The sequence below is a fragment of the Pleurodeles waltl genome, chromosome 1_2 (genome assembly GCF_031143425.1).
Source record: "Pleurodeles waltl isolate 20211129_DDA chromosome 1_2, aPleWal1.hap1.20221129, whole genome shotgun sequence".
NCBI classification, from domain to species: Eukaryota; Metazoa; Chordata; class Amphibia; order Caudata; family Salamandridae; genus Pleurodeles; species Pleurodeles waltl.
The window spans coordinates 352,144,547-352,432,904 of record NC_090437.1 but is presented as its reverse complement, the minus strand read 5'-3'; positions in this window follow the sequence as shown (position 1 = coordinate 352,432,904).

Sequence of the window (288,358 nt, the reverse complement as noted above, 5' to 3'; positions counted from 1 at the left end):
AAGATCGACTGCACTGTAGTTCAGATTACATTGCTCCAGAGGAAATGGAAGCAAAATGCACTGCTTGTGCTTTCTCCTTTAAAAGATAGTGATGTTTTAGGGAGTGTATAGCAGACTCAAGTAAGTGCTGCAATACCTGCTGCACGCCTACTTCCAGCGCTCCTGGACTGGATAATTGCTATATTGAGGGTGTCAAGAAATACAGCTCTACTTTTTTACCTTTCACTTGCAAACAAGACAATATTGCCCTCCTTCATCTCTTTAATTTCTTATTATTCTCAAACTTTTTAGGGTCCAGCGCACAAGCACTCTGGCCCCTGTAGCAATGTGTTTATGCTGCACATTTCTGAATAAATACTTACATGGTAGATCAGTGGATTAATGCACTGATCGGTGTATATTATTGGTAAATCACAAACTGAATAAGTTATTTTTAGGAGAAATAACAAGCGAGTGGTAGTATTTTCACATCCCCGGCTGAAGACTGAGCATGCGTTTAATAGGGAGAAGGTGGGGCAGCGCAAGGCCCGTACGGCGATTAAATGGGAGCCTATTACAGAAAAGAAGAAGGCTGCGACTGTGCCATGTTCAAGGGGCTGAGAGAGCACTGCAGAGCCAGCACTAACACAAATGTGGCATTAAGGGGAGGTGGGAGGAGGGTATGCTACATTAAGGTGTCAGCAGCTATGCCTCAAAGCTGAACACATGCAAACAGTAATATGAGTAGGAACCAAAGAAATAAATAGTCTCTCAAAGTGTAATGATACGGTACTTGGTCCCTGCTTCTAAAGAGAAAAAAGGAGGAACAAAGTGGCAGGCCTGACCAATAGCAAGCAAGGATGTTTAAAGAACACTGACACAAACAAATTAAATGGCTTTAAGTTCACAAGAGAAGTATATACTACAGCATATACAAGAGGTCTCGAATGCTCAACCTAAAAGAGCATTACAACCACCCCGACTTTTATCACCCAAGGAAACTAAAAGAGGGCTATGCTCCTTCCACAGCCTGGAGTTCCATCTAGTGGCCGAAGTATGAATGATGATCTGCATTATTAACCTTCATGTTCAACAAATTTACAAACTTACGAACTGTCCTCAGCTTGACGCCGGGAAATCTCCTAGTCACAAATCCTACCATTTTTACAATCAAGCAAAATAAAGAGGAATCTGAACCCGTCTCACAAAGATTAATTGATGCTTATATTTTGTAGGTGCTGGATTCTCTCTTGCTTCGTCTCTCTTTAAAACCCCTAAATATTGCCATCTTAATCTATGCCCCTATACAACTACATTCTGCCTATCTTAAATCTACCTCCCTCACACCCAACTATGATCTCACACATTACCATCTTGGAAAGATACAAACCAAATTCCTTCTGCATAAAACTTCTGCAAAATCTGCCTGAACATGCCGCAAAATATTGCAAACACAAACTCCTCAAAGAACACCTAAAACTGACATTTACTACAGTTCAACACAAAGAGGCCTTATACAGGACATCATCTTCTACACCAAGAAACCCGCCAAATGGAGAGAAGACTTACTACAGCACCTGCATGTGACAAACTCAATTTGATTGAGACTTATAGCTGCAGATTCCTTACCTTTGATTTTCCTAGGATTCAGATTGGATTCGGAAACTTTTAATCAAGCAATCCCTCTATTCCCTCCGTTGGCGTTGTTGGCGCAGGAAGTGACATTGTGGTCTTCTATAAAGGCACCACCGAGGCGTGCAGGCATCAGTTCTTTTCTTTTCACACCAGTTAAACCGATCCAGAGAGAGCTACCCCATGTCACTTTTTGACATGCCTTTTTGTGATTTTTTGTCAAGTTTTCCTTCAAGAGTGTTGAGGATGTCATTGAGGAAGGCTGGGTTCAAACCTTGAGGCGCCTGCCACTTGGCCATGTCTGTTATGGACCCCCATCTTGTTTCTCTCTGGTGTTTCAAGCACGACCACGACTCCAAGTCCTGCTTGGACTGCCGGGTCATGGCACTGAAGACTTTGGGGGAGCGGTTCCTAAAGCTGCTTGCGGCCGGGCAGTCGGTGACACTGGCACACATGACTCTTTCCTGGTCAAGAGAAGGTTGAGGGACCATTCCAGGAGCTGCAAGTCCTCTTTGTCTCTTTAGAGGTCCTCGGGACACTTAGGGAAGAGGCACAAAAAGAAGAAGTCCAAGAGGACTTCTACTTCACCTCGCCCATCGGCCAACAAACCGAGCATGGAACATCGGCGTTCCTGGCATGGTTTTGCAGAGCCAGGTGGACACCCATTCAGATTAAGAAATTTTACAAGGCCTCTACCATGTATTCAAGCGGTCCGAACCCTCTGGCACATCTTTAAGCTCCTCAGGTTGGAGGAGGCCCCATCAGGTTCCATGCCAGCGGCAGCAGCCTCGGCTCTGATGGGGTCTAATGGGTCTGATTCTGCATCTGGACAGGCGCTGGTCGTACCCAGGCGTCCTTCTCTGGCGCCAGTTCCAATTCTGATGCTCCCGGCGCTGCTGGCATCCACCTCAGTCACCAGCCTCAATCTGATTCCTAACTATCTAGAGCCGGTATAGCATCGCACAATGCCAATTGTTACCTGAGCCTTATTTCATACAACCAGGCATGGGAGTAGATTGGGCGTGGTCACTCGACCTTTTAGAACACCAGTTGGAGAGTAGTTTGAACTGGTATGAGGAGTTAAGAGAGGCCACTATCAGGAGAGGTCTGGACACCATTCCAGATACTGGCTTGCTGTCTCCCCCCACTGTGGCTACGGAGTAGGGAGTTTCCTATGCCATGTGGTACGCAGGGCAGCGGAGGTCCTCAACCTCAAACTGCCCTCAGTGGCTGTCAGGGCAAACATCTAATCAGATGTGCTTCAGCCTGGGGCTTCTACATCCGAACCCCATCTGCCCTTTAAGAAGAACTTACAGACTTTCTGTTGGGAACTTGGGCCAAGCCCAGCAAGGGGGCTCCTGTAAATAGGACAGTCTCCCACCTCTATTGCTCTGCACTGGGCAACCCTAAGTTTCTCAACGAACACCCCACCCCTGAGAGCAGCTCCCCCTGGCAGGAAATCCAGGAGGCTAGACTATCTTGGGAAGAAGGTATTTTCTTCCATGAATCTCGCACTGAGGTCGGTGAAAACATTGTGCTTATTGGGCTGTTTCTCGCACACCAATTGGGATACGATTGCTCAAGTGTTGCCTATTGTCCCGGAGGAGGCCCGGGCCATACTCTCCCAAGCAGTAAAAGACCAGAGGGACGCAGCAAAGCTTGCCATTCATTGTGGCTTGGATATAACTGGCTCACTAGGCAGAGCAGTTGCGTCAACAGTGGTCTTAAGGCACCATGCCTGGCTAAGAACATCTGTTTTTTCAGAGGATGTACAAACAAACCTGATGGACACGCCCTCAATGGCTCTCGCTTGTTTGGTGACAAGGTAGACTCTGCACTGGATCACTTTAAGAAATCCCAGGTTACGGCCAAGTCCTTGGGCCTCTCTGCAACCCACTCATCCACCGTCTGCCTTTCACTCCTTTTGTGGTGACGGAAGAGGCGAGGTACCGCATGAGCCCCATGCCAGCCACCATCTTACACAACCACCCGTAGGCTATGTGAGGACCTGGGATTGGTGCCTTCAGACCTAGGGGGTCTGCAGGCCAGAGGTCATCTGCCACCCGTCACCCGGCACCTGCAGGCTCAAAGCCCTCCTAGTTTGGTTCTGCAGGCCCATGATGGCCCAATTGAAGGGAGAATACACCATCATCTCATCCACTGGCAGTCCATAACATCAGAAGCATGGGTACTGCAGATCACCAGGAAGGGTTATACCCTGCCTTTCCAATCATTTCCTCCCCGAATACCGCCAACATTCGAACAGCTGGCAGAGGATCATTTGTCTCTACTCTGAAAGGAAGTTACGGCTGTCTTGGCCAAGAGAGCCGTAGAAAGGGTCCTGATATCAGAACTAGGCAGTGATTGTTGTTCCAGCTACTTTCTGATACCCAAAAAGAACAAGGGTCTTTGCCCTATTCTAGATGTGCAGATTGTAAATCTCTTTCTCAAGAAGGGGTATTTCAGGGTGCTCACATAGGTTCAAGTCTTGTCTGCCGTAGACCTAGAAAACTGTTTGGTAGTGCTGGACATTCATGATGCATATTTTCATATTCTCATCCTGCCAGCTCACAGGTGTTACTTGCGGTTCAAGGTAGGCCGTAAACACTTTCAGTTCACCATGCTGCTATTTGACATTATCAGTTCCCCTCAGGTGTTCACTAAGATGATGGCGGTAGTCACAGCTTATCTGCACAGGTCAGGGATTTTAGTCTTTCCCTACCTCAACGGCTAGCTGTGGAAAGCAAGCTTGCCCCAGGCTCCCACCTTCAGACTATGGTGAACCTTCTGCATTCACTGGGCTTAACTATAAACATGCCAAAGTCACACCTGACTCCTTCTCAGATGCTCTCTTTCACAGGAGCTGTTCTGGGCACTGTGCAATTTCAGGCTTGTCCTCCTGAGCAGTGAGTCTAGGATATTCAGGCTATGATACTGATATTTTGGCTTCAATCCAGGGTTTCTGTGAGACTGACTCTGAGGCTGCTGGGCCTCATGGCCTCCTGCATTCTGCTGGTGAATCATACCAGATGGCACATGCGGGCTCTGCAATCCGACCTAAAGTTCCAGTGGGCGCAGCATCATGGAAATCTCTACGACATGGTCCAGATCTCGGAGGGAACTGTGAAAGACCTACAGTGGTGGATTGTGAACTGCCGTTGGGTCAGAGGCTGACTCCTTTTCCCTCCCAACCAGACCTTACAAAAGTGACAGATGTGTCACTTCTGGGACGAAGCGGCCATCTGGGAGAAGTGGAGATCAGAGGACTCTGATCACTGGCGGAATCCAGACTCCACATCAACATGTGGGAGCTCCAGGCGATCCAGCTCGAATTGAAGACATTTCTTCCCTCCATCAAGGGGAAGTTGGTGCAGGTGTTCACGGACAACTCCACTACCATGTGGTACTGCAACAAGCAGGGCTGGGTGGGGTTGTGGACCCTTTGTCAAGAGGCCCTCCATCTCTGGACATGACTGGAAGAGCATTGCATAACCCTGGTGGTTCAACACCTGGCAGGTTTTCTGAATGCCAGGGCAGATGAACTCTGCTGTCAATGCCTAGTGGATCACCAGTGACGTCTCCATTCAGAGGTGGTGCAAGGTCTCTTTCAGCAGTGGGGAGAGCTTTGGTTTGATCTATTTGCCTCAGAAGAGAATGTGCAATGTCAGCAGAATTGCATGTTGAAGTTTCCAAGGCAGAAATCAATCTGCAACGCTTTTCATCACGAGCAGAGTTCAGGCCTCCTCTGCACCTTTTCCTATACAAAAATGGTACATGCCTGCCATTGTTAAAGATTTGTAAAATATGGTACAGAGAAGTCTGTAGAACCTCTTTCTACTTCTCTCTTTGATATTCCTCCTTTCATTCTTTCTCTTGCCCAGCAGGTCTCTGCTCTGGGCTATCTGTCTGCTCTATATATGTTCTGCGGCTGCCTGAACAACCCTCTGTATTTAAGTGCCATATTGTAAATAGGTTTCTGAAGGGGATTGTACATATGTTTGCCCCTATGCCGTTTAATAAGCATCAAGGGGATGTTAACCTAGTTCTCACTTACCTCATGTGTGCTCCTTTCAAGCTACTGCACAATTGTCCCCTCAGGCTGCTCACAATCAAAATAGCCTTTCTTGTGGCCATAACATATGCCTAGAGGGTGAGTGAGATACAGGCCTTGTCATCCAGGCTTCCATATCTCATGATATTTCCAGACAAGTTAGTGCTTCGCACCCGTACCTCTTCCCTTCCGAAGGTGGTGTTCCCTTTTCATTTGGGACAAAATGTTAGCCTGTCCACCTTCTTTGCTACCCCACATCCCTCTAAGAAAGAGGAATGACTCAGACTAGACACAAGAAGAGCATTGCCATTCTACCTTGACTACACAAAAGACTGACTACACAAAAGACTTCCAGGTGGAATACCAACTCTTTGTGGAGTATGTGGGAGCAAAGAAGGGTCGGGCAGTACAGAAATGAACTATTGTGTGATATGTCATTTTCTGTATTCAAACCTGCTATGCCCTTGCTAAGAAGCAGCCTCCTGAGGGCTTACAAACCCATACTGCCAGGGGGAAAGCTGTAACCATGGCGTTAGTATGTGGAGTCACAGTCCTGGTCATCTGTCAGGCAGCAACGTGGGCACCCGTGCACACGTTTGCCAAGTACTACTGCCTGGACAGTCAGGTCCACAGGGACGGGAATTTTGCCTGTTCGGTCCTGCAGGACTTTCTAGTCTGAAAACAGTTATCTTCAGTCCACCACCAGGAGGATATGGCTTGGGTATCTAATCAAAAGTAGGAAATCTGCAGCTAGAAGTCTCTATTAGATGACCAAGTTACTTACCTTCGGTAATGCATAATCTTGTAGAGACTCTATCTAGCTGTAAATTCCTTACACCGACCCATGACTTCCCACTCTGCAGACTTGTTTGCTAGGGTTAAGTTGATTTATTTTCTGGGCCCTAGTTTGTACACAAATGAGCACCAATTCTTGTCATGGCTCTGTGCTTCTGCCGTGGAAAGTTGTGATTAAAGTAACCGACACCCGCGCGTGCCTTGGTAGGTGACTGCAATGTCATTTCCGGCGCCAACTACGCCAATGATGCCGCACATAGCTCAGTGGAGCCACCCGACAGAGCGCGCAGGGGTATTGCTCCAGTAAAAGTTCCCAGATCCAGTCTGACGCCTGTGAAAATCAAAGGTAGGAAATCTACAGCTTGATAGAGTCTCTACTAGATAATGCTTTACCGAAGGTAAGTAACTTGTTCATTAATGTCCCTTATGGATCCAAACCTACTATATCTCCCTCCCATACATTTGACAGAGAACTGTCCATTTCATATACCGAAATGGGAACATTTTAATCTAAGACTCGAAACAGAACCTCTCCCTTTTTGACCCCCATTTCCCTGAAATGGTCATCTGCTCTCAACACCACTCGGCTACCTGTGCCTATTGAACATACTCCCACTCTCTCTCCTCCTTCAATTTATCCACCCACTCCCCGGACCCCTTGACCAAGACCACCTACATCTCACTGCACCCTCTCTTTTCACTAATCCCCTTGATACCTTGTCCTTACCCTGATGAACTATCTCCTCCCCCTTCAATGCCCACTTCCCTCAACCATTTAGACCAAAGTGCGACACCTCATTCTTCACAGTCCTCGAACTCCATTTAGCTAGATCCAACCATAGACCCCACCTTACCTTACAATAACCACCAGTCCACCCACCTCTCAACTGATCTCCATAATCACCCATCTTGAACTCAAAATCAACATGTTACTAAATGAAATCACCTCATTATGACAGGACATAAAGATCTGCATTAATTTGTCTCTCAGTCATACAATTTTGACGAACATTGCCCATGCGATGAACAAGCACTTCAACTCCCCGCGCTCATCTCCCTGGTCAACTATCCCATATAACCACCACCACCTTAAACCTAGATGCACCAATACCAAAATGTCACAGGAGGAAGCAGAAATGCTAGCAAAACATGCAACAATACTCTCACCCAGCCCTGTTACAAAAATACTCTGCTCATCCTTGGCACTAGGAGGATTCCCACCTACTAATCGCCCTCCGAGGCCGCCTGCCCCATTAACTACCATCCATCCAACCCAATATCAATTGAAAAACCTCCTCCATGAAACTGCTTGCAGTTAAACTGTTGGTCAGCAGTTAAACATGCTACCGAAATAGCGGAATCTGTCCTACATAAAATTTACATTTGTTTTCTCACCAAAACCTGGCTAACTGACCAAGCAGCTTACATTATCGACAACCGTAAGGATCTTATCCGCGGTGAACTAGTTATCATACATAAAAATGACCTATATTCCTGACAGCCAAATACTCCTCTTATGAATATCTAGGAATTGATCTCTCTTCCAAAGGCTCCAAACCTAACAATTACCACGTCATCTAGCACCAACCAGGTGAAAATACTCAATTCTTTGAGGCCTTAACTGACCTAATAACACAAAACTCCCCGAAGGACTCCACAAACATTATAATAGGAGACCTAAACCTCTACATGAACAATTCCCAAGATACAACTGTTCAAGCCTTAGTCTCCCTACTTGAAACAAAAGACCTCACCGAACACTGCAAATGGCAAACTCACGACAAAGGCTCTAACCTTGATGCACCATCTCTAACCCCAATACCCTATCCCTCCATTTCATTCTACCCACTGATTGGACCTCCCATCACTTAATTCTATTCAATCTGACTATCAACCAACCTAAGCTCCACACCCAAACTAATCACCAGGAACACTGTACCAAATCTCCCACTTTGAGCTAGAATCCTTAATCAGCTTTCCAATTCTACCTCCGCGCAACCTCACTTCCGCCGACAACCTCGCCTCCCACTACAACACAAGAATGATAGAACTTTTTGACACTGTCGCCGCTCTAAAACTCAAGAATCAAGAACTATTCTTTCTAGATCCTGGTTCAATAAAGACCTTAGTAAAAAAAAAAACGTAGGCTTCCTGAAAGAACCTGGAGACAACAACCCATCTTTCTCTACTCCGAGCTGAACATCTTAAGTACAAAAAATATACCTGCCGAGAAACATCAGCTTTCTTCCGAGCCCAACTTAACCACTCCAAAAACAGACCTAACGACGTTTTCAACATTATCCAGCAGCAAGCCTCCTCTTTCCCGAAACATCCAACTACTGACTCAATTCAGCACTGTGAACAGTTCACCAAATTATTTTCTGAAAAAAATAAAAATAAACATTGAACTCTCATTAGACCTTGCCACCTCTTCTCCCTTCACCAAGAATGCCCCTCCTCCCAAAAATAGTTCCCCTCATCCACCACACCTCCAACCGTTGGGGGTTCCGCAAACCCACCACCTCATTGAGCCTGTTCATCAAACACAACCACATAACAACTGAAAAACAATGCAAGCTGGACCAAATTTGAAAATATCTCTGAAGAAGATGTCATCAAATATACTTTCAAGCATGAAGCCAACATCGCACCTCTCTGACCCTCTTCCATCCCCAAAAAGGTTAAAATTCTCAGACACATAGTTGCCCCAATTTGGACCAAAATCATTAACTCTCCCTAATCCAGTTACTTCATTCCGGCCTCCCTCAAACTCAGCCACGTCACCCCCTCATCAAAAAGCCACACACCGACCCAAATTAAGTCAATAATTACAGACCTATTACTAACCTTCAGCTCCTTGCCAAAATTATTGAAAAATTTGACCTCTGACAACTTAAAAAATAAATCGAAATAGTCAACCTACATGCCTTCCAGTCTGGGTTCAAGAAAGACTCCAGTGTGGAGACTGCAATCCTGAACATCCTGGATGACCTACATAAATCACTAGACGATGTTCAGGACTGCCTCCTAATCATCCTGGACCTCAAAGCTGCCTTTGTTGCAGTCAGTCACAAAATGCTCCTAAACACTCTCCCACAACATGCAGGAATCAATGGTGCTGTCCTTCAGTGGTTTGTCTCATACCTGAACCAAGGTTCTCTCCTAATCAAACTAAACAGTTCACCTCACCTGAAACATCAGTCCCACAAGGAGTTCCCCAAAGATCGATCCTGTCCTTTGCCTTGTTCAACCTATTGTAACAACCTCTTGTAACAATCCTGAAACAAGCCAAAACTGCCTACCATCTCCATGCTGATGACACCCAACTCTACATTCAAATCTCTTCATCTAAAGACATCCAGCACCTAAACACTCTCTCCATAGTACAATCATGGTTGTCCAACAACCACCTAAAGCTTAACCCCAGCAAAACGGAACTCCTCATCGAACCAAAAAGAAAATCCTATCCTGCCCATACCTGACTAGTCAACCTAACTGCATTAAACTGTAAACTAGCTATCTCCAACTCTGTTAATTCACTAGGGGTTACACTGGACAAAAACCTGAACATGAAAGACCATATCCATGCATCTTCAAAAAGTGCCTTCTACACGGTGAAACACTAAAGAAAATCAAGCCTTCATTCCCTCTGAAGGCCTAAATACTGTAGTGCAATCCCTTAGTCCTTTCCAAGCTGGACTACGATAAATCAATGATAACAGGTACCCATAAAAGCCACATTATCCAGATGAAATCCTCACTCAAAGCAGCAGCTAGATTCCTCTCTGTGGAGAGCTGATATGATAGCATCACTCCCACACTCAAGAAAGTAAACTAGCCACCAAAAGAAGAAAGAAGTATATTCAAAATGGCCTGCATTACCCACAAAACTCTCTACACTGAAAAACCTACCTACCTCGCAAACAAGTTATCAAAATCTGGTCAAAAAAGGTCTGTGTGAAGCTCAAACACTTTACTTCTGATTCCACCCAAATTTGAGAAAGAAAAATCACTCACCTGCTTATTCTCTGGGAATGCACCTAGAATTTGGAGTGCTCTTTCATAGGATCTATGTGACAATCAATCATTTTTACACTTCAGAAAACAAATTAAATTACTTCTTCTCAGCAAATACCTGAACCCTCCCTCTTAAAATTTTTTACTTCCTATGATACACTTCTCCCTTACACCATCCTAAAGCTGGAGCTCTACTACCTCTGAAAATAAATGTACTGACTCCTACTACCTCTGAAATAACCTACCACCGCTACCTCTGAACATTTTCGTCTATCCACAACATTATCTGTAGTAAATTTCCATGGGGATATTTTTAACCTGTATGTCTTTTATAGATTGCAGATTTTTACGCTGTATGCCTAGTATTTTTCTCCCCTTATGTATTTCTTGGAAATATTCTGTGCAAACCGAGTATACTTTTTACGGTACATTTCTGTTGCCTCCTATGTCAACTATCTATTGTAGGTCTTTACCTTGTATATCCACTACTTTTCCCCTCATTTGGACTCCTTGTACATTTCTGTACAAACTCTGCAAAGTGCTCTGATACCTTTGGGACACGTTTGTACTGTACAAAACTCAAAAAACAAATAAATAAATGTCCTTCCAGTTTAACCCATAGGGTGCCTGGTACGAGCTGGTCTCACACTTGCACACAGTTCCTGTGTGCCGGGGACGAAACCAGCTCGTCCTGCACCTGGCCCACGGGCCTCCCTCCCACACACCCCAATCAGGGATGGAAAGGGAATTGCTTCCCCTTCCACTCCCTACCCCCCAGAGCCTCCCCAGTGACGTCTGATGACGTCAGCGCGCCATCGCGGACTGAACTCATCAGAGGTCACCTCCCATCAAGCTGGAAGCATGCTTCCAGCGCGATGCAGAAGAAAATGCTCAGCATTGGATGTTTTTATGTATGGGGAACGATCCCTTAATCAAGGGCTGCTCCCCTGGGGGGTAAATTGTATTTAGGCCATTTCTGCCCCCCATGGGGGCAGATTGGCCTATTTTTATTAGGCCAATTTACCCCCAAGGGGGGGCAGAAACCACTAGACACGAGGGATATTTTTTTGTTTACTTTATGTTTTTATGTATGGGAGCAACCCCTTAGGCAAGGGTCATTCCCCTGGGGGGCAAATTGTACTTAGACCATCTCTGCCCCCCTTGGGGGCAGATCAGCCTAGCCTATATTTATTAGGCCAATCTGCCCCTTCACAGGGCAGAAACCACTAGACACCAGGGATTTTTATTTTTTTGCGTCAATTTCACAGAAGGGGAGCGACCCCTAAGGCAAGGGTCGTGCCCCTGGGGGGGGGGGGGGGGTGATTCATTGTAGGTCATTTCTGCTCCCCTTGGGGGCAGATCGGTACATTTCTATTAGGCTGATCTGCCCCCGGCGGGAGAGGGTAGAAACCGTTTAGGCACCAGGGATTTTTGTGTGTGTATGTGTGTGTTTTGTTTGGGGGGCAGCCCCGTGGGCAAGGGTCGCTCCCCATTGGGGCACATTACTGTTGAACATATCTGCCCCCCTTAGGGGCAGCTTGGCCTATTTTTGGAAGGACGTCTGCCCCCAAGGGGGGCAGAAAGCCCACCAGAGACCAGGGAAGATTTTTTTTCAAAATAAGAGGGTGGGGGTATGGCTATAGCTCCACCCCAAATAAATGGGGCCAAACTTGTTCTGCCCAAAAGTGGGTAGATGGGCTAATCACCCCCGATTCACACCCCAGGGTGGCAGAAAGTCTACTAGATGCCAAGGAATAAAAAATATATATATATATTGTGTTGGTGGCTACCAACCAGTGTGGGCATGATTATGCCCCCACTCCAAGTGAAGAGGGTAACAGTCTTTCAGCTCTCCCCCCGCACACTAAAACATCTTATCCCACGGCAAGCAAGAGGACATTTGATTATTTTGGGTTTTGGTTTTACATTTGGGCCATGAGAGCTTGGCTAACTTTCAAAATGGTCCCAATTGGAATGGTGAGGGCTGCACTTTTTGGATTTTGGGACGCTGCCATGAAGACAAATCCACAAGACCTAGACACATCTGAAAACTAAACATCTGGGTGAGTCCATGGTGGTGTGCTTCACATGCACCCTGCACCATTTTCTTACCCACAATGCCCTGCAAACCTCCAACTTTGCTGGAAATCACACATTTTTTCCACATTTTTGTGATGGAACCTTCCGGAATCTGCAGGAATCCACAAAATTCCTACCACCCAGCATTGTCTGATCTATACCAATAAAAATTTTGCCCCACTTGTCAGCCTAATTTTTTTTTTTCAAACTGCTCTTTTGGACCCACTTTGTTTCTCCCTCAATTTCAACATGTCTTTGGCTCTTCCCTGTCACAGGCACTTGGCCCACCTCCACAAGTGAGGTATCATTTTTACCAGGAGACTGAGGGGAACGTTGGGTGGTAGGAAATTTGCCCCTTTGTGGTGATCCCACACAGAAATGTGGGAAAATTTGATTTTGTAGCTAAATATGAGGTTTGCTGAGGAGTCTGGCTAAGAAAACATTGGGAGATCCACGCAAGTCACACCTCTATGGATTGCCCCGGGTGTCTAGTTTTCAGAAATGGTTGGGTTAGGTAGGTTTCCCTATATGGCTGCTGATACCAGGACCAAAAACGCAGGTCCTCTCGCAAAACCAGGTAGTTTAGTTTTTGATCATTTTGATGTGTCCATAAAGTGTTTTGGGGCATTTCCTTTCTCGGGCACTAGGCCTACCAACACAAGTGAGGTACCATTTTTATCGTGAGACTTGGGGGAACGCTGGGTGGAAGGAAATTTGTGGCTTCTCTCAGATTCCATAACTTTCTGTAACCGAAATGTGAGGAAAAGGTGTTTTTTTTAGCCACTTTTTGGAGTTTGCAAAGGATTCTGGGTAACAGAACCTACTCAGATCCCCACAAGTCACCCCATTTTGAATTCCCCTAGGTGTCTAGTTTTAAAAATTGCACGGGTTTCCCTAGGTGCCGACTGAGCTAGAGGCCAAAATCTACAGCTAGGCACTTTGCAAAAAATACATCAGATTTCAATGTAAAAATGTGATGTGTCCATGTTGCGTTTCCTGTCACAAGCATTATGCCTACCCATGCAAGTGAGGTACCATTTTTATCAAGGGACTTGGAGGAATACAGGATAGCAAAACAAGTGTTATTGCCCCTTATCTTTCTCTACCTTTTGTCCTTCCAAATGTAAGACATTGTGTAAAAAAGAAGTCTAGTTCAGAAATGCCCTGTAATTCACATGCTAGTATTGGCACCCTAGAATTCGGAAATGTGCAAATAACCACTGCTTCTCAACACCTTATCTTGTGCCCATTTGGGAAATACAAAGGTTTTCTTGATACCTATTTTTCACTCTTTATATTCCAACAAATGAATTACTGTATACCCGGTATGGAATGAAAACCCATTGCAAGGTGCAGCTCATTTATTGGCTCTGGGTACCTAGGGTTCTTGATGAACCTACAAGCACTATATATCCCTGGAACCCGAAGAGTCAGACATAGCAGACATAATGGTATATTGCTTTAAAAAACCTGACATTACAGGAAAAAGTTACAAAGTAAAACGTGGAAAAAAATGGTTGTTTTTTTCACCTCAATTTCAATATTTTTTATTTCAGCTGTTATTTTCTGCAGGAAAACCTTGTAGGATCTACACAAATGAACCCTTGCAGATATGTTTAGCTTTCCGGGATTCAGCATTGATTTCACACTCATTTCTGTCACTAACTGAAAGGAGGCTAAAAGCACAAAAAATAGTAAAAAATGGGGTATGTCCCAGTAAAATGCCAAAATTGTGTTGTAAAATGTGGTTCTCTGATTTTCTGAGTCTGCCTGTTCCTGAAAGCTGGGAAGCTGGTGATAGTAGCACCGCAAACCCTTTGTTGAGGCCATTTTCAGGGGAAAAACCACAAGGCTTCTTCTGCAGCCCTTTTTTCAAATTTTTAAAAGAAAAACTAAATTTTTTGCTGTATTTTGGCTAATTACTAGGCCTCCTTCAGAGGAACACACAAACTCTGGGTCCTTCTAGAATACATAGGATGTTTGAAAAATAGGACGCAAATGTGGTATGGGTAGCTTATGTGGACAAAAAGTTATGAGGGCCTAAGTGCGAACTGCCCCAAATAGCCAAAAAACAGGCCTGGCGCCTGAGGGGGAAAAGGCTGGCAGCAAAGGGGTTAAGGGGTCTACAAATGGCACCTGTTTCCATTGCTTCCTCTGGCCGATATGAAAGAAGTGGATTCAGAATGATTAGTGTGTCAATAAAAGAACGGCCTGAGTCTATATGGGCTAATTATTACCATTGAAATCAAGTCCTTTCTATTCATTCCGTAATCTGTGGTGAAAAGCAGCTTCCCAAGAAATGTCTCTATTCTTTACCTTCATTTTTAGATGGTTGAAATAGCTCTCATATTTCTCTAAGCCCCTGGAATCTTGCCATAGATTAAGACGCCCTGAGTGAGTGGGTATTAGTGTCTGTTGCATATCAAATACTGCTTAACATTTGTCTGAGAAAGGTATTTTTACCAGGTAACTAAGGACTCCGGTTTATTTTAAAGGGTACCGTCCAAACATCTTTCACTAAATAGGAACACACAATTGCCACCTTTGTGATATCATTAGGAAATTGAGTGGGTATGTTATAAAATGCAAGGTGCATTGAACAAGAAATGTCTGAAAGTTGGGATGATCACTTGAAAACTTGTCAGGTGATGCCAGTGGGGAATACCCAGAATATCCCTCTGTAGAGTATCACCTAACACAGGCAGCACCAATCGCTGTGAGGAGACGCTGGACTTGCACAGCTACCACGACTTACCTCTGCCCCTGTGAGAATTGGAGAGAAGGTAGTCAACGCAACAATTTTTTCTGCACCCCACTCTGTTCTTATTGTTTAATGCCAGACTCTTGCTGTGGTCTGACCATACCTGAGCTGCCTACACAGTATACTGGTGCCAAGGGCCTTCAGAGTGTGGAAAGATGTGGTGGTGTGCGGTGCATGAACGTAGCTCACCACGTGGATGAGTGAGGCTGGGAAGCAATTGAAGAAGAGACCTTTGAAACACATGCCCCCTGCTGATTGCTGCTGTTGCTTCTTGCTACCATTACCCTCACAAAAAAGAAGGAGGGTGACTTGTCTATTCTATGCTGATTTGTACCATTGCACGTCTACCTGTCTGGGGTGTGATTATGTCCCCCAGACTGCTTGGCACAAGGCAGGCCCAAGTGGAATAGTGCTAAAAGAGCTTTGGCAGTCCCACAGCATGGGATACACACGGGATGTGCCCAATCTTTGCCCGTCATTGCCTAGAAGGGGCTGGGCTGGGCCATCTCTTTTGGCTGCACCTCCTATTGAAGATGCTGGTGAGTCACATTGTCACTGTTCTCTATCAATGGCAGTTCTTGGGTTGTGTCAGTATGAGTAGGAACCCTGGGCAAGAGGAAATTGACAGGAGATAAAGGAAATTGTACTGCCAAGTCTCAATCAGAGACTATGCTTGACTTCTTTGTTGCCCATGCGGTGTGCATGACTGCAAAGGAGATAGACTTAGCTGAAAAACGTTTGCCCCTTAATTTGGGTGAAGGGTCATGCGCTTTCCTGTCCTGTCCTACGTTACCTTCTCCAGATATTTCAAGTGCTGTCTCTCCAAGCCCTATGAGCCCATCCATTGTTGTTGACCCTGGCTTATCTCACTTGCCAGCTTACAGGAAGGTGCTCAGATCTGCGTCCACGCGAGCACCAGCACAAGCCTTTACAATCCTGTTGCTTGGACGAGAAGAAGAATCAAGCAAGGGCCAGTTCCTGGACTGACCAAAAAGCAAGGTACAGCCTAACACATCATCATCAGGTGTTGCTAATAAGGAGTTGGACAAGGCCATAGCAGTGACCATGGATGCTTTGGCCAAGGTCAAATCCATGGTGGCTTTTCTAATCACTCCACTGGTAATCAGGATTAATGCCCTAGAGCATGTGGTAACAGTTCTATCTTTCAAGCTTAACTCCCTACTTACATCCTCAGCTACGCTCCAACCACCTGCCCATGTATCAGCAAATGCCCATGTTGTTCCTAACGAGCCATTCCCCTCCTTTGTCCTAGAAGGTTGTATCTCCTGCTGGCGCTCTCACTGCCTCCCTGAGCTCGGTGCAACTCGTGGGGGGTGGTTTGTGAGCGCAATAATCGCTACCATGGACACAGTGGGCACAGCTGGCGAGGGCAAGAGAGATGTGAAGGAGGTTCCTCTCTCTAGTGTCCTTCGGCGGTCAACTTGGACTTACCCCTTGCTTGCTGGCCATATGTGGTGGTTCTGGCCAGTGTATCATCTCTCCCAAAAAGCAAAGAGGAGTCTTATTTGGATTTGAAAAATAAAGTGTGCCATTGGTTAGCTCAGAACGCTGACTTCCCCACCTCTGAATATAATGACATTGTTCTAGTCAGGAGAGTGAGGTGGATTGGCTGCTCGGTAAAGTCAATTGAAGGGGATTGTGTGATGACCAACTGCAGATATCCAGCAATGGCCTTCAACATGATTACCTCTGGCAGCAAGGTGGATAGATGGTGTCAGGCGTTGGTATTACCACTCTTCCTCTATGCTTCTTCTGTAAACCGGATCCATTGTGTTTGCAGGTTGGTCACTAGCATTGGACATCAAGGCAAAATGGTGTGGGTTCCTATGCTATCCATACAATAACAGATCTTCTGTGCTTAGTGACTTGGATGGAAATGATTGACAGTCAATGCCCATGGGTGAGGGCAAGGTCCTTGGCATCTGTGAAACAAAGCCAAGGGGCCCTGGTCCCCTTAATCCTAGCGAGTCAATAGTTGATGCACGCTGCTTGCCATTTATCTCCTCTCTAACCAACTCAGTTGACTCCTCGTTTACAGGAAATATTTATACCAAAATTATTTTTTGGAACCTTGCTGAGTTAAAGAATAAGCTTGCATACCTGGAGTGGGATACCTTTGTAGATTGCTTTGATATTTATTTACTCCAGGAGACCTGGGCACTTAATCCCAGTTCCACTCTTGATTTCTAGTTGTGATTGACCTGCTCACTCATCAGGGAAGGGTCGGAGCAATGCTCGGCCAAAGTAATCGACCTTCCCTCCCCAATGTTTTGTTTGTTGTTCTCCAGTTTCTTTCTGGTGATTGTTTTAGTATTTATAATGTTATTATAGAAATTTTGGGCACACAGGCTAGCCTTCCTGTCATCAAGTTGTTAAAAGCCTATTTGCTGGCTCTCCCGGCTGGCCATTTAGAATCATAGCGGGTGACTATAATTGTAACTTCGAACCCTTAGACCTTAGTGCAGGAACTTTGGGTGGCACTCTGGATGGTGGGGGGATAATGATAAATATGGAGTCTGGGCCATACCTGCACTCACTCTTTCCTCCATTTAGAAATGGTCTTTTGCTGCAGTATAGCTGAATGCTTTCTCACTGAATAATGAACTGAGTTCCTGTAATGTAAGGACTCAATCTGAAGAGGAGGGAAAACACACCTTTTATCGTCTAGGCAGCTCGAGCCTGAAGATTACATATTACTAAATGTCAGATTGTGGCCACAATTAATTGATATGGAAGTGGTATCCTGCGAGGATAGTGACCACAACCCTGGATCTTACCTTAAGATCACTGTGTCCTAGTCTATGTAGTGATAATAATCATCCGTTTGATTGGAGGTTAGTACCTGCCAATAATAGTCGTCGGCTAAAATGGAACAAGGTGGCTGACAGCCCAGGCATTTGGGTACAAATCTACATGGTTTTTACTTCTGCTTTGGCACCAGTGGTAGAAGCTGGAGTCAGTCCTTATGACTCTCCTTCCTGTGCAGACCTCTCTGCCATCCACAATACCATGAATTCCACTCTAAAACAACTGTTCCAAGTTGGGTTTAAGGCACTGCCAAGGAAACCAAGGGTAGTGACCCGGTTTACCAAAACGTGAAGAGTTGCTAATCGGACACTTACTGATGCCATAAAGAGGGGGTGCAGGTCCAAAATCCAAGGAGCTAGGCATGCCTATAAAATAGTTATATTTAGGGCTAAGAGAGATGGTGAATTAGCCAAATGGGAATCCATGTTGACTGCTGCTAGAAACAAGGATCATCACTTATTTTGGCAAATCCTGGCTGGTAGAGGTGGGAAAACAGCCACTGAGATCACTTGTAACGGTACTGCTGCTGCCTCAGTTAGCCATTTCTTACAGTTATACTCAGGGTCACTAGCTGAGGACTGTGCTAAACATCATGTCATGGGGTCCCATGTCCTCAGAGAAGGGGTTAATCTGCTTAAGGATAGCCTTAAAAGCATGGATAAAACTTGCAGAATTTTGTGCCCTGTGGAGATTGTTGGTCCTGGGTGGGGGGGGTTACGTTGTGGGGTAGCCAGTGCTGGTACTTCACGGGAAGAGAACAGAGACTTAATGCCAATTCTGGCTAGTGAATTCTCTGAAGTGATTGAGTGGGTTACTCCTGACAAAGCACCTGGGTTAGATAAGGTGCAGGGGACTTATTTAAGGCTGACAAAGACATTTGGAGTATTTTTTTTGCCTTGATTTTTAATGCCATATTGGGTGGGTCATCTATGCCCCCTACGTGGGCAGGGGCAGTGATTATCCCTATCTACAAGATGGGCCTTAGATCGTTACCCTCTAATTAACAGCCAATTAGCCTGGTTGATTTCTCCCAGAAGCTCTTCAGTAGAATTCTGTTAGGATGATTGTGGTCTTGGAGGGAAGATGTGGGGATGTTGACACCCTTGCAGGCTGGGTTTAGAGCTGGGATTGGCACCATTGATTAGGTATTTCGTTTGCAACTTATCTATTGGAAATACGTTACCTTGGAGGTGGGCCGTCTTTACGTGGTTTTTGTGGACCTCTGATATGCCTGTGATCTGGTGCCAAGGGAGGCCTTGTGGAGGGTTATGGCTGATCTGAGGGCCACCAGGTACCTTATAGATGTTATTAATAGGCTCCATTTCAATAACTATGTGCAGGTTAGATGTGGCTCTTTGGGGAAATTGACCCCTCTCATTCTGGTTACACAGGGTGTTAGACAAGGGTGTGCCCTTGCCCCGACCCTGTTCTTACTATACATTAATGATTTGGTGGCCCAGCTAGAGCTTTGGAATCATCACACCCGAGCCTCACCAATAGAAAGGTTCCTGTGCTCTTGTTTGCTGATGGCACCCTGCTGGTTTCTAAATCCCCTATCGGTATCCAGAACCTTTTAAACCAGTTTGAGGTCTTTTGCAAACAGAGAGGTTTGGGAATAAACCTTGTAAAAACCAAGAAGAGGAATTAGTGCAGCGGTCAGAGTGGCTGCCTCAGAGCTGGAGATCCGGGTTTGACTCTTGGCAATGGCACAACGTCCTGTGATTCTGGGCAAATCACTTAATCACCTCGTGCCCATGGACAGCACCTTGAGACCCTCACAGGAGATAACCTGTGCTATATAAATCTACATTTGATTTCAAGTATATGCTTTTTAATCCTTGTCCTTTGTCTTGTTCCTAGCCTGTGCTAGATGGTGCCTCCCTGGAGAGAGTCCACACTTTCCAATATCTGGGGTTTATGCTTACAGAACAATTTGGCTGGTTGCCACTAATCCAAAAGAATAGATTAAAACTGAAGCAATACACATGGGGCCTAGTGAGGGCTCTACGAGGCTCAAAACTCCACCCTAGCTCTCCAGCTTCACTAATTTATAACACGCAAACGCCCTTGGAGTATCACTATATTGGGGGAACTCTGGGGTCATGTAAATGTTGGTGTCCTGCAAGTAGTAGAGAACAGCTTCCTTCTCTCATTAATTAATCTCTTAGTTAGAACCTCGCTTGTTCCATTGAGGCTTGAGGTAGGGCACAGATCCCTGGTACACCAAAGTTGGTGTTAGACCCCTGATATACTGGAGGCAGATTTGGGCAATCCTGGAACTGCTGTCATATCGGCTTGGTTTGCAGGAAATTCTGAAATTACCAATTGCTTCTATGCTACCCTGGTTTCAGTTCATCAGACTTTGATTCACTGAAATCAGTTACGAGGATTTATGGTTCTTCCGCCCGACACCCCCTCCCACTCCTCCCAGAATGCCTGTGCTCTTTCAAAATCTACATTTAAGGGGTCTTACTGGCGGTACATGGATGAAGGGATTTGTAGACATGGGGGGGGGCTCTCTCACCACTGTTTTTCTGGAGTTTAAAGATGTCTTCACATTTGAAGGCTATGAGGATGAGATGGAGCCACTGTTGGTTAAGACAATATGTCCCCCATTACAACCCTGGCAGTCAGTGATAAAGCTGCGGGAATACCTCCAACAGGCCGGCGGTAAAAAAAATGGAATCATGACCATGGCGGAAACCACCAACACAGACAGCCACTTCAGCACACCGACTGCCACGGCGGTAGCAACAAGCACCGCAGCGGTAACCGCCAACAGACAGGCGGAAGACAAGGTTCCGCCCACTGTATTACGAGACACCAATCTGCCAGTTTTTCCAGGGCGGTACCAACGCCATCAAAAGCATGGCAGAAACGGTACACAGAAGGGAAACAACTCACCTCTGGACACTCAAGAAAGAACCACAACACCATGGACCCCGAACTACAAGTGTTACCCATGCTGGTTTATCGCCTCCTATACCAGGAATGCCAACAGTGGCGAAGACGACCACGGTGAGTACCGCCCCTAGCACACAAGGGAGGAGGGGAGAAAATAGAGGGTGACACACACACGCAAAACCCCCACCCCAACAACATACACACAAACAGATGCAAAAACATTACATATCCACCCCGTACCCCTCAGGAATAACGCAAGGACAAAAGGAAGTGAGTAAAGTCAGTGTAATAATATAAAGTTCTAGAAATACATCCTCAAAGCACAAAACAGTATCTACAATATATACAAATGGAGGGACACTGCCCAGTCCATAATGTCTGTGGGCCACAGGGCCATATCACATAGGCCAAGGCCACACTTGACTCTGCCTCAATACAGAGAGAACACTGCTGGGGCATCAGGTCGAAAATACACAGGCATCTCAGGGGGGAGGGGAAGGAGGGGCACCTCAGCTGGAAGATGGTACAACGCCACTGCTCCTGGAGGGGGCCACATGTCCATCACTCTGTCCTGGGGAGTGAAAAGCCACAGTATCTCAAGTGGGTGGTTTGCCCACTGCTTGGTCCTAGGGAGTGCAAAGCTACAGTCTCTCTAGTTGGGTGTTTGCCCACTGCTTGTTCCTGGGGAGTGCAAAGCCACAGTCTCACAAGTGGATGGTCTGCCCACTGCTTGTTTCTGGGGAGAGTACGGCTACAATCTCTCAAGTGGATGGCTTCTCCACAGGTTCTGGAGGGGGCTTTGTGCCCAGGGTGCTTCATCCTGGCAAGGATGAGGTGAGTGGATGCCTTTTTCCACTGGTTCTGGAGGGGTCTTTGTGCCCAGTGTGCTTCATACTGGCAAGGATGGGGTGAGTGGATTCCTTCTTCCACTGGTTCTGGAGGGAGCTTTGTGCCCAGTGTTCTTCATCCTGGCAAGGAGGGGGTGAGTGGATGCCTTCTTCCACTGGTTCTGAAGGGGACTTTGTGCCCTGTGATGGAGATCTTGGGGAGTGCAAGGTCACAGTCTCTCACCTGAGTGTCACACCTAGAGGATTTGCAAGGGCCAGGACGCACTACAGCACATGGAGGTATGACTACACACTGCCTGCCGCTGGTGACGGCTGCTCAGTGGTGGCAGTGGGGGTGCTGTCGGTGGTGCTGACAGTGGTGGTGAGAGGCTCCAGCCCTTCTCCTGCAGCCTCGAACGGCTGCCCACTGGGGCTGCTGCTGCTGGCAGTGGTGCTGGTGGTGGTGCAGGTGGCAGTTCTGGCAACGGTGCAGGTGGCGGTGCTGGCGGCGGTGCTGCCAGTGGTGAGGGGGCTCTAGCCCTTCCCCAACATCCTCGGACGGCTGCCCACTGGGGCTGCTGCTGCTGGCAGTGGTGCTGGTGGCGGTGCATGTGGCAGTGCTGGCAGCGGTGCAGGTGGCGGGGCTGGCGGCGGTGCTGCCAGTGGTGGGGGGAGGCTCCAGCCCATCCCCTGCAGCCTCGGACAGCTGATGTGCCCTGGCTGGTGTTTGCTCAGATGCGGCTCCAGCACCAAGCTCCATATCCATCCTGCCTGTGGTGTCTGTGCCTTTGTCATTGTCCTTGGCAGCTGGTGGTCCCTTCTTGCCTTTGCCAACTGGTGCTCCCATTTTGGCTTTGCCAGCTGGTGGTGCCTTTTTGCCCTTGGCAGCTGGTGCAGGCACACTGGCTGTGTGGACGGGTGTCTCCTCAGAGCCTCTCACAACTGCAGTGGCTGCAGAAACGACAGTGACCGTGGACTGGGTGGCTGACGTGCTAGCCAGGGTCCTGACCAACCTGGCCTGAAGTGAAGGACGGGGCTGGAGGGGCAGGGAATAGGACAAGGGTGGAGAGGAAAAGCTTTTTAGAGACACTGGGGCTGGAAGAGGGTGAAGGTTTGGGAATGGAGGAAGAGAGAGTGGTAGTAGGAGGTGTCTGTCTGCTGTGTTTGGGTGCAGGTGCATGGGCTAGATGCTGTTGTGAGGTGGATGGCTGCTGGGTGTCTGAGTGCTGACATTTGTGTACTTTGGGAGGAGGGGCACAGACACAATGGGAGTGGACACAGGGGACGTGTGTATGGATGTGGGGATGGTGACTGCTAGTGAGGGGCGTGTAGTGATAGAAGTGATGGTGATGGTGGTAGTGGATGAGGATGTGGTGCATGCAAGTGTGAGTGGAGACTCTACTGGGAGGGAGGTGGATGACGACGAGGAGGGGGACACAGTGGAGGCAGTGGGTGTTAGTGTGTCTTCATCTGGATGGTGCTTGTGTGAATGCCTGTGGGATGAAGTGTGGTGCTTGTGTTTGCCTGAGCTACTTCTTTGTGTTGATTTGGGTGCATGCTGATCTGATGGTGTGCTAGGGATAGGCTGGGTTTGAGGGGAATGGGACTGGGTAGAGGAAGTAGGAGGGGGAGGCTAGAGACAAGAAGAATGGCTGATATCAGGGAGGAGGCCAGAGCCTGGAATGATCTATGTTGGGCTGCCATGCCACAGCGAATGCCCTCCAGGAATGCATTTGTTTGATGGAAAAGCCCTGCCAGACCCTGGATGGCATTCACTATGGTTGACTGCCCAATGGAGATGGATCGCAGGAGGTCAATAGACTCTCACTGAGGGCAGCAGGGCTAACTCGGGCAGGACCTGAGGTGCCTAGGGCGAAGGAGATGCCTACACTCCTGGGTGAGCGGGCACGGGAAACATGCTGAGGGGCTGCTGGGAGGGCAGTGCTGGTACGGGGGTGGCGGTTGTGCCTGTAGTTAGGGTGGCCACAGAGCTGTCCGCCACCACCTGGGAGCTTCCATCGGAGGAGGTGTCCCTGTCCAAACTGTTCCCTCCAGTCTCCGCCCTGGTGCTCCCCTCACCCTCCGTTTCACTGGTGCCCTCACTGGTGTTGGATTCGGCCTCATGGGCCATGTGGGATGCAGCTCCCGCCATCGCTGGTGCCTTTGCTCCTCTGCCAGATGATGCTAATGCACACAAGGACAGGGTGACAATACAAAAAGGGGGGGGAAGAGACAGAGGATACACTTGGTCAATGCCAGCAACAACACCACAGTTGGCGTACACAACACACAGGGAACAGCCCTATGCACTAGGCCATGCACTACCTGTTACAATGCTAATCTCCAGGCCATGGAGTACAGTGCCTAACGCCAATAGCAGCACACCTGAAACCCACAGGACCCTGCCCAATAGTAGATGCCCACTAGCATATTTGGGGCTGGAGTGCATCAGAGCCTGCCCAACATGGAACCTACCCTGCCATGTTCGTCCTGGCCTAGGGGCACACACAGGCCCACATCCCCCACCCAGATAACACCCCACCACATGCAATTTTCTGATTTTGAAACTGTACTCACCCCCTTTTGGCTGCTGTGATGCCTTCAAGCGGCCATCCAACTCCGGATAGGCCACTGCCAGTATGTGGAACATCAGTGGGGTCAGGGTTCGACATGCACCCCTTCCGCGTTGGGAGACCATCCCCAGCTGGGTCTCTGCCGTCTTCCTTGCCCAGTGGCGCAGGCCCTCCCACCGTTTGCGACAGTGGGTGCTCCGCCTGTCAAAGACCTCCAGGGTCTGCACGTCCTTGGCGATGGCACGCAAAATACCCTTTTTCTGATGGGTGCTGACCTGCAGAGAAAGATACATAGAAAAAGGTATCAGCCATACTCTCCGGCCCGTTACACTCATTGCCCACCATATCCCTCACATCTCCTTATGCACAGACATTGATCACCATACATGCAGCACTCTGCCCAAGACCCCTCAGACACCCCCCTTACACGAGGCTTACACATACAGCATTCCATGCATTCATGCCCCATGCATCGCGCTCACAGTGTACTCACCTGTTGGTCTGGAAGACCATAAAGTAAATGGTACTGGGATAGGACCCCATCCACTAGTCTCTCCAACTCCTCCGAAGTGAAGACTGGAGCCCTTTCCCCAGACACTCGAGCCATGGTCGCTTCCAGACACAAGTCACAGCAGCACTTGCAGTGTAGGTCCTCTCCTGTTGAAGGTCGGGTAGCAAGTGAGTGAACAGATAGAAAATAGCAGTAACATCCGTGGCGGAGCATACTGTTACCACTGGCGTACTTCACCATTGGCTACTGGAACCCATAGGGCACAATGATAACCAATGAGGAGTTGCACGGTGGCCCTCGACCCCCTCCCGCAACGGCGCACAATGTCAGCGGAATTACCTAATTTCCACTAGTCCCTCCACACAGGTCAGGCGCCCGCCATTTCAGGGTGGAGCAGGCCATGGCACCTAACTGCGTCACGGCAGACAAAGGCACATTTACGGGACTACACGTTAACATACTGTTTCTGTCACAACATGCAAGGCATTTTACTCTGAGGATATGTTTGAATATGACCAACTGCTCACCGTTTTTCATCCTACAGTTCAACTGCTGCAGATGAATAGGAGACATGCCCCCGTCTACAGACCTCTGGTGGACCTGGCAACAATGGAGGACAGGCACATTATCCTCACCTACAGACATAATAGGACCACAATCCAAGAGCTGTGTGCCCAATTGAAGCCAGACTTGATCTCAGCTATCTGTCACCCCACTGGGATCCCCCCTCTTTTGCAAGTCGTATTAGTGCTCCATTTCCTGGCAAGTGGCTGCTTCCAGGTGACAGTGGCCATGGGAGCAGGGTTGTCACAGCCTTTGTTCTCCAACGTGCTGACTAGAGTGTTGTCTGTCCTGATGAAACATATGCGCAGCTACATCGTTTTCTCCCAGGTGGAAGATTTGGCCACAGTGAAGGCTGACTTATGTGCAATGGGACATATCCCCAAAATCATTGGTGCTATTGATGGTACACATATTGCCTTTGTCCCCCCACGGGAAAAATGAACAGGTGTACAGAAATCGAAAGAGCTTTCACTCTATGAATGTGCAGATAGTGTACCTGGCGGACCAGTACACCTCCCATGTGAATGCAAAGTATCCTGGGTCTGTGCATAATACCTATATCCTGAGGAATAGGAACATACCATATGTGATGGCTCAACTCCAGTGTCAGCGGGTGTGGCTAATAGGTGAGCCCATGGTCCCCACCCAGTGTATGTTGGTATATGGGTGTGGGGTTGGCCCTAAGGGTGAGTGTCTGGCTAACAGGTATCCCTCGATATTTGCAGGTGACTCTGGTTACCCCAACCTCTAATGGCTACTGACCCCAGTGAGGAATGCCAGGACAAGGGCAGAGTAACGTTACAATGAGGCACATGGGCGAACAAGGAGGATCATTGAGCGTACCTTTGGCCTGCTGAAGGCCTGGTTCAGGTGCCTCCATCTGACAGGTGGATCCCTGTGCTACTCACCCAACAAGGTCTGCCAGATCATCGTTGCATTTTGCATGTTGCACAACCTAGCCTTGAGACGCCAGGTGCCTTTTCTGCAGGAGGATGAGGCTGGAGATGCTCATGTGGCAGCGGTGGAGCCTGTGGACAGTGACAAAGTGGAGGCAGAGGAAGAGGATGTGAACAACATAACAACTATCATACAACAGTCTTTCCAGTGACACACAGGTAAGACACTGTAACCTCACCTTACATTGCTGTTTTGTGAGGTGAATTTCCTCTGGCTGGCTGCTGTTCTCACTACAGTGGCCACTTATTGTACCCTTTAACATGTCTATTTGCAGATATTTGTGCCCTCCTGTGGCTCCTGGGGTATTAACTGCAGCACATTACAGGTCATATCTATGTATACATAACTGTACAGTCTATTTGCAATGTCTACAGATTGTTAAACAACTACACCCCTAAATCATTTGACATAATCCATACTTGTTTTTTCCAAGGGTGTTTATTTCAGTGCTGAGAAGTAAATGGGGATGTGTAATGGGCTTGGGTCATGGTAGAGGAAAGTCCAGGATAGAGTCCAGTTTATTGGTATCACAGGTGCATTGTCCAATGGGGCATAGGAAGTGGAGCAATGGCAGCTCAAGGTGGACAGGGTGACAGAGTGGGACACAAGGGTGAAAATCAGGAGAGTCTTCTTTCCTGGCGGGGGTCTTGGCACTGTTCTCTGGCTTCTGCCTGGATCGCAGGGACCGTTTATGGGGTGGTTGTCCTTCTGCAGGGGGTGGGGATGTAAATGCAGTGTTATTGTTTCTGCATGTGACATCTTGTGCATGGGTGTGTTTCCCTTTATGGTTGTTATTACCATGGCAGCTTTGCCTTGTGTGAGCTGTTATTTGGCTGGCTACGTGATTGTCTCTAGTGTGCATGCAGTGGTGATGGTTGTCCATGCAGGCCTGTAATGGATGTCCATGCATTGGTGTTGCATGCAGGACTTGGTATTGGGATGAGTGGGTTGGGATGGTGGGGTATGTGGGAGGTGGTGGAGTGATGGGAGTGAGGGTGAGGGTGGGGGTATGTGATGGCATGCAGGTAGGGGGGTGAAAGAAGAAAAGATTTTACTTACCAGAATCCAGTCCTCTTGCTACTCCTGCCAGGCCCTCAGGATGCATGATTGCCAAGACTTACTCCTCCCATGTTGTTAGTTGTGGGGGAGAAGGTGGGGGTCCACTTCCAGTCCTCTGTACAGCTATCTGGTGTCTTGCAACCACGGAACACACCTTCCCCTGTAGGTCATTCCACCTCTTCCTGATGTCATCCCTTGTTCTGGGGTGCTGTCTCATGGCGTTGACCCTGTCCACGATTCTCCGCCATAACTCCATCTTCCTTGCAATGGATGTCTGCTGCACCTGTGATCCGAATAGCTGTGGCTCTACTCGTATAATTTCCTCCACCATGACCCTTAGCTCCTCCTCTGAGAACCTGGGGTGTCTTTGTGGTGCCATGCGTGTAGTGTGTGTGGTGTGTGTGAGTGTGTGTGGGGTGATGTGTTGGGGTGTGTGCTGTGAGGTGCGTGGATGGTGTATGAGTGATGGTGTTCTGTGTCTCTGGTTTTGTGGGTGCTCCTGGTGTCTCTCTCTCTCTCTTTTGTAAATTGTTTGTAGTGGTAAAGGGTTGTGGGTAATGTATATCTGTGTTTTATAGTGGGGTTTGGGTGTGGTGTGTGTATGTGTGTCAGGTGTGTGTTATTTAAATTGGCCAATGTGGTGTTGCTTTGTTAGTGTGTGTGTATTTTGAGCGCAGCAGTATGTACCGCCAATGGTTTACCAAGGTTGAATGTCCGCCGGGGTGATTCGTGGGTCATAATGCTTTGGGCGTATTTCTGTTGGCGTAACGGTGTGGGTTTTGCTTCCGTCAGTTTATCACTGACCTTTGGGCTGGCGGACCTGTGTGTGTGTCTGAATAGTGGCTGATTTCTATGTGTGGGTCATAATACAGGTCGCGGTATACTGCCGCAGTCACGATATGTTGGTGGCTTTCAGCATGGCGGTAGGCGGCACTTGCCGCCAATGTCATAATGAGGGCTTGTATGTGAAATTCTGTTTCGGGACCTTGCTGTTATGCACAATAAGAGCAAAATGGCAACAAACTGCCACAGTTCCAGACTTGCTCTGCCCTTTTTGTCCAGAGGCTCCAGAATTCACTGAGGCATGTCCTTATTTTCTGCCCTACGTATCATGCATCCAGGAGGAAGTGGCTTTTGCCTCTATGTCGCAACTTAGGGATCAGGGACTATAAAACTGCATTCAGGATGCTAAGTATTTATACATCTCAACCTATTGCTGTCTCCCGCTTTCTATTAAATATGTGACGAATCCGGCAAAACAATTTACCTCCCTGGATGGAGTTCTGGTCGTCGTGTCCCTTCAGTTTTGAATGAAGCCATGACAAATTATGTTTTCTCACTGGAACATATGCAACAGGGTTTTTAATATTGTCATTGATTATAAATGCACTCTATGGCCCATATTTATACTTTTTGACGCTAAACTGCGCTAACGCAGTTTAGCGTCAAAAAGTTTTGCGCCGTCTAACGCCATTCTGAAGCGCCATGCGGGCGCCGTATTTATGGAATGGCGATAGACGGCGCAAGCAGACCGGCGCTGCCTGGTTTGCGTGGGAAAAAACCACGTAGACCAGACAGCGCCGGCGTAGGGGGAAAATGGCGTATGGGCGTCTTAAAATGGGGCAAGTCAGGTTACGTCGAAAAAATCGTCTTAACCCGACTTGCGCCATTTTTTAACAACGCCCATCCCCCATCAACATGACTCCTATCATTGTAAAGATAGGAGTCATGCCCCCTTGCCCAATGGCCATGCCCAGGGGACTTCTGTCCCCTGGGCATGGTCATTGGGCATAGTGGCATGTAGGGGGGCACAAATCAGGCCCCCCTATGCCAAAAAAAATTATTAAAATAAAAAAAAAAAATACTTACCTGAACTTACCTGAATGTCCCTGGGGTGGGTCCCTCCAGCCTTGGGTGTCCTCCTGGGGTGGGCAAGGGTGGCAGGGGGGGTCCCTGGGGGCAGGGGAGGGCACTGTGGGCTCATTTTGAGCCCACTTGTCCCTTAACGCCATGCCTGACCCAGGCGTTAAAAAGCGGCGCAAATGCGCCGTTTTTAGCCACGCCCACTCCCGGGCGTCTCTTTTGCCCGGGAGTATAAATACCACGTAAAGGCCTGGGAGTCATTTTTTAGACGGGAACGCCTCCCTTGCATATCATTAACGCAAGGAAGGGGTTCACGCTAAAAAATGACGCACATTCCGGGAACTTTGGCGCTATTCGCCTCTAACGCCATAGTATAAATATGGCGTTAGTTTGCGTTAGTTTAGCGTCGAATTTGCGTCGAAAAAAACGACGCAAATTCGGCGCAAACGGAGTATAAATACGGCCCTATGTATTTTGCTGCTAGTGGAGTGATCACTTCCTTTTAATATATGATCTTAATTGATTCGATGATTTTAAACTATTTTATTGTATCTGTTTCTATTTATTTTCTATGCTTTTGTGGCAAGTTGCGAAATAAAGACTATGATGCTGAAAAGTCTTCGTAGCCCTATTAGCGCTTAATGGTGGATTATAGACAGAGTGCCCAAGACTTGAAGTGGAAGTGCTGGAGGGCCCAGACTGACTCAGTGGATGAAAGCGATCCAATAAATAGATCACTTATTATGGGCCATTAGTATATCTGTATTTCCGTTCTGACATGCACCATGGTCTCTAAAGGATTAGGGTCAGAACTCATACTGAAAGATTGCAACCTCGCATCTTGCTCACTTCTCATTGAAGACATTCCGCATGCGTGAGGTCAGCCCTTGAGGGAAAAGGGGCTTTGGAATGAGAGAGAATTCCTAGTCTTGGTATGGATGGACAACAGCCTTGTCATATTTCTCTGTGAAGCCACAGAGGCACCCCGTAGCACAAAAGGCGACATGTGAGAGTAAGCAACCCCCAGACCCTAAGATGTCAGCGGCTATTCTGGACATACAAACACATTGTAATGAGCCCTTACTGGCATTAGGTAAACATCGCTGTGAACCTGGTGAGATGGCTGGTATGGAAGAGTCGTACGGATGCTAGAGAAACAAGCGATGAAGTGAGTAAGCAGGGCGAAGAAAGTAGTTAGACAGTACCTGGGGGAAACGATTTAAAAAATGCAAGAGTGGGTTAAGTGGGAGCTGGTGAGCAAACTAGTCCGATGGATCCAAATGTTGTGCAACAATTAGGTGTGGGAGTATGAAAATGGTAATTAAAAACTGACATTGAAAATTATTTTTATGTATTTCTAATGTTATTTTTATTTCCTTTTGTACTTTCTCTTTTCTGTTCTCCCTTAAAGATGTTGAACTCTGATTTAGTTGTCATAGGATGCTTTAAAATCTGAAAAATAAAACTAACATAAAACTTCCCACTAGCGCATCTTAGAATATGTTTAAATGTCACTTTGTCCTGTCTGTAAGACTACTGAACTATTCTGGGTCACGCACTTTAGCAATGACTGTGTCTAGTGAAACTGCCTCATCACGTAAACACTGCTGTTACCCTCTTCACAGCCTTAGGGGCATATTTACAAGCCCCTAGCGCCTTCCTGCATCACATTAGCATAATTTTTTACGCTAATGTGGTGTTGAGAAGGCTTTTTTGCCTTGCCATAGATACAAAGTGACCCAATTCTCCCATTGCGTCACTTTGCACCCCCTTTCACCACATTATGCCTGCTCCAGTCATGATGCATGTAAGAGGGGCGTTCTGGTGCTAGGAGGCCTGCAAAAATGGCGCAGTGAACTCTACAGGTTTTCACTGTGCCATTTTTGGCGTCACGCACAAATAGAAACCTATGGGCCTCCTTTCACTTTGCAATTCAACTCAAACAACTGGATCACCATTGAGACCATCTCCACCCCAGTCTGGACTGACAACCACTACATACATTTCACAATCACCACACACAGCAGCCTCACCCCCAGGACCACCCACAGGAAATGGAACGAAATCACCAAGGAGCATCTCACCGCAACCCTTGCCAAGTCCCTCCCTCCGATGACGCCAACACAGCAGCACGCAATCTCAATGCATGGATCACCGAATGCGCCGACACTCTAGCCCCCCTCCGGCTGACATCGACCAAATGCATACCCAAGTAGGCCAGCTGGTTCACCACCGAACTCCAAGAATCAAAGCACACCTGCAGACGCTTAGAGTAACAGCCAAACCAGCGAAGACCTTGTCTACTGATAGAGCGATCCGTATAGATATTTTTTTTTTTGTATCTTGGACGCTCTTTAGGCCGATGAATCTTTTGGCTAAGTGGGACTCTCTTCACTCGAGACCAATCAGCTTAATGTACTCGATAATCAATAACGAACATAAGCAATACCTTGATCAACATAACACTTAATAATTAATCCAGAATACATTTCGTTGAACCCTGACCTTTCAGTCAGGAATAACCACACCAATTTATTCAAAGTTAGTGAATTTATTTCCCTATATTAACAAAGCTAGCACAATATAGATGTGTCTCAACACCAAATGATAAACATAAATGAACATTAATAGCTGTCCATAGCGGCGAAACAGGTGCAATCTATGCAGCATTTGAATAACAAGGCATTCGATAATAGCAATGCAAATCACTAATACGATAATCTGTAATGAACTAATTGCATACATTTAGTCAGCATAACAAGGTCTCAAATTGCATCGTGCAACAAAAAGAATCCTCATCTAACCTCATCTAACCTCAAATTAGCATCGGCATGTGGGACTTCATGCAAAAAACAATTTAGCAACATTAATTTGGAAAAACTCCTAACTAGGGATCTTATCAAAATCAGCAGTTGGTTACCTAAAAGAAACACAATGCAATTTTACAATTTTCTTTCATATTTACCAATTACGATCAGCATACAAGGAAGTCTTCGTCTCACAGGTACCGTTTCTCGATCAGCATGGGACGGGGCAAAGGGGCAAGGTGTACGGGGCAATTGGCTCACGGCGGCAAGATAAAACTACTACTTCATGCAAGGGATCAAAGTTAAAGTCTCTAGGGCAAGAATCATTTAAAGTCTCTTTCTCTCGATTAGAGAAAGCATCAAAGTCTCTTTCAAAATGGCGTCGCAGCAAGGTGGGCCATAATAGCTACGGAATGGCGCAATGTCGGGCAATAGCTGGTAATGGCTACTTTCTTCTCGTGCACCTGGGTTTTATAGACAACAGTTCAAATCCAGTAGGGTCTTCCATTGGAGGGTTCATAGGTTAGCTTCAAATTGTCCAATCAAAAACAACAGTTCTCAAGCTTTTACTTAAGCATACATTATCCTTGGAGACGGGTACGCAAGTTGCAACATTTTATACCAATTAACTCACTTTCAGAGCTTCCATTGTCCGCACCTGCAGATCGACCTTGGAGCAAAGAGAAAAATGCCAGGCTGGCACGAAACCTTAAGATAAGCATGTGAACGATCTCAGTGGAAAAGTACAGCTTCAAGCAAAAATACACGTTTATTAGCACATTGGAAAATACGAGCATCTAAACCGTGAGACCAGGCAACTAGGCCGAAGCCTCCGCTAAAGTTATGCTAAGTTAAAACATTTCAAACAAGCAAATCGTAGCACACATTTATGATTATGTCGGATTAGTGCAATTCTAATACACCACGTTATATAAAGCACGCTTATAAATGTTGGCAAACTACTCTGAGGACACATTTTGTCCCCGTAAAATCTTTATTAGTTCGGTTAAAGTCACACATGATTATTGCAGCACTACGTTTAAGCGTCAATAAATGTAAAACCTTCATTTTCTGCGTCATCAATCCCTCCTCTGATGACTACTTGTCATCACACAAACTATTCCCACAAATTTTATTCCATTAAAATTCTGTCAGTTCTCTTTTCCTTTTAATTCCCCTAGTTTTTGCTTTGTATTCTTCTGCCATTCTTTTCATCATTTTCTCTTCCTTCCTTCTCTTAATTCTTTCCATTATCATTATTATTCCTCTTTTTATTCCCCAAATTCCAAATATGCAAATCAGAACTATTACAATTCCCTGTATTATTTTTAGCAATATTCCATTCCAAATGCCCCCAATCCAATTTCCCACTGAAGCAAGTCCTTTTCCAACCTTCTCCCACACTCCCGGTTCTTTCAATTCCTTCAAGTCCGCACTCTCTTTTGTTAGATTAGCAAGCATAGTTTTAATTTTCACACTGTTGTCGGGAATATACGTGCAACAGTGGCGCGCACCAAGCATTTTGCAAACGCCGCCATCCTTTGCTAAAAGAATGTCTAAGGCAAGCCTGTTTTGAAGAGTCATAGCTCTTTCCGCTGCAAGTTCAGCATCTATCAGGATTATAGCACCTGAAAACTTTGTCAACATGTTATCCACTATAGTAGACAACTTTCGTATTTTGATGGAATTCAACACAACTCCCAATGAAGGAATCATGGCTCCAAATATATCTCCTACCACAGCAGCTGCGGTCTCCCTTTTCTGGATACGATGGGATCCAGATGTCTTTTGAATCATCGATAGGTCATCCAGTTGCTAAACTTTTGGGAACACTATACCCAAATAACATCTCCCCCACCATCCCTTTGGAAGACGATAATAGGCATTATACCCACAAATGTAATATACACCTGGTATGACAGGGTCAAGTCCGTTCATCATGAATGTCCATTTGGCCTTAAAGATAAACGTATGTTTACACTCACTCGCTCCTACAAAAATGTTGTCATAATAAGATTCACCTCGATATATACAAAATTTCCCTACATGCCAAGCATCTAAAGCTATTCTCCCTTGTGTTTTTATTGCAGCAAAATCATAATTGTCTACTGAAGTCCTCTTATGTAGCTCTTTTTTTAATTTCGCCTTCATTTGTGCCCTTCTATCATCTGTGCGATCTAAAAAGCTTATTTCTACTGCAGAGAGCGAGCAGGTAAGGTTTTCCCTATGAGCGTGAGCCGTTTCAAAAGGTTGCATTGGCTCGAAAAATTCCCTCATTATTTTAGCATCCCAATCTTTAGCAATCTGGCTTAGCTGCGCTATTATAGGAACATATGCAAAGGTAACATCATCATTTGAGTAAAAATACTGTATGTTAGTTTGACCATAAAATCTAGACATTACTATACTACATGTAATCCCGTATGTAAGAGGCATGTGGTGATAAGTCACCCCTTCCTTTACTGATGTCGGTATCTGTGTACACACATAACAATCTTTCGCATCCATAGTCTCAACATATTCTGTTAATAAGCGATAGAAAACATTATACGAAAGCTCTTTCTTATCATGCAAGTGTCTCTCATCTAATTCTAGTCTTTTCAGTGCAGTTAGTTCAGTGACAGTAACAGGAGCAAAAGTAGAAGCATCAATTCTCTCATTCTCACCCTTTCCATGCATTGTAAGCACTATTGCCATTATTATTAGTACACATGCAATTATCAAGCCTATACACGCATATTTACAATATTTCTTTCTACTGTTTTGCGTCATGATCTGTATAGAATCAGAGAGCTAGAAGCACCTATAAAAGAAACTATTTGGCAATTCAGTTACGAAGCTGAACGAGCGCAATGTTCACACCGTCTTCTTCAGGAGGCCAGTCACTTATCGGTTAGCAGCATGTGTCTCAATTCGGCAATAACTCAGTCTTTTATCAGTTCAGCAAAAGTCTCATCCGGTTTAGCAATATCTCAGCTGGTTGTTTGTATCATGTTGGATTGTAGCAAGCAATATCATTTATTACCCTTTCAATCGACAGAGTCCATAAAACTTTTCTTTTCTATTGGTATCTCTTCTTCTTCGTTCTCGAGGCTAAGAGATACAAACTCGTCAGTCCAATCGTCATGAACTACATATGCCCATTCAGGACCGGAATATCTTCTGTTCGGTATCCTTTTCCTTTTCAATTTTGCTTCTCTTTTCGATTCTGCTTCGCTGGTACTTTCCACTTTTGTCAAGTCTTTTTCTTCACTCGGGGATGGTACCACGACAGTTACTTCTTTTCTTTTCTCTTTCACTTTTGGCCTTTCTCCGTCGTTCAAACTTTCTTCAGTCCTTTGTTTTATTGGTGATATACTTAGTCTCCTCTTTGCACCATGTCCATTTGATGGACCTGCGATCTTTTCTGTGGAAGCTTGAACCTTTTCGTTCTGTTCTGCCTTGTCCCCTCCTTCTGGGGATCAATCACGTTCTCTTTTTCTTTTTCTGTATCGTCTGCTTCTGGGAAAGCCCTCCTCTGATCAGGCTCTCCTGCTTTTTCACCTTTTTCGAGCCCTTCGTCACCGTTACTTTCTTCAGGCTCTTTATCACTTTCAGCTGCTTCAGCTTCTTTGTCACCTTCAGCTGCTTCAGGCTCTTTGCTACCCTCAGCTGCTTCAGGTTCTTTGTCACCTTCAGCTGCTTCGTCGCTGTCTGAACTTTCTCCTTGGTCTTCCCCAAGTGAGTTGGTCTCTTCGTCCTCAGAGAATATCTCTCTCTCTTCCGTTCCTGCCTGTTCACTTTCAGTTCGGTTTTGCTCTGTCTCAGCACTCAGCACTGTTTTATCAGGCACTGGCAGTTTTAGCGCTTCAACTTTCTCATCTGTGGGACACAACACTTTCTTTGTGTGACTGGCGTGAATCCAGTTGGGAACTCCTGCACACTTCACAGCGGTAGTTGTTGTTAGGATCACTTGGAAAGGGCCTTTCCAACGGGGTTCCAGACACGACTTCCTCACGTGCTTCTTTACCACGACCCAGTCACCTGCTTTCAGTGCGTGTCCTGGACCTTGGATCGGTGGTAAGGTGGTTGCTTCCACCTGGTGAGAGAAAGAGCGAACCACGTCAGCCAGACCCTTGCAGTAGTCTAACACCATATCATCTGTAATATTCAAAAGAGCGTTTGCGGGAACTGCAGGAAGTCTCATAGCCCTGCCCATGAGAATTTCGTGCGGAGACAATCCAGTCTTTCTATCAGGGGTGTTTCTCATTGACATTAGCACCAAGGGCAATGCGTCAGGCCATTTCAAATTTGTCGATGCACATATTTTCGCCATTCTTGATTTCAGTGTACCATTCATCTGCTCCACCAGTCCTGATGCTTCAGGGCGATAGCTACAATGCAGTTTTTGCTCAATGTTCAGCGCTTCGCAAAGTAACTTTATCACCTCGTTATTGAAGTGGCTTCCCCTATCTGATTCTAAAGAGATCGGGAATCCGAAACGTGGTATCAACTCTCTCAACAATAGCTTTGCAACTGTAAGGCTGTCATTTCTACGTGTGGGGTATGCCTCAATCCAGTGACTAAAAATGCACACAATCACCAACACATACTTCAGACCTCCATGCACAGGCATCTCAATGAAGTCCATCTGCATTCGACTAAACGGGCCACTGGCCCTGCCAATGTGGCTCGCGTTCACTACTGTTCCCTTTCCTGGGTTCATCTGCTGGCAAGTGACACATCGATGGCAAACTGCTTCTGCAGCTTGACGAAATCTGGGGTTAAACCAATCAGTTTTGAACAATCTTATCATGGCATCTCTCCCTAGGTGAGCTTGCCCATGATAGAACCGCGCAAGCTGTGATAAGAGACTATTTGGCAAAACAAATTTTCCCTCATTTGAAACCCATAACTCGTCTGGTCTCTTTATACATTGTGATTTAATCCAGGAGTCTCTTCCATCCTCCCTGACGTTATTCTGTAATGCTTTTAATTCATCTATTGTATCTACGACCTTCAAGGCAAATGCTTCAGCTGGTTCGAGTTCTGGTTCACTTATCGAATTCCATTCATCTCTGAGTAATATACAGTTCAAGGCACAAAATCTTGCGACTTGATCCGCATATGCATTTCCCAGAGAAACATAGTCCTGTCCTTTCGTATGAGCACTACACTTTACCACTGCAACTTCGGCTGGCATTTGAATGGCGTGTAACAATTCCCTTATTCTTTCCCCATTTTTCACTGGGGATCCTGAAGAAGTCAGGAAACCTCTCTGTGACCATAGTTGTCCAAAGTCGTGCACAATCCCAAACCCGTACTGACTATCAGTGTAAATGGTGACTTTCATCAATGCAGACAGTTGACATGCTCTTGTAAGGGCTACAAGTTCTGCTACTTGTGCAGAATAGACTCCTTGAAGCCAGCCCGCTTCCAAGACCCCTGTTACAGTACATACAGCATATCCTGCTTTCAAAATTCCCATCCCATCTCTTAGACATGAACCATCAACGAAAACAATTTGGTCATTTTCATCAAGCTTAGTATCCTTAATGTCAGGTCGAGGTTTTGTGCAAAATTCAGTCACCTGAAGGCAGTCATGCTCGACGTCTTCGGCGTTCTCAATTTCAGCATTTTCTCCAGGAGGCAAGGTTGCTGGATTCAACGTAGTGCACCTTTTCAGCTGCACATTCGGTGAGCCCAGAATTATCGTTTCATACCTTGTGAGTCTTGCTCCAGTCATGTGTTGCGTTCGGGAGCGGGTCAAAAGTATCTCAACTGAGTGAGGGACCATGACTGTTACTGGATGTCCCATCACTATTCCTTCACTCTGAGTGAGGCTGATACCAACTGCTGCTACGGCGCGCAAACACCCTGGAAGTGCTGCTGCGACCGGATCCAAAGTAGCTGAAAAATACGCTACTGGTCTGTTTATGCCACCATGGGCTTGAGTCAAGACAGACAAAGAACATGCATCCCGTTCATGACAAAACAATGTGAAAGGCTTTGTGTAATCAGGCATACCTAAAGCTGGAGCCCTGCACATGCATTCTTTCAATTCAATAAAAGCATCCATCTCATCTCCTTTCAGCTCAATTTGATCCAATGCATCCTTCTGGGTCAATTTCAGTAAAGGCTTTGCTAGAGTCGAGAAGTTGGGAATCCACTGGCGACAATAGCCCACCATTCCCAAAAACTTCCTCACCTCCCTCCTTGTCTTTGGTGGACTCATTTGAAGTACACTTGTTATTCTTTCCTTCATTATTCTCCGTGACCCTTTTTCTATCTGGTGACCCAAGTATTTCACTTTCTTCTGACAGAACTGCAATTTGGAAGGAGACACCTTGTGTCCATTCCTTCCCAAATGGTTCAACAGAGCAATGGTATCGGCTGTGCAGCCACTTTCTGTCTTTGATGCAATCAGTAAGTCATCAATGTACTGTACTAGGGTTGATTCAAATGGCAATTCTAATGCTTCCAAATCTTTCTTTAGAATCTGATTGAAGATTGACGGTGACTCAGAAAACCCTTGAGGAATTCGACACCAACTGTACACTCTGTCTAAGAATTTGAAACAAAAGAGGAATTGGCTGTCCTCATGAAGAGGCACCGAAAAGAATGCTTGTGACAAGTCGATGACTGAGAACCACTCGGCATCGCAAGGGACTTGAAACATTATCACAGCTGGATTTGGTACGACAGGGCAACACTTTATTATGATGTCATTTATTTTCCTCAAGTCCTGCACAATTCGGACCTTTCCACTTGGCTTTATTAATCCCATGATTGGTGAATTACATGGACTGCTTAACACTTCTTTCAGTACTCCCTGCTTTACGAATTCGTCAATAAGTTGGGCAACTTTCATGAGGGTGTCTTGTGCCATGTGGTATTGTGGGGTCTGGGGAAAGGTTGCATTGGGCTTTATAGTCACTTTCACTGGTTCCACTCCCTTCATCAATCCCACCTCTTTCCCTGTCATATCCCACACTTCCTTTCCGACTGTTTCCCGTAATTCGGCTGGAATATCTTCTTAAGTTATCATTGGGAAAAGGCAAATCAGAGGATACTCTTCATCGACAGTTTCCATCTCATCCCCCTCTACACTGTCCTCTTCTTCCCCATCACTGCTCGTCTGAATTTTAATTCCCTTGTTCGAACACATAATCGAACAACCCAATTTGCACAATAAGTCTCTCCCTAACAGTGCTATCGGGCTTGAGTCACATACCACAAACTGATGTAACCCTTGATAGTTACCGATGCTGACTGGTACCGGATCTGTTATTGGGTTCGTCAGGTGCCTGTTTGCTACTCCCACCACTTGAACTGTTCTCCCTGAGAGTGGCAAATTTGGTACTTCAATGCTCTTAACAGTTGAACGTGTTGCTCCTGTGTCAACCAGGAATGAGACACGATGACCCATTACTCTTCCCTCCACGTACGGACCCTTTTGATCAACTTCCAAGGATGCTGCAAGCACACAATCTCCTTCCTCTCCTGAACTTTCACTCTCTCACACATTGTTTATTCCACTCTCACTGTGTAGTGGGAACTGTTGTACGGTGCCATTTGTACTCATTACCTGACCCGAGACCTGTGGAGGAACCATCACTTGCTGCTGACTCATTGGTGCCAAAGGTATTTGCATTTGCTGATTAGGTACCATGGGAAACTGCTGTTGCATTGGCTGCATTTGCGTCACCTGCATACGAGGCATCTGCATCTGCTGCGGCTGCATAGGTTGTAATCCCTGCAACTGATTTACGGTCTGAAAATTTGGGTTTGGACCTCTCATTTTCGGTCCCCTCATTGTCTGAAATGCATTGACATCATTGTTTTGCTGACCAACACCTGCACCTTCCTGCACCACCATCGGGCACTCGCGTTTCCAATGACCGACAATTCCGCACACGTGACATGGCATCACCTTTTTCAATGCCTGCACACCATTCGGAGTCACAACAGTGTTCAAATCCGGACCATTATTCCCAAAACCTCCTCTGCCTCTGCCTCTCGCCTGTGGCTGAAACATCATATTTCCCTGCATCTGCTGCTGCGGTTGCGGTACCTGCTGTTGGAACCCTTGCAACCCTTGCAAACCTTGTAGACCTGTCTGAGCTGCTTTAAGTTGCATCATCATCACTTTCTCCTTCAACCTTTTCTGTTTCACTTAAATTTCGTCACTACAGTATTTCGCATAATTCAACACTTCATCAATAGGTTTCGATTGCCAACAAATCAAATGCGACTTTATCATCTGACTTATCTCTGGTCTCAGCCCTTCCACAAATCTGAACACAAAATGAAGCATGTCCTTCGCCTCTATTGTTTCCGTGCCGCTGTAGTTCTTGAACGCCTTCAACAACCTCTCATAGTAACTATGAATCGACTCTTTAGCCTCTTGGGCAGTTCGATCGATCTTCTGCCAATCCACATTTTTCGCGGCCACCTTCGTCTTCAAATGCTCAATCACCTTATAGTACAGGCTCATCACCATAGGTGATGGTGCACCCGTATCCCTGTCTCTCTCTGGTTCACTTGTCGGCCAACCTACAGCTCTTTTGCAATCCTCCCACAAATCTGCCGGAACCACAATCTCAAAGAGGGTGTTCAGGTCTTCCCAGAGACATTTTGCAAGCTTCACAAACCTGTCAGTCTGTTGATACCATTCAATCGGTTTCTCTCTCAGTTTGGGAAAATCATCCGTAAAAGACTGAATGTCGCTTCTGTGCCATGGTACATGTATTAATTTTCCCCCTGCTGTCTCCCTCATTGGTAACATGGTTACTGCATCACTACTCTGCGGTCTTTTCTCGTTGAGCTCTGAGACACTGTCTTTCCTCTTTTCCTTTCTCTTTACCCATCTGCTTTCCCATTTGTCTAAGCACCTCCACACTTGTGCACTCTGCAACAATTCTCTAAGGTGGGCCTTCATGCCTGCTGACCTCATGTGTTCAAAATCTGTGGTCCCAAAATCCAATCTGTAGCTCCTGCTCAAGTGTTTTGTCTTGTCTATATCCACCCCGTTTTTGTCAGCTATTTCCTGCAAGCTTTTATGTACCTTATTCACTTCTTTCGTAATCCTGGGACATAGATACCTCAGCTCTTCTTCCGAGTAGGACTCTAACCTATTCACACCCATAGTCCCTTCCACCAATTCTTGTGCTTCCATGTTCAACCTGACCCTATTCAGATAGTCTTCTCCCTTCCCACTGGCTGAGCTTTGTGTGGAATTCAGACTGTTGAACCACTGTGTCAGCTGTTGCGCATTCAACCCCATAAGTGTAGCATTCACATCGACTGCCATTGATGGTTGCAGCAACTTTTCAGTATTCGATGACAGCGGTATCACCAGTGGGGGACTTGACCTCACCAGTGTTGACTGAGCACATATGGGACTAAACTCCATCAAGGACCCAGATCCATTTGGCTGAGCCGCTATAGGGGTTATCCCTGGAGTGTTTTCTATGCACCTCCTTTCGGTCCCATTCTGCAGCATTGATCCCTGACCGCTCATACCTAAGTTAGGCTGACTGTACAGAGGTACCGGTGGACCTACAGTAATGGGTAGCGATATCGCATCTGGGTTTTGTCCATTTCCCATGTTCTGAGACATGTTCATTCCCACACTATGGGTCGTCATTGCCGGCATGCCCATCTGACTCCCCGTCATCTGAGCATGTGCTGTCCCCCCCTGCATCTGCTTTTGAGGCATCAAAAACTGGGTTGATTCGGCTTGTGCCAATGTCGGGTTGTGACCATTCTGTACTCCCCTTACGGTTGGATCTAGAATCATTCATGCACTGTTGTCACTGCTGTAGTACCCTGGCATCTGCGGCTGATAATTTTCTGCTGGTTTCAACATGGGCACATCTGGATATATTCTCCTAACCTGCGGTATCTGCGGGGTGAACAGTAAACTCGGGCCCTTAGACCCCGATGATGCTCCTGAACTCTGAGTTTCACTGTTCTGTACCGGTGCCGGAGGGGCAGAACTGGTACTTGGACCTTGTCCACTCTCCGCATAAGGTGGTGGACGGTCGTTCAGCAATTGCATTATTAACTCCTCATCCTCTAACTCCTCTTCTCTTCTCAACTTTTCCTCGTCCTCTCTATCCTTGGAACACCTCCTGTTTGTCTTACAGGTAGCTTTCTTACCTGTCTCCTCTTCTTCCTTAGTAATTGCGGGAAACAATTTGATCCCCTGCAATACATCTGACCTCCACACCTTCTGTGCATTATCCCACCTAGCGTCCGCTAGTGTATTTTCTACCTTCCTTATCCTGGTCTCGAACTTATTTTGCTGCTGCTGTCTAGCCATTAGTTCCCAAATTGCTAGAGCCTCAAACTGGGCTGGCCTTGGAGGCACCTTCATGTCGTACATCGCGAATCTCAAATTCTCTAGAATCCTTATATTGAATGTCCCATGGATCGGGAATGCTACGCTCCCATGTTTCTCTGTCAACTTGTGCCATTGCTTTAGCCAAAGGCACGGAGCTACCCCCTTTTCCTCCATTACAATGTAAGCTGGTGGGCCTTCGGGCGGCGTCTCCTCTCCTACGCTCGCTTTAATGTAAGACTCCCCCTTCATCGCACTCTTGAATGCTTTAAAAAAAATCATTTTCTCGTCTTTTATTTTACAAAATTTGTAATCAATAGGTGACTTTAATTCCCGGAATACTCTTCGCTTGCCTTTCCCCTTCCAATCGAGCCCCACGGACTGCGTCCAATCGGTGCGCGACCCTTCTCTGCAACCAACCTATCCCAGCGCGGCTCCTAGTGACGTCACACTCACACACACTGCGGCTGACAAAGCCTCGCGGCTAGTCCTCCTTCACTCAGCTCTTCTCGTAACAACTTCTTGCATGTATCGCGAGCTACCAAAAATATAAAACAGATCTGTCGGTTTACTACAGGAAGGGTAACACAACCGCTTCAGGACCTTAGGGATTTTTCACTAGCCTCGGCAGTTATTCCATCTTTCTCGGTCCCCACTTTCGCAAGCAAATCTGACCCGCAGACCTACTCTCAACTTGTCAATGATCTATTCTAGTGCACTTAGAATTTTGTCAAAGCCCGAAGTCGAAGTTTCTTTCACTCCCTTAACACACGTACCGACTCGTTGACCACGCCCGATCAACCTACTAAACCGCCCAGACCACAACATAAAACAACATACTCCGGAGTCTCTTGACCTCGCAGGGCCCGTCTCAACAACAACAACCACGTGGACCTTTTTCTGCACAAAGCGCCACATGCACATGAAGTTCGACGACTTCCCTACTCTTACACTCGGAGTCGCACCTCCGCTATTTTCTATGAAGTTCGACGACTTCCCTACTTCTACACTCGGAGTCTCACCTCCGCTATTCTCTAAAATCCTCGCAACCTTTTCACACAATCTGCGGCAATAAGCTGTGCAAGCGCAAAATCCTAACTTCACTCATACCATCACTAGTACCACCAACGCTGATCTCACACCTCCATTCTCTTCATTCGCAAGCTCCAAGATCCCGGGAAAGTCACGGTGGACCTAGCCCATCATCATTCTGTCAATCTATTTTACCCAAGAAAAATCTAATGCAACTTCTCGAATGGGGTCTCAAAGGGCGTAACCGTTAATTCAGCACCATGTACTTTAACGGTACGGAGTCCCAAAAGGCGTAACCGTCCTCTGCTACCATCTACTGATAGAGCGATCTGTATAGATAATTTTTTTTTTTTGTATCTTGGACGCTCTTTAGGCCGATGAATCTTTTGGCTAAGTGGGACTCTCTTCACTCGAGACCAACCAGCTTAATGTACTCGATAATCAATAACGAACATAAGCAATACCTTGATCAACATAACAGTTAATAATTAATCCAGAATACATTTCGGCGAACCCTGACCTTTCAGTCAGGAATAACCACACCAATTTATTCAAAGTTAGTGAATTTATTTCCCTATATTAACAAAGCTAGCACAATATAGATGTGTCTCAACACCAAATGATAAACATAAATGAACATTAATAGCTGTCCATAGCGGCGAAACAGGTGCAATCTATGCAGCATTTGAATAACAAGGCATTCGATAATAGCAATGCAAATCACTAATACGATAATCTGTAATGAACTAATTGCATACATTTAGTCAGCATAACAAGGTCTCAAATTGCATTGTGCAACAAAAAGAATCCTCATCTAACCTCAAATTAGCATTGGCATGTGGGACTTCATGCAAAAAACAATTTAGCAACATTAATTTGGAAAAACTCCTAACTAGGGATCTTATCAAAATCAGCAGTTGGTTACCTAAAAGAAACACAATGCAATTTTACAATTTTCTTTCATATTTACCAATTACGATCAGCATACAAGGAAGTCTTCGTCTCACAGGTACCGTTTCTCGATCAGCATGGGACGGGGCAAAGGGGCAAGGTGGACGGGGCAATTGCCTCACGGCGGCAAGATAAAACTACTACTTCATGCAAGGGATCAAAGTTAAAGTCTCTAGGGCAAGAATCATTTAAAGTCTCTTTCTCTCGATTAGAGAAAGCATCAAAGTCTCTTTCAAAATGGCGTCGCAGCAAGGTGGGCCATAATAGCTACGGAATGGCGCAATGTCGGGCAATAGCTGGTAATGGCTACTTTCTTCTCGTGCACCTGGGTTTTATAGACAACAGTTCAAATCCAGTAGGGTCTTCCATTGGAGGGTTCATAGGTTAGCTTCAAATTGTCCAATCAAAAACAACAGTTCTCAAGCTTTTACTTAAGCATACATTATCCTTGGAGACGGGTACGCAAGTTGCAACATTTTATACCAATTAACTCACTTTCAGAGCTTCCATTGTCCGCACCTGCAGATCGACCTTGGAGCAAAGAGAAAAATGCCAGGCTGGCACGAAACCTTAAGATAAGCATGTGAACGATCTCAGTGGAAAAGTACAGCTTCAAGCAAAAATACACGTTTATTAGCACATTGGAAAATACGAGCATCTAAACCGTGAGACCAGGCAACTAGGCCGAAGCCTCCGCTAAAGTTATGCTAAGTTAAAACATTTCAAACAAGCAAATCGTAGCACACGTTTATGATTATGTCGGATTAGTGCAATTCTAATACACCACGTTATATAAAGCACGCTTATAAATGTTGGCAAACTACTCTGAGAACACATTTTGTCCCCGTACAATCTTTATTAGTTCGGTTAAAGTCACACATGATTATTGCAGCACTACGTTTAAGCGTCAATAAATGTAAAACCTTCATTTTCTGCGTCATCACCTCCTTCATAGCTGCAACTGCCTCCCACCGCGTAACATCAAGAATGCTAGAAAGGGCGCATTCTGGGATCACATCAACTCATCCACACACAAAACTAAGGAACTCTTCATAGTCATCAAGTTCACAAATCCCCCCTCCAAAGCCACCAGCATCACCCTGTCACAGGACCTCAACGACAAACTTGCCACCTTTTTCCACCGCAAGATCCAGGACTTCTACAACAGCTTCCTTCTGGAAAAACCTGGCACCGGAACCTGCAACTGACCCACCCAGACCATCCACAGCTGGTCCACGCTCACCACAGAGGAAACAGTAAACATCATGAACAGCACCCACTCTGGAACCCCCACTGACCCCTGCCCGCACCACATTTACATCAGAGCCAGCACATCTATTTCCCCCGAGCTCCGAAACACGATGAACTGCTTCATCATCAACAGCACCTTCCCAGAGAACCGGAAACACGCCGAAACACGCCCTCCCCTGAAGAAACCCTTGGCCTACCCATCAGCACTAAAGAATTTCCGGCCCATCTCGCTGTTACCCTACCCCACCAAAGGTACTGGAGAAAGCTGATTCATAAGTTGATTGCTCTCGTCAGGTGGGAAATGAGAGTAGCCCTAAGGCATACACTGATGTTTGTCAAAGAATCAGTGATAGAGACATTTTTTGGATCACCATACAGTAAATCCTAAGGACCAAAACTGATACATAATTGAGAATCGCTAAAGTTGAGTCAGTCACTGGCATCTTAGACTGCAGAATGCTTTTCAGGATGCAGTTTAATTCTATCTCAACCCTGAGATATGAATGGCAGTAGATGAGATACGAATTTGAAATTGCTCCATTTTCAGTCTCAAAGCTGAAAAACAAGATGCTCCACATCCATTTTCCATACGATGGACAAAAGCTTTTTGGTTTCCTTATAGCGTCCTTCTTTATTATGAGGTAACTTAAGAACTTTTGAAATTGAGAAAGGAGGTGAAACTGAATTACACTCACAAAAATGGTGACGCTCGGGCATATTTAGAGACTACATCGCAACCATGCCAGGACACATGAAAGTGCCAGAAGTTACTTCACCAATAGGATGTGCAAATAAAAAAAATAACTTTTTTTTTTTTTTTTTACAAAGGATCAATCTCTTTAGGAAGGGAAACCTTTTCTTAAATGCACCTTAGAAAAGCCTGTTAACGCTTGAAAGTCTTTCATCAATGAAATTGTTATTTTTTCCTCTATAGGACTGTGTCCTCTTCTTTGAGTGCACTTAAGCCAGTTTTAGAAGACCTCATCAGTTATCACTGTTTTGCTTCAGTTGTTTAATCAAGAAGAGATGGCATACTTTTCCATAACAATATCTATGTTAGTCATGCCTTACTCACCTCTTCTATGTATTATTTAGTGCTTTTACTGCAAGTCTTTGAAAACTGTGGCCAAGTACTTATATTTTCCCTACTGGTTACAGTGAACAATGCCAGGTGGAATTGAATTGTTTTTCTCTTTCACCTTTTAAAGTAGCCAATGCAATACCTCGCACATGCATGCAGTGTTTTAGGCAAAACTTTAAGTTATTAAAAATTCATAAAAGGAGATGCTACTGAATACTTGCCGCTGAGAGTATGTTTTGTGTGCTTGTGTGTCCCCCCCAGTGCTCTACAAAACCCCCCTGGTCTGCTTCTCGAGGACGCAGGAACTTACCTGCTAGCAGACCGGAACCGGAGCACCCCTGTTCTCCATTGACACCTATGTGTTTTGGGCCCTCCTTTGACCTCTGCACCTGTCCGTTCCTGTGTTGCTGGTGCGGTGGCTTTGGGGTTGCCTGGAACCCCCATTGATGTGCTGCCTATGCCCAGGAGACTGACTGTGTAAGTGCTCTACTTACCTGAGAAACTAACCAATACTTACCTCCCCCAGGAACTGTTTATTTTTGCAGTGTCCACTCTGAAAATAGATATTTGTCATTTTAACCAAATCTTGTGTGTACTACTGTTTTAAATCAAAGTTCTATACTTACCTGTGTTAAGTGCCTTGGATTTTATGTACTTACCTCAAATTTGAATCTTGTGGTTCTAAAAATAAATTAAGAAAATATATTTTTCTATATAAACACCTATTGGCCTGGAGTTAAGTCTTTGAGTGTGTATTCCTCATTTATTGCCTGCGTGTGTACAACAAATGCTTAACACTACCCTCTGATAAGCCTACTGCTCGACCACACTACCACAAAATAGAGCATTAGTATTATCTAATGTTGCCACTATCAACCTCTAAGGGGAACCATTTGCCTCTGTGCACACTATCTCTCACTTTAGATAGTATATACAGAGCCAACTTCCTACAGCAAGCAGAAATAGATGGCATGTGCAACAATCAAGCTCCAGACAGACAGTTCTTCATTGACTTCTTGGTGTGTGGAATAGTGTTAGTCTTTGTTTAAGATGAGAGAAAGTACAGTTCACTGAGTGCCCATTATGCAAGGCTCTCTGTCATGGGCCCTTCACTGAATTCAGTAGAGATATACTCAATGTGAAATAAACATTGACCTAGCAAGTCACCAAATTGAAAAGCCCTTTATGAATCCTCTCTTAAGAAAGGGAATAACAAAACATGACAAGTGCAGAATGGCATGCATCAGTGGCATCGCTCAGTCGGAAATTTAACACTGCCACTTTAAGAAAGCAATCCGTTCCTATAATTCAATACTGTGTCAGTTAGTGTAGCTATGTTTTCCTATGTATCGAACAAGATACCAGTATGGCTTGATTTTAGTTTAAATAAGCATATTCTGGTTAACATGATATTGTTGGATGTCATTTGTGACATGACTGTGCACAGGTGATTCTGATTGTGCGTCTTGACCCAGATGCTGTGTTTTGTGGCAGCGCTCTGCCTCTCTGTGTGCGTTCCTCTTCCAATCAGGGACAAATTCTCATAGTGGGGTAAGGGGTTCTCCATCTGAATCTCCAGAGCCTCCACCTTCGTTCTTGGACATTGAACAGGCACATTGGAGAGCCTCTGACATGGCCTTTGAGGTTGTGGACGTAATCTGATGTTTTATGATTTACCCCTTTTAGGCTCAGTAAGATTTTGGTCTGGGAACTGTTACAGGTTATCTTTGTTGGTTTGCTTTTCTTTGTTTACTAGATCAGCTTTCTTTGTTCTTCATCATTTTCTAGGGGGACCTTACCTTCATTCTTACTTTTTTATGGAGTCTTCAAGGTTTCTAATGCTGAAGATGGTCTTTGTTTTTTCTGTCACCGTTGTTCATCAAGCTTGTGAACTGCAGACCCTTTCTCTTAATTTTTCTTGATCTTCCTGGCCAAGCTGGTGTTTCAAATATGGGCCTTATTTCTCCTGAAGGTGATCTCTCTATTTCATATTCACCACTTCATTACTTTCCCTTTTTATCCACCTTTCAAATCTACCAAGAAGGAGAGACTGCATCTCTTAGACCATTTCTGGGCACTACGCTTCTTCATTGTCAGGACATTAGACCATTCTGTTGATGATCAGTTTTTTCTTAGCTTTGAGGGTATTAAGAAGAGGAAGACAGTCCAGAAGAGGTCGGTTTTCCTCTCAGTTGCCTTCTGCATTAATTCATGCTTTGCTCGTGCTGGATAAGAGCGACCCCCAAACATTAGGATGCATTCAATAAATGTTGTCCTAAGGTATTCTCATTCTGGACACCTTCCAGGATGTGACGTGGCCTGTGGTACACACCTTCATCAGACACAACTTCCTTGACTCTGAAGTCTGCATTATGGCTCATTTTGGCAGGTTTGTACTGCAAAGCTTTTTTATATGACAAAAAGAAAAAAGGGAGCACACTGCCTCACACTCAAGCAAAAGGTTAGCCCCAATGCATCATGGTAAATGCAGTCACTTCGTTTTGTGCTGAAAAAGTAATCAAAAGTATTTCACCTAAGTAGGTGCAGCAAGTGCTGTGTATCTCTGGACACGTGTTTCTAGGTTTAGCCCGTCATCAGCAGAGAGCAGCCAAGTCTGTGGGGTTGCTTGAAATGCCGCCAAATGTCTTCTCGGGTTTATGTACCACTCACTGGCGCACAGGTGCCTCTCCAGAGCTCGTCAGCTCGTTAGCTCAAGGGAGCAGTCATTGGACAAAAAGAAAAAAGGGAGCACACTGCCTCACACTCAAGCAAAAGGTTAGCCCCAATACATCATGGTAAATGCAGTCACTTCGTTTTGTGCTGAAAAAGTAATCAAAAGTATTTCACCTAAGTAGGTGCAGCAAGTGCTGTGTATCTCTGGACACGTGTTTCTAGGTTTAGCCCGTCATCAGCAGAGAGCAGCCAAGTCTGTGGGGTTGCTTGAAATGCCGCCAAAAGTCTTCTCGGGTTTATGTACCACTCACTGGCGCACAGGTGCCTCTCCAGAGCTCGTCAGCTCGTTAGCTCAAGGGAGCAGTCATTGGACAAAAAGAAAAAAGGGAGCACACTGCCTCACACTCAAGCAAAAGGTTAGCCCCAATGCATCATGGTAAATGCAGTCACTTCGTTTTGTGCTGAAAAAGTAATCAAAAGTATTTCACCTAAGTAGGTGCAGCAAGTGCTGTGTATCTCTGGACACGTGTTTCTAGGTTTAGCCCGTCATCAGCAGAGAGCAGCCAAGTCTGTGGGGTTGCTTGAAATGCCGCCAAAAGTCTTCTCGGGTTTATGTACCACTCACTGGCGCACAGGTGCCTCTCCAGAGCTCGTCAGCTCGTTAGCTCAAGGGCGCAGTCATTGGACAAAAAGAAAAAAGGGAGCACACTGCCTCACACTCAAGCAAAAGGTTAGCCCCAATGCATCATGGTAAATGCAGTCACTTCGTTTTGTGCTGAAAAAGTAATCAAAAGTATTTCACCTAAGTAGGTGCAGCAAGTGCTGTGTATCTCTGGACACGTGTTTCTAGGTTTAGCCCGTCATCAGCAGAGAGCAGCCAAGTCTGTGGGGTTGCTTGAAATGCCGCCAAAAGTCTTCTCGGGTTTATGTACCACTCACTGGCGCACAGGTGCCTCTCCAGAGCTCGTCAGCTCGTTAGCTCAAGGGAGCAGTCATTGGACAAAAAGAAAAAAGGGAGCACACTGCCTCACACTCAAGCAAAAGGTTAGCCCCAATGCATCATGGTAAATGCAGTCACTTCGTTTTGTGCTGAAAAAGTAATCAAAAGTATTTCACCTAAGTAGGTGCAGCAAGTGCTGTGTATCTCTGGACACGTGTTTCTAGGTTTAGCCCGTCATCAGCAGAGAGCAGCCAAGTCTGTGGGGTTGCTTGAAATGCCGCCAAAAGTCTTCTCGGGTTTATGTACCACTCACTGGCGCACAGGTGCCTCTCCAGAGCTCGTCAGCTCGTTAGCTCAAGGGAGCAGTCATTGGACAAAAAGAAAAAAGGGAGCACACTGCCTCACACTCAAGCAAAAGGTTAGCCCCAATGCATCATGGTAAATGCAGTCACTTCGTTTTGTGCTGAAAAAGTAATCAAAAGTATTTCACCTAAGTAGGTGCAGCAAGTGCTGTGTATCTCTGGACACGTGTTTCTAGGTTTAGCCCGTCATCAGCAGAGAGCAGCCAAGTCTGTGGGGTTGCTTGAAATGCCGCCAAAAGTCTTCTCGGGTTTATGTACCACTCACTGGCGCACAGGTGCCTCTCCAGAGCTCGTCAGCTCGTTAGCTCAAGGGAGCAGTCATTGGACAAAAAGAAAAAAGGGAGCACACTGCCTCACACTCAAGCAAAAGGTTAGCCCCAATGCATCATGGTAAATGCAGTCACTTCGTTTTGTGCTGAAAAAGTAATCAAAAGTATTTCACCTAAGTAGGTGCAGCAAGTGCTGTGTATCTCTGGACACGTGTTTCTAGGTTTAGCCCGTCATCAGCAGAGAGCAGCCAAGTCTGTGGGGTTGCTTGAAATGCCGCCAAAAGTCTTCTCGGGTTTATGTACCACTCACTGGCGCACAGGTGCCTCTCCAGAGCTCGTCAGCTCGTTAGCTCAAGGGAGCAGTCATTGGACAAAAAGAAAAAAGGGAGCACACTGCCTCACACTCAAGCAAAAGGTTAGCCCCAATGCATCATGGTAAATGCAGTCACTTCGTTTTGTGCTGAAAAAGTAATCAAAAGTATTTCACCTAAGTAGGTGCAGCAAGTGCTGTGTATCTCTGGACACGTGTTTCTAGGTTTAGCCCGTCATCAGCAGAGAGCAGCCAAGTCTGTGGGGTTGCTTGAAATGCCGCCAAAAGTCTTCTCGGGTTTATGTACCACTCACTGGCGCACAGGTGCCTCTCCAGAGCTCGTCAGCTCGTTAGCTCAAGGGAGCAGTCATTGGACAAAAAGAAAAAAGGGAGCACACTGCCTCACACTCAAGCAAAAGGTTAGCCCCAATGCATCATGGTAAATGCAGTCACTTCGTTTTGTGCTGAAAAAGTAATCAAAAGTATTTCACCTAAGTAGGTGCAGCAAGTGCTGTGTATCTCTGGACACGTGTTTCTAGGTTTAGCCCGTCATCAGCAGAGAGCAGCCAAGTCTGTGGGGTTGCTTGAAATGCCGCCAAAAGTCTTCTCGGGTTTATGTACCACTCACTGGCGCACAGGTGCCTCTCCAGAGCTCGTCAGCTCGTTAGCTCAAGGGAGCAGTCATTGGACAAAAAGAAAAAAGGGAGCACACTGCCTCACACTCAAGCAAAAGGTTAGCCCCAATGCATCATGGTAAATGCAGTCACTTTGTTTTGTGCTGAAAAAGTAATCAAAAGTATTTCACCTAAGTAGGTGCAGCAAGTGCTGTGTATCTCTGGACACGTGTTTCTAGGTTTAGCCCGTCATCAGCAGAGAGCAGCCAAGTCTGTGGGGTTGCTTGAAATGCCGCCAAAAGTCTTCTCGGGTTTATGTACCACTCACTGGCGCACAGGTGCCTCTCCAGAGCTCGTCAGCTCGTTAGCTCAAGGGAGCAGTCATTGGACAAAAAGAAAAAAGGGAGCACACTGCCTCACACTCAAGCAAAAGGTTAGCCCCAATGCATCATGGTAAATGCAGTCACTTAGTTTTGTGCTGAAAAAGTAATCAAAAGTATTTCACCTAAGTAGGTGCAGCAAGTGCTGTGTATCTCTGGACACGTGTTTCTAGGTTTAGCCCGTCATCAGCAGAGAGCAGCCAAGTCTGTGGGGTTGCTTGAAATGCCGCCAAAAGTCTTCTCGGGTTTATGTACCACTCACTGGCGCACAGGTGCCTCTCCAGAGCTCGTCAGCTCGTTAGCTCAAGGGAGCAGTCATTGGACAAAAAGAAAAAAGGGAGCACACTGACTCACACTCAAGCAAAAGGTTAGCCCCAATGCATCATGGTAAATGCAGTCACTTCGTTTTGTGCTGAAAAAGTAATCAAAAGTATTTCACCTAAGTAGGTGCAGCAAGTGCTGTGTATCTCTGGACACGTGTTTCTAGGTTTAGCCCGTCATCAGCAGAGAGCAGCCAAGTCTGTGGGGTTGCTTGAAATGCCGCCAAAAGTCTTCTCGGGTTTATGTACCACTCACTGGCGCACAGGTGCCTCTCCAGAGCTCGTCAGCTCGTTAGCTCAAGGGAGCAGTCATTGGACAAAAAGAAAAAAGGGAGCACACTGCCTCACACTCAAGCAAAAGGTTAGCCCCAATGCATCATGGTAAATGCAGTCACTTCGTTTTGTGCTGAAAAAGTAATCAAAAGTATTTCACCTAAGTAGGTGCAGCAAGTGCTGTGTATCTCTGGACACGTGTTTCTAGGTTTAGCCCGTCATCAGCAGAGAGCAGCCAAGTCTGTGGGGTTGCTTGAAATGCCGCCAAAAGTCTTCTCGGGTTTATGTACCACTCACTGGCGCACAGGTGCCTCTCCAGAGCTCGTCAGCTCGTTAGCTCAAGGGAGCAGTCATTGGACAAAAAGAAAAAAGGGAGCACACTGCCTCACACTCAAGCAAAAGGTTAGCCCCAATGCATCATGGTAAATGCAGTCACTTCGTTTTGTGCTGAAAAAGTAATCAAAAGTATTTCACCTAAGTAGGTGCAGCAAGTGCTGTGTATCTCTGGACACGTGTTTCTAGGTTTAGCCCGTCATCAGCAGAGAGCAGCCAAGTCTGTGGGGTTGCTTGAAATGCCGCCAAAAGTCTTCTCGGGTTTATGTACCACTCACTGGCGCACAGGTGCCTCTCCAGAGCTCGTCAGCTCGTTAGCTCAAGGGAGCAGTCATTGGACAAAAAGAAAAAAGGGAGCACACTGCCTCACACTCAAGCAAAAGGTTAGCCCCAATGCATCATGGTAAATGCAGTCACTTCGTTTTGTGCTGAAAAAGTAATCAAAAGTATTTCACCTAAGTAGGTGCAGCAAGTGCTGTGTATCTCTGGACACGTGTTTCTAGGTTTAGCCCGTCATCAGCAGAGAGCAGCCAAGTCTGTGGGGTTGCTTGAAATGCCGCCAAAAGTCTTCTCGGGTTTATGTACCACTCACTGGCGCACAGGTGCCTCTCCAGAGCTCGTCAGCTCGTTAGCTCAAGGGAGCAGTCATTGGACAAAAAGAAAAAAGGGAGCACACTGCCTCACACTCAAGCAAAAGGTTAGCCCCAATGCATCATGGTAAATGCAGTCACTTCGTTTTGTGCTGAAAAAGTAATCAAAAGTATTTCACCTAAGTAGGTGCAGCAAGTGCTGTGTATCTCTGGACACGTGTTTCTAGGTTTAGCCCGTCATCAGCAGAGAGCAGCCAAGTCTGTGGGGTTGCTTGAAATGCCGCCAAAAGTCTTCTCGGGTTTATGTACCACTCACTGGCGCACAGGTGCCTCTCCAGAGCTCGTCAGCTCGTTAGCTCAAGGGAGCAGTCATTGGACAAAAAGAAAAAAGGGAGCACACTGCCTCACACTCAAGCAAAAGGTTAGCCCCAATGCATCATGGTAAATGCAGTCACTTCGTTTTGTGCTGAAAAAGTAATCAAAAGTATTTCACCTAAGTAGGTGCAGCAAGTGCTGTGTATCTCTGGACACGTGTTTCTAGGTTTAGCCCGTCATCAGCAGAGAGCAGCCAAGTCTGTGGGGTTGCTTGAAATGCCGCCAAAAGTCTTCTCGGGTTTATGTACCACTCACTGGCGCACAGGTGCCTCTCCAGAGCTCGTCAGCTCGTTAGCTCAAGGGAGCAGTCATTGGACAAAAAGAAAAAAGGGAGCACACTGCCTCACACTCAAGCAAAAGGTTAGCCCCAATGCATCATGGTAAATGCAGTCACTTCGTTTTGTGCTGAAAAAGTAATCAAAAGTATTTCACCTAAGTAGGTGCAGCAAGTGCTGTGTATCTCTGGACACGTGTTTCTAGGTTTAGCCCGTCATCAGCAGAGAGCAGCCAAGTCTGTGGGGTTGCTTGAAATGCCGCCAAAAGTCTTCTCGGGTTTATGTACCACTCACTGGCGCACAGGTGCCTCTCCAGAGCTCGTCAGCTCGTTAGCTCAAGGGAGCAGTCATTGGACAAAAAGAAAAAAGGGAGCACACTGCCTCACACTCAAGCAAAAGGTTAGCCCCAATGCATCATGGTAAATGCAGTCACTTCGTTTTGTGCTGAAAAAGTAATCAAAAGTATTTCACCTAAGTAGGTGCAGCAAGTGCTGTGTATCTCTGGACACGTGTTTCTAGGTTTAGCCCGTCATCAGCAGAGAGCAGCCAAGTCTGTGGGGTTGCTTGAAATGCCGCCAAAAGTCTTCTCGGGTTTATGTACCACTCACTGGCGCACAGGTGCCTCTCCAGAGCTCGTCAGCTCGTTAGCTCAAGGGAGCAGTCATTGGACAAAAAGAAAAAAGGGAGCACACTGCCTCACACTCAAGCAAAAGGTTAGCCCCAATGCATCATGGTAAATGCAGTCACTTCGTTTTGTGCTGAAAAAGTAATCAAAAGTATTTCACCTTTTTTTGTGAAGCTTTTTTATATAACCACCTCCTCAGACCCACCCCCCTGGAGGTACTGGTTTTGTACTGATTCATAGGGTGGTGATTCACACGGTGAGAAACCTACAGATATACATATCCATAAGAAGAAACGGCTCCTTACTTTTGGTAGTGATCTTTGGTAGTGGTACTCTTCCAGCCTGCTGATTGTTCACTGACCTGCCTGCCTCGCTATTCTGAGTTGTCTTATTTATTTTCATGATGTTAATTATATTCTGTACATTACCATTATTCTGTCAACCCTCTCAATCTCGTCTCTACTCCTGATGGCATGGAACAAAGGACAAAACTGATTTCAGTGTTTAGAGAGGTTTCATCTGGAGGAGAGCTCTGAGCTATGGCAGAACTATATTCTGCCACCTTTCTGTGCCAATAAGCTGTTGCTAGTTTTTCCCAATCCATTATGGCACCAGGAGGGTTTCACAAGGTGAGGAATCTGCAGTTACCCACCCTGAAGATCATACCAAAGGTAAGTTAGCATTTTCATCAGAAAACCACTGTAAAGATTGTTTATGACCCATCACTCCCTTCATATGGCATACTTTTCTACAGTGTTCATAATTTAGGGTCAAGGTGAGCTGTCCGATCCAAATTTCTTTAGCCAGCGAACCCTGAGAAGAGCTTCATATCAAGAGGCATCAGTGAACTCAAGGTTCATCTGTTCTTTGGGGTTTCCCTTGATAGTTATGAGATGTTGTGTATCCCTAGACGTTATAGAACATTATTTAAATTCCTTTCTGCCAGTGGGCCTGTTGGGTTCTGGGTTTTTTTCTATCAGTAATTTTAGAGCTTGAGAATATGTCATGTATATACTGTTATTGGTAGCCCATGAAGTTGTTAACAGCTTTATATTTTCGTTAGTACTAGTTTCACTTCACTGGTATCTGGAGATGCCTGTCCAATATCTTTCCAATGTTGGCTAAATCTTAGAAGACCAATGCCTGGTCTTCATTCAACAGTGCAGTCCCTCTTAGTGCCCAGCTGTCTTTTTACCTGGGATGCCATATGTTATCTCCATCTTGAAATAGGCCTTAGGTTTAGTGGGGGATTGCTATGGGAAATGATCTTCCTTGCTACAATACAAAAATAGGTTCTGCATTCACCTCTTTTCAGCCTTTAAAATAAAATGAATTAATCATGTCAGGGCCTTTAAGGTTTTCAAGTTGCCTGTCTTGGACTACAGTAACTTCATTTGAGACATTCTCCCTTTTGCTGAGGGAGGCAATGGTTTAACTTAAGAGAAAAAATTATCAACTCAAGAAAAAAGAGAAAAGGCTATTTTCAGTCAGCCACAAGCAGATAAACTTGTTCCCCCAAAGGGAAGGACCGGGAAGCTGCACTGCTCCCTAAATAGGCAAAGCAAAGGTTACTATTGACAGTTCATCCAAGGAGAAACACAAAAGAATGATAGACAGGGTGTTGAAACTTTTCAAACACTCAGCCCCAGGCATAGATCTAGGTTTAATCCATCGTTCTTTTGCTCACCATGCCACCCCAGTTTGGACCTAATGCCATACGCAAATCAGTCTTGACACCGTTCCCCATGGGAACATTCCAGCCCGAACTGCCAAGTAAGGTCCTCCCTTGACCAGAAACAAGCATCCTGGGACCGATTTCAGGGTATCACTGTCATCAGCCAGGTTACCTTGAGTCCAATGGCACAGTGAACACGGGACCAACGTCCCGTGCTTGTTTCCAGTCTAGAGAGGACAAGGCATGTCAGTTCGGGCTGGACTGCTCCCATGGGAAACAGGGTCAAGACTGATTTGCATATGGCTGGGTCCAAAACGGGATGGCATGAAGAGCAAAGAACGATGGATTAAATTATGGTAAACTTAGGTTTTTATGCCAACATTCCTCTCTGCACGAACCATCTATATGTAGCATTTGTAGATCTAAAATCGGCCTTTGATCTAGTACCCCGCCACAAACTGTGGGAAGTTCTGTCTAAAATAGGAGTCCCGTGTTCTATTTTAAATATTATCAGGGATCTTTACACTGGCAACTATGGCAGAATTAGATGGGGCCCACAAGGTGAATTAACAGAAAAATTCCTTACTGCCCGAGGTGTAAGACAAGGTTGTGTTCTTGCCCCTACCTTATTCCTTCTCTTCATAAACGCATGCATCCCTTATCTTATGGAGTGCTCTAACGACTCGCCTAAAATAGGAGGGCAGAAGATCCCCTGCCTTCTTTTTGCCGATGACACCCTGCTGGTTTCTCAAACAGCCACAGGCCTATCAACCCTGCTTTCAAGATTCATTGACTATTGCAATGATTATGGGCTCGAAATCAACCGATTAAAAACCAAGTGCATGGTGTTTGGCGATAGGAAAGGCAGAATGAGACGACCTATCTATTTAGAGGGTGCCGCGCTGGAAAGAGTCAGCGATTTTGATTATTTAGGCCTGAAACTAGAAGACTCGCACAAGTGGCAGCGCCACATCCAGAAGGCAACTTTACGATTGCAACAGCGAGCGAGTGGCATTGCAAGATTTGCAGCTAGATCTCCTAGCTTTGCCATGACGCCCGCAGTAGAAATTTACAAACTACAAGCAAGAGGGGGAGCAATCTATGGAGCTGAACTGTGGGCCCACTGTTGCCTGGATGATTTGATAAAAGTGGAGAACTCTTTCTTAAGGTCATTGCTAAGAGTTCCTTCCAGTACCCCAATGCTCCCAATACGCATGGACCTAAATCTCCCTTCTATCAGCCAGATTGTTGCACTCAAGCCCCTGTTGTACTGGATTCGCCTATGGTCATCAGATTCTCTTGTCCATTATAGATGTGCGCTAGCTAACTTGATGGCCAACAACACTAGCTCCAAAATCAAGTGGTGTGCATATGTAGAAAGGACCCTCTCGCTTCTTGGTTTGGGGTCCTATTGGAAGGAACCATTATCTATTCCTAAGAATGCAACCCAGACTCTAAAGGATGCTTTCTGGCTCCATGTTCAACTTTCCCAACTGTCCGCTGTCTCGTCATCATCCATGACGGGAAACTTTTTATATTTTAAATGTCATTATGAATTTGCACAATATATGGATATAGTATCTTCCCCGTTTGCTCGTTCATTATACATTAGATTCAGGGTGGGCTCTCTTCCTTTGCGTTCCCTCACTTATAAATGGCCTAATTTTAGTTGTTCTTCTAAGATGTGTCCGATGGGCTGTGCTAGAGAAGAATCAGTAACTCATATTCTCTTCCAATGCCCCGCATACTCCAAACAAAGAGCCCGTTGGATCATTCCTCTGTGCAGAAGTAAGGGTTTTAAAAACTGCTTGCTAGCTTTGAGAATTTTTAAATCTGATTCATCGGTTTTAGTGGTTTGTTGTTTGTCAAAATATTTAGACTCAATCTGGCGTATCAGATTGAACACGCTTAAAAAAGCAGAGGGAAATTTAACAATGAATGTGGTAAACAACAATTGATGGATTTATCATTGCATGCACATATCACTTTTATTGCTTCAGATGCATCCCCTACCTGCTGTTTTTATCTTTCTTAGATATTTTTTAAATCGAAATGTCCTTTTTATCTGATATGGTTTGCCACGCTTGTATTTTATTCTTTTACCTATAATGCGTTTTTACATAACTATAAGGTGCGATTTTCCATGAGGGAACTGCTTATGTGTAAATATTTCTCTTTTCTTTTTTTTCTCCTTTTCAATCTTTTATGACTTAAATTGTTTATTATGTAGCTTGCCGTTTCTTTTTTGTGTGATGCGCTTTTATGGTATTTATATTTACCGAAATAAAGCTAATGAATGAACCCATTATTATCATTAAATCTGAGAGTACTTTCACTTTTTCAGTTCTTGACTCTGTTCTTTGCTAAGATGTTTTAAGTGCACTTCAAACCCTTTCTGTATTTACTGTCATTCTCCCAGAATCTTGATTCTCACAAATCTCTTTTTTGATGCCAGTCTTGTGTATATCCATCGAATTTTCCAAAATAAAAACATTGTACTGAAACATTCCAGGAATGATTGGCAACATTAGTCTACATCATGTAGAAAACCTTACTATTGATTATTTTCGATGTGGCAGTGATGTCTACACTAATATGCTGTGTCATCACATAGTTTCTTTTAATTTCCTCACCAGATTTGTTGTGTTTATACCAGACTGTATATTCTCACTCTAGATTGTATGGTATTTTTAGATCCTGTATGTATGTCAGGTGGTATAGTAAAATTTAGCTAACTGAAGATTACTGGGCGAGGGTTAGTACTGTGTCAGTTTTTCCAATGCCCCAGATTTCCTTTTATCATTATGCTTTGTGTAGAAGCATAAAACTTTGAACCTGATTCTCTCTTCCACTGTAACCAGTGATGGGCTTTTTTCAGTACTAGATGTACATAATTGCATTTTCAAACTCTGAGGCATATCATCAGCAGTGGCCGCCAAAAATCTGAAGGGGAGAGGTGGGTGTGGGGATGGAGACGGAAGGGGAAAATAAAAAATAAATAAATAAACTTACCTTACCACCATCTCTCTCCGTCTCGCTCCTTTTTCCTCTACGTGTTGTCCCAGCAGTCACTGGGACACCAGCACGGGCTCCACAGCAATCCTGGCGCTGCTTTCATGCTAAACCTAGCATGAAAGTAGCACAAGGATTGGTCTGAGCAGTACGGACTGCCGCTCAGACATAGCCCTGGGGTCTGTGAGGTTTCTCCAGCCCGGATGTTAAACACAGCCGGGCTGGAAAAACCGAAGTGCGCATGTATGTTCGGACGGCCTGAGACGTACGGCCAAATACACGTGCACACTTAGGTGCACTCTCTCCTCCTGCCCACCTCCTGTGGCTCAGTTCTGCCCCTCCCTGCACTGCTGGCTGAACCAGCAGTAGAAAAATGAAATGACTGTGGTTTTATTTTTCTGCTGCTGGCTCATCCAGGGGTGCGATGCTCCTTTGCCATAGAGAAGGAACCGCCCCTCATATCACATACTAGTGCATTGTTCTGTAGGCTCTGCATTTTTCCCTTCAAAGTATTTGCAAACTCTGACCTATATTTATGGGCTTTTAGCAGATGGCAGTGCAGCTAGTGACCTGACTGAGCTGCCCTGCATCAAAATGAAAGGGCTGGAATGTGCTGTATCTATGCAACATGCTGCATTCCTATCCTTTCGCACTGCGCTGGCACCGTTTTGGTTGCCTAGCGCCACTGTAGGCATCCTTGCACCATGGTGCAAGGGTGTCTGCTTTGTGAGCATGCTTGTTTTTGTGCAGGAAGAGCACCTTCCTGCACAAAAACAATTGTTTCTATGTGTGCTTCAAAATGCAGCACATATATAAAGAGGAAAAAACAAGAAGAAATAAAGATATTTCTCCTTGTTGTGCTCCCCCTGGGGAGGCATAAAGTTTTGATGCATCCCCAGATTTGCCATGAGTAGTACATCTGTGGAGGCATAAAATTCATGAGTGTTGCATGGGGACACCCACCGTAACACCCATGCAATGCCTCCCTAAGGCAGAATAAGGCAACACCGCGATTTGGGCTTCCTTGTCTTATTCCATATCTATGAGGCAATTCAAAGCCATGCAAAGTGGCTTTGTGTGTCCTCATAGATATGGTTGAAAGGTTAGTGCTGCTGTTGCGTCACTAAAAGCTATGAAGTGGCAGCACAAGCTTCTCATAAATGTGCCTCTCTGTGTCGAGTAGGCTCTCATTATTGTATTGAGACTACTGTATTTAGAGTGGCAGAATCGCCTGCGGTGTGGGAGACTGAGTCTGACCCACTACAGGTGACGTCGTCACTCCAATCCGGGTTTTGCTCCGGCTAACTAGCAGTGCCTCATCTCTACCTGAGGGCAGGGATGATTGGGCAGCCGAGCGCATGAAATAACTGGTTTCTCAGGGAAGCCGCAGTCGCTCAGTTCTCATCCATTTCTCTCAGTTACATTAGTCTCATATACACAATAGCAAACAGAGGCAGTATATGTTTCAATAATGCTTTTAATGAAGCTTCTGCATTTTACATAGCAAAGCGTGACGTGCAAAAACCAGGACGATACAGCATGACAAGATTAATATGGTGACAAGGAGAGTGAAGCATGGAAATAACGCTACCATGTTGTCACTATAGTTAATGGAATAATTCCTACCTAAGCTATAATATAGCACAGCATGTTAAGCTCTAATTCTGCCCTTCTGGTTCCCCTGGGAAGACATCATCCCCCATAACTGAGCAAAGGCCTGGAATCTGCAAAAGCAGCTGCAGCGAAACAATCAGCAATCAGCATACGGTCAGGTTCTCTGGCTGGAATCTCCCTCTAACGTGTAATGGACAGGGAAGTGTTTTTATAATAAAACACCTGATGTTCTGAGAAAATGTCCCTACGTAAGGATGTGTGTTTTCTACGAATGTCGGAGACTAAACTTCTACCAGGTTTACTGGCAACCAATCTTGCTGCAGCTTTGGAAGAAGCACAGAGTGAGCAAGAATGTCTTGTTTGAGAAGAATGCTGGCCTAGGCAAAAACAGTTATATAGATAGAAAATAAAACAAGACCGTAAACGCGGCTACGGTACCAATAATAAAGCAAAGCCGAATAAAATATATCTGATTTAAAGTGCACAGCGGCAGGCCTAGTATGTTAAAATAAAGTGCATGGAGCTATAACTAAAATGGCTACACAACATCTGTGTATACCAGGTTGCAATGGTCCAGTCCTAACATTATCAGATGCAAAGGAGGCAAGGGAGGACTCTTCCGAGAAGGAATAGCTGCAGGTGCAGTCCTTTCACCGTCGTGCTTATTTGAGTTACAAAACACATGTGGGTATTGAGCAGCACTTCCAGGTTTTTTGCCTTAAGGGCCCTGGGTGTTGGGATTCCCTGGTTCCTAGACCAATCAAAAGTGATAGATTTCTGGTATGTTACCTTACCCCAAACGCCTTGTCTCTGTTTTTGCTCCAACTCTGAAGAACAAGCGGTTCCAATCGAAAGCTTTTCCGGAGACCCCATCCCCTTCTTGGAACCTCATTAGCAATAATAAACTAATACTGGTTAGACTCTAGCCCTGATCACACTGCAGAAAAATCTTGAACAATGGAAAACTACAGTTCGTTATCTTTTTACAAAAAAATTAGTATGATACAGAAAAAGGTGCAAAAACTTTATATTTTACCTCTGCAGTATTTGATGTAGTCGGTAATGTCTAACGTTTTCGTGGAGAAGCTGTTTGCTACATCCTTATAGGTCACCGTGTGATTGTTGTCAACTAGTAACACATCTAATAAGAGAAGTCTGGGTGCAGTTGGTAGCAGTTCAGTGAACAGAGCGAATAAATGAAAGCTTTTTGTGCCCTTCAGTGGCATCAACAGGATTTGTGAAGGGCAGGGAGTGAAACTCTGTTTATTTTCTTTCATTAAGAATGACCCTGCATGTCACAACGCAGTCACCCATAACTCACGTTTCAGTGACTGTAAACCACAAGATCAAGTTCTGAGTGCAATAAAGTGGCATCCAACCTTTCATATAGAATTACAATCTCATTATGCATAGCTGGCTGCAGTTCATTTGCACAAAATTGCTAAACAGCAAAAGGAAACGTTTTTCTTTCAATAAAACCAAAGCTCCTGCATCCTATATGGCTTGTGTTTTGGAATTAGACTTTTTTCCAATAAAGACTTCTGTTTCGAGTTGCATTTACCAATTTATTTTCCAGCACTTGTCATTGAATTGCACGCCATTTAATTTATCAGTGGCGGGTTTAAATCTTGCACGTACATCCAGTCTGTAATTTTTTCAATTTGTTACCCTGCTGTTCGTGTGCATTAGCAGCCCACCTACGCCCCTATGCAGAAAATGCGTTTTATCCGGGAGACTACCTCATCTGTTTCATTTTCAGCTCCAACCCCTTTCAGTCTTCGCCTAGTCCTGGAACTCTTCACTTGATAGGGTTGTCCGTGAGCTAACCTAAGTTGTCTTTGCAGTTCAGGCAGATGGCCTTTCCGGGTTGCCTTGGTTTCTGCAAAATCGCCAGGACTTTTCCTTCCCACCGTTGAATTCGACCTAAGAGAACTTGCTCAGTTTGAGATCAGTCACCTTCAGCCCTGTACTAAAGAGCCTTGGGCCTGATAATCGCCTGCACACACATTGTGGCAAGTCGCAGTACATGAGACTTACATCTGGAGGTGACCTCCCTTGAGAGCTCTCATAATTGGAACTGCTTGATTTCAGTTTTTAGACTCGATTGGTGCTCTAACCTCTGCACTTGAAATTACATTACCTCAGGCTGTTTTGTTTTCCGAGATAGAAACGAATATTCTCTGAAATATTCACCTCCCCCCCCCAGCTTTTTGTATAGTCAGGCTTGGTACAAGGCTTCCCGATGCCCCCCTTAAGTCTAATGAGTCTGTTTACTGACAGTGTTTGGGTTGCAAAAGAAACCAAGAATGACTCTCCTAGATTGCCATACCAAATTGATTGCATTATTTTTACCATTTTATCTCCGCCCTGTATAATTTATTCTTTCTTACCTAAAGAAAATGTAGCCAAAATGAACCACATGATCGTGGGAGTACCTTTTAACTAGTGTAACTGTGTATCCCTAGGAGAACTCAAAACCGTACAGTTGTCATTTGTCCCAAAGAGAGAGTTCTAACCAAAACTCCACTGCTATGTAATTATGAGACGCCTAATCCCAACAACGAAAAACATACCTTCCCTTAAAAAAAGATGCTAGAATTAAGGGCCAGATTTATACTTTTTGCCGCAAAGCTGCGTGACCATGGAAATCTGCCTCCAGGTCCCCTTACGCCTGCCCATACCCAGGCATTAAATAATGGCGCTAAGCAGGCTTTGCACCATTATTTAAGGCCCTCCTCTTCCCTTGTGTGATTTCTGCACAGGAGGATAAATAAGGCGCTTGGGCCTTAGGCATTTTTTGGCCCGGGAACTCCTACCTTGCATCTCATTGACACAAGGTAGTCTTCCGCAGGCAAAAAATGTCGTTAACTCCAATATTTTGGCGCTAGACATGTCTAGCGCAAAAATATAAATATGAAGCTAAGTTTGTGCCGGATTTGCGTAAAAGAAATGGCGCAAATACAGCGCAGAGTATAAATATGAGCCTTAATCTTTTTAAAGGCCTATCAAAATGACCCCACTACTATTATGTGTTTGAATATGCCTTTTCAGCAGGGTCACCCCAAGCATTTTTGCCTTCACCCTTCTTGTTTTCTGAATTAGTTGTATTGGCCTTGGACTCGGTGCACTTTATTACTGCTAACCAATGGTAATTTGCTTGTGCTTTGGCACTGTGAGGGGAGTGCGATGTCGACTTAGTCTTTTTCTCCCCACCAGCACACACAAGCTGTGAGGCAGTGTGCTTGTGCTGAGTGAGGGGTCCACACGGTGGCATAATACATGCTGCAGCCTTTAGAGACCTCACCTGGCCACAGGGCCCTTGTTACCAGGGGTACCTTTTACAAGTGACTTAACTGTGTGCCAGGGCTGTGCCAATTGTGGAGACAAAGTGTAGGAAAATGCCTCTCTTGGCATGGTTACCCCCTAACTTATTGCATTTTCTTGATGCTAGTAATGATTGAAAGTGTGCTGGGACCCTGCTAACCAGGCCCCAGCACCAGTGTTCTTTCACTAAACTGTAACTGCCCTCATCCTAGCCCAAGAAGCCCCCTCGTGCCCTGCCTGCATGGCCAGAGTGACCCCCGGGTCCCTCCATTGCTTTCAACACAAAACCTGACACCTACTTTGCACACTGCAGCGGGCGACCTCTGTGCCGTGGAGGGTGTATTTTGTATGCCTGTGTGTGTCCCCCCCAGTGTGTTACAAATCCCCCGGTCAGCTCACCGAGGACGCAGGTGCTTACCTGTTAGCAGACTGGAACAGGAGCACCCTGTTCTCCATAGGCGCATATGTTATTTGGGCTCTCCTTTGACCCCTGCACCTGACCGGCCCTGTGTTGCTGGTGCTGAGGGTTTGGGGTTGCCTTGAACCCCCAACAGTGGGCTGCCTATGCCCAGGAGACTGAACTTGTGCTTTACTTACCTGATGAACTAACCAATACATACTTCCCCCAGGAACTGTTGATTTTTGCACAGTGTCCACTTTTAAAATAGCTTATTGCCATTTTTGCCAAAACTGTGTATACTTTTGTTTTAATTCAAAGTTCCATATTTACCTGTGTGAAGTACCTTGCAATTTATGTACTTACCTAAATTCTGAATATTGTGGTTCTAAAATACATTAAGAAAATAACATTTCTCTATATAAAAACCTATTGGCCTGAAGTTAAGTATTTGAGTATGTGTTCTCATTTATTGCCTGTGTGTGTACAACGAATGCTTAACACTACTCTCTGATAAGCCTACTGCTCGACCACACTACCACAAATTAGAGCATTAGTATTATCTACTTTTGCCACTATCAACCTCTAAGGGGAACCCTTGGACTCTGTGCACACTATCTCTCACTTTAAGATAGTATATACAGAGCCAACGTCCAATACAGAGGTACAGTTTTAGGTAAAGAACACTGGTTCTGGGCCCTGGTTAGCTGGGTCCCGGTACACTTTCAATCAAAGTTGGCATCAACAAAAGGCAAAAAGTTAGGGGTTAACCATGCCAACAGTGACATTTTCCTACACAACCCCTCCGACCCCCAATGAAAGAGGATGAGACTAACCTTTCCCAAGAGAGTCTTCATTATCTAAGTGGAAGAACCTGGAAAGGCCATCTGTATTGGCATGGGCAGTCCCAGGTCTGTGTTCCTCTACAAAGTCCATTCCCTGTAGGGATATTGACCACCTCAATAGTTTAGCGTTCCCTCTGTACATTTTCATCAGCCATCTGAGAGTATGGTCTCAACTTTTTCTATGACCAAACAACAGCAAATGCTTCTCTCTCAATGGGCCTCCAATGCTGCTGCCTGGGGAGTAACCTCCTGCTAATGAAAGCAACAGGCTATTTGAGGCCATCATCATTGGTTTGGGACAGGACTGCTCCAATACCATGTTCAGAGGCATCTTTCTGCACAAGGAATTGCTTAGAATAATCTGGAGCTTTCAGGACTGGTGCAAAGCACATAGCTTCTCGTAGGGTGTCAAAGGTCTTTTGACAGTCTAAGGTCCAGTTAACTTTCTTGGGCATTTCGTGGAGGTAAGGTCTGTGAGGGGTGTCACTATGGATCACAAATCTCCTGTAGTATCCAGTCAAACCAAGGAATGCCCTGACTTGAGTTTGGGTTTTTGGAGCTTCCCAGTCCAGAATTGTCTGTATCTTGGGTTGTAAGGGTTGCACTTGGGCTCCACCTACAAGGTGGCCCAAGTATACAACTGTTCTCTGCCCTATCTGGCACATGGATGCCTTGATAGAGAGGCCGGCTGTTTGCAGGGCCTGCAAAACCTTCTTCAGGTGGACCAGGTGATCCAGTTGGAGCTGAAGACTGCAATTTCATCTAGATATGCTGCACTAAAGGACTCCAAGCCAGCAAGGACTTGACTCACCAACCTTTGGAAGGTGGCAGGGCCGTTCTTTAAGCCAAAAGGCATAACAGTAAACTGATAATGCCCATCAGGTGTTGACAATGCTGTTTTCCTTTTGCTCCAGGTGCCATCCTAATTTGACAGTACCCTGTAGTTAAGTCAAAGGTACTCAGAAATTTGGCTGCACCTAACTTATCCAGTATTGGATCTTTCATAAATTTACATGCTTGAATCATCCCCGTCGTCGAAGTGGGAGTCCCACGGTACATGAAAAGCAATAAGCACCAAAATTGTTTCCCATGGGCTATAATGCTAATCCAAATGACTCATATAGCCTATCTCTGTCCTTTTGTGAAAAGGACCCAAACCTGTTTCCTGGCCAATCAGGCACCAGCACCCTCTAGAATACTCTCCAGAGAGGCTCTTTCCCTCAGATTTTCTACTGAACACTGAACGTCGTGTGAAGGGAGTCTCCCTGAGCTCTGCTCAGTTTTCTGCTTCTGTCAAAAAGATATTCTCTCAGAAAACTTCAAAAACATGTCGGATTATTCTAGAAAAGGCCTTTTCTGCCCTTGTAAGACCTGCAGTAAGAAAAGGCTGCATGTGGATGATCCACATAAAAACTGCTTATACTGCTTGTATCCAGAACACTAGGTGAAGGACTGCAAGATATGCCGCACTTTCTCTGCAAAAACCCTCAGTGACAGTGACATGGTTACAGGCAAAATCCTGTACTTCAGGTGAGGAGTGTGAGTCAGAAAGGCCACATAAAAGGTCCAGATCTGAGGACCTGGGACAGGCTGAAAGATCCAGAAAGCGTCAGAAAATGTATCATAAAGAAGGTGCCAAATGCGTAGAAGGCTCAATTTCATCAGAGCCATCCTCTCCTCATCGAAAGAAGGAGTCATCACACCGTTCTCCTTCATCTGAGCCTTCCACCGCTAGAAAGGTATCTATCAAACTTAAGTCGACGACGACGGCACCACCATCGACGAGAGTGACGACAACGACGTTTTTTCACATCTACCGTCTCCACCACCTCGTTGACGAGACCTTCGTCGACTACGACTACGTCGACTTCTGTGGTAAAAGCTCCTATTCCTTCAATTAGACCACCATCAACAAAGGCTCCAGAAAAGACTTAGGGGATCATTATGAACCCCGGCGGTTCAGCCCGCCATGCCGGAGGCAGCTGAAAAGCCTACCACAGGCATGGCAGGTTGAACCACCATATAATGAACAGCATGAGGGCTGCCATAGGTGGCCCTCACCCACTACCAGGCTGCCTCCGACAGGCAGGGAATGGGGGCCCTTGCACTTGGCATGGGCGTAGGTCACTGCCTGATTTACGTCAGTGATCTGCGCGACAGGTGCAGCTGCACCCGCCGCACAGAGGCATTGACGGCAGCTCCATGTGAAGCCGCCGGCAATGTCCGAGCAGAAAGTTTATTATACGGCCGGCGGAGTCTCAGGGGGGCTGGCGGTCAGTAGAATGACCGCTGGCCTGAACACGGTGGTGAAAACTGCTATGTTCATAATGAAGGCCCTAGTCTCTGAAGGTAACGTTGACGCCATCGTCGCGAGACCATCGTCGTTGACAACATCGTCGATGAAAATACCTACGACTGCAACAATGTTGACGAGAGTACCATTGGCGACATCACCGTTGACGAGGACACCGTCGACAAGACCATCGTCGACGAGACCAACGTCGATGACACCACTGTCGACGAGGCCACCATCGATGACACCACCGTCAACGAGACTGTTGTTGATGGAAAAACCATTCACAATGCAACATCACAAAATAAAATGATGGACGGAGTGTTGAAACTTTTCAAACACTCACCCCCAGTCACAGATCTGGGTTTACTCCATCGTTATTTTGCTTGCCACGTCACCCCCGTTTGGACCCAGCTATATGCAAATCAGTCTTGACCCTGCTCCCTATGGGAGCAGTCCAGCCCGAACTGCCAAGCCAGGTCCTCCCTAGACAGGATTCAAGCATCCTGGGACCGGTTTCAGGGTATCACCCTTCATCAGCCAGGACAGCTTGAATCCAGTGGTGCAGCAAGCAAGGGACCCACGTCTGGGCATACCCTAGCCACTTAGGGCGCACAAGGCAACATCACAACATAAAATGATGGACGGAATGTTGAAACTTTTCAAACACTCATCCCTAGTCACAGATCTGGGTTTAATCCATCGTTATTTTGCTTGCCATGTCACCCCTGTTTGGACCCAGCTGTATGCAAATCAGTCTTGACCCTGCTCCCTATGGGAACAGTCCAGCCCGAACTGCCAAGCCAGGTCCTCCCTAGACAGGATTCAAGCATCCTGGGACCAGTTTCAGGGTATCATCCTTCATCACCCAGGCTAGCTTAAATTCAGTGGCGCAGCAAGCAAGGGACCCACGTCTGGGCATACCCTAGCCACTTAGGGCGCACAAGGCAACATCACAACATAAAATGATGGACGGAGTGTTGAAACTTTTCAAACACTCATCCCTAGTCACAGATCTGGGTTTAATCCATCGTTATTTTGCTTGCCATGTCACCCCTGTTTGGACCCAGCTGTATGCAAATCAGTCTTGACCCTGCTCCCTATGGGAACAGTCCAGCCCGAACTGCCAAGCCAGGTCCTCCCTGGACAGGATTCAAGCATCCTGGGACCAGTTTCAGGGTATCATCCTTCATCAGCCAGGCTAGCTTAAATCCAGTGGCGCAGCAAGCAAGGGACCCACGTCTGGGCATACCCTAGCCACTTAGGGCGCACAAGGCAACATCACAACATAAAATGATGGACGGAGTGTTGAAACTTTTCAAACACTCATCCCTAGTCACAGATCTGGGTTTAATCCATCGTTATTTTGCTTGCCATGTCACCCCTGTTTGGACCCAGCTGTATGCAAATCAGTCTTGACCCTGCTCCCTATGGGAACAGTCCAGCCCGAACTGCCAAGCCAGGTCCTCCCTGGACAGGATTCAAGCATCCTGGGACCAGTTTCAGGGTATCATCCTTCATCAGCCAGGCTAGCTTAAATCCAGTGGCGCAGCAAGCAAGGGACCCACGTCTGGGCATACCCTAGCCACTTAGGGCGCACAAGGCAACATCACAAAATAAAATGATGGACGGAGTGTTGAAACTTTTCAAACCCTCACCCCCAGTCACAGATCTGGGTTTACTCCATCGTTATTTTGCTTGCCACGTCACCCCCGTTTGGACCCAGCTATATGCAAATCAGTCTTGACCCTGCTCCCAATGGGAGCAGTCCAGCCCGAACTGCCAAGCCAGGTCCCCCCTGGACAGGATTCAAGCATCCTAGGACCAGTTTCAGGGTATCACCCTTCTTCAGCCAGGCCAGCTTGAATCCAGTGGCGCAGCAAGCAAGGGACCCACTCTGGGCATACCCTAGCCACTTAGGGCGCACAAGGCAACATCACAAAATAAAATGATGGATGGAGTGTTGAAACTTTTCATCCCTAGTCACAGATCTGGGTTTAATCCACCTTTATTTTGCTTGCCACGTCACCCCAGTTTGGACCCAGCTGTATGCAAATCAGTCTTGACCTAGCTCCCAATGGGAGCAGTCCAGCCCGAACTGCCAAGCCAGGTCCTCCCTGGACAGGATTCAAGCATCCTGGGACCGGTTTCAGGGTATCACCCTTCATCAGCCAGGCTAGCTGAGAGCGAACATCTCCAATTACCTCCAGAACTGAGAAGCATAACATTGGAGAAATGGGTGCCGAATATAGTGGCTCAAGATCATATGCTGGAATTTACACAAAAACCACCACACCATCCGCCAGTAAAATCCAAACCGCTTCAAGTTCACTTGCTTCAGCAGGAGGTTTTCCTGATGCTCGCCAAGGGAGCGACAGAGGAGGTTCTGGTGCAGCACAGAGGGCTTGAGTTCTATTCCCGGTTCTTTCTAATAAGGAAGAGGTCAGGGGAATGGAGGCCACTCCTAGACCTCAGGAAGTTGAACATGTTTCTACGGAAACAATTCTTTCATATGATCATGCTGTCGGATTTCATGCAACTTTTGAACCATGGAGATTACATGACAACAATGGATCTCAAGGATGCCTATTTCCACATACCGATATATGTAAAGCATCGCAAATATCTCCGCTTCACTGTGGCCGGTGCCCATTATTAATTCAAGGTCCTCCCATTCAGCTTGAAGTCAGCACTGCAAACTTTCACAGTTTGTGGCTAGCGGTGAAATTCCAGAAATCATTCACTTTTCACACACGCAGGATAGTCTTTTTGGGTGCAGAACTCGACACCATCGAGAGCAAAGCGTACCTCACACAGACACGGCAGCAGAAACTAGCCATCAGAATCTCAAGAAGAAGGTCCGTTTCAGTACGACTGTTCAAGTCACTCCTAGGCATGATCTACTCATCCATTGTCCTAGTCCATCTGGCAAGGTTGAAAATGAGACCTTTGCAAGAAGACGTACATCTGCAATGGACCCAATCCCAAGAATCCTTCGAGGATTTGATAAATGTTACACCGAGGATAGTAGAGACTTTGCAATGGTGGTCTCAAACAAACCATCTTTCTCAAGGACTGACCTTTCTCACTCCAATGACAGACTTCATTATCACAACGGACCCTTCATTGGAAGGTGTTGGGGAGGTCATCTACAGGACATGTGCATTCAGGGGGAGATGGTCGGACACACAGAGAAGAATGCACATAAATCTGTTGGAATTAAAAGCAATTTTTCTCACGCTCAAAACGTTCTTTCCACAGTTTGCAGGGTCATCTGTGTTGGTCCATACAGACAATACAACAAGCATGTTCTATATCAATAAACAGGGAGGAACAAGATCTCTCTCCCTCTCTCCCTCTCTCCCTCTCAAGAGAAGCTCAATCTCTTTGGGACTGGCTCACGCTGCACAACATTTGCCTCAGTGTGGAGCACCTGCCAGGTGTCAACAACGTCCTGGCGGACTCTCTCAGCAGGACGGACGACAACTGCCACGAATGGGGACTCGACCAGAAGGTACTGGACAGCATCTTTCTATGCTGGGGACGGCCAACCCTGGATTTATTTACCACCAATCAGAACGCCAAATGCCTATTCTATGCCAGTCGATACCCACTCCCGGGGTCGTGGGGAAATGCTCTTTCGATGAGATGGTCCGGGATTTTTGCATACACTTTTCCCCCATCCCATTGATTACCAGGCTCTTGAGGAAGATGAAGTCGAAGGGTTGCAAGATCCTACTCATAGCGCCCAGGTGGCCCAGGCAGTATTGGTACACGGAGCTTCTGCTCCTGTCGGTGACCTATCCCATGCATGTTCCCTGCAACCACAACCTTTCCACAAAGAGTCAAGGTCAGATTCTTCATCCGGGTCCAGACTCTCTGCAATTGCATGCATGGCTCCTGAGTTCCATGAGTTCCATGTATGAACATTGATGGGGACTGCAAACTGATTTTATCCAGGGCACGAGTGGCAGCACAAATAAGACGTACAGACTCAAATGGAAGAGATTTTGTGCCTGGTGCCTGCAGAACAATTTTCATCCGTTAAAGATTGAGCTGGAGCAAATTCTCTCATACCTGCTCACCCTTTCAAAGGCTGGGCTATGTCATGTCACGTTTCCGTTAAGATCCATTTGGCAGCTATAGCTTCTTATAGACGCTCAGCGGATATGCCCTCACTTGGCTCATCCAGAATTATTAAACAGTACATGAAGGGCCTCTTTCACACTTTTCCTCCGATGCTTCCGCCTCCGCCAGAGTGGCATCTGAAGATAGTTCTGTCTCAGCTAATGAAAGCCCTGTTCGAACCTATTCACACCGCGGAGCTCAAATACATCACATGGAAGGTGGCAACTCTACTTGCTCTTACATTCACCAGAAGAGTCAGCAATATTCAGGCCTTTACCATTAAGGAACCCTTTCTTATCTTTTCAGATGACTTTGTTCTTCTTAGGACTAACCCGAGGTACATACCTAAGGTGCCCTCATCCTTTCACCTGAACGAGCCAGTAATATTAAGAACTTTTTTCCCAAATCCGTCAACAATCGCAGACAAGACTGCATTCATTAGACATCAACAGATGCTTGAAATTTTACCTTCAGCGTACTAAGCAGCTTCGGAAGACAGATCAGCTGCTAGTATCTTATGCTCAAGGATGGCAAGGGGCAGAGGTCACTAAGGCTGCCGTAGCCCGGTGGATTGCATCCACCATTCAGTTTTGCCACATAAAAGCGGGAAAACCAATAACTAAGTGCCTGAGAGCGCACTCCACAAGAGCAGTCTCCACATGGGTTGCTTTGTTTCAAGGCATTACTTTGGAGAAGATATGTCAGGCTGCAAATTGGAAGAATACACACTCTTTTGCGCAGCATTACTGTTTGGAATCATCTCAAAGAACTGATTCCCTTGTTGAACAGGCGGTCCTATGTCATCTTTTTCATTAAGGTGAGATCTTTCCTTTAATGTGTAGACATAATTCTATATGCATTATTCTATAATTGCTATGCAATTTTGTTATATATATATATATATATATATATATATATATAGATATATATTTGTTTTATGCACACAGAAGATTTATAAGCATGTTATTTGGTAATATGTTTTAGAGGATTGTAATGCTCGCACCCACCATCCACGGCGGGCATAACGTTTATTAGGAGTACTGCTGGCTAGTCAGATTCAAGCATGTGAATTTAAGAAAGATCCAATACTGGATAAGAAAACAAGTTACTTAACTGTAACTACAGTTATCCAGTATTGGTATCTTTCATACATTCACATGTGACCCACCCTCCTCCCCTTAGAGGCTCGCATTTCCTTCTCAGGTCATAGTCTTCACTCTTGTGCTAGAAAATCTGAGGGAAAGAGCCTCTTTGGAGAGTATTCTTGAGGGTGCTGGTGCCTGATTGGCCAGGAGCCAGGTTTGGGTCTTTTTCACAAAAGGACAGAGATCGGCTATATGAGTCATTTGGATTAGCATTATAGCCTATGGAAAAATGTTTTGGGGCGTATTGCTTTTCATGTACCATGGGGCTCTCACTTCGACGACGGGGATGATTCAAGCCTGTGGATTTATGAAAGATACCAATACTGGATAACTGCACTTACAGGTAAGTAACTTGTTTCCTTATCAATCAGCTCATCTGCTCTTGGTATGGGATGAGCATCTGTCTTGGTGACAGAATTGAGCCCTCTGTAGTCAACACAAGACCTCATCTCTCTCTTTCCAATCCTTGGTGTGAGGTTTGGGGACCAAGACCACTGAGCTAGCCCAGGGACTGTCAGAGTGCTCTATTACTCCTAACTCCAGCATCTTGTGGACTTCCACTTTGACACTTTCCTTGACTTGGTCAGACTGTCTGAATATTTTGTTTTTGAGAGTTAAACTGTCTCCTGTGTCTACATCATGGGTACACAGATGTGTCTGTCCAGGGGTCAAAGAAAAAAGCTCAGCATACCGTTGTTAGACTTGCCTGCTGCCAGCTTGCTGTTGGGCAGAGAGGGTGTCGGAATAGACAACTCCATCTACTGATCCATCCTTAGGGTCAGGTGAGAGGAGGTCAGGAAGAGGTTCACTCTCTGCTTCCTGATCCTCATCAGTAACCATCAACATGGTTATGTCTGCCCTGTCATTATAGAGCTTGAGGCAGTTAACATGGATCACCCTCTTGGGTATCCTGCTGGTGCCCAGGCGCACTAAGTAAGTGACCTGGCTCTTGTTCTTCTGAAAGCACTGGGTGAGGCCAAGGCATCTGTCCTGGAGTGCCCTGGGAGCCACAGGTTCCAGAACCCAGACTTTCTGCCCTGGTTGGAATTCAACCATTACAGCCTTTTGGCCATCCACATCTTCTGGAGTTGTTGGCTGGCCTTAAGGTTTTTCAATGCCTTTTCCATGTACTCAGCCATCCTTGAGTGAAGGTCAAGCATTAAGTCCACCACATCATGTTTAGGCTCATGGAGAGGTCTCTCCCAGCTTTCTTTTACAAGTGCTAGTGGTCCCCTTATAGGATGGCCAAACAGAAGCTCAAATGGGGAAACCCAAACCCCTACTGTGGCACCTCTCTGTATGCGAAATGAAAAACAGGCATGGCAAGGGGACATCCCATCTCCTTTTGAGTTTTTCAGGGAGCCCCATGATCATGCCCTTCAATGTCTTGTTAAACCTTTCAACAAGGCCATTGGTTTGTGGATGATAAGGTGTTGTGAACTTATAAGTCACCCCACACTCATTCCACATGTGTTTGAGGTAAGCTGACATGAAGTTGGTACCTCTGTCAGAAACCACCTCTTAGGGAAACCCACTCTGGTAAAGACACCAATTAGGGCCTTGACTACTACAGGGGCAGTAGTTGACCTAAGGGGAATTGCTTCAGGGTTCCTGGTAGCATGATTCACTACTACCAGTATGTATTGGTTCCCTGAGGCTGTGGGAGGTTCAACTGAATCCACAATGTCCACATCAACCCTTTCGAAGGGGACTCCCACCACTGGAAGTAGAATGAGAGGGGCCTTTGGATGGCCACACGTTTTGCCACTTGCATGACATGTGACACAGGAGCTGCAACACTCCCTTACCTTCTGGGACATCTTAGGCCAATAGAAATGGTTCACTGATCTGTCCCATGTCTTGGTTTGTCCCACATGCCCAACTAGGGGAAAGTCATGGGCTAAAGAGAGGACGAACTCTCTAAACTCTTGAGGCACTACCACTCTCCTAGTGGCACCAGGTATGGGATCTCTTGCCTCAGTGTAAAGGAGTTCATCCTCCCAATAGACCCTGTGGGATCCACTGGCACTTCCATTTTCCTGTTCAGCTGCTTGCTGCCTCAGGCCTTCAAGACTGGGACAGGTCTTTTGTGCCTGGCACAGCTGTTCCCTTGAGGGGCCTCCCTGGGCCCAAGAGCTCTACCTGGTAAGTCTCCAGCTCCATGGAGTCTGTTCCCTCATGGGATAGGACATTTTCCTGAGAAGAGAGGTCCTTCTTCTTTTGCAGTAGAGAGGCTGGTCCCCAAGTCCTCTTACCTTTTCTCTTAGAAGGTTGGGCCATTATTCCAGGCTCCAACAATTCTTTTTTACCCTGTGCTCTGCTCTGTGCTCTTGTCTTTACACACACCAGTTCAGGGATACCCAGCATGTCTGCATGGGTCTTGAGCTCTACCTCAACCCATGCTGAGGACTCCAGATCAGTCCCTAGCAAACACTCTACTAGGATTGCAGAGGAGGCCACTACATGTTTCAGGCCAGTAACCCCTCCCCATTCTAAAGTCACCATTGCCATGGGATGGACTTTAGTTTCATTATCAACATTGGTGACTGGATATGTTTGTCTAGCCAGATACTGTCCTGGGGAAACCAGTTTGTCTGTCACCATGGTGACACTGGCACCTGTATCCCTCAGAGCTTCTACCTTTGTCCCATTTATCAAGAGCTGCTGTCTGTATTTTTGCATGTGAGGTGGCCAGGCAGCTAGTGTGGCTATATTCACCCCACCATCAGAGACTAAAATAGCTTCAGTGTGAACCCTGATTTGCACTGGGCACACTGTTGATCCCAGCTGGAGACTGTCTATTCCAGTGCTAACTGGAGTAGAAGTTGTGGGACTTTTCTTGGGACAGGACTTGAATCCAGTTTGGCGTCCATGCTGTCTACAGGTGTGACACCAGGCCTTCTTGGGATCAAAATTTTTACTTTTGTACCCATTTGTGGACTGTGAAGAGACTTGGGGCCCACCCTCCTGAGCTGGTTTTTGGGGCCTTTGAAAAAACACTTTAGTTTTGTCCTTGGATGTCTCACCACCCTTCCTCTGGGGAGGCTTTGTGACCTCCTTTTTTTGGCCACCCTCTGTGGAAGTCTAGGTCACCCTTGTCTTGATGCACTGGTCTGCCTTCTTTCCCAATTCTTGGGGAGAAATTGGGCCTAGGTCTACCAGATGTTGATGCAACTTGTCATTGAAGCAGGTACTTAACAGATGTTCTTTCATAATAAATTACACAGCCCATCATAGTCATGCACTCCACTGCCAGTCATCCAACCATTTAGTGTTTTGACTGAGAAGTCAACAAAATCAACCTAGGACTGGCTCGTGGTTTTGTGAGCCCCCCTGAACCTAATTCTATACTCCTTAGTTGAGAATACAAAGCCCTCAATCAGGGTAGCCTTCATGAGGTCATAGGATTCTGCATCTTTACCAGAGAGTGTGAGGTGTTTATCCCTAAACTTCCCAGTGAACACTTCTCATAGTAGAGCTCCCCAGGAAGATCTGCTTACTCTTCTGGCTGCACAAGCCCTCTCAAAGGCTGTGAACCATTTGGTGATATCATCACCTTCTTCATATTTAGAAACAACCCCTTTGGGGATTTTTAGGATGTTAGTATTCTATCTGACCCTATTTATATTGGTGCCACCATGTATGGGTGCTAATCCCATTTCTTGTCTCTACCTTTCTATAGCTAGGAGCTGTTTGGCCAAAGCTAATCTTTTGGCCATCCTTGCTGAAATTATGTTCTCCTCATTGAGGCTGCCCTCAATTTTCACAGAGGATCTGGACTCCCCTGTGGAAGAACCAGAATCTCTGATTCTGTTTTGTGGAGACAGGGGTCTTGGAACCCTGGTCTCCCTAGTTAGGGTAGGAGGGGGGAGTTCTACCTCCAGATCCCTAACTTCTTCCCCATCTGAGGTGTCTTCCCCTTCAGTAGGGTGGTCCTTAGTGTACTCTGCCAAGTGCTTCTGGAGCTTGACCTTGGTAGGGTTGGACCCAGTTTAGATTTTTCTTAACTTACAGAGGGACCCTAGCTCTGTCATCCCTAGATGCAGGTATGGGGTGCGGTTGAGTTCCATCACCATCTCCTCTGAGTTACTCGTTATGTCTCTAAAAGTTGGGATTACTTTTTAAGAAACTGAAAACTACTTCTAGTACTTAAATCCTAACTATTAAGTATCATTTAAACTTAAAAAAGAGATCCTAACAGGGACTTACACAAGGCCCTAGCAGGACTTTTAAAAATTTGGAAGAATAGTCAAAATTCAAAAATCTATTTTGTAATGACAATTTTGGAATTTAGTCGTGTGATCAGGTATTGGCTGAGTAGTTCAGCAAACGCAATGTCTTAGACCAAACCGCTTATCCACCAATGTAGGAAGCCGGCTCTGTATATAGTATATCAAAATGAGACATAGGGGGTCATTCCAACCCTGGCGGCCGGTGTTAAAGCGGCGGCTAACCCGCCAACAGGCTGGCGGTTAAAAAAATGGAATTCTGACCCTGGCGGAAACCGCCAACACAGACTGCCACTTTAACACTCCGACCGCCACGGCGGTAGAAACAAACAGCGCGGCGGTCACCGCCAACAGACAGGAGGGAGACAATGTACCGCCCACCCTATCACAATCCACCAATCCGACACCCTGCCCACTGTTACATCCTGGGGAGTGCAAAGCCACAGTTTCTCAAGTCCATACAGTGGGTGGTTTGCCCACTGTCACATCCTGGGGAGTGCAAAGCCACAGTCTCACAAGTCCATACAGTGGGTGGTTTGCCCACTGCTGCATCCTGGGGAGTGCAAAGCCACAGTCTCTCAAGTCCATACAGTGGGTGGGCTGCCCACTGCTGCATCTTGGGGAGTGCAAAGCCACAGTCTCACAAGTCCATACAGTGGGTGGTTTGCCCACTGCTGCATCCTGGGGAGTGCAAAGCCACAGTCTCTCAAGTCTCTATAGTGGGTGGTTTGCCCACTGTACCATCCTGGGAAGTGCAAAGCCACAGTCTCTCAAGTGGATAACAGTCTCCACTGGTTCTGGAGGGGGACTGGTGCCCAGAGTGCTTCGTGCTGCCCTGCCTGACACAGATGAGGGCCTGCCCCTTCTGCCAATGGGCCAGCGGTGCTTGAGACGAAGGGCCCTGTTCAGCGGTGCTTGAGATGGCGGTGCCCTGTTCAGCGGTGCTTGAGACGGCGGTGCCCTGTTCAGCGGTGCTTGAGACAGCGGTGCCCTGTTCAGCGGTGCTTGAGATGAAGGGCCCAGTTCAGCGGTGCTTGAGACTGCGGTGCCCTGTTTAGCGGTGCTTGAGACAGCGGTGCCCTGTTCAGCGGTGCTTGAGAGAAAGGGCCCAGTTCAGCGGTGCTTGAGACGGCGGTGCCCTGCTCAGCGGTGCTTGAGACGGCGGTGCCCTGTTCAGCGGTGCTTGAGATGAAGGGCCCAGTTCAGCGGTGCTTGAGAGAAAGGGCCCAGTTCAGCAGTGCTTGAGACGGCGGTGCCCTGTTCAGCGGTGCTTGAGACGAAGGGCCCTGTTCAGCGGTGCTTGAGACAGCGGTGCCCTGTTCAGCGGTGCTTGAGACGGCGGTGCCCTGTTCAGCGGTGCTTGAGACGGCGGTGCCCTGTTCAGCGGTGCTTGAGATGAAGGGCCCAGTGCAGCGGTGTTTGACATGAAGGGCCCAGTTCAGCGGTGCTTGAAACGGCGGTGCCCTGTTCAGCGGTGCTTGACATGAAGGGCCCAGTTCAGCGATGCTTGAGACGGCGGTGCCCTGTTCAGCGGTGCTTGAGACAAAGGGCCCTGTTCAGCGGTGCTTGAGACGGCGGTGCCTGTTCAGCGGTGCTTGAGACGGCGGTGCCCTGTTCAGCGGTGCTTGAGATGAAGGGCCCAGTTCAGTGGTGCTTGAGACTGCGGTGCCCTGTTCAGCGGTGCTTGAGACGGCGGTGCCCTGTTCAGCGGTGCTTGAGATGAAGGGCCCAGTTCAGCGGTGCTTGAGAGAAAGGGCCCAGTTCAGCGGTGCTTGAGACGGCGCTGCCCTCTTCAGCGGTGCTTGAGACGGCGGTGCCCTGTTCAGCGGTGCTTGAGACGGCGGTGCCCTGTTCAGCGGTGCTTGAGATGAAGGGCCCAGTGCAGCGGTGCTTGAGAGAAAGGGCCCAGTTCAGCGGTGCTTGAGAGAAAGGGCCCAGTTCAGCAGTGCTTGAGATGAGTGTCCAGGTCAGCGGATCCGGCCATGGCATGGATGTCACTCGCCACCTGACATGTGGCTGGCGGGGCCTTCCTGCCCATCTTTCTGGTGGCTTGCGGGGCCCTCCTGGGCTGCAGTACCGGGCCTCTGGGTGTCCTCCTGCACACCTGGGATGGGGCTGGTGGGGCCCTCCTGGGCAGCTGGCCTGCTGCCGGACTTGTCGGGGTGCTGCCCTTCCCACCCTTCCCTGGTCGTCTGTGGCCCTTTGCCACCTTTGGCGGTGTGCCAGGTGGCACCCCACTTCCTGCGAGAGCCAGGGTAGGGATTTTGGTCCCTGGTGTCTTTGGCCTCTCGCGCCGGGCACTGGCAATCTTTGGGTGCTTTTCCGGGGGTGGGCTGGCCGTGCCTTGGCTCCTAGCAGAACTAGCTGCCCTTGAGGGTGGGGGACTCCACAGTCCTTGGCAAATAGCCTTGATAGGTCCTGGTTTTTTTGGTGGCTGAGGTGCTGATTGGAGTCTTATGAGATGAACGGGGTGGGGGAGTTGTTGGAAAGAGGTCAAGTTTGGAAAGGAAAAGCAATTTAGAAAGAAAGGGACGGGTAGGGGTAGTGGGTATGGGAGTGGAGGAAGAGGATGTGGTTGTAGGAGTGTGAAGTCTGGTGTCTTTGGGTGCAGGTGCTTGGGCTGGAGGCTGTCGTGAGGTGGATGGCTGTTGGGTGGGTGGCTGCCTGCGTTTGTGTGGTTTGGAAGAGGGGGTGACAGACACACTGGGAGAGGACACAGGGGACGTGTAAATGGTAGTGGGGTGGTGACTGCACGTGTGCGGAGTGTTCTGGTGGGTGTGCTGGTGATGGACGTAGTGGCTGAAGATGTTGTGCATGCAAGTGTGAGTGGAGACGTCACAGGGAGGGAGGAGGGAGACGAGGAGGAGGGGGACACAGAGGAGGCAGTGGCTGTTGGTATGTCTGCATGTGGATGTTGCTTGTGTGAATGCTTGTGTGATGTGTGGTGCTTATGTCTTGATGAGCTTCCCTTGGGTGTTGAGGTGTGTGCAGGCTGGTCTGATGGTGTGTCTGGGATAGGCAGAGGTACAGGGGATTGGGTCTGGGTGGAGGAAGTTGGAGGGGGGAGGCTAGAGACAAGGACAATGGCTGCCGTCAGTGCTGAGGCCAGAGCGTTGAACGATCGCTGATGGGCAGCCTGACCAGAATGAATGCCCTCCAGGTATGCATTACTCCAGTGCACCTCCCTTTCTACACCCTGGATGGCATTCAAAAGGGTAGACTGCCCAACAATGATGGTCCTCAGGAGGTCAATGACCTCCTCACTGAGGGCAGCAGGGATGACAGGGGCAGGGCCTGAGGTGCCTGGGGCGAAGGAGATGCCCACCTTCCTGGGTGAGCGGGCACGGGGCAAACGCTGAGGGGCTGCTGGGAGGGCGGTGCTGGTGCGCTGGGTGGCGGCTGTACCTATTGTTGTGGGGGGCACGGATGTTGCCGCCACCACAAGGGAGCTCCCTTCAGAGGACGAGTCGCTGTCACTGACATCAGCACGAGTCCCCGCTGTGGAGCTCCCCTCGCCCTCCGTCCCACTGGTGTACTCAGAGTCCGTTGCATGGCCCTCCAGGGCCATGTGGGATGCAGCTCCCTCGTGCTCCGATGCCACTTCTCCTCCGCCTGATGATGCTAATGCACACATGAACAGGAAGACCACAAAAAAAGGGGGGGGGGAGAAATAAAGACATGTTGAGTGCATGCATAGGCGACACCTTTGGCGGAGAGGACAGACACAGAAGCCCCCTGTACTACACCACGCACTTGGGGTCCACTACTCAATCAGTGGGACATGGCCTACAAGCCTATGGATGACAACTGCACACATAGATGACACAGTGCCATGGATACCTGTACTTGGCACCCTACAGAGGTGGGGGGCGGGGGCACAGGGCCATGCCTTACGGAGGGGCCTAGCCTACAGAAATCGCCCTGGCCTAGGGATACCCACAGCCCTCCTCCCCCACCCAGACACCTCCACTGCGCGCAAAGTCACCAGAATGAGAGTGTACTCACCCCCTTGTGTCTGCTGTGATGTCCTCACGTGCCCATCCAAATCGGGGTAGGCCACCGCCAGGATCCGGGACATCAGGGGGGTCAAAGTACGACTGGCACCCCTCCTACGTTGGGAGGCCATCCCCAGCTGAGCCGCCGCCGTCTTCCTGCTCCAGCGTCGGATGTCCTCCCACCTCTTCCGGCAGTGGGTGCCCCGTCTGTTGTGGACCCCCAGGGTCCGGACGTCCTTGGCAATGGCACGCCAAATAGCGACTTTCTGATGGGCTCTGACCTATGTGACATGTACAGGGGGAGAAAAAAAATCATCACCTTCTGCATGCGCGATGTGAGTGGCCCCCCATTCCCACCTTTGCCATGTGGCACATGCTCTCATCTGTCGTTTGATGCATGCCTCAATCGCTCCCCTCCCCACCATCTTTCATCCACCCGACTCAACACAGGCATTGGCAGCAAAGCATGGTCCCAGTGTACTTACCTGTTGGTCTGGAGGACCGTAGAGTAGCGCATACTGGGGGAGGACCCCATCCACGAGTTTCTCCAATTCTTCAGAAGTAAAGGCAGGGGCCCTTTCCCCAGTCGCATGAGCCATTGTCTCTTCCAGACCGAGGTCACAGCAGCACTTGCAGTGTAGGTCCTCTCCTGTGGATGATCAGGTATCGAGTGATTAAGCAGATAGAAAATGGCGGTCACGCCCGCGGCAGTGCGTACCGCGGCGGTGCGTACCGCGACCGCCGGCGCACATCGTCATTGGCTCCTGAAACCCATATGGTTCAATGTTAACCAATGCGGCTTTGCGCCGCGGTCTTCGACCGCTTACCGCCACGGTGTGCCACGCCAGCGTATTGACCTCACATCCCACTGTCGCACTTCACAGGTCAGGCAGCCGCCATTTCAAGTGCCCACATGGCTTAATTACTAGTGCGTCACACTTACCTAGGCCTTGCATCAATACTCATACAAGCCATTCAATGCATAGTGAATCGTGTTATGTGCAAGCTGTGGGAACGTACCTGTGGGTTGATTGAGTCTGTGCTCGCTGTTGTCCTTTATAGGCACCGTCCGCTGGGACATGCGAGGAGATGGAGGAATCTTCCCGTGTACAGACCGCTGGTGGACCTGTCGACAATGGAGGAACGACATGTCATACTGACCTACAGGCTTGACCGAGCCACTATACAGGAACTGTGTGCCCAGCTGGAGCCAGACCTGATGTCACCCATCCACCAACCCACAGGGATCCTCCCTCTAGTGCAGGTGCTGTCAGTACTCCATTTCTTTCCAAGTGGGTCATTTCAAACAACAGTGGCCACATCATCAGGGATGTCCCAGCCCATGTTTTCCAAGGTGTTGTCCAGAGTGTTGTCCGCCCTGCTCAAACACATGCGGAGGTACATCATTTTCCCTGAGGTGGGGGATTTGCCTACAGTGAAGGGTGATTTCTATGCCCTTGGATATATCCCCAACATCATAGGTGCCATTGATGGGACACATGTTGCTTTGGTCCCCCCCAGCAGGAGTGAACAGGTGTACAGGAACAGGAAGAGTTATCATTCCATGAATGTACAGATGGTGTGTTTGGCTGACCAGTACATCTCCCATGTTAATGCCAAGTTCCCTGGGTCAGTGCATGACGCCTACATCTTGCGGAATAGCAGCATCCCATATGTGATGGGTCAACTCCAGAGGCACCGGGTGTGGCTATTTGTGTACTATGGTTACCCCAACCTGTCCTGGCTACTGACCCCAGTGAGGAATCCCAGGACCAGGGCAGAGGAACGGTACAATGAGGCACATGGGCAAACTAGGAGGGTGATCGAGCGAACCTTTGGCATCCTGAAGGCCAGGTTCAGGTGCCTCCATATGACAGGTGGATCCCTAATGTACTCACCAAAGAAGGTGTGCCAGATCATCGTGGCCTGCTGTATGCTTCACAACCTGGCTTTGCGACGCCAGTTGCCTTTTCTGCAGGAGGATGGTCCAGATGGTGGTGTTGTAGCAGCTGTGGAGCCTGTGGCGAGTGAAGAGGAGGAAGCCGAAGAGGACGACATAGAGAACAGGAACACAGTAATACAGCAGTATTTTCAGTAACACACAGGTAAGAGTACACACCAGCATATTACATTTACTTAAAGACTTCTACCTCTCTACTGTCTGACTTTTTCCCCTAGTGTATGGTAACTGCGTTGTGACTTTCCCTTCCGTTTTCAGAGATGTGGGCCTCACTGCGTGACATCTGCTTTGTTTCCCCATGGACTACAGCTGTGTGACAACGGTTTGTTGGCATCACAATGTGAATGAACATTTTGGCACGTCATGTCTAATACATTTGTTAAAATCACAGACAGACTCCAGATTGGTTATGTGCAATAAGTGTGTTTATTCAAGTGCTCTAAATTGGATGGGTGGTTGCAAATCGGTGAGGGGTGATGGTGGAGGGTTGTCCATGGCAGAGTCCAGACTATCAGTATCACAGGTGCATTGTCCAAATGCCTGTGGAAAGTGGAGCAGGGGCAGATTAAAGTTGGACAGGGTGACAATGTGGGACAGTGGGATGACAATCAGGGCGGTATCCTTTGCTGGCGGGGGTCTTGACATCTTACTCTGTCTTCTTTCTGGATCTCAGGGCCCGCTTGCGGGGTGGTTCTCCTTCTGCAGGGGGTGGGGTTCTGGTGGCCTGTTGGTCTTGTGTCGGGGCCTCCTATCCACTAGCGCCGGCGGAGGTGGTAGGCAGTTCTTGGTCCATGCTAGTGACAGGGGCCCTTTGAGGTGCCAAGGTGTCACACAATGTGGTGACTACCTGATTCAGGGCCACTACGATGGTACCCATGGCGGAACTGATGTTTCTTAGTTCCTCCCTGCACCCCATATACTGTTGCTCCTGCAGAAGCTGGATCTCCTGAAACCTGGGCAGGACCGTCGCCATCGTCTCCTGGGAGTGGTGGTATGCTCCCATGATGGAGGAGAGGGCCTCGTGGAGAGTGGGTTCCCTTGGCCTGTCCCCCCCCTGTCGCACAGCAGCCCTCCCAGTTCCCCTGTTTCCCTGTGCCTCTGTCCCATGGACCATGTGCCCACTACCACTATCCCCAGGTCCCTATTGTTGTTGGGGTGTTGGGTTAGCCTGGGGTCCCTGTAGTGGTGGACACACCGCTGATTGACGTGTCCTGGGGACAGAGGTATGGGCCCGCTGGGTGGGTGCTGTGCTGGTGTTCCTAGAGGGGGAAGGTCTGCTGTGGCCTGTGGCTGTCTGAGTGGAACCGACTGTCCTGAGGTCCCCGATGAACCGGGCTGGTCATCTAGATCCAGGTCGACAGAGCTGCTGTCCTCACTGTGGGCCTCTTCTGGGGGTGGAGTGGACATTTGTGGACCCTCCTGCGCGGTGACCTGGCGTTCGGGTCCTGCAGGGGTACAAAAGTATGGTTATTGCTTTAATGGCCAATGGCGTGCAATGGGTGGGTGCCCGTGTACCCCAGTGCTGGCATTCCTTTGTGGGGGCTATTGTGACAGTGGTTTGTGGGGGGGGATGGGGATGTGCAGTGGGCATGCTTTGGTGATGGGTGTCCATGCTTTGTGGTCGCATGCAGGGCTAGGTTTTGGGATGGGTGGGTTGTGATGGTGAGACATTTGCAAGGAGTAGGTGTGATGGGGGTGGGGGTGAGGGAGGGGGTATGAGTTGGCATGCTTGTGGGGTGGGGGGGATGAAGTAGTGAAGATTTGACTTACCAGAGTCCATTCCTCCAGCTACTCCTGCGAGGCCCTCAGGATGCAGGATGTTCAAGACCTGCTCCTCCCATGTTGTAAATTCTGGGGGAGGAGGTGGGGGTCCGCCGCCAGTCCGCTGCACCGCGATGTTGTGCCTGGATACCATGGAACGCACCTTCCCCCGTAGGTCATTCCACCTCTTCCTGATGTCGTCCCTATTTCTTGGGTGCTGTCCCACAGCGTTGACCCTGTCGACTATTCTGCTCCATAGCTCCATCTTCCTGGCAATGGTGGTGTGTTGCACCTGTGTCCTCTACTCGTACAATTTCTTCCACCATGACCCTGAGTTCATCATCTGAGAACCTGGGGTGTCTTTGAGGTGCCATGGGGTGGTGTGGGTGATGTGTAGGGTGGATAGTGTGGTGCTAAGTGTGGTGATGTGTATTGTTTTGTTGTGTGAAGTGCGTGCTAATATTTCTGGGTGACAGTGAATTGGGCGTCTGAGTGCTCGAATGTCTTTTCTCAGTGCGTGTTCACGAATCTCTAGGAGTGGAAGTTTGTGGGTGATGTGGGTGTGTGTTTATATTGTATTGGGTGTGTGGGAGTGGTGTGTGTATGTGTATCAGGTGTGTGTATTTTGAATTGTCCAATGTGGCAGTGTTTTGCACAAGTATGTGTATTTCGAGCGCAGCGGTGTGTACCGCCAATGAAATACCGCGGTTGAAAGACCGCCGCGTGGATTCGTGTGTCGTGATAGTGTGGGCGTATTTCTGTTGGCGTGACGGTGGAGGTTTGGTCATCGCCAGTTTCTCGCTGCCCTTTGGTGTGGCGGACTTTTGTGGATGTCGGTATTTTGGCGGTTTGCCTGTTGTGGGTCAGAATGACCGTGGCGGTTTACAGCGACCGCGGCGGTGTTATGGCGGTCTTCTGTCTGGCTGTAAGCGCCTTTTACCGCCGAGGTTGGAATGACCCCAATAATATGCACAGAGTCCAGGGGCTCCCCAAGAGGCTTGACAGAGGCAATAATAGATAATACTAATGCTCTATTTGTGTTAGTGTGGTCGAGCAGTTAGGCTTATCAGAGGGTAGTGTTAAGCATTTGTTGTACACACAAAAACAATAAGTGAAAACACACACTCAATAACTTTACTTCAGGCCAATAGGTTTTTCTGTAGAAAAATATTATTTTCTTAATTGATTATTAGAATCACAAGATTCAGATTGCAGGTAGGTACATTAAGGCCCGTATTTATACTTTTTGACGCTAAACTGCGCTAACGCAGTTTAGCGTCAAAAATTTTTGTGCCGGCTAACGCCATTCTGAAGCGCCATGCGGGCGCCGTATTTATTGAATGGCGTTAGCCGGCGCAAGCAGACCGGCGCTGCCTGGTGTGCGTGGAAAAAAACCACGTACACCAGGCAGCGCCGGCGTAGGGAAAAATGGCGTTAGGGCGTCTTAAAAATGGCGCAAGTCAGGTTGACGCTAAAAAATCGTCTTAACCCGATTTGCGCCATTTTAAACGACGCCCAGACGCCATTTACATGACTCCTGTCTTAGTAAAGACAGGAGTCATGCCCCCTTGCCCAATGGCCATGCCCAGGGGACTTATGTCCCCTGGGCATGGTCATTGGGCATTGTGGCATGTAGGGGGGCACAAATCAGGCCCCCCTATGCCAAAAAAAATATATAATTTTTTTTTTTTTTATACTTACCTGAACTTACCTGAATGTCCCTGGGGTGGGTCCCTCCATCCTTGGGTGTCCTCCTGGGGTGGGCAAGGGTGGCAGGGGGGGTCCCTGGGGGCATGGGAGGGCAGCTGTGGGCTCATTTTGAGCCCACAGGTCCCTTAACGCCTGCCCTGACCCAGGCGTTAAAAAGAGGCGCAAATGCAGGGTTTTTTGACCCGACCACTCCCGGGCGTGATTTTTGCCCGGGAGTATAAATACGACGCATTTGCGTCGCAGACATTTTTTTGGACGGGAACGCCTACCTTGCCTCTCATTAACGCAAGGAAGGCGTTCACGCAAAAAAATGACGCTCTTTACTCCTACTTTGGCGCTAGATGCGTCTAACGCCAAAGTATAAATATGGCGTTAGTTTTGCGCCGAATTTGCGTCGAAAAAAACTACGCTAATTCGGCGCAAACGGAGTATAAATATGCCCCTAAATGTAAGGTACTTGGCATAGGAATACTTAGAACTTTGAACCAAAAGAGTAATGTACACAGTTTTTCATAAAATGGCAATAAGCTATTTTAAAAGTGGACACTGTGCAATTTTCAACAGTTCCTGGGGGAGGTAAGTACAGTTTAGTTATTACGTTAAGTAAAGCAGTTACAAGTTCAGTCTCCTGGGCTTAGGTAGCCCACCATTCTGGGTTCAAGTCAACCCCAAACACCGAGCACCAGGAACACAGGGCCGGTCAGGTGCAGAGGTCAAAGAGGAGCCAAAGTAACATGGGTGCCTATGGAGACAGGGGGTGCTCTGGTTCCAGTCTGCTGGCAGGTAAGTATCCGTGTCCTCGGAGGGCAGACAAGGAGAGTTTAGTATAGCACTGTGAGGGCCTCAGGTAGGCACACAAAACACACCCTCAGTGGCAAAGGGGTGGCCGGGTGCAGTGGGCAAACAAGGCTTTGGGTTTTCAGTAGGATTCAATGGAGGAACTCAGGGGTCACTCAGACGCTGCAGGCAGGGCACAGGGTGTCTTCTTGGGCCAGCCACCATCTGGGCAAGGGTGAGGGCTGCCTGCTGGTCACTGCTGCAACGGTGGTTGGTTTCTCACGGGCCTGGGGCTGTGGGTGCAGTGCTTCTCCAGGCATCAGATATCTTCATCCTGGGCAGTCATGGTCAGGGGGGTCATTGGGATTCCCTCTGCAGGCGTTGTTGTGGGGGTGCAGGGAGGTCAACCCAGGGTAGGCACATCGTCGGAGCCGTCTAGGGATCCTGTCTGGGTCGTTGGTTTCTCTGGACACCGGCCAGGGTCGTCAGGTGCAGAGTGGCAGAGACTCACGCTTCTGGAGTGAGGTAAGAGTCCCTTTAATGATTGTTTCTTCTTTCTTGGTTGGACCGGTCCCCTGTCCACGGAAGTTCTTGATCCTTTTTAGTTGCAGTGCCATCTTCTGAGTCGGCAGAGGACGCTGGGCCCGCACGATGCATCGCTGGTGCAGGTTCTTTGAAGCAGGAGACAAGCCGTTAAGGCTGGGGGCAAAGCAGTTGTCGTCTTCCTTCCTCTCTGGGGGTTTTTTCAGCTAAGCAGTTCTTCTTCTTTGTAGGTCGCCAGAAATCTGAAATCCTGGGTTCAGGGTCGCCCCTGAATACTAAATTTAGGGGTGTGTTAGGGTCACAGGGCAGTAGCCAATGGCTACTGTCCTTGAGGGTGGCTACACCCTCCTTGTGCTCCCTCCTTTTGGGGAGGGGAGCACATTCCTATCCCTATTGGGCTAAATCCTCCAAAACAAGATGGAGGATTTTCCAAGGAGGGGGTCACTTCAGCTCTGGTCACCTTAGGGGTGGACCTGGCTGAGGGGTTACTCCTCCTTGTTTTTCTCATTATCTCCCCAGACTTGTCGCCAAAAGTGGGGGCTGTGTCCGGGGAGGCAGGCACCTCCACTAGCTGTAGTGCCCTGGGGCACTGTAACACCAGGCTTGAGCCTTTGAGGTTCCCCGCCAGGTGTTACAGTTCCTGCAGGGGGAGGTGTGAAGCACCTCCACCCAGGAGAGGCTTTATTTCTGACCACAGAGTACACAAAGGCACTCACCCCATGTGGTCAGAAACTCGTCTGGAAGTGGCAGGCTGGCACAGACCAGTCAGTCACATACTAACAGTAGAGCTTGCATACATGGGGCATCTCTAAGATGTCCTCTGTGTGCATTTGTCAATAAATCCCACACTGGCATCACTGTGGGTTTATTGTGTTGAGAAGTTTGATACCAAACTTCTCAGTATTCAGTGTAGCCATTATGGAACTGTGGAGTTTGTTTTTGACAAACTCCCAGATCATATACTCAGTATAGCTACCCTGCACTTACAATGACAAAGAATGTACTTAGACACTGTAGGGGCATAGTGCTCATGCAGGTATGCCCTCACCTATGGTATAGTGCACCCTGCCTTAGGGCTGTAAGGCCTGCTAGAGGGGTGACTTACCTATGTTGTGGGTTGTGGGCATGGCACTCTGAGGGGAGTGCTATGTCGACTTAGTCTTTTTCTTCCCACCAGCACACACGGGCTGTGAGGCAGTGTGCATGTGCTGAGTGAGGGGTCCCCCGGGTGGCATAATACATGCTGCAGCCCATAGAGACCTTCCCTGGCCACAGGGCCCTTGATACCAGGGGTACCTTTTACAAGGGACTTAACTGTGTGCCAAGGCTGTGCCAATTGTGGAGACAAAGGTACAGTTTTAGGAAAAGAACACTGGTCCTGGGACCTGGTGAGCAGGGTTCCAGCACACTTTCAATCAAAGGTGGCATCAACAAAAGGCAAAAGGTTAGGGGGTAACCATGCCAACAGTGGCTTTTTCCTACAGATTAGAATAGACTTTGTAACAGTAGTGATATCACAATAGTGCAGCAGCCATTACTTCTGGTCAGTATGCTGTATAAAAGGAGACTGCAGGCCTTCCTTTGCCACGATTTTAAAAGTACTACATGCTCAGCTTTATTATTTTCCATTTTTAACAAATGATGTATTTCTAATTCTATTCCAAACTGAAATTTGATTCACCCTCCTTTGTCAAGCATTAGGTTGCGAAGTTGTCCAGAATAAAAAAATGTGCCCGTCTGGGAAGAGAAAATTTAAGTATGCAGCAGCGTGAGGTGACACTTTGTTTGCATTTCTCATTCTGCAGTTTTTACTTTGACCGTAGATAGCGTGACTTAGTAGTCTTTATCTAGTCCTCCGGCCTCACAGTCCAGTGCAGAGAGCTTCAAGAAGCGGCAAAGGAAATGGGGCCTCTCATGAAATGTAGGATAAGGGTTTGCAAGGCCTGGGAGGTGTTGGGAAAACAAAGCCTGCAAGACTGAAATAAGAGAGGGGTGTTTTTGTGGGTCTGTGCTAGACAGTCCCTTGCAGCAGTGACAAATCACCCTTGTGAGGTTGGCCTCTAGTCTTAGCACAATCCGGCTGTACAAACATGAAACAATGCTAGAAGTGCATGCGTTCGTTATTTAAGAATAATACCTTTCGATACACTACTCATCTCCTCCTCATGTGTTATTTGGGCTTTGCAAAGTTCTCAGATGCTTCTTGGCTTTTTTTCCAACTTCTAGCCACAACCGGATGAAAGTGGTGGAAAGCCAAAAGGTTAACTAGGTTTTTAGTGTGCAAACAGGTATGGAACACAAGCACAAATACACGGTGCTCGAACTCAGGCAGAACTCTGCGGAATCTCATGGAGTTTTCACGTCGCACCGCAGAATTCCACAGAGCACAACTCAGTGAATTCCGCCCACCCTCACTATTGTGTGACCAGCTAGACTAGGATAAGAGCAGGGAGGTAGAAAAATCCAGACAGATCTGTGGTGAAAACTCCTGAAGCTTCTCCCACTTCAAAGTGGGCACCAGGTACAAATGTTGAATACTTGGGTTCATTCTTCAGATCACTTCTGGACCTGTGGACGATTCAAAAGTCAGACAGACTGTACTGCTGTAAGGACTGTTCTGCTTCTCTGATATTCTGCTGACCTGCTGCCTGAGTAAGAAGGACAGGACCTACACCATGAACCCAGGACTACCAGAGTTACTCCAAGGTATGTTCGCTGGCCTGCTGAGCCAAGCCTTAGGGACAGAAAAGGCTCCAACCATCTCAAACCCAACACCCGGGCTCTGCCTGAGTGAGTACTAACCTCCCAAGTGGTGCCTCTCCAGTCCAAGACCTTTGGAAGTGAGGATAAAGGTGCTCTCCCAGCCCAGCTGTGGTTTCCATCAGAGCTGACACATCACAACAGAAACTGACATGGCCCTCACAGCTTCTCATTGAAACTGGCACAGTGCAACGAAACTAGACGTGGGCCTCACAACATAGCCTTTGCAGCTCCTCATGTGAACCGATGCAGTGCAATGCTACATGACGCAGGACCCAGCATCAAGGACATAAGATACAAATCTCATTGGGCCAAACTTAGCCCCTATATCTAACCCACCCTCCATCATGATTGATCTGAACTTGTGACTTGGTCCTAATGTGGCGGGACCAGTCACCACAGATCGCTTTGTGCTTTTAAGCACTATTTTCACCTATATCTTTAAAATTACATAGCTCTGATTGTACTGAATGGTTTTGTGTTGTTTTGATATCAAATACTTTGTTAAACTTTACTCTCTTTTCCTAAATTGGCATGGTTTTTCTAATGTTGTGTTTTCACTTTATTACTGTTTGTGTGCTTCATAAATACTTGACACATCACCTCAAAATTAAGCCTGACTTCTTTTGTGCCAAGCTGATGGCAATATGAGATTTGGGAGTGAAATCACATTGATCGCTCTGATCGCCTGAAAAAGGGTACAAATAGGAAGGGCATTAGTTAACCTGCAGAGCTTTCCCAACATAAATGTGCCATTGGGGTGTTGTATTGCTGTTGCAATTCCTGTAAAGTATTTTTCTAAAACTTTCAAATTCCGAAAAAGTGTATTTTCTGTTCTCTGAATTTTCCACTGATTGCTTACCATTCTGAAATTCAGCTTTTCACCATCCAAATGTCCAGCACTTACTAAATCATTCTGCCCAGATCTTTGTTTTGCATTTCGTATTAGTTGTCTGTTTTATGGTTTTGTCTATGACTTTAAAATACTGCACTGTGTCTAAGTACCATGTTTATTTGCATTTCTGGGGCTCTTGAATGACACTTTTGTATACTGTTCCTGTTACTCCCTTGCAATTTTGAGTGCAGTACTGTTAGTAGCTGCATCTGATTTTTCTACCTTGTTTCTTCTCACACAGTGGCCTGGTTTATGTTTGACTTGTTTGAAAACAATGTTCCTGCACACTCCCTTTTCTGATCATTTACCAATGCCCACTCGTGTAACACAAAATTATGCCCCCAGCAGAATTTGAATAGCAGCCCCTCAGTCTCCCATATATCACAAATGCATATTGGCCTTGAGGGGTTGCGGGGCTCCTAAATGGATGAGGCCCTTATGCATCTCAGGAGCTGTAGGAGCCTGTGCTATCTGCCTTCACCATACACAGAACTCTTTTGATTTTGCCTCGGCACATGAGAAGAAGGAAACAAAGCAGAAAGTGAAAGTTGTTCTCCATGCTGCAGGTATTGCATACCAACACCACTACGGAGGGATGCCTCGGTCCTTCCCATGAAAAGCTATTGCCAGCAGAGAGGGAGCAAGTCTGGCCCTCCAACCTCCTTTTAGGCTCATCCAAGTAGCTTAAGTCCTGCTTCATTTAAGAATATCCTTTGGCTGTTTACAGTAGATCATCCCCCCAGTGACCTAGGTTTTTGTTTTCCCATGAACACCTACATGACAGCCAATAACACGAGGGTATGCCCTGTTGTATAACAGGATATCTGTAACACTAGAGATTACCATTCATTAGCTGAAGGGCCATCCTGCTGCCTTTCTCCAATATGTTTTTCAGCTTTCAAGTTTTGAGAAAATCTGCAAGTCAGCGAGTTGCACTCTGAACATCAGATTGTTGAATAGACAGCATCAGCTCATCACACAGCATACAGCAAACACAAATTGAGGCTGAAGGGGTATCAGATGTGGGCCTCCCACACCATGTGCCCATTACACTCCTGCCAATGCCCATGCACTACACTCAACCAATACACATGAGCCTTCCCTAACATCACCTACATCCAATGTGTCGCTTTCATCCTAAATGCATACTCCGCTGAAACACCAAGATTATCCAATGCACAACACTTGATATTTTTTAACTTGAAAATGCATAAATCACTTAATAGTTGTAATTTCAAGATACTGAACCTGTAGCTCACAGCTCATGAGCTGTTAACCCATGTTAAGTCACCAGCTGCATTACAGGTCTTAAATGTAACTTTCATGCATCACACACAGAAAGCCCTTCATACCACCAGCTGCCAGCCCAGCACAATACAACACTCACATCAACAAATGGGGCCTTTCAAAGGCCCTTTACATTCATACACCAAAAGGACTGACACATCAATCACACCATCCAATACCCATACCTCAGCCAATGTTCAAGCCCTCACCAGCAAGTAACTACACACACTAGAAGGCAGCTGACAGTACAACCACACACCACCAAACAAGTGCTGTTACACACACATCGCCCATCAATCACCAATACGCAAACGCACCACACATCAACCGCTACGGCACACACAGACCGCCTGTCAAGCGCCACTACACACACACCACCATTCAAATACCACTACGTCACCTACCAGCCCCCCACCAGTAGACGACACACCTCCAGCCAACTGCCACTTAGACATCACCATGAAGCTCTATGCCACTTTAGTTTTTAAAAAACGCCCAAAATGGACAGATGACACATATGAAGATAGCATATAATATTCTTTTATTCAAACGTACAATAGCCGATCTATCGTAGAAGTTGAAAAACAACTATGTTTGCATACAAAACACATTGACTAAACACATCGAACAATTGGCTACCGGATGTCAAAACAGAAAATATGTAGCAATCCAGACCATTGTGCCACTTGCCTTTTACTCTCATGTTTGATCCCAATAATACAGTTGCCTTTAGTACAGTTAAAAACATGTGGGCACACCTAGGACTAGAAGGACACTGGGGGCAGTACATACAACACTTCTTTCATACTCCTCTTTGGATACAGACCCTACATCTCCTACAGGGAATATATAGCAACATCCTCAGACACTCTGATTTTAGGAACATTTACTTGCTAGATTGCAACCAGGCTGTCTATTACAGAACTTCTGAAACTGTACACAAGTCATCTTAGAATCTGGAGAATGATCTTTGAAAACAAAGTAAGCATTGAAGGATACCAACTGAAACGAATGAACAGCCAACTTCTGTGCAAGATGTATGACTTTTATTCAGCATTAAAAGGGATAAACCTTTGATCTGCTCTATGTACACCTCGTATGTGATTGCTGTAGTCTAAAATACACATCTGTCTGTGCACTTCTGCTACCTGGGTACAAACTGTTGCAGGTGAAATATTTCCATCAAGAACAGCTGTGAACATGTGGTCATCTCTTCTGTCTTAAAAAATCAAAGAATATACTTCAATGCTACACATGGCACAGCTCTGCCATCTTTGAAGTTTCTTACTTGAAAGCTCTTTAGGATAGCCTTTATTGTTAGAGTGAATCATCCCACATGCCACAATACCCAATTTGAACACTTCTTTCAATAATTGCACTACTGTGTCAACATTATCCATGTCTGAATGGTGACCTTGTTAGCGTGTTAGACCTTATTACCTGTTTCCCTTTATTAAGTAAACTTACAAGGGATACGCGAATAGGCCGATGGACCGTTTGGCTGCGCTTCGAGTAGTTCCCACCATGTAACCCCGTACCAATACAAATCAATAACAATAAAAATCAATGACATTAGTCATCAATAGGAGTCAGTAATTTCCACACAGCATGACCTCGCAGCCATGATTAACAACACCTTTATGTAAAAGTTAGACTGTTTATTTCTCTAAATTAGCAATGCTAAAGTCATGGAACTTAGGGGGTCATTCTGACCCTGGCGGTAATTACCGCCATGGCGGAGGTCGGCGGTAGCACCGCCAACAGGCTGGCGGTGCACCGCTGGGCATTCTGACCGCGGCGGTTCAGCCGCGGCCAGAAACGGAAAGTCGCCGGTGTACCGCCGACTTCCCGCTGCCCTTGAGAATCCTCCATGGCGGCGGAGCGCGCTCCGCCGCCATGGGGATTCTGACACCCCCTACCGCCATCCGGTTCCTGGCGGTTCTCCCGCCAGGAACAGGATGGCGGTAGGGGGTGCCGCGGGGCCCCTGGGGGCCCCTGCAGTGCCCATGCCAATGGCATGGGCACTGCAGGGGCCCCCGTAAGAGGGCCCCACGAAGAATTTCAGTGTCTGCTTTGCAGACACTGAAATTCGCGACGGGTGCAACTGCACCCGTCGCACCTTCCCACTCCGCCGGCTCCATTCTGAGCCGGTGTCCTCGTGGGAAGGGTGTTTCCCGCTGGGCTGGCGGGCGGACTTTCGGCGGTCGCCCGCCGGCCCAGTGGGAAAGCCAGAATGACCGCCGCGGTCTTTCGGCGGGAACCGCTTGGCGGGCGGCGACCGCCGTCCGCCGGGGTCAGAATCACCCCCTTAGTCTCAAGATCAAATGATAAACATACAGAAACAGCACTGGCTGCCCAAAGCGCCAAAAGAATCATAATCTTAACAAAGCTTGAGCCACTACACATTCTAAAGTTACAGTACAAATCAATAGCAAGAATAACTGCACAAATGAAATAATATACATTTAGATTCAGCAAAGAAAAGACATCAACTGTTATTACACGTAGCGAACATCATCAGTGAGCACCCTATCTAACATCAGATTAGAATAGCATGTTTGGACTTCATGCAAAACAATTTAGTCAACACAAATTTAGAAACCATCTAACTATGGCACTATCAAAAGTAGTGGTCGGTACCTAGAAACAAAAGCAAATAAACATAACAATCAGTAACATTGTCTTATACCTTGCTTCAGTATGGTTCAGCAAGCTGTGACAGTCTTCATCAACAGGACATCAGTTCGGTCAGCAAGGCATCAGGATTCAGCATAAAAATTCAGAAAAAGCAAAGTCTCTTCTCAGGACTGTCAAGAAAATAATGGCCTTTTGGAAAAAGGAAAAATGGTGTCCTCCTCTCGGTGCAGTCTGGCTAAGTTAGATTTCCTAAAATTACTTCCCACATCCTTCTTGGTCTCAGAATCACATGTTTGCATTTAGTCCAATGAAAATAAAATCCCAAATCTACAGATTTACTTGTACACAGTTCACATGTCAATGGTTGGCTCCTCTTCTCATGTTTACATAGTTTTGCTTGTCAGGTATCAATATTGTTGAAGCCTGTACTCCAGTCAGTTCATCTACCGTCCTCTCCTGGGAAGGTCAGTCTTGCACACATTACTTTAAAAATTGTATCCTAGCTAGTACATCATCTTCTAGCAAGCAGTTCTCATGAGAAAGACTTTCAGCTATGAGCACTTAGTCAGCACAGTGGAAAATCACATTTAAATTCTCTAAGCAGCTATTTTATAAGTCGATTAATAAATGCAGCTTGACATGAGGCCGTGCAACTAGGCCCAAGACCTCGCTAAGTTAAGGCCTGCGATTAATAAAGCTAATACATAATACATAACCCTAAATATGACATATTACTACATTAATAAAACATAAACTCAACATACTACATTAATAAGCTATTAATAAGTACACTTCGTGAACATTGACAGCCACTCAGATGGGAGCACCTTCAAATGCGTGCATTTTTTTTCTCTCAATGTTAATTCTTTTTCAATGCAAATTCAACACTCAGAATACATGAACAATCATTAATAAATTCAACATGAATAATCCCTCCTCTGATGACTAAATCTGTCATTATATTAAATCTACCACACAAATTTTCTTTGCTTCGGCTTAAAATTCTGTCATCTCTATTTCCCTTAATCTTCCTTCCCTTTTTGAATTTTCCCTAAACAAATTTTCCTTTTCACTTCTTCCCTCGCCTGATCCTTTTTCATTTTCTTCAATTTGATCTTCCTACACAACTTACATATTCCCCATGCTCCAATTATGCAAATCATGATCATCAATATCCGTTGTATTAGTTTCAATAGTATCCCTTTCCCAATGTTGCTCAGCCAATTTCCCACTGAAACAAATCCTTTGCCAGCTTTCTCCCAGACACCCGGTTCTTTCAATTATTTCAAATCAGTACTTTCATTAGTTAGATTAGTAAGTAAGCTTCTAATTTATTTACTGTTATCAGGAATAAATGAACAGCAATGCCTTGAATTAAGCATTTTGCAAACTCCGCCATCTTTTACTAAAAGAAGGCCTAACGCAAGGTGGTTCTGGAGAGTCATAGATTGTTCCGCAGCCAATTCTGTAACTGTTAGAATCATGGCGCCTGAAAAATTTGTCAACATGTTATCCACAATAGTAGATAACTTTTGTATCTTTATAGAGTTCACAATAACTCCAACTAAGGGAATCATTGCTCCAAATATATCTCCCACTATATCGGAAGGAGACTCTCTCCTTTCTCTAATGTGATGTAAGTCAGTCATTTTCGGAAATGTTTTTAAGTCATCAAGTTGGAATATTTTTGGGAAAACTATCCCTAAATAAAGTACCATACCATCCTCTTGGAAGACGGTAATAAGCATTAGGTCCACAAATGTAATATATAACAGGAATCGCTGGATCCTGTCCTTTCAACATAAATGTCCATTTACTCTGTGTTGGACCTGGCTTTTTGACGGGGTCATCCCCAAACTTTTTGCCTCCTTCCTCCTATTTTTTCTGACCTGTTGTTGTTGGCTTTTGAACTCTGGGCACTATACCACGGCTAACCAGTGCTAAAGTGCATATACTCTCTGTGTAAATTGTACTGTTGATTGGTTTATCCATGATTGGCTATTTGATTTACTTGTAAGACCCTAGTAGAATGCACTATATGTGCCTAGGGCCTGTAGATTAAATGCTTCTAGTGGGCCTGCAGCACTGGTTGTGCCACCACCTTCAGTAGCCCCTTAACCTTGTCTCAGGCCTGCCATTGCAAGGCCTGTGTGTGCAGTTTCACTGCCACTTCGACTTGACATTTAAAAGTACTTGCCAAGCCTAAAACTCCCCTTTTTCTACATAAAAGTCACCCCTAAGGTGTGCCCTAGGTAACCCCTAGAGCAGGGTGCTGTGTGGGTAAAAGGCAGGACATGTACCTGTGTAGTTTATATGTCCTGGTAGTGTAAAACTCCTAAATTCGTTTTTACACTACTGTGAGGCCTGCTCCCTTCATAGGCTAACATTGGAGCTGCCCTCATAATTGCTGAAGTGGCAGCTGCTGATCTGAAAGGAGCAGGAAGGCCATATTTAGTATGGCCAGAATGGTAATACAAAATCCTGCTGACTGGTGAAGTCGGATTTAATATTACTATTCTAGAAATGCCACTTTTAGAAAGTGAGCATTTCTTTGCACTTAAATCTTTCCGTGCCTTTCAATCCACGTCTGGCTAGGTTTAGTTGACAGCTCCTTGTGCATTCACTCAGACACACCCCAAACACAGGGTACTCAGCCTCACTTACATACATCTGCATTTTGAATGGGTCTTCCTGGGCTGGGAGGGTGGAGGGCCTGCCCTCACACAAAGGACTGCCACACCCCCTACTGGGACCCTGGCAGACAGGATTGAACTGAAAGGGGACCTGGTGCATTTCTTAGCCACTCTTTGAAGTCACCCCCACTTCAAAGGCACAATTTAGTATAAAACAGGGCCTCTGCCCTACCTCATCAGACACTTGCTGGAGAAGAAACCTGAACCAGAAACTACATCCTGCCAAGAAGAACTGCCTGGCTGCTCTAAGGACACACCTGCCTGCTTTCTACAAAGGACTGCTGCCTTGCTGTTGGCCTGCTGCCTTGCTGAACTCTTGTCTGGATGTAAAAGTGCTCTCCAAGGGCTTGGACAGAGCTTGCCTCCTGTTCCCTGAAGTCTCAGGACCAAAAGGACTTCTCTTTTTCATTTAGATTCTTCATGCGCTGAACATTTCGACGCACAGCTTGCTCCGCGGCGAGAAAATCGCTGCACACCAATGCTGCTCAACGCGACGCCTACAGGGCGACCGGAACTTCGCCGCACAGCCTCGCATGGACAACGTCGCCCAACTTCCAGAGGGGAAATCGACGCAACGCCTGCTGTGAGAAAGAAAATTCCACGTACAGCCTCGCGGAACGACGCGCAGCCGGAAAACAAGCCGAAGAATCCACGCTCAGACCCTGGGACATCTGGTAATCCCGCGATCCATAGAAGGAGACGGTCCACGTGCCAGAAAACGACGCACATCATCCCTGAGTGAAAAATAACGACACAAGTCCGTGTGTGAAGGGGCGCAACCGACGCACACACCATTTTTCCTCCCCTAGAACGACGCACGTCTCCCCGTGTGAAAAATAATGATGCAAGTCTGTGTGTGAAGGGGGGTAACCGACGCACACACCATTTTTCCACGCATCTCCTCTTTTGCGGCCCTCTGTGGAGATTTTACACTCCAAAGCAGGTAGTTTGTGCTTGAAAGAGACTTTGTTTACTCTTTAAAGACTTAAGACACTTCACATCACTTTTTAGTGATATCTTTACAAATTCATAATACATCTTTGATCGTTTTGACCTGCAAATACCCAGATAAATATTATATATTTTTCTAAACACTGTGTGGTGTATTTTCTGTGGTGCTATATTGTGTTATTGTATGATTTATTGCACAAACGCTTTACACATTGCCTTGACTGCTCGTACCAAGCTACAAGACGGTGGGCACAGGATAATTTTGGATTGTGTGTGACTTACCCTGACTAGAGTGAGGGTTCTTGCTTGGACAGAGGGTAACCTGACTGCCAACCAAAAACCCAATTTCTAATACTCTGAAACCAAAACACGTCTACATTCACTCATTCCCACAAATAAAGTGTCAGTGCAAGATTTAGGTCTATATACACAAAGCTTTCATACGTGTTGCACATCTAAAGCTAATTTCCCTTGTGTTTTTATTTCACTAAAAGCATAATCATTTCTAAAAATCTTTTTCTCTACACCCTTTTCTAGCATCTCCTTCAATGCCTTTCTTCTGTCATTTGTGTGATCTAAGAAACTCTTTTCTAATGGTGTAAGCAAGCATGTCATGTTGTTCCTGTGTACATAAGTTGTGCCAAAAGTTAATGTAGACTCAAAGAAACCTCTCACTAATACTATGTCATTGTCCTTAGCTACTCTACTCAGGTATCTAACTATGGGGCAAACGGAAACACTACATCATGGTTGGAAAGAAAAACTGGATGTACTCCTGGTTATAGAATCTTGTTAGTAACAGACTACAACTTATCCCATAAGTAAGGGACAAACCATGATAGGTAACTCGTTTGACTTATGAAGGAATCTGCGTACACACATAACAAATCCTCGCATCCATTGTCTCAACATACTCATTCAATAAGCAGTAGAAGACATTAGAAGAAAGTTTCCCTTGTGCATTACCTACGTGCAGATACTTCTCATCTATTCTAAACTCTTCTATCGCTATTAATGCAGTAGTCATCTCGAAAGCTGCAGTATGGTTGGCTTTACTCTTGTCAAGAACAGTCATACCCACAATCAATATCACACACAATATCACACACACTATTGCCAAACCAATACTCATGTATTTATAGTACCTGTTCTTCCTACCCTGCTGGCTAACGTTACTCATGATCTGTAAAGAATCAGAAAGTAGAAGAGGAAAATATAGAAACTATACATCAAAATTAAAAAACTAAAATCTTCAATCTTTTCTCAGCAGTTATTTACAGCTTTCAGTCTAACTTCCAGGATCCTTTGTCAAAATCTGTTTAGCAGCTTGTCAAATCAGGATATCTTGTCAAAATCAATTTTATGGTTATGTTCAACAGTCTCTTTTTCTTTGTACTTTTCTCAAACTTGTCTCAACAGTTCAGTTCATTCATTTCCTTCAAGTGTCAAAATATTGACCAGGAATGTCTAGATCAAAACAAAAAGACAAAAATTCTCTGTGCCATACACTTGTTGCATACGCCCATTCAGGACCTGCGTACCTTCCTACTTGCTATTCTCTTTCTTTTCAACTTTCGATCTCTATTCAACTCTCCTTCACTTAGGTTTCTCTCCTTGCTGTATCTACTTCTTCCTCAATTGTTGTCACAACAGCTTCTTCCTTTCTCTTTGACTCTGTGACTCCGGCCACTTATCTCCTTTCAGTGTACCTCTGGTCAATGCTCTTTTCAGTGTTGAACTTGAAACTTCTTCTTGCCCTGTAGGATTTTCTCTTGACGGACCTGCATCTGGTTCAGGAGGAGTCATATCACATTGGCTTTGATCTGCCTCAACTCCTTCCCCCTCGGGGTCTGGTGTTTGCTCTTTGTCTCTCAAAATCGTCTACTTCTGGGAGAGCCCTCCTCTGACTAGGCTCTCCTGTTGCCTCGATTGAGATGGGCTCACTGTCACTCTCCTGGAGGTCTCTTTTGTCTCTCACAGGAGTGACTGAACCATTCTCAACTTGCTCAGATCTGGTCTCAGTTCCTCTTTCTTCTCGTTCTGGCTCTGAGGCTTACCTGGTCGTTGTTGGTACTCTCAACAACTCCTCTTCCTTGTCCAAAGGGCATGCCACTTTTTTTCGCGTGGCTTGCGTGTATCCAGTTTGGAACTCCAACGCACTTCACAGCTGTGGTAGTGATCAGAACTACCTGGTAAGGGTCTTTCCACCAAGGCTCCAAACACATCTTCCTCACGTGTTTCTGGACCACCACCTGCTCTCAGGGTGTGTCCTTGATCTTGGATCTGTGGCAGTGTGGTGGCTTCCACCTGCTGAGAGAAAGAGTGAACCACATCAGCCAGACCTTTGCAGTAGTCCAACACGATATCATCTGTTATGTTCACAAGAGCATTTGCAGGAACCGCTGGCAAACTCATTGCTCTGTCCATGAGGATTTGGTGCGGTGACAATCCTGTCTTCCTGTCGGGTGTGTTTCTCATTGTCATCAAAACTAAAGGCATTTTCAGATTTGTGGACGCACACATTTTCGCCAATCTTGATTTCAAGGTACCATTCATCTGTTCCACTAGTCGTGATGCTTCAGTGCGGTAACTACAATGCAACTTCTGCTCAATGTTTAATGCTGTACATAGTAATTTAATTACTTTGTTGTTGAAGTGACTTCCCCAGTCTGATTCTAAAGAGGTCAGAAACCCAAAACGTGGAATCAGTTCCCTAAGCAGTAGTTTCGCTACTGTGAGGCTGTCATTTCTTCATGTAGGGTATGCTTCAATCCAATGACTAAAGATCCAATCACCAACACATATCTCAAACCTCCGCACACAGGCCTCTCAATAAAATCCATTTGTATTCTGCTGAATGGACCTCCTGCTCTTCCAATGTGGCTCAAATTAACCACTGTCCCTTTTCTAGCGCTCATTTGTTGACAAATGATGCAAAAATGGCAAACTGCTTCAACAACTTATCTAAAACTCGGATTGAACCAATTATGCTTAAAAAGATGAATCATGACATCCCTCCCAACATGTGCTTGACCATGATAAATCCTATCCATTTGAGACAACAAACTGTTGACCCTCTTATGAAACCTGCTATTCATCCTGTCTCTGTACACATTTCATTTACTCCATGTTCGTTTTTTCTCCCTGTCAACATTATTCTGCAGTGTTCTCAATTCTTCCAATGAATCTATTGCACGTAATGCAAAACTTGGACATGTTTCATCTTCTTCAGGTACCAATTCCCACTTATCTTTAAACGATATACAGTTCAATGCACAAAACCTTGCGACTTGATCCACAAGTCCATTTCCCATGGACACAAAATCTTGAGATTTCAGATCTGCCCTGTATTTCACCACAGCAATCTTTTCAGGAATTTGGATAACTTGCAACAATTCTTTAATTCTCCCACCATTTCTCACTGGTGAACCAAAGACATCATGAAACCTCTCTGTGACCACAACTAGACAAAGCTATGGAATATTCCAAATCCATACTGGCTAGCCGTATAAATGGTACCTTTAAGCTGAGCAGAAACATGGCACGCTCTAGTAAGGGCTACCAGTTCCGCTACTTGTGCAGAATATACTCCTTGAAGCCAAGACGCTTCCAGTATACCAGAAATTGTACACATAGCATATCCTGCTCTCAGTACTCCTGTATTGTCTATTAGATAGGAACCATCAACAAAGATAATTTGGTCATTTTCTTCCAATCGGGTGTCTCTAATGTCAGGACTAGGTTTTGTGCACAGAACAGTTACTTCAAGACAATAATGCTCAATGTCTTCCACTTTTTCAATTTCAACATGTTCATTTGGAAGTAATTTTGCCGGGTTAGCACTGTACACCTTTTCAATGACACATTTAGTGATCCTAAAATACTGGTCTCATAATGGGTCAATCTGGCTCCTGTCAGGTACTGGGTTTTCATTTTTGAAAGTAGTATCCCAATGGAGTGAGGGACCATAATAACCAAAAGATGTCCCGCCACAATGCCTTCACACTTTGTGAAGCTCTGTTCAACTGCTTGCTGCAATTGCACACAGACAGCCTGGTAAAGCTCCTGCAACTGGGTCCAAAGTAGCTGAAAAATATGCTACTGGGTGCTTTACACCTCCCTGGGTCTGCAACAAGACAGACAAAGAACATGCATCACGCTCATGACAAAACAACGTGAAGGACTTTGTGTAGTCAGGCATACCTAAAGCTGTGGCTTTACACAGACTCTCAGTTCAGGAAATGCTTTCATGCAAGCCTGGTCTAACACTAGGGGATCAGTGAATTCTTTATGAGTGAGCTTCTGCAAGGGCTTGGAAATGACTGAAAAATGTGGAATCTATTGGCAACAGTAGCCTACCATCCCTAAAAACATCCTGACATCTCTCTGTGTGGCTCGGGAACTCATCTGCAATATGGTGTGACCCTTTCTCTGGATATTTTCCAGGATCCCTTCTCAAACTGGTGATCCATGTATTTCACTTCTTTCTGACAGTATTGTAATTTAAGTGGTGACACTTTATGACCATTCTTTCCCAAATGGTTCAGTGAGGCAATCGTGTCATACTTGCACTGTTCCTTCGTTTTGGATGCAATCAACAATTCGTCAATGTACTGTACCAATGTTGATTGGAAAGGCAATTCCAATGACTCCAAATTATTTTTGAAGACCTGATTGAATATGTAAGATGATTCAGAAAACCCTTGAGGAATTCTACATCAACAGTAAACTTGATCCAATAATTTGAAACAAAAGAGAAATTGGCTATCCTCATTAAGAGGCACAGAAAAGAAGGCTTGTGACAAGTCTATGTCAGTGAACCATTCAGCATCACATAGAATCTGAAACATTATCACAGCTGGATATGGCACCACAGGGCAACATTTGATCACAATGTCATTTATTTTTCTCAAGTCTTCTACAATCTGAACTTTCCCACAAGGCTTTTTCAACACTATAATCTGTAAATTACATGGGCTGCTCAACACTTATTTCAAGACCCCTTGGTTTACAAATTCTGCAAGTATTTGAGCAACCTTTATAAGAATATCCTGTGGCATGTGGTGCTGGGGAATCTGGAGAAAAATTGCGTTCAGCTTTACAGGAATCTTAACTGGCTCAACTCTCTTTATCAGGCCAATCTCCTTTCCTGTCAACTCCTATAATCTTTCTTTAACTGTTCCTTGTAAGTCTGGAGAAAGCTCCTTCACTATGAATACTGGAAAGAAATTAATCAGGGGGTACTCCTCATTCATAGCCTCACACTGTTTCTGGAGCTGGGTCATCCTCATCATCACTATTCGTCTGTATCTTCATTCTGTCATTTGAACAAATAATCAAGCACCTGGTTTTGCACAGCAAGTCTATTCTCAGTAAGGATATCGGACTTGAATCACAGACTACTAATTTGTGTAACCCTTTAAAGTTGCCTACTTTAACCTGAACTAGTTCTGTAATTGGGTTGGTCAAATACTGATTCGCCACTGCTCCAATTTGGACTGTCTTTCCTGAAAGGGGCAAATTTGGAACTTTTGCAGTTCTTACTGTAGAGCGTGGAGCTCCTGTGTCAACAATGAAACTCTGTGACTCATTACCTTTAACTTCACATATGGGCCTTTCGGATCTACTTCTAAAGAAGCAACAAGCACACATTCCTCTTCATCCAAACTCTTGCTCACCCAATCATCGTTTATTCCATTCTCATTGTGTAACAGGAATTGGTGTACTGTGTTATTACTCTGGTTAAACTTGTGACCTGTGACCGGTAGAGGAAGCAACACTTGCTGCTGTTCCATTGGGGCTTAAGGTATTTTAATTTGCAGGCTAGGTACCATTTGAACCTGCTGTTGCATTGGCTGCAACTGTGTCATTTGTACCCGCGGCATTTTCACCTGCTGCATGGGTTGGAAATTTTGCATTTGACTCACATTGTTATGAAAATACGAATTGTGACCTCATTCTCGGTCCTCTCATGTTTTGGAATGAATAGATGTCACCTGTTTGCTGACTAACACCTTCCTGTACAATCATCGGACACTCCCGCTTCCAATGTCCAACTGCTCTGCAGGCGTGACAAGGGAACACTCTCTTTATTCCCTGCACATCATTCTGAACCACTACAGTACACAACTCGGGACTACGGTTTATATTACCTCTGCGACTTCTACCTCTCATGTGATTCTGAATTACCACATTTGCCTGCTGTTGTGGAAAATTCCCTGCATCCCTGTTTGTGCCGCTTTAATTTGCATCACCATCACCTTTTCTTTCAGCTTTCTCTGCTTAAATTCATTCTTGTTACTACATTACTTTGCATGCTGCAACACCTCATCAATCGGCTTTGCTTGCCAGCAAATCAAATGACTCTTAATTCTCTGGCTAATTTCAGGTCTCAATCCTTCCACAAATCTGAACACAAAGTGAATCGTCTTTTGGCTCAATTGTTTCTGTACCACTGTAATGGCTAAAAGCCTGCAACAATTTCTCATAATACGCATGTATTGACTCTTTTGCTTTTTGAGCGGTCCTCTCTATTCTTTGCCAATCAATGTTTTTGGGCGAAATTCTCATCTTCAGGAATTCAATCACTTTGTAATAATATTTGATTACTTCAGGAGATGGCGCACCTATCGCCTGATCTCTTTCTGGTTCTTTTGTCAGCCAATCTATACTCCTCTTGCACTCCATCCATAAATCAGCTGGAACTACTATCTCTAATAAAGTGTTGAAGTCCTCCCACAGGCATTTTGCAAGTTTCACGAACCTGTCTGTCTTCTGGTACCATTTTACTGGCTTCTCTCTCAACCTAGGATAGCCATTTCTAAAGGACAGAATGTCACTTCAGCTCCAAGGGACAATGAACAGAATTCCCTCCTGGAATCTCTCTCATTGGTAACATTTTCACCGGATCCTTACTTTGCTGCACATTTGCAGTAAGCTCCACAGAATCCCTTTTTCTTTTATCTCTCTTCTTTACCCATCTGCCTTCCCATTTGTCTAATGCTCCCCATGTCTGGACACTTTGAAGTACCTCCCTAAGGTGTGCCTTTATTCCTGCAGATCTCATGTGTTCAAAGTCTATTGTGTCAAAAACTAACTTGTAACTTATTTTAAAATGTTTAGTTTTCTCTATTGCTATGCCGTACTTCTCTGCCAGGTCTGCTAGACTTTGATGTACATTGCTCACTTCCCTCCGGTCACAGATAATTCAATTCTGCTTCTGTGTAAGACTCTGGTCTGTTCACACCCATAGTCCCTTCAGTGAGCTCACTCGCTTCCATTCCTAGTCTCATGTAGTTCAAGTACTGCTGCCCCCTAGGAGCACTCTGCGGGGTACTCAGCTTGTCTAACTATTCAGTCAATTGCTGGACAGTCAAACCTTGCAGCAAAATGTTGTTGGCCTGGGCATGTGGCATTGTTTGCACAACTACCTCTGGAGTCTGCGGTGTCAGTAATTTCAGGCTCTGACTAACGTTCAACCCTATTACAGCATCCAGAGGAACTCCTAATGGACTAAGATCTAGCAGTAATCTCTATCCGTCAAAGGTCTGTCCCAAATTAGAGACTACTCGGATATTCTCATTAGGTCCTCCCTCATTGCACTCTGACTCAGGACTCCCTGTCCACTTGCACTGTTATTGCACTGTTATTCTCTTGTGCAAACAAAGGTACAGTTGGATCAATGGTGACAGGTAAAGGTACACCATCTGGTCTTGGTGTGACACTCATGTTCTGTGGATGCATAATTCCCATATTCTGGCTCATCAATGCAGGCACATCTGACTGTGTCCCTATTATCGGAGTGTACTTTGGCATTGCTTGTGACTGCACTTGGTGCAGTAAAAGTGGAGTTGGTTCTGTCTGAACCAATATTGGTTTCGGGAAAACCTGTCCTGTTGGCACTATTAAGTTTGTGGCAGTTTCCACAATGGGTACATCAGGGTAAATTGTCTGGACATTCGGCTGTGGCACCTGTGTTTGTGCCACTGGAGTATTAGGTTCATTAAGACTGCTCTGCATTGGCTCTGTGTCATGCTAGGATTAAACTGCACTGGACTCGTTGTCACAATAACCTGTGTCAGACCTGAAGGATTTATGCTAGTGCTCGGACCACTCTCTTGTGCTGCATATGGTGGGGGACGATTTCTCAATAACTGCAAAATAAACTCATCATTGTCTGAGTCTTCCTCAAGTGTAAAAGATCCTCTAGACTCTTTTGACCTCAGCTCTCTGCTCTTGGAAGGACATTGTTTGCCTTTCTGGTGGCTTTTCTTCCTTCTCTCTTGCTGTCCTGTGGAATCGCAGGAAACTATTTAATCCCCTGTAAAGTCTCTGTTCTCCAAAACCTCTGATCCTTGTCTCATCTAGCCTCCGCTAGCGTCTTTTCTGCTTTTCTCATTCTCCTCTCAAATTTCTGTCACTGTTGTTGTCTGCCTACTAATTCCCAGAACGCTAATGCCATCAAACTATGTTGGTCTCGGAGGGGGTTTTAGATCATACAGCGCCCTCCTCAGATTCTCTAAGCTCCTCAAATTAAATGTTCCGTTGGGCAGGAAACGCTAAGCTTGAATCTTTCTCTGTTACTTTGCACCATTGCTTTAGCCAAAGACAAGGCGCAGCACCCTTTTCTTCAAATACAATGTTAGCTGGTGTACCCTCTAGCGGTGCAATATCCTCATTGTAATGTACGAATCTTCCATTAAAGCACTCTTTAAAGCTTTGAAAAATGTCATTCTTGAGACCTTTATGTTATTTTAAATCAAATCAGGAAGTGACTTTTAATCCCAGAATTCTCTTCACCCACCTTCTCAACCACTTGCGCTTCATGGTTGGATGCACATCTGTGCGCGATCCTTCTCACTAACCAACCAATCCCAGCGTGGCTCCAGTGACATCACACTCACACATACTGCGTCTGACAAAGTCTTGCAGCTTGTCCTCATAACCTCAGATTCACACTAGACTTATGCAATTATTATTGTGAGCACTAAACAAAATCAAAACCAAATTTGTTTGTTTGCTACAGGTAAGGTAACACAATTGCTTCAGAAACTTTACAGATTTTTCACTGACGGCGTTTTGCTCTAGCAGCTACTCCTTCTTTCACAGTTTCCCTGATTCGCAAGCAAAATTCAAGCTGCACATTTCACTCTCATCTGATCAGTGGGTTTGTCCTGGTGCACATAGGACTCACCAGATCTTAGTTGAAAATTTCTTTCACTCACTTTGACTCACACTCTGACTTGTCGACCACCGCCTGATCGACCTATTAAGTAGACAAATTACAACAAACAAAAAAAGTCTCTCATACACTTTTTCAATATACTCCGGAGTATTAGACCACGCAGTGTCTCCATACCAACAACCATGTGGACAATTTTTTAGCACAAAGCACCACACATGTGAAGTTCGATGACTTCCTTACACTCACACTTCGAAGTACACACACCTCTATCCTACACCTTCATTTGGAGTACACAAACTCCCTAAAGCCTCACAAACATCCCAATTCATCTGCAATTTGCATAAGGTGTGCAAACGCAACATCTACTTAATTCGCACTGTCACTAAAACATCGAGAACATCCTCAAACAACCATTGGCAAGCTTCAAGATTCTGGGAAAGTCATTTTAAATACTTTGGGGCACATTGTCTTTCCACTTTGTATCATCAAATCTGAAAAATCCAAACTTTCACCAGTTTCACCCAATCTGCGAATTACTTTGCTCTTGGTAGGAGACAAGCCCTTATCCTACTACCATCTCTGGGGACACCTGTTATTTCTCACTCACTATCTCTGAGACAAATACTCTTCCACCTATCTCTGGACTGTATGATGGGCTCTTAAGGAGAAAAACATGTACCGGGCCTCTATGATGGGGCTGTTAAGGAGACAAATCATGTACCAAGCCTTTCTGATGGGACTCTTAAGGAGACAAACCAAGGACCGGGCCTTTATGATGGGCTCTTAAGGAGACAAACCATCAATCTCTGCTACCATCTCCGTTAGCGAGTCAGACCATATTAAATAAACTTACAAGGGAGACGTGAATAGGCCGATGGACCTTTTGACTGCACTTCGAGTAGTTCCCACCATGTAACCCATTAACAATACAAATCAATAACAATCAATGGCATCAATAATCAATAGGAGTCAGTAATTTCCACATACCATGACCTTGCGGCCATGAATAACCACACCTTCATGTAAAAATCAGAATGTTTATTTCCCTATATTAACAATGCTAAAGTCACGTAACATAGTCTCAAAATCAAAGGATAAACATGCAGAAACAACACTGGCTGCCCAAAGCGCCAAAAGAATCGCAGTCTAATCAAAGCTTGAGCCACTGCACTTTCTAAGGTTACAGTACAAATCAATAGCAAGATTGACTGTGCAAATGAAATAACATACATTTAGATCCAGCAAAGAAAAGACATCAACTGTTATTACATGTAGCGAACATCATCAGTGAGAACCCTAACTAACATCGGATTAGAATAACATGTTTGGACTTCATGCAAAACAATTTAGTCAACACAAATTTGGAAAACATCTAACTATGGCTCTATCAAAAGTAGTGGTTGGTACCTAGAAACAAAGTGTGAGAAAACAGGGCTGATTGCAGAGGCCCCCTAACTTTTGGCCCCCATTTTCCACTTTTTGCTGGTGTTTTCCTGACTCTGATGGTGCAGTGAGTACTGCTAACCAGTCCCAGGGCCTGTGCTCTGTATAAAATCAGTATGCAAATTAGGCTAATTATAATTGGCTAAGTCAACCTACCTATAAGTCCCTAGTATATGGTAGGGCATGTAGGTTTAGGGACCACAGCATAGGTAGTGCACCCATAGGGGCACTGCTGAGGTGCCCAGTACCATTTGAAAGGCAGGCCTGCCTTGCTGGCTGCTTTTAAATTAAAGTTATATGCAAATTCGACTTTGGAATTAAAAGTAGTTCCAAAGTCTTAAACTACCTTATTTTTACATATAAGTCACCCATAAGGTGTGCCCTATGTGCCCCTAGGGCTGGGTGCCATGTAACTATAAGCAGGGACCTTATAAAAATAGTTTCATAAGCCCTGGTAGTGAATCCCCTTTGTAGGCTAGAATGTGGAGACTTTATTTTAATTTTAAAAGTCCCCTTAAGTGACAGATTCAAAGAGTTTGGTATCAAATTAATTGTTATAATAAATCCCACAACTTCCAGTTGTGGGATTTAACATAACTTGTTCAGGTAAAGAGTTTTAAACTTTACCTGAAAAGTTGCCAATTTCAGCCCTGCGTTGTTTTTGCTGCTGTGCTCTGATTGGCCAGCCTCTGGCAGCCTGGCCAGGCTGCCTTGATGAGGTGTGAAGTGGCCTGGCTTCACACAAAGAGATGTGCCTGTGGGAGGGGATCTCCCCTCAGCAGATGGTGAGACAGGAAAGGGGAGGGCTGCCAAACTGGTCTTCAAAGGCAGAGAAGGACATTTGGAGCAACCCAGCAACACCCCACATCCTGCAACCCCAGACAACAAGGTGCCCCCTTGATGAGATTAGGAGAGGGCAGGAAAGGGGTGTGTTAATGATTTTTAGCCACACCAGTGGGTGGGCTCAGCCAGATGTAACCTCCAAAAATCACTTTCAGCCATGATGGATTTTTGAGGAATGTTGCCTCCTGGGATTGATTTTTGCCACACTTCCCAGTAAGTGGTCATCACAGGGGGAAGGACCCTGCACCCGATTGGAGAATCAGGACCCCCCTGTTTTTCACCCAGGAGCAAGGATAAAACTGGCAGACCCACACCTCAGTTCCCTACCAGATCCCTACCGGGAAGAACTACAGAAGAAGAAGGACTGCCCTGCTGGACCCCTGGCCTGCACCTGGACCCTGCACTCTGAAGGATTGCACCAGCTGCACACTTGGGCTTCATCACAAGAAGGACTTTGCCTGGCTTCAACTGGTTCAAGGAGGGACTCCCTGTTTGCTACAGGTGAAAAATTGCTAATCAGAGTCCCCTGCACCAACTCCTGAAGAAACCAACCAGCTGACCACTGTCCAGTGGCCAAAAAGGAGTTTGCGCCAGGTGTATTCTGGGAGTTGTAGTCCACACCCCCAAGGAGCATCTCAGAGCTTCAGGAACCTTGGGGTGAGCTGTGGACCCCAAAAGAACCTTAAAAGAACATCTGGGAGAAGATCCAGAAGTTTTGAGAAGTTTGGACAACTTTTTTTTTAAAAGCTCCATAGAGGGACCGACCCGCCGCAGCAACTCTAGCCGGCTTGCCTCAACCGCGACCCGGCCTGATTTGCAGGTTCGTCCCGGTGAAGAAAATCTCCAAAAAAGAGACTAAGTCCGAACGTAGAAAGTTGACCAGGACCTCCCAGCCAGCATATGCGAGGAGGGCTCCAAGGACGTCGGATCAAGATCCAGGTTTACCCCGGTCGAAGGATTTTCACCTCGCAAAAATGACTAACTCCGAAGGTAAAAATCTCCACCGTTGGCTCCTGCGACGTGTATCGGGAGAAGGGTTCCAGGAGGTCGGATTAGACTTGCAGGTTCGTCCCGCTGAAGAAAATCTTCAGAAAAACGACTAAGTGCGAAGGTAAACTTTTGACCGAGGCCTCCAGCGGCCTGTAGCCAAGCCGGGCTCCAATGCGGTCGGCCTTAAACTTTGACTTTGCCCCGGTCGAGGTGCAACCAGATGACCCGATTGACGCTTTTTGTTTCTAGGCGCTAAAGAAACATTAATTCTTTAAAAATTCATATCTCCGGTTCCTTTTAAAGATAAAAATATAATCTATTTTTATAAATTGGTTTTGGATTTTTTAACTGTTTCCTGTGTTTTAATTTATTACTGTTTTGTGATATTTGAATGCTTTACACTCTGTTTCCTAAGTTAAGCCTTGTCGCTCGTTGCCAAGCTACCAAGGGTTGAGCTGGGTTTAATTTACTGAGACCTAACTGGACCTAAGTGGAGGTTAGTGGCCTATTGCTAAGTGTAGGTACTTACCTGCCCTTACCAATAACCCATTTTCTAACAAAAAGCAAATAGACATAACAATCAGTAACATTGTCTTATACCTTGCCTCAGTATGGTTCAGCAAGCAGCGATACTCTTTGTCAATAGAACATCAGTTCAGTCTGCAAAACATCAGGATTCAGCATCAAAGTTCAGAAAAAGCAAAGTCTCTTCAAGCAATAAAGTTAAGCACTTCTCTTTTCGGGACGGTCAAGAAAATAATGGCCTAGTGGAAGACAGAAAAATGTTGTCCTCCTCTTGGTGTAGTCCGGCTAAGTTAGATTTCCTAAAATTATTTCCCACTGGTCAAAGAATCGCATGTTTGTATTTAGTCCAATGAAAATAAAACCCCAAATCTACGGTTTTACTTGTACACAGTTCACATGTCGATGATTGGCTTCTCTTCTCCTGTTCCCATAGTTTGGCTTGTCAGGTATAAATATTGTTGCATGTTATACTCCAGTCAGTGCATCCATTGTCTATTACTGGGAAGGTCTTCTCCTGTTCCCCTAGTTTGGCTTGCCAGGTATGAATAGTATTGCAGCTTATACTCCAGTTAGTGCATCCATTGTCTTCTCCTGGGAAGGTCAGTCTTACACACATTACATTAAACATTGTATCCTAGCTAGTACATCATCTTCTATCAAGCCATTCTCATGAGAAAGACTTTTAGCTATGAGCACCTGGCCAGCACAGTGGAAAATCACAATTTAATTCTCTAAGCAGCCATTTTATAAGTCGATTAAGAAATGCATCTTGACATGAAGCCGTGCAACTAGGCTAAAGACCTCTCTAAGTTGAGGCCTGTGATTAATAAAGCTAATATATAATACAGAACCCTAAATATGACACATTACTACATTGATAAAACATAAACTCAACATACTACATTAATAAGCTATTATTTTAATTTCTCGTTGGCTATGTATTGGCTGAAAAACAAACAGCCCTTGAATAGGACCAGAGACTTATCCACAGATATATCTTGACCTGGAACAGAGATCTCTGAGAAAAAATCTAGTAAATGGTCAATGACAGGCCAAATCTTGAACAGAAAGCCACAATCACAGTGATGCTGAGGCAATGCTGTACTATTATATAAAAAATGCAGCATCTGCTGCAGAAGCAAATATTGATATCTACTCACAGCTGCTAGAAAAATAGCAACTGCCATCAAGGGACTATTAGACCAGTATAGTGACAATAATAGCATCCTTAGCAATTCCATCAAAAAAGTTAAATGCTAGAAATGCTTCATCTTGTGGAGATTTATAAGAGTCTATTGAGTCTCTGGAGTGAGTCTTAAGTGCGGCGCTGGTGTCTCTCAAAAACTGTTCAGCATACAAAGTGGTCTGCTCAACAATATTGTCCAAGAATATGTCATCAGTGAAGAGCTGGGAGAAATCAAGAGACAAAAAGATCTTTGTATTAACTGTACACCCTGCAGGAACAATAAAGGTAGGCAAAACTGTCACAAAAAACAGACGATATAGTACACTGCTTCAAATCACAACTCAACAAACTGTATCCGTATCGAACAGTAAATATAACTTGAAATAAAATGATCTGAAAAGCACATAGGAAATGTAATGCTCTGCAGACAGCAGAAAATGATTTTTTAATGTCTATCCTAAGTGTACCAAAATCTACCCCAATCTTGGCGTGCCATTCAGAAATGGGGGTAACATACATTACAGACTTAATACGTATATTACCAATCTTATTAAGGCATAAAGTGTGGACTTCTGAATTTGCTAGCTTGAATAGGACCATTATAGCAGACGCTCAATCGCTAAGCCATTCGCTGCGAAACCCATGGCTGGTTTCTATAAAGAATTTTTTCACGGATATGAGTCAGCCTGAGTTTTACTTTACACCAAGAAAAATGAAAACACTTTCCAAAAAAGATCTGAAAAAAATTTGTCTTACCCATCTGGCTGACCTGAAGTGGGTTACTGAGTCAAGGAAACCCAGTGCGAGGAGGAATCTTCTGTTGCAATTATCAGATCGCATGGAACCATATTTAAAATACGTATTGAACTCAAGACAGCGATTTGTCCTCACACGCTTAAGACTAGAAACATTTCATCGACTCGTCAGTTTTCCACTTATCAATGACTGGAGCCCAGTCCTGGAGAAATGTCCTTGTGATTCAGTGTCAGAATAAAGTACAATGCATATAGGCGCTCATTACAACCCTGGCGGTCGGTGTTAAAGCAGCGGTAATACCGCCAACAGGCCGGTGGAAAAAAATGGGATTAGGACCATGGCGGAAACCGCCAACATAGACAGCCATTTTAACACTCCGACTGCCACGGCAGTACAAACAAACAGCTCGGTGGACACTGCCAATAGACTGGCGGGAGACAATGTACCGCACACCCTATCACAACACGGCTATCCGCCACCTTTTCCGGGGCAGTACCAACGCGAATAAAAACATGGCGGAAACAGTACACAGAAGGGAAAACACTCACCTCTCTACACCCCACGAGGAACCAGGACGCCATGGAGCCCAAATTGCAGATCCTGTCGGCGATGGTCTTCCTGCTCCTCTATCAGGAGCTCCAACGACGGCGGCGACGACGACCACGGTGAGTACTGCACCTACAAAACAGGGGACGGGGGAAGGAATAGAGAGTAACACACACACGCAACACCCCCATCCCCTCCCTCACCCACAACACCATACACACAAATACATGCTGCAACATTACATATACATCCCCCAAACCCCCCGAATAATGCATGGACAAAAGGAAATGATTGTCACGATTGTAATCAATAAAAATCCATTCGTCAAAAGTCAAAATCCAGTATATACAAATATGTACACCAACTACACAAGTCAAGATAGTGCACTAATCATTGTCCGTGGACCACTGGGCCCAAAATGCATGGGTGAGGCCCACACATGATACCTGACTCCAAACGAAGAGAACCCTGGAGGGGCATCACATAGAAAATAAACAGGCTCCTCAGTGGGAGGGGGAGGGGGGCACCTCAGCCTGATGAACGCATGACGCCACTGCTCCACGAGGGGGCTCCATGGCCACAGTTTGGTCCTGGGGAATGCAAAGCCACAGTCTCTCAAGTCTTTTCAGTGGGTGGTTTGCCCACTGCTTTATCCTGGGGAGTGCAAAGCCACAGTCTCCCAAGTCTTTTCAGAGGGTGGTTTGCCCACTGCTTTATCCTGGGGAGGGCAGTGCCACAGTCTCTCAAGTCTTTTCAGTGGGTGGTTTGCCCACTGCTTTATCCTGGGGAGGACAAAGCCACAGTCTCTCAAGTCTCTCCAGTGGGTGGTTTGCCCACTGCTTTATCCTGGGGAGGGCAAAGCCACAGTCTCTCAAGTCTTTTCAGTGGGTGGTTTGCCCACTGCTTTATCCTGGGGAGTGCAAAGCCACAGTCTCTCAAGTCTTTTCAGTGGGTGGTTCGCCCACTGCTTTATCCTGGGGAGTGCAAAGCCACAGTTTCTCAAGTCTCTCCAGTGGGTGGTTTGCCCATTGCTTTATCCTGGGGAGTGCAAAGCCATAGTCTCTCAAGTGGATAACAGTTTCCACTGGCTCTGGAGGGGGCTTTGTGCCCAGAGTGCTTCATCCTGCCAAGGACTGAGATAGTGGATGCCTTTCTCCACTGGTTCTGGAGGGGGCTTTTTGCCCAGAGTGCTTCATCCTGCCAAGGACTAGGCAGTGGATGAGATACTCCACTGGTTCTGGAGGGGGCTTGGTGCCCAGAGTGCTCCACGCGCAGTGTGACGGGTACAATTCCCTCACCTAGGTGTGTGTGCCACGAGATTGCCGAGGTACAGGTAGCATGATACGCCATGGAGGCAGCGACATACCTCACACTGCTGCGGCTTTGCATTCCATATGCAGGTGACAACTGTGATGATAGTTTTTGCTTCATGGAAGCTGCCCATGGTCCTGGAACTCACCACCAGCCTCGGACGACTGACCACTGGGGATGGTAGCCATGTCTGCGGTGGTGCCACTGGCTGAGGATGTTGCGGGGCCGCTGGCGGTGCTTGCAGCGGTGGCAGTCGCAGCAGTGCTGGCTGCAGGGTCTGTGGCGGCAGTGCTGGCTGCGGGGTCTGTGGCAGCGGTGCTAGCTGCGGGGTCTGTGGCGGCGGTGCTGGCTGCGGGGTCTGAGGCGGTGGTGCTTGCTGCGGGATCTGTGGCGGCGGAGTATGTGGCTGCGGTGCTGGCTGCGCGGTGCTGGCTGCGGGGTCTGAGGCGGCGGGTTCTGTGGCAGCGGTGCTGGCTTCGGGGTCTGTGGCGGCGGTGCTAGCTGCGGGGTCTGTGGCAGCGGTGCTGGCCGCGGAGTCTGTGGCGACGGTGCTGGCTACGGAGTCTGTGGCGACGGTGCTGGCTGCAGGGTCTGTGGCGGCGGTGTAGGTGGCAGGGTCTGTGGGGGTGTTCTCCGCTGTACAGGTTGGCATTGACGTGGACAGAAGGTGTGACACTGGTCCCTCAGTCGGTGCCACCATGCCCTCTCCTGACCTGCACTCCAGTTTTTGGCCCTTCCCCACCTTTGGTGGTGGTGCAGCTGTCTTGCCACTATCCCCTTTCGTTTTCCCTGACCCCTTGGTGGCAGGTGTTTTTGGCTTCTCCCTCCGGGATGTGGGCACCTTTTTCACCTTGGCAGATGGCGGAATGTCCTTGCCCTCGCTCGGTGGCACACTGGCAGCCCTGATGGTTGGTGCACTCCATGACCCCGCAGTTGCTGGCACCACTGTGCCTGGGGATGTGGTGGCTGAGGTGCTGGGCTGGGACCTGGAAAGCCTGGCCCTAAGGGAAGAATGGCAGGGAGGTGTAGGGAAGAGGTCAATATTAGCCAGGAAACGTTTTTTAGACACACTGGGACGGGTAGATGGAGGGGGTTTGGGAGTGGAGGTAGAGGTAGTGGTTGGAGGAGGTGTATGTCTGCTGAATTTGGGTGAAGGTGCTTGGGCTGGAGGCTGTTGTGAGGTGGTTGGCTGTTGGGTGGGTGTGTGCCTGCGTTTGAGTGCTTTGGGAGGAGGGCTCACCGACACACTGGGAGATGACACAGGGAATGTGTGAATGGTAGTGGGGGTGGTGAGTGCACGTGAGCGGTGTGTGGTGATGGGCGTGCTGGTGATGGAGGTAGTGGCTGAGGATATAGTGCATGCAGGTGTGAGTGGAGAAGAGACTGGGAGGGAGAAGGGAGACGTGGAGGAGGAGGACACAATGGAGGCAGTGAATGTTGGTATGTGTGCATGGGTATGATGCTTGTGTGAGTGCCTGTGGGATGTGTGGTGTTTATGTTTGCCTGAGCCACCCTTGTGTGTTGAGTTGTGTGCATGCTGGTCTGATGGTGTGCTTGGGATAAGTTGAGGTACAGGGGATTGGGTCTGGGTGGAGGAAGTTGGAGGGGGGGAGGCTGGACACAGGGACAATGGCTGCCATTGGTGCTGAGGCCAGAGCCTGAAATGCTATCTGTTGGGCTGCCTGGACAGAATGAATGCCCTCCAGGTATGCATTTGTTTGTTGCAAATGCCTCTCATTACCCTGGATGGCATTCAGAATGGTAGACTGCCCAACAGTGAGGGATCTCAGGAGGTCAATAGCCTCCTCACTGACGGCAGCAGGGCTGACTGGGGCAGGGCCTGAGGTGCGTGGGGCGAAGGAGATGCCCACCCTCCTGGGTGAGCGGGTACGGGACACACGCTGAGGGGCTGCTGGGATGGCTGTGCTGGTAGGGGGGGTGGCGGCTGTACCTGTTGATGCGGGGGCACAGAGGGGCCCGCCACCACAAGGGAGCTCCCATCAGAGAAGGAGTCGCTGTCACTGCTGTCTGCTCCTGTCCCAGCCGTGGAGATCCCCTCTGTCCCACTGGTAGCTTCAGCCAAGTGGGGTGCCAATGCTCCTCCGCCTGCTGATGCTATTGCATACAAGGACAGGGAGACCACAAAAAGGGAGGGGAAAGATAGAAGAAAGAAATGTTGAGTGCATGCAACACCACTACCGTTGGCAGACACTACAGACACAGCAGCCCTCTGCACTACACCATGCACTTATAGTTCCTAGATTAATCACATGCCCATGGGGTACAAGGCCTAAGCCCGATTGCTGCACACCTGGAAGTCACAGGAGCCTGACTAGGTGTAGAAGGCTCTAACCACTAGTGGGGTCAGGGTGCCACTGAGCCTGCCTCACAAAGGACCTTGCCTACCAAGATCGCCCTGGCTTAGGGGAACACACTGCCCACCTCCCCACCCAGACACCTCGTAATACGCACAGAGTCAGCTGAATGAGAATGTACTCACCCCCTTGTGGCTGTTATGATCCCCTAAAGCACCCATCCAACTCCGGATACGCCACCGCCAGGATCCGGAACATCAGGGGGGTCATGGTGTGACGGGCACCCCCCCCATGTTGGGAGGCCATCCCCAGCTGGGCCTCCGCCTTCTTCTTGCTCCAGCGGCGAAGGTCCTCCCATCTTTTCCGGCAGTGGGTGCTCCATTTGTGGTGGACCCCCAGTGTCTGGACGTCCTTGGCGATGGCATGCCAAATAGCCTTCTTCTGGTGGGCGCTGACCTGGAGGAATAGTATGGGGAAAAGGAAAATCTTTACCCGTCCGGACCGTCATACTCATTGGCCCACGTTCCAACCTTTGCCCTGACGCACATACACTCACTGTCCGCACATGCAGGCCTCAGTCCCCCCCCATTTATCTTCCATCCACACCACTCCAAACAGGCATTGCCCATGCAGCATGCTCACAGTGTACTCACCTGTTTGTCTGGAAGACCGTACAGTTGTGTGTACTGGGGGAGGACCCCATCCACTAGTTTCTCCAACTCCTCCGAAGTGAAGGCAGGGGCCCTTTCCCCAGACACATGAGCCATCGTCGCTTCTATACTGAGGTCACAGCAGCACTTGCAGTGTAGGTCCTCTCCTGTTGAAGGTCAGGTATCAAGTGAGTGAACAGACAGAAAATGGTGGTCACGTCCACGGCGGTGCGTACCGTCACCGCCGGCGTACTTCGTCATTGGCTCCTCGGACCCATAGGGTCCAAGGTTAACCAATGCAGGATTGCACTGCGGTCTTCGAACACCTACTGCGATGGTGTACAATGCCAGCGCAGTTACCTCATATCCCCTTGTCCCACCTTACAGGTCAGGCAGCCGCCATTTCAGGGGGCCACATGGCATTAATATTAACTGCCTCACACCAATGTAGGCCTTGAATACACACAGTAACGGGCACATTGCGGATTAATAAATGTGTGCAAATGACATGTTGTGATACCTCAGTGTTGCCTGACTCTCTGCTCGCTGTTCTCATCCATAGGGCACATCTGCTGTGGCAGGTGATGAGATGGTGGCATCCTCCGGTGTACAGACCGCTGGTGGACCTGTCGACAATGGAAGAGAGACACGTAATAGTCACCTACAGACTTGATCGTGCAACAATCCATGAACTGTGTGCCCAGTTGGAGCCAGACCTGATGTCAGCTATCCGCCATCCCACAGGAATCCCCCCTCTAGTGCAGGTCCTGTCAGTACTCCATTTCCTGGAAAGTAGTTCCTATCAAACAACAGTGGCCATTGCATCAGGGATGTCCCAGCCAATGTTCTCTAACGTGTTGTCCAGAGTGTTGTCTGCCCTGTTGAAACACATGCACAGCTACATTGTGTTCCCTCAGATGGAGTATTTTCCCACAGTGAAAGGTGACTTCTATGCCCTGGCACATATCTCCAACATCACAGGTGCCATTGATGGGGCACATGTGGCCTTGGGACCCCCCCCCCGCAGGAGTGAACAGGTGTACAGAAACCGGGAGAGCTACCATTCTATGAATGAGCAGACGGTGTGTTTGGCCGACCAGTACATCTCCCATGTGAATGCCAAATTTCCTAGCTCAGTGCATGGCGCTTATATTCTGAGGAATAGCAGCATCCCTTATGTGATGGGGCAACTCCAGAGGCACCCTGTGTGGCTAATAGGTGAGGACAAGGACCCTATACAGTGTGAATAGTTGTCTGGGTATGGGGTTGTCCCTACAGGTTAGTGTGTGTCTAACAGTTGTCCCTCGATATTTGCAGGTGACTCTGGTTACCCAAACCTGTCATGGCTACTGACCCCAGTGAGAAATCACTGGACAAGGGCAGAAGAACGCTACAATGAGGCACATGGGCGAACTAGGAGAGTGATTGAGCACACCTTCGGCCTCCTGAAGGCCAGGTTCCAGTGCCTTCATGTGACAGGTGGTTCTCTCTACTACTCACCAAAGAAGGTGTGCTAGATCATCGTGGCCTGCTGTATGCTGCACAACCTGGCTTTGCAACCGCAGGTGCCTTTTCTGCAAGAGGATGGTCCAGCTGGTGGTCTTGTGGCAGCTGTGGAGCCTGTGGACAGTGAAGAAGAGGAGACAGAAGAAGAGGATATCGACAACAGAAACAACATAATCATGCAATACTTCCAGTGAGACACAGGTAAGAAGATGCCACTGCCTCCCAGATCTCATACTATTGTTGGAGCTAGCATAAGTCTGTCATTTTCACTCAGTGTATGGACCCTGACTTGTCACTTTGCCTTTCCATTTCACAGATGTGGGTCCCACTTTGTGTCCTCTGCTATATTTCCTCCAACCCTACAGCTGTGTTACATCGGTATGTGAACAATTAAATTGACATTGCTATATTACATGGTTATTGCAATTACACGTTTGTGAAAGCACAGACTGACTCCAGATTGTTTTGTGATTGAAGTGTGTTTATTTCTGTGCAAATAAGTGGAGGGGTTGTAAAATGGGCAGGGGTGATGGTGGAGGAATGTCCATGGCAGAGTCCAGTCTATTTGTTTCACAGGTGAATTGTCCAAAGGGGCATAGGAAGTGGAGCAATGGCAGTTTAAGGATGGACAGGGTGACAAAGTGGGACAGAAGGGTGACATTCAGGGGGGTCTCATTTCCTGGCAGGGGTCTTGGCAATGTTCTCTGTCTTGTTCCTGGATCTCAGGGACCATTTGTGGGGTGGTCTCCCATCTGCAGGGGGTGGGGTGCTGGTGTTGTGTTCCTGTGGCGGTGCCTCCTGTCCACTAGCACCGGCGGAGGTGGAGGGCTGTTCATCGTCCAGGCTAGTGTCAGGAGCCCCTTGTTGTGCCACAGTGTCCCTCCTGGTGTTGACAAGGTCTTGCAGCACCCCTACAATGGTGACCAGAGTGTTGTTAATGGACTTCAGGTCCTCCCTGATCCACAGATGGTGTTCCTCCTGCAGCCGCTGGGTCTCCTGAAACTTGGCCAGTACTGTTGCCATTGTCTCCTGGGAATGATGGGAAGCTCCCATGATGTTGGAGAGGGCCTCGTGGAGAGTGGGTTCCCTGCGCCTGTCCTCCCCATGTCGCACAACAGTCCTCCCAGTTTCCCTGTTTTCCTGAGCCTCTGTCCCCTGAACCGTGTGCCCATTGCCCCCAGGTCCCTGATTTTCTTGGGCTGGTGGGTTTGTCTGGGTTCCCTGTAGTGATGGACACACTGCTGATTGACGTGTCCTGGGGACAGAGGGATGGGCCCGCTGGGTGGGTGCTGTGCTGGTGTTTCCTGAGGGGGGAGGCTCTGTGGTGGCTTGTGCCAGTGTCAGGGGAACCAACTGTCCCGAGGTCCCTGATGGGCCAGGCTGCTCATCTTGATCCAGTTGTGCAAAGCTGCTGTCATCACTGTGGGTCTCTTCTGTGGGGGGACTGGACATGTCTGGTACCTCCTGTCTGGTGACGTTGGGTTGGGGTCCTGCAGGGGTGTAAAGGCATGATTATTGCATCTGTGTGTGCCATTGTGTGCAATGGGTGAGTGACCCTGTACTCCATTGCTTGCATTCCTGTCTTGGTCCTTGTGTGATATTTCGGTTGGGGTCTGTGTGGGTATCTGTAGTGGACATGCTTTGGTGATGGGTTTCCATGCTTTGGTGTTGCATGCAGGGCTTGGTGTTGGGAGGAGTGGGTTGTGATGGTGGGGCATATGTGAGGTGTTGGAGTGATGGGGATGAGGGTGAGGGTGGGAGTATGTGATGTCATGCAGGTAGGGTGGGGGATATAATAGTAAAGCTTTGACTTACCAGAGTCGAGTCCTCCTGCTACTCCTGAGAGGCCCTCAGGATGCAGTATTGCCAAGACCTGCTCCTCCCATGTTGTTAGTTGTGGGGGAGGAGGTGGGGGTCCACCGCCAGTCCTCTGTACAGCCATCTGGTGTCTGGAGACCACGGGACGCACCTTCCCCCGTAGGTCGTTCCACCTCTTCGTGATGTCATCCCGTGTTCTGGGGTGCTGTCCCACTGCGTTGACCCGGTCGACAATTCTGCGCCATAACTCCATCTTCCTTGCAATGGAGGTGTGCTGCACCTGTGCTCCGAATAGCTGCGGCTCTACCCGGACGATTTCCTCCACCATGACCCTGAGCTCCTCCTCAGAGAACCCGGGGTGTCATTGAGGTGCCATGGTGTGGGTGATGTGTGAGGTGGTGTGTGTTGTGATGTTTGAGGTGATGTGTTGTGTGTTGTTTGAGGTACGTGGATGTTGTGTAAGTGATGGTGTTGTGTATCTGTGGATGCTGGTGTTGTTTATGGTGGTGTCTCTCTCTGGCGTGGTTTCAGAATGCTGGTAGTAAGGGTTTGTGGGTGATGTGGGTGTGTGTTTTATATTGGATTGGGTGTGTGGGTGTGGTGTGTATGTGTATCAGGTGTGTGTATTTCGATTTGTCCAATGTGGTTGTGTTTTGTAAATGTGTGTGTATTTTGAGCGCAGCGGTGTGTACCGCCAATGGAATACCGCGGTTGAAAGACCGCTGTGTGGATTTGTGGGCCGTGATAGTGTGGGCGTATTCCTGTTGGCGTGACGGTGTGGGTTTTGTTATCACCAGTTTATCACTGACCTTTGGTGTGGCAGACTTGTGTGGGTGTCTGTATTATGGCAGATTCCGAGCTGTGGGTCGTAGTAGCTGTAGCGGAATTCCGCGGGCGCAGCGGTATGTTGGTGGTCTTCTGCACAGCGGTAAGCGGCATTTACCGCCAGGGTTGTAATAAGGGCCATAGTCTTATTCTGCACATTGTACTCTGATTTAAGGAAAAAGTTTGTGATTCCACTCTTAAAATCTTTGCAGTTTAAACAGTGCCGCCTTGCCTTTCTTTGTCTGTTGACTCTTCCATCAGTCCGGGTCTATTTGTGTGCAGTTATGAAGACGAGATCACATTTCTAGGTATTATTGAGGAGACTTTACTTGAAAAATCAACTTTAGTTAGGAAATTAGTCTTTTAAATATTTGTTTTTTATTGTTCTTATCTTGTTTTATCTCTTTCAGGAATAACTGATCTTAAATCTTTGTAGTGAATTTTATGAGATAGTTTTTAATTGCTGTATGTTTTGTTTTACTTATTTTATTTATTTTAAGCGGATGTTGATTGGTGTTATTTGTATATCTTATCTGCTTTTATGATTGTGATAAACAATCGAATAAAGTATTTTGAATGAATGAATGATCTGAAAAGCAACTAGCAATAAAAACACAATTCATTTTCTACTTTTCAAAAAGTTACTTAGATACCTCTCACTTACCACATACAAATAGACAGAGGACCAACTGCACCTATTGCGCACAGACACTGCAAGACCCGAAAATATCCCAGTAGCAAGGAAAAACAAAAAACATTACATACAAGACAACAAATTATGGATCTTGCAAAAATTAAAATGTGAATTTGAAAGACAATAAAACATCATCTTAAACATAATGTAAAGAAATGGCTCCCTGTTGCAGTTACCCCCCACTTTTTGCCTGATACTGATACTGATACTGATGCTGACTTGACTGAGAAGTGTGCTGGGACCCTGCTAACCAGGCCCCAGCACCAGTGTTCTTTCACCTAAAATGTACCATTGTTTCCACAATTGGCACAACCCTGGCACCTAGGTAAGTCCCTTGTAACTGGTACCCCTGGTACCAAGGTCCCTGATGCCAGGGAAGGTCTCTAAGGGCTGCAGCATGTCTTATGCTACCCTAGGGACCCCTCACTCAGCACAGACACACTGCTTGCCAGCTTGTGTGTGCTGATGGGGAGAAAATGACTAAGTCGACATGGCACTCCCCTCAGGGTGCCATGCCAACCTCCCACTGCCTGTGGCATAGGTAAGTCACCCCTCTAGTAGGCCTTACAGCCCTAAGGTAGGGTGCACTATACCACAGGTGAGGGCATATGTGCATGAGCACTATGCCCCTACAGTGTCTAAGCAAAACCTTAGACATTGTAAGTGCAGGGTAGCCATAAGAGTATATGGGCTGGGAGTCTGTCAAAAACGAACTCCACAGCTCCATAATGGCTACACTGAATACTGGGAAGTTTAGTATCAAACTTCTCAGAATAATAAACCCACACTGATGCCAGTGTTGGATTTATTAAAAAATGCACACAGAGGGCATCTTAGAGATACCCCCTGTATTTTACCCAATTGTTCAGTGCAGGACTGACTGGTCTGTGCCAGCCTGCTGCTGAGAGACGAGTGTCTGACCTCATGCGGTGAGAGCCTTTGTGCTCTCTGAGGACAGAAACAAAGCCTGCTCTGGGTGGAGGTGCTTCACACCTCCCCCCTGCAGGAACTGTAACATCTAGCAGTGAGCTTCAAAGGCTCAAGCTTCGTGTTACAATGCCCAAGGGCACTCCAGCTAGTGGAGATGCCCGCCTCCTGGACCCAGCCCCCACTTTTGGCAGCAAGTCCAGGAGAGATAATGAGAAAAACAAGGAGGAGTCACTGGCCAGTCAGGACAGCCCTTAAGGTGTCCTGAGCTGAGGTGACTCTAACTTTTAGAAATCCTCCATCTTGCAGATGGAGGATTCCCCCAATAGGATTAGGGATGTGACCCCCTCCCCTTGGGAGGAGGCACAAAGAGGGTGTACCCACCCTCAGGGCTAGTAGCCATTGGCTACTAACCCCCCAGACCTAAACACGCCCTTAAATTTAGTATTTAAGGGCTTCCCTGAACCTAAGATTTTAGATTCCTGCAACAACAAGAAGAAGGACGGCCTAGCTGAAAACCCCTGCAGAGGAAGACCAGAAGACAACAACTGCCTTGGCTCCAGAAACTCACCGGCCTGTCTCCTGCCTTCCAAAGAACTCTGCTCCAGCGACGCCTTCCAAAGGGACCAGCGACCTCTGAATCCTCTGAGGACTGCCCTGCTTCGACGACGACAAGAAACTCCCGAGGACAGCGGACCTGCTCCAAAAAGACTGCAACTTTATCCAAAGAAGCAGCTTTAAAGAACCCTGCAATCTCCCCGCAAGAAGCGTGAGACTTGCAACACTGCACCCGGCGACCCCGACTCGGCTGGTGGAGAACCAACACCTCAGGGAGGACCCCCGGACTACTCTACGACTGTGAGTACCAAAACCTGTCCCCCCTGAGCCCCCACAGCGCCGCCTGCAGAGGGAATCCCGAGGCTTCCCCTGACCGCGACTCTCTGAAACCTAAGTCCCGACGCCTGGAAAAGACCCTGCACCCGCAGCCCCCAGGACCTGAAGGACCGGACTTTCACTGCAGAAGTGACCCCCAGGAGTCCCTCTCCCTTGCCCAAGTGGAGGTTTCCTCGAGGAAGCCCCCCCTTGCCTGCCTGCAGCGCTGAAGAGATCCCTTGATCTCTCATTGACTTCCATTGCGAACCCAACGCTTGTTCTAACACTGCACCCGGCCGCCCCCGCGCCGCTGAGGGTGAAATTTCTGTGTGGGCTTGTGTCCCCCCCGGTGCCCTACAAAACCCCCCTGGTCTGCCCTCCGAAGACGCGGGTACTTACCTGCAAGCAGACCGCAACCGGGGCACCCCCTTCTCTCCATTGAAGCCTATGCGTTTTGGGCACCACTTTGAACTCTGCACCTGACCGGCCCTGAGCTGCTGGTGTGGTAACTTTGGGGTTGCTCTGAACCCCCAACGGTGGGCTACCTTGGACCAAGAACTGAACCCCGTAAGTGTTGTACTTACCTGGTAAAACTAACAAAAACTTACCTCCCCCAGGAACTGTGAAAATTGCACTGTGTCCACTTTTGAAATAGCTATTTATGAATAACTTGAAAAGTATACATGCAATTGAAATGATTCAAAGTTCCTAATGTACTTACCTGCAATACCTTTCAAACAAGATATTACATGTTAAATTTGAACCTGTGGTTCTTAAAATAAACTAAGAAAAGATATTTTTCTATACAAAACCTATTGGCTGGATTTGTCTCTGAGTGTGTGTACCTCATTTATTGTCTATGTGTATGTACAACAAATGCTTAACACTACTCCTTGGATAAGCCTACTGCTCGACCACACTACCACAAAATAGAGCATTAGTATTATCTATTTTTACCACTATTTTACCTCTAAGGGGAACCCTTGGACTCTGTGCATGCTATTCCTTACTTTGAAATAGCACATACAGAGCCAACTTCCTACACATAAGTTACAATTATTGCAGCTGTAAAAGAAAAAACATACTAGCAGGGCAGTCATACTCATTTGAAATAAACATTACAAAAAAAGTTTCCTTAACAAACACATGCTGCTACGCAAACTACAGACCTACCAATGCTGAAAGCTGGATTCATCACTAAGGAAATCAAAGGCCTTGCTCTACAAAAGAGCTCATTTAATTCACGCATACAAATAATGATAAGAAATAAAACTGTTAACATTATAAAACACAACGAAGTCTGCCTAAGAGGGCAGAAACCAAAGGCATACGTTGGCACTCAAGGGACACCAACCCAAAATTCACCTCCACTTCCTCATAAGGAGAGTTTATTCAGTGAACATGGTGACTAGAAAAATGACCCAATGCGTTTCAGCACTACAACCAAGCCACTTAGATATCACAGGCTCATCAGGCTCAATACTACGTATGCATTAGAGCAACTAGACAATGTCTGAATTTGATATCCGGACATCAACCCATTGGGGCATTATTGCATTGTTGGTGAGAAGACCGGACGGGATGTATCACGGGCCTTAGCAGATACAATATCTTAGACGCGCTAGTTAAACTAGACAATGTCTGATTCGGAGAGTCATATGTTAATTTTGTGTGATTTGGGTGTGTCTTTAATTGCACTATTACCTGGCATTTACTGATGTTACTTTCATAACATTGCACTTGAATATATGTTACCATACACATAGTGAGATGGCCGTCATATTTACGTTTATTTTCACTTTGAGCAAATTACGTTTCCTTCTTTTGCGATGTTGACACCATGTTGCACTTATTTTCCTGGTGTGATCAATAAGAATTCATTTCGTCAGCAAGGGACATGGTTGTAGCGCCGAAAAACATTGGGTTGTTTCTGGCCACTTTGTTTACGTGAATACATGTTTTATAGTGGTGCAACCCTCGCCCAAGGTGCCACTCGTATTTCCAAACTGTTATCATGGTGTTTACTGGTGCCTCTGTATTTAGGGGTGGATTGTCCTAAAATATAGCCAATCTGTATCGTTAGGAGGGGGCTCAGAGAACGATGAAAACATATGCTGCCCAATCGGGGAGGTGATCCACTAATACGCAGCGAGAATACACAAAAGAGAGACAATTGTTGAAGGCGAAATTCTTTCCTTTTTCCCCGGTGCGCTTCTTCCAACTCGATCGCTCCCGAAGCAAGCAGACCTACCATAAAAAGGTCCTTGTCTGCGATGCGCTGGAAGCAAAATGGCTTCAAGTGCATATTATCATGATAATGGTGCACCATTTGCTCCCTGATGTCATGATGTCATGATGTTGCTGAGGGAGAGTTCGGAGCAAGCAGTGGAAGTGCTTCCGTTGCCATCACCAGTGAGGGCCTGTGGGGTGTGTGCACAGGGTGAGGGATAACCGCACTTTCCCATTGGGTGGGTGCTGGGATGCCCTAGACATCTCCTGAGCACCTGGTAAGTGGTGTGAAAGCAATGTTCTGAACCTCCTTAGCACCAATGGGTTAAAGCTACAATGAGTTAGTAAAGGATATTAAAATTTTAATTGGGACATATAACATTTTTTTAAATTAATTGGCAAGGAAAACACAGTATAATATATGAGGGCAAACGCAATAATATCACTAATTATATTTTGTCTCTCAAGTTGCCCAAATTGCGGTATACTGCAATAACAAAAACATTTTAGATACTGAAAATGGAGTATAAAAAACGTTGGTCTGTATTTTATATTTAACTACTTCTGAAATAAAACTGTTTTAGTAATTATTTGTATTGTTTAGACGGTAACTTCTTTGCTAGTACATGTAAACAACCTCCACTTGGATTGTCCTTTTCTGCCCTGGTACCGCAAGACAAGTAATGACAGATTAAGACTTGCCCAGGAGAGAGAAAACTAAATTACAAGCCTTGTATTAAGGCATAAATAAACCTATTAAACGTTCTCTGAAATGCCAATTAGTGGAAGGGGCACTGACAATTGTATTTATCATCATTAAGCACAATTATTAATTACAGACCTGACAAATCTAGAAGAGTACAGGACATGTTAAGTGTACTGGGGCCTTTAGCCCTTTATATGAGAAGGATGATTACTGAGATCCTGTGGGAAAATGATTTTAATTGTAAAATTGTAATTGCCGTGGACTAAGGTAAGTTACTTTCCCTTGTCTCAGAGCTTAAATAGTATGTCATCACGGTCCAAGCATGGTTAGTTACACGTAGATGCTTTCTATGTCTTATTTTATGTGGAAACACATTCAATAGCTAAGCATCTAGAACGATGTGACCTTGTAAGGACAGTTTTCCTTTCAGCCACTGGAGATCTCTTTGATTGCTTTAATTAATGAGTAGACTTTTGTAGAAGTTACTTTAATCAGTCTGGTTTGCATTGGTTTAGATATAACATGTTGGAGCAAGCTCTGAAAAAATTCATAGAGCACAACAAAAATCCACCCACCTTGTCCTGCTCCACACGTGCTTCTGTGAATTTTGTGTTTCCTGAGTCTGCACAATCTATGGACTGCAAATGGAGGTAGCAGAATACCGACGGTATTCTGCTGCCATACATTCTAAAAATCTGTAAAACACAACTGCATTAGTCTGGGCTATTGCTGCATATGTATCATTTGGAGTTATTATATCAAGCCCAGATGAAAATACCTCAATTCCAGAGGTTGGAAGTACCTCAACCGGTCCCCGGAACAAATGATTAATGAATGTGATCTGTGTATGTGAACTGAAGTCCCTTTAGCTGGTCACGAATTTATTTAAAATATAAAAATGCAAAATAAATAAATATTGCTTGAGTGCAACAAAAATACGTACATTGTTTCTTTTAAAGGAAGGACGTGTAACTGGACCCAGTGCTTACGCTTGGGACTTTGCTGTGGATTTTTGCTGGGAGAGAAAATTTTCATGGTCAAATGACTGTTCTTCCTTTACCACAGCCCCCTAACTTCCAAGACTGACAGTGATTAGAAACAGTCTATTCCCTGATTTAAGTGATATAAAATAAATTTTCTGTCTGCTTTAGTACTGCCAGATTCTAGCACTTGAGTGTCCTTGTGAACACATTTATTAACTTTGCGTAATGAATGCAGATTGTAACAGTAGAACATTACTCATACCCGGTTTCTGTGGTCACACGAGTGATTGTCCCAGCTTCTGGTTTCTTTTTTTAGTATAATTTGTAACGAAGGCTGGTGGTTGTACAAAAGAGCTCTAACAATATTTCAGGAGTGATCAGATAGGTATTTGAGGTTCGGCTGGGGGTGGATTATCGCTGAAATTGATGAAGATAACAGTCATTTCCCTTTTCACAATATCCTTATTTCTCTTTTGACAGATGTAGGGAAACTGCGTAACCTTCAAAATACTCGGGGAGTGTGTTATTTATAATGTTCAGTTTGAAATGATGCATTTGCAGAAATCTTAAACCCTTTCCGCTAGTGGTTTGCTTAGTTCTGGGTGTTTGGGTTAACACTAACATGCAGGACTATGCTATCAGCCCATTGATGATACATATGGCTAATGTAGGCCATGAATGCACCTGTGGTCTAGGGGCCCACCCATCACAAAGCATTAGTTCATCTCAAGTCCTTTGTGTACTAGGGAGGTGGAGGAAACCTAGAAGACTCTTGTCACATTTTGTGGTGAGTGGGAGGGGTCGGATCCTTTTGTTATATGTCATTGTTGGTGCTTTAAAATAATTGGCAGAGTAGACATTCAGAGCCTTTACTCAAGTACTTTCTGTTATGTATTTAAACATCAGTGGTATCTCACCTCTAATGCCAGTTTGTCTATGTTGCTTAATAGTTTAGCCTGTTAGGACAACAATGTGTATGTCTGATCCTCTCGTCTTGACTCCGCTACTAGAATCTGTTTTGAACCAATATTTTAAATTAACCAGAACAGAGGATCACAGAAATCACAGGTTGCCAGTGAAGGACATGCATGGATGGAGGGCGCCAGAGCTGAAGCAATATAGCCGTGCACTAGTTTGTCTCTGCAGACCGCAGCCAGATATCCTGAATTAATCCTAGTGCTGACAGCCCACCCACCATGAGACAGCACTGCCCTATGCTAAGCACAGCATAACACTCATATTCAGCCCACAACGGGGGTAACTGACATTGTGCAACCTCTGCATCTAGACTGTGGACCCTGGTGTCTACACAAAATGGCCGCTGCAGTGAACTAGTTGAGCATTGGCTCAGGGAGTAACAAGCAGAGGCAGCATGTCACCGCTTGCAGAAGTGTCAAGATACGGCCTGGGGCAGCAGACCCGTAAGTGGCCACCGTGTGTGACTTTTGTGCTGAGAGGTGCTGCCTGGAGCCACTTGGGCTGTGCTGCCTGCAGGCAGAGATGCTGTATGTTCAAGCGGACCTAGCAGCGGATTGATATAGGCTGCGGCGGAGCAGCCTGAGGGAATTGCTGGGACTGCATGTTCCAGAAAGAGGTGAGCGCACATTTATTAGGGGCCTGGCAGGTGAAACGTCTGATGGATTTGTGGATCCTGTGTGCTCCCTAGTCTCTCACATCTCCCCTGTGGCCGCCTGTCTTAACTGGTGCCCTGGGCTCTGAGGCCTATTCTTTTGAAGAGGGGCCATCCCAAAACGAATTGTGGATAGGCATATTGAACCTTGAGATGGTGCTGGGGAAGCCTGTTTTAGACACATAATTGGACTTTGGCTGCTTGGTGGGTACTTGGCGCCGCAGGACAAGAGTGAGGCTGATCAGGCACTATTAACTGTTGCAGGGAACTATCAACTATCTGCTAAGCTCTGTGCCCAGCTAGCAATAGATTTGGAGGCAATTTAGCTGCTCTCAAAGGTGCGAAAGGCGTGATAGGTGCCTCACAAAGTGGCAGCTTTCCCTACTAAACACTGCAGGGTGCTGAGCCCAAGAGGGAAACAGACATTCCACAAGCATACCTATAGGACAGTTGATATAGATAGGCCTCTTTCTGCTGCATCATCAGGAAGTCAAAAAAGCAACAATCGCACTTAACATTTCAAACCAAAGGCGTCGCCAGGCCCCATGGAGGAGGACTCTCCCAGCAACGAGCATGAAGAGCAAACCAGAGGGGAAGCGACGTTGGAAAGCACACCGCTCACTATGCATCAAAGCCTGCAGTCAACTGATAGCAAAATTGCCTCCTTAAACTTGCGCATCAATCAAATGGCATCCAAGCTAGACCGTCATAGAAAGGCCATAGCTGAAGCTGAACAACGCATATCTGCGAGAGAAGATACTCTGCAGAGCACACGGGTCATGTCTTAATATGGAAAAGGTGATTGCCCTTATTGAGCTAACAACAAAGAGCTCAAGGCAAGGTCCTGCAAAAATAACATCTGCATTCTTGGGATCCTGGAGACAACCAACACCGGAAAAATGTAACTGTATGTTAAGCAGCTCCCTAGAGATGTGTTTGGCGCTGAGCACTTTTACAGTATGCAGATTGGTGAATGCGCCCATGGATCGTTGGGGCCAAGATCCCTCTTGGAACACCGCCAAGACCTATATTTGCTTGGCTCCTCAACCATTGTGACCGAAATGTGGTGCTCTAACTTGCCAGGTACAGAATGACAATTCAGCATCAAGGAACTGAAATCACCTTTTTTCCAGATTTTACTGTGGCGGTCCAAACAGAGAGACGTGTGTTTACATCCATGAAGAAGAAACTTCAGCAGGCTTGGCTGAAATATGCAATGCTCTACCCGGCTGGACTCCTTGTGGACCTGCCTGATGGTCTGAAAACCTCACCACGCCATAAGCTGTCCTAGACTGCATTAGGAAAGCAGGACTGGGCTGCAAATCGTCCCCAGACAAAAAACCTTACTGAAATTGGAGCTCAATCAGATATGAATATGGGAGGACTTGACTGATACACTTGGCCATGGAGGGCCTAGGGGATGTTTGCCATCTCATGACTGCTTCGGCTTTTTTGGATCTCTCAGATGCCCTCAGGGTGTGATAGTTGCAAAGTTGGCTTAGTCACCTCCATACACCTGGAGGCCGGACTCTCTTCCTGCCCTCTAGAAGGAATGTCCCACATGCCCTGGGTGGCACTCGCAGTGTTTGAGAGCAATGACTAGTGAGGTTAAGAGTGGATATCATTGTTTTTTTTGGTGTTTGAATGGGTGGGTATGCGCCTTTAGCAGGTTGGGGTTGCTGAAGTGGGTGGCGGGTGGGATGTTTATGGGGATCTGTTTTGCCCTCATGGATTGCTCTTTCAGTGCCTTGCCTGGTGCTGCCACACTTGATAACTACTTACACCAGAGAATGATAAGGTGATGTGAGCACCACCGACAGTCCCACTATGATCTTTCTAAATTTCATGTCCTGGAATGTACGGCGACAAAATAACCCAAAAAAGATCAGGCAGGTATTAACATACTTAGAAAGACATAATGTGCACGTCGCCTATTTTCAAGAAACACATCTGTCAAAACACGCTGCAGACATGATGGGTGCGAAATGGGCGAGTTTTCATGTAGCCTTCTCGTATTCCACTTATGCTTGAGGGGTAATTATCCTAGTGCAGCAGTGGGGTGAAGTGTGACTGGGTGCACTTGGAGATAGATGAACAGGTTCGATATGTTATAGCACAGAGCAAGTTGTGTGGTACTATGCTCGCTATGGTTAACTCATATGGCCCAATCATAGATGATCCAGAATTATTTTTGCATATATGGGGCTTTGGCTTTGGTATGGGGAGGAGACTTCAATATATGTCTGGACCAAGGGTTGGATAGATGGGCTTCCTCAACCAGGCAGGATAGGCATGCTGCCAAGGAAATGAGGGACTCCATGACAGAGTTTGGGACTGTCAATGTGTGCAGGACACGAAACCTGGGGACCAGGGAAGGTTCATATTTTTCATCACTACATGGCTCACTGTCAAGTCTTGATTATTGATTGACAACAGGGGAGGTCCAGGGGTGGGTGGGGGAGAACTACCACCTACCTCGCACTTTTTCAGATCATACCACGGCCTACATGACTGTGGGTATCCCCAAATGCATCCCTCTGCCATTTTGTTGCCATTCAGCCTTGCTCAATCAAATGTTTTGGGACATGATCCGGAAGCGAATTGTGGAGTACTGTCATCTTAATAAAGACTCTGTTGAGAGTGCAGATATCCTCTGAGAGGCCTTCAAGGCCACTATTAGGGGAGTGTGCATCGGGGCACAAGCTGGCATACTGAGGGACATTAGGGCTCGACTGAGGACTATCGAAGATATGTCGAGGATCAGAGTGGGACTATGCCTCCAGTCCCTCAACCACCACCCTGGAGCGCATTTGGGATCAGGCAACTGACTATAATGATACCACAGAACATGAGGTGCAACACTTGTCTAGGCGAGACATTGCACAAGCATACAGAGAGGGGGGTAGACCTGGACACACCCTGGCCAACAAACTGAAAACTCATAGGACTCAAACACATGTAGTGAGTATACTTACCCCTGACAGCAAGCTATGCTGTGATACCAGATCTGTTTTAGAACAGTTCTCTTCCTTCTAAGCTGCGCTCTATGGGTACAGATAAATGGCAATAGCGGTCGAAATAGCTAGTTATCTCGATGATGTCGCCTTAGCGTGGCTATCAATGGGACATAGAGAATATCTCTGCCAGTCTTTCACTGTGGATGAAATTAAAGATGCCATACATAGCTTACCTAATAGCAAAGCGCTGGGCCTGGATGGTAAACCAGGAGAGTTTTATAAAGAATTTGCCAATCTGCTAGCTTCGCACCTTGTGTGACTGTTTGAGGAGGCATATGGAAAACAATGACTTCCGCCCTCTCTCAGGAAAGCCCTCATTGTCATGCTACTTAAACCAGACAAGGCACCTGAGGATTGTGAATCGTATCATCCATTATCCCTTATCAATATTGATAATAAAATTTTAGCCAAACTGATAACTACACAGCTCCTGCCGCGGATGCCCAATATGGTCCTACCAGACCAGGAAGGATTCATCACCTCCTGCTGCACCACTTGTAATGATTGGACGCTGTTTGTGCTATTGCACCACTTAGATCCCGCTCTGAAAGCAGCTACGATCCTCCTAGATGCCACTAAGGCATTTGACTCTAACGCTTGACTGTACATGTTTACCATCTTGTATAGAATGGATATTCCTGCTGGATTTATCAATTAGATTCGGTTATTGTATTATTGTACAACCACCCAGATGGAATTAACTCAGACCCCTTCTCGATGTATAAGGGTACTTGTCAAGGATGTCCCCTGTCACTACTCCTATTCACCCTAGCCCTGGAGCCACTTGCCTTTGACACCCAGCAGCACCATGCCATGGCATCTGTTAAATTTTGAATAAGCACGTTGGCAGTCTCACCACATGCCGACGATGTGGTGTTATTAGTGAGGAATCCGGAGCCCCATCTGGCTGGTGACTGAGTATCAACTGTGAGCAGTCATATGTGGTACTGTTTCTGGTTGGCACTGTGTTGTTTCCTACAGAGTTTCCATTTCAATGGTGCACGGATCTAATGAAATATCTGGGCATCTGTGTCCAGTCTCCCACTATCTCTGGCTGACCAAATCGTGGTGATGAAGATGTCCATATTGCCTCATTTCCTCTATATGTTTGTTAACATTCCGATTCCCCTTACCCAAGCCTTTATTAGGACACTACATTCCTTCCTGATAATACTAGAACGGTTGGGTAAACAACCACGGATCTCATGGAGACAGTTCACACTTTCATACGAATCGGTGGTTTTAATGCTCCTGACTTCTACCTTTATTACTTGTCAGTGCTATCTAATGACACTCTCTGCTGAGGGGTAACTGGGCTGTACCTTCAGGAACAATTGCAATACACATCAGATATCACCACTGTATTGTCACACTGGGCGTGATGTTATTCTCTACTTGGGTGAATGTAAACATATGCACACCAACATCTATGATATGGGCATTGGGTTGCATGGTGTTTTGTGCTGTCGCGTAGGTTCTCATTATCCTAATGAGAATATTGAATTTGGGTGGCAGAATCACTTGCACTGTGGGGGACTGAGTCTGAACCCACTACAGATGACACCTGTCGGCCTAATCCGGGTTTTGTTCCAGCTAACTAGCAGTGCCTCATCTCTACCCAAGAGCAGGGACGATTGGGCAACCGAGCGCATGACACTCAGGTCTCATCCTTTTTCTCAGTTACATTAGTCTCACATGTGCAAGGACAATCAGAGGCAGAATATAGTTCAATAAGGTTTTATTGCAGTAACTACATCTGAGATAGTAAAATGTGTATTGCAATAACTAGGATGATGAAACATGACAGGATTAAAATTGTGACAAGGAGAGTGAAACATAAAAATAATGCTACCATATTGTCACTAAGATCGTTAAGAATAGCTCCTACCTAGACTATTTTAGAACACAGCATGTTAAGCTCTAATTCCACCCTTCAGGTTGCCCTGGGAAGACATCATACCTAAGCAAGAGGCCTGTAGTCTACATAAGAACCTGCAGCGAAGCAATCAGCAATCAGCATACAGTCGTGGTCATCTGGCTGGAATCTCCCTCTAACGTACATGCGTCAAAGTGGTATTTTACAGTAAAACAGCTGATGTTCCAAGAAAGGATCCACACTTAGGAGTGTGTATGTTTCTGTGAACATTAGAGACAAAGTTTACCACTTTTGCCTGCAATCTATCTTAATGCAGCCTTGAGAAAAGCACAGAATGAAAGAAATGTCTTGTTTAAGAAAGCAGTGCTGGCCTAGGCAAAGAACAGCTAGATAGAGAAAATAAAACAAGACCGCAAATGTGGCTATTGTTAAAAATAATAAAAACAAAGCTGACTAAATATATCTAGGTTAAAGTGCACAGCGGCAGGCCTAGTTTGCTAAGATAACGTGTATAGAACTATAGCTAAAATGGCTACACAACAGTGCCATTGTTATATCACAAATGCTTATTTAAAAAAGGACATGCATAGATGGGTCGATTTCTAACATCTACATCTGTAAACAGGAAGTGTCTTTTTATATTGTCCAGTCCAGCCCAAGGAGTCCCTTACAGTGGTAATATGGATATACATGTGGTCTAAGAGCATCAGCGTTACTTTGTGAATAACTCTTATTTTTATCATTGATGCTATTATTGTTTTATAAATAATTGTAAACATTGAGTAGACACATTTGCATATTATTATAGTCATTATGTATCATAAAAAAGCAGTAACACCCGCACAAAATTGCATTTAACCTAGATGACCTTTAGCAATTAAAGAATTCCAAGGGGACAAAATAGACACATACAAGGGATCAGAGCCAAAAACTCCAAACTCACTCCCTAAGGAAATATGGTGGTAATTACAACCCTGGCAGACGGTGTTAATGTGGCGGTAAGACCGCCAACAGGCCGGCGGTAAAAAAATTGGAATTACGACCGTGGCGGAAACCACCAACAAAGACAGCCACTTTAATACTCAGACCGCCACGGCGGTACAAACAGCTTGGCGGTCACCGCCAACAGACAGGCGGAAGACAATGTACCGCCCACAGTATCACAACCTACCAATCCGCCACCTTTTCCGGGGCAGATTCACAGCGGACAAAAACACGGCGGAAACAGGACTTTGAAGGGAAAAAGCTCATCTCTACACACCCCACGAGGAATCCGGACGCCATGGAACCAGAGCTGCACATTTTTCCAGCCCTCATCTTCTTGCTCCTCTACCAGGAGCACGAACTCCGGCGGCGAAGATAACGGTGAGTACTGCACCTACGACACAGGGGAGGGGGGAGGGAAAAAACAGGGACACACACATGCAACACCCCCACCCTCACCCACTACAACACACACACAAATACATATTAATACGTTATAGTTACAACCCCTAACCCCCCCGGAAGAATGCAAAGACAAAAGGAAATGAGTGTAACCATTGTAATATATTAAAATCAAGTACGCAAAAAAATATATATACACCATAAACAAAATATACACCAAGCTTAGTAGTCCAGGTAGTGCTCCAATTAAGTCAGTGGAACACTGGGCCCACACGGTATGGGCGAGGCCGACACAAGATCCCCGACCATGACGGAGAGAACACTGCAGGGGCATCAGAGAGCAAGAAAACAGGCACCTCAGGAGGAGGGAAAGGAGGGGTACCTCAGCCGGTTAGGTGCACAACGCCAAATCCACAAGAGGGCCACATGCTCATTGTTCAATCCTTGGGAGTGCAAAGCCACAGTCCCTCAAGTCTCTACAGTGCGTGGGTTGCCCACTGTACCATCCTGGGGAGTGCAAAGCCCCAGTCTCTCAAGTCTCTACAGTGGGTGGGTGGCCCACTGCTTTATCCTGGGGAGTGCAAAGCCACAGTCTCTCAAGTCTCTACATTGGGTGGGTTGCCCATTGCTTTATCCTGGGGAGTGCAAAGCCACAGTCTCTCAAGTCTCTACAGTGGGTGGGTTTCCCACTGTTCCATCCTGGGGAGTGCAAAGCCACAGTCTCTCAAGTGGATAACAGTCTCCACTGGTTCTGGAGGGCGCCTGGTGCCCAGAGTGCTTCATCCTGCTAAGGGCAGAGGTAGTGGATGACAGTCTCCTCTGGTTCTGGAGGGGGCCTGGTGCCCAGAGTGCTTCATACTGCTAAGGATAGAGTTAGTGGATGACAGTCTCCACTGGTTCTGGAGGGGGCCTGGTGCCCAGAGTGCTTCATCCTGCTAAGGACAGAGGTAGTGGATGACAGTCTCCACTGGTTCTGGAGGGGGCCTGGTGCCCAGAGTGCTTCATCCTGCTCTTGACTGACTCAGTAGCGTCAGTGCCCTTTGCGCTCATGGGCCAGCGGGGCTTGAGGTGGCGGTGCCCTGTTCAGCGGTGCTTGGAGCGGCGGTGCTCTGTTCAGCGGTGCTTGAGGCGGCGGTGCCCTGTTCAGCGGTGCTTGACGCGGCGGTGCCCTGTTCAACGGTGCTTGGAGCGGCGGTGCCCTGTTCAGCGGTGCTTGAGGCAGCGGTGCCCTGTTCAGCGGTGCTTGAGGCGGCGGTGCCCTGTTCAGCTGTTCTTTGAGGCGGCGTTGCCTTTTCAATGGTGCTTGAGGCGGCGGTGCCCTGTTCAGCGGTACTTGGAGCAGCGGTGCCCTGTTCAGCGGTGCTTGAGGCGGCGGTGCCCTGTTCAGCGGTGCTTGAGGCGGCGGTGCCCTGTTCATTGATGCTTGAGGCGGCGGGCTCCTTTGCAGCGACTCAGCTGCTGGCGGTCCTCTCTGTCCCAGCGGGGCTTGTGCTGGTGGTCCTCTCTGTCCCAGCAGGGCTTGTGCTGGTGTCCTCTCTGTCCCAGCGGGGCTTGTGCTGGCGGTCCTCTCTAGCCCAGCGGGGCTTGTGCTGGCGGTCCTCTCTGTCCCAGCGGGGCTTGTGCTGGTGGTCCTCTCTGTCCCAGCGGGGCTTGTGCTGGCTGTCCTCTCTGTCCCAGCGGGGCTTGTGCTGGCGGTCCTCTCTAGCCCAGCGGGGCTTGTGCTGGCGGTCCTCTCTGTCCCAGCGGGGCTTGTGCTGGTGGTCCTCTCTGTCCCAGCGGGGCTTGTGCTGGCTGTCCTCTCTGTTCCAGCGGGGCTTGTGCTGGCGGTGGCCTCCTGGGCAGCGGGGAATATGGCGGTGGCCTCCTGGGCAGCGGGGATGATGACGGTGGCCTCCTGGGCAGCGGGGATGATGGCGTTGGCCTCCTGGGCAGCGGGTATGATGGCGGTCTCCTCCGCCGTGCTGCTCTTCCCAGACTTGCCGGGTTTCTTGTGGCCCTTCCCCACCTTTGAAGGTGTCGCAGCTGACTTCACACTCCCACCGAAACCCCTGGGAGCGGCTTTGGTGGCTGGAGTCTTCCCCCTCTGCCGCCGGGTACTGGCCAACTTATGATGCTTGACAGGTGGGGGACTGTCCGTGCTGTGGCTCCGTGCCACACTGGCTGCCCTGGTGGCCGGTGCACTCCAGATTCCGGTGACTACAGGCACCACTGGTCCCGGAGATGTTGTGGCTGAGGTGCTAGTTTGGGACCAGGAGAGTCGGGACCTAGGAGACGGACGGGGTGGGGGAGGTGAGGGAAAGAGGTCAAGGTTGTACAGGAAATGTTTTTTGGAGACACTGGGACGGGTAGCTGGAGGGGGTTTGGGAGTGGAGGAAGAGGTTGTGGTTGTAGGAGGTGTTCGTTTGGTGAATTTGGGTGAAGGTGCTTGCGCTGGAGGCTGTCGTGAGGTGGATGGCTGTTGGTTGGGTGTGTGCCTGCGTTCGTGTATCTTGGGAGGTGGCATCAAAGACACACTGGGAGAGGACACAGGGGACGTGTGGATGGTAGTGGGGGTGGTGACTGCATGTGAGCTGGGTGTGGTGGTGTGTGTGCTGGTGATGGCAGTAGTGGCTGGATGGCATTCAAAATGGTAGACTGCCCAACATTGAGGGACCTGAGGAGGTCAATGGCCTCCTCACTGAGGGCAGCAGGGGTGACTGGGGCAGGGCCTGAGCTGCCTGGGGTGAAGGTGATGCCCACCCTCCTGGGTGAGTGGGCACAGGACAAAGGCTGAGTGGCCGCTGGGAGGGCGGTGCTGGTAGGGGTGGTGGCGGCTGTACCTGTAGATGCAGGGGGGGCACAGATGGTGCCGCCACCACAAGGGAGCTCCCATCGGAGGACAAGTCCGTGTCGCTGGTGTCAGCTCCTGTCCCCGCGTGGAGATCCCCTCACCCTCCGTCCCACTGGTGAACTCTGAGTCCGTAGTTTCGCCTTCCATGGACATGTGGGATGCAGCTCCCTCGTGCTCTGGTGCCACTGCTCCTCCGCCTGATGATGCTAATGCACACAAGAACAGGGAGACCACAAAAAGGGGGGCGGCAACAGAAGAAAGACATGTTGAGTGCATGCATTACCGCTACCGTTGGCGGACACGACAGACACAGAAGCCCCCTGCATTACGCCGCGCTCTTGGGCTCCACTGTTCAATCCCTGGGACATGGCCTACTAGGCTATGGATGACATCTGCACATATGGATGACACAGGGGCATGACTAGGTGTACTTGGCACTCTACAGAGGTGGGGTGGGGTGCCACATGGCCTGCCTTACGGAGGGACCTTTCCTACTAAACTTACCCTGGCCTAGGGAAACCCACAGCCCACCTCCCCCACCCAGACACCTCCACTGTGCGCTAAATCAGCAGGATGAGAGTGTACTCACCCCCTTGTGGCTGCTGTGATGCCCTCATGCGCCCATCCAACTCCGGGTACACCACCACCAGGATCCTGAACATCAGGGGGGTCATGGTGCGACGGGCACCCCTCCCACGTTGGGAGGCCATCCCCAGCTGAGCCTCCGCCGTCTTCTTGCTCCAGCGGCGAATATCCTCCCATCTTTTCCGGCGGTGGGTGCTCCATCTGTGGTAGACCCCCAGGGTCCGGACGTCCTTGGCGATGGCACGCCAAATATCTTTTTTTCTGGTGGGCGCTGACCTACATGATTTGTACAGGGGGAAGAGAAACTTATTACCAACTGCACCGTCAAAGTCATTGGCCCCCATCCCTACCCTTGGCATGTGGCACATGCACGCACCGTCATCTCATGCACGCCGCACTCTCCCCCCTTCCTTCTTACATCCACCCCTCTCCATGCAGGCATAGCCCATACAGCATGCTCCCAGTGTACTTACCTGTTTGTCTGGAGGACCGTAGAGTAGCGTGTCCTGGGAGAGGACCCCATCCACGAGTTTCTCCAACTGCTCCGATGTGAAGGCAGGGGCCCTTTCCCCAGACACTCGAGCCATTGTCTCTTCCAGACCAAGGTCACAGCAGCACTTGCAGTGTAGGTCCTCTCCTGTCGAAGATCAGGTATCGAGTGATTGAACAGATACAAAATGGCGGTCACGTCCGCGGCAGTGCGTACCGTCTCCACCGGCGTACATCATCATTGGCTCATGGGACCCGTAGGGTCCAATGTTAACCAATGCAGCATTGCGCCGCGGTCTTCGACCGCCTACCGTAACAGTGTACAACGCCAGCGCAGTTACCTCACATCCCATTGTCCCACTTTAGAGGTCAGGGAACCGCTATTTCAGGGGCCCACATGGCTTGATTTGTAACTGCGTCACACATACCCAGGCCTAGACTAAACACACATACAGGCCACTTTTCGGATTCTGATTCGTGTTCTGTGTAAGCTGTGGGTACGTACCTCTGAGTTGGTTGACTCTGTGCTCGCAGTTGTCTTTCATAGGCACCGTCCGCTGGGACATGTGAGGAGATGGCGGCATCCTCCGGTGTACCGACCCTTGGTGGACCTATCGACAATGGAGGAAAGACATGTGATCATCACATACAGGCTTGACCGTGCCACAATACATGAACTGTGTACCCAGCTGGAGCCAGACCTGATGTCAGCTATCCGCCATCCCACAGGAATCCGCCATCAAGTGCAGGTGCTGTCAGTGCTCCATTTCCTTGCAAGTTGGTCATTTCAAACAACAGTGGCCATAGCATCTGGGATGTCCCAGCCTATGTTTTCCAACGTGTTGTCCAGAGTGTTGTCTGCCCTGCTGAAACACATGTGGAGCTACATCGTTTTCCCTCAGGTGGAGGATTTGCCTACAGTGAAAGGTGATTTCTATGCCCTGGTACATATCCCAACATCATAGGTGCCATTGATGGGACACATGTGGCTTTGGCCCCCCCCGCAGGAGTGAACAGGTGTACAGAAACCGGAAGAGTTATCATTCCATGAATGTGCAGACCAGTACATCTCCCATGTTAATACCAAATTCCCTGGCTCAGTGCATGATGCCTACATCCTGCGGAATAGCAGCATCCCTTATGTGATGGGTCAGCTCCAGAGGCACCGTGTGTGGCTATTAGGTGAGCACCTGTAAGCAAATCAGTGGGAATGGTTGTCTGGGAATATCCCTACAGGTTAGTGTGTGTCTAACAGTTGTCCCTCGCCATTTGCAGGTGACTCTGGTTACCCCAACCTGTCATGGCTACTGAACCCAGTGAGGAATCCCAGGACAAGGGCAGAGGAACGCTACAATGAGGCCCATGGGCGAACACAGCGGATAATCGAGCGGACCTTCGGCCTCCTGAAGGCCAGGTTCCGGTGCCTCCATATGACAGGTGGATCCCTATTCTACTCACTAAAGAAGGTTGGCCAGATCATCGTGGCCTGCTACATGCTTCACAACTTAGCTTTGCGACGACAGGTGCCTTTTCTGCAGGGTGATGGTCCAGATGGCGGTGTTGTTGCAGCTGTGGAGCCTGTGGACAGTGAAGATGAGGAAGAAGAGGACATCGACAACAGGGACTCAGTGATCCTGCAATATTTCCAGTGAGACACAGGTAAGAATTCAAACCTGCCTACTACATGTACTTTAACATTACTACCTCTCTACTGTCTGTTGTTTTTACCCAGTGGATGGTCACTGAGTTGTCACTTTCCCTTACGATTTCACAGATGTGGGTCCCACTGTGTGACATCTGCTTTGACTCCTCATGGACTAGAGCTGTGTGACATAGGTATGTTGACATTACAATTGTAAGAACTTTTTGCCACAGTAATTGATAATACACTAATTTGAAATCACAGACTGACTCCAGATTTGTTTGTGCTTCAAGGGTGTTTATTTAAGTGCTCAATATTGGAGGTGGTTGCAAAATGGGGAGGGGTGATGGTGGAGGCATGTCCATGGCAGAGTCCGGTCTATTAGTCTCTAGCACTTTGAGGATGGACAGGGTGACGAAGTGGGACAGAAAGATGACATTCAGGGTGGTCTCATTTCTTGGCGGGGGTCTTGGCATCATTCTCTGTCTTTGTCCTGGATCTCAGGGACCGTTTGCAGGGTGGTTTTCCCTCTGCAGGTGGTGGGGTGCTGGTGTGGTGGTCCTGTGGCGGTGCCTCCTGTCCACTGGCGCCGGCGGAGGTGGTGGGCAGTTCATCATCCAGGCTAGTGTCAGGGGCCCCTTATTGTTCTACAGTGTCCCTCCTGGTGTTGAGTACTTCCTTCAGCACCCCTACGATGGTGCCCAGGGTGGAATTGATGGCTCTGAGTTCCTCCCTGAAGCCCAGATACTGTTCCTCCTGCAGCCGCTGGGTCTCCTGAAACTTGGCCAGTACCGTTGTCATCGTCTCCTGGGAATGGTGGTAGGCTCCCATGATGTTGGAGAGGGCCTCGTGGAGAGTGGGTTCCCTTGGCCTGTCCTCCCCCTGTCGCACAGCAGCCCTCCCAATTCCCCCTGTGTTCCTGTGCCTCTGTCCCATGAACGGTGTGCCCACTGCCGCCAGATCCCCGTTGTTGTTGGGGTGGTGGGTTAGCCTGGGTTCCCTGTAGTGGTGGACACACTGCTGCTTGACGTGTCCTGGGGACAGAGGTATGGGCCTGCTGGGTGGGTGCTGTGCTGGTGTTTCCAGAGGGGGGAAGCTCTGTAGTGGCCTGTGACTCTGTGATGGGAACCGACTGTCCCGAGGTCCCCGATCGGCCAGGCTGATCATCTAGATCCAGTTGGACAGAGCTGCTGTCATCACTGTGGGCCTCTTCTGTTGGTGGTGTGGACATGTCTGGACCCTCCTGTGCGGTGACATTGGGTAGGGGTCCTGCAGGGGTGTAAAAGCATGATTATTGCATCTGTGTGTGCCATGGTGTGCAATGGGTGGTTGGCCGTGTACCACAGTGCTTGCATTCCTGTGTGGGACCTTGTGTGAGGATGGTTTAGGGGGGTGTGTATGGATTTGTGCAGTGGGCATGCTTTGGTGTTGGTTGTCCATGCTTTGTTGTTGCATGCAGGACTTGGTGTTGGGATGTGTGGTTTGTGATATTGGGACATTTGTGAGGAGTTGGAGTGATGGTGTGAGGGTGGGGATATGTGATGGCTTGCAGGTTGGGTGGGGGATGAAATAGTGAGAGATTTGACTTACCAGAGTCCATTCCTCTTGCTACTCCTGCGAGGCCCTCAGGATGCAGAATCGGCAAGACCTGCTCCTCCCATGTTGTTAGTTGTCGGGGGAGGAGGTGGGGGTCCGCCGCCAGTCCGCTGAACCGCAAGGTGGTGTCTTGAGACCATGGAACGCACCTTCCCCGTAGGTCGTTCCACCTCTTCCTGATGTCATCCCTATTTCTTGGGTGCTGTCCCACTGCGTTGACCCTGTCCACTATTCTTCGCCATAGCTCCATCTCCCTAGCAATGGAGGTGTGCTGCACCTGTGATCCGAATAGCTGTGGCTCTACCCGGATGATTTCCTTCACCATGACCCTGAGCTCGTCCTCCGAGAACCTGGGGTGTCTTTGCCGTGCCATGGGGTGGTGTGGGTGATGTGTGGGGTGGTGTGTGTGGTGATAAGTGTGCTGATATGTAGTGGTGTGTAGTGTGAGGTGCGTGGAACGTTATGTGGGTGATGGTGTTGTGTGCCTGTGGATGCTCGTTTGTTGATGGTGGTGTCTCTCTCTGGCCTTCTCTTGGTGATTCTGGTCATAGGGGTTTGTGGGTGATGTGGGTGTGTGTTTTATATGGTATTGGGTGTGTGGGAGTGGTGTGTGTATGTGTATCAGGTGTGTGTATTTCGATTTGGTCAATGTGGCAGTTTTTTGTAAAAGTGTGTGTATTTTGAGCGCAGCGGTGTGTACCGCCAATGGAATACCACGGTTGAAATACCGCCGCGTAGATTCATGGGTCGTGATAGTGTGGGCGTATTTTTGTTGGCGTGACGGTGGAGGTTTTGTTATTGCCATGTTATCACTGACCTTTGGTGTGGCGGACTTGTGTTGGTGTCTGAATTTTGGACGATTCTGTGCTGTGGGTCATAATAGCTGTGGCGGATTTCCGCGGCGGTGTGTTGGCGGCGTTCTGCACGGCGGTAAGCGGCTTTTACCGCCAGTGTTGTAATGACCGCCTATGTGTTTAAAAAAACAGCGATGAAAGCTTTATTGAATGACATTAAAAGTACAATTCATGAAAGTTCATCCAGGGTTTTATATTTATTCTTCAAATTCCTCCTTAAAATAACCTTTTATATTTTGAGATCAGTAAACCAGTCTTTCAAAATTGACGATGCTCAAGAACCTCCTAGTCTCAGATTATGCTGGGGAATCATGTAGTTACGAAATTAATCTTTTTACCAGTGTACAGGAACAAAATATCCGTAGATGCTGACCCCTATTCTGTTAAGAAGTACTAGGACCATATTAAACATGGTCGAAACTCATGCAAAAAATTATGCAAAATTATTCTGTACTGCTCGAAATGCAGACTGGCACCATGCACAAAAATTGCACGAGGGCGCATTTGTTCTAAAAACATAAAACAAAAATACATGACATGTGACACAAATGAGTGGCCATTTTGATTAAGGTGTGGCCCTCTGAACTCCATCCTGCTTCTGGTTGCCAGTACCACAGTGTTTCTTCTGTCAATCTACTTGACTTGTTTCTACTTTCTTTTCACTTTTGGCAAACATTCCCTTACCTTGTGTTTCTGTTTTTAATGTGCATTTGTTTCACCTGGCTATCTGCATTTTGTTTTTGTTTTCTCCCTCCAATCATGTCAGAGGCAAGCAATGTGTTCTGTGACACCCACTCTGGAAGTGCCACACAGGCATGACCCTGCAAGCATTAATTTCGAGGATGAGGTGTCAGCAGTATATTTTTTTTTTGCGCAGCTCCAGCAATCCATCATGCTGGTGACAGGTAATAGTCACGGCAAAGGGTACAGCTTTGCCAAGCAAAAGCTGCGCTTGGGGCGAATGCAGCATGTGCCACGCTACCATGGTCTCACACAGACTGGTTTGGACTGGTAGCAGGACCTGCTTTGCATTGAGGAGATGTTTAAATTGTTTACATTTTAAAGTTCACAGAAGACATTATAAACAGGCAAATTTAAGTGATGATATACACATATCTTGATGGGATCAAAGCTGTAAAATTGAAGTTCTGACATAGCATACTGTCATAAATGAACAATATGAGGGGTTTATGTATGTCAAAGACATTATGGTTAGTGCTCTAGAACTCTAAAATTGGGACCCATTTTTTATGGTTTCTCAAATGTCTTCCTCATCAATGTCAAAAAATCATTCTGACATGCACAGTAAAACATGTATTTTCAACTCTAGCAGCAGTCTGTCATTTAACTCCCAGGTCAACAATGTAGCTTCACCACAGAGGTCTAATGAACAACCAGAGTGCTAACATTTTGCATTCAAGGCAAAAGAGGGACAATCATGAGTGAAAATGTTGGAATGGAGGCTGTTGAATTTAAAGTATTTCCTGAGTATTAGGCTGAAGTAAATGAGCATTGAGTTGTTACTGCAGGTATGAAACCAGCTGGTCAAAAATGGGGGTTTATTATTTGACACAAAATTAATTTTTAATGGTGCTTTGTTAAAGAAGGAGACTTTTGCATAATTACAGCATTCCCTTCCCACATCTGTTTACTCAGCCTACCCTTCTTCGCAGTCATTTAACAGCTCCCTAATTTTAAAATAGTGACATTTTTGTAGTTAAACTTTGTGCACAGTTGGAGTTGGCCACCTGTTCAGAGTAGGGCACTGAGCCAATTTAGAATATGGTCATAAAGCTCAAAAACATTCATTGAAAAAACAAAAGTTAAAGTGACGTGATAGTTAGGTTAACTTACATTAAAATCCCTAGACATTCACTGAGAAAATCACTCTCAATCACTGAAATTCAACAGTTGCAGTTTACTGCACTAATTAAAATGTGGTCCTCTGCCATTCACTGTTTATGACCTCACATGCTACATCACTTACAACGTGTTAAATTACATCATTTATCACATCACTGATGAAATCTCAAGTGACATCATTGATCACTGATATGTCACTATGTGAGGTTTTGGGGTGTATTGCATTGCAGGCTCTATGCCTAGCCACACGAGTGAAGTACCATTTTAATTGGGTGGCATCTGGGAAAACAGAACAGTAAAACATTTGTTGTTACTAATTGTATTTTTCTGCATTTGTGCCTTCAAAGTGTAAGCCAGTATTCAAGAAACAAGACATTTTCCAAAATGCTCTCTGAATCACCCATAAATTAAGAGATGTACAAATAACCTCAGCTCCTGAACTCAGTATCTGGCGTACATCTCATAAATATATAGGCTTCCTGCATGCTCTTTTTCACTCTTCATATTTTTACCCATATAAAGTGCTCTATACTCTGTGCACAATCAAAAACCATTGTAACATGCAGCTCAGTAGTTAACTTTAGGTACCTCGGGTGCATGAAAAACCTAAAAAATCCTAAATATCCTTGTGATGTAGAATAAAAGCACAAAAACTAGGAAAAAAGAGACCACCTATTAGAAAAATGCCAATACTTTGGTAAAATTGTTTTTGATTCAACTCTGCTTGTTCCTGAAATTTGGTGATTGTAGCACAGCAACCCTTCCCTTGATGCCAATTTTAGGGAAATAAACAAACACCTTCTTGCGCTGAATTAAATTTCTTTCTTTGTCGTCTCTCACCACTCAGTCATCACCAGGCTAAAATGTCTGTCTAATTTATAATAAACCAAGCCATTGCAGAGGTTGAAGTTTAAAGTGATGATGGTGGGATTTTTAGGTTTGTAGCAGTCATGTATTTAACCCCTTTGGCGCAATGGACGTAATGGTTACGTCCATGGCTCCGCCTGTGTGGCGCCATAGACGTAACCATTATGTCCACATACCGGCCCTCAGGGGAAGCGCTAGCGCTCCCCCTGAGTGATGCCCCCCCGCCCTCCCAGGTGAGGGCTGGAAGGGGAATCGTTTCCCCTTCCACTCCTGACCCCTGTGACATCTGATGCCGTCAGCAAGCGAAAGTGTGCTGACCTGATCAGAGGTCACCTCCCATCACGCTGGAAGCATGCTTCCGGTGTGATTGCGGAAGAGAAATGCTCAGCATTTCTCTTCCGCTCGGGACGAGGGGGCCAGCAGAGACATGAAAGGAAAGGAAAGGCCTTTCCTTTCATGTCTTTGCAAGCATTTCTGCTGCCCGATTGCAAATGCCCACTAGATACCAGGGAATTTCTTTTTTTTGATAATGGACATAAGAAGAGCTGCCCCTTCGGCAAGGGCCGCTCCCCAGAGGGGCAAATAACTTTCAGGCCATTTCTGTCCCCCCCTCGGGGCAGAAAACCCCCGGACACCAGGGATTATTTTTTTTTTCTTTTTTCTTTCTTTTATGTTTAGGGAGCAACCCCTTCAGAAAGGGTCACTCCCTGGGGGGGGGCAAATTGTTTCTAGGCCATTTCAGCCCCCACAGGGGGCAGAGCAGCCTAATATAATTAGGCTGATCTGCCCCCAGGGGGGTGCAGAAACCAAGACACTAGGGATTTTTTTTGGGGGGGGGAAATTAACCTAAGGGGAGAGCCCCTTGGCCAACGGAGGCAGAAAACCCTCTAGACCCCAGTTTTTTTTTTGTTTGTTTGTTTTTTCTTTTATGTTTAGGGAGCGACCCCTTCAGCAAGGGTCGCTCCCTGGGGGCCAAATTGTTTATAGGCCATTTCTGCCCCACCACTAGACATCAGGGATTTTTTTTTTTTTTAATGAACATAAGGGGAGCGGCCCCTTGGGCAAGGGCCACTCCCGAGGGGGGCAAATACATTTTAGGACATTTCTGCCCCCCCTGGGGGCAGATTGGCCTAATATAATTAGTCTGATCTGCCCCCGGGGGGGCAGAAAACCTCTAGACACCAAGAATATTTTTTTTTCTTTTATGTGTAGGGAGCGACCCCTTCGGCAATGGTTGCTCGCTGGGGGGGCAAATTGTTTTTAAGCCATTTCTGCCCCCCCCGGGGGGGGGGGGAGAAACCGCTAGGCACCAGGGATTGTTGTGTGTGTGTATGTGTGTGTTTTGTTTGGGGGGGCTGCCACTTGGGCAAGGGTCGATCCCCACGGAGGCACCTTACTGTTGGCCATATCTGCCTCCTTTGGGGGCAGATCGGCCTATGTTTGGAAGGCCCATCTGCCCCAAGGGGGACAGAAAGCCCACCAGAGACCAGGGAAGATTTTTTTCAAAATAAGAGGGTAGGGGTATGGCCATACTCCCAACCAAAATAAATGGGCCAAAGTTGTTCTGCCCGCCAGTAGGCAGACGGGGCAATTACCCCCGATCCACACCCCGGGGGGGGGGCAGAAAGTCTACTAGATGGCATGGAATTAAAAAAAAAAAATAGTGGGGTGGTGGCTATCAGCCAGTATGGGCCTGGTTATGCCCCCACCCCAACTGAAGGGGGTAACAGTCTTTCAGCTCTCCCCCCGCGCAATAAAACATTTTATCCCACGGCAAGCAAGAAGACATTTGATTATTTTGGGTTCTGGTTTTACATTTGGGCCATGAGAGCTTAGTAACTCTCAAAATCATCCAACTTGGAATGGTGAGGGCTGTACTTTTTTTGACTTTGGGACGCTGCCATGTAGAAAAATCCACAAGACCCAGACACATCTGAAAACTAAACATCTGGTTTATTCCAGGGTGGTGTGCTTCACATGCACCGCACCATTTTCTTACCCACAATGCCCTGCAAACCTCCAATTTTGCTGAAAATCACACATTTTTCCCACATTTTTGTGATGGAACCTTCCGGAATCCCCTAGGTGTCTAGTTTTCAAAAATGCGCAGGTTTGGTAGGTTTCCCTAGGTGCCGGCTGAGCTAGCGGCCAAAATCCACAGGTAGGAACTTTGCAAAAAACACCTATTTTCCTTGGGAAAATTAGATGTGTCCACGTTGTGTTTGGGGTATTTACTGTCGCGGGCACTAGGCCTACCCGCACATGTGAGGTATCGTTTTTATCTGGAGACTTGGGGAACGCTGGGTGGAAGGAAATGTGTGGCTCCTCTCAGATTCCAGAACTTTCTATCACCGAAATGTGAGGAGAAAGTGTTTTTTTAGCCAAACTTTGAGGTTTGCAAAGGATTCTCGGTAACAGAACCTGTTGAGAGCCCCACAAGTCACCGCATCTTGGATTCCCCTAGGTGTCTTGTTTAAAAAAATGTGCAGGTTTGCTAAGTTTCCCTAGGTGCCGGCTGAGCTAGAGGCCAAAATCTCCATCTAGGCACTTTGCAAAAAACACATCAGATTTCAATGTAAAAATGTGATGTGTCCATGTTGCGTTTTCTGTCGCAAGCATCAGGCCTACCCACGCAAGTGAGGTACCATTTTTATTGGGAGACTTGGGGGAACACAGAATAGCAAAACAAGTGTTATTGCCCCTTGCCTTTCTCTCCATTTTTATCTTCCAAATGCAAGATAGTGAGTAAAAAAGACGTGTAATTGAGAAATGCCCTGTGATTCACATGCTAGTATGGGCACCCCGGAATTCAGAGATTCTGTAAACTGCTTCTCAACACCTTATCTTGTGCCCATTGTGGAAATACAAAGGTTTTCTGGATACCTATTTTTCACTCTTCAAATTTCAACAAATGAATTGCTGTATACCTGGTATAGAATGAAAACCCATTGCAAGGTGCAGCTCATTTATTGGATCTGGGTACCTAGGGTTCTTGATGAACCTACAAGCCCGATATTTCCCTGCAACCAGAAGAGTCCATCAGATTTAATGGTATATTGCTTTAAAAAATCTGACATTGCAGGAAAAAGTTACAGAGTAAAACATATAGAAAAATTGCTGTTTTTTTACCTCAATTTCAATATTTTTTCATTTCAGTTGTTATTTTCTGTTGGAAACCCTTGTAGGATCTACACAGATTACCCATTGCTGAATTCAGAATTTTGTCCACTTTTCAGAAATGTTTAGGTTTCTGGGATCTAGCATTGGTTACATACCCATTTCTGTCACTGACTGGAAGGAGCCTGAAAGCACAAAACATCCTAAAAATGGGATATGTCCCAGTAAAATGCCAAAATTGTGTTGAAAAATTGGGTTTTCTGATTCAAGTCTGCCTGTTCCTGGAATCTGGGAAGCTGGTGATTTTAGCACCGCAAACCCTTTGTTGATGTCATTTTCAGGGGAAAAAACACAAGCCTCCTTCTGCAGCCCTTTTTCCCATTTCTTTTAAATAAAAACATTTTCACTGTATTTTGGCTAATTTCTTGGACTCCTTCAAGGGACCCCACAAAGTCTGGGTATCTATAGAATCCCTAGGATGTTGGAAAAAAAGGACACAAATTTGGTGTTGGTAGCTTATTTGGGCAAAAAGGTATGAGGGCCTAAGCGTAAACTGCCCCAAATAGCCAAAAAAGGCTTGCCACCTGAGGGGGAAAAGGCCTGGCAGCAAAGGTGTTAAATGGTTATCATTTTATCACTCTTAGTTGCTGCTGAAGCACTTGCAATACGACTCTGGACTTAGAGCCCCCACCACACTCTCTACAGGTGGAAGCAAGCACTGCTGTTCTTCTGTGCTCTCAAATTTGTTAGTCGTTCATCTTCTTGATAACTTGCTTTCATGATGATCCAATTCTTATACATGGAGACATCCAGTAATGAAAAAGGAATGGACTTGAGTAGCCATCCTTTGTACTGTGGATCCAGTATACTGACAAAGATGTACTCCTCAACAGACACAGCCTCCTTAAGTAGAGATTTGTATTTGTACTCACAATTAAGCTGTTGACGAAAGTAAATGCATCTTCATTGACATTGGTAGATGTTTCTTTCACCTTTTTGAAATGGTTCTGCAGCGTTTGCAACAAGTGGATGGCATGGCTCTTTGAACAATAATCCTTGCTCACTTTCCATGTCGAAAACTCAAAAGGCAGTAGCATTCGGATCAGGCACTACACTGGCCTCCATTTTCCAACCACCATTATCATGGATTTGGTGGTTGCTTGCCCTCTCCTTTGAAGTATATAATCATTGATGGACTGTTCAAATGGGTGTTGCAGTATGAGTAATGTGGCATTCCAGCGGGTTTGGACCTCCTATATAAGGGCTTCTACTGAGACTCTAGTAGCATGATGAATGATCTTCAACTTCTTATGGGGTTTCAAGGAATGGGCGTAATGAGTGAAAGTACTATTACAAGTGCACAAGTATATTGTTGACTATGTCTTCTTTCTTGAATAAGTCCTGCACAATTTGGTTGATGCAATGAGATAAACAAAACCCCTGAAGTACCCTCCTTCAGCCATGGCATTGACAATATAACTGCCATTGTCAGTGGCAAATAATCTAATGCTGAGACCTCTGGGTTGCAGCAATTCCTAGACTTTTGAATTCAGTTCTTTAAGGATGTTGGCCGTCAATTGCTTTCACCATAGAGAACACTACAACTGTTGCATGGTGTGAGTTCCGGAGGTGGATGGAGTTCCTGCTCTCCTTGATTACTTCACCAACCATTCCCAGCACTTGATGGTGCAGCACTGGCACAGTATCATTTGTAAAATTGGCCCGGCGTGGAACCTTCCATTGTGGAGAGAGGTGCTCCACAAATTGCAGACATATCTCTTATCCCAGTAAAGAAAAAATAATGAGGTCTGCACACATTTTTGCCAGCTTTCCATTGTATAAATTAGGTAGCTCATAGGTTTGCAAAGGCTTGATAGTGGGTTGTTGTGTCTGTTTTCTTTGTGACAATCCCATCTCAAGAGACGTACGGGGTGCAAGTAGGGTTTCGGGTGACTGCATTCCTTTTTAGGGGCGAGTGCAAAGCGCTCCGTCCCCTGATGTAATCTCTCTTTGGGCCACTAACCACACCCATGTCACGTCAGTCCCTTACATTGGTTTGTGGGCTTGCCTTTTAAAATCCGCTTCCTTTCATTAGTGTAAGGCATGCATAAGTCATGCCTTTTCCGGTGTTTAGCCATCCTCGAGCTCACCGACAAACTACTGGAAACATACGAGGCTCCATGTTTTACGTATGGTTTCTGGACTACATTTTTCTATTTATTTCGCAGCTTGATGGCACTGTATCACGCTCTTTTTTTCCCTTTTAATGTGGCAAGGAAAGTCTGGTTACAACGCTAATAGTTCTAACTCGACGAAATGCAAGACCCATTGCATTGCAAATGCTTGTTTTTTTGTGCCATGCCAAGGTTGCTGTGGGTGATGACTTCACACTATAAGTGACAAGGCTGCTTTGCAGGACAACGTCTTCTTCTCATCACTGTCACCACTTACCGATTTGACTTCTTCCCTTTCAGCAGCAGCTAAGAGAGAAGATGCTATTTCCACATGAGTGCATGCTACTTTTTCAGAAGGATAAATTGGCCTCTGGCATCATAATGTCCATTGGCTTCCCAAGAAACACTAGTCTACGGCAAAATGAGCAATCTGCAATGTGATTCTACATGTTAAGACATCCCAAACTGGGGAGGCAAGCTTTCTTATAAAGGCAAAGCAATAATAACTTGTTGTAGTGAGCTATTTCGTTGAGTTTGCCTTTCCCTAGGGTGGACTACAGTACAAGTTGTGTTTGGTGCTAATTTTGGGGTATTTGAAAATATGGAAGCAGTTGGAGTTGGTAATACTCCATGACTCAGAGCAGGCTCAAACAAGTAGGATCTCAATTTTTTCTGTGCCACTCTCAGTACGATAAAACAGTGGGTTAATCTTCCTCACTTCGAGGTAGGCTTTCTTGAACCTTCCTTTTCTTTTGTCTCTATCATCGGAACTCAGCGATTCACTCTTTGTTGCCATTATTTAATGGGGAGTTGGAGGAAATATGGAAGTGTGCTTTCTTTTCCTGGAATGAGATAGTAAAAATAATGGGCCTGATCCACAAAGGAGCAAATTTCAAAGTAATTTAAAAAAAAATGAAAATATTTGAACAATTAAAATAAATATAACAATGTTAAAAATACTTCAAAATATTATTTTAATATATTTTCATTCATTAAAATGTTAATTTAAAATTAATTTAGTAGTGCTGTAGCATTTTATTATTCTGTTTTACATTTAAGTTAATTTTTCCCTATACATTAGCATGCGGAGGGAGATCTCTACCCCTATCCGCTTGGTGTTGATAGCCTTCCTGCAGACCATCAAAGGGAGGCTGATGAGGTTCTCACAAGCAAATCCATCTCTATGTGGTACTATAATAAGCAGGGTGGGTGTGATTGTGAACCCCTGTCTGGAGACGCTACGAAGTGGCTGTAACACTAGGGAATCTTTCTACTGACACTCCATCTGGCGGGATCTTTGAACACCAGGTCGGTCAACACCTAGCAGATCATGAATGGCAGCTACACCTGCAGATGCTACAATATCTCTTCCGCAAATAAGGAGAGCCTTGGCTGAGTCTCTTTACCACAGAAGTGTCCGCTATTTTATACATTGGGATTCCCAATACAACTCTCTTTCAGAGATGCATTCTGCCTAGAGTGGAGCTCTGGACTCTTATATGACTTTCCGATGCTACATCTCCTGTCCTGATTTCTGAAGAATATCAGGAATGACTAGGCCAAATATCTAAGTGGCACCAGTTTGGGCAAGGAGAGTGTGGTATCCAGACCTTCAGGGCCTGAGAATCTGTTTTCTGATAGCCTGCTGCTTTGGGAGGGATTTCTGTCAGTGCAACAGGGGCGGGTCTCTGCACCCAAGCTGTGCAGGCTCCACCTTCATGCTTGGAGACTGAGCGGTGGCTGTTGACTGCATTCAACCTTCCGTCCAAGTTGTCTTGCTGCAACAAGTTTGTAATATGGTGCTCTGCTCTGCAGATTGACTCACTTCAAGCCAAACTTTCTGAAATATTGCTTTTTATGTTGTCCTTAGACCAGCAAGGACTTGCTTTTGGCAGAGTAAAAGAATACTTGTAGACCCTTTTGATTTTCCTGCGGTTGCTAGATCAGTCCCCTTTTTTAGATCACCTGCTGCATTTTTTAAAAGGGTTGCAACATATATTTCCACTCTCTCCTTTCATTGTATCTCAGTGGAACATCAACTTGTCCTCACATTCTTAATGTGTGCTGCCTTAGAGCCACTGCATAGATCTCCTTTGTCACTTCTCACTCTCAAAATGTTTTCTCTTATCACCATAACAGTGGTGCGGTGGGTACGTGAGCTGCAAGTTCTTTACATCAACTCACCATGCCTGATATTCTTTCCAGATAAACTGACTCTGAGCACCCAAAGCCTCTTGTCTTTGGAAAGCAGTGACTCCTTTTCATGTTGGCCAAAGTTTTACCCTCCCGACAGTCTTCACTTCACCTCACCCTTTTGGAGAGGAGGAGAGACTTCATAAGTTGGATTGTGAAAGAGCTCCTACCTTTTATATAGATTCACCAGAGCACATTGTGTGGATCATCAGCTCTATATTGGATTCGCTGGGGTTAAAAAAGGCAAAGGAGTGCAAACATTACAAATACTCATCATATTGGATTCTGCATCAAAATCTGCTATTCATTGGCCAAGAAACACTCCCTAGAAGGCTTGCAAGCTCATTTTACTAGGGCCAAGGCTGCGACCACTGGATCACTGGCACAATATTGTGGCCAACAATATAGTTGACAAAAATATTGTGTACAAAATATCGTTAACCACAATATAGTGCTCCTATATTTATAATGGTAGTACATACATATTGTGAAAAAAATCGCTGACACTAATATTTTGCAAAAATAAACAAAAAATGTTGACTATTTAGTATAAAGTTTTAAGTAGTAAACGGTAAGTATTTTAATGTATGAATGTATGTAATGTAAATTGTATATATTCCACACATTTTTAATACTATATATAATAATATAAAGATTTATATATGTATATATATATATATATATATATATATATATATATATATATATTTAAAAAATATATATATATATTTATATATATAAAACTGGCGGTAACCAGTAAGTAGTTATATACATATAATTGGCGGTAACAAGTAAGTAGTACTAGTTAGGACATAGTTTCCATAGGAAAAGAGTTTTTTGTTTTGCTAATAACTTTGCCGATGTTTGATGAATCTTCACAAAATGTTCAAAACTAGTTTGCCACTCAAATCATCTGCTGTCTTTAAAGTTTCGGGATGATTCGTCAAGTGGGGGTCGGGAAAAAGGGGGATACCTAAATGCGTTTTCCTCATGGTATTTCCCATAGTGATTTGAGACACAACTACAGCCCGAACCGCTGAATTCAAGGCTGCGACCACTGGATCACTGGCACAATATTGTGGCAAACAATATAGTTGACAAAAATATTGTGTAAAAAATATCGTTAACCACAATATAGTGCTCCTATATTTATAATGGTAGTACATACATATTGTGAAAAAAATCGCTGACACTAATATTTTGCAAAAATAAACAATTTTTTAAAACTATTTTAGTATAAAGTTTTAAGTAGTAAACGGTAAGTATTTTAATGTATAAATGTATGTAATGTAAATTGTATATATTCCACAAATTGTTAATACTATATATAATAATATATATATAACAAAAAAATATATATATAAATATATATATATATATATATATATATATATATAAAACTGGCGGTAACCAGTAAGTAGTTATATACATATAATTGGCGGTAACAAGTAAGTAGTACTAGTTAGGATATAGTTTCCATAGGAAAATAGTTTTTTGTTTTGCTAATAACTTTGGCGATGTTTGATGAATCTTCACAAAATGTTCAAAACTAGTTTGCCACTCACATCATCTGCTGTCTTGAAAGTTTTGGGATGATTCATCAAGTGGGGGTCGGGAAAAAGGGGGATACCTAAATGCGTTTTCCCCATGGTTTTTCCCATAGTGATTTGAGACACTACTACAGCCCACAGCCCGAACCGCTGAATTCAGTCACGTCAAATTGGGCAAAAAGCGAGATTTTGGTGCAGAAAGAGTTCTTTTTGTATTTGGTGTAAATCTGTTTTGTATTTGTTAAATGTTAGAAATGGGGTCTCTGGTTGACAGTCGGTTTGCACTCTGTACAAGCAGGGACCCTCACTCTAGTCAGGGCAATGGAGAAACACACTTAGATAACCCCTGCTTAACCCCTTGGTAGCTTAGCACAAGCAGTCAGGCTTATCTCAGAAGCAATGTGTAAATTACTTGTACCAACACAGTGAAAACACTACAAAATGGACACCACAGCAGTTTAGAACAATAGGTATTTACCTAAATCAAACAAGATAAAAACAACAAAAATCCAACATACACAAGTTAGGATATGAATTTTCAAAAGAATAAGAGGCTTACTCCATGGAAAACTATGTAAACGTTGATTTTACACAAAGTACCTAGTTTGCGTCCAAAATAAAGCTGCACAGGTGACTGTGCGTAGGAGAAATCAGCAATACGTCAATTCCTTACTCGCAAGTGAGGCCGTGCGTCGTTTCTTCTCCATTTGGGTAGGCGATGCGTCGTTTTTTCCCTAGCTAGAGAGCGATGCATCAATTTACGGGCGGGGCACCTCGAATCCGCGCAGGTTCACGATGACTTTGATGCCCAGGGATGATGCATGATAAATTAGGTTGCACTGTTAGAAAATTGTGCTGCGCGGGGTTTGCGTCGTTATCAGCAGATGCAAGCTGGTGTTGCTTCGTATCACCAGCCGCGACTTGTCGATTTCAGCCACAAAGCGGGTGACGTGTCATTTATCAGCCACGTTGCAGATGGGCACAGGGACTGGATAGGGCACCAGTTGGCAGAGCAGGAGTCTAAATGGAGAGTTCAGATGCTGGCAGAGGAAGAAATGATGGCCCTGAGACTTCAAAATAGGAGGCAAGCTCAGTTCAACCCCTTGGATATTTTTCTTCAAGCAGGAATGCGCAGTCCAGTCTTTGTACCCTTTCACAGGCAGAAGAAGCAACTGAAGGATAGCACCACAAGCACACTCACAGGCAGGGATAGCACTCCTCCTCAGCTCTTCAGCTCTTCTCCTTGGCAGAGGTTCCTTGTGGTTCCAGAAGTGATCTAAAGTTTGGGGTTTTCGGTCCACTACTTATACCCCATTCTGTATTTGAAGTAGGCAAACTTCAAAGGAAAGTCTCTGTTGTTCACAAGATCCTGCCTTGCCGTGGCCAGGCCCTAGACACACACCAGGCGGTTGGAGACTGCATTGTGTAGGGGCAGGCACAGCCCATTCAGGTGTAAGTGACCACTACTCCCTCCACTCTAGCTCAGATGGCTCATCAGAATATGCAGGCTACACCCCAGCTCCATTTCTGTCACTGTCTAGAGGAGACTCACAAACAGCCCAACCGTCAGTCTTACCCAGACTGGGAATCCACAAACAGGCAGAGCCACTTTATGGTTTAAGCGAGAAAATGACCACTTTCTAAAAGTGGCATTTTCAAACTAACAGTCTAAAGATCAACTTCACTAAAATATGTATTTTTATATTGTGAGTTTAGATACACCAAACTCCATATTTCTATCTGCTGTCAAAGAGAATCTGCACTTTAAGAATATTTAAAGGCAGCCCCAATGTTAACCTTTGAAAGAGATAGACCTTGCACAGTGAAAACCGAATTTGGCAGTATTCCACTGTTAGGACATGTAAAACACATCAGTACATGTCCCACCTTTAACATACAGTGCACCCTGCCCATGGGGCTACCTAGGCCCTACTTTAGTGGTGACCTACATGAATAGAAAGTGAAGGTTTAGGCCTGTCAAGTGGGTATACAGGTCAAATTTCAGTGTAGAACTGCACACACAGACACTGCAGTGGCAGGTCTGAACCATTTTTACGGGGCTACTAATGTGGGTGTCACAACCAATGCTGCAGGCCCACTAGTAACATTTGATTTACAGGCCCTCGGAACCTATAGTGCACTTTACTAGGAACTTACTGGTAAATCAAATATAGCAATCATGGAAAATCCAATTGCACATACACTTTTTCACAGGCGCGCTTGCACTTTAGCACTGGTCTGTAGTGGTAAAGTGCCCAGAGTAGCAAAAACATAGTCCAGCACACAGTCAAAACATGGGAGGAAGAGACAAAAAAGGCAGGGGAGACCACACCAAGGATGCCAGGTCTAACATTAAAGAAAAAAGGTTTATGTATGTCTAGAGACATGGATCCACCTCTGATCCACTGCGGTGGATCCACACACCAACAGCAAATGCAGAGATTGATGGGCCACAACCTAAGAAAAAATGTTGGGTCCACAATTTTATCACTTGTGACACAGTTCTTGTGGGGGGGTGGAAATTAAGATAAAATAGGATATAAAGGGCCAGGATTGAGGTATACTTGCCTCATGGGTCTGATGGAGGTGTCTCCAATGTACCCCTCATGGGCAAGAAATTGCCCACAAACATTTTGGGGGGTGTGAGGATCTGCAGATCCTCTGTAGTGCTCAGTTCAGCCCGAAGTGTGAATCGACGCCGGATCTGCTGATCCAAAGCCCAGTTAAAAAAAAATATCCCCACTCACTGACCTACTCACACACTCATTTACACACTTTGACGCACTAACACACCCACTCACAGACACTGAAAAACACTACAACACCCAATTACAGACCCACACAGCCACTCACACAGCCATTGACACACTTACTCACATACCCACACAACTACTCACACACCCACTCTCATACCTATACAGCCACTCACACACCAACTCACAGACTCAAAGTATAGGAATGGTTGCATGGGGGTGCTGACTTCAAGGCCACCATGGCGTGGGAGTGATTCTGGCCCTTTGCTGTTATCCCCTGGGGTGGGGGTACATCCCCCAGGTTCACTGCTACTGCTGAGAGTAGGGGCCATGACTGACATTGCACTAAAATCTCTTCAAGGCCCCCACGGCATGAGGGAGACTCCAGCATTTCCTTACCCCTTGCTATTACATCCTGAGATGGGACTACATCCCCCAGGGTCACAGCTGCTGCTGAGAGGAGGGGCAGAGACCGACATGGCATTAAAAGTGCTTTCGGGTCCCCGTGGTGCGGGAGTGATTCTGGCATTTCTTTACTCTTTTCTACAACCCCTTGGGGTGGGACTATATCCCCCTGGGTCACCGCTGCTGCTGGGGAGGGGTGGGGGTCTGACATTGTGCTAAAGTCGCTTCAAGCCCCCATGGCATGGGAGTGATTCCAGCATTTCTTCACCCTTTGCTGTTACCCCCTGGGGTGAAACTATATCCCCCAGGGTCACCGCTGCTGCTGATGGGTTGGACCGGGACTAAAATTGCAGTAAAAGCCCTCCAAGGCCCCTGCGGTGCAGATGTGATTCCAGAATTTCTATACCCTATGCTGCTACCCCTTGGTTGGGACTACATCCCCCATGGTCATTGCTGCTGATGAGAGGAGGGGCCGGACTGACATTGCGCTAAAAGCACTTCAAGACCCCCACAGCACATGAGTGAGTCTGGCATTTAATTACCCTTTGCTGTTTCCCCCTGGGTTGTGATTATATCCCCCAGGGTCACAGCTGCTGCTGTTGAGAGGAGGGTTCGGGACTGACATAACGCACAAATCGATTCAAGGCCCCCGTGGCGCGGGACTCGTCCGGATGCATGCTAGGGCAAAGACCAAACTAAGAGTGGGCTCGTCTGTGCCCGACAGCAGCCGGAAGAGGCCGAGCCCCCCTTCTTGGCCATAACTTTCTGTGTTCAGGTCACCTTAGGCAGGTTTCTTGTCAAGTGTGGACCAAGCATGGACCATGGGAAAAAGGAAGAATGCGGCAAGTACTAGTGTGGGGGACACCATAACCACCCTGGATTATTTTTTGGTTTGTGCAGCAGGAGTTCTCTTGAAAAAGATAGAACAGAGATGCACCAGTCCCTGGAGTTCGGAGTGGATATATCTCCCCCACATGTAAGCGGAGGGGGTGTCGAATTGGGGGATTCAGCCTTGCGAGGCACTCTGCCAGTGACTCCAGTGTCTCAAGGTGGGACAGGTTCACTCTGCACTGCTATCCAATCACCTAGTCAACCTCTATTTAAAAGTAAGAAAGTAGGGCTCTGCGCAATAAGCCTGCCCCTACACATAATGAGGCTGAGGATACACAGGGAAAGGCAGGACTCACAATGCCCCAACAAAATAATGATGAGCTTTGTGCCAGGGTCAAACGTATGATGAAACTTCTTCTGAAACCTATGCAGGACCATCTGGATTGTATTGAGGCTAAAATGTCCAAGTTGTTTGTGCAGCTTAGTGTTAGTCCCACAACAAAAGCTTTAGGGGCCTTGCACATCCTATTACTGATTCAAGTAGGCAGGGTGTCTTATCCAGGTGGCTGGTTGACACCTGTTCGGTATAAGTCAATAAGGACGCTCTATGAAGGACCAGACGCCAATTATGAATACAATTTAGCTTTACTATAATTTCTGGTAAATGCAGGCATTTAGCACATTAACAATAGTGGAATAAGAATAGCAATGAAAAGCATCTATTCATATATATGTACACTACAGATAGTATCTTTGTATACGAATAAGCAAAGAGTTAATTGACAGAGTAAGAATAGCAAATAAAAAAAACATCTATATATGTATATTTATATAAGTACACTACAAAGAGCATCTATGTATACATTTGAGTAAAGAGTTCATTGACAGATATAAACTTGGAATAACTGTATACCAACATGTGATACACTACGATGTTCAGGGAGCAGAATATTAACGAGTTGAATACTTCAGATAAGCTTTGATTTACTGCACACTAAAATGCATATTTCAATTACTGTGGCAGACTCACACTATGATATTCAGTAAGGCAGAAAAAAACTATAAACGAGCTGAATTTCTCAGATTATAAACACAGTGCAAGTATAATAATCAATCATAATAATAGAGCAGAGAAACAAAATGCCTTTCATCCCTGGGTGGAACTTAACTTAGTCCACGAATGCTGGGAAGCCCCCTACCGCCCGCTTGGACCTCTCTCCCCTTCGAGCATCACGGTCTTGGAACAGCAAAACAGGGAGACAGCTCTGGGTCTGAAGATGACAGTTTCATAACTCCATCTGCGAGCTTCAAAATTCCCTCACCCACCTTTCAGTGTTTAAATAACCTGAAGCTTGGATTCTACCCCCTTCCAGTATTTTCTAGCTATGTTATCAGTATATGTCTCTTGGCTGCCTTGCCATTCCCTGGCCATTGTTTTCATTCCATCTTTTACTGTGGTCTCGTTCTCAAGGTTGAGACTAACTCTACTTTACAGCCTGTTTCTCACACATGCAGCTGCAAATAAGTTTATCTACGGAATGTCAAAAGAAAACAAGCTTGAAAGCGAACATCGTGAATTTCTTCCACGTTGTTCTGGCTTCGGCAGGCATCACGCTCATCTACACTGTTCAAGCTTCCCTACTACTACACTGATCACTCCACCCCTTAGATGAGCGCGATGCTTGCGAAGCCAGAAGTATTTATTGTAACACTTCGCTAGCTAGATTGCTACGAATACTTGTTAGCATTATTCTAAGCGCCTGCATTTTAGTATAAAGCTGGTTTGTGCGTACATATAGTCTACATAGTATAATCATTAGCGTGACACAGACAATCAATAACCGGATTAGCGGATGTAACACTATATTTAGCGGTTTCGTAGCTCCTGGTGCCCAACCTAAGAAGATGTCATACCAATGGTGCTCAGTTTCTTGCTGGATGCGTGTAGCAGTGTGCATAAGCTGTTTGGCGTCTATGGTCATCTGTATGGCTGCATCCTTGGTATATTTAGCTGCCATGTCGAATTTAGCAAATGTGATTTGTGCATAGCGCCTGATTGCCTCTAATCTAGGTAGCTACACAACAAGCGGAATGTTCCATTCTAACTGTGCTTGCATTTGCGTCTGTAATGTGGTTGTGGTGAACTTAGTTGGTTGGTATAGGATGTGAGTACTTATGTCAATAATGCTGGTAATATTGCACATACACATTACCTGCTCTCCGGTGGTTTGTACAAATCCGTTAATAAGTAAGGGGTGATTAGTAACTTAACATATACTCTCTGTTCCTATCTGATATAAGTCTGTGCCATTAATAGGATAAGGTAACCATTCACATTCTCCTGGTATTGGGTGAAGGCATGGGTCTAGCACCCGTCCAGTGTGGGTACATACCCACCCCTTAGACCAATCTGCACATCTAGTGGGATCTACTGTGTGATTTGTTTGATCAATCCATTTTTTGTCAGTGTGAGGTATCCACCATTCTTCACCTATTACTACAGGGAGCAATATAAAGGGGCCCCATATTTCAGGAGGAAGATTACTTCTAGCTATATCAAAATGAGTATAACACATCTCTCCCTCACAATGGAATTGTATAGGCTTTACCCATATTTCCTCAGGCAAATGCAATTGTTGTCTCCAATATTCACCTTGAAGCTGTCCCCATTCCGTTTTGAAGTCTACATACTGTTGATTAACAATACTTTGTCATAGTATGCACTGAATTCCTTTGGACATTGTTTGGGTGCTTTGAAAGCTTTTTCCAAATTGTTCATAAGTGAAATTATGCCTTTGCCAATCACGATACAACCCATGCAGAACCTTCCATACTTCTTGTGAGTGTGTGGGCCCCCATAGTGAAATTACTTTTATGGCCTCCCCTGTATTATAGCCTGTTGAAGATAGCTTATTCCTGATGGCTTCAATATCAAAAGCATTCAGGGCCCCTACCCCAATTCCGGTGGCCCCGGCTATCATGGATCCTAGATCTCTTCTGATGCGTAACTTCGGCAAGGGCCATAACTGTAGTGTCCATGGTGAGCATAATGGATCATACTTAGAGACATTCCCCTTGGCAATAGTTATCTGTAACACAATATGGTTAATTATGCTTGCATGTAAAGCTTGCTTACATCCTATTCTAAATCGAACTATGGAAACGTTGCCTAAATTGCTGACCATGCGTCTTTCGGCTACATAAAACATAAAGGCAGGCGGTTTGGAGTATCGAACTCCTGTAGTTCTATTAGACATTGTAACAACCACCATATGTCCTGGTAAAATGTCTTGTTTGTTTAAACAATCATAAGATCTACACGGATATGTCTGTACTGGTGTAAAAGGTACAATGGTATCACAATATTTACATATCATGTTTAGCATGTAATTCAAAGCCTGTACCGTTGCGGGCATTCCCTGCAACTCGTTCAGGCCATTGGCATGTCGGATTTGCTGTACAGTTAACTTCCAGGTTACAGCTTTGGCAGCCATCCATTTGCCTCCAGGTACCTTCACGTTGCAGAGTGAAACATTTCCCTGGTCATCAGTTACCTTAGCGGCTTGAGGTGCACAAGTGACATGAAGGTCCGTGATGACATTCTCTGCCACATTTGGTCGGACGAATATACTTTTTCCGGTTATAATCATGACCGCAAACAGGAACCACGTCATCGATGCAGAAGTCATCATTTACGACCGTGGGGTAAGTCTCACTGCAGGTACAAATACAGGTACATTAGAATTCTTTAAAAGTACAACATATGTACTCCCCACCCCTTGACTCAATATCTCTCCTGCCTCTGGCTTTTTCCCTGGATGATGCACCCATACTCTTCTTCCTGTGCTTCCAAATCCTCCTTCACCTCTCTGAGTGTTATCAGGGGGGGCAGATCTTTCTTCAATGTGGGGAGTATACGCTTGTTCACAAATCAATTGGGTAAGTCTGTCATGTGCTTGATACAATACAGTAGCATCTCCTTGGTTCAATAATACTACTTTAACCTCTCCTCTAAAATCTGGGTCTATGACTCCCCCTAGCACTGACACTCCCTTGATGGCTAGACTGGATCGAGGGGAAATTCTACCATATGTTCCGGATGGTACTCTCACTCCTATTCCTAGGGGAATAGTCTTCACCTCTCCTACAGGTATTTCTCCATCCTCTGGAGCAAACAGGTCCAGTCCTATACTGCCAGAAGTAGCCTGTAAAGGTAATCGAGCTCGAGGGTCTGTTTTCCAGACAATCATTGTGTAGGTGATTTCTTTATCATGCCCTGTCATCCGAATGAAAGGAGTCTGCTGCCCAACTTGTCTATTGTTCAATTCAAACAAGGCTTTGTCTAAATTACTACTCTATCCTTTTAGAGTCTGATGTGCTGATAACTTTTTTATCTGTCCTTTCAACAATCCGTTATATCTCTCAATCATTCCGGCAGCTTGTGGATAATAACCAAGGTGTAAAATCCACTGAATTCCCTGTTCCTGCGCCCAATCCTTCACTGTTTTCCCTGAAAAGTGTGTGCCCCTATCTGTTTGGATTTCATCAGGTACCCCATAATGTTTTATCAGGTAGTTTAGCCCTCGCAAAGTGGACTTTTGGTCTGCAGACTTACAGGGCATACCCAACATAAGGCCAGAGGTGTCCACCATGGTCAATACGTAGCTTTTTCCTCCTTCCTTTGGTAGTGGCCCAATATAGTCCAATTGCCACACTGTAGCGGCTGCGGTTCCCCTTCTGATACGGCCGCTAGGCTTCTTTTGCAGGGGCATTTGTTTTATCTGGTTGCATGTGGGGCACTCTTTTACTGCTTGTTTGACCTGTTATTTAGTGACTGGAATCTGTTGTTGCTGTGCCCATGCATAAGTGCCATTCTCTCCTAGATGTCCCGATGTTGCATGAGCCCAGTTTGCTAGAGCAGCTTCAGCCTCCTCATTGATGATTACTGTTCGTGTTTTGGCCATCTGATCTGCAGTGTTGTTGAATAGAGATGCAAGAGAGGTGTCTGATGGGCAATGGGCATCCACATGACCCCACATAGATTTGGCATTTGTGCCCTTTCTCCCACATCTCTTCCCATAGCTGCTCACCTCCCCAAATGGGGGTGCCTTTGATTTTCCATCCATCCTTGCGCCAAGTCGGGGCTCAGCTTACTAGTCCTTGGTCGGTGGCCCAGCTGTCAGTGTACACAAACATTTTCTCTCCGATGGGGGCTTGCTCGATCACTGCTGCTACCTCCTGCAGTTCTGCAAGTTGACTTGATCCATTATTTCCTCCTCGCAGCAACAGCGTTTCTGTAGCAGGCTGGAATGCGACTGTTTGCCATTGTCTCTTTCCTTGAAGGTACCGGGCGGTACCATCTGTGAACCATGCATTTTGCTGTTCTTCTTCTGTGAGCTGTTCAAAATGTGGGGCTGTTTTAAATGGTGAGGACTTCATCTCAGATGGCTCTGGTGAGGGGACCATTGCTTGTAAGTCCACTGCCCCTAGCATATCTTCTTGTAACTTCGACACTCCTGCTGGCCCCGGTTTTGCCCTCTGCAGCAGATACCATTTCCACTTTATGATGGTAGACTCCTGCACCCTGCCTACTTTAGTGCCAACCCCTCCTTCTCCTATCCAGCCTAGTAAGGGGACCCGTGTTCTTAGGGTAACCGGCCAGTCACCAGTTATGCACTCTGTTTCTACTAACGCCCAATATGCTCCTGCTAGTTCTTTTTCTAACGGGGTGTAATTGCTCATGGAGGGAGTTAATCTCTTCAACCAAAATCGCTGTGGCACTCTCTTTTTTCCTTGCCTCTGCCATAAACTCCACATCACTACATCATCCTGTACTATCATTTCCAGCTCAAATGGGTCTCAATCTGTGATGGGACCTAACGCAAAATAGTTCTGTAATGCATCTTTTGCTCCCTCAAAGGCCTCTTGCTGCTCAGGTCCCCATTGAAAAGGGTGCTTTTTTCGTGTAACTTGATATAGTGGTCTCAATATTAATCCTAAGTGAGGGATATGTTGTCTCCAGAATTCCATCAAACCAATAAATCGTTGTGCTTCTGCCTTAGTTGAAGGAGTCTTTAGCTACTGTACCGTATCAATCACCTTCTGTGGTATTCTTTTTACTGGTCCTGACCAAATAGCGCCCAGGAATTTCACCTCTTGTGCCGGGCCTTGGACCTTTTTTGGGTTAATAGCCCATCGCCTCTGCTGTAAGTATTCAATTAATCTTTCCAGCGTGTCTGTGACTTTCTCTTTAGTGTCCCCAGTGATCATGATGTCATCCATGTAATGTGCAAGTCGGGTGTCTCCAGGTGAGAAGTTGGCTAAATCTCTGGCTATTAGCCCATGACACAATGTGAGACTATGCACGTACCCCTGGGGCAACTTCCTGAATGTGAATTGTCTGTCCTGCCAGCTTATTGCAAATTGGTCTTGACTGGCCTCATCGATATCAATTGAAAAGAAGGCATTTGCTAGATCAATCACGGCATGCCATTTCCCCACATCTTTACTCAACTGTTCCACCAGTGTGATGATGTCTGGGACAGTGGCTGCCAAAGGAGGAGCCACTTTATTCAGTTGTCGATAGTCGACAGTCATTCGATATGTATCATCTGGTTTCTTCACGGGCCATATAGGAGATTTAAATGGGCTCACAGCCGGCCTTAACACACCTGCATCTAGCAACCCCCGTATGGTTTCTGAAATCTCTTTATGACCTCCGGGTATGCGGTACTGTTCAATGCACACCGGCTCCTTTGGAGGAGGCACATGTAATGGACTCCACTTTGCATGCCCAACCAGAACTGTCCTAGATTTCTTTATGTGTACGCTCCTCACACCAAAAGTAAATGTTCCCCATTGCGTATCAATAGTGTTGCCTAGTAACAAATCCATGCCAATAATGTATTCTGGTACTTCAGCTATTAAAACTTCTGCCGTGAACGGGGGTCCTTTACCGATTGACAATTTAAGCTTAACAGGTTTGGCCTCTGTCTCTGCACCCCCGTAACCATTAATGATCACACCCTTCCCTGGCAGCCTCTTAGGGTTTCCATTTATCAAAGTTACTTCCGCACCTGTGTCGAGCAGTGCCATAACATGTTGTGTTATTTTGTGCCAATAAATGATGAGAGGTACATATCGCCGCCTGTCCCCGGGGCTTACCTCTTGCACTGCTCTGACCCCCGGGGTTTGGCATGACCTTCATAACAAGGGGTCTGGGACTTCCCAGCCATCGCTGGACAAGTCAGGATATAGAGTTGAGACAGGCACCTTCCTATTTTTCCCTGATTCTGTTTTTTCCTTCTCAGACTCTTCCATGGGTGGTGCTGAGGGCTGTTTCTCATCAACTGCCTCTTTCTCTTTTTGTCTACGCTGCAATGCTTTCCATTTATTAAGCAGATAAGGGGTAGGCTTTCCATCTATCTCCTCTTTCTTCACCCCAGCATTCAACAAAACTATCCACATTTGTCGTCTGGTCACTTTTATTGTAGATTCTCTTCCCTTATACTTATTGTCCTGCCCCACTGCTCTTGCTGATTTTTGTCTATCAAGCCCTTGTAATTGTGCCATTAATAATACCACATCCCCCACTGGTCTTCCCTGAGCAGGTCCTAGAAGGGCCAACAAGGCACCTTTCATATGCGGAGGGGCATTTCTGATTAACCGTGCCCTGATCCCTGCTGTCACGGATTCAACATCAGGTCCTAAAAATTGTTGGGAGTATACTGCGTTCTGCATCCCCATTTCTCGCAACTGTTCATTTGCCTCTGAAATCGTATGCCAATGACCCCAACTCTCCTCCACATCTATAGCAGTTGGGTACAATTGCTTCACTCCTTCCATCAACCAACCCATTAGAGAGAAAGCTTGTTGCCCCTTTGCACCTCGTAACCGTTGCCCTAACATAGCGTGTGTAGTTACTGATCCATTTTCAAAAGTTCAGTTGGTGATAAATATGTACCGTCTGCTCTAGTGTCCCACAATCTATCCAACCATTTAAACAAGGGCTCTGTAGGCATCTGGCTAAACATACGAGTTATTTCTAACAATTCACTCTGTGTATAATCTCTTACCAAACGTGAATTCTGTATTTGCCCACCATTCACCCCCTTTGATTTATTCTGCACGAGTGGGCGAACCTCCATTACACTTCCCCTTTCACCTTCAATTTCACGTGCACGTCCTTCTCCACTTTCAACTCCACCTAGTTCTGCTACACGTACTTCCACCTGATCCTCCCAATTCCAGTCATCATCATTATCTGAAACTGTTCCATCCCAAGTATAAGGATCCCAGTTTTCTTTGCGTACCAATGCCCTCACTTGCACAGCTGAGGGTATTTTAGGCTTCTGCCTACTCTTCTGTTTTGCTACTCGAACTGCTAATGCGGTGCACCTTGCCTCTATTTGATCACCCCTATTCACTGCACTTTCTATAGTTTCTTTCATAAGTAACTGCCTTTCCTGCAAGGCTGCAACCTCATCCCGCAGTTTTCTTATTTCTACATCTGGTGTTATGTTTTCCTGTATACAGTACGGAGCGCAGACAGGAAAAGCCATCCCACTTGCCCTGCTGCTTTCAGCTCCAGCTTTGCCCCTTTTAGCTTCACACTCTCAACCGCATCTTCCACTAAAAGGGGAGTCACTTTCTCATCTAATGTCTCCCATAACACCGGCGCTGCCCACCGGTTCAGGAGCCCTGCCACACCAGAGAACGGGTCAGTTGCTAACCACCCGGGAATGGATCTGGCTTCTGCCCCATGCTGCCTTCCGCTCTCTGCCTCACTTTTCTTACGTCCCCAAAGAGGCATTATTGACTTATACCCCACTCCTGGTACCAAATGTCTTATCCAGGTGGCTGGTTGACACCTGTTCGGTATAAGTCAATAAGGACGCTCAATGAAGGACCACACAGCAATTATGAATACAATTTATCTTTACTATAATTTCAGGTAAATGCAGGCATTTAGCACATTAACAGTAGTGGAATAAGAATAGCTATGAAAAGCATCTATTCATATATATGTACACTACAGATAGTATCTTGGTATACGAATAAGCAAAGAGTTCATTGACAGAGTCAGAATAGCAAATACAAAAAACATCTATATATATGTATATATATAAGTACACTACAAAGAGCATCTATGTATACATCTGAGTAAAGAGTTCATTGACAGATATAAACTTGGAATAACTGTATACCAACATGTGATACGCTACGATGTTCAGGGAGCAGAATATTAACAAGTTGAATACTTCAGATAAGCTTTGATTTACTGCACACTAAAATGCGTATTTCAATTACTGTGGCAGACTCACACTACGATGTTCAGTAAGGCAGAAAAAAACTATAAACGAGCTGAATTTCTCAGATTATAAACACAGTGCAAGTATAATAATCAATCATAATAATAGAGCAGAGAAACAAAAAGCCTTTCATCCCTGGGTGGAACTTAACTTAGTCCACGAATGCTGGGAAGCCCTCTACCGCCCGCTTAGGCCTCTCTCCCCCTCGAGCGTCACGGTCTTGGAACAGCAAAACAGGGAGGCAGCTCTGGGTCTGAAGATGACAGTTTCATAACTCCATCAGCGAGCTTCAAAATTCCCTCACCCACCTTTCAGTGTTTAAATAACCTGAAGCTTGGATTCTACCCCCTTCCAGTATTTTCTAGCTATGTTATCAGTATATGTCTCTTGGCTGCCTTGCCATTCCCTGGCCATTGTTTTCATTCCATCTTTTACTGTGGTCTCGTTCTCAAGGTTGAGACTGACTCTCCTTTACAGCCTGTTTCTCACACATGCAGCTGCGAATAAGTTTATCTACGGAATGTCAAAAGAAAACAAGCTTGAAAGCGAACATCGTGAATTTCTTCCACGTTGTTCTGGCTTCGGCAGGCATCACGCTCATCTACACTGTTCAAGCTACTTAACCCTTTGCGTTACAATGTCTTCCGCACCTTTCCCTACTACTACACTGATCACAGGATAATAGAATCAGTAATGTAAATTTCCCACAAATGCACATGCTTCCGTGTTAGATGGGGTTGAAGTAGCAGCAGGGGCAATTGTGTCATCACAAAAGGGTGTTGCCAAGACTGTCATTGCCTCTAATGTCTCAGTGCTTTCCCCCCACCAGGCTAACCCACAATGTATCAGAGGAGCTCTCTTCTGAGCAGGGAGCCTTTGGGAAGAAGATTAATCATGCTGATAGAAAGACCTATTGTCGCACGTTTGTCCCACAGGGGAACATGGGTGGGTACTTTCAAAACCTTCATCTTCTCCCCGCTTTGTACCCCTATGTATTGATCCTTGCAAATGTACCATGGCTTAGGTTAGTCCAGACTGAATCCACCAAGCAGCTCATTTCTAAAATCTTACATTGGCTCAATAGATCTCTAGGCTTGCATTTCCCATTGTCAACACAAATTGTTATGGCCAGAAGGGTAGGCTGGGTGAAGTCATCTCCTAAATCTATTTCTGGTGACTGTGTAGTTGTTAATTTCAGAAATCTGGGGGTCGTGGCTAAACGTCTCAGCCTGATAAAGACTTCTCGCCCGTGGTCCTCATCTATTACTGTTCTCCCACTAGTTCATATTTAAAAACCTGACAATTTTTCTACCCTAACTTGTGGTTTGAGTGGAGGGACCCCCATTGTGCACAATACTGTAGTGCATTATGGTAGTACTGCTGGGTTCCCACTTAGTAACAGATTTGAGCCGTTGGAGGGGTTGGAGTGTTGTGATTGCCTGGCTAAACCTTCAGCTATAAAGCCCCTTAGAATGGGAGGGGGCAACTGCACTGGGCTGTCCCTATAATAAATCCACCTGATCCCGATATAGTTAAAATTTTAGCATAGAATATTGCAGGGTTAAGAAATAAGACGGGCGACCCGGAGTGGATAGAAATAATGGCAAAGTGTCATGTTTTATGTGTTCAAGAAACATGGCAGATAGACTCATGTCACATAAATGGGTACCACACATACTTTTCTCCAGCCTGCCCATCTAAGGCGGGTAGGGCCAAGGGGGGCTTGGTCACGTTTATCACATATTTCTTTCCAAGGAAAGTTATTCAACACTTTAACGATTCAGTTAGGAAAAACACTCATATGTTATGAAACCTCCGTTGGTTAATGCGATCACTGCAGATGCCTGTGTGTGTGACCAGAGCCTTACAGGCCTGAATCCTGGCTGGTGCAGTGGATAATAATAACTTGTGTATTTATAGTTCTATGAGATTCCAGTCTATGAAAGAAAAAAATGTGAAAATGTGTCATTATTTTAAAATTGTATTACAGCATAAGACAGGCTGCATCAAAATGATTTAGTACTTAAGATAAAACATGATTTCAAAGGATATATCCTAGTAACATGTAATCAGACTGTACCTATTACCAACATTTTTGTGTCCATTAAAAGGATTCCTGCAGAACACAGCTGATGAAACTCTTATATTGCCTCTTATAAAAAATAAATTTTTGTCACTGTGAAGGTTCAAGAGACTCCATCGTTATCCAATTGCATACATTTACATAAGTAGATGCGATCCTGGTAAGATGGTCTGTTTCTTCTTTAACTCCCTGTTCCTCCCTAGGTTTCCCAGCACAAAATTACCCTTTGAGTTTCAGCAGCGGCGCCTCCATTTCTTCTGAACAAAAAGTATGGGAACTGTCTTTGTAAAATTAAAAAACATATGCACGTCTGCCCCCATAGATCCAGTTCACTTTCACCTCTATTTACATGAAGATTTTGCTTCCTAGAATTATGGAACACGTTACCCTTGCTGCACAGGGGCCAGCTTAAAGAGGGTGCATACAGCCAGCTTTGGGGCTTAGGCCTAGGTGTAAAGGCCCAGTGAAGTATGGCTGTATTACTATTGTTGCGTGCTTGCATTAGGGCCCAGTGCACCCTTGCACTGCCATTATTGCTTTGCGCCTCGAAGCAATGGGCCAAAGGAGGGTAATATTGATGGACAGGGGAAACCTTAACTTGGGTCTCAGAGAATTAGTAAGGAGGGGCATAGGGCAAGACTGGGGCCCATATATTTATCAAAGAACAGAGGAGAAAGCCTGCTTGCAAAGGCATTTGTAGATAACATTAGTGAAGCAGGTGTGGTGGCAATGGGGCCCAGGAGTGTGAGGGGCCAACTGCATCCCAATTATGACTGTCTTACTTTACAAAAGGGGCACTGGGGCTCATATTGCTTGAAAGCATTAGGGCCAAGGGCAACCTTGCTGTAAAGAATTGGGCCAATATTTGGGAGTTATTTTTTTTCTGAAAGGAACAGAGAGCCTACTTCAAGATTGGAGTTACGGCAAGGCATGGAAGGGAAGGGAAGGGGAAAGGAGGCAGAGAAGCCAGTGTGCTGCTCAAGGTCATGGTTGTCATTAGTGAAGCAGGTGACATCATTTGCTTCCCCAGTAAGAGTTTGCTCTGATGGAAGAATTCAGTTGGTCTGCATGAATGCGTCTGGGGTAACTTCTAAATTAGATGATGTAGACCAGTTTAAATATATATCTGGCTTTGATTTTATCCTCATGCAAGAGACTTGGGCCCTCATTTAAAAAAAAGACCGCCGAGGTACCGACGTGCTGAAGACGGCCAGTGCAGGCGGTTTGTCGCTCAGCGTATTATGACTGCTGGTAGCCCTCCGTCCTTTTTCGGATGGAGAGCCGCCAGCAGCCATACTGGCAGTCGGCAGGCAAGTGGAGGCTGCTCCACCTCCACCGCCCCTTCATCAGAACACCGCCCACCGAATCACTTCCCATGATTCGGTGTGGCGGTGTTCTGGTGAGCGGGAGCTGGTGGCGGAGCACCCCCCATGGATCCCGTCCCCTCCTGTAGGATCAAAGGACAAAGTAAGTTGATCGTCCGTTAGGGGAGGGGGGTGGGGGGTGTTGTGTGTTGCGTGCATGGGGGTGTGCATGTGAGTATGTAGATGGGGTGTGTGAGTGCGTGTATGCATGCGGAGGGTGTATTGTGTGTATGGGAAATGTGTACGTATATGTCTGTGTGCATGTGTGCGGGTATGTGTGCGGGTATGTGTTGTAGTGTATGTGTGTGTGTGCATGTTTTGGGTGGCAGTGGGGAGGGGGTGTGTGTATGTGCATGTTAGGGGTAGGGAGGGGGGTCCTGCCACCTTTGGGTGTGGTAGGGGGGTGGGGAGTGTGGGGGGAGGACTCGAGGTGGGGAGGGGGATGGGGGAGAACCCTATCAGTGCCAGGGAAGGAATTCCCTGGCGCTGATAGTGCCTACCACCATGGATTTCGTGGCGGTTCCAAACCACCTGAAATCCATGGCGGTATGCAGGGTCCTGATACCGCCGGTGGTCTGGTGACGACCGCTGGGCTGGAGACCGAAGTCTCCAGCCCAGCAGTCGTCACCGCCCTGGCGATCGGAGTGGTGAAGTGGCGGATGACCATGGTGGTAACCGCCATGGTCATAATTCAATTTCTTTCCGCCGGCCTGTATGCGGTCTTTCCACCACTTCTCCCCCGTCCGCCAGGGTCATAATGAGGGCCTTGGTGCCTGGATTTCCCCACTTGGGATGGATTTCAGTGTTTCAGTCTGCCTGCCCAGAGGTCGTAGAGGGGAAGGGATAATGATGGCTTGGCAATCTTGGTCAGTATGACATATACATTTAGGATATAGCCAGTTCACATCATACATCCAAGAATACGGATATTGTGGGTGGTTCTCCCTTTCTCTTTTAACATTTGTTTAGTTCATTTTTACAATTCTGTGAGACCCAATGACTCCTCATGTAACTAAGAGGATTTGTTATTTGTGGTGCAAATATTTAAGGGAACAGTTTATACATGTTCAGCATAATTTTGATACATTAACTGGGGGAGATTTTAATGCTACACCAGGTGTAAGTGTCTCTAAACTCAAGCCTTTTCAAGGGCTATGGCATACTCGTCTTCTGGGGAACATGGACTGCTGGATGGAAAGCTGTTAAAATGTTTACTTGAAGTTAGGTTGTATAACACAATGGAGCAATGGAGCTTACAGGAAACATTGATTCTTCCATCGCCACCTTTACGGGGAAGTGGTCACGGTCTATTATTGACTACGTCTTTGTCTCACCATCAGTGTGCAATATTATTGAGCTGATTACTGTCATGGATAGGGCATTTAGTGATCATACTCCTATCAAGGCCATCCAAGTCTTTCCTGGTTATGCTGAACCCCCTGTTAAGCTCAGTCCTGTGGCTGTTTGTCCTCAGGATCAATGATTGTGGCTCATGTTGCGGGGCTTTGATTATTCTCATTTTCTTGCTGCACTGATTAAAACAAATGTATCCTTAATATTAGATCATTTATTGAGGAAATTCCAGCTCAACTATGCCCTATTCATGGCCTACTGCTCCTTACTCACACATATAAAAAAAAAGCTTCTTGGCCAAGCGAAGACTAGAGTAAATATCAATCCAGGCTGATTTGATAGGGACTGTAGGCTAGCAAATAAAAACATTAGACTTGCATTAACATCTGTCCCCAAGTATAAGGCCAAAGTAGTGGCATGCCAGACGACCTATAGAATGTCCATTAGTAATAGGAATCTAGCCTGTAAGCAAGATACTTGGGATGGTAAATTATTAATAGGCCCAAGCCTACTGAAACCCTGAGTACTGGTTTGGAATCCAATATTAGCGCAGAGAAATTGGTTGCTCACTTTAAAGCTATTTATTCTTTTGTAGTCTCTGGGGACCTTAATTCAGTGGACTGTTCCTCTTTTTTCCCCTTTCCATAAAGTTTGACATATCCGAAGTGAGGAAAGTGATTATTGAAAGTCCATCAAGGAAGGCACTGGGGCCAGATGGCACCCGGTTGGACCTATATAATGAGAATGTGGAATTTGGTGCTCCGATTATCACAAATGTACTTAATAATGCAGCTTTATGTGGCTTTCCCCAGTCTTGGCTCAGCACTGTGATCGTTCCATTCCGGTATATAAAAAGGCTCCAGAAAAGATCCACGGTGCTACAGACCAATCTCACTCCTGGATTCAGTGGTGAAGGTAATTGGGAGTATAGCCCTTAGAAATCTTGAGGAGTAGATGAGTGCTAACCAAGTAATGTTGCCGGTACAATAGGGGTTCATTGCATATTTGGGTATGATTGAGCAAAGTCTCAAACTTTACTTAGTTGTCAGTAAATACCCAGTTGCTAAGGGAGGTCCAGCACGTTTGCTAGAGTTAATTGCACCAAGCTCTGGGACATTCAAGCTAGTGATGGGCTGAAAGAGGACTTGGTCACTTTTCTTTCGGGCCTTACATTGTGGAGTAAACGCATCTGTTAGGTATGGGCCTGGTGGGGAATGTACAGACTCCTTTCATTTAACTCAAGGAGTTTGTCAGGGTTGGGTCCTGGCCCCAATTCTGTTTTTGCTGTACATTAATGGACTGAACACATGTAGCTTGCTAAGGATGCCCATGATTAAGGGCACACCTATCCCGGCCCTGCTTTATGCAGATGATGCAGTGTTAATGTCCCATACCGCAAATGGGCTGAGGATTTTAATCAGCAGTTTTGTCACTTGTATGGCTACTTTAGACCTGAAGATTATGACTCGCTGGCCAGCACAAGGATCCAACCAAAAGAGACCAAAAGAGACCACATTTGTACATCCTTCTGCTGAGTTCGCCTTGTGTGCCCTTATGCCAATCGGCTCACAGAAGAAGAGCAGAGACAGAAGAGTGAGGAGGGACCAGTCTCTCAGTACTGCCAACACTTTACTTGTGAATTTCCTCCTTCCCTCCACCTAGGAATAAGAGGCGAGGAGAAGGCACAGGGAGTGCACAAGAGCCCATAAAGCGCTTCACACACCGGTAAAACACTCAGCTCAGCTCATCAGATCAGGCTCATCTGATCCTGCTCCAGCGCTGCCAACAACACATGGGGATCATGCCAAACACAAGATGCTGATGCTTAAAACAGTACAGAAGACGGTCAAATGATCCCCCAGGCTACTGCTGCACTCTGTATTCTGTATTCTGTGCTCTGGACTCTCCAGCTGCATCCTACCTGCTCATCAAAAGATGGGACAGGTTGAATCATCAACCACTCGCCAACTGCTTGCCGCTTATAGTCTATCACAGTCTGTCACAGTTGCAGCCACAGTGTACTGCACAGTCTCCTGCAAATTTCCGCTGCTCGCCACTATTGCTGCTTCTGTCGCTGTCAGCCACCGCTGTCTAGAAGGCTTCAATTCGCTGATGTAGATCTCATGGGAGCCAGGAGCTGAAGCCAATCAGCATCATGCAGCTGCTCTCTGCAACTGAGGCTCCTCTCTGCCCCCTCTCCACACACCAACACCAGCGCTTAGCTTCTAGGTGCCAGTTCACACTTTTGAAGACAAATACAGGGGGGGCACCCTTTGTCTCCCACTCAGACTTCCGCTTCCTGGGCAAAACAGGATCTTCCCTGAGAATACTGAGGTCTCCAACCCTTTTTGCTCAAAACCCCTAAATTAAATGTTTTGAATTCGGGTCCCCTTCAAAATCTAATGGCAAGGATTGGAGAAGTAGGAGGGGCAAGGTTTAGTGCAGCGGTGGTGCTTGTGAATTAATTTTAGGAGTAAAATTGGTTAGCTCACAATCCATACTAAATGTGAAACTTATAAATCAGTAAATGCATCAAACACGAAAGACAGTGATAAACAAACACAGATTCCCATAGCTGGCGTGTTGTGAACATCTCACACTCATGGTCCGCAGTACAACAGCACCTACGGCACTAAGCTTTACAAAGCTTTATTTGATTAATAAAAAACAATTATAAAAGCAGCACAGACATTGTACATTCAATCACAGAAATAAAATCATAGTTAAAAACAACTGATCTTATAGATCACAATTTTCATTTAAAAACAGCTGATTTAAAAAAACTACTGACATTAAAACAGACTGGATATTGGTCAATCTACTCAGAAAATAGAAGGCTGGCTTGCATTGTTGGAATCCATACATATTTAAAATTGGTTTTAAAACTTTCCTAGGAAGCAGTGCATAATACCTAGAAAAGAAGGAAAAGTGCTCATGACATTGCACAGAAGACTTGTCAAAGGGACAAACTAAAACAGGGCCATTGTCATAGTGACCCAAGGAAAAGAAGATTAGAGATCTTATTGCTCCTAAACAAAATGTGGCTAAAAGTGTTCTCTTTCAAGTGCTCAGGACCCAGCTCAAATGCTGTTTGAGATTAGGTGTTGTTTGTATAATTCTATACTCTCTCAGGCTGGATTTACTTCACTGTTCCTGTCCCCTGGAGGCCTGTACAAATCCTAAAAACGATTGTTTGACCTTTTAGGATATCATCTTTGGTAAGGGGGAAAGGAGATGAGAACATGTGCTCTCGGGAAATAGCAGTGGACCTAGACTTTACATAATTCAGCCAGGGAAAGGTAAGATACTTTTCACAACCCAGGCAATCGACTATGATCATTCTGTTCAGGGAGGTATACCTATTAGCCCAGACTGAGATTCAAAGGACAGGTGGGACCACCCTGATCAAAACTGACATGTAGGTAATGCCCATCTCCTCGTAGACAAAGAAATGCAGGGTCGAGGGTAGTAGGTCAAGGATTTGACAGCAGAAACAGTTCTACTCGGCCTGAATGTACCCTCCCTATAACCCCCACACCCGTTCCATACATTAAAATATCCTAAATGTATGCTGAAAGACCTCCAGGAGGGTATGAACTAGTTTTTATCCCGCTCTCCTGTAAAAGTCAATCAGACTTCCCACTCCTTGACTGAACTGGATACACCGGCTTGCTATAAAAAGCAGCTATGAGGATTTCTGGTCAAAAACACCCCCTAAATAGGGGAAGTCTGAGACCCTTTTGTTATGCCTACTTCTAACCCAGAAAGAACATTTCTTCTTTGACCTAGGGCCATAGACCATGTACTTAGCTTGGGCCCCCAAAATAATCTTAAAATCAACAAAACTTTATACGGCTTTCTACAAAAGGCTGTTGGAGCCTTAGACAAAGAGATTGAGATGGCTGAGCGTCGCCTGTCTACCCCGGTATCAACGGCTCCTATTTCTCTATCTCCACCCCCATCGCAACTACTCCCACAGCTTTCACTGTCTCCGCAGCCCCAGAACACCCAGTGCACACAGTTAAATCTGTCCTTCCCGCCAGCTGACCTCTCAGATAACACCCAGAAGATTCCCCCTGTGACTCTGGATGAGGCCACAGCAACAGAACTTGCATTGTCATCACTTGGCCCCTTGGTTGGTATACCAGCCCCTGAGCCAAAAGCAAAAAGAAAGCGTGGTGATATTACCTTAAGAAACAAACAAGCTTGTACTATGAGCTCCACTAACTCTGGACCTGAACCTGGTAATGATGGGTCCAAAAAACCTCAGAAGAGTACTTTTGGTCCACTGACGCTTGAGTACATAATGGAGGAGCCCACTAAGAGTTTGCGTCCTATTTTACTCCATTTAAAAGCCATTGAAGAGAAACTAGGGGGTTTACCCAGCCCTGTGTGCCCGACATCACCCCTCGAGTTAATTCACAACCCCACTGCCAGTCTTCAATTCCGGGGCAATCTGCTAGCACTGGTGGCAAGGCTCCCTCACATTCAGTTGAGGGCCCAACGTGACCCAAGGGTTGTTGTATTCATTCCTGTAACTCAAGGTGGGTCGGAATGCCAGGCTGGGCCGCAACCCAATGGAAGTCTGTCCCAATGATGTAAACATTGTTAACAGGGGAGCATGTGGGGCTGCTCCAATAACTAACTTAGGTGGTCATTAGAACCTCGGCGGTCTTTTAACAAGACCGCCGAAGGACCGCCGAAGGACCGCCGTGCGGAAGACCGCCAGTAGTGGCGGTTTGCCGCTCGGCGTATTATGACCGTTGGCTGCCCTCTGTCGTTTTTCCGACGGAGAGCCGCCAACAGCCATACTTGCGGGCGGCGGGGAAGTGGAGGTTGCTCCACCTCCACCGCCACGCCAACAGAACATCGCCCAGCTAATCACGTCCTGTGATTCTGCATGGCGGTGTTCTGTTGGCGGTGTGGTGTCGGCGGAGCTGCCCCCATGGCTCCCGTCCCCTCCCGGCGGATCGACGGAACAGGTAAGTCGATCGTCCGTTAGGGGAGGGGATGGGGGGGTGTTGTGTGTTGTGTGGGTGCATGGGTGCATGGGGTGTGCGTCTGTGTATGTATGGGGGTGTGAGTGCGTGTATGCTTGCGGGGGTGTTGCGTGTTTTGGGAATGAGTGCATGTATGTCTGTAGGTATGTCTGTGTGGATGTGTGCGTGAATGTGGGTGTACGTGTCTGACTGTGTGTGTGGATGTTGGCATGTATGTCGGTGTGTGTGTGTGTATGTGTGTTGGTGGTGCCTGCGTGCGTGTCGGGTGTGTATGTGTAAGGTAAGGTCGGGGTCGGGGTGGCGAGGGGGGCCCTGCCACCTTTGGGGGGTGGCAGAGGTGGTGGGGGGTGTAGGGGAGGGAGTCGGGGTGGGGGTGGGAGAGACCCCTATCAGTGCCAGGGAAGGAATTCCCTGTCACTGATAGTGCTTACCGCCATGGATTTCATGGCGGTTCCTGCCGCTGGAAATCTATGGCGGTAAGCCGGGTCACAATACCGGCGGCGGTATTGTGACGGCCGCCGGGCTGGAGACCCAGGTCTCCAGCCCAGCGGTCGTCTCCGCCCTGGCGGGCGGAACAGAGAAGCGGCGGATGACCATGGCGGTAATTGCCATGGTCATAATACTCAAAAAAAGACCGCCATCCTGTTGGCGTTCTTACCGCTGCTTTAACACCGTCCGCCAGGGTTGTAATGACCCCCTTAGGTGGTCATTACAACCTCTGCGGTCTTTAAACAAGACCGCTGAGGGACCGCCGTGCGGAAGACCGCCAGTAGTGGCAGTTTGCCGCTCGGCGTATTATGACCGTTGGCTGCCCTCTGTTGTTTTTCCAACGGAGAGCCGCCAACAGCCATACTTGCGGGCGGCGGGGAAGTGGAGGTTGCTCCACCTCCACCGCCACACCAACAGAACACCGCCCAGCTAATTACGTCCTGTGATTCTGCGTGGCGGTGTTCTGTTGGCGGTGTGGTGTTGTCGGAGCTGCCCCGATGGCTCCCGTCCCCTCCCGGCAGATCAACGGAACAGGTAAGTCGATCGTCCGTTAGGAGACGGGGGTGGGGGGTGTTGTGTGTTGTGTGGGTGCATGGGGGTGTGCGTCTGTGTATGTAGGGGAGTGTGAGTGCGTGTATGCTTGCGGGGGTGTTGCATGTTTTGGGAATGAGTGCGTGTATGTCTGTAGGTATGTCTGTGTGGATGTGTGCGTGAATGTGTGAATGTGGGTGTACGTGTCTGACTGTGTGTGTGGATGTTGGCATGTATGTCGGTGTGTGTGCGTGTATGTGTGTTGGTGGTGCCTGCGTGCGTGTTGGGTGTGTATGTGTAAGGTAATGTCGGGGGTTGGGGTGGGGAGGGGGGCCCTGCCACCTTTGGGGGATGGCAGAGTTGAAAAATAAGGTCATCCATTGGCTGTATGTTAATGCAAAATTTGCAGTTTTTATGGTACCTTCAATATTAATGGTGAGCAGGGTGGGATGGGCGTTCCCGCTGAATAAGCTTGGAGAGGGATATTGTATTGTTATTAACTTTGACTCACTTGCCCTGGTCCAACAGATTTTCGTAAACTCGTGTAGAGCTAGACCCTTAGTTGGAGGCATTTCTTTGTGTAGACGTTCAACCTTTTATCCCCCAATACCTGAATCTGCCCCTAGTAGCTTGACGTTTGACCCTAGAGGCTCCTCTTGTTTCAATGTGCACCATGTATAACAGTCTGAATGTAGGCAACCTCCATCTTCCCTCCCAGACGTGGATTGACACACAGTCAAAGTTACACAGGGTATCCCTGGGATAATGGAGCCGAGATTAATTACTGGGGAGTGTATTACATCTAGAGATAAGGAACTAGGGGACTCTAGAGTAAGCAGCACGGGAGAAGAGTGGATTGCAAACGCGGACTCCATGAGCCCTACACAAATTGTACCACTAGCCCAGAATTATACATCAGCCATTGTGTTTGGTTGGAACATGGCCTGCTCGGAATTCACTGGGATGTGCGATACCATTGGAGATAAAGACGTGGGGGAACCTGGAGTGGGTAGTCTAGCGGTAGATTTAATGAGCAATCTGAACTCTGTGAGCTCCACACAGATTGTAGCACAAGGCCAGGATGATGCACCACAAGCCCAGGATGATACACCGGTTACAGTCCTTAGTTGGAATATAGCCAGGCTCGAGTCCAAAATGTGAATTCCAGACTTGGGCTCTGTTATAGATGAGCAAAGATATGCCTGTTCCAAGACACATGGGCCCTGGAGCCCAAGCATACATTCGGTTTTAAGAGTTTTTGGGTCCCAGCGCATAAGATGACTTCTGGGAGACCCTCAGGTGGATTACTTATATGGGTTAGTAGCTCCCTCAAGTGCCAGGTTGAGGAAGTGAACATGGGCTGTGCCAATTTTCAAGGTTAAATATTATCCACCAAAAGAGAAAAACCCCTTCTATTTGTAAATATACATAGCAGGAGTGTGGGCAGTAACTGGAAGTCCGATGCTTTAATTGTTCTTGATAATATTTTATCCAGCAGATCCACTACCCATTACATTTTAATTGCAGGGGATTTCAATGCCTCTTTTGAGCTTTATTCACTGGCCCAAGAGCTTTACCAAGAAGAGGACATTCTTTGGGGTATCCCGCAATTAGCAATGAGTTAAATTCTCAGAATGAGCAGAACGGGTTACCAAATTGTTGATATCACACTTTCATATGGTCTATGCGCTTGTAACGGTCGCTCCTGCTCAGATGCTAAACCTTGTCCCACTTTTAGATGTGGAGCCTATAGGAGCTAAATTGACTACCTTATATTAGACATTTGTTTGTGGGGGCATATGGTCGATATGGTGGTAAAAGAACATGAAGAAAGCGACCACAACCCACTGGTTTTACCTATCAGGGGTCTGCTGCCCACAATAGAGGCCCCTGATTCCAGGGACTATGCGCAGCAGCTTATCATGACACATAACAAGCGGAATGTCAGGTGGGATGTTGTTTATTCCTCTCCAGGCTCCCTTTTATCAATTTATAGCCTCCTGGCTGTCCAAATGGAGCATATACTCCATTTACCTGATGATGGTAATAGGCTTCTGGTTGCTCATATGGAACTATTCAACTCTTTGAAAATGTATTTTACTAAAAAAGCTATCGCTCTAACAAGAAACAGGTGGAGCGAGAGGATGTTCAATCATTCATGCAGGGAAGCCAAGCACAAATTATTGAGGGACCTGAGAAGGGGGATCAGAGAACCAATAAGACAGACAAGAGAGAGCTGTAGGCGGGAACTTTCCAAGGCACGAAGAAGTTGGGAGGAGAAACAATGGGCTGCTTTCCTGGAGGCTGCAAGAGCTAATGATGCCTCCATGTTTTGGAAGCTCATTTCAAATGATAGTGGTGATTCCTGCCCCTTGCCTGGTACTTCGATCCTCCCAGCAGCATGGGTAAATCATTTTGGGTCACTTTACTCAGGGGTTAATGAACCTAATTTCAGGGAGCTGATCAGCATTTGGGAAACTGGTGTTCCTCCAACCACGGTTTTCATAGTCGAAACTAAGGCAGCAATAGCTTCCCTTAAGTAGAAAAAGCCCCCAGGTCTTGACAAAATACCTGGCAATCTTTACAAATCAAACCCCAATATATGGTCCCCCACTTGAACAAGGTTTGTAATGCAGTTGCTGCAGGAGCTCCTATTACTTGCACATGGAGGGGAGCTGAGATAGTTCCCCTTTTAAAGAAAGGTAGTCCTTGCGACCCTTTCAATCACCGTCCGATAAACCTACTTGACAATTTTCAGAAGATTTTTGCGAAGCAGATTCTGTTCCATTTAGAAGAGAGGATTATAGAGAGTGGGGCCATTTCTGATTTACAGGCAGGTTTTAGACCTATGGAAAGCACAATAGATCAAGTCCTGAGGTTTTTGGCAACTACATAGAGGACTGTGGACATCGGAGGTGGAAACCTAAATGTGGCCTTCATTGACCTCCGAGCGGCCTTTGACCTGGTACCCAGGAATAAATTATGGCTGACACTGACCAACATGGGAGTCCCTAAAGGTCTTTTGAACCTTAATGAACAACTTCATGAAGGCACTTTTGCCCGAATCAGGAGTGGCAAGAATGGTGAATTAACAGATCCAGTAATTATTGAGAGACAAGTAAGACAAGGCTGTGCCTCACCCCTACCTTCTTTCTTTTATATATAAACAACTGTATTAAGTATTTAACTAATTGTAATAACGATTCACCTAGGTTGGCAGGTAAGAAAATCCCAGGATTGCTTTATGCGGATGATACCATCATCTTGGCAAAATCACCCCTGGGACTGCAAAATCTGGTTGACCAATTTTGTTTATTCTGTAGAGACTTTGGCCTTGAAGTCAACGTCGGGAAAACTAAGTTTATAGTCTGTAGTTCGCGAAAGAAGAAAGTGAAAGCTAGCATATTAATGAATTCAATTCCATTGGAAAGGATCAACGAATTTGATTATTTGGGTATCAGGCTGATGGACTCAGGTAGATGAGATGCACACATCAAAAAGGAGCACATATTAGATGCCCAAGAGGAGGCGCTCTGGGACGTAAAGCCAGAGCTGTAGTTAGTCCCCCACTAAATCCCATTGTAGAAATCTACAAAGCTGAGATCCGGGGCACTGCACTGTATGGTGCAGAGCTATGGGGCTGGATGTCCTACAAATTAAAGAGAACGATTTTATTAGGTATATAGCCAGGACGGGGAAGGGTACCCCGATGATCCCTCTTAGACTTGATCTCAGGATGAATAGTATTGAAGATGTAGCAGGTTTGAGGCCTCTCTTATATTGGATCTGCCTTTGGAGAACAGAGGAACTGTAACCTTTTTGCAAGGCAATCAAAGAATTTATAAGGAATCAAAGTAGCTGGAAAAAGGTTAGCTGGCTGAGGGAGATGAAATTAGTCTGGGAAAATGTGGGTTTCCCCCTATTTTGGGAGAAGCCCGTGTTGATCCCAGCTAATGCTATTTCAGTGGTCAAACTGAGATTTTGGGAGAAGGACAACAAGCAGATTCTTCATAGTAAAAGGGTAGCCGTTTAACATCAGAATATTTGCTCGCCAAACAGGAGCCATGGCCTGAGCAATTCCTAGATCTCCCAATACATGCATGTGCTCGTGCTCTATCCCTTCAGTTTAGATATGGTACTTTACCAATTAACAGTTTTACTGCTCAATGGTCCCAGAATAGTTCTGGGGCCAATAAATGCATAAATCACAATCCATGCGTGGAGTCAACCAAACATGTGCTTTTTTTTCTGTCCCCTATATAAGAGCCCAAGGGAAAAATGAATTATCCCGTAGTGCAAGACTGTTTTTATACGATCGTGCCAATGCTTATAGAATTTGCAAATATGACCCCTCCACACTGGTAGTAAGTGCAGTTACTAACTATTTGTCAGCAGCTTGGTCCATTTGCCATAGGGCTATTATAGTACCAGGTTTCAGTGTTTAGACCGCATTAAGGGCAAAGATCTATTTGACCATGAGGTTTGGACAGGGCTTTAGAATAGACTTCTCTCAGACAACATGTGGGTAATCATCCTGTGTTTCTGCTATCTTATCACCAGTGTTAGTTGCAAAGAGTTATTTTTACGCATTTGTTTAGTTTTCATGCTATCTTAACATGAATCTGATATGTTTTAAGTTATGATATAAGCTTTTTTATCACACTGTGCATGTGTTTTTAATGATTTGACTGTGCTTAAATTTTCTTATATGACTGTGCAGGTAGTAGGCTCTCTTTGTCAAAGTATGTCATCTAAATTATTATGAAACTGTATCATTTTATAACATCAATTTAGCACTTTATATCTTGGGTCGGGCTGTTTGTTTTTGTCTTGATGATGGTATTATCCAGGTAATTTGAATTTGTAACCACTTTTTACTGCTTTGCTAGCTTTGAAATATTTGTAATATTTTTTTCAATATGATGCAGACATTTTAGAAACCTTCGCATCTAAATGTTAAGTTAAGTAATGGGAACAATGGTGGACTATAGTAGGCTATTGCCTACGACTGACATTTTTTTGCTAGTATTTGAAGGTTTTAGAGAAGTTATTTTTATTCTAAATTTTATTTCAAGTTAGTGTGAAAGCACAATGATAACAAATGCACTTTCTTTTTTACTATTTTTATGTGTAACGTTTATGACCTATGGTCGAAAAAAGTATGATTTGATTTGATTTGATTTGACCTCTGTATTACACTTATTTTTCATTTAAAACAGTAGGTGAAACTGTCAAGAATTAACCTTTCTACAGTCTTTCACAAAGCAATTTGACATCTTGTATTTCGAAGTAATAATCAGATTTCTATAGGGTTAACAAATTATGACGTCTTTAACATTAAAAAACAAACAAACCCCTTCCTCATCTGTTATCTTAAGTATGGACTAAATGGACTTGTGAAGATTCATTTTTTCACCTAGAAGAGTTTGTAGACCCTTGTTTTTTGTATGTCCTATCCTATACTAAAAGAAAGAGGTCATGAAAATTGAAAATATACATTTGCGCAGTATTATTTGTAACCCAAGGATTGATATTTAAATGGTTCCAGCCCCTGCAAACATTCCCTTGAAAACCAACGAGGTATTCAAACTTGTAAGGGAATATGGGGGTCATTCTGACCCTGGCGGTCATGGACCGCCAGGGCCAATGACCGCGGAAGCACCGCCAACAGGCTGGCGGTGCTTCCTGGCCAATTCTGACCGCGGCGGTAAAGCCGCGGTCAAAAAAGGGAAACGGTGGTTTCCCGACGGTTTTCCCCTGGCCATAGGAATCCTCCATGGCGGCGCTGCAAGCAGCGCCGCCATGTGGATTCCGACCCCCTTCCCGCCATCCTGTTCCTGGCGGTTCTTACCACCAGGAACAGGATGGCGGGAACGGGTGTCGTGGGGCCCCCTCACAGGGCCCCATAATGATTTTCAGTGTCTGCTTAGCAGACACTGAAAATCGCGACGGGTGCCACTGCACCCGTCGCACCCCAGCAACTCCGCCGGCTCCATTCGGAGCCGGCTTCATCGTTGCTGGGTCTTTCCCGCTGGGCGGGCGGGCGGCCTTTTGGCGGTCGCCCGCCCGACCAGCGGGAAAGTCAGAATGACCGCCGCGGTCTTCTGGCGGGGGAACTTTGGCGGGCGGCCTCCGCCGCCCGCCGAAGTTGGAATGACCCCCTATGTGTGTTTGCTGTGTTTCCTCAGGAATGTTTGCTTTTTGAAATCTGGGTAGCTTATTTTTCACCTTAAAGCAATTTGGGACTGCCAATCTGGACCTAAGACCATATGTTTTTAACGAAACCAGAGAACGTGCTGTTGCTATTTAAAAATGATATGTTTTGTGAGTCTGCGGTAAACGTGTGCTCAAACAACACAGGCAGTTCATGAGAGGTGCTACTCCTGTAAACTGTAAGGGTAATTGGTTGAGTGGATTGAATACCCTACTCAAGCAAGAACCACAATCCTCGTCAGGATGAACCACAAAAGTCTATAAATTAACCTGTGCTTATCCATCTGGTAGCTGTGCACAAAAGCAGCCAGGATTAAGTTAGAGGTAATGTGTAAAGATTTTTTTCAGTACACACCAGTAATAAAATGAACACAAGAAAATCCCAAACCAATCCTGAAAAATAGAGTACATTTTAATGAATAAAATAACACAAAACAAATGAAAATCAATCAGTAGATCCACAGTTATGTATTTTTAAAGTTTGTAGTACAAAATAGTACCTAGAAAATCAAAGCACCAATCACAGTTTTTTGGCAGTACGAGAACTTAAGGTCAGCCACGATGGCGTGCAGGTTGGATACACATGGTGGACTGGACCCAGTCTCGGATTACCTTAGGAATTAGAAGAAATTTTGAAAAATCATTCCTCAGAATGTACATGCCTGTGGGACAAGGCAGCAGACAGTGTCTGAGGAGGAATCATTATCATGGACCCGCTGGACAGAGTTGCAGTGAAGATTTTCATAATTGGATTTTCTCACTTTTTTGGAAGTAGAAAATCTCCAGCAGAATGAAGATACAGGCTGGAGCTCACAAGGGTGCCATGAGGCGGGATACCTTTGCAGTGAGGCCCTGCAGAACAGAATTTGCTGCTGCAGAGAAGAACGTAGTGGGAACTACCACAAAGTTAGGCCAACCAGTGATGCACCTTGGGCGGATCGGCAGGATGGTGGGTCCCGGTCTCCTGTCTGGTTCTCCAAGCACTTTTTGGTGAAACATTTTCGAACAGGGCATTTTCGGGTGAAAACGTTTTTTAAGTCCCATGTGTTAGGGATAGGCTGGACCAGACCTCTAATACCACTTCCAAGGGTCCAGGACCTGGGGCGCACCACCTGGGAGATTAGGACTCACTCTAGCAGAGGACAGGTTCAGGGTTCAAGGTCTCTTATTATGTTCATGTATGTCCATGTAGCTCACTAAGTAGGCCAGCCAACTAGTCCTTGGTGTCACTTCTGATGGCCATGGGATCAAGGAGATGCTTCATTTCTTCTTCAAACATCAGAGCAGTCTTCTGTTAGAAGCAGGGCAGTCCTCTGGGGGTCCAAGCAGTGCTTCTGAAGTGTTCCAGAGATCCAGGAGTGTACTGAAGTGATGTTCAAGGGTCCAGTTTTTATACCTTATGTCAGCCTTAGAGGTTGGGGAACATCCTGGGCTACCTCCACATCTGATTCTGGAAAGATTTTAAAAAATATATATTTATGCATAAGGGGAGCGGCTCCTTGGGCAAGGGCTGCTCCCCAGGGGGGCAAGATATTTTTAGGCCTTTTCTGCCCCCCGGGGGCACATTGGCCTATTATATATATATATATACTTTATTCGACCATGGGTCATAAAAGTTACACATTAAATTATACAAAGAAGGTGCATTTGTTTCATTATACTTTCACACTGGCATAAAATAGAGTTTAGAATAAAAATAGCTTCTATAGGCCATGGCCTACTATAGTCCACCATTGTTCCCGATACATAACTTAACATTTAGATGCCAAGGTTTCTAAACATCTGCTTCATAGTGTTAAAAATAATACAAATATTTAAGGCTCTTAAAACAATATGAGGTGGTTTCAGATTCAAGTTTCCCAGGTGGTACCATCACCAAGATAAGTGCAAGCTATCAGGCCCATGATTTAAGATTTAGAGTGCTGAGTTGATGTTACATAATAGTACAGTTTCTTGGTAGTTTAGGTGGCATACTTTAGTAAGGGCGCCTGCAACCGGCACAATCGTATAGGCAAATTTAGGCACTGTCAAGTCATTAAAAACACAAGCACAATGTAATAAAAAGCTTATATAATAACTTAAAATGGTTATCAGATTCATGTTAAAATGGCACTAATGCCAGACAAGTGCATAAAAATAGCTCTTTGCGGCTAACACTAGTGATACAGTAGCAGAACCACAAGATGATTACCCACGTATTATCTAAGAAAAATCTGTTCCAAAGCCCTGTCTAAACCACATGGTCAATAATTCATCATCATCATCATCAACTTTGTTCGATCCATGACCATAAAAGCACATAAAACAAGATAATAAATAATTCTTAAGGAATAAATAAGTACACATCTTTAACTTGGTGTAAAAACATTAGGACAATAACTTGAATTGCACATGTGGCTCTAAAACTTATCTATAAAGGGATGGGACTTTAAATTACTTTTTGGAGATGGCATCGTATGCGCCAAGCTGTTGCTAGATACTTGCTTACTGAGAGAATTACATCGGTTGAATTATGGCTTTTTAGAACCCGTAGAGCCAAAGAGCAGTTCCTGAATCCCATGTCCCTGCAAATATTGCGAATCCATTTTAAACGTGGAATCGCATAGGCTGGGCAGAAGAACATGAAATGCTCAATGGTTTCGAAAGTACTGCCACAGGCAGGGCATATATCGGGAAGATTAGTCGGCCCCCACCTATGAATCAGTGACAACAAGGGCAAAGAGCCAAAGCGAAACCTTGCATATAAGCTCTTGCCCTGCGAATCCGGGTAGTGCGGTCTTGTATATATCTAGTTCGGGGGTTATCCACAACCTAATCCAATAGAGGAGAGGTCTTAGAGTAGCTAGATCTGCTACTCGGCTTAACCCCAGATCTAGAAATAATGGGAGCAAGGGTGTGGTACGTGGACATGCAATTAAGGCCCTTGCAAAATTGTTTTCCCCCACACTGATCTTGTTACAGTTAGCGTAACCCCATACCTCCGCTCCGTACAGGGCTGCACTTTGAGCCTTAGCTGTATACATTTTTATTGCTGGGGAAACTACTTTTGTAGAGGTGCTTTGATAGAAACGCAATATAGATGAGGCTCTGTGTTGTAGGAGCCCTGCACTTTTTGTAATCTGCTCTTCCCATAATAGTTTGTTAGTTAACCTAACTCCCAGGTAATCTATAGAGCTTACTTCCTTCAACGGTACTCCCTCAATATGGATGGAACATTTTTTCCTAGGTCCCTTAGATAACACCATCAGTTTAGTTTTGTTAATATTAACCTCCAACCCATGATCACTACAAAATTGGCTAAACCGGTCAACAAGGGTTTGCAACCCCATTGGTGTCTTAGAGATGAGAAGTGAGTCATCGGCGAAAAGCAAGATGGGAATTTTTTGTGTATTCAGGGAAGGGGCATCATTCTGGCCTATGGACACAGCCTTTACTACTTCATTAATAAATACGGTAAACAGTAGGGGGGCTAGCACACAACCTTGGCGAACTCCTCGTCTAATTGGGATCCGCTCTGTCAGTTCGCCTTGTTCACCCCACCTCACTTGGGCATAGGTGTTCTCATGTAGTCGTTTTAACAGGAGTAAAAGATCCTCTGGGACTCCCAATCTACCCAGCACTTCCCCAGCTTGGCTCTTGGGACCAGATCAAAAGCCGATCGCAGGTCTATAAATACCACATACAGGCATTGCTTGGCCACAAGAACGTATTTCCAATGCAATATGGCTAATCGAAAGACCTGGTCTATCGTGCTAGTTTTTGCACGAAACCCTGCCTGTAAATGAGAAAGGATTTGGTGCTTCTCGACCCAATTGATTAGCCTCTGCAGAATTTGTTTAGCAAATATTTTTTGTAGGTTGTCTATGAGGCTAATTGGCCTGTAGTTAGCTGGAAGATTAGCATTTCCTTTTTTATAAATGGGTATGATCTCTACCCCCTTCCATGTATCTGGAATTTGCCCCCCTGCAGCTATGCTATTTGAGATGGCATTAATATACCAGGACCAGATGGATGGTTCCGATCTATAAAGATCTCCAGGAAGCTTGTCTGGTCCAGGTGCTTTGCCAGGTTTTAGGCTAATTATAGCCTCAAGGGTCTCTTCTATTTTAAAGATGAGGCAACCCTCGGGGACACACTGAGCCACCACTTGGAGGGCCATGCTGGAGTTTGATTCCAACATTTTAGTTGGAGAGTGGACCACATTAGTGTCCATTGGGCCTTCTGGTAGGGCATAAAGAGTAGTAAAATGCTCTACCCAGCTTTCTGGTTGAATATGGTTGCTGGGACAGCTCCTACCTCCATTTTCTCTTTTGGACAGAAGTTCCCAGAAACGCTTGTTATTCTTCTCTCTGGAAGCATCTAATAGTTCCTGCCACAGGGAATCCTCCCACCGCTTTTTAGCGTTAGACAAGGTTACTTTGTATAGAGACCTGGCTTGTTTAATTTCCCCCTGGGAGCCAGACATTACTGCTACTCTTAACCCGGACTTGTCCTTTGAACACCTCTCATCAAACCATCCCTTGCGTGCCCCTTTCCCTTCATGTGGCTTAGACCGCCTTGTTTTATAAAAGAACCCCCGTAGCTGGGTAGTCATGCTGTCATGTATTTTGAGAATCGGAATATTCCCTACAGCCTGATCTTCATACTCAGCTAAACTATTTAAGAAAATCTGATATATTGCTCTGATGTGGTGGGGGTTGGACATCACTTTTGGCCAAGTAATCTTGGTAAATTTGTTGTTCCAGCAAGGTGGCGGAATTATTGTAGCATAGTTGTTGAGTGTTCTCCTGAACATTTCTCCAGAAAGGGTAAGGAGCAAGGGGAAATGGTCACTATCACATCTCACTTCTACTTTCATGTCTACCAAATGGGGCCACAGCCTAACATCAACCAGGAAATAATCAATAGTGCTTATCGACATGCCCCTTTTAAAAGTAGGTGCACTATTCATATCAGATGGAGTTCTACCATTACAGGCCCTAAGGCCATGGTTTAAACATAATGTGGCTAATTGCATGGCCACCCGAGATTTTTTACAAGGCCGGGTAATAGATAATTGTGGGATCCCCCACTGCTCATCTTCTTCATCTGTTAGACCACTTATGAGAATAGAAGGCTCGAAGGTACAATTAAAATCTCCAGCTATTACAAGGCCGGGTAATAGATAATTGTGGGATCCCCCACTGCTCATCTTCTTCATCTGTTAGACCACTTATGAGAATAGAAGGCTCGAAGGTACAATTAAAATCTCCAGCTATGATTAGGATAGTTGAGGGGTGGAGGCTTCCTACAAATTCGGACAGAATAGCCAGGGTACGGGACTCGGAGCCATTTGGGACCGATCGTATATAAACATTAACAATAACAATTGATAATCTTCTGTTGAACGTAATACACATGGCTTTTAGATCTACAGAATCAATTTCAAAAAGCTTATGGTCGCACTGCAAGTTCTTGTTAACAAGTAATAGGAGCCCACCTTTTGCCCGACCCCTCCCCTTCTCTGAAGGTATAGCAGATGCACTAAATGAGAGAAATCCATCAATATTAGTAGCATCCTCCGCCCAGGTTTCCTGAAACAAACATATGTCTATTTTTTTAATAAAAGAGGCCCATTCATCATCATCTAATTTCTTTGCCAGGCCGGCCTATTATAATTAGGTCGATCTGAAGACCCTAGACACCAGGAATATATATATTTTTTTCTTTACTTTCTTTTTTTATGTATGGGGAGTGACCCCTTAGGCAAGAGTCACTCCCCTAGGGGGCAAATTGTCTTTAGGCCATTTCTGCCCCCCTTGGGGGAAGATCGGCCTATTTTTATTAGGCCAATCTGCCCCCAAGGGTGGCAGAAACAACTAGACACCAGGGATCTTTATTTTTTTGTGTCAATTTCACGCAAGGGGAGCGATCCCTAAGGCAAGGGTCGTTCCCCTGAGTGGCAAATTTATCTTAGGTCATTTCTGCCCCCCCCCCCCTTGGGGGCAGAACGGCCTATTTTTATGAGGCTGAAACCACTAGACCCCGGGATTTTTGTTTTGCGCCAATTTCACGCAAGGGGAGCGACCCCTTAGGCAAGGGTCGCTCCCCTGGAAGGGGTGGGGAATTTATTTTAGGCCATTTCTGCTCCTCTTGGGAGCAGATTGCCTATTTCTATTAGGCTAATCTGCCCCGGGGGGTACAGAAACCACTTAGGCACCAGGGATTGGTGTGTGTGTATGTGTGTGTTTTGTTAAGGGGGGCAAGGGTCGCTCCCCATTGGGGCACATTACTGTTGTCCATATCTGCCCCCCTTAAGGGCAGATCAGCCTATTTTTGGAAGGCCCATCTTCCCCCAAGAGGGGGCAAAAAGCCCACCAGAGACCTGGGAAGATTTTTTTTTTCAAAATAAGAGGATGGGTTTATGGCCATACCCCCACCCTAAATAAATAGGGCCAAAGTTGTTCTTACCACCAGTGGACAGATGGGGCAATTACCCCCAGTCTACACCCCAGGAGGGGCAGAAAGTCTACTAAATGCCAGGGAATTAAAACTGAAGGGGGTAACAGTCTTTCATCTCTTCCCCCACACACTAAAACATCTTATCCCAGGGCAACCAAGAGGACATTTGATTATTTTGGGTTTTGGTTTTACATATGGGCCATGAGGGCTTGGCTAACTCTCAAAATCGTCCCACTTGGAATGGTGAGGGCTGCACTTTTTGGACTTTGGGACTCTGCCATGTAGAAAAATCCACAAGACCTAGACACATCCGAAAACTAAACATCTGGGTGATTCCAGGGTGGTGTGCTTCACATGCACTCAACACCATTTTCTTACCCACAATGCCTTGCAAACCTCCAATTTTGCTGGAAATCACACATTTTTCCACATTTTTGTGATGGAACCTTCCGGAATCTGCAGGAATCCACAAAATTCCTACTACCCAGCATTGTCTGATCTATACCGATAAAAATTCTGCTCCACTTGTCAGCATCAAAATGTTTTTTTTCAAACTGCCCTTTGGACCCGCTTTGGTTCCCCCTCAATATTTTTGGCTCTTCCCTGTCACAGGCACTTGGCCCACCTACACAAGTGATGTATAATTTTTCCCAGGAGACTGAGGGGAACGTTGGGTGGTAGGACATTTGTCCTGGTGCAGTGATCCCACACAGAAATGTGGGAAAAATGTGATTTTGTAGCTAAATTTGAGGTTTGCTGAGGATTCTGGATAAGAAAACATTAGAGGCTCCACGCAAGTCACAGCTCCCTGGCTTCCCTCGGGTGTCTAGTTTTAGGAAATGTTTGGGTTTGGTAGGTTTTCCTATATGGCTGCTGGGTGGAAGGAAATTTGTGGCTTCTCTCAGATTCCAGAACTTTCTGTCACCAAAATGTGAGGAAAAAGTGTTTTTTTGGCCAAATTTTGAAGTTTGCAAAGGATCCTGGGTAACAGAACCTGGTGAGAGCCCCACAAGTCACCCCATCTTGGATTCCCCTAGGTGTCTAGTTTTAAAAATTGCTCAGGTTTGGTAGGTTTCCCTAGGTGGCGGCTGAGCTAGAGGCCAAAATCCAAAGCTAGGCACTTCCCAAAAAACACGTCAGTTTTCAATGTTAAAATGTGATGTGTCCATGGTGCGTTTCCTGTCGCGGGCCTTAGGCCTACCCATGCAGGTGAGGTACCATTTTTATCGGGAGACTTGGCAGAACAAGTGTTATTGCCTCTTGTCTTTCTCTAGATTTTTTCCTTCCAAATGTAAGACAGTGTGTAAGAAAGATGTCTATTTGAGAAATGTACTGTAATTCTCATGCTAGTATGGGCACCCCGGAGTTCAGAGATGTGCAAATTACCACTGCTTCTCAACACCTTATCTTGTGCCCATTTTGAAAATACAAAGGATTTCTTGATACCTATTTTTCACTCTTTATATTTAACCAAATTAATTGCTGTATACCCAGTATAGAATGAAAACCCATTGCATGGTGCAGTTCATTTATTGGCTCTGGGTAGCTAGGGCTCTTGATGAAGCTACAAGCCCTATATATCCCTACAACCAGAAGAGTTCAGCAGACGTAACAGTATATTGTTTTAAAAAATCACAGGAAAAAAGTTACAGAGTAAAACGTGGAGAAAAATTGCTGTTTTTTTCATTTCAATTTCAATATTTATTAATTTCAGCTGTTATTTTCTGTAGGAAAACCTTGTAGGATCTACACAAATGACCCTTTGGTGAATTTAGAATGTTGTGTACATTTCAGAAATCTTTAGCTTTCTGGGATCCAGCATTGGTTTCTCACCCATTTCTGTCACTAACTGGAAGGAGGCTAAAAGCACACAAAAATCGTAAAAATGGGGTATGTCCCAGTAAAATGGCACAATTGTGCTGAAAAATATGGTTTTCTGGTTCAAGTCTGTCTATTTCTGAAAACTGGGAAGATGGTGATTTTAGCACTGTAAACTCTTTGTTGATGCCATTTTCAGGGGAAAAACTACAAGCCGTCTTCTGCAGCCCTTTTTCCCATTTTGTTGAAAAAAACAAAATGTTTGCTGTATTTTGGCTAATTTCTTGGTCTCCTGCAGGGGAAGACACAAACTCTGAGCACCTGTAGAATCACTAGGATGTTGTGAAAAAAGGATGCAAATTTGGCGTGGGTAGCTTATGCGGACAAAAAGTTATGAGGTCCTAAGCGCAAACTGCCCCAAATAGCTAAAAAAAGGCTTGGCACCTGAGGGGGTAAAGGCCTGGCAGTGAAGGGGTTAAAATCCGACTTCACCATTGAAGAGGATTTTAAATTACAATTCATTTGAGTCGAAACATTATATATCTATCTGTTCCCAGTCAAAGGTTAGCAATTATTAGACGTAATAATGAAACCCAATGTTATCCAATGAGGTAGTCCTTACAGCAGTGAAACACTGATTTAGTACCAAGGCATGTGCAACTAAAACCAACATGTCCTTCTTCTTAAATACAATGCACTCTATCCTATGGATCAGGAGGACCTTATGGGTGGCTTATGTTTATTAAAAAAGAAGGTTGAGGCCTGAGAAAAGATTTATTTTGCCAGGTCGAATTGGTATTTCAAAACTATACTACAGGCTGCAATGGCAGGCCTGAGACACGTTTTAAAGTGCTACTGAAGGCCCACTAGTAGCATTTAATTTACAGGCTCTGGGTACATGCAATATCACTTTACAAGGGACTTAGAAGTAAATTAAATGTGCCAATCAGTTGTAGGCCAATTTTACTTTAGCACTGATTAGCAGTGGTGAACAGTGGTAAAGTGCACAGAGCCCTAATACCCGAAAAAATGAATTAAAAAAACAGAAAGGGTGAAGGCAATCTATTTGGGAGAAGACCAGGCCCAAGAATGTCAGGCCTGAACGTTTGAATGCCAGATTCCAAAGGTGAGCATGCAGAGATTTTCCTCCACTCACATTTAGAATGAACAATGCTGCATGAGCACTGGACATTGCAGCTTAGGTCTGGAGGTTAAAGTAAAACAGTTTTTTGCCTTTTAAGTAAATGGCCCTTGTTGGTGATTTTGACTCCTTTTCTGGAGAAAAGTCCTCTGGCACTCACAGGTAATCATGGCCATTTGACATAGGGTCTTTGTAATGGCCTATTTATGCTAGAGGTTAAAGAGCATTATGGTATGGTCCCAGGGTAAAATGTACTCTTCCTAGAGGACCATGATGTTAATGGGGCAATATTCATATAAATAGGAATCCCCTTTGAACCACGTTGATATGTATGACTTTTGGGGATAATTAATATATATGGACCAATTAACAAATGGCTGGATCTGAAAATCCATCTTTTTGTGAGAATTCGTATAATTTCAGGATTGCTCCTTGAAAGCTATGATAGTCGATTTTTTTTGTCTTTGATCCACTATGAAAATGTTTTTACCATTGGAAACACCAATAATCCTACACCTGCATTCCTTCTGCATTGCTACCTTGTAAACACTTTTCCTCCTGCTCTTGAAAGAGGTGTTTTTGTATACATTCCCACAGTGGTAAACTACCTTCTATAGATGTGCAAAAATATAGATTTTGGGGTATGTGGGATTTTACTAATTTTCATTGGACAGACCAACCAACAATATATAAACCACCGCTCTGAGCTTGAGATTGTGGATATTCCACACTAAAGACTTTGGGCCATATGTACGAACACTTTTTCCCATAGACACAGAATGGGTAAAAACCTTTGCTACATCTGGCCCTTAGTTATTGTTTTTTCAAATGCCATTTGTGAGGGCAAATTTCGCTTAGCCCTAATTTTGTGAATCGGGATTTGCAGTTTGCACTCACAAACGGATTTTGTTTGCAACTAAGGTGAAATTAGGAGATGCTTGTAAATCATCCCTTTACAGAGCCAAGGGCTAGATGTACAAAGCATTGTTGAGTTTGCGATTTGGTATTTGAAAGGGGCATGTTTACAGCATACCTTTCAAATACCGATATGAAGCGATCTGTAATAATGTCTTGCAACTAAATTCCAGTGGCAAAGCATTATTTTTTTACCACCAATTGAAAGTTGCTAGTAACCCATTTGCAAATGGCAAGGGCTCCAACGAACCAGTGCCTACTCTTAAAAATTTAAATTAAAATCTTTTAGGATTTTAAAATTGTAAACGTTTCATATTTCTTTTTTGAAACATCCTGTTTTCTTCACACGAAAACAGGTTGCATTTCAAAGAAAAAAAAGATTGCTTTATTTGGAAACAACCACAGACATGGTGGTCTGCTGACCTCAGCAGGACACCATCCCTGGGATGTCTATCATCCCTAATGGGTCACAAACTGTGACGTACCTCGCTAATATTCATGAGGTAGGTCGATGTGCTAACTAACTAGGAATTGCTAATTGAAACTCAACAAGTTTCATACATTAGGAAAAGTGATTTCCTAATTTTGATTTACAGAAAATAGCAATTAGGAAATCACTAAACCTAGTCTTAGTGCATCTGGCCCATAGTGATCTTGCCACTGAAACACTACCGGACATTTTATGTGAGTTTGTCCATACATCCTTCCTACTTTATTAATTTTCTCAGCCTTGGATAAAAAAAAAAACCTGTTGCACAAGTGTATTACTACAAATGAATAATTCAAGTACAATTTCTTAATTATAGCTTACATTCATCTAGTCAGAAGGGGAAGCAGCTGTTAAGGTGAGAAAATCCTCCTTTCTGCTAAGCCACTGTTTAATTTTAAATTTACTGCTATTCCTAGAATCATGGAAGCGTGCAAACTAACAAGTCCATTAAATCATTGCTTGCACCATATTTCTTTCGTTCTAGTAACGTGGCTTTAGCAAGCTTATACATTTGTAGAACTCAGGCCACATATCTGCGCTGCCTTTCTTAAGAGGAATGGGTTCATTTTGTCAGTTGTATCTATTTTATAAAAAAAATTCAAAAATATGTTGGTTGTTTAATGATTCACGTTTTCTTTATTTTCAAAAGATACGACTTCTCGTTCAAGTGGACATTTAATCATTAACGCTTCCAAGTCTGCCTTTTCAAAACTTATGGAAAAACTAAGCATTCAGATGACCAATGTACCTATTAGTAGAAGTCTACTCAGATCATCAGAGAACAAAGGATCCTTGGCTCGAATCTTAGCCCATGGTCTTCAAAGAAGTGATTCAAAGGCTCTAAAAGAAGGCCTTGCTGTAAACGTGCCTCTGGTGGTATGTAAACATATAAGTATTTTTCTTTGAAATAGAAGATGTATATTGTTATGTATTTTATCAATCTGACATTAGGCCTGTAACGAAAAAAACTATTAGCATGCATATTTATATATTTTCAAAATTCTCTGAAAAAGATTTTTTTCAGCAAATTTGAGTTTTCCTTGATTCGCATCTCTAAATACGTATTGCAATAATAAGAGCTGCACTGGACATTAGCAACCTATGACTTCTTTCTTCAAACAAGATAGGTTTAGATGAGTATCCTTTACATAATCTAAAGTAACAGCCCTCCTTGTTTAAAAAGTACTTCCAATAAAGCACATTAGGTGCACTGCCACACCTTAACCGATCATTGCTCGAGGGACGATAACAGATTATTACCAGATTATGGATATATTTATTGGTTTAGTGTAACAGGGAGCATCAGCTTTGAAATCAACCCTTGTTGCAACATGTTACACACAAGCGAGAATTAACTGAAGCAACCGGTATGAGGTCTATGCAGATTTAGGGCCTGATTTAGAGTTTGATGGAGGGGGTTACTCTGTCACAAAACGTGACAGTTGTCCTGTCCGCCTTTTTATGATCCCATTTTACCCTATGGAGATCATAATACGGCAGATGGGATATCGGTCACACGTTTGTGACGGAGTAACCCGTCCGTCAAACTTTAAATCAGGCCCTAAATCTCTACTGGTCGAATTATATCAGTATGAGACACCGAGCCACAAAACCGATTTTGAAAATGTATTTTATAACCAAAGTAAAGTTTACCTTAACTTTCTTCATTCTGCATTAAGAGATAGTTTTACGGAAGCCAAAACACTTGTGAAACAGACAAAATGAAAATTCTTCTACTTTCCCTAGTTAAGAGACAATACTATCTCTGGCATATTTCAGGGATAAATATAGTAACATAATCACAATAATTTACAAATAGCACCATGGGATATGGGCAAGCAGAGGTTGGTCACAAATACACAATAATTTCCCAGTAATCTGCATTAAACATTAATCTGAGTACTTCAGTTACTCTTAACAGTCCTTACTGCAAGAGTGTGTGCCCTATCTCTAGAAATAGAAATAGGCAATATATTGCTCCCCAACCCCTTAATATCTGATAGAGACTCCTAGGTGCAGATTCCTTATCTTAGAATTTCCCCCAGGAGTCAGACTGGATCAAAATTGCGCGCCATCAGGTGTTGTTGGTCGACGCAGCGGGCATCATCGGTCTTGTGTTCGCCGGGATGACGTTGCGGCTGAATATAGGCACCAACGGGGCATGCTGACGTCAGTTAATTTCTTTCCACGCCAGCCTATGCACAGATCCGGAGCGAGCTACCCTCAGCCTTTTTTTGACTGACTTCGACTGTTATGTTGAGTTCTTTGACACTTTTTGGTGTGTCAAGGATGTCATGTAAGACCAGTTTCAAGCCATGTGACTCCTGTCACCGTATGATGTCAGAGACGGATCTGCACCTCATATATTTTTGGTGCCTGGAGTGTTACTGCAACCCAAAGTCGTACTCCGAGTGCTGGGCCATGAACCCAAAAGCTTTGAGGGAGCATTCTTTAAAGCTCATGACGGCCTGGCACTTGACTCCGAGTCGCTCCCAGTCTCGATCGAGAGGAAGGTCACAAGACCACTCGCGGAGCCACCGCCACTGTTCTTCAGGCACTGGAAGTCCTTGGGACATTCAGGTCACAAGAAGAAGTAAAAAAGAACAAACATTCATCAACTTTGCCCTGTTGCTCGGACGATGCAACGCTGGAAGAACGTCAACGCCCTAGGCCTCTGTCTTTGGAGCCTGTTTCTGGGTCGACTCCATGCCTCCCTAAGTGTCCGGAATTCTATGAGTCCATGCACCTCATTTTTGGGCAGACCACCCCCTGTGATGCCTTTGGGCCTAGTCAGAGGGGGACCCCTTGTGTCAACCCATTTCCAGAGGACCCCTCGGGATACGTTGCCAGATCTGTGACAACCCTGGTCCTGCCAACGCAACATTCCCCGATGTCAGCAAAGAAGTTGATGCATCCGAGATCACTTGGGCCCACAATCGACATCAAGCCCATACTTATACTCCACTCTGACCTGGAGGCGGACTCATGTTGCTCGATGCCGGTTCCATCTTTGAAGGGCCTACAGTCCCCAGGTTGGATACTGACCCTTATTCTAATGGCTACTGGAAAAGTGTGGAGGGGTCACAGGCCCCTTTTGAATTCCATCTGGAAGACCCTGAAATGGACTGGGCACAAGAATTGAGTGAAGCTAGTGATCTGGATACCTCTCCTGACGCTGGCATGCTTTTTCCCCCTACCATGGCTATGGAGGAGGGAGCGTCGTATTCTGTGGTGGTGAGAAGGGTGGCTGAAGTCCTCAGCCTTGAGCTACCTTCTCTGGCAGTCAGGACTAACCTCCTCAATGAGGTGTTTCAGCCTGGGACTTCCACCTCTACACCCCTTTTATCTTTTAATGAAGCCTTCATCGATGTCTTAATGGGTGCCTGGTCCAGACCCAGCACTCGGGCTCCTCTGAACAGGACAATCTCCTGCCGACATTGGCCTGTGCCGAATGACCCTAAATTCCAAACCCAATACTCTACGCCTGACAGTCGCGTCATACAGGCTCAACTTGGGAAGAAAATGTTCTCTTCCTCCAGTCTGGCACTGCTGCCTCTGAACATTACATGTCTTTTGGGATGCTATTTCCATACCCTATGGGATACGGTCCTGCAAGTGCTGCCGCTGGTCTCGTAGGAGGCCCGGGCCATTCTCTCCCAAGCCTTTGCTGACGGGAGAGATGCAACCAAGTTAACCATATGCTGTGGGCTGGATACGACTGACTCGCTGGGCAGGTCGGTTGTGTTGATGGTGGCCTTACGGTGCCGCCGCTGGTTGAGGACATTTGGCTTTTCAGAGGATGTCCAAGAATCACTCATGGACATACCCTTTGGAGGCAAAGCGGACTCAGTGCTCAAGCACTTTAAGGAGTTCTGGGCTACGACTCAGTCCCTTAGAATTGCAGCTGCTCCTCATCCCAGTCAGTCCACTTTTTCCCCCTTTCGTGGCTACGGAAGGGGCACCCAACCGCATCCATTCCCCTTCAGCCACCGAGCAGCGCATGCTGTAAGTCTCTGCTTGGTGGCAGATGTGGTATCCCACGTGCTCCTGGATCAGGGAACCAGCAGTCCGCCCAATCCATCACTGCACCCACTGTAGCCTCCAAACTTTCCTAGTCCATCGCTCCATGCTGGACCAGTTAGAGGCAGGATCTGCCATCACCTGCCCCACTGGAAATCCATCATGACATATGGGTTTTGCAAGTAGTCTGAAGGGGCTACTCCCTCCCCTTCAAGACTACCCCTCTGGCCATGCCACCATCTTACGATCGCCTAAAGGAGGATCATTTGGCACTTCTCTGCGAGGGAGTTGCGGCTCTCTTGCCCAGGGGAGCCATAGAGAGGGTCCCTGTGCCAAAAGTAGCTTATGGTTGTTATTCCCGCTATTTCCTGGTGCCCAAAAAGAACAAGGGTCTTTGCCCTATCCAAGACCTCCTGGCCCTCAATCTTCTCAAAAAGGAGAAGATCAAAATGCTCACTCTAGTTCAGGTCTTTTCTGCTTTGGACCATGGAAACTGGATGATAGCGCTGCAGTTGCAGGATGCCTACCTCCACATTCACGTCCTGCCTGTCCACAGACTTTTCTTGCAGTTCGTGGTAGGTCACAAGCACTTTCAGTTAACCGTGCTTCCCTTCTGCCTTACCAATCCCCCTTGGGTGTTCACAAAAGTGATGGCGGTGGTCGCAGCTTATCTGCGCAGGCTAGGGGTTTCAGCCTTCCCCTACCTCGATGACTAGGTTGAAGATGAGCTCACCCCAGGCAGTTGACTCCCTCCTCCAGACTATGGCGAACCTCCTGCATTCACTGGGGTTCACTATAAACATGCCAAAGTCACACCTGACTCCCATTCAGATGCTCCCTTTTATCGTGGCTGTTGTGAACACAGTGCAGTTTCGGGCCTATCCTCCCGAAAATTGAGTCCAGGATATTCAGGCTATGATTTTGATGTTTTGGCCTTTATTCTGGGTTTCGGTGAGAATGATTCTAAGGCTGCTGGGCCTCATGGCCTCCTGCATTCTGCTGGTGACACCTGCTAGATGGCATATGTGGGCTCTGCAGTGGGGCCTGAAGTTCCAATATCCGCAGCATCAGGGGGAATCTCTCCGACATGGTCCAGATATCAGAGGGAACTGTGCAAGATCTGCATTGGTGGCTTTTGAATTGAGATTGAGTCAGAGGCAGATCCCCCTCCCATCCCCAACCAGATGGCATCTGGTCCTCAGTGAAGTTCATGCTCCACATTAACCTTCTAGAGCTCAGGGTGACCAGACTTGCATTGAAAGCATTCCTTCACTCTCTCCAAGGGAAAGTAATGCAGGTGTTCCCGGACAATACCACCACCATGTGGTACTGCAAAAAGTAGCGTGGGGGGGGGGCTGGACCCTTTGTCAAGAGGCTCTGTGCCTCTGGGCCTGGCTGGAACGTCAGGGCATATCCCTGGTGGTACAACATCTGGCGGGCTCTCTGAATACCAAAGCAGACACTCTGAGCCATTAATGCTTGGTCGATCATAAATGGCGCCTCCATCGGAGGTGGCACAAGTTCTCTTTCAGCAGTAGGGAGAGCCTTGGTCAGATCTCTTCACCTCCGCAGAGAACGAGCAATGTCAGCTGTTTTTCACGTTGGCGTTTCAAAGATGGCCCTCGCTCGGCGACGCATTTCATCTCGAATGGAACTCCAGCCTCCTTTATGCCTTCTTACCAATACCACTTCTGCCCAGAGTTCTAAAGAAGATCAAGAACGACTGGGGCCAGATAATCCTGGTGGCTCTGGACTGGGAACGAAGGGTATGGTGTCCTGAACATGGCCATTGATCCTCCGATCAAACTGCTCCTTCGTGAGCATCTTGTGTAGCAGCAGAAGGGCACAGTTCTCCATCCAAACTTGTCCAATCTCCACCTTTTGGCGTGGAGATTGAGCAGCTGCAATTGACAGCTTTCGACCTTCTGCCAGAAGTTTGCAATGTTATTTTGGCAGCCACGCATCCCTCCACCAAACGTGTTTCATTGAATCAGATTTGTGGCATGGTGTACCAACAAATTTGTTGATCCTCTTTCTGGACCTCTTTCTGAGGTTCTACTGTTCATCCTCTCTCTGGCTCAGCAGGGCTCTGCTATGGGCACCCTTAAAGGCTACCTGTCTGCCATCTCTGCCTTCCTGAGACTGCCAGATCAACCATCCTAGTTCAAATCTCCCATAGTTGGGAGGTTTCTTAAGGGATGCACTCACATGTTCCCACCTACCCCATTGATCATACTGCAGTAGGATTTTAACCTGATTCTTACATACCTTATGTGTGCTCCTTTCGGGCAACTACATAGTTGTTCCTTGCGACTCCTCACACTGAAAACCGTTTTCCTTATTGCCATCACCTCTGCTTGCAGAGTGAGTGAGCTCTTAAGCTTGTTCTTCAAAGCCACCATTTCTATCTGTCCATCCTGACAAAATGGTACTGCGTACACTTTCAAAAGGAGCAACCCCCTGAGTGTTTGCATGCTCATTCCACCAAAGCAACTGCTGCAACCACAGTGTTGGCACGCGGAGTTCCTGTCCTGGACATCTGCCAGGCAGCAACGTGAGCATCTTGGCTCGGGTTCAGGTCCGCAGAGAAAGGTACTTTGCCGTTTCAGTCCTGCAGAAATATTTAGTCTGATCTTGGTTCAGAGCCCACTGCTGAGGCTGGTATTCCTTGGGTGTCTATTCTAAGGTAAAGCATCTGCACCTAGAAGTCTCTATCAGATGAACAAGTTACTTACCTTCAGTAATGAATTATCTGGTAGAGACATATTCTAGTTGCAGATTCCTTACGGACTCATGCATCCTCCCCACTTTGCAAACTGATTTGTCTTCTCAGGGCCCTAGTTTTAGAGCACCAATATCAGTGTTCTTCATGGCTCTGCGCTACTAGTGTGAAAAGTTGTGAAAAGAAACTGACGTCAGTGTACCAGGGTGACGCCCATATATGAGTGCAATGTCATCATGGTAAACACAACGCCAACGACGCGTGCGGAGTCGCCCGGCGCCACCTGATGGTGCGCAAGGGGACTGCTTGAAGAAAAATCCCCAGATCCAATCTGACACCAAGGGGAAATCCTAATGTAAGGAATCTGCAACTAGAATGCGTCAAATCATTAGTTAACGGAGGTGAGTAACTTGTTCATTACAGGTGTGATTGTGCCAGTGCAGTCATCATTAAGTCAGAGTTTTCATAGGAAAAGCATTTTGTATCTTCACAATAACTTAGGAACCGATTGATGAATCTTCATGAAACTTTCCAAAAAATGTTCTTCCACTTTGGGTGCTTCATGGCAGGTTTTGAGCAGATCAGTCAAGCGGGGGCCAAGAGGAAGGGGAACTCCCAAAAGTGTGATTTCCCATTTTAATTCCCATAAGGTGCTTTGTTCTGTGATGCACAAAAAAACAAATGAATGAGTGATACACACAAAAATGGATTAATGAAATTGCACCAAATTTGCCAGTAAGTCTTTACTCAAGTATTGTGCATTTGTTAGTTTGGTGTAAATCTGTCCAGTAGTTTTTGAGAAATAATTGCTTTAAGAGGTGTTGTGCCTGAAGAAGTTAAATATCTGATTGAGACTTCTAGCCACAGATTCCTTACCCTAGAATTTTCCACAGGCTTCAGAAATTGTTGAGCAGTCTGCCTGCGTGCTGGTAGGTGGCATTGTTTGGCTCCTCATTGGTGTCGTCTGTGTCAGAAGTGATGTTCGTGGGGCTTGTAAAGATGCCACGCCAGCACACTGACCTCCATTCATTTCTTTCCACACCAGTTGGTGCTGATCTGTGAAGAGCTCCCCCTTAGTCACTTTCTGACTTTTTTTGTTTTTTGAGAGTGCATTCTCCTGGTGTGACAAGAATGTCCTCAAAGAAATCTATGGGTTTCAAACCATGTGGTGCCTGTCACTGACAAATGTATGTGACAGAGCCATATTTGGTTTGTCTGTGGTGCTTGGAGAGGCACCACAGCTACAAGACTTGTGAGGACTGCTGTACGTGCCCTCAAACTCCTTGCCACCCAACATCAGATGAGCCCATGACATTCACGATCCTGGTCACACAGAAGGTTCTGGGACTGCTCACGGAGAAACACCCAATGATCATTGTCTCATTTTATGTTGTCAGGTAAGTCACACCTGAAAAACAAGTCCAAAATGTCAAAGAGGTCTTTGACTTCACAGCACCCGCCCAACTCCTTGGATGAGGCACAGCAGCATCAGGACTCCTGGCCTTGCTCCTCTGTGGAGACTGTGTCAGGGTCTGCTCCGCGCCTCCTTGACTTTCTTGGTGTGACCCCCAGCCAATTGCAAGAGCTGTATGAGGCCACGCACCTCAAATTTGGGTGGCCCAACCCCTCTGGAGTACCTTCAAGCCTCATAGGTTCTGTTGAGTCACACACTGGATGTTTGCTAACGGCTTCGTCCTCAGTACCAGTTGAGTCTCTTGGATCCAGTGCCAGATCTTGAGCTGATCTGCCTGTGAGACTGCAATATTCCTCGGTGCCCTCTTCAGTACAGCAGCTCCAGGCCAAGGAAAAACCTCAATGCTGCGCCATCCCTATCATCATTCTGACTCTGACATGGAACTGAGTAAGAGCTGGGCAGGAGTCGTCCGATTCTGGGTCTGACTAGGATCATGCACTCGGGATCACAGCCATGCCTTTTTCATTTGACAGGCCTGGAGAGGGAGACGAATGGGAGGGGTCTGAGGACAGCTATTGATGCCAGCATCCCCCAGATGATACATAGGACAACTGGTATGAGGCACTGGCAGATGCCAGTGGGTTACACACCAAATTAGACACTGACATGGTCTCTCCCCTTACCTTGGCTACAGAAGAGGGTGCCTCATTAGCTATGGTGGTGCAAAGGGAGCTGAGGTCTTAAACCTTCAGTTGCCCTCAGTGGCAGTCAAGACGAATGTCTTGGCAGAGGTGCTTCAGCAGGGAGTTGCCTTTTCTGAGCCCTTACTCCCATTTAAAGAAGCCCTAAGCAAAGTCCTTTCATTCAACATGGAAAGTCAAGGATATTCAGCTATGATACCTGTGTGTCAGTCTTTATCTTGGATTTCAGTGAGACTGACTCTGAGGCTATTGAGCCTCATGGCCTTCTGCATCCTTCTTGTGACACATGCCCTTTTGGCATATGAAGGCTCTTCAGTAGGCCCTAGAGTTCCGATGGGGCTAGCATGAGGAGAATCTCTCCAATATGGTTCAGATCTCAGAGGAAAATGAAAGAGACCTGCAGTGGCAGCTGACAGACCACAATTGGGTCAGCAGTAGACCCCTTTCACTTCCCCAGCAAGAGTTGACTGTAGTAACAGATGTGTCACTCCTGGGCTGAGGCAGCCATCTGGAAGAGGTGGAGATCAGAGGACTCTGGTCTCTGGTGGAGTCCACACTTCACATCAACGTGCTGGAGCTCTGGACTATTCGGGTAGCATTAAAAGCCTTTCTTCCTTTGAAAAGAGGAAGGCTGGTGTAGGTGTTCACAGACAGCACCACCGCCATGTGGTACTGTAATGAACAGGATGGTCTGGGGTCATGGACCCTTTGTCAAGAGGCCCTGCATCTGTGGAACTGGCTGGAACGTCAAGGCATTCCCCTAGTGGTTCAACACCTTGCGGCGCTCTGAATGCCAGGGCTGATTAACTGAGCCCTGGCGAATCTGAAAAGCATCTCCATCCAGAGGTAGTGCAAGGTCTTTTTCAAGAGTGGGAGAGCCTTGGTTAGATTTATTCGCCACCGCTGAGAACATGCAATATTAACAGTTTTTGCATGCTGGAGTTTCCTAGGCAGCTCTTACTTGGAGACACTTTTTGTCTTGAGTGGAGCTCCGGCCTCCTGTATGCCTTTTCAGCAATATCACTCCTACCCAGAATCCTCAAGAAGATCAGGAACATACAGGCTCTCAAGTTATTCTTGTGGCTCTGGATTGGGCACAGAGAGTCTGGTATCCTGAGCTATTGAACATAAGCATAAGTCCTCCGATCAGGCTGCTTTGTCCGGAGGATTTTCAGTTGCAGCAAAAGAGGAGGGTTCTACACCCAACACCTGTGCATACTCTGCCTTCTTGCGTGGTTGAGTGGTGAAGTTGACTGCTTTGGACCTTTCTCCTGAAGTCTGGAAATTTATTCTGGCAGCCAGGAGTCCCTCTACTAAGACACCTGCTTCTGTCACATATTTGTGGCTTTGTGTGCATCCAGGAACATCCAGCCTCTCTCTTCACCTCTTTCCCAATCTTTACTATTTCTATTATCTTTGGACCAGCAGGGCTCAGCTCTGGGCACAGTTAAGGGGTGTGTATCTGCCATTTCAGTTTTTGTAGATGTTGAATACACCTCCTTTGTTCAAGTCACCAGTTGTGACTAGGTTCTTCAAAGGTCTCCAACATTTGTTTCATTCCATACCATTCATCATGCCCCAGCATGCCTTAAAACTGGTCCTCACTTTTCTCAAGTGTGAACTTTTGGAGCTGCTTCAAAACTTCCCCACTACTGTTAACCCTCAAGATGGCTTTCTTAGTGGCTTTTACATCAGCCACGAGGGTCAGTGAAATGCAGGCACTCTCTGTGCACCCTCCTTACACTACCTTTTACCCAGAAAAGCTGGTGTTCATGATACGTCCCTCCCTTCTGCAGAAGGTTGTGACACCCTTTCATGTAGGCCAGACCATCACCTTAGCTATCTTCTTTGGTCCACCTCGTTCTTCGAAGGATGAGAAAAGACACCACCATATGGGCCCAAAAAGAGCATTGTCATTCTTCATTAATTGAACTGAAGAGTTCTGGATCGACGGTCAACTTTTTATAGGTTAAGTACAAGGATGTGTTATACATTGCTAAAAAGCAACCCCCAGAGGTTTTGCATGCTCAGTCTACCAAAGCAAATGCTGCAACCACTGTGTTAACTCGCAGAGTCCTTGTCCTAGACATATGTCAGGCAGCAACATGGGTGTCACTACATACATTTACCAAACTCTACTGTCTGGGCAGTCATGCATAGTGATGGCCATTTTGCCTATGCATTCCTGTCGGACTTCTTGTTCTAACCTTTTCGCAGACCAACCTCCAGGGAGGTATTGCTTGGGGTTCTATTCTAAGGTAAGAAATCAGGGGATAGAGGTCTATGTCAGATGAACAAGTTACTTAACTTCGGTAACAGTCACAGATTCTTTACCAACCATCCCATCCTTCCTGCTCTACAAACTGATTACAGTGTGAGGGTAACCAATCTAAGGGCCTTAGAAATTCACATGAGTGTTCCTCATAGTGCCATGCTCCTGACATGAAAATCACAAAAAGAATCTGAAGTGGTGTCTCGAGGCACCAGGCACATCACTTCCCGGACAAACAGCGGCTCATAGCCGAACAATGCCACCTACCATTGCGTAGGGGTCCTGCTCTAAAATTTCTGGATCCAGTCTGATGCCTGGGGAAAATTCTAAGGTAAGGAATCTGGAGCTAGATAAAGTCTCTACCAGATAAGGCTTTACCAAGAGTAAGTAGCTTGCCCTTTAACCCTTTCGCTGCTAGGCATTTCCCCGCCCCCAGTGCTGAGCCCTTTTTTTTTGCTATATGGGGTAGTTCGTACTTAGTCCCCCATAACTTTTTTTCCACATAAGTTATCCATGCCAATTTTGCATTCTTTTTTTCCAACATCCTGGGAATTCTAAAGGTACCCAAGCTTTATTCCCCTGGAGGGGACTGAGAAATTAGACAAAATACAGGTACAGTGGTTTTTTGGGGAAAAATGGGGAAACAGTGTTGTGGAAGAAAGAGACTTTTTTTTCCTGCAAATAGCATCAATGAAGGGTATGCTGTGCTAAAATCACCATCTTCCCAGCTTTCAAGAACAGGCAGATTCAAATCAGAAAAACAACTTTTTCAACATAGTTTTGGCATTTTACTGGGACATAGCCCATTTTCTCTTTTTTGTGCTTTCAACCTCCTTCCAGTTAGTTGTAGAAATGGGAGTGAAACCAATGGTCACACTCGGAAAGATATACATTTCTGAAAAGTAGCCAAAATTCTAAATTCAGCAAGAAGTGTAGATCCTTTAAGGTTTTCCTATGGAAATTAGCAGTTGAAATAAAAAAGATTGAAATTTAGTTAAAAAACAGTAATTTGTGTTTACATTTTCATCTGGAACTTCTTGCATATTTTCAAAAGCAATACACAGTTACATCCGCTGGAGCCTCCTGGTTGTGGGGATATATAGGGCTTATAATTTCACGAAGAACCCTGGGTATCCTGAACAAATAATTGAGCCGCACCTTGCAATGGTTTTCCATTGTGTACAGGATATACAGTAATTCATTTGGTAATATATAAACAGTGAAAAATAGGTGTCAAGAAAACTTATGTATTTCGGAAAGGGGCACAAGATATGGAGTTTAGAAGCAGTGATTATTTGCACATCTCTGAATTTGTGGATACACATACTAGCATGTGAAGTAGAGGGCAAAATGGTACCTCACTTGTGCGGGTAGACCTATTGCCCGTGACAGGAAACAGCCCAAAATGCAATGTGGATACAGCACATTTTTCCACTAAAAACTGCCCTTTTTTTAAATGTGCTTAGCTGTGGATTTTGGACTCTAGTTCAGCCTGCACATAGGAAAAGATAGCAAACCTGTACAAATTAGACACCTAAGGGAATCCAGGATGGGGTGATCTGTGTGGCTCTCATCAGGTTCTGTTACCCAGAATCCCTTGCAAAGCTCAAAATTTGTCTAAAAAACAAACACATTTTCCTCACATTTCTGTGATAGAAAGTTCTGGAAACTGTGGGGAGCCACACACCTCCTTCCTACTGGCTATCCCTGAAGTCTCCTGATAAAAATGGTACTTCACTTGTGTGGGTAGACCTAGTGCCCGCAACAGGAAATGGCCTGAAACACATGAATGCAGCACTTTTTTCCACCGCAAACACCCTCTTTTTCCAATGTTTGTAGCTGTAGATATTGGACCCCGGCCTGAGACTGCACCTATGGATGCCCCTACGGAAACCTAGCCAACATTTCCATTTTTGAAAACTAGACTCCTAGGGGTATTCAGGGTGAGCTGACTTGTGTGGCTCTCCCCACGCTTATTTTACCCAGAATCCATTGCAAACCTCAAACTGTGAGAAAAAAAACACAAATTTTCCTCACATTTCTGTGATAGAAAGTCCTGGAAACTGTAGGGAGCCACACACCTCCTTCCAACTGGCTATCCCCGAAGTCTCCCAATAAAAATGGTACCTCACTTGTGTGGGTAGACCTAGTGCCCACGAGAGGAAACTTCCCAAAACACAACATGTATGCAGCACATTTTTCCACCGAAAACTGACCCTCTTTTTCAGAGGTAGGTAGCTATAGATTTTGGGTCCTACCTAAGCCGGCACCTAGGGAAACCTAGCCAACCTGTACATTTTTTAACACTAGACACCCAGGGGAATCCAGGACAGTGTGACTTACCCACAATGCCCTGCAAACCTCTAACCTTTTCTGAAATCACCAATTATTCTTACATTTCTATGATGGAAATTTCCAGAATCTGCAGGAATCCACAAAATTCCTACCACATAGCAAAGCCCCACCTGTGCCAATAAAAATGCTGCCCCACTTGTGTGGCTGGGCCTAGTGCCGCACCAGGGATGGATCAAACCATGGACAATGGGAGTGCTTGCGTGGAAACTCATATTGACCTATGCTGGACCTGTTCCTGTCGCTGGCACTAGGCTCAGCCACACTAGTGGGGCAAAGTTTTTATCTGCACAGTTGGGGCAATGCTGAATGGTAGGAATTGTTTGGATTCCTGCAGATTCTGGAAGTTTCCATCACATAAATGTAGGGAAAAGGCATGACTTCAGGCAAAGTTGGTGTTTTGCAGGGTATTGTGGGTAAGAAAATGGTGTGAGATGCATTTGAAGCACACCACCCTGGACTTTCCTAGATGTCTACTTTTCAGAAGTGACTGGGTCTGATAGGTTTCTCCAGATTGCAGCCTACCCAAGCCCAAAAAGTGCAACCACTCACAATTGCAAGTTGGACGATATTGGGAATTAGCCAAGCTCTGCTGGCCCATGTGTCAAATCAACTCTCAAAACAGTAAAATCTTTTTTTTCTTGCCATTGGGATAATATGCTCTAGTCAGCAGGGGGGCAGCTCCAACCCCCAATAGTCCCTGGTTCTAGTAGGCTTTCTGCCCCCGGGGGGGTAGTCAGATTAGGGGCTATTGCCCCAAGGGGGGACAGAAGGACTTTCCCCATTTATATAAGGTACGGGCATTACCATACCCATATTAGGCAGCCCCCCACCCCTACTCTAGTAAAAAGAATCCTTGTAGCCCAGTGGGCTTTCTGCCCCCTGGGGACAGATCGGGGAGTATTGCCCTCATCTGCCCCCCAAGGGGAGAGGGGGAAAAATAATGTACCCATTTTTTTCATGCGGGCATTGACAGCACCATCATCGGCAGCCCCCACCCCTAACCTAATAATAACAAAATTCCCTGTGTGCTAGTGGGCTCTCTGGCCAGGTCGGGGGCTATGGCCCTCATCTACCCCCCAAGGGGGAGGCAGAAAGACTGTGCCCATTTTTGGGGGGTGAGGGCACTTACAGGGTCAACATGGCCAGCCCCTCCCCTACACTAATAACAACAAATATTCCCTGGTGTGCTAGTTGGCTTTCTGTCCCCTGGGGGAGGCAAATCAGAGGCTACTGCCCCCATCAGCCTCCCAGGGAGACAGAAAAACTCTGCCCATTTTTTTGGGTAGTGGCATTCATAGGGCCATCATGGTCAGCCTCTGCCCCTACGGTAACAATAAAAAATATTTGCTGGTGTGCTAGTGGGCTTTCTGCCCCCCAGGGGGAGATCGGGGTGTATTGCCCCCATTTGGCCCCTGGGGGGCAGAAAGACTGATTAGTACCCCAGAAACAAAGGGGAGCAAAAGCCCTTGCCCACGGGCCACTCCCGCTCCCTGGTGTCTTGTGAAGTGGATCCCTGCTTGGCGATTCTTCCCTTTTCCCATTATACCTTTCCCGTCTGGATCAGTGATGGGGGGGGGCTGAGATAGCCCCACGAGCACCAATGCAGAGAAAGCGAAATGAGCCGATTGGCTGTTTCTTTGTAAAAGAAATCCCTCTGATGCCCGCACAAGAGGGCTTTCAAGTGCCATATGAGCGAACAGGCAGGAGCCGTCTGATGCACATGAGCACTGCAGCATTGGACGGCTCCTGGCCATCTGACACTCTGAACTGGTTAAGAAATATCTTGCCAGTTGGGAAGCTGTATTTTGTTTTGCCTATAACTTTAGCACTGTTTGATGAATTCGCACAACAGTTAGCACATGCTTAACATATTTAGCTTATTTTTTGTATTTTTAAATGTATGCAGATTCATCCAGGGGATACCATTAAAAGGGAGGTGATGGGTCTGTGTTCATTTGCTAATATATATGATATAATTTGATGAATCAACCTTAAATTTGACAGATGTTTAGCATGTTTATTCTTCTGTATGTATGGCACCTTCCATGAAGATCCATCAGGGAGACAAATTAATCTGCATGACATTTTCAGACTCTTAGCACATTTAGGGGGTCATTCTGACTCCCGCCGGCCGCGGTAACTGCAGGGCCGGCAGGAGCCGCCAGAATACCGCTGTGCGGTCAAAAGACCGCTGCGGGTATTCTGGCTTTCCCGCTGGGCTGGCGGGCGACCGCCAGAAGGCCGCCCGCCAGCCCAGAGGGAAACACCCTTCCATGAGGATGCCGGCTCCGAATGGAGCCGGCGGAGTGGAAGGGGTGCGACGGGTGCAGTTGCACCCGTCGCGATTTTCAGTGTCTGCATGGCAGACACTGAAAATCATGGTGGGGCCCTGTTACGGGGGCCCCACGACACCCCATACCGCCATCCTGTTCAGGATGGCGGTATGAGGGTCGGAATCCCCATGGCGGCGCAGCAAGCTGCGTCGCCATGGAGGATTCCCCAGGGCAGCGGAAAACCGGCGGGACACCGCCGGTTTTCCGTTTCTGACCGCGGCTGTACCGAATGCCCTTGGGAGCACCGCCAGCCTGTTGGCGGTGCTCCCACGGTCGTTGGCATTAGCGGTAAATCCCACTTACCGCCATGCTGACAGCCGCCAACATACCGCTGCCATGGCAGATATCCGCTAACCATATTATGACACACACACACCGATCCGTCACTATACAACCACACACACAAATCCGCCACACCAAAGGTTAGTGATAAACTGGCGGTATCAAAACCCACACTGTCATGCCAACAGAACAACGCCCACAACATTATGACCCACGAATCACTATGGCAGACATTCAATGGTGGTAAACCACTGGTGGTATATACCCCGCGCTCAAAATACACACATACAAACAAAACAACACCACATTGGACAATTCAAACTACACACACCTGACAGACATACACACACCACACACACACACCCACACGACTATAAAACACACACGCACATTACCCACAACCCTTTACGAATACCAATACTTGACAGCAGAGAGAGACAGCAAGAGCACCCACACAACCAGAGCCACATAACACCATCACCTATACACCACCCACACCCACCTTACATCACACACCATATCACCCTACACATCCTCACCCACACCACTCACACTACACCCATGGCACCACAACGACACCCCGGATTCTCTGAGGAGGAGCTAAGGGTCATGGTGGAGGAAATCATACAGGTAGAGCCACAGCTATTTGGAGCACAGGTGCAGCAGATATCCCTTGCTAGAAAGATGGAGCTTTGGCGGAGAATCGTGGACAGGGTTAACGCCGTGGGATAGCACCCCAGAACAAGGGATGACATCAGAAAGAGGTGGAACAACATATGGGGGAAGGTGCGTTCCATTGCAGCAAGATACCAGCTCACCGTACAGAGGACTGGTGGTGAACCCCCACCTCCTCCCCCACAACTAACAACATTGGAGGAGCAAGTCTTGGCAATCATGCATCCTGAGGGCCTGACAGGAGTAGGAGGAGGACTGGACTCTTGTAAGTCAAATCTTTACTACTTTCACCCCCCCCCCACCTGCATGCCATCACATACCTCCACCCTTACCCTCACTCCATCACTCCACCTCTTCCCACACACCCCACCATCACAACCCACTCATCCCAATGCCAAGCCCTGCATACCATACCAATGCATGGACACCACTCACAGCCCTGCATGGACACCTATCACTACAGCATGCACACTAGAGAGAGTCAGCTAGCCCACCAAATAACAACTCACACAAGGCAAAGCTTCCAGGGCGATAACAACCATAGAGGGCAACCCACCCATGCACAGTATGTCTCACACAGAAACAATAACACTGCATTTACATCCCCACAGGTATCCCAGCCAATGTCACCGGAGAAGAGGTGCCAGCAACATCCAGTCCCCCCACAGAAGAGGCCCACAGTGATGACAGCAGATCTGGTCGCCTGGATCTGGATGACCAACCTGGCCCATCAGGGACCTCCGGACAGTCGGTTACCCATGCACAGTTTCACACCACCTCAGAGCCTCCCCCCTCAGGAAACACCACCACACCACCCACTCAGCGGGCCCATACCTCTGTCCTCAGGATACGTCAATCAGCAGTGTGTCCACCACTACAGGGATCCCTAGGCACACCACAAACCCAGGATAATAAGGGACCTGGGGTCAGTGGCAGTTGCCACATGGTTCAGGGGACAGAGGCACAGGAGAACAGGGAAGCTGGGAGGACTGCTGTGCACCAGTGGGAGGACAGGCCCAGGGCACCGACTCGCCATGAGGAACTCACCGCGATGCAGGGAGCATAGCAACATTCCCAGGATAGGCTGGGCCAGATCCTGGACAAACTTCAAGAGAACATGCGGCTGCAGGAGGGACAGTACCTGGGGATCAGAGAGGACTTGAAGTCCATTAACACCACCCTAGTCTCCATTGCAGGGGTGCTGGCAGACATGGCCAATAGTATGAGTGAGGCAGTGGCACACCAGCGGGCCCCTTACTCTAGCCAGACTACTGAACAGCCCTCCACCTCTGCTGCTGCTAATGGATAGGAGACCCCGCCACAGGACGGACAGGCCACCAGCAACCCTCCCCCGCTGAAGGAAACCACCCCGCAAATGATCCCTGCGATCCAGGCAGAAGCCAGAGACTATTGCCAAGACCCCCGCCAGGAAATAAGACTCTCCTGATTGTCTCCCTTGTGTCCCACTCTGTCACCCTGTCCACCTTAAACTGCCATTGCTCCCTTTCCTATGCCCTCTTGGACAATGCACCTGTGTTACAAATAGACTGGACTCTAACCAGGACTTTCCTCTATCATCACCCCAGCCCATAGCACTTCCCCCTTTTCGTCACAGCACTGCAATAAACACACTTTGAAAAAATACAAGTATGGAGTATGTCAAATGATTTAAGTGTGTATTCGTTTAACAAGCTTTAAACATTGCAATTCAACTGTACATTAATGTTAACAAAGGAAAGACCTGTAGTTGGCTGCAGTGAACACACCAGGAGCAATAGTGGGTCACCAACATCTGCAAAAAGAGATGGCAATGGGTACAGTGAGTGCAATAGAAGTAGGAATTCATAGCCTGCCAGTGACAATGTCTTACATCAAACTGTCAATGAAATGTTAAATAACACTGTCTTACCTGTGTGTCATTGTAATTGTATTGATGAATGACTGCACTTCTGTTGTCCTTATCCTCACCCTCTGCCTCCTCATCTTCACTGTCCTCAGGGTCCACTACTGACACACGGCCATCTCTAGCCTCCTCCTCCTGCAGAAAAGGCACATGGTGTCTCAAGGCGGGGTTGTGCAACATGCAGCATGCCACGATTATCTGGCAGACCTTCTTGGATGAGTAGCACAGGGATCCACCTGTTAGATGGAGGTACCGAAACCTGGCCTTCAGGAGGCCAAAGATACCTTCTATTATCCTTCTTGTTCGCCCATGTGCCTCATTGTAATATTCCTCAGCCCTTGTCCTGGGGTTCCTCACAGGGGTCAGTAGCCACAGTAGGTTTGGGTAACCTGAGTCACCTGCAAATATTGAGGGACAACTGTTAGCCACACACTAACCCTTATCGCCCACACCATAACCATACATCAACATCCACTGGGTGGGAACCAGGGCTCACCTATTAGCCACACCCTCTGCTTCTGGAGTTGGGACATCACATGTGAGATGCTGCTACTCCTCAGGATAAAAGCATCATGCACCGCTCCTGGATACTTAGCATTGACATGGGAGATGTACTGGCCCGCCAAACACACCATCTGCACATTCATCGAGTGATAACTTTTTTGATTTCTGAAGACCTGTTCATTTTGCCGGGGGAGGGGGACAAATGCAATATGTGTCCCATCAGTCGCACCAATGATGTTGGGGATATGTCCCATTGCATAGAAGTCAGCCTTCACTGTGGCCAAATCCTCCACCTGGGGGAAAACGATGTAGCTGCACATGTGTTTAATCAGGGCAGACAACAGTCTGGTCAGCACTATTGAGAACAATGGCTGTGACATTCCTGCTGCCAAGCCCACTGTTACTTGGAAAGAATCAGTTGCCAAGAAATGGAGCACTCATAGCACTGCACAAGAGGGGGTTGTAGGAGGCTGGCCTGGCTTATAGTGGGTACCGGATGGTACTTACATCTTGTGCCAGGTCCAGTTATCCCTTATTAGTAGATTAGTAGTGTTCAAGCAGCTTAGGCTGATAGAGGAAGCTATAGCAGAGCAGCTTAGGCTGAAATAGGAAATAGGCAAAGCTTCTACTATACCACTTATATCATATAACTATATCATAAGAAACACAATACTCAGGGTTACTAAAAATAAAGGTACTTTATTCTAGTGACAATGTGCCAACAATATCTCAGAGGATATACTCCCTTAGGAGGTAATTAAAATACACAAAATATGCACACAAACCAAAATCAGGTAAGTAAACAGTTAGAACAGTAGAGCAAACACTGTAGAATACAATAGGATGCAATAGGCCTAGGGGCAACACAAATCATATACTAAGAAAGTGGAATGCGAACCACTTAGGAACCCCAGGCCTAGTGTAGTGTGTATAGGGTCACTGGGAGTGTAAGAAAACACTAGGGGTATCCAAGATACCCCAACCCAAGACCCTGAAAAGTAGGAGTAAAGTGACCCTACTTCCCCAGAAACACACTAAAGTCATGATGGGACATTCTGCAAAGACCACAACTGACTGCAAAGCACTGAAGACAGATTCCAGGACCTAAGGACCTGCAAAGGAAGGGAACCAAGTCCAAGAGTCACAAAAGTGTCCAGGGAGGAGCAGGAGCCCACTAAACCCCAGATGAATGTGCAAAATGGCTACCTCCGGTTGGAAGAAGCTGCAGATTCTGCAACAACGGAAGACGCAAGGAACTTCTCCTTTACACAGAAGATGTCCCACGGAGTGCTTGAGGATACAGAGTTGTTTCTTTGGAGAAAGACCCCCAACAAGCCTTGCTAGCTGCAAAGGTCGTGGTTAAAGAAAATGGGTGCTGCCCAGGCCCAGGAAGGACCAGGAGGTCCCACTTGGAAGAGGAGACAGAGGGGGCACTCAGCAAAACAGAGAGCCCACGCACAAGGAGGCAGCACCCGCAGAAGTACTTGAACACGGGCTCAATAAAACTGAGAACGGCGGTCGTCTCAACACTACAAAGGAGAGTCTCAGGAAGCCGGAGGTCAACTCAGCAAGTTGAGCAATGCAGGACGGAGTGCTGGGGACCTGGGCTGTGCTGTGCATGAAGGATTCCTTGCAAAGTGCACAGAAGCCCTAGCAGCTGCAGTTCATGAAGTACACAGGATTACTGTCTGGCGAGGGGAGGCAAGGACTTACCTCTGCCAAATTTGGGAAGATGGACCACTGGACTGTCAGGGTCACTTGGATCCAGCACCTGTGTTCCAGGGACCACGCTCGTCACGATGAGAGGGGACCCAAAGGACCGGTGAAGCAGACGTTTGGCGCCTGCGTTAGCAGGAGGAAGATTCCGTCGACCCACAAGAGATTTCTTCTTGGCTTCCAGTGCAGGGTGAAGGCAGACAGCCCCCAGAGCATGCACCACCAGGAAACAGTCGAGAAAGCCGGCAGGATTAGGTGCTACAATGTCGCTGTTAGTCTTCTTGCTACTTTGTTGCAGTTTTGCAGGCATCCTGGAGCAGCAAGTGGTCGATCCTTGGCAGAAGTCAAAGAGGGAGATGCAGAGGAACTCTGGTGAGCTCTTGCATTCGTTATCTGAGGAAAAGCCCACAGGAGAGACCCTGAATAGCCCTCAAAGGAGGATTGGCCACCTAGTAATGTAAGCACCTATCAGGAGGGGTCTCTGACATCACCTGCTGGCACTGTCCACTCAGAGGCCTTCATTCTGCCAGCACACCTCTGGATTCAAGATGGCAGAGGTCTGGGACACACTGGAGGAGCTCTGGGCACCACCCCTGGAGTGGTAATGGACAGGGGAGTGGGCACTCCCCTTTCCTTTGTCCAGTTTCACGCCAGAGCAGGGACTGGGGGTTCTCTGAACCGGTGTAGACTGGCTTATGCAAGGAGGATACCATCTGTGCCCTTCAAAGCATTTCCAGAGGCTGGGGGAGGCTACTCCTCCCGAGCCCTTAACACCTATTTCCAAAGGGAGAGGGTATAAGACCCTCTCTCAGAGGGAATTCTTTGTTCTGTCTTCCTGGGACTGGGCTGCCAGTGGGCAGGTGTCCAAGGCTGCAGGGGATGGGCTGGAGCCTTCCCCCACAACTAACACCAGCAGCACCACCAGTGGGCAGCCCACCGAGGCTGCAGGGGATGGGCTGGAGCCTCCCCTCACAACTAGCACCAGCAGCAGCAGCACCAGTGGGCAGCAGTCTGAGGCTGCAGTGGATGGGCTGGAGCCTCCCCCCACCACTTCCAGCAGCAGCAGCACCACTGCCACGACTGAACAACCGTCACTGCCAGCGGACATTCTGTAGACCTGCCTCCATGGGCTGTTGTGCGTCCTGCCCCTTGCAAGTCCTGTGGGTATGATGCCCACCTGAGAGACTGTGACCTTGCACTCCCCAGATCTGAATCACAGGGCATGATGCCCCCTCCAGAACTAGTGGAGATGCCATTCACTCACCACGTCCTCCCCAGGATGAAGCTCACAGGACACAATGCCCTCTCCAGAACCAGTGGGGAAGCCATCCACTTGAGAGACTGTGGCCTTGCACTCCCCAGGACCAAGCACAGGGCATGGTGCCCCCTCCTGAGCCAGTGGGCATGTCACCTACTTGAGAGACTGTGGCCTTGCACTCCCCAGGACCAAGCACAGGGCATGTTGCCCCCTCCAGAGTCAGTGGGCAAGTCACCCACTTGAGAGACTGTGGCCTTGCACTTCCCAGGACAAAGCAATGGGCACGGTGCCCCCTCCAGGACCAGTGGCATTGTACCATCTGCCGGCTGAGGTGTTCCCTGTCCCCCTGGGCTGCCTGCCTATTCTGGACCTGATGTCTCTGCAGTGTTCTCTCCGTGTTGTTGTAGGAGTGAAGTGGGGCCTGGGACTTTGTAATGTGGCCCTGTGGCCCAGGAACATTGAGGACTGGGCAGTGTCCCTTTATTTGTAAATATGAATATACTTTTTGATTTGGATGCACTTATTGCTACTATTTTATCTTATTATTCTCACTTTGATATATTGGAGTTGTCCTTGCATTATTCCTGAGGGGTACGGGGTAAATATGTTGTGTTACTGCATTTGCTTGTGTGTATGGTGTTTGGGTTGTTGCGTGTTGCGTGTTGCATGTGTGTGTCACTCTCTTTTCCCCCCCCCCCTCCCTGCTGTACTCACCACGGTCATCTTCGCCATCGTTGGTGTTCATAGTGGAGCAGGACGTAAATCAACATTGGAAATATGTGCAGCTTAGGGCTCCATGGCGTCATGGTTCTTCCCTGAGTCTCCACAGGTGAGTCCTTTGACTTCTGTGCATTGTTTCCGCCAGGCTTTTGATGTTGTTGGTACCGCCAAGGAAAAGGTGGCAGATTGGACAGTCATAATACAGTGGGCGGAGCACTGGCTTGCGCCTGGCTGTAGGCGGTTACAGCCGTGGTGCCTATTGATTCCGCCCTGGCGGTTAGTGTGTTAAAGTGGCTGTTTGTCTCAACTGTTTCCGCCATGTCATAATTTGGCGGTATTACCACTTTATCACCAACTACCAGGGTTGTAATGGGGGCCTAAGTCCAGTGCAGAAATCATTGGTTTTATGGCATCCAAGACGGGAATTATTTAAACTGGGGGTGGGTCTGAAAACCATTTGTTTGGTAATAACTCTAGTTCAGTTTTACAAATCTGCATGATACTTGACAGACATTTACCATGGTTAGGTTACTTATGATACTTTAGGATTCTTGCAAACCCACTAATATAATGGGTTTATTGTGTAGAAAAAAATCTATTTCTTTTGCAATAAAAAAACACAAGATAAAAAGCTAAATAGACATAAGAACCATTCAAATCTGAGTGAACGAATTATGATTGCATTCCAGCCATTTTACCACCAATATACTAAAAAAGTAAAAATTGTTAATAAACACATGATTTTGTCTGTACTTATTCCACCATAACTTTAGTCTTTAACCAGGAATAGGTAAGGTCAATAAATGTGGTCAATATTCCCAATAAATTGATTACGAAACAGTATTTGGTGGCTTGTTATTCAGATATTGTGTAAGCAGTGATAAATGTCACATTTAAATGCTTCTTACTCAAATCCAGAAGTGCCAATAGATGCAAATAATGTGCTTAACTGACTCATCAAAAGTCTGCAATGCCTATTCCATGTACCCTCAAACTAGCATATTCGTATCTATAATAGGTGAAGTCTTGGGTATTTTCTTTTGCAGGCTGGGTCCAGTGGAGATGACAAATATTCTTGGTTAAGATTTGAATAGATATTGATGGAATAATTGATGGGAAACCATCTGTATTGTAAAAATGTTAACTTAAATCTGCAATGTATAAAGACAAAGATGGGGAGGGGGAGAAACGCAACCCTGTTTTAAACCACTAGAAGATATTATTGCTGGAGACAATGATCTGTCGGTGAGCTGCTCTTCAAGCCAGGTTCTCTCAAGCAGTGAAATAAAAAAATGAAGAAATGAGTGATCAATTCCCCATTTACCTAATTTGTTCAATAATTGTGGGTGATTCACCTTATCTAATGCTGCTGAGTAACCTACGTAACATGCATACAGTGTGAGATCCTATTCTAATGTCCTGTTCACTAGCTTGAGCATTGGCAAAAATGCTGACCAAAGTAGAGCAGTTCGGCTTGAATCTGGATTGATTGAAGGGGAGTAAATTTTGATTTTCGGTCCAAGCATTTAGACTGTTCATTAGAAATTTTCCAAAAAGTGTCCCCTCTGTGTTGAGGAGGATTGTGGGGCAATAGTTTTTAGGATCATTAGAGCAATATTTTTGTAAAGCAGATGTATCAGCACCCTTTTCCTGGAATAAGGAATTTGCCCGGTATCCAGCATATTTGAAAATAAATTTAAGAGGAATGTACTGCAAAGTTCTAGATCTCATTTCAAAACATCGATTGGGATCCTATTGGGGCCTGCCTCTTTAGATGGTCAGGTGTTTTTGACCAATGAAATTATTTTCTTTTCTTGTAATTTTAGGTGTTGATTTTTTAAACTAAGGTGTAACAAAAAATCAGATGGATAATGATTTCTGATTTAAATTTTCTACTTCTCATAAGATACATAAAAATCAGTTGCTTTTTTATAAGTTCTCATGCCATGAATCACTATTGACCAAAATAGTTTTCCATTTTGTGATTGCAGTGCACATTCTAACTTCAACCAGCAGTTTCTTGGGAGTTTATGTGTATTTCACTTACTTTCCTTTTGTAGCATTTTTCTCCTACATGATGGCCTTTTTAGGAGTGCTCTTAATTGTCTGTGATGTTTTCTTTCCTCTGAATGTAACAATGATTTTTTAAATTGCGGAATGGTAATGAACCTGTGTTTCACTGTTGTTGAGAGAAATTTGAGAATAAACTCTATTAATTCCTCCTAGACATCGTGGCGATCATCTGAGATATGCTCTTTTCAGTCGTGGATATTTAACCAATCAATGACGTAACCTTGTTTTTTAACTGTTTATTAATTGTTGCACAGTTCCCTTGATTTGATGATTATATGTTGCCCAAAGATGACAAATCCATTGTAACATGATTTGTTGTGGATTATGATCACTTCCTTTACATGGGATAATTTTCTAGCATTTACACATCAAAAAATTGGTATAACGAAGCATAGTATAATCTATAATTCTATTGTGATTATTAACAATGAATGTGGGATTTGCAGGTTGGTCGGCTTGAAATCTGCCATTCAGGCTACAGAACCCTAAAACAAGAGGCTCTCCTCTTGCTTGCCCTTTCTAGGTTAGCTGGGGAAACTAAATTTGTGGTCAGTCCAGGAGATTCTCGGCTGTTAAATATTTTATGTATGAAAAAAGAAGATTCTCATTGAAGACCCCAGTGATGATGATAGGAAGCACAGAATATTGCTCCAGGATATCCTCAAGTTCATCCAATACTAAAGAATACTTACATTTATTTTCTTGCAAACTCGTTAGAAGGCAAATATTTAGTATTAATAGTTTATATGATTTATTGTCTGCTATTAAAATGGGTAATATGCAGTCAGATTTTGACTTGATTTTAGATGTTTGAGAGCAAATGCTATCGTGTGTTAAAGTCAAGAGACCCTCACCAGGGTGGCCCTTAGTACTTTTTTAGCTGGAGTTTTATATATATGAAAATCCATAAACCGTAAACTCTATTTGATTTTAGAAGCTGTTTGTTGGACCTGGCCCTTTTACAGGGTCATTCCTCAGACTTTTTGCCTTTTTGCCTCCTTATTTTTCTGACCGTTGTTGGCTGGCGTTTTGAATCTGAGCACTTTTTCACTGCTAACTAGTGCTAAAATGCATGTGCTCTCCCTTACAAAATTGGTATGATTGGCTTATACCTAATTGGAAAATGTAATTTACCTATAAGTCCCTTGTAAAGTGGTATCCCTATATCCAGGGCCTGTAAATTAAATGCTACTAGTGGGCCTGCAGCGTTGCTTGTGCCACTCACTGAAGTAGCCTATCAGACCTATCTCAGGCCTGCTAGCGCAAGGCCAATGTGCACAGTTTTCTGCCACTGGGACCTGGAATCTAAAATTTGCTTGCCAGGCCCAGAACTCCCCTTTTACTACATGTAAGTCACCCCTAAGGTACGCCATAGCTAGCCCTATGGGAAGGGTGCCATGTATGTAGAAGGCAGGACATGTTCCAGGTTGCGTTGCCTGTCCTGGTAGTGACAAACAGCCTAACTTGGCATCTCACTGCTGTGAGTGTTGCCTTCTCATAGGATTGCATTAGAAATGCCCTGCCTTATGTGTAAGGGGTATTGTCTCATTTATGAGGGGTAGCGTAGGCATGTTTGGTATGGTTGAGATAGTGATGAGAAATGCTGCTTACTGGTGTAGGTGTATTTTTTATTACTATCACAGAAATGGCACTTCTAGAAAGTGAACATTTATCTGTGCTTATGAGTGTGGTGTTGTGCAGCTTGCCTCAAATCCACGTCTGGGCAGACTGACAGTGGGGTTTTTGTGCATACGTTTCAGACAGCCTGAACACAGGGAGGGTGGAAGTGTCACAGAGGTGCATCTACATATTGTAAAGCCTTCGTGGGCTGAGAGAAGGGAGAGGCGGGGCACACCTGCTTTTGTAAAGGCTGTGCCCTGGCCTCGCACAATAGGGTCATTTACCCCCCACTGATGTTTGGAGCCTATGCAGAATGAGAGAAAGGGCACTCCCGGAACCAGTTATAACTGTTTGGAACCCCCTCTCCTCCACATTGCAAAACACACTGTAAACCTAGTATAAGAGCGGGAATTTTCCCCACAATTTAGACATCATTTTGGACATTCTTAGAACTCCAGGAAACTTACCTAGAGCTGGACAGGATGCTGTTGAGAGGACTCACCAGGACCACCTTGGGCTGCTGCTGCTGTGCTGACATGTGACCTGCTTAGTCACTGGGAAACACTGCCGCTGCTGGCATCCCCTTGTGTGCTGGCCTGCAGCTGGGTTCGCCAGCCCTGGGCCCCTTATTTTGGTTGTCTCAAGAGGCAGGGTGCTGTGGCCTCTGACCTCTGTAAAACGTATTTGTGGCCCAAGGAGTGCTGCTGTATTGCAAAGCGCTATTTGGAGCGCTCTTTGTGCCCAAGGAAAATCACTGCCACCACAAGGGCTGCTAATCAGGCCTTTGTGCTTTGAAAAGCGCCTCTTAATTGCCCCCAGAATCACCGCTGCAACCCGGGCGTCCGATTATCATTAAGCGCGAGGATCGCGCACTTCCTAGTGCCCCCAGGGCATGAGAAGACGGAAAGCGGAGCAAGCGTGCTCCTGTTGGCGCCCCCGGGGCACGTCCGCTACTTGGAGCGCCCCCGGGTCACCAGCCACCTTCGACTTTCAAGGAATCACCGTGGCAGACGGGGAACCTCTTTACAACCGCTCGCACACCGCATCGGGTGTGGGTGAGTGTCTTCTCAGGCCCCAAGAGGGGTCCGACCTCCAGATCTGAATCGCAGGACTCGGGGGAAGGCGAGGGGAACGCCCCCTTCCCCCAGTCCCTGCCATAGGAGCAGAACGCTCCTTTCTTTACACCCGCCACATTTTTCTTTAAACACGGGGAAGGGAAACCTCGACGGAGGCCCCCTCCACTTGACCCATAATTGCTTGATATGCTTTGCCTGGCCCCCACCCCGGGGACACTATGTGAAGAGGCTGAGGCAGGCCCCCACCAAAATCACAGGCCCCTGGAGGGGCCCATTTATCACAATAGAGAGGGTGCAGACCACCCCTCTCCCCCAGGAGCACTGCGTGGCCCCCGTTTCGCGCATAGGAGCGCCGGGGGCCCCCATGCTCATCTTCTAGGCACGAGGAGGGCCTCATCTCCATAAAATCACATACTTTTAGGATATATTGGCTCCATGAGCCTCGTATGGACCCGGGGGGGGGGGGGGTTATATGTTTGCTACCTGTTTTGGTGACATTACATTTATGTGCTGATGTTCCTTTTATGGGCATGACATGCTGATATGTATTTTTTATGACTTGTAATATGTTCTCTAATGTTCCTTTTATGGATATTTATGAGGTATTCATGACAAGTGCATAGAATTCTTACTGTAATTCCTGACTACTGCTTATATTGCAGAATCCTGAGTACTTACGTGTTCTAATGTGACAACTGCATATTCTTGCAGAGTATTAGTAACTTGTGTAACGTTCTGACAACTGCTAAGGTAGCAGGGTATCACTAATGTGTAAGGTTGGTCTGATTATGTTTTGTGCAATACAGTTTATTTTTACATAGCTCAGTGTTGTGTTTACTTTGTGGTGTACATTTTGCGTCATGTGTGTTGTGTGTTGTGCAAATGCTTTACACATTGCCTCCAGTTTAGGCCTGACTGCTCGTGCCAAGCTACCAAGGGGGTGAGCAGGGGTTATCTTGGAAGTGTAACTCCCTTGCCCTGACTAGAGTGGGTGGGTTCTGCCTGGCTTAGGTGCATACGCTAGCCACCAGAAACCCTATTTCTAACACTGTTCTATACCCTCTGTATTCCAAATTGAGAGGATTTTTATATTCAGATTCAATGATTCACCCAATTGTTTAGGTAAACAGAGGTGGTACCATCTCCCGTAAATGAGGTTCAACTGGACCATCTAAAATTGTATCCGCCTGGTCTCTGGCAATGGGTCATATGTACAAAGCAATTTTGCAGTTGGCAATGACCTTATTTTCAGAATTGGGCCGTTTCCGACCACAAAAATGATTCCTCATATGAACAAAGCACCAATTGTGATTCGGTAACATGTTACTGAGTCGCAATTTGTGTGTAGAGATTCAGTATTTGGAAGGGTTGAATTTAGGGTATCCCTTTTAAATACAGAATCGCAGTGGTATGTATGAATGTTTTGAGACTGAATGAGGGAGTCACGAAACATTCATATTTAACCGACGCCTGAAAAGAGGTGGTAACCATTTGCAAATTGGATGCCCCCCCCTTTGTGAATTTTGAAACACATATTTTTTTAAGAACAGGCAGTGGTCCTGAAGACCACTTCATTTTCTTTTCTTAAACACATTCCATTTTCCTTTGAGGAAAAAGGACTGCATTTAAAAAGATAAAGATTGCTTTACTAAAAAGCAATCACAGACAGAGTGGTTTGCTGTTCCCAGCAGGCCACCATCCCTGTGTTGGCCGCAACCCCTAATGGGCCGGAAAATGAGACTTACCTTAATATTCATGAGGTAGGTTGATTTGCAACCTTTTAGCAATTGCTATTTAAGAATTCAGTCTTTTGTACATTAGGCACTTGCAATTCTCATTTGTCTTTCATATGGACCTTTGTCTTACCAATATTCATATATAGATTTCTATATATTGTTTAGTTGTCTGCATCATTCATCTGAAAACCTTTCTTTGATGGTTGATCTTGTGTTTTGGATAGAAGCTACTTGCTTTTGAAATATAAGGGTACCTTTAAAAGTTTTGGGTTTGTAAGAATTATTCCAAGTGTTCTATAAGAATTTTAGGAAAATGGGTTGCATTTCAAAAAATGCTTTATTAAAAAGCAATCACAAACATGGTGGTCTACTGTTCCCAGCATGCCACCATCCCTGTGATCACTGCAATTCCTAATGGGTTGCAAATGGACCTACCTTATTAATATTCAGGAGGTAGGTCAAGTTGCAAACCCATTAGGAATCACTATTTAGGAATTCATTCTTTTGTACATTAGGAAATACGATTTCCTAATTGTGATTTTTACTGTACATTCTTAGGAAATCACAATTTATATATATTTTTTTACATATGGCCGCTAGTGTTTACTAATATTTGTATGTAGATTATTATATATAGATTCCCATATTTTGTTGAGTTGCATGCGTCCTTCAGCTGAACATTTTTATTTGATGGTTGATCCTGTGTTTTGGATAGAAGCTACTTGAAATATCAGGGTACCTTGAAATAGTTGGTTTTGTAAGAATTATTTTCTGGTTAGCCAGGTCGGATTTTGTTGGCCAAATTATGTACAATACAATTTACTGATCAAGTTGTTCGCGTTGTTGTAACTTTGCGAGTGGTACCTTGAATAAACATTACACTTTTTAGCTCAGGAGAAGTTACTGCCTTAGTTTCCTGAAAATGAGAAAGGATTTTAAGGATGTTTTGTCGATTTACATAGTCATGCTGGCGTTCCTATATATAATCTGAGGTCCACCAAAAGACAACCAGCTCCATACAATCTGAAAACGAAACATCTATCACATTGAATAGTTTGAATATCCCACACCTGACAAACATACACACACCTGACACACATACTCAGTGCACTATATAACACACCCCCACACAACCCACAGTTCTTTGCCACAAAAACAACTTACACATACACAGAGAGCAGGCAAATATACACATATAGCACCATTACAGCATAGGATCAGGTACACATCCCACCCAGCACACACAACACAACTGCACTACTAGCACAAAACACACATAACGACCACACACACACACCACAAGCTCCCATCAGCCACCACTCACCACCCACACCCCATCAGTCACCACATACTGCACCTTTACACACATAACACCCCACCTCTAACCCACAACACAACTACCACCATGTCCCCACAAAAGCACCCATAGTTCACAGACGACGAGTTGAGGGTCATGGTGGATGAAATTGTCATAGTAGAGCCACAACTGTTTGGAGCACAGGTCCAGCAAACCTCGATTGCCAGGAAAATGAATTTGTGGCAGAGAATAGTCAATAGGGTAAGCTCAGTAGGCAGCAATCCATGCACAAGGGAGGACCTCAGGAAGAGGTGGAATGACCACAGGGGGAAGGTGCATTCCATGGCATCACAACACCAGATCGCCGTACACAAGACTTTCAGTGGGCCCCCACTTCCCCCCCACATCATGGGAGGAGAAGGTCATGAACATCATGCATCCCAAGGGCCTAACTGGAAAACATGGCTGACTGGACTCTGGTAAGTGAACACAACCTCCATGTCACACAACTGCCTAGTACTGCATGTTTCCTCACCACCCAAATACTCCCCAATGTACTGCATGTCTCACTACTCATTCCACCTATCCACCTAATGCCCCTCTCCTGCATGCCACACCTCCACCCAGCCCAAATGGCAAGTAACGCCTAGCATGGCCTAAAATAAACACTACGACTCCCACAATGCACATCTATCTGAATACCTGGAATGTGCACATCACATCACATCCTTTACATGAATGCTATTTGAACTAGCCTTATTAACTAGATGTTATGACAGAGGACCACTGCATGCTAACGACAGTAATGCAGTGGAACAACACAATGCCAAACAAGGCTAAAAAACAGCTGCAGCACTGTGGCAAATCTAATTGGCCACTAATCAGCATCCACAACCCACAAAGTCACCTAGCATGGTATGGAATGTCAGATGTCAGACTCCATACACATGCATAGCATGCACAGACAGCTTATTTAATCTTGCATATTCCCATACCCTCCACCCACTGGGACACTGTGCTGCTATGTCCAGACTTCCACCACTCACAACTACCAGGGCTGAATTGTCACTAGCTAACAGTGCAGAAAAGTCATGTGAACTATCAGTCTGCAGAAGTACCCATCCACACAGCCAGATGTACTAAACCTGATTGACACCTACCTAAATGGAGCATGGAACACATGTCACACCACTACCTAACACCAATGGTATGCTGTGCAGCACCTGTCATTGTCATTGCTGGGAATCATGTCAAGGCACTGTATGCATATGATAAAGAGTGAACCACACCATCTTCAATATGTTACACCCACTCTCAATCCATCCACAGGTACCCCTGCCAGCGCCACCATGGAGAGGATACCTGTAGGAAAGTACCATCTTGCCTGGCATGTTACCCCCATATTTCACTGTATATATGTTGTTTTAGTTGTATGTGTCACTGGGACCCTGCCAGCCAGGGCCCCAGTGCTCATAAGTGTGCCCTGTATGTGTTACCTGTGTTATGACTAACTGTCTCACTGAGGCTCTGCTATTCAGAACCTCAGTGGTTATGCTCTCTCATTTCTTTCCAAATTGTCACTAACAGGCTAGTGACCAATTTTACCAATTTACATTGGCATACTGGAACACCCTTATAATTCCCTAGTATATGGTACTGAGGTACCCAGGGTATTGGGGTTCCAGGAGATCCCTATGGGCTGCAGCATTTCTTTTGCCACCCATAGGGAGCTCTGACAATTCTTACACAGGCCTGCCACTGCAGCCTGAGTGAAATAACGTCCAAGTTATTTCACAGCCATTTACCACTGCACTTAAGTAACTTATAAGTCACCTATATGTCTAACCTTTACCTGGTAAAGGTTGGGTGCTAAGTTACTTAGTGTGTGGGCACCCTGGCACTAGCCAAGGTGCTCCCACATTGTTCAGGGCAAATTCCCTGGACTTTGTGAGTGTGGGGACACCATTACACGCGTGCACTACACATAAGTCACTACCTATGTGTAGCTTCACAATGGTAACTCCGAACATGGCCATGTAACATGTCTAAGATCATGGAATTGCCCCCCCAATGCCATCCTGGTATTGGGGAGACAATCCCATGATTCCCCGGGTCTCTAGCACAGACCCGGGTACTGCCAAACTGCCTTTTCAGGGGTTTAACTGCAGCTGCTGCTGCTGCCAACCCCTCAGACAGGTTTCTGCCCTCCTGGGGTCAGCCAGGCTTGGCCCAGGAAGGCAGAACAAAGGACTTCCTCAGAGAGAGGGTATTACACCCTCTCCCTTTGGAAAAAGGTGTTAAGGCAGGGGAGGAGTAGCCTCCCCCAGCCTCTGGAAATGCTTTCATGGGCACAGATGGTGCCCATTTCTGCATAAGCCAGTCTACACCGGTTCAGGGATCCCCCAGCCCTGCTCTGGCGCAAAACTGGACAAAGGAAAGGGGAGTGACCACTCCCCTGACCTGCACCTCCCCTGGGAGGTGCCCAAAGCTCCTCCAGTGTGCTCCAGACCTCTGCCATCTTGGAATTAGAGGTGATGCTGGCACACTGGACTGCTCTGAGTGGCCAGGGCCAGCAGGTGACGTCAGAGACTCCTTCTGATAGGCTCTTACCTGTGTTGCTAGCCTATCCTCTCACCTAGGTAGCCAAACCTCCTTTTCTGGCTATTTAGGGTCTCTGCTTTGGGGAATTCCTTAGATAACGAATGCAAGAGCTCATCAGAGTTCCTCTGCATCTCTCTCTTCACCTTCTGCCAAGGAATCGACTGCTGACCGCGCTGGAAGCCTGCAAAACTGCAACAAAGTAGCAAAGATGACTACTGCGACCTTGTAATGCTGATCCTGCCGCCTTCTCGACTGTTTTCCTGGTGGTGCATGCTGTGGGGGTAGTCAGCCTCCTCTCTGCACTAGAAGCTCCGAAGAAATCTCCCGTGGGTCGATGGAATCTTCCCCCTGCAACCGCAGGAACCAAAGAACTGCATCACCGGTCCTCTGGGTCTCCTCTCAGCACGACGAGCGGGGTACCTTGAACTCAGCAACTCTGTCCAAGTGACTTCCACAGTCCAGTGACTCTTCAGTCCAAGTTTGGTGGAGGTAAGTCCTTGCCTCCCCACGCTAAACTGCATTGCTGGGAACCGCGTGTTTTGCAGCTACTCCGGCTCCTGTGCACTCTTCCAGGATTTCCTTTGTGCACAGCCAAGCCTGGGTCCCCGGCACTCTAACCTGCATTGCACGACCTCCTGAGTTGTCCTCCGGCGTCGTGGGACCCTCTTTTGTGACTTCGGGTGAGCTCCGGTTCACTCCACTTTGTAGTGCCTGTTCCGGCACTTCTGCGGGTGCTGCTTGCTTCTGAAAGGGCTCCTTATCTTGCTGGGCGCCCCCTCTGTCCCCTCACGCAATTGGCGACATCCTGGTCCCTCCTGGGCCACAGCAGCATCCAAAAACCCTAACCGCAACCCTTGCAGCTAGCAAGGCTTGTTTGCGGTCTTTCTGCGGGAAAACACTTCTGCACAACTCTTCACGACGTGGGACATCCATCCTCCAAAGGGGAAGTTTCTAGCCCTTGTCGTTCTTGCAGAATCCAGAGCTTCTACCATCCAGTGGCAGCTTCTTTGCACCCAAAGCTGGCATTTCCTGGGCATCTGCCCACTCCCGACTTGATCGTGACTCTTGGACTTGGTCCCCTTGTTCCACAGGTACCCTCGTCAGGAAATCCATCGTTGTTGCATTGCTGGTGTTGTTGTTTCTGGGAGAATTCCCCTATCACGACTTCTGTGCTCTTTGGGGAACTTAGGTGCACTTTGCACACACTTTTCAGGGTCTTGGGGTGGGCTATTTTTCTATCCCTCACTGTTTTCTTACAGTCCCAGTGACCCTCTACAAGGTCACATAGGTGTGGGGTCCATTCGTGGTTCGCATTCCACTTCTAGAGTATATGGTTTGTGTTGCCCCTATCCCTATGTGACCCCATTGCATTCTATTGTGACTATACATTGTTTGCACTGTTTTCTATTGCTATTACTGCATATTTTGGTATTGTGTACATATATCTTGTGTATATTTGCTATCCTCATACTGAGGGTACTCACTGAGATACTTTTGGCATATTGTCATAAAAATAAAGTACCTTTATTTTTAGTATATCTGTGTATTGTGTTTTCTTATGATATTGTGCATATGACACTAGTGGTACTGTAGGAGCTTCACTCGTCTCCTAGTTCAGCCTAAGCTGCTCTGCTGAGCTACCTTTTCTATCAGCCTAAGCTGCTAGACACCCCTCTACACTAATAAGGGATACCTGGACCTGGTGTAAGTACCCCTTGGTACCCACTACAAGCCAGGCCAGCCTCCTACAATACCAGAGACTGCCAGCCCACCATAGAATGAAGGCCCCAGTGAGGATAACACGCCTGGATGTCTGGACACTGATGACCTACCTGGTTCATCTAAGACATCTGGTCAGTCTACCACTCTCTGCCTCACCCTACCTGCAACAAACTCCCCAAACCATGTAGCCTCAGCATCACAGCCCACCCATCGTCCCCAAACCTGTGTCCCAAGGACAAATCAAATTATTGTGTGCCCCACAGTATAGGGACCTGAGTCGACCCCTCACACCCCAGACAATGAAGGTCCTGCGAACACTGGGAGTGGGCACACTGTGCCAGGGGCACAGGCACATGGGGGCAGGGGGCGTGGGAGGGAAGCTGTGGGCCAGAGGATGCGGCCCCCAAGGGACTCTACTGACCAGGCTACCATGTCCCAAATCCTGGGAGCATACCAACAATCCCAGGACAGGATGGGTCAGATCATAACCATGTTGGGGGAAAACCACACGTTTCAGAGGGAATACCATCAAGGGGTCATGCAGCAGTGGCAGGCCAACAATGCCATCATGTCCTCCAATGCAGGGGTGCTGAGGTATATCAACACCACCCTGCGTGCTTCCTCCACCCACCAGCAGGCCCCTTCATCTAGCAATATAACATCAGACCCATCAACATCAGCGGTAGCCAGCGGAATAGAGGCCCTGCCAGGGGAACCACAGGCCTCAGACACCTCTCCTTCTGTAGCTGATGAATCCCCCCCGCAAACGTGGACGTCCATCCAGACATCTGGTTGGAGCAGATGCCAATACCACACCACTGCCAGGAAGTGACTCTCACCTGATTTGCCTCCCTTGTGTGCCACTGAGACACCATGTTGACTGTTCAAGTGACATAACTCCACCTTCCCATTGACAACTGGACGCTGGACCTCTGCAACCAACACCTGTACCACCTATTCTACCTATTCTGATAATTTCATCTACCATAACCCCACTCATCACCTCTTGGACAATGTTTGCACCATATATGTTTGTTACCATTTCAATACATGCACAATAAACACCAATAGAACACAGCTAGTCTGTAATTGTCTTCATTACAACATCAACAAATGTCATGAGTGCCATATGTGAGATGGCTATGTACACCTACATGCAACAGGCAGAGAAATTGACAGGAGAAGGAGGCATCCTCAGCAGTAGACACATTACATGAGATATTTTCCAGGACACTTGTCAGACAGTCCACAATCTTGAGACACATAAGAGTATAGTTAGCATGCAAACCTGCAATAAGACAATTACCGAGAGTACCATCAGGATAGAAGGCATGGAGCCACGCAAAGCACATGTGCAGCATATAGCGGTCCTACCCAGTGTAGAATACCACCTAACCAGGGTCCCCCAGATATTTCCTATACAACACCAGTCACAGAATATTTATCATGTAGCACTGTAGCTTGCATCCTTCAATCTGATAGAGACTTCTAGTTGCAGATTCCTTACCTTTCAATTTCCCCAGACTTCAGACTGGATCTGGAGATTTTTCTTCCAGCAGTACCTCTGCGCACCGTCAGGTGGCATCGTCGACTCCGCGGACATCGTTGCATCGTGTTCACAGTGATGACATTGCAGTCATATACAGCCGCTGACGTCAGTTCTTTTCTTTCCGCGCCCGAGTACACTTAGATCCGGAGAGAGCTACCTCAGTCATTGTTTGACTATGTCGACACTTTTGTCTAAGTTTTTTGACGAGTTTGTGGATGCGTCGTGGGTTGTCCTGCAAGACCGGATTCAAGCCCTGCGACTCCTGCCATCGAACAATGTCGGTGACGGATCCGCACCTTGTGTGTCTTTGGTGCCGGGAGTGTGATCATGACCCAAAGTCGTGTTCCGAGTGAGCGGTCCCTAATGCTCATAGCGGCCTGAAACTCGACTCTGTGGCGCTTACACGCTCATTCGAGAGGAAGGTCTCAAGACCGGCTGCAGAGTCACCACCACTCTTCGTCCTCAAAGTCATCGGGACATTCAGGTCTCAAAAAGAAGAAATCAAAGAAGGACAAGTGTGGGACGATGCGTCGTGGGAAGAGCATCAACGCTCTAGGCCTCCGTCCTCGGGAGCCACCCCTGCCCAGCTCAAGGACTTTTGTGAGGCAGTGCGCCTCATTTTTGGGCAGACCGACCCACCTTTGGCGCCCTCGAGCACAGGTGAGCTGGTGGGGGCCCCCTCAGGTTTGAAGTCGTTGGCTTTGGCCACGGCTCCGGAGGGACCCTCCAAATACAATTGCAGGTCTGTCTCGACGCCGGTCGTGCCACAGCGACCTTCCCTGGCGTCGGGTCAGACGTCGACGCTTCCGACGCCGGTTGGGCCCACAATTTACGTTGGTCCCATCCTCATACCTGACGACCCGGAGCCGGAACGACGTCACTCAATGCCAATTCCATTCTCTATGGGCTATCCTGGGCCTAAAGTTGATCTAGACCCTTATCCTTGTGGGTATTGATACCGGGAGAGTATGGAGGGGACACTGGACCCTTTAGAATACCAGCTTGACCCCCAAATGGACTGGGTGCAGAATTTGGGTGATGCCAGTGGTCTAGACACCAACCCTGACACTGGTATGCTCTCTCTTCCTACCGGGGCTACGGAGGAGGGTGTCTCCTATTCCATGGTGGTGAGAAGGGCAGCAGAGGTCCTGCACCTCAAGCTACCTTCTGTGGAGGTTAGGCCTAATATCCTAACCGATGTGCTTCAGCCGGGGTCTTCCTCTTCCGAGCCCCTTCTTCCCTTTAATGAAGCACTGACAGACATCCTTTTGGGTACTTGGTCCAGACCCAGCACAGGGGCACCTATGAATAGGACGATGCCCGACGCCATAGGCCTGCACCGCCAGCCTGAAATTCCTGACCCAACACCCCATGCCTGAGAGCCTTGTCATCCAGGCTTCTTCTTCATCTGGCGCATTCCCTGCCACACCCCCTGATAGGAAATCAAAAAGACTGGACACTTTGGGAAAGAAGTTGTTTTTTTCCAACAGTCTAGTGCTGCGTTCCATGAACACTGCATGCCTTTTGGGCCGCTATTCCCATACTCTCTAGGATACGGTCACGCTAGTGTTGCTTATAGTTCCCGAGGAGGCCCGGACTATCCTTTCGCAAGCCATAACAGATGGGAGGGATGCAGCAAAGTTCATGATTTGTTGTGGACTGGATACGACTGACTCTCTGGGCAGATCGGTTGCATCGACAGTGGCATTAAGATGCCACACCTGGCTGAGAACATCTGGCTTTTCAGGGGATGTCCAGCAATCCTTGATGGACATGCCCTTGATGGCACACTTCTCTTCAGAGACAAGGCGGACTCGGCGCACGAGCGCTTTAACGATTCCCGAGCCACGGCCCGGTCCCTTGGCCTCGCGCCCACTTGTAGACCCCAGAAGTCTGCCTTTCGCCCCTTCATGGCTACGGAAGAGGCACCCAACCGTATTCTTTCCCCCTTGGTTATCGACCAGCGCATGCAGTACAGCCCCTGCAAGGCTGCGAACACAGGATCCCATGCCTTCAAGGATGAGGGAGCCAGCCGGTCGCCCAGTCCACATCAACCCCCTCCTCAGCCTCCAAGCCTTCCTAGTCCACGGGTACACCAGGAACCAGTTGGCGGGAGGATTCACCATCACCTGCCTCAATTGCAGTCCATTAGCTCGGACTGCTGGGTCCTCCAAATTGTCCAAAGGGGCTACTCCCTCCCCTTCGAGACACATACTACAGACATGCCACCTTCATACAATCAAATATCGGAGGATTATATGGTGCTTCTCTGTGAGGAAGTCCAAGCCCTTTTGGCCAAAGGAGCTATAGAGAGGGTTCCATTGCCAGAAGTAGGTCCTGGTTGCTATTCCCACTAATTTTTGGTGCCGAAAAAGGACAAAGGTCTTCGTCCTATATTAGATCTTCGGTCCCTCAACCTCTTCCTCAAAAAGGAAAAGTTCAAAATATTAACATTGGCTCAGGTCCTATCTGCCCTGGATCGGGGAGACTGGATGGTAGCGATGGACTTGCATACTTCCATATTCCCGTCTTGGCAGCCTCACAGACGTTACCTACGATTCGTGGTAGGTCACAAGCACTTTCAGTTTACCGTGCTCCCCTTTGCCTTACCAATGCCCCTTGGGTGTTCACAAAAGCGATGGTAGTGGTGGCAGCTCATCTGCGCAGGTTAGGGGTTCCAGTCTTCCCCTATCTCGACGATTGGCTGTTGAAGGCGAACTCGCCCCAGAGAGTCGTCTCCGACTTCCAGACCACGGAGAACCTTTTGTATTAGCTGGGGTTCACTATCTACATGCCGAAGTCACACCTGACTCCTTCTGAGACTCTCCATTTCATCAGAGCTGTTCTGGATACAGTGCAGTTTCGGGCATATCCTCCTGAAAAGCGAGTCCAAGATATTCTAGCTATGATACCGATGTTTCAGCCTCTAACCTGGATTTCAGTGAGAATGACTCCAAGGCTACTGGGACTCATGGCCTCCTGCATCCTGCTGGTTCAAAATGCCAGATAGCATATGCAGACTCTGCAGTGGAACCTGAAGTTCCAGTGGTTACAGCATCAGGGGAATCGCTCCAACAAGGTCCAGATCTCAGAAGGAACTGCAAGAGACCTGCAGTGGTGGTTAACGAATTAGGATTGGGTCAAGCCAGATCCCTCTCCTTTCCCCTACCAGATCTTACAGTCATGAGAGATGCAGCACCCCTGGGATGGGGCGGCCACATGGGAGAGGTGGAAATCAGAGGCCTCTGGTCTCCGGTGGAAACAAGGCTCCCTATCAATCATCTGGAGCTCCGAGCGATTGGACTAACGTTGAAAGCATTCCTTACATCTCTCAAGGGCAAAGCAGTGCAGGTGTTCACAGACAACACCACCACCACCATGAGGTACTGCAAAACGCAAGGCTGAGTGGGGTTGTGGACCCTTTGTCAAGAGGCTCTTCGCCTCTGGAATTAGCTGGAACATCAGGGCATTTCCCTGGTGGTTCAGCACCTGGTAGGCTCCTTGAATGCCAGAGCAAACTCAGCCGACAATGCGTGTTCGATCACGAATGGCATCTCTATCCTGAGGTGGCGCCAGGTCTTTTCCTTCAGTGGGGAGAACCATGGTTAGACTTGTTCGCCTCCATAGAGAACGTGCACTGTCAGCTGTTTTGACGTTGGATTTTTCAAGGCGGCACTCGCTCTGCAAAGCTTCTAGTTGTGAGTGGAATTCAGGCCGCCTGTACGCCTTTCCGCCCATACCACTTCTGCCCAGAGTTCTGAAGAAGATTAAGCAAGACCGGGCCCAAGTAATACTGGTGGCTCCGGACTGTGCACAAAGAGTCTGGTATCCTGAGCTGTTAAGCATGGCCATAGCTCCTCCGATCAGACTGCCCATCGGGAGGATCTTCTGTCGCAGCAGAAGGGAAGGGTTCTCCATCCAAACCTGTCCACCCTCCGCCTCCTTGCGTGGAGCTTGAGCGGCGATAGTTGACATCTTTTGACCTGCCACCCGAAGTCTGTAATGTTATCTTGGCAGCCAGGCGTATCTCAACCAAAACTGTATACGCCTGTCGTTGGAAGAAATTTGTGGAATGGTGCATCGACAAATCTGTTGATCCTCTATCTGCTCCTCTTTCTCAAGTCCTTCTCTTTATTCTTTCCCTTGCCCTGCAAGGCTCCACCTTGGGCACTCTTAAGGGATATTTTTTTCCTATCTCTGCTTTTTGAGGTTACCAGATCAGCCTTCCTTATTTAAATCTCCTATAGTTGGGAGGTTTCTTAAAGGCCTCACACATCTCTTTCCTTCTATCCTATTCATCATGCCCCAATGGGATCTAAACCTGGTATTAACATACCTTATGTGTGCCCTGTTTGAGACACTTTACAACTGCCCTTTACGGCTCTTAACTATCAAGACTGTCTTTTAAGTTGCCATTACCTCTGCCCGCAGAGTAAGTGAGCTCCAGCCTCTGTCATGTAAGCCACCTTTCCTGGCCATACATCCTGATAAAGTGGTACTTCACACAAGGGTTTCTTTCCTATCTAAATAAGTGACACCCTTCCATGTCGGACAGTCCATCACCTTGCCTACCTTTTATGCACCCCCACATCCCTCTCATGAAGAGGAGAGACTCCACTGTCTGGACCCAAAAAGAGCGTTGGCGTTCTACCTTGATCGTATCAAAGACTTCTAAGTGGACCATCAACTCTTTGTGGTATATGTGGGTGCAAGAAGGGGAAGGCGGTTGTAGAAAAGTACCATCTTGCCTGGCATGTTACCCCCATTTTTACATGTATGTCAATTTGTTTTTGCCTATCTCACTGGGATCCTGCTAGCCAGGACCCCAGTGATCATAGTTTCTGGCCTGAATATGTGTACCTGTGTAGTGACTAACTGTGTCACTGAGGCTCTGCTAATCAGAACCTCAGTTGTTATGCTCTCTCTGCCTTTAAGTTTGTCACTATAGGCTAGTGACCACTTTTACCAATTTCAATTGGCACACTGGTACACACTTATGATTCCCTAGTATATGGTACCTCGGTACCCAGGGTATTGGGGTTCCAGGAGATCCCTATGGGCTGCAGCATTTCTTTTGCCACCAATAGGAAGCTCAGACAAACCTTTACACAGGACTGCCACTGCAGGCTGAGTGAAATAACGCACACGTTATTTCACAGCCATTTGTACTGCACTCCATCCAGCACAGGCTTCGTTCCTGGTTACAGGGTGCACAAAGCCACTCATCCCATGTGGCCAGAAACTAGTTTAGAAGTGGCAGGCTGGCAGAAACCGGTCAGCCTAGCACTAACATTTGGGCAGACATGCAGGGGGCATCTCTCAGATGCCCTCTAGTGCATTTCTCAATAAATCACACACTGGCATCAGTGTAGATTTATTGGGCTGAGAAGTTTGATGCCAAACTTCCCAGTATTCAGTGTAGCCATTATGGAACTGTGGGGTTCGTGTTTGACAAACTCCCAGGCCATATACTCTTTATGCTACCCTGCACTTACAATGTCTAAGAATTGACTTAGACACTGTAGGGGCATAGTGCTCATGCAACTATACCCTCGCCTGTAGTATAGTGCACCCTGCCTAAGGGCTGCAGGGCCTGCTAGAGGGGTTACTTACCTATGCCACGGGCAGTGAGATGTGGGCATGGCACCCTGAGGGGAGTGCATGTCGACTTAGTCATTTTCTCCCCACCAGCACACTCTTGCCCCCCTGCTAGTACCCATACCCCTTGCCCTGCCAAGAAGTCGATCACTCCCAAACCCGCACCCACGCCCAAGGACCCCCCTCCCAAGCCCAAATCCAAAGACCACCCTCCCAAACCCCAACCCCCTTCTCCACACCTCCAACCGCTGTGCTGCCTGCCTGTCCCCTTGATGCCCCTACCCTGTGGAGGTCATTTGGCAGTCAGGAGTAAAGTGAGGGCACACAAAGGCGCCATTTGTGCCTTTGGCTTTTTGCAAATTGGACTGCCCAATGGACTGATATGTGTATATAGTTATTTATTATCTTAAAAAAGAAATGTATTTTTAATACATCTGGCCCAACCTGTTGTTGGCTTCAATGTTAACATACTTGTCTTTCTTTCAACATGGCTGTATTGAATTTGTCTCCTTTGGTTTGTTTGTGTGTGATGTATGTGTGGATTGTGCTAGCTGTAGTGTCTGGCCTGCATGTGTGTGTGATGTTGGCTTTTGTCCCGCTGTGATGGCTGTGTATTGTGTGTGGGATATGGTTGTGTTTGGTACATGCATGTGTGTTGATAAATTCTGTATTGTTTGGATTTCGATGTGTACTGATGGTATTATGTGTCCTTGTGTGGTTGTTGTGTGTGCGTCCGTGTGTGTGGTGATGGATATATCAGAAGGGTTGGGTGTTGTGGTAGCATGTTATGACATATGTTTTGTTGTATGGCTGTGTGAGTGTGTATATTGTATGTCAGGTGTTGTTAGGTGTTGTATGTATGTGGTGTCTTGTGGAGGTGTGTACTGAAATCGCTTGAAGTGTTTGTGTAGTTACGGTTGTGGTGTTGTTGTGTGAATCAGTGCTGTTGTGTATTGTTGTGTTCGACTGTGCCGGTGCTGTGTATCTGCGACTTGCTGTGTGTCTTGCAAGTGTGTGTTGGAAGTGGTGTGTGTAGTATGTGTGTGTAGTATGGATGTGCGTGTGTGTATGTAGGTGTGTGTATTTGCGTATGGGTGTGTGGGTGGGTGATTACGTGTGTGTGTTGCCTGCCATTCTGGATGTGTATGTTGTGTGTGCCTGTGTACTTTGGGTTTTCCCTACTGTGGCAGGCAGGTGTGTATACTCACAGTTGTTTTCTTCATCACCGTTACTGGCTCCGGAGCCGTTATGCGAGCAGGAGCAGTGGGAGGACATCCAGTTTGGGTTCCATGACGGCTCCAGTCTGGTATGTGTTCCTGAAGGTGAATGTCTCCTTTTATAGAGTTGGTTCCCACCAGGGTTTTCGTGGTGGTTCGACCGCGGCGGACACTTTGGCTGTGTGTAGCCTCATAATGTGTCTTGCGGGAATAAGGGCCCCACCGGCCTGAAGGTGTCTCCCTCCGTCTGTGGCGATATGACTGCACTGGCGGTACTGGCAGTAGTTTGGCTGTTTTCTGTTGGGAGGACCGCCATGCTCATATTTGGCGGTCTTCTCCGCTGGCCCGTTGGCGGTACGACTGCTGATGCCAACATGGCAGTCATGACCCCCTAAATGTATGGGATTTTCAGAGATTACCTCATGGTAGGGAGTAATGGATTGTGCCAAATCGTTGTCCTTAGTAGGTGGCAGCGTTTGGATCCCATTGTCTAATGATAGTACAGAATTTTTTGTGTTAAGTGTGTTTTGAACTTTATTGTCTGCCCTCAATAAAGAATTTATATTACGGACCTCAATTTTGCGTTTCGTTGACTCTGACTTGCATTGAAAATTTAAAACAAAGTTGGATTACTACCTGAAGTATTTCGATTGCTTTGTCTATCTTTGATTGACTTTGCATGGTTGCCTTTTTTTTAAATTTCCTCAGTTCTTTTAAGCAGCGCTTGCTAATGTACGGTTCAACATCCTCTTTGAGAACACTCATAGATGAGTGTGTTATTGGCCTTTGCCCCATGTCATTAGCCTTCCCTTCATCCTCTATCAAATCAAAAAGGCAGCTTGTTCATTGTCTCGCTAGTGGTCCGCTTGATCTCATTTGGAAAAGTTTTTGAATGGTTACAGGGGTCACTGGAGGGACCAAAAGTAATGCTTGAGAGATCAAATTGTGTCGATTTTTTGAGGTGAAGATTAACATTGTATTTAATCTACCCGAAAGGAGTTGTGGAAAATTCATTATTTCATCTAGACAAGCCAAGTTAGCAACCTGCAATTCCATAGTTTGAAGTGAATGTTGTATTGCAAGCAAATGCTTATGATTATCACAAACGGTTGCAGAGTCTTTTTTTATTTATTTTAATGATGCCATTTGATTTGTAAGTAACATAGGCTGATTGCCTAGTATATCCACCATTTTATATAGAGTTGACGACAAAGTACCCATACTTGAAAAACGGGGTGGACTAGAGGAGTTATTCCTTCATTCGTTTCAGTTGAACCAAAAAGTGTTTGAGCGCTCATTTCGGCCTGACAGTTCATTCAGTAGCTCCGAGTTGACCAATGAGCTGACAAGAGGATCCTCAGATTTCTGAATGGCAGACTGGTGATAATCTGTTCCGTCTTTCTCAAATATAGGATCAGATCGCTAGACTGAATCATTTTCAGAGTTAACATTTATTGATCTTATCTCAAGCAGGATACTCAGCAGGCATGTACAACCAGCCGACTAGCAGTGCTTTTGGTTGTGCTACTGCGCCAATGACTTATCAGCTGACCTGACCCCGGCACCTGGTTAAGCATCTGATCACTCCCTCCTCCCAGCTGGCCGATTGTAGGAGGCTGGACTGGCTTGTAGTGAGTACCAAGGGGTACTTGCACCTTGCACCAGGCCCAGTTATCCCTTATTAGTGTATAGGGTGTCTAGCAGCTTAGGCTGATAGATAATGGTAGCTTAGCAGAGCAGCTTAGGCTGAACTAGGAGACGTGTGAAGCTACTACAGTACCACTTAGTGTCATATGCACAATATCATAAGAAAACACAATACACAGTTATACTAAAAATAAAGGTACTTTATTTTTATGACAATATGCCAAAGTATCTTAGAGTGTACCCTCAGTGAGAGGATAGGAAATATACACAAGATATATATACACAATAGCAAAAATATGCAGTATAGTCTTAGAAAACATTGCAAACAATGTATAGTTACAATAGGATGCAATGGGGAAACATAGGGATAGGGGCAACACAAACCATATACTCCAGAAGTGGAATGCGAACCACGAATGGACCCCAAACCTATGTGACCTTGTAGAGGGTCGCTGGGACTATTGGAAAATAGTGAGAGTTAGAAAAATAACCCTCCCCAAGACCCTGAAAAGTGAGTGCAAAGTGCACTAAAGTTCCCCTAAGGACAAAATAGTCGTGTTAGAGGGAAAATGCAAGGAAAACACAAATCAGCAATGCAACAACGATGGATTCCTGACTGAGGGTACCTGTGGAACAAGGGGACCAAGTCCAAAAGTCACAAGCAGCTCGGAGATGGGCAGATGCCCAAGAAATGCCAGCGGTTGGTGCAAAGAAGCTCTTACTAGGCTGAAGAACTGTGAATACTGCAGGAACGACAAGGGCTAGAGACTTCCCCTTTGGAGGATGGATCCCCCACGCCTTGGAGAGTCGTGCAGAAGTGTTTTCCCGCCGGATGGACGCCAACAAGCCTTGCTACACGCAAATCGTGCGTTTGGCGTTTTTGGACGCTGCTGGGGCCCAGGAGGGACCAGGAGGTCGCAAATTGGACCTGCAGAGAGAAGGGACGTCGAGCAAGACAAAGAACCCTCACTGAAGCAGGTAGCACCCGGAGAAGTGCCAGAAACAGGCACTACGAGGATGCGTGAAACGGTGCTCGCCGAAGTTGCACAAAGGAGTCCCAAGTCGTGCAATGCAGGTTAGAGTGCCGTGGACCCAGGCTTGGCTGTGCACGAAGGATTTCCGCCGGAAGTGCACAGGGGCCGGAGTAGCTTGCAAAGTTGCGGTTCCCAGCAATGCAGCCCAGCGAGGTGAGGCAAGGACTTACCTCCACCAAACTTGGGCTGAAGAGTCACTGGACTGTGGGGGTCACTTGGACGGTGTCACTGGATTCGAGGGACCTCGCTCGTCGTGCTGAGAGGAGACCCAAGGGACCGGTAATGCAGCTTTTTGGTGCCTGCGGTTGCAGGGGGAAGATTCTGTCGACCCACGGGAGATTTCTTCTGAGCTTCTGGTGCAGAGAGGAGGCAGACTACCCCCACAGCATGCACAAGCAGGAAAACAGTCGAGAAGGCGGCAGGATCAGCGTTACAGAGTTGCAGTAGTCGTCTTTGCTACTATGTTGCAGGTTTGCAGGCTTCCAGCGCGGTCAGCGGTCGATTCCTTATCAGAAGGTGAAGAGGGAGATGCAGAGGAACTCGGCTGAGCTCATGCATTCGTTATCTAAAGTTTCCCCAGAGACAGAGACCCTAAATAGCCAGAAAAGAGGGTTTGGCTACCTAGGAGAGAGGAAAGGCTACTAACACCTGAAGGAGCCTATCACAAGGAGTCTCTGACGTCACCTGGTGGCACTGGCCACTCAGAGCAGTCCAGTGTGCCAGCAGCACCTCTGTTTCCAAGATGGCAGAGGTCTGGAGCACACTGGAGGAGCTCTGGACACCTCCCCGGGGAGGTGCAGGTCAGGGGAGTGGTCACTCCCCTTTCCTTTGTCCAGTTTCGCGCCAGAGCAGGGGCTAAGGGGTCCCTGAACCGGTGTAGACTGGCTTATGCAGAATTGGGCACATCTGTGCCCAACAAAGCATTTCCAGAGGCTGGGGGAGGCTACTCCTCCCCTGCCTTCACACCATTTTCCAAAGGGAGAGGGTGTCACACCCTCTCTCAGAGGAAGTTCTTTGTTCTGCCATCCTGGGCCAGGCCTGGCTGGACCCCAGGAGGGCAGCTGCCTGTCTGAGGGGTTGGCAGCAGCTGCAGAGAAACCCCAGGAAGGGCAGTCTGGCAGTACCAGGGTCTGTGCTACAGACCACTGGGATCATGGAATTGTACCAACAATGCCAGGATGGCATAGAGGGGGCAATTCCATGATCATAGACATGTTACATGGCCATATTCGGAGTTACCATGGTGAAGCTACATATAGGTAGTGACCTATATGTAGTGCACGCGTGTAATGGTGTCCCCGCACTCACAAAGTTCAGTGAATTGGCTCTGAACAATGTGGGGGCACCTTGGCTAGTGCCAGGGTGCCCTCACACTAAGTAACTTTGCACCTAACCTTTACCAGGTAAAGGTTAGACATATATGTGACTTATAAGTTACTTAAGTGCAGTGTAAAATGGCTGTGAAATAACGTGGACGTTATTTCACTCAGGCTGCAGTGGCAGGCCTGTGTAAGAATTGTCAGAGCTCCCTATGGGTGGCAAAAGAAATGCTGCAGCCCATAGGGATCTCCTGGAACCCCAATACCCTGGGTACCTCAGTACCATATACTAGGGAATTATAAGGGTGTTCCAGTAAGCCAATGTGAATTGGTAAAAATAGTCACTAGCCTGTTGGTGACAATTTAGAAAGAAATGAGAGAGCATAACCACTGAGGTTCTGGTTAGCAGAGCCTCAGTGAGACAGTTAGGCACCACACAGGGAACATATACATGCACACCTATGAGCACTGGGGCCCTGTGTGACAGGGTCCCAGTGACACATACATATAGGCCACAAACCTATGAGCACTGGGGTCCTGACCAGCAGGATCCCAGTGACACATAACAACCATACTGAAAACATAGTGTTTTCACTATGAGCACTGAGGCCTGGCTATCAGGATCCCAGTGAGACAGTGAAAACAGTGACAAACACCCTGACATACACTCACAAACAGGCCAAAAGTGGGGGTAACAAGGCTAGAAAGAGGCTACCTTCTCACACCGATCCCTCCAACCATTCGGCCCAACCTGGTCGGACCCAACCAGACAACTACTCACCTCAGGGTGTTATTGTGGCTTGTGCACGCAACACACTGTACACCTACCACCTCGTCATATCACTCCTCCAGCACTGCTGGTCCTTGTTTAGGCTTGCTAGGTGATCCAGAACACTACGACCCCCTGAAGAGAAATGTGGGACTTCCCAAACTCCAACTGCACCAAGCGCCTCAAACTGCACCCGAAGCACAGCATGGTGAGACAGCAGTGATGAAAGCAATACCCCCTTTACCTGCAGCTTTGAGCAAGAATCTACTCAGCACATCAACAAAGGAAGGGGGAAACATGACGGGGCTTTTCCCCAGTTCTGAGCCCTTACCTTGGGCAGTGGCAGGAGTGGCTGGAGGCCGAAGGGTTTGGCACTGGGTAGCAGGACTGGAAAGTAAAGGGGGTGAAAGCATCAGTAGGCAATGACCCTGGTGGAGATTCCCTGGTAATCGACACAGTGGTACTGCTGGGACTCCTGCTGCTGACAATCAGCTACCTCCCTGCAGCTCAACAAGCACGACACAAGCGCCGGTATGGCTTTCTGAACAAGCACCCTCTCAATCAGTCTGAGCATGGGTAAAAGACTGGCTGGGTCTTGGACGGCCCACTAAGGGAAGATCACGATTAAAGGCGTGATCAAAAAGCAACAGTTCCCATTTTAACTCCCATGTGAATATTTTCTCTCTGTCTCATAAAGAAATGCTGAGGAAATTCTAGCAATTTTGTAATGAAAGTAAAACTTCACTCAGAGAAGCGCCATTATTTGGTTTGGAGTAAAATTTGTTTTAAAGAAATTAGCATTGTAATAATGTGTCAGTGAGGAAGAAAGGATTTAAGCTAGATACAGTTGGGTCATTAGTGTTCGGACATTCCTCAAACCCACGTTTGCAGGCTTTCCATGGATCTACATTTAAAAATAAAAGCCCCCATTGTATAAAGAAACTTTTAGCTCCCTTTTTGAGGCCACATACCAGAGTCTGGTCTGCTATCTTGTTAAAATAGGGTCCACAAAAAATACTCAACTAGGAGACAGCTCAGACACAACTACTAACCTGTGCTTTACACAGTTGAACCTTCTGCAAAATCGGGGTTGGCAATCTGTGGCAGATTAGCAAATTGCTTTTCAAATTCATACTTTTTTTGTACAATCCTGTCCCCAACCCCCAGATTGTCCACCCCACCCCCTCTTGGTCCCAGAACGGTGCCTTTGTTGATAACCTTTCATGCAACTCAGTATACCAAGGGTAAGAAAAACATGCTATGTGCAGCATAGGGTTTTGCCCGTTTAGGCACCCTGGTTGTTTTGCATTTGACTGTGCATTACCCGAGTCTAATTTACTGAGAACTCATGGCAAATGCCCTGAGAGTGTAACTAATAGTATCTGCCATTTAAGACAAGGTCACTGCTGCACAGCTAGGGTAAGGCACTTATACATAAACACGCAAGTACACAGGAATCCTGCCTCAGAAGGGACTCTTCATGGCCAGGTAATGACCTAGAGTAGGTCTTATAATGTGAGTAAGGATCCATAGTGTAAGTTTGTAGTGCTTGTTGGAGGCCTTTGGGGCTTATACTGTATTACCCAATATAGAAGAAATCTGTCCTAAAGTACAGTTTTGTTCCAGGTAAGCCTACAGGGCCTAGTGTGGTACCAACATAGGGGTAAACACGCATTCCAGAGTGTAGATTTACAGTCCCTAACACCATATCTACATTCCTTATACACTTTAAGAATCATCATTTTCCCCTGCTCATACTCAGGCCCCTGTCCCCCACCTACTGGCAAATTTAATTACTTTGTTCCCCAACAAGAGGATCAAAGCCCCTCCACACAAATATCAAGTAACAATGCTTGACACCGTTCCCAGGAAAATAAGGGTTGTGGATCTCTCATTTTTGTTGTTAAACTGCACATAGAAAGGGACATCGCAGACCCAAGAAAACCAAGAAAGAGGGCCACGGCCTCTGGACCCAACACTGGAGGGGCTCTACATTGGAGTTTTGATGGGAAGGGGTCAGGGCAGGTGTGTCAGCTAGGGGCAGAGCTGAGGCTTTCAGGGAAACTCTTTCTATAGATGCTGTACTGGATTGTCCCAGAATGCTGTACATTAGGGTTGGGACAAGGGTGAAGTGGTTATGTGGTATCCCAGGATTGGCCAAGGATGCCTGACATCTAGAACTTTCCACCCCACTTAAAAACCCTTGCACAAAGGAGAGACAGATGAGAAAACACTGGACCTGGGAGTGACAACCACAAAAGGATGCCCAACTGGAAGGAAAAGCCACTTGATGCCCTGCATGGATGGACTTTGTGACTTTGTACTCCAGCTGAACCAGCAGGACTAGATTGGGTCTCTCAAGGCCAGTGGTGCCCCCTGTGGAACAGTTGGGGGGATGGAACTGCTTAGCGACCATGGATGGTTTCCCTTGATTTTCTGTGGACTGGCCCTTGACTCCTCTGCTGCCACACAGATGCCATGCAAGATAGCCGTGAGGCGAAGTGACCAGGTGAATGTGGCGGGGGATGTTCTGCCTGCTGGCTGTGTAGGGACTGTGGAAGACTCCCACCAAGCAGAAGAGGGCTTTAGGAGTGCAGGGCAAACAGGTCTACCACGGAGAGACAGAAAGCCTAGCCTCCCCTCCAGAGGCACCATATAAAGGCCAGGGGCCTGAAGACACTGTTTCAGGTGGCTAGGACTGTCCACTAGGAGCGAAATTACCCAAGAACAGCAAGCTTGGCCCTGTGAGGCCTGGGATATTACCTCATCCCGCAGGGGGACAAAACTGAGAGTGGCGTGCATGCCACATTATGACAAAATCAGGAAAATTCCACAGAGGAGGGCAAAGCTTCTGGGATGTTGGCACATCTTCAGTTTTGTGGGGAGGGGTTATGTGTGTGGTCCCCTCCCTGAGCCAACTTTTGACCCCAAGAACCCCATTCCCTGGGTCGAGTGAGAGCATAGATGTTCTGGGGACCCCTACCCCTAGGACAAAAAAGAGGCACCCTGCCACCTGCTAGCAGCAGCACAGGCACGTGAGGACTACTATGATCCTGTCTCTGGGTGGGTGCGAAGCAGAAGTAGAATCCTTCCACCCCAGAAGAGATCAGAGGGAACATTGCTGGCTCCCATTCTGAACCAGAAAGGTGTGTGGTGAGCAGGCAGTGGACATTTGGGCTCCCCTTGTGGCACTTATTTACTGTGGCAGCACCTCAGTGCTTGGTAGCCATTAGCACTCTGAGTTTTAGAAAAAATGAACAAAAAGTGCAGAGAGAGGGCACATCAAAAAGGTGTTCTAAAAGAGCAGAGAGCCCAATATGCGCTTGTGTGGGCTCTCATATTTGCATATTTACATTAAGGTTTCCAAATGAGGGGCCTGGGCACCACCAACATCTGCGAAGCATGTTTGGGGGTCTGTCTGGAGTGCAACCACCATCCCCTAAAAAGAAAAGGTTTCAGAAAGTCACCCTGAGTCTCCTAGGGGGCCTTGTAATCATAAATCTAACAGAGGCTTAATTTAAGCATTTTTGGAGCTGGAGCTTTTCCTCTTGTGCTCTGGAGTGCCTTGTGGTTGGTCTTGTGACTGCAGTTTGTTTAATAAAGGAATAAGAAATATGCTGAGGAATGTATTAAATGAGGTGCTTCATTCACAGTGGTAATGGGTCACAATGCAATGTAAAGAATGTTTCTGACTGTTGGTTTTACTTTCATTGACTTTAATGGAGGGATATAACATGTATTGTATATTGGTACTGTCCCTATTAACTTCAGTGAAGTTACATTAGCAAAATATAACATGTTGCTGCTTTTGCTCATGTGGTGACATCCTGACAAAGCCAGTAGGAATACCTTATTTAAAATGATACACTGTTAAATTGTGGTGCTGCATCTAGTATAGTTTGGGGGAATTGTGGTTATAGGGGTCAGAGTCCATTATAGGTATAACATGATATGAGGGTGTCACCAAAGGTATTTCCATCTACCTGATTGTACATATTTGTAATTTAATGTGTATTACTTAGTATTGGGTGTAAAATAAAAGCACCTTTCTTTTTCTCAAAGAAAAAGCACTGACTGGACAATGATTTTTTTAGTGCTACTGTTGTGTGCCAGCGAGCTGGGGCCATTAGCCCACACATCCTTCTCTGAGCAGGCCTTCAACATTGGGGTATTGGTAGCCAGTAAAAGACAAGTGTGGGCTTATTGGTTGCGGAGGACTCGTATCATTCACAACTAATAACCCAATTTCATCTCTATGTTTCTCCAAATGTCATACCAGTCCATGATATGGCACCAAAGATATAAGCAGATAAAATCATTTTTTTACCCCTCTTTAACTTTGCCCCTTTGCCAGATCTGCTTGAATCTTAAGATTGCTGCACTGAATTCAATTTGCCAAAAGGCCTTTTAGATATCATGTAGATATGTTAACCAATGTCTGAATTATGTGCAAATTAACATTGTTTTCCCAACCTTATTTGACTCTGCCCCTCCTTGATCAATTTGTGTGAAACACATTATATCAAGAGTTTGCAGAATATGATAATGGCCTGCCAAATTTTGTGCACATCTGAGATGAGGCACTAAAGTGATTTTGTAACTCCCTTTAAATTCCACTCCCATATTAATCAGCATAAAGCTTGACATACCAAGAGAAACACATACATGCTAAAGGTTTGCAAAATTTCATGGTGATTCAGGAAGGCTGTGCTTTGGAGGATTGGCTGCCTTTGGCGTGTTGGGCATTGCAGTCAACCCCACTGCACACAGCTGATGGCCCTGCACCCTGGGTTGGACTGCCTCAGAAAGGTTGGTGCACAGATCTTTTTTTGTTGTATTTTTCGAAAAAAAATATTAAACATTCTGTGGAAAAAAGGTAAAATGAAGTTATGGTTGACTTTGCTTTGTTTGAAAAACCTCAATAGGCCCCCTAAGAAGCCTCCTTTGAAGTAAATTTATAATTATGAATTAAAACCCCCAAAACAGTGAAATGTGCACATTATGGCTAAGACGACAATTCATAATTCACACAACAGTAATTCAAACCATAATTCACACACCAAAACACAATGTTCATGACCACACTATATTTATTTCCAATAAATAACATCTAAAAATAAAATTGAATTAAATAACAACACATGCTTAAACCAATAAATGATATGACATTCATAATTATTCCATTGTAAATGGAAAGTGTAATGTGATAGGCAATTTGTAATGCAAGCTTACATGTAATGTTTGTAATTATGTCTGTTGCCCTAAGAGTGAAGGCATGAACATTATAATTGGTGTGCAAGTTATTTTTTGCACGAGTCTGTGCGAGTTATAGATTGTGATCCTAACAATTGTAGGAAGGTAGCCTCTTTCTAGCCTTGTTACTCCCACTTTTGGCCTGTTTGTGAGTATATGTCAGGGTGTTTTTACTCTCTTACTGGGATCTTGCTAGCATGGACCCCAGTGCTCATAGTGAAAACCCTATTTGTCAGTGTGTTTTATATGTCTCACTGGGACCCTGCTAGCCAGGGCCCCAATGCTCATAGGTTGTGGCCTGAATGGGTGTTCCCTGTGTGGTGCCTGTGTCACTGAGGCTCTGCTAACCAGAACCTCAGTGCTTATGCTCTCTCTGCTTTGAAAATTGTCACTGCAGGCTAGTGATCATGTTCACCAATTCTGATTGGCACACTGGAACACTCTTCTAATTCCCTAGTATATGGTACCTAGGTATTGGGGTTCCAGGAGATCCCTATGGGCTACAGCATTTCTTTTGCCACCCATAGGGTGCTCAGGCAATTCTGACACAGGGCTGCCACTGCAGCCTGAGTGAAATAACGTCCACGTTATTTCACAGCCATTTTACACTGCACTTAAGTAACTTATAAGTCACCTGTATGTCTAACCCTCACTTAGTGAAGGATAGGTGCAAAGTTACTAAGTGTAAGGGCACCCTGGCACTAGCCAAGGTCCCCCCATATTGTTCAGGGCAATTTCCCCGGACTTTGTGAGTGTGAGGACACCATTACACATGTGCACTACATCTAGGTCAATAACTATATGTAGCTTCACAATAGTAACTCCGAATATGGCCATGTAACCTGACTAAGATCATGGAATTGTCCCCCTATGCCAAATCTGGTATTGGGGTGCCAATCCCTTGCATCCCCTGGGCTCCAGCATGGACTCCGGGTACTGCCAAACTAGTTCTCTGGGGTTTTCTCTGCAGCTACCGCTGCTGCCAACCCACAGACAGGCTTCTGCCCTCCTGGGGTCTGGGCAGCCCAGTACCAGGAAGGCAGAACAAAGGATTTCCTCTGAGAGAGGGTGTTACACCCTCTCCCTTTGGAAATAGGTGTTAAGGACCTGAGAGGAGTAGCCTCTCCTGGCCTCTGGGTAGGAATGCTTTGAAGGGCACAGATGGTGCCCTCCTTGCATAAACCAGTCTACACCAGTTCAGAGATCCCCCAGCCCCTGTTCTGGTGCGAAACTGGACAAAGGAAATTGGAGTGACCACTCCCCTGTCCATCACCACCCCAGGGGTGGTGCCCAGAGCTCCTCCAGTGTGTCCCAGACCCCTGCCATCTTGAATGCAGAGGTGCGAGGGCACAATGGAGGCCTCTGAGTGACCAGTGCCAGCAGGTGATGTCAGAGACTCCTCCTGATGGGTGCTTACCTGGTTAGGTGGCCAATCCTCCTCTGAGGGCTATTTAGGGTCTCTCCTGTGGGTTTCTCATAACGAATGCAAGAGCTTACCAGAGTTCCTCTGCATCTCTCTCTTCAACTTCTGCCAAGGATTGACCCCTGACTGCTCCAGGATGCCTGCAAAACCACAACAAAGTAGCAAGACGGTTACCAGCAACATTGTAGTGCCTAATCCTGACAGCTTTCTCAACTGTTTCCTGGTGGTGCATGGTCTGAGGGCTGTCTGCCTTCACCCTGCACTGGAAGTCAAAAAGAAATCTCCTGTGGGTCGACGGAATCTTCCCCCTGCTAATGCAGGCACCAAACGTCTGCATCACCGGTCCTCTGGGTCCCCTCTCATCTTGACGAGCGTGGTCCCTGGATAACAGGAGCTGGATCCAAGTGATTCCGACAGTACAAAGGTCCATCTGTCCAAATTTGGAGGAGGTAAGTCCTTGCCTCCCCACGCCAGACAGTAATCCTGTGCGTGATCTTCAGCTGCCAGGGCTTCTGTGCACTTTTGCAAGGAATCCTTCATGCACAGCATAGCCCAGGTCCCCAGCACTCTGTCCTGCATTGCTCAACTCGCTGAGTTGACCACCGGCTTCGTGGGACCCTCCTTTGTAGTGTTGAGACGACCGCAGTGCTCAGATTTCTTGAACACCTGTTCAAATGCTTCTGCGGGTGCTGCTGTGGGCTCTCTGTGCTGCTGAACGCCCCCTCTGTCTCCTCCTCCAAGGGGCGACCTCCTGGTCCTTCCTGGGCCCGGGCAGCACCCATGTTTCTTCAACCGCGACCTTGCAGCTAGAAAGGCTTGTTTGCTGTCTTTCTGCGTGGAAACAACTCTGCATCCTCCAGCACGCCGTGGGACATCTTCTGTGCAAAGGAGAAATTCCTGGCATCTTCCGTTGTTGCAGAATCTTCAGCTTCTTCCACCCAGAGGTAACCCTTTTGCACCTTCATCCAGGGTTTAGTTGGCTCCGGCCCCCCCTGGACACTTGCGTGACTCTTGGACTTGGTCCCGTTCCTTTACAGGTCCTCAGGTCCAGGAATCCATCTTCAATGCTTTGTAGTCAGTTGTTGTCCTTGCAGAATCCCCTATCACGACTTTACTGTGTTTCTGGGATAGTAGGGTAACTTTACTCCTAATTTTCAGGGTCGTGGGATGGGGTATCTTGGACAACCTTAGTGTTTTCTTACACTCCCAGCGACCCTCTAATTCCACTTTTGGAGTATGTGGGTTGTGTTGCCCCTAGGCCTATTGTATACTATTGCATCCTATTTTATTCTACAGTGTTTGCACCACGTATCTAACTGTTTAGTTACCTGATATTGGTTTGTGTGTATATTTTGTGTATTTTACTTACCTCCTAAGGGGGTATAACCTCTGAGATATTTTTGGCACATTGTCACTAAAATAAAGTCCCTCTATTTTTAGTAACTCTGAGTATTGTGATTCTTATGATATAGTGCTATATGATATAAGTGGTATAGTAGGAGCTTTGCATGTCTCCTAGTTCAGCCGAAGCTGCTCTGCTATAGCTACCTCTATCAGCCTAAGTTGCTAGAACACTACTAATCTACTAATAAGGGATAACTGGACCTGGCACAAGGTGTAAGTACCATCAGGTACCCATTATAAGCCAGGCCAGCCTCCTACAACAATAACTTGCACATTTCAGTGGTTTTTTATCTGAAACCATAACTACACTTTACCGTTAGGTGGTTATCCGTGTGTTTGTGTGGGGTGTGTGTGTATGTGTGTGTCAGTGCAGAATTTTTAATTTAAGGCCTATGGTTGTCGATGGAGCTTATTTTCGGCACTTATTTTTCCCCATCAGACATTGACCACAGTGAGAGAAGGAAAAACACAGAAAGGGGAAAGACGTAGGAAGATGGAAAAACCATCACAATGGGGGGAAAGCAGGAACCTTCAGGTATGATATAATGAGCAGGGAGTGTCTCGTAGTGGATTAACGAGGGCCAAGGTTGATTGAAGATTATGCAGCCATGGTATTAATTTCACCAATATTTAAAAGCACCAGTAGCAGGCTTCTGAGCAGAGCTTTGGGCACTGGCACTCATTCTATACAAATTAAGCACTGGTATGTGGTGTGGTGTGTGGTGTGTGTGTGTTTATATATATATATATGTATATATATACATATATATCTCTGATAGAGACTTCTAGTTGCAGATTCCTTACCTTAGAATTCCGCGGGCGTTGTTGGCATCGTAGTAGCCACGATGATGTCAGGAGTAGTATATAGACGCCACCTTTGCGCAGTGACCTCAGTTCTTTTCTTTCTGCGCCACGCGCTGATCCGGAGGAGAACTAGCCTGGTCTGTTTTTGAATTACTTCGACCGTTTTGTCAGGTTTTCCAGTGAGATATTTGGTGCGTCGAGCTTGTCCCCAAAGACCGGTTTCAAGCTGTGCGAGGACTGTCACTGCACGATGTCGGTGACGGATCCTCATCAGGTTTGTCTGTGTTGTCTCGAGCATGACCACGACCCGAAGTCATGCTCTGTGTACCAGGCCATGCACCCGAAGACTTTGAAGGAGTGGTCACCTAAGCTAATGGTGGCCCGGCACTGGACTCAGCGTAAGTCACCGTCTCGATCAAGAGGAAGGTCTCAAGACCATTCGCGGAGCCATCAATACTCGTCTTCTTCAAAATCTTCTTGTCAAGATAAGAAGAAGAAGTCGAAGAGATCCCATTGCTTTCCGACTTCGCTCCGTCATTTGGCTGACGTGACGCCGGAAGAACGCCGATGCTCAAGGCCTCCGTCCTCAGAGCCTGTGTCTGGGTCGGCTCCACGCTTCCCCAAGTTTCTTGGAGCCGGAGCGACCCCTTCCCAACTTAAATAATTGTATGAGGCCATACGCCTCATCTTTAGGTGGACTGACCCTGATACAGTGCTTTTGGGCCCCAGGGAACCGGTTGAGGGGCCTTCTGGTTCTGCGCCGGCGGCATTGGCTCCAGCCACCAAGGTCACCTCCGGATTCGCTTGCAGATCCGCGCCAGTCACACCCTTGAGATTTTCCCCGGTGCCAGGTCGATTGTCGACGCTCCCGACGTCAGTAGTGCCCGTTATCAACATCGACCCGATCCTTATCCCAGAAGCCGCCTTTGTCTTTGGGTGGGCCTATTCGCCCCAAGTCGGATTCAGACCCTTTTTCCTATGGGTACGAATTTGGGGAGGGATTGGAGGGGTCCCTGGACCCTTATGAATGCCAGTATGACCCATCTATGGACTGTGCTCAGGAATTGGGTGACGCCAGTGGTCTGGATACTTCTCCTGAAGTTGGCATGCTGTCTCCTCCTACCATGGCTACGGCAGAGGGAGCGACTTATGGTATGGTGGTCAATAGGGCAGCTGAGGTCTCCTGACGGAGGTGCTTCAGCCTGGGGCTTCTACTTCAGAACCCTTTTTGCCGTTCAATGAAGCCCTCACTGATGTCCTTTTGGGTACCTGGTCCAAACCCAACACAGGGGCTCCTGTGAATAGGACTATCGCACGCCGCCATCTGCCTGCTTCAAATAACCCTAAATTCCTGTCCCAACACCCCACGCCTGAGAGTCTTGTCATCCAGGCTTCCTCTTCTTCAGATGCACTCCCTTCCGCACCTCCGGACAGGGAATCAAAAAGACTGGAACAGTTTGATAAGAAGTTGTTTTCTTCCTCCAGTCTTGTTCTGCAGTCTGTGAACACCGCATGCCTTTTGGGCCGCTATACCCACTCTTTGTGGGATACGGTTGCGCAAGTCCTGCCGCAGATACTGGAGGAGGCCTGTGCTACTGTCTCCCAAGCTGTGAACAATGGGAGAGATGCAGCAAAGTTCATGATCTGTTATGGGCTGGACACCACCGACTCTCTGGGCAGATCGGTTGCTATGATGGTGGCCTTACAGCGCCACACCTGGTTGCGTACTTCTGGTTTTTCTGAGCATGTCCAACAGTCACTCATGGACATGCCCTTTGATGGCTCCCGTCTCTGTGGAGACAAAGCATACTCAGCCTTGGAGAGATTCAAGGATTCCTGGACTACAGTTCAGTCCCTTGGCCTTTCCTCTGTCCCTTGCCCCCCACAGTCCACTTTTCACCCCTTTCGTGGCCACGGAAAGAGCCCCCTGTCATGTCCTCCACCCAGCCACATGCCACCCATGCTGTCCAGCCTCTGTGTGGCCGAGGACGCCAAATCCTACGTGGGCGTGGAACAGGGAACCAGAGGTCTGCCCAGGCCACCTCTGCCCCTGCTGGAGCCTTCAAACCCTCCTAGTCCGCCCCCTCACTTCCATCCAGTTGGCGGCAGGATTTGCCATCACTTGTCCCACTGGGAATCCATTACTACTGACAGGTGGGTTTTTGCAGATCATTCAAAAGGGCTACTCTCTCCCTTTCGAATCTGCTCCACCAGCCATGCCTCCATCCTTCAGTCACCTTCCAGAGGATCATTTGCACTTCTCCACCAGGAAGTCGCAGCTCTCTTGGCCAAGGGAGCTATAGAAAAGGTCCCAGTGCCCGAAGTAAGTCGTGGTTGTTATTCCCGCTACTTTTTGGTGCCGAAAAAGGACAAGGGCTTACATCCTATCCTAGACCTTTGGGACCTGAACTACTTCCTCAAAAAGGAGAAATTCAAAATGCTCACTCTGGCTAAGGTTCTGTCTGCCTTGGACCCAGAAGACTGGATGGTAGCGCTGGACTTGGAGGACACTTATTTCCACATCCCCATCCTGCCTGCCCACAAACATTACCTACGATTCATGGTAGGTCACGAGCACTTTCAGTTTACCGTGCTCCCCTTCGGCCTTACCAGCGCCCCTCGGGTGTTGACGAAAAGTGGAAGAGGTGGTCGCAGCTCATCTGCGCAGGTTAGGGGTGTGAGGCTTCCCCTACCTCGACGACTGGCTGTTGAAGGCGGACTTGCCCCAGAAAGTCGTCTCCCACCTTCAGACTATGGTGAACCTGCACATGCTGGAGTTCACTATAAACGTGCCAAAGTCACATCTGACTCCCTCTCAGACGCTCCCTTTCATCGGAGCTGTTCTGGATACAGTGCAGTTTCGGGCTTATCCTCCTAAAAAGCGAGCCCAAGACATTCAGGCTATGATTCCGATCTTTCTGCCTCGGTCTTGGGTTTCGGTGAGACTGACTCTGAGGCTGCTGGGCCTCATGGCCTCCTGTATCCTTCTAGTAACACATGCCAGATGGCATATGCGGGCTGTGCAGTGGGACCTGAAGTTCCAGTTGGTGCAGCATCAGGGGAATCTCTCTGACATGGTCCAGATCTCGGAGGGGACTGCAAAAGACCTGCAGTGGTGGCTTTTGGATCCGCACTGGGTCCACGGCAGATCCCTCTTCCTTCCCCAACTAGATCTCTCTTTAGTGACAGATGCATCACTTCTGGGTTGGGGAGGCCACATGGGAGAGGTGGAGATCAGAGGCCTCTGGTCTCTGGTGGAGTCTGGGCTCCATATCAATCTTCTGGAGCTCCGGGCGGTTAGGCTTGCATTAAAAGCATTTCTTCCCTCCCTCAAAGGGAAAGTAGTGCAGGTGTTCACGGACAATACTACTGCCATTTGGTACTGCAGCAAACAGGGTGGAGTAGGGTCCTGGACCCTCTGTCAGGAGGCACTACACCTCTGGACATGGCTGGAACATCAGGACATTACCCTTATGGTTAACGTCTAGCAGGTTCCCTCAACGCCAGAGCGGACAAACTCAGCCGTCGATGCACAGCCAATCACAAATGGCATCTCCATCCGGAGGTGGCGCAAGGTCTCTTTCAGCAGTGGGGAGAGCCTTGGTTAGATCTGTTCGCCTCCGCAGAGAACACGCAATGTCAGCTGTTATGCGCGTTGGAGTTTCAAGGCGGCACTCTCTCGGAGACGCTTTTTGTCTTGAGTGGAACTCTGGCCTCCATTCTGCCCTGAATTCTCAAGAAGATCAAGAATGACCAGGCCCAAGTCATCTTGGTGGCTTCAGACTGGGCACGGAGAGTCTGGTATCCAGAACTATTGAGCATGTCCATCGATCTTCCACTCAGACTGCCTCTTCGCTGGATCTTCTGTCGCAGCAACTGGGGACGGTGCTTCACCCGAACCTGGCCAACCTCCGCCTTCATGCGTGGAGATTGGCGGGCGACAGTTGAGGACTTTTGATCTTCCACCCGTAGACGGATGTTATCTTGGCAGCCAGGAGTCCCTCAACCAAAACTGTATACGCCTGTCGATTTTTGGCATGGTGTACCAACAATTCTGTTGATCCCCTCTGTAGGGAAATTCCTCCCTTGTCATGGTTATCCACTAACTTTTTGCCTTTTGTTGATGCCAGTTTTGACAGAAAGTATGCGGGGACCCTGCTAACCAGGCCCCAGCACCAGTGTTCTTTTCCTAAACTGTACCTTGATTCCCACAATGGGCACAGCCCTGGCACCTAGATAAGTCCCTTGTAAATGGTACCCCTGGTACCAAGGGCCCTGTGGCCAGGGAAGGTCTCTAATGGCTGCCACCCTGGGGACCCCGCACTCAGCACATGCACACTGCCTCTCAGCTTTTGTGTGTTGGTGGGGAGAAAATGACTAAGTCGACATGGCACTCCCCTCAGGGTGCCATGCCCACATCCCACTACCTGTGGCATAGGTAAGTCACCCCTATAGCAGGCCTTACAGCCCTAAGGCAAGGTGCACTATACTACAGGTGAGGGAATAGTTGCATGAGCAATAGGCCCCTACAGTGTCTAATTCAAACCTCAGACATTGTAAGTGCAGGGTAGCCATAAGGAGTATATGGTCTGGGAGTCTGTCAATTACGAACTCCACAGTTCCATAATGGCTACACTGAAATCTGGGAAGTTTGGTATTGAACTTCTCAGCACAATAAATCCACCCTAATGCCAGTGTGGGATTTATTGAAAAATACACACAGAGGGCATCTTGGAGATGCCCCCTAAATACAAGTTCGACTCCTAGTGCTAGGCTGACTAGTTTCTTCCAGCCTGCCATAACCAGATGAGTTTCTGGCCACATGGATTGAGTGCCTTTGTCACTCTGTGGCCAGGAACAAAGCCTGCACTGGGTGGAGGTGCTTCTTACCTCCCCCTGCAGGAACTGTAACACCTGGCGGTGAGCCTCAAAGGCTCCTGCCTGTTGTTTCAGCACCCCAGGACATACCACCTAGTGGATATGCCCGCCCCCTGGACACAGCCCCCACTTTTGGCGGCAAGTCCAGGGGAGATATTGAGAAAAACAAGGAGGAGTCACCCACCAGTCAGGACAGCCCCTAAGGTGCCCTGAGCTGAGATGACCCCTGCCTTTAGAAATCCTCCACCTTAGTTTTGGAGGATTCCCCCAATAAGTCTAGGGATGTACCCACCCCACAGGAGAAGGCAAAAGCAGGGTGTCGCCACCCTCCAGGACAGTAGCCATTGGCTACTGCCCTCCCAGACCTAAACACACCCCTAACATTAGTATTTAGGGGCACCCGAGAACCCAGGAAATCAGATTCCTGCAAATTGAACTAAAAAGAAGGACTGCTGACTGTAGGAGGCTGGCCTGGCTTATAGTGGGTACCTTGTGGTACTTACAACTTGTGCCAGGTCCAGTTATCCCTTATTAGTAGATTAGAGGTGTTCTAGCAGCTTAGGCTGATAGAGGTAGCTATAGCAGAGCAGCTCAGGCTCAACTAGGAGACATGCAAAGCTCCTACTAAACCACTTATATCACTTAGCACTATATCATAAGAAAACACAATACTCAGAGTTACTAAAAATAAATGTACTTTATTTTAGTGACAATATGCCAAAACTATCTCAGAGGATGTACTCCCTTAGGAGGTAAGTAAAATTCACAAAATATACACGGAAACCAAAATCAGGTAAGTAAAGAGTTAGAAAAGTAGTGCAAACACTGTAGAACACAATAGAATGCAATAGGAGACAATAGGCCTAGGGGCTACACAAACCATATACTCCAAAAGTGGAATGCGAACCACGAATGGACCCCAGGCCTAGTGTAGTGTGTAGAGGGTCGCTGGGAGTGTAAGAAAACACTAAGGGGCATATTTACACTCTGTTTGTGCCGGAATTGCGTCCTTTTTTTTTACGCAATTCCGACGCAAAACTAACTCCATATTTATACTTTGGCGTTAGACGCGTCTAGCGCCAAAGTCCATGGAGTTTGCGTCATTTTTTAGCGAGGACACCTACTTTGCGTTAATGATATGCAAGGTAGGCGTTCCCGTCTAAAAAAGTGAGTCCGAGGCATGTGCGCCGTATTTACAATCCCGGGCAAAGATGTCGCCCGGGAGTGAGCGGGTCAAAAAAAAATGACGTCCAGCCGCTTTTGCGTCGTTTTTTAGCGCCTGGTCAGGGCAGGCGTTAAGGGACCTGTGGGCTCGGAAGGAGCCCAGAGGTGCCCTCCCATGCCCCCATGGACCCCCCCTGTCACCCTTGCCCACCCCAGTAGGACGCCTAAGGATGGAGGGACCCATCCCAGGGAACATAAGGTAAGTTCAGGTAAGTATTATTTTTTTTTTTTTTTGTGGCATAGGGGGGCCTGATTTGTGCCCCCCTACATGCCACTATGCCCAATGACCATGCCCAGGGGACAGAAGTCCCCTGGGCATGGCCATTGGTCAAGGGGGCATGACTCCTGTCTTTGCTAAGACAGGAGTCATTTCAATGGGGGTTGGGAGTCGAAAAAAATGGCGCAAATCGGGTTGAGGCGATAATTTTGCCTCAGCCTGACTTGCCCCATTTTTTGGTGCCCAAGCTCCATATTCCCCTACGCCGGCGCTGCCTGGTGTACGTCATTTTTTTTGACGCACACCAGGCAGCGCCGCCGGCTAACGCCGGCTAACGTCATTGAATAAATACGGCGCCCGCATGGCGCTTCAGAATGGCGTTAGATTTTTTGACGCACAACTGCGTTGGCGCAGTTGTGCGTCGAAAAGTATAAATATGGCCCTAAGGGTGTCCAACATACCCCACCCCAAGACCCTGAAAAGTAGCAGTAAAGTTACCCTACTACCTCAGAAAGACAGTAAAGTCGAGATAGGTGATTCTGCAAAGAGAACAACTGACTGCAAAGCACTGAAGACGGATTCCTGGACCTGAGGACCTGCACTGGAAGGGGACCAAGTCCAAGAGTCACGCAAGTGTCTGGGGGGGGCAGGGGCCCACTAAACCCCAGATGAAGGTGCAAAAGGGCTGCCTCCCGTGGAAGAAGCCAAAGATTCTGCAACAACGGAAGGTGCCAGGAACTTCTCCTTTGGTCAGAAGATGTCCCACGATGTGCTGGAGGATGCAGAGTTGTTTCCACGCAGAAAGACCGCAAACAAGCCTTGCTAGCTGCAAGAGTTGTGGGTGAGGATTTTGGGTGCTGCCAGGGCCCAGGAAGGACCAGGAGGTCGCCCCTTGGAGGAGGAGACAGAGGGGGTGCTCAGTAACACAGAGATCCCACGCAGAAGCAGGCAGCACCCGCAGAAGTACCTAAACAGGCATTCAGAAGATCTGAGCACGGCGGTCATCTCAGCACAACAAAAGGGAGTCCCACGAAGTTGAAGTCCAACTCAGCGAGTTGGGCAATGCAGGATGGAGTGCTGGGGACCTGGGCTAGGCTGTGCACAAAGGAAGTCTTGCAAAAGTGCACAGAAGCCCCAGCAGCTGCAGTTCACGCAGTACACAGGATTACTGTTTGGCGTGGGGAGGCAAGGATTTACCTCCACCAAATTTGGACAGAAGGGCGACTGGACTGTCGGGGACACTTGGATCCAGCTCATGTGTTCCAAGGACCACGCTCGTCAAGATGAGAGGGGACCCAGAGGACCGGTGATGCAGAAGATTGGTGGCTGCGTTGGCAGGGGGAAGATTCAGTCAACCCACTGGAGATTTCTTCTTGGCTTCCAGTGCAGGGTGAATGCAGACAGCCCTCAGAGCATGCACCACTAGGATACAGTCGAGAAAGCTGGCAGGATGAGGCGCTACAATGTTTCTGGTAGTCTTTTTGCTACTTTGTTGCGGTTTTGCAGGCGTCCTGGAGCAGTCAGCGGTCGATCCTTTGCAGAAGTCAAAGAGAAAAGTGCAGAGGAGCTCTGGTGAGCTCTTTCATTCATTATCTGAAGAGAAACCCAGAGGAGAGACCCTAAATTCCCCTCAGAGGAGGATTGGCCACAGAGAAAGGTAAGCACCCATCAGGAGGGGTCTCTGACGTCACCTGCTGGCACTGGCCACTCAGAGATGTCCAGTGTGCCCTCACACCTGTGCATCCAAGAAGGTCTAGGACACACTGGAGGAGCTCTGGGCACCTCCCCTTGGGCGGTGCTGGTCAGGGGAGTAGTCACTCCCCTTTCCTTTGTCCAGTTTTATGCCAGAGCAGGGCTGGGGGGATCCCTGAACCAGTGTAGACTGGCTTATGCACCATCTGTGCCATTCAAAGCATTTCCAGACGCCAGGAGAGTCTACTCCTCCCAGGCCCTAACACTTATTTCCAAGGGGAGAGGGTGTAACACCCTCTCTCAGAGGAAATCCATTGTTATGCCTTCCTGGGACTGGGCTGCCCAGGCCCCAGGTGGGCAGAAACCTGTTTGAGGGTTGGCAGCAGTGGTAGCTGCAGAGAAAACCCCAGAGAGTTAGTTTGGCAGTACCCGGGCTCTATGCTGGAGCCCCGGGGATGCATGGAATTGTCCCCCCAATGCCAGAATAGTATTGGGGTGACAATTCCATGATCCTAGACATGTTACATGGCCTTGTTTGGAGTTACCATTGTGACGCTACATATAGGTATTGGCCTATATGTAGTGCATCGTGTAATGGTGTCCCCGCACTCACAAAGTCTGGGGAATTTGCCCTGAACAATGTGGGGGTACCTTGGCTAGTGCCAGAGTGCCCTCACACTAAGTAACTTTGCACCTAACCTTCACTAAGTGAGGGTTAGACATATAGGTGACTTATAAGTTACTTAAGTGCAGTGTAAAATGGCTGTGAAATAACGTGGACGTTATTTCACTCAGGGTGCAGTGGCAGTCCTGTGTAAGAATTGTCGGAGCTCCTTATGGGTGGCAAAAGAAATAATACAGCCCATAGGGATCTCTTGGAACCCCAATACCCTGGGTACATAGGTACGACATACTAGGGAATTATACGGATGTTCCAGTGTGCCAATCAGCATTGGTAAAATTAGTCACTAGCCTGCAGTGACACTCTTAAAAACAGAGAGAGCATAAACACTGAGGTTCTGGTTAGCAGAGCCTCAGTGATACAGTTAGGCACCACACAGGGAACACATACAGGGCACACTTTATGAGCACCGGGGTTCTGGCTAGCAGGATCCCAGTGACACAGGCAAAAACAAACATACATACAAGTAAAAATGGGGGTAACATGCCAGGCAAGATGGTACTTTCCTACACAACCCCCCCTACCCAAACAACGGATAATAAGGCTAACCTTGCTCAGATGAGTCTTCATTGTCTAAGTGGAAATATCTGGAGAGTCCATCTGCATTGGAGTCGGTACTCCCAGTTCTATGTTCCACCGTATAGTCCATTACCTGTAGGGATATGGACCACATCACCAATTTAGGGTTTTCACCTTTCATTTGTTTTAGCCAAAGTAGAGGTTTGTGGTCTGTCTGAACAATAAAGTGAGTACCAAACAGGTATGGTCTCAACTTTTTCAGTGCCCAGACCAGAGCAAAGGCCTCCCTCTCTATGGCAGACAAACACTTTTCTCTAGGGGTCAACCTCCTGCTGATAAAAGCAACAGGTTGATCCTGGCCCTCAGTATTAAGCTGTGATAGCACTGCCCCAACCCCCAATTCAGAAGCATCAGTCTGGACTATGAACTTTGTGGAGTAGCAAGGGCTTTTTAGGACAGGTGCAGAGCACATGGCCTGTTTGAGTTCATTAAAAGCTATTTGACAGCTAGCTGTCCACAATACCTTTTAAGGCATCTTTTTACTAGTGAGATCATTGAGAAGAGCTGCAATGGAGCCATATTTCGTAATAAACCTTCTATAGTACACTGTGAGGCCTATAAAGGCTCTCACTTGGGTTTGAGTTGTAGGGGGAGCCCATTCCATAATGGTCTGGGTCTTCCCCTGCAGTGGTGCAATCTGTTCCCCACCTACCAGGTGGCCCAGATAAACCACTTTCACCTGCCCTATCTGGCACTTTGAGGTCTTCATAGTGAGGCCTGCCTTTTGCAGGGCCTCTAAAACTTTACAAAGGTGGACCAGGTGATCATCCCAGGTGGAACTAAAGACAGCTATATCATCTAGATATGATGCACTAAAAGCTTCCAACCCTTGCAGGACTGTGTTCACCAACCTTTGAAAAGTGGCAGGTGCTTTCTTCAGACCAAAGGACATCACAGTGAATTGATAGTGCCCGCCAATGGTTGAGAATGCAGCTTTAGGTTTTGCATCTTCTGATAACTTAATCTGCCAATACCCTGCAGTTAAATCAAAAGTGCTTAGATACTTGGCAGAGGCCAGTGTATCTATTAGCTCATCTGCCCTGGGTATAGGGTGAGCATCTGTCTTGGTTACTTGGTTGAGCCCTCTATAGTCAACACAAAACCTCATCTCTCTTTTTCCATCTTTACTGTGAGATTTTGGAACCAGCACCACTGGGCTGGCCCATTGGCTTTCTGAAGGCTCAATCACTCTTAAGTCTAACAGTTTCTGAACTTCTTGTTTAATGCAGTCCCTGATATGGTCTGGCTGCCTATAAATCTTACGTTTGACAGGTAAACTGTCTCCAGTATTGATTGTATGCTCACTCCAAGTAGTGGTACCTGGTATCAGTGAGAAGAGTTCAGAAAACTGACTTAAAAGATTTACACAGTTGTCTTTCTGCTCAGCAGTAAGACAATCTGCAAGTACTACTCCTTGCACTAAGCCATCAGCTTCAGTGGTGGAGAAGAGATCATGGAGAGGGTCACGCTCTTCTTCCTCTCCCTCATCAGTTGCCATGAGCAGGGTGAGATCAGCCCTGTCATAGTAGGGTTTTAGGCGGTTGACATGGAGCACCCTAAGGGGGCTCCTGGCAGTGCCCAGGTCTACCAAGTAGGTAACCTCACCCTTTTTCTCTACAATTAGATGGGGTCCACTCCATTTGTCCTGGAGTGCTCTTGGGGCCACAGGCTCCAATGCCCACACCTTCTGTCCTGGGTGGTACTGGGTCAGGACAGCCTCTGGTCATACCATTGCTTTTGCAGCTCCTGGCTGGCCTGAAGGTTTTTACTGGCCTTTTTCATGTACTCAGCCTTTCTTGATCTTAGGCCAAGTACATAATCCACAATGTCCTGTTTAGGAGCTTTTAAAGATTGTTCCCAACCCTCCTTAACAAGTGCAAGGGGACCTCTCACAGGGTACCCAAAGAGGAGTTCAAAGTGGCTAAAGCCCACTCCTTTTTGGGGTACCTCCCTGTAAGCAAAAAGGAGGCAAGGTAATAGGACATCCCATCTCCTTCTGAGTTTTTCAGGGAGTCCCATTATCATACCTTTGAGAGTTTTATTAAACCTCGCAACCAGACCATTTGTGGATGATAAGGAGTAGTGAACTTGTATGTTACACCACACTCCTTCCACATTGCTTTGAGGTATGCAGACATGAAGTTACTACCTCTATCTGACACCACTTCTTTAGGGAAGCCCACCCTGGAAAAGATTCCTAGGAGGGCCTTTGCCAATGCAGGAGCTGTAGTGGTCCTTAAGGGGATGGCTTCAGGGTTCCTAGTGGCATCGTCCACTACCACGAGGATAAACCTATTGCCTGAAGCTGTTGGAGGGTCAAGGGGACCAATGATGTCAACCCCTACCCTTTCAAAGGGCACCCCAACCACAGGAAGTGGAATTAAGGGGGCCTTTGGAATGCCGCCAGTTTTGCCACTGGCTTGGCAGGTCACACAAGAGCGACAAAACTCTTTGGTGTCCTCTGACATATGAGACCAGTGAAACAGGGGAACAAGCCTGTCCCAAATTTCACTTTGGCCCAAATGCCCAGCCAAGGGAATGTCATGTGCCAAGGTAAGAAGAGACTCTCTGTATTGCAAAGGGATGACCAATCTCCTGGCAGCTCCATGTTTAGGGTCCCTTGACTCAGTACACAGGAGGTTGTCTTCCCAATATACCTTATGGCTATCACTAATATCCCCATTCTGCTGTTTGACAGCATGCTGTCTCAAACCCTCTAGTGTGGGAGAGGTGTGTTGTGCCACCCTCAGCTCTTCCCTAGCAGGCCCCCCTGCACCCAAAAGCTCAGCAGTGTCTGCTGTCAGCTCATCTGGTGTAGGTTCTTCACAGGGAGATGATTCCTCTTGCTCAAAAGGGGAATCTTCTGGTGAGGGAGGGATAGTGGGAAAGGATTTACCCTTCCTACCTGTAGCTTTTGGGAGCACTTGGCCCATTGTTCCAGGATCCAAGTTTCCTTGTCCTTTTTGCTTTTTGGCCTGAGCCCTGGTTAAAGCAAAAATATGCCCAGGAATGCTGCATGAGCCTCCAACTCCACTTCAACCCACGCTGATGTCTCCAAATCATTAACTAGTAAGCAATCTACATGTAATTCAGTGGCTACCACAACTTTCTTTGGACCAGTAATGGGGTGGCTAAGTGTGTTATTGTGAGAATCAGTCACTTGGTACTGCTGACCAAGTAGGTGTTGATCAGGGTGAACCAGTTTCTCTTAGCCATAGTTACACTGGCTCCTGTGTCCCTGTAGGCCTCAATCTCAACACCATTAATTAGGAGTAGTTGCTTGTACTTACCCATATTAAGGGGACAAGCAACCAAGGTGGCAAAGTCAATGCCACCATCAGAGACTAAAACAGCCTCTGTGGTCTCCCTAACAAGACCAACCCCAACTACACTGCCAATAGTGAGCCCAGCTACACCCTTGGATTGGCTATTTGTAGTAGACTTCCCACCACCACTGCTATTACTAGGGGCACTAGAGGTTGCAGTTGGGGTTGTGGTGGTGGGAGCCTTGGTGTTTTTCTTTGGACAAGTGGCATACCTTGCCCAATGGCCTTTTATTTTACATAAATAACACCATGGCTTTTTCTGATTGTGAGAAGAGGAGTTGGACCCACCCCTCCCCAGAGGATTTTTGTGGGCCTGATGAAGGCTCAGAATGTTTTTTATCTTTGTCCCCCCTTATCAGAAGACTTACCACCCTTCTTCTTGCCATCCTTGTCACCCCCTGTATGAACTTTTCTGTTCACTCTTGTTCTGACCCATTTGTCTGCCTTCTTTCCCAATTCTTGGGGAGAGGTCAGATCTGAGTCTACCAAGTACTGGTGCAACAAATCAGACACACAATTGTTCAAAATATGCTCTCTCATGATTAGATTATACAGGGAGTGCAGAATTATTAGGCAAATGAGTATTTTGACCACATCATCCTCTTTATGCATGTTGTCTTACTCCAATCTGTATAGGCTCGAAAGCCTACTACCAATTAAGCATATTAGGTGATGTGCATCTCTGTAATGAGAAGGGGTGTGGTCTAATGACATCAACACCCTATATCAGGTGTGCATAATTATTAGGCAACTTCCTTTCCTTTGGCAAAATGGGTCAAAAGAAGGACTTGACAGGCTCAGAAAAGTCAAAAATAGTGAGATATCTTGCAGAGGGATGCAGCACTCTTAAAATTGCAAAGCTTCTGAAGCGTGATCATCGAACAATCTAGCGTTTCATTCAAAATAGTCAACAGGGTCGCAAGAAGCGTGTGGAAAAACCAAGGCGCAAAATAACTGCCCATGAACTGAGAAAAGTCAAGCGTGCAGCTGCCACGATGCCACCTGCCACCAGTTTGGCCATATTTCAGAGCTGCAACATCACTGGAGTGCCCAAAAGCACAAGGTGTGCAATACTCAGAGACATGGCCAAGGTAAGAAAGGCTGAAAGACGACCACCACTGAACAAGACACACAAGCTGAAACGTCAAGACTGGGCCAATAAATATCTCAAGACTGATTTTTCTAAGGTTTTATGGACTGATGAAATGAGAGTGAGTCTTGATGGGCCAGATGGATGGGCCCGTGGCTGGATTGGTAAAGGGCAGAGAGCTCCAGTCCGACTCAGACGCCAGCAAGGTGGAGGTGGAGTACTGGTTTGGGCTGGTATCATCAAAGATGAGCTTGTGGGGCCTTTTCGGGTTGAGGATGGAGTCAAGCTCAACTCCCAGTCCTACTGCCAGTTCCTGGAAGACACCTTCTTCAAGCAGTGGTACAGGAAGAAGTCTGCATCCTTCAAGAAAAACATGATTTTCATGCAGGACAATGCTCCATCACACGCGTCCAAGTACTCCACAGCGTGGCTGGCAAGAAAGGGTATAAAAGAAGGAAATCTAATGACATGGCCTCCTTGTTCACCTGATCTGAACCCCATTGAGAACCTGTGGTCCATCATCAAATGTGAGATTTACAAGGAGAAAAAACAGTACACCTCTCTGAACAGTGTCTGGGAGGCTGTGGTTGCTGCTGCACGCTATGTTGATGGTGAACAGATCAAAACACTGACAGAATCCATGGATGGCAGGCTTTTGAGTGTCCTTGCAAAGAAAGGTGGCTATATTGGTCACTGATTTGTTTTTGTTTTGTTTTTGAATGTCAGAAATGTATATTTGTGAATGTTGAGATGTTATATTGGTTTCACTGGTAATAATAAATAATTGAAATGGGTATATATTTTTTTTTGTTAAGTTGCCTAATAATTATGCACAGTAATAGTCACCTGCACACACAGATATCCCCCTAACATAGCTAAAACTAAAAACAAACTAAAAACTACTTCCAAAAATATTCAGCTTTGATATTAATGAGTTTTTTGGGTTCATTGAGAACATGGTTGTTGTTCAATAATAAAATGAATCCTCAAAAATACAACTTGCCTAATAATTCTGCACTCCCTGTACAGGCTTTCATAGTCAGTCACCTTACTACCATGTAACCAACCCTCCAAGGCCTTCACTGAACAGTCTACAAAGTCTATCCAGTCTTGAGAGGACTCTTTTCTGGTGTCTCTGAACTTAATCCTGTATTGTTCACTGATTAAGCCAAATCCATCCAAGAGTGCATCCTTCAAAACTTTGAAGTTATTAGCATCACTTTCTCTGACAGTAAGGAGCCTATCCCTTCCCTTATCAGTGAAAGATAGCTACAAGATAGCAGCCCACTGCCTTTGAGGGACCAACTGTACCACACAGGCCCTCTCAAGTGCAGCAAACCACTTGTTAATGTCATCCCCCTCCTTGTAAGGGGGGACTATCTTATGCAGGTTTCTGGAATATTGCCCTCAAACAGGATTATTATCAAAAACACTGCTGCTGCCACCAAGGGGAACTAACCCCAACCTCTGCCTTTCCCTTTCCACATCCAAAGATTCCCTGTCTAAGGCCAGCTGCTGCTGTTTAAGCTTCAGCCTGGCCTCTTCCAACCTCAGCTTTCTGAGTTCCCTTACCATTACGTTATCCTCAGGGTGAGAAGCTTGGGAATTGTGAGACACAGAAGTTATGTGTGAATTGGCAGAGCTGGACCTGTCCCTAACTGACTGAACTCTAGTAATCTGGCCTTTAGGAGTGAAAGGTGCCCTACTAATGTGTGACCCACCTCCCACTACCAGTGTCACTAGATGGCCTGTTAGCTGACAGGTCCTTGGAAGAAACCTCCCCAGCAACCTCAGGGGACTCCTTTGATTCTGACTGGGTATCCCACTCCTCTACCTCCTGATCCTGGGATGGACCAGACTGGTTCTGGTCACTTTCTAGGAGAAGGCTGAGGAGAAGATCCTCTGTAGGATTCTTTCCAATTGCTAAACCTCTTTCAATGCAGAGACCCCTAAAACCTTTAAAGTTTAGATTCCCATATGTTGCCTGGACAACTGTGGGAGTAAGCTCTACTGCAGACAAGATAGAAAAGGTTTAGGACAGAGAGAGAAAAAAGTTATTTGAACTTTTAAAAGAACAGAGATTTTTTTTTCAAACTTTTTGAAAACTTTAGAAAGTTTCCAGAAACTTTTCAGAAACTTTTTAGAACGTTTTAAAGAGGGAAAGTTAAACTGTTTAGGTTACTGTGTATATTCTGAAGTATTTTCTTATGAAAAGCACCAACGACAAAGTGGCAAAGCAGTTACAAGTACTTATCCCACCACTGCACCACCAATGTAGGAGGCTGGCCTGGCTTATAGTGGGTACCTTGTGGTACTTACACCTTGTGCCAGGTCCAGTTATCCCTTATTAGTAGATTAGAGGTGCTCTAGCAGCTTAGGCTGATAGAGGTAGCTATAGCAGAGCAGTGTAGGCTGAACTAGGAGATATGCAAAGCTCTTACTATACCACTTATATCACTTAGCACTATATCATAAGAAAAAACACAATACTCAGAGTTACTAAAAGTAAAGGTACTTTATTTTAGTGACAATATGCCAAAAGTATCTCAGAGGATATACTCCCTGAGGAGGCAAGTAAAATACACAAAATATACACAGAAACCAAAATCAGGTAAGTAAACAGTGAGAAAAGTAGTGCAAACACTGTAGAACACAATAGAATGCAATAGGAGACAATAGGCCTAAGGGCTACAAAAACCATATACTCCAAAAGTGGAATGCGAACCACTAATGGACCCCAGGACTAGTGTAGTGTGTAGAGGGTTGCTGGGAGTGTAAGAAAACACTAAGGGTGTTTAAGATACCCCACTCCAAGACCCTGAAAAGTAGGAGTAAAGTTACACTTCTACCCCAGAAAGACAGTAAAGTCGAGACAGGGGATTCTGCAAAGACAACAACTGACTGCAAAGCACTGAAGACGGATTCCTGGACCGGAGGACCTGTACAGGAAAGGGACTAAGTCCAAGAGTCACGCAAGTGTCCAGGGGGGCAGGAGCCCACTAAACCCCGGATGAAGGTGCAAAAGGGCTGCCTCCGGGTGGAAGAAGCCAAAGATTCTGCAACAACAGAAGGTGCCAGGAACTTCTCCTTTGGTCAGAAGATGTCCCTTAACGTGCTGGAGAAAGCAGAGTTGTTTCCACGCAGAAAGCCTGCAAACAAGCCTTGCTAGCTGCAAGAGTCGCGGTTGAAGGTTTTGGGTGCTGCCCGGGCCCAGGAAGGACCAGGAGGTCGCCCCTTGGAGAAGGAGACAGAGGGGGCACTCAGCAACACAACACAGAAGCAGGCAGTGCCCGCAGAAGCACCTGAACCGGCGTTCAGAAGGTCTGAGCACAGCAGTTGTCTCAGCACAACAAAAGGGAGTCCCACAAAGTCAGAGTCCAACTCAGCGAGTTGGGCAATGCAGGACTGAGTGCTGGGGACATGGGCTAGGCTGTGCACAAAGGAAGTCTTGCAAAAGAGCACAGAAGCCCTAGCAGCTGCAGTTCACGCAGTACACAGGATTACTGTCTGGCATGGGGAGGCAAGGACTTACCTCCACCAAATTTGGACAGAAGGGCCATTGGACTGTCAGGGACACTGGGATCCAGCTCCTGTGTTCCAGGGACCACGCTCGTCAAGATTAGAGGGGACCCAGATGACCGGTAATGCAGAAGTTTGGTGCCTGGGTTGGCAGGGGGAAGATTCCGTCGACCCACAGGAGATTTCTTCTTGGCTTCCAGTGCAGGGTGAAGGCAGAAAGCCCTCAGAGCATGCACCACCTGGAAACAGTCGAGAAAGCCTGCAGGATGAGGCACTACAATGTCGCAAGTAGTCTTCTTGCTACTTTGTTGCGGTTTCCCAGGCATCCTGGAGCAGTCAGCGGTCGATCCTTGGCAGAAGTCGAAGAGAGAAGTGCAGAGGAACTCTGGTGAGCTCTTGCATTCGTTATCTGAAGAGAAACCCACAGGAGAGACCCTAAATAGCCCTCAGAGGAGGATTGGCCACAGAGAAAGGTAAGCACCTATCAGGAGAGGTCTCTGACGTCACCTGCTGGCACTGGCCACTCAGAGATGTCCATTGTGCCCTCACACCTCTGCATCCAAGATAGCAGAGGTCTGGGACACACTGGAGGAGCTGTGGGCACCTCCCCCTGGGCGGTGCTGGTCAGGGGAGTGGTCACTCCTCTTTCCTTTGTCCAGTTTTGTGCCAGAGCAGGGCTGGGGGGATCCCTGAACCGGTATAGACTGGCTTATGCAAGGAGGGCACCATCTGTGCCCTTCAAAGCATTTCCAGAGGCCAGGAGCGGTTACTCCTCTCAGGCCCTTAACACCTATTTCCAAAGGGAGAGAGTGTAACACCCTCTCTCAGAGGAAATCCTTTGTTCTGCCTTCCTGGGACTGGGCTGCCTAGGCCCCAGGGGGGCAGAAACTTGTCTGAGGGTTGGCAGCAGTGGTAGCTGCAGAGAAAACCCCGGAGAGTTAGTTTGGCAGTACCCGGCTCTATGCTGGAGCCCCGGGGATGCATGGAATTGTCCCCTCAATACCATAACGGTATTGGGGTGACAGTTCCATGATCCTAGACATGTTACATGGCCGTGTTTGGAGTTACCATTGTGACGCTACATATAGGTATTGACCTATATGTAGTGCACGCGTGTAATGGTGTCCCTGCACTCACAAAGTCTGGGGAAATTGCCCTGAACAATGTGGGGGTACCTTGGCTAGTGCCAGGGTGACCTCACACTAAGTAACTTTGCACCGAACCTTCACTAAGTGAGGGTTAGACATATAGGTGACTTATAAGTTACTTAAGTGTAGTGTAAAATGGCTGTGAAATAACGTGGACGTTATTTCACTCAGGCTGCAGTGGCAGTCCTGTGTAAGAATTGTCTGAGTTCCCTATGGGTGGCAAAAGAAATGCTGTAGCCCATAGGGATCTCCTGGAACCCCAATACCCTGGGTACCTAGGTACCATATACTAGGGAATTATAAGGGTGTTCCAGTGTGCCAATCAGAAGTGGTACATTTAGTCACTAGCCTGCAGTGACAATTTTAAAAGCAGAGAGAGCATAAACACTGAGGTTCTGGTTAGCAGAGCCTCAGTGATACAGTTAGGCACCACACAGGGAACACATACAGGGCACACTTTATGAGCACTGGAGTCCTGGCTAGCAGAATCCCAGTGACACAGGCAAAAATAAACATACATACAAGTAAAAATGTGGGTAACATGCCAGGCAAGATGGAATTTTTCTACACTGACCTGTAAACCTGCAGAGACGACGGAAGACGATAACTGCTTTGGCCCCAGCCCTACAGGCCTGTCTCCTGACTCGAAAAACTGCAACAGCCACACATCCAACAGGGACTAGCAACCTCTGAAGCCTCAGAGGACTGCCCTGAACCTAAGGACCAAGAAACTCCTGTGAGCAGCGGCTCTGCTCAAGAAACAGCAACAATCTTGCAACTTTTCTGCAACTTTTAAAGACTTCACGTTTCCCGCCTGAAGCGTGAGACTTCCCACTCTGCACCCGACGCCCCGGCTCGAGATCCAGAGAACAAACACCACAGGGAGGACTCATCGGCGACTGCGACCCACTGAGAAGCCCGAGACGACCCCCTTAGACCCTCACAGCGATGCCTGCAGAGAGAATCCAGAGGATCCCCTGACCGCGACTGCCTGTAACAAGGGACCCAATGCCTGGAACCAGCACTGCACCCGCAGCCCCCAGGACCTGAAGGAACCGAACCGCAGTGCAGGAGTGACCCCCAGGCGGCCCTCTGCCTAGCCCAGGTGGTGGCTGGCCCGAGAAGCCCCCCCTGTGCCAGCCTGTACCGCTAGAGTGACCCCCAAGTCCCTCTATTGTTTCCTATCTAAAACCCGACACTTGCTTTGCACACTGCACCCGGCCGCCCCTGTGCTTCTGAGGGTGTGTTTTGTGTGCATACTTGTGTACCCCCCAGGGTTCAATCGCATTGTTGATCTGATAACTCTGAGACCCTTACTCTTTTGGGTAAGGATTTGGACTACCCCTGAGCTTATTATATATAGGGACTCCCTTCTTGACCTACTAAAAAGACTGAATGTAGTTTCTATCCCATGGTTTAGACATGTGTCAAAATGGTTTCATACTTTGGGGCTTGAAAGCTATTTGGAGAGTCCACAGAATTTAGGGAAAACCCATAAATTGATTTTGAAAGCAGCTTATTGGTCCTATGTAAGAAATAATCTCCTTTGCTGCATATTACATGGTCGGTTGACAAATCAATTCCTTGACTTTAAGTTGTATCCTCAGTTTGAACTTTATTTAGCTCTCATACCTGAATTATTGGGAAAGAGTTTATATGCTCGTTTTCGTTTTGGGTGTCTACCATTGCTGTACTTAAATGGTATTTGGGGATCATCTCTAACACCTGACTTATGTCCTGCCTGTTGTGACAGTACTGAATCTGTTGAATATTTTATGTTTTTTTGTCCGGCATATTCCATTCCCCGGTTCAAGTGGATTCGTACAATTTGTCGAAATTTGGGCTTAAGGCAATGTCGTACTGCCTTAAGGATTCTGAAAAGTGACACTTCAACCATTTTAATCTCTGCGGTTAGCAAGTTCCTTGTGGCTGCCTGGCATATACGTATTTGTTTTCTTAAACATTTTTAAAATGTCTTGTAAATAAGTATCTTACGGCCATGAAGTGGGAGGCTTTAGATTTTACTGTAATTGTTGAATGATCGTTTTAGTTTGTTCCATGTTTTTTAACCTTTTTATGAGCTTAAATTGTCTTATGGTTGCTTTGATGGTTAAGTAGATCGAATAAAGCTTGTGTGTTTAATTGTCCTTTGTGGCTCCTCACCTTCAAAACTGTCTTTCTTGGTGCTATCACCTCTGCTCACAGGGTGAGTGAGCTTCAAACCCTTTCATCTAAATCTCCATACTTGTTTGTGTACCCGGACAAAGTGGTGTTGCGCACTAAGGCTTCCTTCCTTCCTAAGGTGGGTACGCCTTTTCATGTAGGCCAGTCCATCACACTGGCTTCTTTCTAAGCACCCCCACATCCTTCCCATGAGGAGGGGAGACTCCACCATCTGGACCCAAAAAGAGCGTTGGCATTCGATCTTAATCGTACTAAAGATTTCCAGGTGGATGATCAACTCTTTGTTGGGTATGTGGGTGCGAAAAAAGGGAAGGCGGTGCAAAAGCGTACCATCCCTCGATGGCTGCTTCTTTGCATCAAACTGTGCTACGCTTTGGCCAAGAAGCAACCCCCTGAGGGCTTGTGTGCTCACTCCACCAGAGCAACTGCTGCTTCCACTGCGTTAGCAAGCGGAGTTCCTATCCTGGATATCTGCCAGGCAGCTACGTGGGCGTCCCTGCACACTTCTGCTAAACATTACTGCCTGGACAGTCAGGTCCGTTGAGATGGCTACTTTGGTTGTTCGGTCCTGCAGGACTTCCTAGTATGATCTTGGTTCACAGCCCACCACAGAGGATGCCATTGCTTAAGTATCTATTCTCAGGTAAGGAATCTGCAACTAGAAGTCTCTATCAGATGTACAAGTTATTTCGGTAACAAAATATCTGGTAGAGACATATTCTAGTGGCAGATTCCTAACCGCCCACCCATTCTACCCGCTTGCGAACTGATTTCTACGGACAGGGATTCCCCTTTCAGGTCCTTAGCTCTGGCGCACCTATCTCAGTGTTCTTAGTGGCTATGCGCTTTGGCGTGGAAAGTCGTTAAAAGAAACTAACGACACTGCGCGAAGGCGGCATCCATTTACTAATCTCAACGTCATCATGGCGACTACGGTGCCAATGACGCCCGTGGAGTCCACCAACGCCAACTACCGACGCGCAAAGGTATTACTCGAAGAAAAATCTCCGGATCCAGTCTGACGTCTGGGGAAATTCGAAGTAAGGAATCTGCAACTAGAATGTATCTCTATCAGATATTTTGTTACCGAAGGTAAGTAACTTGTAAATATATGCGTTGTGGTGGACTAATATATATTTTATATATATATATATATATATATGTATATATATATATATATATATATATAGAGAGAGAGAGAGAGAGAGAAAGAGAGAGAGAGAGAAAATAGAGGACTAATAGACTTAGGGGTCACTACAACATTGGCGGTAAAAGCCGCTTACCACCGTGCAGAAGACCGCCAACACACCGCCGCGGCCGCGGAAAACCGCTACAGCCATTATGACCCACAGCACGGAATCCGCCAAAATTCAGACACCCACACAAGTCCGCCACACCAAAGGTCAGTGATAAACTGGCGAAAACAAAACCGTCACCGTTACGCCAACAGAAATACGCCCACACTATCACGACACATGAAACCACACAGCGGTCTTTCAACCGCGGTATTCCATTGGGGGTACACACCGCCGTGCTCAAAATACACACACATCTCCAAAACACAGCTACATTGGACAATTCGAAATACACACACCTGATACACATACACACACCACTCCCACACACCCAATACAATATATAACACACACCCACATCACCCACAAACCCCTACGACCAAAAATCACGAACGAAGGCCAAAGATAGACACCACCATCAACAATACTAGCATCCACAGGCACACAACACCATCACCCACATAACCTCCACGCACCTCACACTACACACCACTACATATCAGCACTCTTATCACCCCACACACCACCCCACACATCACCTACACCACCCCATGGCATGGCAAAAACACCCCAGGTTCTCAGAGGAGGAGCTCAGGGTCATGGTGGAGGAAATCGTCCGGATAGAGCCACATCTATTCGGATCACAGGTGCAGCACACCTCAATTGCAAGGAAGATGGAGCTATGGCGAAGAATAGTGGACAGGGTCAACGCAGTGGGACAGCACCCAAGAAAACGGGAGGACATCAGGAAGAGGTGGAACGACCTACTGGGGAAGGTGCGTTCCGTGGTCTCAAGACACCACCTGGCGGTTCAGCAGTCTAGCGGCGGACCCCCACCTCCTCCCCCACAACTAACAACATGGGAGGAGCAGGTCTTGGCGATTCTGCATCCTGAGGGCCTCGCAGGAGTAGGTGGAGGGATGGACTCTGATAAGTCAAATCTTAACTATTACATCCCACACCCTACCTGCATGCCAGCACATACCCCCACCCTCACCCTCACCCCCATCACTCTAACTCCTCACAAATGTCCCAACATCACAAGCCACACATCCTAACCCCAAGCCCTGCATGCAACAACAAAGCATGGACACCCATCACTAAAGCATGCCCACTGCACATGCCCATACACCCCCCTAAACCATCATCACACAAGGTCCCACACAGGACTGCAAGCACTGGGGTACATGGTCACCCACCTATTGCACACCATGGCACACACAGATGTAATAAACATCCTTTTATACCCCTGCAGGACCCCTACCCAACGTCACCGGACAGGAGGGTCCACACATGTCCACACCACCAACCGAAGAGGCCCACAGTGATGACAGCACCTCTGTCCAACTGGATCTAGATGACCAGCCCGGCCCATCGGGGACCTCTGGACAGTCGTTCCCCACACCCAGTCACAGGCCACAACAGAGCTTCCCGCCTCTGGAAACACCAGCACAGCACCCACCCAGCGGGCCCGTACCTCAGTCCCCAGGTCAATCAGCAGTGTGTCTACCACTACAGGGAACCCAGGCTAACCCACCACCCCAACAACAACAGGGACCTGGGGGCAGTGGTAGTGGGCACACGGTCCAGGGGACGGAGGCCCAGGAACACAGGGGAACTGGGAGGGCTGTTGTGCGACAAGGGGCGTACAGGCCCAGGGAACCCACTCTCCACGAGGCCCTCTCCTCCGTCATGGGAGCCTACCACCACTCCCAGGAGACAATGGCAACGGTACTGGACAAGTTTCAGGAGACCCAGCACCTGCAGGAGTAACAGTATATGGGCTTCAGGGAGGAATTCAGAAACATCTATTCCACCCTGGGCACCATCGTAGGGGTGCTGAAGGAAGTACTCAACACCAGGAGGGACACTGTGGCACTACAAGGGGCCCCTGACACTAGCCTGGACGATGAACTGCCCACCACCTCCGCCGGCACTAGTGAACAGGAGGCACCGTCACAGGACCCCCACACCAGCACCCCACCCCCTGCAGAGTGAGAACCACCTCACAAACGGTCACTGAGATCCAGGAAGAAGACAGAGAACGATGCCAAGACCCCCTCCAAGAAATGAGACCACCCTGATTGTCATCCTACTGTCCCACTTTGTCACCCTGTCCATCCTTAAACTGCCCCAGCTCCACTTCCTCTGCCCATTTGGGCAATGCACCTGTGAGACTAATAGACTGGACTCTGCCATGGACATTCCTCCGCCATCACCCCTCACCATTTTGCTACCCCCTCCAATTTTGGGCACTAAAATAAACACCTTTAAAGCACAAAACAATCTGGAGTCAGTCTGTGATTTCGGAATACTGTATTAGCAATTACTGTAGCAAAAAGCTCTTTCATTTGTTATGTAAACATACCTATGTCACACAGCTCTAGTCCATGAGGAATCAAAGCAGATGTCACACTGTGGGACCCTGATCTGTGACAACTCAGTGACCATACACTGGGTGAAAACGACAGACAGTAGAGAGGTAGTAGTGTTTAAGTACATGTAGTAGGCAGGTTTGTATTATTACCTGTGTTTCACTGGAAATATTGTTGGATCACTGAGTACCTGTTGTCCATGTCTTCTTCCTCTGCTTCCTCGTCTTCAATGTCCACAGGCTCCACAGCTGCAACAACACCGCCATCTGGACCATCCTCCTGCAGAAAAGGCACCTGTTGTCGCAAAGCCAAGTTGTGAAGCATACAGCAGGCCATGATGATCTGGCACACCTTCTTTGGTGAGTAGAATAGGGATCCACCTGTCATATGGAGGCACCTGAACCTGGCCTTCAGGAGGCCGAAGTTCCGCTCGATCACCCTCCTAGTTCGCCCATGGGCCTCATTGTAGCGTTCCTCTGCCCTTGTCCTAGGATTCCTCACTGGGATCAGTAGCCATGACAGGTTGGGGTAACCAGAGTCACCTGCAAATGGCGAGGGACAACTGTTAGACACACACTAACCTAGAGGGATATCCCTAGACCCAGACAACTATTCCCACTGACTTGCTTCCAGGTGCTCACCTAATAGCCACACACGGTGCTTCTGGAGTTGACCCATCACATAAGGGATGCTGCTATTCCGCAGGATGTAGGCGTCATGCACTGAGCCAGGGAACTTGGCATTCACATGGGAGATGTACTGGTCGGCCAAACATACCATCTGTACATTCATCGAATGATAACTCTTCCGGTTTCTGTACACCTGTTCACTCCTGTGGGGGGGGTACCAAAGCCACATGTGTCCCATCAATGGCACCTATGATGTTGGGGATATGTCCCAGGGCATAGAAATCACCTTTCACTGTAGGCAAATCCCCACCTGAGGGAAAACGATGTAGCTCCGCATGTGTTTTAGCAGGGCAGACAACACTCTGGAAAACACGTTGGAAAACATGGGATGGGACATCCCTGATGCTATGGCCACTGTTGTTTGAAATGACCCACTTGCAAGGAAATGGAGTACTGACAGCACCTGCACTTGAGGAGGGATTCCTGTGGGATGGCGGATAGCTGACATCAGGTCTGGCTCCAACTGGGTACACAGTTCCTGTATTGTTGCACGGTCAAGCCTGTATGTGATTATCACATGTCTTTCCTCCATTGTCGACAGGTCCACCAACGATCGGTACACCGCAGGATGCCGCCATCTCCTCACATGTCCCAGCGGACGGTGCCTATGAAGGACAACAGCGAGCACAGAGTCAAACAACTCAGAGGTACGTACCCACAGCTTACACAGAACACCAATCATAATCTAAAAAGTGGACTGTATGTGTGTTGAATCTAGGCCTAGGTATGTGTGACGCAGCTGAAAATGAAGCCATGTGGGCCCCTGAAATGGCGGCTGCCTGACCTCTAAAGTGGCACAAATGGATGTGAGGTAACTGCGCTGGCGTTGTACACTGTCGCGGTAGGCGGTCGAAGACCACGGTGCAATGCTGCATTGGTTAACGTTGGACCCTATGGGTCCCAGGAGCCAATGACGATGTACGCCGGCGGTGACGGTACTCACCACCGCGGACGTGACCGCCATTTTCTATCTGTTTAATCACTTAATACCTGATCTTCGACAGGAGAGGACCTACACTGCAAGTGCTGCTGTGACATTGGTCTGGAAGAGACAATGGCTTGAGTGTCTGGTGAAAGGGCCCCTGCCTTCACATTGGAGGAGTTGGAGAAACTCGTGGATGGGGTCCTCCCCCAGTACACGCTACTCTATGGTCCTCCGGACAAATAGGTAAGTACACTGGGAGCATGCTGAATGGGCTATGCCTGTGTGGAGAGGGGTGGATGTAAGAAGGAAGGGGGGAGAGTGCGGCGTGCATGAAACGACGGTGAGTGCATGTGCCACATGGCAAGGGTAGAGATGGGGGCCAACCACTTTGACGGTGCAGTTGGTAATAAGTGTCTCTTCCCCCTCTACAACTCATGTAGATCAGCGCCCACCAGAAAAAATATATTTGGTGTGCCATCGCCAATGACGTCCGGACCCTGGGGGTCTACCACAGACAGAGCACCCACTGCCGGAAAAGATGGGAGAACATTTGCCGCTGGAGCAAGGAGATGGCAGAGGCTCAGCTGGGGATGGCCTCCCAACGTGGGAGGGGTGCCCATTTCACCATGACCCCCATGATGTTCAGGATCCTGGCGGTGGCGTACCCGGAGTTGGATGGGCGCTTGAGGGCATCACAGCAGCCACAAGGGGGTTGAGTACACTCTCATTCTGCTGATTTAGCGTGCAGTGGAGGGGTCTGGGTGGGGGAGGTGGGCTGTAGGTTTCCCTAGGCCAGGGCGAGTTCCGTAGGCAAGGTCCCTCTGTAAGGCAGTCCATGTGGCACCCCACCGCACCTCTGCAGAGTGCCAACTACACCTAGTCACGACCCTGTGTCATCCATGTGTGCAGATGTCGTCCATAGCCTAGTAGGCCATTTCCCAGGAATTGAACAGTGGAGCCCAAGAGCGCGGCGTAGTGCAGGGGGTTTCTGTGTCTGTCGTGTGCGCCAACGGTAGCGGTAATGCATGCACTCAACATGTCTTTCTTCTGTCGCCCCCCCCCTTTTTGTGGTCTCCCTGTTCTTGTGTGCATTAGCATCATCAGGCAGAGGAGCAGTGGCACCAGAGCACGAGGGGGCTGCATCCCACATGGCCATGGAGGGACACAATACGGAATCGGACTTCACCACTGGAACGGAGGGCGAGGGGAGCTCCGCGGCGGGGACAGGAGCTGAGACCAGTGACATGGACTCATCCTCTGATGGGAGCTCCCTTGTGGTGGCGGCAACATCTGTGCTACTCCCATCTACAGGTATAGCCGCCACCCCCCCTTCCAGCACCGCCCTCCCAGCAGCCCCTTAGCCTTTGCCTCGTGCCCGCTCACCCGGGAGGGTGGGCATCACCCTCGCCCCAGGCACCTCAGCCCCTGCCCCAGTCACCCTTGCTGCCCTCAGTGAGGAGGCCATTGACCTTCTCAGGTCCCTCAATGTTGGGCAGTCTACCATTTTGAATGCCATCCATGGTGTAGAAAGGCAGTTGCAACAAACCAATGCATTCCTGGAGGGCATTCATTCTGGTCAGGCGGCTCTTCAGCAAGCTTTTCAGACTCTGGCCTCAGCACTGATGGCATCCATTGTCCCTGTCTCAATCCTCCCCCTCCAACTTCCTCCACCCAGACCCAATCCCCTGTACCCCAGCCTATCCCATGCACACCTCTAGACAAACAGGCACACACGTCAACACACAAGGGAAGCTCAGGATAACATAAGCACCACACATCCCACAGGCACTCACGCAAGCGTTACACCCATGCAGAAACACCAACATCCACTGCCTCCACTGTGTCCCCCTCCTCCTCATCTCCCTCCTCCCTCCCAGTCTCGTCTACACTCACACCTGCATGCACTACCTCTACACCCACTACTGCCATCACCAGCACACCCACCACCACACCCCGCTCACGTGCAGTCACCACCCCCACTACCATTCACACGTCCCCTGTGTCCTCTCCCAGTGTGTCTGTGACACCCCCTCCCAAGATACACAAACGCAGGCACACACCCACCCAACAGCCATCTATGTCACGACAGCCTCCAGCGCATGCACCTCCACCCAAAGTCAGCAAATGAACACCTCCTACAACCACAACCTCTTCCTCCACTCCCAAACCCCCTTAGCTACCCGTCCCAGTGTCTCCAAAAAAGTTTTCCTGTCCAACCATGACCTCTTTCCCACACCTCCCCCACCCCGTCCATCTCCTAGGTCCCGAACTAGCACCTCAGCCACAACATCTCCGGGACCAGTGGTGCCTGTAGTCACCGGAATCTGGAGTGCACCGGCCACCAGGGCAGCCAGTGTGGCACGGAGCCACAGCAAAGACAGTCCCCCACCTGTCAAGCATTAGAAGTTGGCCAGTGCCCAGCGGGAGAGGGGGAAGACTCCAGCCACCAAAGCCGCTCCCAGGGCTACAGGTGGGAGTGTGGAGTCAGCTGCAACACCTTCCAAGGTGGGGAAGGGGCACAAGAAACTCAGCAAGTCTGGGAAGAGCAGCACGGCGGAGAAGACCGCCATCATCCCCCCTGCCCAGAAGGCCACTGCCACCAGCCCTGCTGCCCAGGAGGCCACCGCCAGCACCAGTCCAGCTGCCCAGGAGGCCACCGCCACCACCAGCCCTGCTAGCCAGGAGGCCACCTCCAGCACCAGCCCTGCTGGCCAGGAGGCCACCGGCAGCACCAGCCCTGCTGCCCAGGAGGCCACAGCCGTCATCCCCGCTGGGACTGAGAGGACCGCCAGCACAAGCCCCGCTGGGCTAGAGAGGACCGTCAGCACAAGCCCCGCTGTGCAAGAGAGGACCGCCAGCAGCTGAGTCACTGCAAAGGAGCTCGTCGCTCCAAGCACTGCTGAACAGGGCACCGCCGTCTCAAGCACCGCTGAACAGGGCACCGCCGTATCAAGCACCGCTGAACAGGGCACCGCCGTATCAAGCACCGCTGAACAGGGCACCGCCGTATCAAGCCCCGCTGAACAGAGCACTGCCGTATCAAGCACCGCTGAAGAGGGCACCGCCGTATCAAGAACCGCTGAACAGGGCACCGCGGTATCAAGCACCGCTGGCCCATGAGCACCAAGGGCACTGACGCTACTGAGTCCGTCACGGGCAGAATGAAGCACTCTGGGCACCATGCCCCCTCCAGAACCAGTGGAGAGATCCATCCACTACCTCTGTCCTTATCAGGATGAAGCACTCTGGGCACGAGGACCCCTCCAGAACCAGTGGAGAGATCCATCCACTACCTCTGTCCTTAGCAGGATGAAGCACTCTGGGCACAAGGCCCCCTCCAGAACCAGTGGAGAGATCCATCCACCACCTCTGTCCTTAGCAGGATGGAGCACTCTGGGCACAAGGGCCCCTCCAGAACCAGTGGAGACTGCTATCCACTTGAAAGACTGTGGCTTTCACTCCCCTGGATGGAACAGTGGGCAACCCACCCACTGTAGAGACATGAGAGACTGTGGCTTTGCACTCCCCAGGATAAAGCAGTGGACAACCCACCCACCGGAAAGACTTGAGAAACTGTGGCTTTGCACTCCCCAGGATAAAGCAGTGGGCAACCCACCCACTGTAGAGACTTGAGAGACTGTGGCTTTGCACTCCCCAGGATATGGCAGTGAGCAACCCACCCACTGGAAAGACTTGAGAGACTGTGGCTTTGCACTCCCCAGGATAATCCAGTGGGCAACCCACCCACTGGAAAGACTTGAGAGACTGTGGATTTGCACTCCCCAGGATGTAACAGTGTGCATGTAGCCCTTTCGTGGATTTGGCGTCGTGTACTCAAGTGGCTGAGGTGCCCTCCCTTTCCCACTCCCCGGGGTGCCTGTTTTCTTGCTCTTTGATGCCCCTGCAGTGTTCTCTCGTCATGGTCAGGGATCTTGTGTGGGCCTCGCCCATACCGTGTGGGCCCAATGTTCCACGGACTTGATTGGAGCACTACCTGGACTACTATGCTTGGTGTATATTTTGTTAATGGTGTATAGATATGTTTTTGTGTACTTAATTTTAATATATTACAAATGTTACCTCATTTTCTATTGTCTTTGCATTCTTCCAGGGAGTTTGGGGGGTGTAACTGTGATGTATTAGTGTGTGTGTTGTGGTGGGTGAGGGTGAGGGTGGGGTGGGGGTGTTGCGTGTTGCATGTTGCGTGTGTGTGTCCCTGTTTTTTCCCTCCCCACTCCCCTGTGATAGAGGAGCAGGAAGCCTATCGCAGGGAGAATTTGGAGTTCCGGGTCCATGGTGTCCTAGTTCCTCGTGGGGTGTGTAGAGGTGAGCGTTTTCCCTTCGGAATCCTGTTTCCGCCGTGTTTTTATCTGCGGTGAATCTGCCCCGGAAAGGATGGCGGATTGGTAGGTTGTGATACTGTGGACGATACATTGTCCTCCGCCTGTCTGTTGGCAGTGACCGCCGCGCTGTTTGTTTGTACTGCCGTGGCGGTCGAAGTGTTAAAGTGGTTGTCTTTGTTGGCGGTTTCCGCCACAGTCGTAACTGCACATTTTTTACCGCCGGCCTGTTGGCGGTCTTACCGCCGCTTTAACACCGACCGCCAGGGTTGTAATGACCACCTTAGTCCTGACAGGACTACTTCTCACACCCACTCAAGTAGCCCTTAAACATGTTTGCACCTGCCATTGCAGAGCCTGTATGTGTAGTTCATCCTGCCATTTGTCGATTTGGCATTTAAAACCTCTTCCCAAGCCCTAAACTCCCCTTTTATCACATATAAGTCAATCCTAAGGTAGGCCCTAGATAGCCCATACGGCAGAGTGCTTTGTAATTAAAAGACAGGACATATACCATTAAGTTTGACATGTTCTGGTAATGAAAAACTCCCAAATTTGTTTTTCACTACTGTGAGGCCTGCTCCTCTCATAGGTTAACATTAATAATTCCTTATTACGTTTAATAAGCTGTAATTCATAATTGATAAAGAGTAGATATGCCATGTTTGGTACCTATGGAATTGTAATGTTAAACCCTCTTTAATGGTAAAGTCAGGTTTATTGTCACAATTTTGAATGTGCCACTTTTATAAAGTTGGCATTTAGCTCTGTGTGCCTCTAATAAATGTCATAGCTGATCTTTGGGCATTTCCTCCAGACACCCACAAACAAAGGGAGCTTAGGTGTGACTGATGGGCCATCAACATCCTGATGGGCCATTTTCGGCAGAATGGGAAGGAGGAGCTAACACTTGAATAGGCAGTGCCCTGTCCCACACAAAGGGTTGTATAACCCCCTTAGTGAGTCAGGAGCCAGAGCAGGAAGAAAGCTGTGCTGCTCTGCTGCCTGCTGCCTGCTGCCCTCCAACCTGCTGAGGAAGTACTGGACCCATCTCACTTGATTGACTCCAACAGGTGCTGGCTTGCCTCCTGTTCTTCTGATGTCTTGGGGACACAAAAGACTTCGACTCATCATCACCTACAGCACCTGGACTTTACTTATTGCAAGTCCTGCCCTCCCAAGTGGTGCCTATTGGAAGAGGGTAGAAAGTGCTGCAACTGCCAGAATACACACATCTTCATCGGAACCGGCGCATCTCCACTTTTGCGTGGGTCGGAAACAGCACATTTTTGTCGCTGTGGAGATCAGACCTGGGGCATCGCACCTGAAACCATTACATCCCCGCCAGTGCAGGGAGACGATCAACGCAATCCCTCAACTGCGTGGAGAAACCAGGTGCATCTGCTATGGAACTGACGCATCTCTTAACCGGTGCTTCCTCTTTGGAACTCGCACACTGTCAATGTTGCGTGCAGGAAATTGCCACATCACCACAACTGTGTCCCGCATTTTGCTGTTGCGACTAGGATCAAGGTACTTTTGTTCAGTGGGCCTTCAGTGGTCTCTGTATCCAGCCTGTGCTCCATTGCAACTTTTGACCTTGCCCCAGTCCAGAGTGGCCAGATAACTCAATAGGCGTTCATTTCTTCTAAGCACTATTTTTAACATTTAGGGCCTGATTACAACTTTAGCGGAGGGGATTATTCCGTCCCAAATGTGACAGATATCCCGCCCGTCGTATTACGAGTTCCATAGGATATAATGGACTCATAATACAGTGGGCGGGATATCCGTCACATTTGGGGCGGATTAACCCCCTCCGCAAAAGTTGTAATCAGGCCCTCATTCTTTAAAAATTTATATCTCAACTTCTACCTATTGTATTTTGGTTGTTTTGGTCTTGTTTTATTTATAAAAAATATTATCTATTTTTCTAACCTGGTGAGAAGTCTTTGTGGTGATTCCACTGTGTTATGTTTCAAGTGTTGCACAAATCCTTTATACATTGTCTCCCAAGTTAAGCCTGACTGCTCTGAGCCAAGCTACCAGATGGTGAACACAAGTTAATTTAGGATGTGTATTTGACCTACCATGACTAGGACTGAGGCTCCTGCTTGGGTAGAGTGCATTCCTCTACCAAACAGAAACACAATTTATAACACGTACATAAAGGGTAACTGTATAATATTGGCCTGTATTGCCATCAAGGATAATGGTGACATATACAAACCATGAGGTCAAAGG